The following is a 243,713-nucleotide window of genomic DNA, read 5'->3' as shown; positions in this document are numbered from 1 at the left end:
ATAGAAAATTATATGTTTTATCATATTTACTGCTGTATTTTTGAAAAATCATATTATATTTGCTTTATTCATGTTTTATTTAAATTTTGACTGGGAAAACAAACTGTGTTCATGGTGTTAAAGGAAATTTACAGTGCATACTTCCTGTGTTAAATAAGAATATATGTGTCCAAAAGATGAAGTGTTCCATCTTAGGGCCTTGTATAACAATATCTTTTTATGTGATCTTAAACGACAAATTTAGTGTAAGGGGTTTAATTTCAGACTTTTTTTTTAATTGTTCAAACCGTGATGCTTATGACTGTAAAATTTCATTTTGATAGCATTCTTCTTTCATTGATAAGAAACTTCATCCTACACGTTAACCTATGTTGGAAAGAACAGAAGGACTCAAACCTGTCTCTTGTCCAAGATTGCTCTGACATCCAACGGCTGTTTTGCCAGACAAGCTGAGACTGTGGGACGTCAGAGCACGTCCATATCAAAAAGTGGATATTTAGCATGCAAGTTTAATAACTCAAAATAAACACAAGAAAGCTTTCTGCTAATGTACTTACATTACACTTAACTGTTGCAATATTTTTACAGCAGGCAAAATTTGCACAGCCCTTGTTTTGCAAAGAAATAACACAACATTTGACTCTGTGATCTTGAACTTTATGAATTACATAGATCCCAATATTTTTGTTACTTTTTTTTTAATTTCCTTCCTCACAACACCAGTAATAGAAAGAACATATATTAATTTACATTGATTATTTAGTAATTATTCGTTATTAACATAGTTTATATCGCGAAATATCTACTTTTTGATATGGGACGTGCTCTGACGTCCCTCGGCCCCAGCTTGTCTGGCAAAACAGCCGTTGCACATCAGAGCAATCTGTGAAACGTGGAGACCTCTGAAGATTTGTCCAGAAAAAATAACCATAGCCCCCACCCAGAAAATCAAATGGTTGCTGCCTAAACTCATCAGATGGATACATTTTGTACATCTCACAAAAATCTATGTTTATTTCAAGAAAATTATCAATGCATATGAGCATATACTATAAAAAAGATGTGGTATGATTGTCAATGAGACAACTCTTCACAAGAGACCATGTGACACAGAAATTAACAACTATAGGTCACCGTACGACCTTCAACAATAAGTAAAGCTCATATCGCATAGTTAGCTATAAAAGGTTCTGAAATGACAAATGTAGAACAATTCAAACGAGAAAACTAACGGCCTAATTTATGTATAAAAAAATGAACAAAAAACAAATATGTAACACAGCAACAAACGACAACCACTGAATTAAAGACTTCTGACTTTGGACAGGCACATACATACAGAATGTGGCGAGGTTAAACATGTTAGCGGGATCCCAACCCTCCCCTTAACCTGGGACAGTGGTGTAACAGTACAACATAAGAACGAACTATACAAATCAGTTGAAAAAGGCTTAACTCATCAGATGGATACAAATAGAAATACATCTAACAAAAACAGAGAGTGGACGTGACCGAGTACTTGTACATCCCATCAACAAAAAGACACTAAGTACAGATCTGAGAGTACTCGCAGTTACTGACAGCTAGTTCAAAGCCAATTACAACTAATAAAAAGTAATGCATCTGAGACTAAATTATCAATCATTACACATCCAGCATCCAATGGCACGGTAAACAACATCTCCGTAAAAATGAGGATGTGCTATCCCGTTTGAAATAAGTTTTCTACAGGTAGAACCAAACTTCAAAACCAAATCTAGAATTTAGTAAATATTTTAAGTGATTTGTGGTAACGAAATCCATGACTAAATAATTTACCAGGAATACATAGATTTCGTTCATTAAAATCCAAAACGTTACAACAGACTAGGGCATAGCGGAGGAGTTGTGATATACAAACACCATAAGATAGTGCCAAAGGAACATCACCATCCAAAAAAGGAAAATTAACAATAAGGAACGAAGTATGGAAAGCAAAACAAATACTTTTAATATTATCAGTACATATGAGCATATAAATATCGAAAATAGATCAATACTTTTCACTTGGGTTAGGATAATTTTAAAATAAAACAACAATAAACTCAAATAAATCAACAAAGCACTAAAATGACCTTTAATATTAAACTTTTTTGGGCAATTTTATCAAGTGAGATGTAAATATTTCTGTACTGAACTTTTAAATTCCACTTATTTCTTTTCATGTTAAAAATTCAATATCCTTATAAATGCATCAATATCCCATATCCCATTTACTTTAAGGACAAATATCCCATATCCCTAAAATTAAAATGGCAAATATCCCGTATCCCAATATACCCTATACAAGCCTCAATATGTCTCTATGAGTTTGAATGTTCCTCTGGTATCTTTTGCCTCTATTTTAGACCCGGCGCATTAACAAAACAGTTCAAAATCAAGTCAACAGAGCTTTTAAAGCCAATATAGATACTATACAAATAACATGAATAAATCAGGCAAATTACACACATACATTAAGACAAATTGTTACACTGAACATCACACACTATACATAACCGGTAACAAACCAATACGTTGGCAAACCAGACATATTGTTACAACATCACGCACAATAAATCACCGGTAACAAACCAATACTTTGCCAAACCAGACATATTGTTACAACATCACACACAATACATCACCGGTAACAAACCAATACTTTGCCAAACCAAAGCCATGGGATTCTATGACCAAAACGGGATGTAAGGATACCCACAACTGGCAACAAAGATAAAGAAAAAAAAGCTCGTCACAACTAGTTAAGATTCTTCATTGTTTTAAAGATTTTATATGATTTCCCGCTACTTGACACCATTGACCTCTTAGTTGCAAAACACTTCAAATTTTCCACGATAACTATTGCAGAAAATAAGAGTATGCCGCTTTGGCGATGTCATCATTATTGTTGTTTTATATGGAACCGATTGAATTACAAACACAAATACCGCTAACAAAAACAAAAACAGATGATTTTTTCTTTCTTTCTGAGGAGCCAAAGCATAAAACAGTTGGTTTAAAAATGCTCGAACACAATGTAATTTAGATGGAGTTGTCTAATTAACACTCATATCCCATCTTCTTATATCCAAGTACTGAGGTAAAGTCATGAATGTGCATTATGTAACAGAACTAAAACGTCAAATCAATTAATAACAACGCCTATCTAACGTCACAATGACCACGTAGTTACAAGTTTTCTTGCTATCTGCACAAACGGTTGGTGACTCTCTGAACATTATGGTAAGATTTCATATATATTAATCGTCTGTAGACGTATCAAATTACTTCTGCTGTTTTGATTCGATTCTAGTATGTTGTTGGACTGACGGCATGCGATTATTGGGATAGAATTAACCGACCGATTACCAAACATTTAGATTGGCAGGTTTACTTTGACTGTAGTAATTTACAATACTGACAGACATGAAAAATATTAATTTGTAAGTTACCTTTAAGCTTAGATGTTCCTTAGATGGGTTCGCACTTACGGTTTACGGTTTACTGCAGCATGCATCTTTGGAACTTTGGAGACCCGGTAATATCGATAAACAAGCAAGAAACGGCCAACATTAACTTTTCACACTTATTCTCATTTTCGTTTTCTCTTCCTTTTCCTTTAATTTGGGGAGGGGGTTGTAAATAAAGCGGTTTACTGATGTAAGTCTTTTTCGTGTGCACATTAAAGGGGTTTATTTCAAGGTATGATATTATTTTGAAATAAAAAGACCAATAAAAATTGATTTTGACTAACGAATTTTCAATCACATTATATGTAAAACGGTAATTAAGTCTTAACCAGACATTTCCACTAAATATACTTATCTGTTCAAGCAAGATTTGAATTCAATCTCATCAATGAAAAGTTAATGAAGAAAACTGATTGCTATCGTTACAATTAATCAACAAGCTTTTACAATCGATATCCTCATCAACAAAGTATGTACATATCTAATCATGTTATTTTCTGTAGAGACGTGCATCTTTACTCATACGGTTATAGATTTAATTGATTCCATTCCAGAAGGATCAGGCAGTGCCAACCGAGGGAGAATCAGAACAAGGTGTACAGACAGATACAGAAAATGGAGGAAACTCGGATGCTGAAACTTTATTCCAGGTAATTTTGAGATTTTAATAATCTACTATATTAGATTATCGTCTTGAGTTTATTTTCTCTATCTTTATTTTTTGGAGCATGAAATCTTGGGTTAATTATTTTGCTCTTTTGATATTTAAATATGATAACACAATTTCAAGTCGGACATAATCAGTAATGTGAAACAGTCAAAAGTCCAAGGTATAATTCAAAAGACGTTACGGACTAACTTTCTTCAGTTTAAGCATCATTTTAATTATTAAAAGTATTGGTGATGAGGGGTACTAAATTGTTTGAAATAACAATTTTACCTCTCTGTTTACAGTCTTATTGACATTCTATGCTCAGGTGTTATTCCCTATTATGAAATTATGAAATAGTGTCCTTGTCCATGAAAATTTTTCACCTCCTTCTGGACAATATTTCACTATGAAATTCTGTTCATGACAATACTTCACTATGAAATACTGGCTTTGAAAATGGACATATTGTCTCAATACTCACGAAATATAACCAAAATATAACCTCCTTTTATCAGGACACAATTTCGTAGTATTTATCTATGAAATATTGTCTTAATTCACACAAAATATAACCTCCCTTTAACAAGACAAAATTCCATAGCATTTATCTGTGAAATATTGTCTATATACAGACACAATTTCATTTTCACTATGCAAATATGTCCTTCTCTGGACATTTTTCCATAGACGATAATAATGTTGTGTTTAACATTGACTATGCGAAAATAGTAGCCAGGGTGAGAGACAATAGTGCACGACCCGAAGGGGAGTGCACTATTGTCTCAAACCCTGGCTACTATTTTCCTTAGTCAATGTTAAACACAACATTAATATCATTATTATACTGACTGTTTACTATTTGGAATAGTGACAGTAGTGTTTTTCAGTGTAAAAAAAATGCGCTTTATGTAACTCTGCATATAGATGTATTTATACTGCAACTAGTTGTGTTTATTTCCTTAATATAGAAGCATATCTATATTTTATATAATGTCAATTTCATCATGGAACACTTTTTCCACAATCAGAGGTCCATTAATGGATAAAAAAGTTTGACATTTGTGTTACGATTAAAAAAGCTATGATTTTATTAATTTTTAAAAGTTGCAGTATAAACACAATACTCATATAACTCAATACCTTACAAAAAAAAACAATGATAGCGGACCATATATAACTATTTATCTGTACAGTAAACAAATGACTTCTAAAGTATTCAAATAATGTTGGCTTCAACGGCAGTAAGCAGGAGTAAACAAAGAACAAAAACGTTCTAACAGAAACTACAGTAATTTAAAGTCTCTTAAAATGTCAGAGAAATTAAAATGAATATATCTTCTTTTTTCCCCTGATTGTTCACTTGTAATAGTTTATTAATTGCTATGCTCATAAATCCAACCCACTTGTCTGTCAAAGCAGCTAAGCTCCGCCTTTGCACGTGAAATTGACAATGATTGACATGAAAATCAATAGTCTGTTGCAACAGCAAGGCCTACTATTTTCGCATAGTGCAGTTAACGCTATATATTTCTTTAAAAAACTATGCAAAAATAGAGCAATTTTTCTATAGAAGAACATTCTTACAGGAAGTATAATAATTCATGATACATAGTTATGAAATATTGTCTTGTGGTCTTGTTGTACAATATTTCATAGGACAATATTTTGCTTTACACACGCAAGTAGGATGTAATTATTAAGATGTTTTAAAGTTATCAAGACTCATTATACAAATAAGGCAATGAGACAACTATATTCACCAAAGTTCAAATGAAGTTGATGTTAGCAATTATATGCAACAGTACTGCCTTTAACAACGAGAAAATCCATATTGTATAGTGGGCTTAAAAGGCTCTGACATGAAAAATTTGAAAAAAATCAATTGAAAAAAAAAAAAACATTTAACGAAAAACAAAGTAAAAGACATGAACCAATGAAAACCACTAAACTACAGGCGCCTGACTTGGGACAGACACAAAAGGAATGTGTCGGGGTAAAACACGTTTTTGAGGGATGAACCCTCCCATTACCTGACACCGTGGTATAAGTATGTTTCAATATCACAGTATAGCTAGGATGTTTTGCTTATTGGCGATGAAGTTAGACAATTATTGAAACTTATGTGTATAGTTTAAAATGTTTCATCATGGGGTATATGGTTAAGAGACACAAATACAAATAAACACATACGATCGACAAATACTTGGTATAAATAGAAATTACAAAGTTAGGGCAAATTTACACTGTATTTGTTTCACTCACAAAGTCAACATTTAAAAAGTTGTCAAATCCTATTGGAACTTGAAAATTAAAAAGTCTTTATTGTATAATTACAACATTGTTTCACAGTTTTACACATTTCAATAAAATCAAAATTATATCCAGCGCAGCATGTTGTAATTGGATGGATTTTCAAACAAAATAATAAATTTTACATTTTTTTCGGTAAAATTTTGCATCGAAGGATGAAGATTGCCAAAATGAATTAATATAAATACGAAAGCCAATATTTAACGTTTCTTCCAACATAAATCTGGTTTTGAACTTTGAAATTTTGGGATGCATACTCAAATATGCTCAAATCTATCTGACACTCTGTGGTTTTGAGCTACCTTAATTCAGGCCTTTATAATTTGGTGATCTAAAATAAGCCATACCATTATTAGAACCTCAAAGTACCCATATTGGGCTGTGATAGTATGATCATTGAAGTATTATATTGACATTTCACTCCCATGCTATGATCGAAAGACTTTTTAAAACTGTCCTTGGTGTGATATAAAATCAGAGTAAATTGACCCTACCACTTTTATAATAAAATAATATTGTATATTTTATGTCTGGCTAAAACAGTCTTAAGGTGTTTTTTTCAATGCTTGATTACTGGAAAACGTAGATCAATAATATTCTAGATGATTAACGTTTTGTATACATCATGAACATACCACGCTGGCTAATCACATGAATGTGACAGTCTCACGACATATGGTCATTGTATTTATCGTTCTAAAGCTAATTAAGTAAGTAATAAGTTTATAGCAATGACCTGTACACATGTCATACCAATTTTAATACGGATTGCATTTTAAAGGCAAAAGATACACATATCCTTTTTCCGTGAAACATTTCCATGGCCAAACGCCTATAGTGGGTTTATCTGGATTATTTTAGAACAAAACACACAAGGAGCATATGAATGTTTCAACGGTAATAATTTAAATTAAGTCAGGAGTATGGCATTTGTTTTACTGTCTTATCATTATAGATGTTTTGATTGTGCTCCCACCTGATGATTTTAGCTATTTATAAGTTTTTCACATTGGGTTCTATGTTAATTTGTGTTCCACGGCGAAGGTTGAATACATTAATAAAAGGACAAGATCATTTTCATTTCTGAATGTTCTGTTTCTGTTGATAACGTTTCCGTTTTAAAAGATAATTGGAATACTTTGAAAAGAAAAAATGACACACAGTTCTTAAAAAATACTTACGAAATCATATTTGTATAGTGCTATTCATAGACTATTATTTTCATATATAGCTCCTATAGCGTTTCTGAGTGTTTATGCATGACTGTTTTTTAAATGTTTGGGTTTGAGTGCCCGATGGAGATGAATTCAGAAAACCCATAGGAGCGCATTAAATTCATAACCGGTTATTTTCATTTGAATTACAGCTGAGATCGTTAGGCGAATTACTCAGAGACAGCGTTGAAGCTGGACAATTAGTGACGAAAAAGAACTGGTGGAGTAAAAAATTTCCACCACAAGATCCCAAAGATTTTGGCATAGAAGATACCACAGAATCATTTATGTCATGGAACAAAGGTAGGACTACAAAATAGAGTATTTTTTCTAATAAACATTTTATGAAAGTCTAAAGCGTCAGATGATACATGAGAAATTGGCATAGACGATGTCATAGAATCGTTTATCTCAGAAGCAAGGGTATAGGATAACAAAAACCATAGAATCGTTTATCTCAGAAGGAAGGGTATAGGATAACAAAAACCATAGGATCGTTTATCTCAGAAACAAGGATATAGGATAACAAAAACCATAGGATCGTTTATCTCAGAAACAAGGGTATAGGATTATATAACAAAAACGTTTGGTTTCTTCGATGAAAATAAAAACTTCTGGAAGTATCATTGCATTGACTTAAAAGCTTAAGCTTTTGCTTACCGTGGAAGCGTGTCTGTTACTGTAGGATCTTTAAAATAATTAAAAGATTTGTATTGTAAACTTTTTTGGTCAATTAACTTATCGTAGTTTATAAATCATGTAAGACATTTAAAGAGGGAAATGAAGTTCTCTATTATAGGACATTTTTAATTTTTTCTCACTCGCATTTTTTTTGCAGGAAATAGTTGTGGAAAGACTAACAAAGCGAGAAAAATGAAAACACAGACAATAAAAAAAGATCATAAAGGTAGCTGTTCTATGCTATTCTGTTTTTGGTATAGTTTGTTTGTATGGTAGAAGGTTATAATGTTCTGAATTATGTTACATGGGCGCATTGAAGGGAGCATGACATAGAGATAAACATAGCTCAGTCACTATCTGTGATTGGTTTTTATATCATTTGCATATTTTTCTTCTGGAAAGCATAATGAGCAATGTTTCATATACGCACAAATTTGTGCTCAAAGCATATCATTAAGAAACGGAGATTTGTTTTATTCAGATTAAAATTTTCGGGAACTTTCTATAAAATCGGTAGGTAAAAAAAGACAAACCACCAAGAAAAACCATGGGACTTTATTTATTTCAATGTGTAAGACAACAGTAGCAGTAACAGTAGGTTTTGTGACTTATATCAATGCCTCTGAATCTATAACTCATAGCAAACACTTAGATGTCAGCAATATTGACGAGACACTTTTTGCAATTCGTTATAAATGTATATTGAATTCACTGCCCCTTGTTTCTTTTGATATCATAAATATTCAGTATCATCCTGATGAAAGATAATACAGAAAAGCAATACGAACAAAACAAATTATGTATGCATGACCAGAAAATATTTTTTTAATACACAAGCTTGAAACAAAGAAAACTGCATTAGGTACAGAATTTAATTTATCTCGCCGAAACTCGATATTTTGAATTATTTTATTAAAATGGAGATAAATGCTATAATATTTGTCGTGTGTTTGTTTGTTTTGCAGAAGATTTCAAGAATAATCAAGAAATAAACGAAAGAAATAGGCTGAATTCGAAATTGCCACATATTCTACACAAGCAAAAAAAATTAGAAGAATTTGACAAAGCTGAAAGAGTGAGAATAGCTAATCAAGATAAGGTAGGATGTCCAATTCAATCCTCAATAAAATAACTTTTAAATTTAGTAAATAATCATATTAAAGAGACACTAGATGTCAAATTCATGTTTACCGATTGGACTCAATTCTCATGTTTGATTTATAACCATTGAAAACATTTATCCAAATTATAACAAGTCTTAAACGAACAATTGAAAGGGCATGTGCTCGATAATATGCAGTTTCATTGTATATGCATTTTATGCATTTGAGTCTTGACGCCATCTAATTAACTATTGAGTTGACATCCAATGACATCCAATGGTCATATAATCGAAATTAACATAAATATAGATATAAATAAAAAGCGTATTCGTGCATTATTTCACTTTAGTAATGATTGCACTAAAAAAATCATATTTCGGAATTTTTAAAATATCTCGTAGCTATTGCCCCTTTAAAGCCAATGTAATTTTTCATGTAAAAATGAAGTTTATTTTGGCTCGTGTATTCTTCTATGGTCAGATATATCCTCAATCTATGCATTCGTTGCAATTATATGCAAATCGAACTAAGCTGCTCCAATGTGGTTAGCAGATATCGTTCTTATAGTTTAAACCTTTTTACGACAAATACAACATTTTAGAAAAAGAGGTCAATAAATTAAATTTGTGGTTACGACATAAAGTACAAAACAAAATTTCGCGAATTGGTTGAAAACATCATTAACAAAAAACAACCATCCGCGGTGTATTGTTATCTATGTTTTACTGTACGGACAACGAAATAAGCATCAATACCTTAGATTCTAGCCTAAATCAAAGAAGCTTGATCATGGGGCATCTTTTATAGCGTGTAAAATTATGTGTAGTAACGTGAATTAATAACATTTGGTACGCTGTATTTCAGGCACTTGATGAAATTGACACTTTATTAGCAAAGTTAGAAAATGAAGAACAAAAGAATATAAATAAACCATATCTCACAAAGCAAAAGAAGACACACACTAAGGATGATATGTGGAAATGGGAGGAAAACCGTACAAAGCTTCAGAAACCAGTCACATATCACGATTCTTTAACCGACAGTTTGGACAAACTTCTTGAAGATATCGAAGAGCAAATGGATGATAGAATATAAATCGTTTTTAAATGTGTTAAATACAACTTTGTTACTTATTAATATTTAATGATAAAACTTTCCCTTTAAACTGCCACTTTTGTGTTTGAAAGAGACAGGTGAAAGTTACCAATGGGAAATGGAAACCCATACGTCGAAAATAAATCGACTACGCAGTGAGGATAACGAAAGAGACCACAAGACAAACAACAGTACACATAACATAACATAACATAGAAAACACCACAAAAAAACCGGGGGTGATCATAAGTGCTCTAAACGTTTTCATCTTTTTTTCTTTTGTTTCTTGATCTGTGCAGTATTTATCTATGGATTTTTTCGTTTCTTTTTTCTTTTTTTAACTCTACAAACAATATTAATTTTGGAGCCAGGTTAAATCCACAATTTTTTCTTAAAATGTCCTGTACAAGTTAGGAATATAGTAGTTGATATCAAATTCTAGTAGTCCGTTCGAACAGCGGTATACTACTGTTGTTTTATCTATGTATGTTTGCATTTGTGTTAGTAGCAGTCTAGTGTTTCTGATGTACCAATGTTTTCCTCTTAAAGTTATTGCTTTCCTCGGGTTTGATTTGTGACCTGGGTTCTCTTCTCGATTAATCGATTTACGACTTTGATCAGCAGTTGAACAGTACTGTTGCCTTTATTGGACAAAGACCAAGAATGAAGACCAAAATTTGTATTTAAGCTTTTTGTTGGTACACGAAAGATAAAGAGAACATCTAGCTGTATCATTTGTAACAAAATAGCATCATTTATATGTTATACCTGGTATATAGATCATTTGTCAGAAACAAAATCAAGCTCAGTAAGCCTACAAACTAAAATGACTACTAGCTTAGATGATACTGTTTGAAAAAGAACATGATTTCGGAATAAGAATCAAAACTTGTTTCATAATACTTGTACGCTTACCTAGACATGAACAGCAGTAGCTATTGGTTGAATGCTGTTGCTGATGGTAATTAAGAACTAAGAAAAACACTAAGCAGATAATTAAGTCATAGATCTGCTTAAATCTTTAATACTTGTTAAGGGGGCATTGTTTCAATACTTAAAATCTTGTGTTAGTCTTTTCCATTTATTGTCCTTGTACTTTTATTGTTAAAACGATAAATTGTCAATATTGAACTGTGGTAAAAAGTTGGAAACATTTGTTAGTCTTCATTCCACAAACAAAAGTAGATATTCAACATTTATTTTCTAGTCAAACAAAGAAGAACCTAGAGAATTACCAGGACCAAATACATATCATACTAGGGACATATGAGATTACTTCACAATGTACAACATGTACCAGTCTAATATCTGTTGTTATCTTCCATGTCGTTAATAAGTCCCGGATTATTACGACGCCATTTTACATGGTAAAACCTAGTCAGTATGAATCCCATTACAGCCCCGGCAATCAACATTGCTATACCAATTCCTGCTGCTCCTCCTAAAATACATTAAAAAAACATATAAAAAAAAATCAAAGAGCCCTTATTGGTAAAGCATACATAAGTCTATTAAAATTAGTCCTACATTTTTTTTTATATTTAACGAGCGTCAATCAATATCATGACTAAGGAGTTCATAAAAACATTACTCATTCTATAGTTCAATTGCCTTGTAATATTCTATATCTGCTTACAATAGTTTACCCACCCTACTTAATTAATGAAATATACTTTATACATATATATTAATAAAGCATCTTACAATATTCACTAAGTCATTATCTTGAAAACTTAATATCGGGAAAAGATGCATTTCCCGACTGATTTTTAGCATTCAAACTGATTTAATTCGAAAACGAGTGCATGGACCCCCATTTTTTAAACCGACATTTTGTTTCATTTTGCAGTGAGATTATGTGGACCAAATTTTATAAAACTGTAAATAGTACAATTTTTTTAATTTTGATAAATATACAGCAAAAATTACTGTTTTTTTCTCAATTCATGACCATTGATAAATATGAGTTATTTCTGAACAAAAAATGCATAAATTTTTAGAATACTTATAAAATACAGAAATTACAAATTATTTAACAAAAAACAATTTGTGTTTATCTTTTAAAACAAAAAAGTTATGTCTTTCTTTCTAAAAGGAAAATACGGCTACAAATCCGAATTTTGAGCAAATAAACAAAATTTCGACCTCATTTAACCAAAAAAGTAGCACATGAAGGTATATTTTTATTACATATTTGATTTAATCAGGTAAAAAATAGCCTATATGCAAATTTTCATCAACTTGTAAATACAGAATCAAAACTGTATCGTATGCCCTAAAGTAAAGCAATTACATAGAAGAAATCTTTATTTCAGAGAGAAGTTCATCAAACGTTACACAGATTTTTATAAATGTCATCATTATATACACCAATGTGTATTTCAGGAAGCAAACTCATAAAAGATACCAAGATTTAAATTTTGTATCCCAGACACCCGTTTCGTCTATAAAAGACTCATCAATATTTTAAACACACTTCCCCATTATTATATTTTTATATATATTATCGTAAACTTGTTTTTTTTTTAGCACAAAGCGTGAACAAATGAAATTTGTTTACGACACTATCAATCGATTTTTTTTTTAATTTACCGCTTAAAGATATGGAATAAATCTACGTTCAGATTATTATTTTCTCATCTGCTTAACCAGAATATTTTTTCTACAAATTGGGGATCAGATTATTTTTTTTAGGACTGAAGCATTTATACCTTAACTCCAAGGGTGTAAATGAGTTTATTACTTTTTATCTGTACCTTTATATTCATGTTACAAGCAATTTCTACTAAAGCACCTGTGCCTTTACTTACTCCCGGGTTGTAAAGGAGTTTATAAGGTTTTACTGGTACCTTTATGTCAAGTTACAAGCGATTTCTACTGTAGCAACTATATCTTTACTATCTCCCGGGTTGTGAAGGAGTTTATAAGGTTTTACTGGTACCTTTATGTCAAGTTACAAGCAATTTCTACTGTAGCAACTATACCTTTACTATCTCCCGGGTTGTAAATGAGTTTATAAGGTTTTACTGGTACCTTTATGTCAAGTTACAAGCCATTTCTACTGAAGCATTTATACCTTTACTAACTCCTGTGGTGCTCTTCTTTGCGTTGTCTGCCGCAAGTTGCATCTGTCTTATTAAAGCTGAACAGTCCTGATTACTTTTTGTTGGTTGTTTTAATGTAACTGTAGATTGTTTTATTGGCATTTGTGTTTTCAGCTTAGTAGGTTTAGCTGATGGCTCTTGTACTGTTGGTGGACAAGTTGACGGAGGTAGAGGTGTTTGTGTCTGAGCAGGTGGACATGTTATTTTTGGACACATACATGGTTTGGGGGTTGCAGCTGTAAAAAAGAACACTACAATTGCATTTTCCTGTTTATCGAGTAATTTTTACGGGTTAAAAGTTAAAATGCTATTATTCCAATCTTTATCATTTTCTTTGCTTCATCAGCATTTCCAAATGTTGCTTTATTAATCATTATGATATAAAATTTATTAAAAAACATTATAAACAGAAAAAAAACTCTTTTTCTTTTTAAGATTATCAGCTATATCAAAAATATTGTTTTTGGTCAAATATAAACTTTGTAATGCAAATTAATATTTTTTTGAGCTTAAGACGTTTAAAGACTTCTTGCTCCTGACCATAACTTTAACAACAAAGTAGACACAATCAAATGATTTCTATTCTACAAGTCATCGTTCTCCCATTAAATAAAATTTTAGTCATCTTCATCTTTACAAATAATTGATATTGTTTCTTACTTACTTCGTCTAGAGGTAATTTGTGTTGTCAATGTAGACGAAACAGTCGGAGGGGTAGTAGGGATGGAAGGAGTTATAGTCGTTCTTTTAGTCGTTACCGAGGGCGGTATCGGTGGGGTGTGGACTTTTGTCGTGGGAGGTGTTGTGGGATGTGGAAGGGTTGGGACATTGTACGGGAGAGTAGGAGTAGTTGGCGCTGTCGTTGTTGTTAACTCTGCTTGATAGTTTAGTAGTACAATGTTCATCCCGGAAAATGTTACATGCTGTATTAAAGAAAAAACAGTTTCATCATTTTCTCTGGACAATAAGTATTGTATTAGTAAGAATGACCAATCAACAAATATATACTTCAGGACAGAAAGTAATTAATGTCATATTATGTTTGACCTTTTGTCCTTTAGTATTTCCTTTTACAGATAATAAACAATAAATCTTAGAGGGTATTGATGAAACAGACTAAGAAAAGTCTGGGAACCAAAATGAAAGAGACCAATAAAAAATATCTGAATGATATTTTATAGTGTGTTTTTCTATGTTGTGATATTAAACTATTGTTTCAGAAAAGGTAGAAGGTTTGGTACCATTAAAACGTTTAATGTCGCTGCAAATGTTTTCACATGTCCTCAGTCAGGAATCTGATGTACAGAAGTTGTCGTCTGTTAATGTAGTTCATACGTTTTTCTCGTTTCTCGTTTTTATATAGATTAGACCGTTGGCTTTCCCATTTGAATGGTTAATAGTAATTTTTGGGGCCCTTTATAGCTCGCTGAACAATGTTGGAGGCCGTACATTGACTTATAAAGGTTTACTTTATTAATTGTTACTTGGATGGAGAGTTGTCTCATTGGCACTCATAACACATCTTCCTATATCTATTTAAGGCTCCGTGATGAAGACTGTACTTTGACGTATAATGGTTTACTTTCATAAATTGTACTTTGGATGGAGAGTTGTCTCATTGGCACTCATACCACATCTTCCTATATCATTTTCAATAACAAATTTAGCATCACAGAATACAAATCGTATTACCATTCCAAATATTTCATAAAAACTTACATCGCCTGTACTGGTCGATACATTTTGTGACCATTTTCCTTCTATTTGTACTCTTAAAAAGTCAAATGCCGCTAAAAGTGGAACCTGATATATAGCTGGAGGAATAAGTCTAGGATTGTTTAGCGGTGCTTTGTCAAGAAGTGTTGCACTTAAGTAAAATTCATTTCCATTATAATATTCCATCTGAAACATAACAATGTATGATATGTTATTTAAAGTAGATATACACTGATTCTCATAAGTATTTCTTGTTTCTCGTATTTATATAGATTATATCGTTGATTTTCCTGTTTGATGTTGATATTCAAATCTAGCTTCCCACACATTTGACTTCTATACTGCCTACATATGTGTTTTTTTCTTCTCACAAAACACATCGCCGTATGTTTACTCTAAACCTATCCCACCATCCTTGCATAAATACAGCAAGGATAAATATTGTACTGTGGATTCATTATTATTCGTTGGATACCAATTTTCGTGGGTTTCGTGGGTACAGGTGAACCACGAATTCAAATGTTCAACGAATAGCGTATTTTCAATAGGCTTTGTATACAGAGATTTCTCGTTGCATTGAAGACCTGTTGGTGACCTTCTGTTGTTGACTGCTCTATGGTCGGGTTGTTGTCTCTTTGGCACATTCCCCATTTCCATTCTCAATTTTATTGTCAAAATCCGAAAATCAAATACACATGAATATACAAGTTTTCAGCAATCCACGAAAATTGATACCCATAAAAATAAATGAATCTACAGTATTACCTGTAGTACACCAATATCAGTTCAAATATCTAGTTTCAGAAATGAGGACGGAAAGTATCCCTAAAACACAAACCCAACCAAAAAACCGTAATGATCCTGAAGGGTAAGCACATCTTGCTCCACTTGTGATACCGACCACGTTTCTTATTTTATGTACAAATATCACTTAATCGATGATGCAATAAGCTGAGTAGTACTTAAAACACATAAGCAAATATGTGCATAAAATTTGTCAGAATCACATGAGCACCAGTATAAAGGAGACCTTGGTAAGAAATTTGTATAAAAAGGGGAAACAGCAACGTTTTACGAGTGTTTCAAACATCAGTTAAACATTTTTTTATTGCAATGCATTCGAGATATAAGTAAAAAAAATCGCCATTTTACTTACTAATAAAAAAAAAAGGAAAATAACAAAAATACCGAACTCCGAGGAAAATTCAAAACGGAAAGTCCCTAATTAAATGGCAAAATCAAAAATTGAAACACATCAAACTAATTGATAAAAATGTGGAATTCCTGACTTAATACAGCCCTTTTCTTGACTCTACCTGGTTTTATAGCTAGCTAAACCTCTCAAATGCATGACAGTTGCACACAATTTTCATTATATTAAAAGCGCATGATTGATGACAATCCGGATTTACTGCAAAAAAATAATGTTTGCAAATCTCAAACCTATACAGGATCAATGAGAGTAATATCAATAAATGTATGTGTTTAGGGTTTAGAAATTGACAGGCCAAAATCAATCTAAGTACCAATTTTCGCTATTTCAAGGTCTACAAATCAACAACGATAATCAAACTTGACCTTTATCAGTCATACCGAACCACATATCTAAATTTCAAAAGATTCCGTCAAAAGCGTTTTCAAGTGATTGCACGGACACTCTTTGGCGGCCGATTAATTCGTGCAATCGACCCCCTGTCGTACATCACTAAATTAATAACTGATATTTTTCTTTGAAAATTCGGTTAAAACAGTCTTCTATAAAGTAAACAGCTTCTACCTACAAGTATATTGGTCATTCGTGAAGAATCTATCTGTGCTAAGTCTGTAAGCCTGGCTTGTAGGATGTCCTGAAGGTACAGCTGACTTATCTGTGAAATAAGTTTTCCTCTGGATACTGTAAAAGGGTATTCGACAATTTAGTCCTGGTATCTATGATGAGTTTATTTACAACAACTGGGTCGATGCCACTGCTGGTGGAGATTCATTTCCCCGAGGGTATCACTAGCCCAGTAGTCAGCACTTTTTGTGCTGGCATGAATTGTCATTGATATGGTAATATTTATAAATTTACTGTTTACAAATTTTTAAATTTTTTAAAAAACTAAGGCTTTTCTACCTCAGGCATAGATTACCTTAGCTGTATTTGGCAAAACTTTGAGGAATTTGGTTCTCAATGCTCTTCAACTTCGTACTTTACTTGGCCTTTTTAACTTTTTTGGATTCGAGCGTCACTGATGAGTCTTTTGTAGACGAAACGCGCTTCTGGCGTATATACTAAATTTAGTCCTGGTATCTATGATAAGTTTATTTCAATTACTTCACGGTAGTTTAAAATAACAATAAATTAAAAGACCTCAGGTTTGCAATCTTTTCTTTCAATGATAAGGGTAAACTCGTACACCAGGAAATATTTAAACACCAGATCAGTCGAGCTCAAAAGCTAATTAAGCATTTTAGATATATTATTTTGGTTATGGAGACAAAAGCATACATTACAAAACATTGATATACGAAACCAATCCCCTTGCATAGTTCCTCATTAATATCCATGACAAATGCGGACGGTATAAAAATTATTTCTTACCATTGAAGAGAATTGATTTTGATAAATTATATATCAAACATGGGAAGCAAATTAAGTTTAATGAACATTACGTTACCATCCGTTTACGATTCATTTTTACTTTTAATAATTAAATATCTATGCAAGATAATGATAGTCTACTGTTGAATACCTACCACTAAAACGTGCAACTACATGAGCTTTTTGGGCTGGTTTAAAACAATTGTATAAGTCAAATGAAGATAGAGATGGTTCTATAGGGTCCATTCTGTGTATCTGATATGACATGGGATATCGGGCTCCCTAAAATATGCAAAAAGTAAAATCACAAAAATACTGAACTCCGAGAAAAATTCAAAACGGAAAATCAAAGCTCAAACACATACAACTAGTGGATAACAACTGTCATAGTCCACATCACGTCTGTCTATTACTATGCATCAACTAATTATTTTTAAAAGATCCTTATTAATTATCAATAAGGTAAGTTGTCTTCCAATGTTATATGTTAAGGAATATCACAGAAAATGTTAATGCAATTGTATAATATGTTATACTTTTTTTTACAAACTTCATATTTTATGAATATAAATCTTATGAAGATGAGCTTCATTCGTTTATCAATTAAATCTATAACAAAAGACTAATTTAAAGTAGTAGTACATATAAAAAGTTTTAATTTTACAATATAATATGTAATAGTACCCCAAAAATATCCATCTTGATAAAAGATCCCGTCTGCAAAATCAGTCCAACAGCTTCCGTCCAACCTTGCTGTAATAAAACATTAACAAATTGCATCACATTTTTTAAAATTTCTAACCACAGGAGAAAGAAGATAGGAAAACTTATTAATAACGATTGGTTTGTTCATCAAATTCGTACCACAATAAAAATTATGATATATCAATATCAATTCGGGACTGTACTGTTAAACATTCAGATATCTCAGATTTCAAAAACAACTTGCATTATTGCACTATTTCCAAATGTAACCACACAAATTGTAAAACCTATGATATACTAATATCTGATACCTACTTTCAAAGTAAAATGACCACCACAAATTACAATACACACAGTCATGAGAATGTTAATTTTACTGCTTCCAATATTGTGCCAAAGAAACTCGACAAAGATTCCAGGTGTAGTATTGTTAATGCATTAACTTCTCTTGAACTGAATTTTAATGTGCGTATTGTTATTCTTTTACTTTTCTACATTGGCTAGAGGTATAGGGGGAGGGTTGAGATCTCATAAACATGTTTAACCCCGCCGCAATTTTGCGCCTGTCCCAAGTCAGGAGCCTCTGGCCTTTGTTAGTCTTGTATGATTTTAAATTTTAGTTTCTTGTGTATAATTCGGAGTTTAGTATGACGTCCATTATCACTGTACTATTATGCATATTTTAGGGGCCAGCTGAAGGACACCTACGGGTGCGGGAATTCTCGCTACATTGAAGACCCATTGGTTGCCTTCGGCTGTTGTTTGCTCTATGGTCGGGTGGTTGTCGCTTTGACATATTCACCATTTCCTTTCTCAATTTTATTACAATTATTTAACACTTCTGCTCGACGAAATAGAAGTCATGGTCTCAGTGATATAGATACAATGGATAAGCGTTGATTCTTGAAAAAGAAACCATGAGCCCGGAGGGCGAATGGTTTGTTTTTCATGAATCAACGTTTATCCATTGTATCTATAACTTAAACTATTGTGTTAATGTCTTTTCAAAATTAAAGCCTATTCTTAATTAGAAGGTATTTTAAGTGAGTTTAAATAACCATGTTATCGTGACAAACGATGCATTATAATAAATTATATATCCCAATTAAATGGTAAAAACAATACAAGTATAACCCAACACGTCTGCCCTTTAAGATCTTCATTTATCAGGCATCTGAATATCTGTTTTGACAAAATGAGACATATTCGATCTTATTTCTAATAAGATTGAGAATGAAAATGGAGAATGTGTCAAAGCTGGGGATAACAACTTGACAAAGAACATATTATTGCATATCAATATAATATTTCCCACAGAAAGTAACCAAATGTTAGCGTGCAATAAATTCTAATATTGCGCTAGTGTAATTGGGGAATATTGTCCCTCGTAGAACATATATATTGCACTCGCAAGCTTGTGCAATATAAAATTCTACTCGGAACAATATTCATGCAATAACCCTATATTATAGTATATATATATATAAAGCATGTGTCCGAAATTTTTAACAAGAAGCCTTATTCTAGACACATCACGATTTTCTAGCAGAAAAATTTACAAATATAAACAGATGAAACCATAGTATATTAATTTATAAAACACAAATGGACACCTAGAATGTAAACATTTTTATTTTAAACATGTGGAATAGCCAACAATGATCCGATAATAAACGATCAAACTGGCTTTTATTAAACAAAATATCCACAATAACTTACAAAACAAGAAACAAAAACAGGAAAACTAGAGAATAGGGACAACAAAAACAACACAAGGATTCGAACCTAAACCGACAAGTTCTAACTCATTGAGCCCAACTATGAAACCTCGCGGCTACCAACTCATACTATACGATTGCCTATTATTGTATATAGAAACGTACAATCCCTGTGTGTCCGTTGTACCGATTTATATCATATATTCATTTATATAAAATAAATCAGACATTTAAATCGTAACATATTGGTAGCCGAGAGGTTTCGTCGATATGTTGATGTTAGTAACACCTAACAGAATTCATGGACGGGTTCGATTCCCAGTGAAGGCATATAGAAATTACAAAAAATAAAGGTAAGTTTTTAAAATAATTCCACTAGTGAACAGAAATCAGTAAATTGGCCAATTCAAACTTTATGAAATTAGACACACAAAGATAAACAATTGAATATAATTTGGTGAGTCCATTTCAGCGACGGATTTAGGACGTGTTGATTCTAGAAAAAGAATCTACGGTAAATGAATAGGTTGACGTCACCACAATGGTTTAAGAAATTATACACCATGACAATGGACCTCAATATAGACTCCCAAGCCAATCAAGTTGAATAAGAACTTCAGGTTATTGAAGGAATCAAAGCTATTTAGATCATGCATTCAGAAATGTATCCAGAAACTACTATTTACTATGAAGACAAGGGTTTCCAACCCATTCAAAACTATTGAATGCTGTATACTCTTTGCACGACAAATATGTCATAGTTCCAACAGATAAAGCGTCCATTAATAGTGTCTTGTTGTGTAAAATCCTTAATATAGAATGTCCTACAAAAAAGCTTGGAATAAACAGCAAAACTAGTAATCCGACATATTCTTTAACATCATTTGAAACGGATGACATCTGTCCTTCTTTCCTTTGATATTAACAGCAAAGAAAACGAAGAAAATCTACCGTCATTATACTGGATACCAAAACGTTACAAAACTCCTTATAAAGAACGATACATAGCTGGAGAAGATGTTCTAAAGTCGGCAAGACTACTATTTTCTACAGTAAACGATGGCCTTCAGAAATATTGTTAAAAGATATATTCACCATGTTGTGTCAATCACATACATGTGGATTGTTAAAGATTCTAAAGAGCTACACGCTACTGCATAATCTTAAATCAAAATCTCTGCAATTTTGAAGCAATATTAGAACTTTGATTTATTCTAATATACCCCATTTAATTTGAAATTAAGTGTGCTACTGATACTAGAAGGACTACCACACATCTTGATTTCTTCCTCAAGATTGATACTGATGGACGACCTCACATTAAAATTTATGACCAACGGAGCGATTTCCACTACCCAATAATAAATTTACCATTCCCCAGCAGTAACATATCATTGCTCCATCGTATGCTGTTTACATATCTCAGTTGATACGTTATGATTGTGCATGTTTGCACTATTCGAACTTCATATACATGAATTTAGTCCTTACGCAGAAACTGCTCTAACAGATTATAGGAGGAAAGTTTAAAAATGTCATAGTATGGACACCATCACGAATTCGTTGATCTATACGATATGTCTGTGTCTAAACTAACTAACGACATGTTTTACCACGTCTTAAATTGTGGGTAACCATCTACGTCGTCTGGTCTGCTTATTACCGAATGTGACATATACCCGAATATGACTGATTTAGCCAGTGGGGAAATCACATTGATATTAGACTTCTCTGTTTTTATACATCCAATATTCATGTATTAGGTTAAGCTGTTCTTTTTGTAAGGTCTATTGGATATTGTGTGATGTCTTTTCGTTTGTAGTTTGAATTCTATTTTTATTATCTATTAGTGTGTAAAAGTTATAATCAGTTATTTCAATTATTTGACTTTTAGTTTAAAGCAACTATATGCACATTTTTTATTTGTTTTGACACAGTTTGCATTTAGTGAGCCGATTTGTTTAGAAAATACAAATATTATATATTCATATTCTTGTAATGGTAAAAAAATATATAAAATAACACCATTACAAACTTTATTCCATTTCTATATTCTATTTTTTTGACATTTACCTGTTACATTTATTGGCGTGGATACATTCGTGTTTCACATAGCTCATAATTCTATTGTGTCATTAATGGATATTTTACGTTGTTTTCTGTGGTTTACATGTTGTTATGTACTATTATATCATGTATTTATTTATTTCTCTGTCCTGAGTGTTCTTGCATTGATTTGTACGGTATTCATGTCACATCAATATAGTCATTTTATCTGTATTTTCAACATTTCCATATATGCGGACACTTTGGCTAGCCATAAAACCCGGTTCAATCCACCATGTTTTCTTAATATGCAATGTAGGAAGTCAAGAATATGACAGTTGTTACCAAATAGTCTGTTTTAAGTATCTTGGCGTTTATTTTTGTAGCAGTTCAGTTTATGTTGTTTCGATGTTTTTCTTTTATGTGTTTCCATCAATTTTGTTTTGTGACGCGGAATTGTTTTCGCTAAATCGATTTAAGACTATTGAACAGCGTTATACTACTATTGCCTTTCGTATCAGACCCATAATAATTGAAATAACAAAAATACCGAACGCAGAGGAAAATTCAAAACGGAAAGTTCGTAAGTAGTTTTTCAATGTACCAGTTTATCTATTAGTAAACAAAATAAATAATCTACTCAACCTAAATGAGGCAAAACTGCAACCACAAATTATTAATAAAAAAGAGCTTTGATAATAAATTTAAGCATTTTTTTCCAATGTTATTTAAAAATCTTACAGCAGCAAAATACCATTCTGCAGTAAAGTTTCTTGACACAGACTCATCGAAGTACGTCCCTACCCATACGTCACATAAAATACCTCGTGTCAATCTCTACAAAATAAAATGCTTTTGTTTCAGACTTATTCTGTACAAATGTCTACAATGGATAAACAAAAATCCATGAAATAATTCTTTGGAAAATAATTAATATTTCCATTGACTACATATATTTAAAATAGTAAGTTATTCATATTCCAATTATCGTTAATACAAAAATTGCATGCTAAGGAATTTTATATGTTCAGGTGTTTATGAAATTATTGTGGTTAGGTTCGGCGTCAGCAAACAGGTTTGCCTATATCACATTGTGTATTCGTCTGTTCCAAGCCAGGATCCTTTAATTCAGTGGTTGTCGTTTGTAGTTGTATATCATATTTGTTTTCTTTTATTTTCTGACATAATTCAGGTTGGTAGTTTTCTAGTTTGAATTGTTTTACATTTGTACTTTCGGGCCTTTTAGAGCTAACTATATGCGGTACGTTTTTTTTTATTCTTGACGGCCGTTCTATGAGCTATGTAACTTGGTCTCTAGTAATCTCATTTGCAGCAATACAAAATCAATGGTGAGCTATTTAATTTAATCTCTAGTTTCATCTTTTGCAGCCATTTCATTTTAAAAGAGTGTGTGGCAATTATATTATATGTTCAGTTATTTATTATAATTTAATTTTACTATAAACTATTCGGTACTTACTTTTCCAACATACTGTATATACGCTTTGGCTAGATGAAAGAATTCTGTTACAGACATTATAGCAATGTTATTACTGTTTAAACTCTTTGCTTTAACAAAGTTATCTCCGACCACAACAAGTTCTGTCTCACAATTGCCTATATATTTATCTATCTTATAACGGATTCCTGAAATAACAAGAAGCATTTCGACGTCAAAACTTAGCGAAAAATACCTAACATCTGGAATTAAACATCTGATTTGGGTTTAAAATGTTAAATTCAGTTATTCAAAATGTATTTTTAGAACTCCATTGTAAATAGAGCTAGAAACTGACCTGAGTTTGATAATAAGAAAGGTCTGACATACTGTGGTTGTTGCTTTTCAGTATTTTGTGCGTGCATGGAAAAAAGATGTCGTACAATGTTTGTGTCCTATATTTGAAATCCCTTTCAGTTGAAAATAATATACAATGATGTGGAGTACTCAAACAAAGGAAGAATTTCATTAAAATTGACAGAACTCATACACTGTCACACAGATTGCAAGAAAAATCCGAAACAAGAGTGGATTTAAAACTGCATTTCCTCATGACTATTCGAAGTAAAACGATTGAGTCACGAAATGATAATGACTGCCTAGCTACACCACACGACGAAAACATCTTTTCTTCCACCATAACTTTCGGTTTTTGATAAGGTAAGGTTTATGTTGCTCAATCTGTAGTTTTCTGTTGAATGTTTTGATGACTGCTGTTTGTCTTTCGATCTGGTTTTTTTTCAGAATGTTCTCTGTTTTTCTTGACTTTTGCTTTTAAATTAACCCTTTGATATCATGCCTCTTTTCACAACTCTTTCCCAACGTCATATCAACTGACGGAAATATACCTGTTTTAAAGTCTAATATGGTCATATATGGATCCGAATCACTTCCATCAGAGGTCTTTGTGTCATATCGTATTATCTTTTGATCAGCATGATACCATATCTGTAATTGGTTATGCACAATTAAAACAAGAATAATCAATAGCCGTATTTCACATTTTCGTTTGCTATAAGACAAGTCATCTTTCAATACGTACTTACAATAACTGGTATCTTAGATTAAATTCATTTCATTGAACATCAGAAAGTTTTCGTCATAAACTTGTTAATCCTTCTTAAATCGCTTATTGTTAAATAAATCTTATTCTCTGCTACCCTAAATTGGAAAAAAGTAGGTAAAAGACGTATGGTTCTTCAATTGTAAGAAGTATTTAAATGGGTAAAATGACGGCAATATCTAAGCAATAAAAATCAGGATAAGATATTACTAATGAAACATATTAGGGTTATGAATTTTAATGTTAAAATTTTTTTTTTTCTGTTTTTGTTTTGCTTTCATTTTAGCCATAGCGTTGTGTCTTTTTATTTTACTTACAATTTTTTTTCTTTTATCTCTTGGTATCATCTCTTTTAAAAAACATTTTGATGATCATATATTATAAACCAGCAGAACGAATGGAAAACAATTGTTATATACCTAACTTACACGGTATAGGTATTTCCGAAGATAATTGTGGGATAAACATGATAAATATGGTTTAACTGCTTAGAAAAGAGTGTGAAAAAAACATGTGGATTCAAGCGCCATTGACATGTCTTATATAGACGAAATGGTCGTCTGTCGTAACAATTCATACGCCTGGTATCTCAATGTTGAGTTTTTTTTTGTTTTTTGTTTGTTGAATCATATTTATTAATAACTTAATAAAAACCATTTCTATAGTGCGTCAAAAATAAAATAAATGATAGAATCTCACTTCCTGGAACATTATTGTTGACTGCTCTCTGTTGACTATTTCAATAATTCCATAGAAACTATCAGGCAATTTTATTATCGGTTTCCCTGGATACTTCCCAGGACAGAATATACCTGCAGGCGCCTTCAATAAATAAATAATGTTATACTTACAAAAACTTCAATTGGTTGCAAAAAATTAATGTCAAATAAAATATGTAATCTAACAACTGTGGTGTTAAAATTTACAATAAAACTGAGAATGGAAATGGGGAAGAGTGCATGCACTGAAGTATTCTCACCTGAAGATAAATATTAAGACGTCATTTTATATCTATAAGTACCACATTTTTCTACAAGGAGTCAAGATTACACTGACTTCAAATGGCTGTTTTGCCAGATTAATCCAGTAATCTCAGACTAATACCAATAACATGTATCCATCATACAATCGATGAACCAAATTTAAAAATAAGAATAAATTGAAATACTTCATATGCATACATAGTTCTTTATCTCATATTGTCGGTTTGAAAAGTAAGAAGTATAAAGAAAAATACCGAACTCCAAAGTAAATTAAAAAATGGAGAAGTCCATAACACCGGACAACATCAAACAATCGAGTGTATCAACCACAGGAACTAGTAGAAAGCAACTGTCACACACTTGGTACAGATTTTTTCCAAAAAGAAAAATGATGAGTTAAGTCTGTAGAGACAAAAGTAGTTTACCGTTTTTCATATAATATCTCATAAACCTATTTTAAGATACAACTCAAGCATTGTCAAGGTGAAAGACATAAAATGAAGAAATCGCAAAAAGGTCAGATGTGCGGACATATAAAAGTATCTGATATAAATTCATCACCCGTAAAATCAGAATAATATGTATGGAGCCAGAATAGGATAAAGACTAGATATACAAAGATATGCATGCGCTGATATATGCAGTATAAAACTTTCCTTTGATTCGATCATTTAACCAACTTATCAAATCATAAGATATTATTTCACTTTTACTTAATTATATCATAATATTTAGCGAAAATATTCGAGCATAAGGCTCTTTGATGTGATTGACTACCTTAATTTATAAGAAAAGAAAAAAACATAAAATCATGCATAAATAAGAGAAAATATGGGGAGAAAATAAGCTTTTTCTATGCAGGAAATGGAAAAATCCTACCATATCTCTCTGTGTTTCGTAAAATAGATACAACAAATTGCTTAATTGTATCACGAATCTGATGATTTATATTGGAAGTATAACGTCACTGTACCAAAAAGGCACCCAATTAACAGTAGAAACCTTAGAAATTTGCTTCGAGACTAAATAATGTGTCTTTATATAATTTGACATTATGGAAGTATTTCAGCATAGCTATTTATACAAATATATTGAAAACGTTCACAATAAATATACACCGATTAAGCCTTCACTGGAAAAAAGAAAATAAATGGAAACGTTATCATAGGACTTCCACAAACAGTTACGTTTTAAAATTGAAAAATTTACAGACATTTGTTTCTTTAAAATGAATAGACAGCTATAGTAAAATTGTTCTAAATATTTGGAGAAATAAAACAAAACATGAGTTATTGGATGTGAATTTAAGCACCGATACAATTTGGATACTCTTCATTACAGAATCATGTTTTGTGTTATGTCGAAGAAAGTTAATGATTGAAAACGAATATTCAATGACATTTTAAATCCTTAAACATATAAATATGCCTGTCATAACTATGGAAACTCGTCAGTCGTTGACTTTCTTATTATCTTATTGTTTTCAATCAGTAAATAGTTATCAAAAGTACCAGGATTATAATTTTATACGCCAGACGCGCGTTTCGTCTACATAAGACTCATCAGTGACGCTCAGATCAAAACAGTTAAAAGCCAAACAAATACAAAGTTGAAGAGCATTGAGGACCCAAAATTCCAAAAATTTGTACCAAATACGGCTAAGGTAATCTACTCCTGGGGTACGAAAATCCTTAGTTTTTCGAGAAAAAAAATTGTAAAAGAGGGGCAAAAGTTACCAGTGGAGCAGTCAAACTCATAGATCGAAAATAAGATATTTAGGGTTAAAGGCAAACTTTAGCAGTCTTTTCTATCAATTTCGGTACCTTGCACTTTTGTTTTTAATTTATTCCAAATTAGTAAGGACAAAAGGGTGGATTAACATGTGTAATAGACCTATGTATATCATTAGTAAATAATATTTTCGTGCATCCGAAACGCTTTTCTTGATTTACCTTCATTGGGAACCATCAAACCTAAACCTTCAACTGCTACGAATGTGTTTAGACCCATAAGAAAAATGCATTTCATATTCAAGGCGTTTCATGGTTTCTAATATTTATTTGCTCTCTTAAATTAAAGTCTTTAATATGTAAAATACCTGTAAATTCAATGGATCGGCTGGTGGAGATGCATTAAAATTATACAAATCTCCAACAACATGAAAGGCATTGGAATCTGTTCCATTTATTCTCCCTCGAACTTCAACACGCACTGGTATGAAAACGTTTGGGTCATTTTGTGGCAAGGCCCAGTTTTCTGTAACAAACACGTTAATTGTAAATGCAACTATAAACTTGTTAAAAAGCATGTTAAAACAAACTTAGATTTATCACTTGATTGAGTTGCTTTGTAACTTTTCATAACTGTGATCACTGATAAACCAGCTTTTGAAAGACTTAGTATGCACCGGTCAATCGTATTTTTTTAAATACCAAACAGAATGGTTTGATTATTTTTATTCCTTTATATATACTTTACAAATGCAATTGGAAATCTATAATTTTAATAGAATTTCATCATTACTATTCGTTTTTAATGTTACAACTGTTACTTAGTTTTAAGTGGAATGTATTTTTAATATTCTTTATTTATGGAAAAACATGAAATGTTTGTTGGTGAGGACAGAAACTGGACATTAAACAAATAGATATTCACATGTCTGTAATGTATATGTGAAATGTTTGTTGGTGAAGACAGGAACTTGACATTAAACAAATAGATATTCACATGTCTGTAATGTATATGTGAAATGTTTGTTGGTGAAGACAGAAACTGGACATTAAACAAATAGATATGCACATGTCTGTAATGTATATGTGAAATGTTTGTTGGTGAAGACAGAAACTGGACATTAAACAAATAGATATTCACATGTCTGTAATGTATATGTGAAATGTTTGTTGGTGAAGACAGAAACTGGACATTAGACAAAAAGATATTCACATGTCTGTAATGTATATGTGAAATGTTTGTTGGTGAAGACAGAAACTTGATATTAAACAAATAGATATTCACATGTCTGTAATGTATATGTGAAATGTTTGTTGGTGAATACAGAAACTTGACATTAAACAAATAGATATTCACATGTCTGTAATGTATATGTGAAATGTTTGTTGGTGAAGACAGAAACTGGACATTAAACAAATAGATATTCACATGTCTGTAATGTATATGTGAAATGTTTGTTGGTGAAGACAGAAACTTGACATTAAACAAATAGATATTCACATGGTTGTAATGTATATGTGAAATGTTTGTTGGTAAAGACAGAAACTTGACATTAAACAAATGAATATTCACATGTCTGTAATGTATATGTGTACTCTGGTTCATTTCTTTTTCAAGTTTGGGGTTTTTTTTCAAAGTTTGAGTGTTAGTTATTCATCGTCATATAAAACGTATTTCTGTTCTCTGGTGATTATAATTTTGAAACACCATTCATCTAATGCATGAATATATATATATAATACTAAGTCCTCTGTGAATGTTTTAGTTTAGTTATGAATCAATAAAGAATAATGGACGAGAAATATTTCATTCAGTGAGAATTGAACGGCCTAATGACATGGTCGTTAGGAAAATCTGAATGTCAATTTATTAACTGCAACTCATGAAAAGCCTTTTCTTCCAATAATTTATGTACGTTTCTGCAATAAAGTTTATCGACATTTTGTAGGTATTCCTATGGCCACCAAGTGTGTTACTTTAATATTAGACTTGTTACTGTACTGTTATGTCCAAACTCAGTAAAAACCCGTCTGAACTCGATTTTAATTAAAAAATTCAACAACACTTAACATTATTTTGCTGACAGTTTTTCGTTAGATAATGAAGAATTATCTGAATATACTGTGAACATTTATCCAAAGAAACTCACTTAAAATAAATAAAATATTAACAGCAATAACTCTCTTTTTATTAAATTTCTTTCTTTTTGACGGTAAAGTTTTGTCCCTCCACGTTACAGTATTTATTTCCCAACTGGATTGCTTTACCAATTTTCAATGAACATTATTTATGTTTAACTGGTACTGGTAAATTAGTCAGGGATTTCGTTAACACACATTGCCTAAAACCTTTTACACATTCATGGTATAATGATTCCTACACTGTCTTACCTAACGACAAATACACTTAAAGCATCTTGAATAATGTGTGAATACTCACTTGCAAAATATATATCTACGTGTGCTGTAATATCAAAATTCAATACATAGAGACACGACGACCAATGATCAACATCCATCGATCTAATGACTGTTGAACTATTTTGAATCTGTAAGAAAAAAAGTTTAAATTGTATATTTTAATCATTTTCTATCATATAAGAGAGAATAATATCTCTAGTCAATATAGTATTAATAGGGAATAAAGCGATGTGTCTGAAAAACAAGTAGCACTGAAATAAATTTACAGGTATGCACAGTAACAAAGCCAGGAAAGAAAGAAAACTATTCATATGCGCAATGACAAAAAAAAATGAAAAGTGTTGCGTAATAGAAAAACAGATGAACACACGTTCATAAGAGAACACAATCCACATCGCCCTCACGATATATTCAACAAATAAATAAAGATAACGCTTTCAGTTATATTTCATGACTGGATACAGAAAAAAAACAAGAGTATGCTATATCAAATGAAAATAGGAAAGAAGAAGCAACTGAAGTTATTGTCTCACTTTCAGTTACTTATATTTTTTAAACGTAGGCCGCCCACCAAATATAAATGGATAAATCCTATATTAACCAGATACAAGATTATAACCTTTTTTATAATTCCGGCTTATATATTATCAACATGTATTTCGAACTAAAATGTAAAATCACAAAAATACTGAACTCCGAGTAAAATTCAAAAAAGGAAAGTCTCTAATTAATAGGCAAAATCAAAAGCTCAAACACATCAAACAAATGGATAAAAACTATCATATTCCTGACTTGGTACAGTCATCTTCTTACGTAGAAAATGGTGGATTATTTCACCACAAAGAAAGAAAGCCATACATACTTTCGTTGTCTGACGCATGATTTTATACCAATCTTTAGTCATAGTCAACCATTGTAGTCCATATATATCCGGGAAAAATATCATTTCTGTTTCTAGATTGTTAACTGTACATTTATCTGAAGGTAGAATAATTGGCATGCATATGGTTTCGACGACTACAGTTCGTGTTAACAGTCCGATTAAAATCAAACCTTCCAGCGCTTTACCGTTTTCAAATACGTCCCGTGCGACATATATATGACTATTTTCTAATATGTCATGCGCGACATATGTATAAACAATAGCATGTTAGAGGTTTGATTTTATTCAGACTGTTCTTTTTACAGATTTTAACATTAAACAACCAGTTTACTTTGCTCGTTTTGTGTATAAGAAAATTTAAGAATTAACAGAATACCATTTGAAGGATCACTGATAGTTTCTAAAAACTTTAGAACAGCTAGTTATTGGTACTCATTAATTAATTAATTAATTAATTAATTAATTCATTCATTCATTCATTCATTCTTTTATCTAATTTCCTCTTCATAAAGATTACATGAATTATATTATCATGAACAACAAATCAGTATATCAATAACAGAAGATACAAAAAATAAAGTTATGAGCAATACGTAATATTAACATATAAATGTAAATTTTAATACACTGTACAATAGTATCAGCGTATATATCGTGAGAAAGCGATATTACATGTGCTAAAACTATATTTTTGTACAATTGACAATTGTGTTATTTCAATGCAAATTGTATGTCATAGACGTATAAAGTCGCTAAAATGCATCTAAGTCGGAGTCACTGAACACAATTGAAGGGTTAATCCCGAGACAAATTGAAAATAAAGATTCATCTTTACATTCATTTATTTTAACATTAAGACAGATAGAAAAGTTTTCTATTATTAAATGCAGTCATGTTCTGTACATATGTGGTGAACAAGTACAGCCAAAGCAGGCATTTATGAAAACATCTGCGAACAGTCGGTCGTAAATTTCACAAGATTTGGAAATTGTAAATGTCAAAATTATCAATAAATGATCAAGATAGAAAATCATACATTTCTTCATGTTAATAGGTGCCGTGCTCAGTATATCTTATATTACTATATAAGATTCTACTCACTATTGATGATAGTATAATATTCCGTATGTTCATCGCTTATAATGTTTTGTACAGTAACTCCTTCAATGGAAGCTGTTATGCTTCTGACTTCGTCTATAGGATCCCAGAATTCTTTTACATCGACAACGGTTTTTTTGCCTAACATCTTCCATTCAACATCTGTAGAGTATCCTATTGACCATGAAGGCATAGGTCCACCTTCTGTAAAGCCAATAAAAGAATGTATTTAATATGTTATGATCTGTTTTGGTACGATTATTCAACTAGTTGGCCGAATTTGAATATACAGCATTTGATTGAACTTTGTGTTTCAAACTCGGGACAACTGATAGATACTTTTGTATTTCAAACATCTAATAGTTATTGATTTCAGCTATTTTTCATACTTTCATTGTCGAAAATGAAATACCGTTCTATATGCCTTTTTGTGTTTCTTTGTTACACATGACGTGGTTCTGTACTTATAAATCCCGTCAGTGTGTAATAGCAAATTTTTGTATTCTTGTCTTTCAATTTTGCTGATGTTCTTTGTCTGTAAGCCTTTTTGTGTTTCTTTGTTACATATGACGTGGTTCTGTACATCCCGTTATTGTGTTATGATATATTTTTTTTGTATTCTTGTCTTTAATTTTTGCTGATGTCCTTTGTTTATATGCCTTTTTGTGATTCTTTGTTACATATCTGTTTGTTTTTATATTGTTTAAGATAATAACACAATGGTGACTGCTGTATCCAATTTGAAAATTTAACATTTTGTGTATGTTTGTTTTGTTCACACATCGTTGTTAATATAATGAAATTTTATTCGACTGTCATACAAGTGAAGTTTAGCTAGCTATAAACCCAGGTCCAATCCACCATTTACTACATAAGAAAATGCATGTACAAAATCAGGAATATGACAGGGGTTATCCTATCGATTGATGGTTTAACCTTTGGATTTTGCCAATTAATTAGGGGAATTCCATTTTCAATTTTCCTGGGAGCTCGGTATTTTTGTGATTTTACTTTTAATATCAACAATTGTTTAGTATACTGACCTGAATTCTTGATATATGTACATACTGAGTTATCAAAACCAAAAACTTCAGCTGAAATTTGCTGGAAATTTGCAAAGAGTACTACTAAAACTACTGCTACATACTTCGTCATCTAAAACACAAGTTAATAAAAGCAATCATCTTTTGATTGGCTTCACATAATATAATTGTACCTTTACACGTCAACAGTCCATACCTTGAAAATTATCCTGCAATTATTTATTATTCGTATAAAATGTGTTATATAATTATAGTTTCAACATGTCATCAATCTATGCCTCGATAAAATAATCCCGCTGTCAGCATTTCATTGACAACTGAAGGGATTTAAGATGGCAAAAATTAAACAATAAAAGAAGGTAAGGTAGAGTAAAACATTATAAAGAGAGAAACTGCTTTTTATCTTTTATTTTATTTTGGAAAACTAAAAAATGCATTGGCAATCATACCACATATGTTCAGTTGAACATATATTCAATACTTTGGGAATTTTAATCTTGATAGGGAGTAGTGGAGGAATATTTTGCGCGAGAGTATATAATTTTGGTCTCTGTGCAAATTGGACAAACTCGAATTTTATCATAATGCCTGTATGTAATAAATCATCCAAATACTGAAATCCTTAATTGGTTAGGTTTAATACGTTAAACACGTAGTGGTACGGACCCAGTGATGGTAAATCGATAAGTTTGCATAATCTAAATCGTTTTTGTTGATTTTCTTTACGCTGAACACTTAAGACGGAAAGTCTGAACGATGAAAAGTCAAGCACACATTGGGAAATATATTACCTGTTGTTTTTATTTTTACAATAAACCGTCTAATACTAAAGAGGAGCAAGAGTGGCCCATTAACAGGTTGACAAATTTTATTTTGCTCAAATCAGATAACAGTTAATTCAAAATACTGATACCGATAACCAGTAACATCCATTCAATTGAAGAAAACAGTGATTTTAAAAATAAAAAAATGTTAATAAGACTCTTTTTCATACTATCAGTTAACACCATTGTAGATTTCAAGAAAATTATACAGCGAATTAGTCAATAACAACAGCATATATATCTTCAAAACAGTAAACAACAGTTAAAAAAAGCCTACAACACTTTAACAGAAAAGACATACTCCTTTTTAGATACTAGTGGCCATATTATACAAATGCAAGACCAACATTTATTATTGATCTGATGAGGTTAAATTTTGAAATTTGGGTTTTTGAAAAAAAACAACAAAGTTCATTCTATAAAAGGTGCAAACGAATATATATATAAAATAAATAGATATTTAGAACAAGTCTAGCTTGTCAGATGGTGAACGACATCTACCAATAACATGTCATATAAAGTTGTAAATAAAAAGGGGCACGAAAATTAGATATACTAATATATCGTGATTAACATGGGTTATCTATATAACTGTTCAAATGCTTCGTCCTTTTCTTTAAATTTAGATAACTATAACCAACAAAGATCGTGTTATCTAATAGCTTGTTAAAACTATATAAAAGCGGTACTACTGCTAGTAAATAATTGTCTCACCTGATTTGTTTGTTTTCTTATATTTTAATGCGTTACATTAGAAATAATCCAAATTTAGGATAACTACCAAAAACAATAGTCACTGAGTCACCTATCGCACCCTTGTACCCGTATGATAATAACACTGATTATCAATGGTAAACACGTAAATATAGACATTATATATTACTGATAAAAAGAAAATTCAAATATTTGAATGCATCAAATCTGCAGTCAAGACAAAGTAACATGATAATGAATGACCCATTTGTTTACTGACTATGTATTTAAAGCAAGCCTCATTATCCTTATTTAAGATACATTGATGGAAAGCTTTATATATACATTATGTGTTTCAACTTATTTAAGTAAAAATAGTATAACTGAGTAAATATGAATTATCAATCAGTACACGTAGAAAAACTAAGCATTCAAAATACAAATATAAAAAAAGAAAACGACATACTTTCAGTTTTCTACTGTCATAATGTCGTTCATGAGTTAAGGAACCATATTTCATTTTCATTCTTTTCTCTTTTTTTATATGTATATATATGCAGATATAATCCATGTCCATTACTAGTTAATATTATGAAAAATATGGGAACAAATATATGCATAGTAATCTCACATAAATTCTTGGTGTAAACAAATAATTTGTAAATATAATCTTTATGCAAGTATCATTCATACTGGAAAATAAAAAAAAAGAGTTCAACAACCTAGATGGAGGACAACTTCAATTAATTATTCAACTACTAAAGCGATTTAATGGGTTACGTAAGGAATATACATATGGTCAGTTCTTTACATTACACTTCCACATGATTTTCTTATTTAATCAAATTGTCGTTTGATAAATATGATTCCAAATATATTTGCTGGAACTCATCCAAAGCATTCTTCTCTTTTAAGAGAGTGGTAATAATGCTATATATTTTTACTGTAGGTGTGATGAGATGATTAAAGCTGTTAATTTTCTCTTTGATAATATCCATGTATGTTTCGTCAATTAAGGGGGCTCGAGGGTATAAATCCAATTTTATTCTAAATATAGGATTTCGCTTTTTTCTTCTCTAAATGAACTTTATCATTTACTTAATAGAAAAATAAAATTAAAAAAATGGGGTCACCGTTAATTTAATCTCACAATCTGCCCTTGAAAGTATCATGCATTTTTTTTAAGGTACTTTTGTTGTTGTTGAATTAATATAATAGGAGAAATAGAGGTAATATCGAAGTAAAAAAAGAAATTAATTACAGAAGTAGCTTAAATTTTACAATTGTTTAATTAGTAAAGCTTATTTGAAAAAGTAATAAAAAATATTGGTCACCGATAAGTAAAAAAGATATTTCAACTTAAGTGCGAAAAATGGCATTCTGCACCAAAGGGAGATAATTTGGAGCTTTTTCAATGATATACACATTTTAAGTCATCTGGGGCCAAAAAAAAATTGATGTTTTTGCTTGATTTTTGTACCATATCGTAAAGTAACAACTAATAGTTAAATAAATAAAATTTGTAATAAAATACAATTTTTGCTAAAATCTGTATACCCTCGAGCCTCCTTAAGTTTATCGACAGCCTGTAGGTATTCATATGGACACCAATTGTGGCCCTTTAATATCAGACTAGTGCTTGTACTGTATGAACCACAGTTCATGACCAAACACAGTAAAGACTCGTATAAATTGCATTTAATTGCTTAATTCAACAACACTTACCGTTATCTTGGTAATATTTTTTCGTTAAATAATCAAGATTGTTCTTAATATATACTGCCGAAATTTACCCAAAGGAAATAACTCTAAATAAATCAAATGCAAACGGTAAAAACTGTTCTTGATTAAAATATTTAAGTAATACATGGGAAACTTTATACCAAAATTTACAACAAAAGGTACGATTTAGCGATCGTTCCCTATAGTTAATTTTCTATTTTCCTCATTACTGGTAATGTTCCGTATGCATAATCTTACGATGTTTATATATCACAACTGGTTCGCTATACCCGTGTATGTTGCAACATTTTGGATTTCAATGAATGTAAATAAAGTTAATAGCAGTATACTGCTGTTCAATCGTCATAAATAGATTTAAGTAACACTAGTCAGAACTTGTGGTCAGGGATTAACAGCTGGACACTGGTATCAACAGGTTATTGACATATTAGCCCCTCCCAAATGTCTATATATTTAGATTAAGTAATTACCATGTGCCTATATTTACACACCTTCATTGTCAATTTACTCCCTGTTGTGATATGATTGTGACTTTGGGATTTTTACAAACAGTGCAGACTAACACTTAATTCAAAATTATGTGATAAAAAAAAATAGCTTCCAAAAATCATTGTTAGACTGTATAATTGAAACAAATCCGGATCATAAGCCAAAACTGAGGGAAGCACATCAACTCATGTCGATACAAAGCATGTTAAAATATCTAACAAAAGGTACAAAGTGAAAGTACAAACCTGACAGTACTACCATGCTTTTATCTACTACCAACACATGTAATTAAACTTTAATCAAGGTAATATCTAGAGATAAGGTTGTAGCCGATAAATGTATTAAAGGATATTTGGTAACATTTTCTTACTGTCTGTTACAATATTTACCACTATTTTTGATATTTTTACCTATTGTGTCTGATTGTTTTGTTTACACATCGTTGAAAAAATAATGGAATTTGATGCGACTGTCATACACGTGAGAGGTTTAGCTAGCTATAAAACCAGGTTCAATCCACCATTTTCTACATAAGAAAATGCCTGTACCAAGTCAGGAATATGACAGTTGTTATCCATTCGTTTGATGTGTTTGAACTTTTGATTTTGCCATTTGATTTGGGACTTTTCTTTTTGAATTATCCTCAGATTCAGTATTTTTGTGATTTTACTTTTTACAATTCCATTATTCTTACCCTATAAGTTGTCAATTTTTGTAATCAATGGTCACAGCTAGGAAATTATTAAAATGACAGACCCTGGTTAAACATTATTTTTGGACTATTATCTCTCTCGGCAGTTTTACTGTAAACCTATGTTTTCGAAAATTCTATAAATACAATAGATACTAGTTCAAATAAAACTTAAGTGATGATACATATGTACTTCATTTTTTGCAATCCATTGCATTCGTATTAAAGTATTAAACTTTCTTCATCTTGCTCAATTCAACATTTTGAATAACAAGACTACAAGTTACACCACTGTCCCAGGTAAAGGAAGGTTTGGGATCATGCTAACATGTTTAACCCTGCCACACTCTGTATGTATGTGTCTGTCCCAAGTCAGGAGCCTGTAATTCAGTTGTTGTCATTTGTTGATGATTTACATATGTTCTTCGTTTTGTTTTTATACATCAATTATGCCGTTAGTTTTCTTGTTTCAATTGTTTTTCATTCTTTTAAGGCCGACTATATGGTATTGGCTTTGCTCATTGTTAAAGGTTGTACAGTGACTTACAGCTCTTAATTTCTGTGTCATTTGGTTTTTTGTGGAGGTGTTTCAAAGGCAATCATACCACATCTTCTTTTTATATCTTGTCTCTGATTCAAAAGTGTTCTTCTATAAAATGGTACACACAAATATCAGTTTCTAACTTTATGCCAATAAAATAAAAAATCTTAGCAAATAACCAATTTGATGTTTTCAATGACATTTACAACTAGAGGCTCTAAAGAGCCTGTGTCGCTCACCTTGGTCTATGTGCATATTAAAGGAAGCAGATGGATTCATGACAAAATTGTGTTTTGGTGATGGTGATGTGTTTGTACATCTTACTTTACTGAACATTCTTTTTGCTTAAAATTATCTCTATCTATAATGAACTTGGCCCATTAGTTTCAGTGGAAAATGTTAGTAAAAATTTATGAAAATTGTTAAAAATTGACTATAAAGAACAATAACTCCTAAGGGGGTCAATTGACCATTTCGGTCATGTAGACTTATTTGTAAATCTTACTTTGCTGAACATTATTGTTGTTTACAGTTTATCTCTATCAATAATAATGTTCAACATAATGACCAAAAAGAGCAAAATTTCCTTAAAATTACTAATTCAGGGCCAGCAACCCAACAACGGGTTGTCCGATTCATCTGAAAATTTCAGGGCAGATAGATCTTGAACTAATAAACAATTTTCTCCCCATGTTAGATTTGCTCTAAATGCTTTGGGTTTTGAGTTATAAGCCAAAAACTGCATTTTACCCCATGTTCTATTTTTAGCCATGGCGGCCATCTTGGTTTGATGGCCGGGTCACCGGACACATTTTTCAAACTACTAACCCAAAAGATGATTGTGGCCAAGTTTGGATTAATTTGGCCCAGTAGTTTCAGAGGAAAAGATTTTTGTAAAATATTACTAAGATTTATGAAAAATGGTTAAAAATTGACTATAAAGGGCAATAACTCCTAAAGGGGTCAACTGACCATTTCAGTCATGTTGACTAATTTGTAAATCTTACTTTGCTGATCATTATTGCTGTTTACTGTTTATCTCTATCTATAATAATATTCAAGATAATAACCAAAAACAGCAAAATTTCCTTAAAATTGCTAATTCAGGGGCAGCAACCCAACAACGGGTTATCCGATTCATCTGAAAATTTCAGGGCAGATAGATCTTCACCTGTTTAACAATTCTACCCCTGTCAGATTTGCTCTAAATGCTTTGGTTTTTGAGTTATAAGCCAAAAACTGCATTTTACCCCTATGTTCTATTTTTAGCCATGGCGGCCATCTTGGATGGTTGGCCGGGTCACCGGACACATTTTTCAAACTAGATACTCCAATGATGATTGTGGCCAAGTTTGGTTTAATTTGGCCCAGTAGTTTCAGAGGAGAAGATTTTTGTAAAAGTTAACGACGACGACGGACGACGCCGGACGCCGGACGCCAAGTGATGAGAAAAGCTCACTTGGCCTTTTAGGCCAGGTGAGCTAACAAAGTAGAGATTATAATGCTGGATTGTTTTTATATGCCCGTCAAAATTTTTACGGGACGTATAATGGTATACAAATATTCAGTGTCCATCCATTTGTCTGTCCGGCGTAAACATGTCACACCATAACTTGAGAATGACTTATCCAAATTTCATGAAACTTAATATAGATGTTTCTTATGATGGTCAAATGATCTGTATATTTTTTGGTAAAAATTAGATTAAAACTTTTTGAGTTGCGGGACTTTGTAACTAAAACAGGGGTGTGTTTTTTTCCCATGTCACACTGTATCTCAAAAACGATTTGTGATAATTGATTAAAACTTTACACACTTCAAAGTTATATTAATCTGAAGATCTGTATACCTTTTGTCGATGATTCAAAATTTTAATTTTATATTTGAGTTATGGAGTATTTTGTACAAAAAGGGGGAGTTTTTTTTTATATGTCGCGCCTTATCTCAAAAACAGTATATGATTATTACTTAAAACTTTACACACTTCTTAGTTATATGAATCTAAAGATCTGTATACTTTTTGGTTTTGATTCAAAATTTCATTTTAGAGATATTGAGTTTTTTTGTAAAAATAGGTAGGGTTCACATGTCGCACCGTATTTCAAAAACAATTGATGATTATTGCATAAAATGACGGACATGTTATGCGCTCATGGCACAGCTGTTTATTATCTACAACATAAATCTTGATTTTGGAATAGATTGATATTCATATAGACTAGATTCTGCATTCTAAATTGGCAATTTTATGTGCACCCTTGCTAGTTGTTCTGTTCATTTAAACAGGATTAATTTCAAACATGCAGAAAGATAGGAGAAAAACATCTAGCTAAATTTATCCCTGTGAATTTGATATCATGGATACTATTGAGGGAGATCAGGCCTATTTCATATCTGGATTTCTTTCTTGAAATTTATGTCCTCTAACCAGAAAAACCCTTGTTTCCCCCCCCCCCCTTTTTTGCCCCCTATTTGCTAAATGATTTGAGCTATAATCCCTATTACCATCCTTTTGTAGTATGGAAACTTGTGGTATAATTTCAGAGATATTTATACACTTAAACACAAGTTATTGACTGGAAACTACAAAAATCCTTATTTGGGCCCCTTTTTTTGACCCCAACTTATTGAAACCCCCCTTGGAGCAAGAACCCCAAAACTCAATTCCAGACTTTTCTTTGTAGTAAGAAACCTAGTAGTATAATTTCAGAGAGATATATACACTTAAACACAAGTTATTGTCTGTAAAATAGAAAAATGCTTCTCTTTGGCCCTTTTTTGGCCCCTAAATTCTACATGTTCGGGGAAATTAACCCCAAATTCAAACCCTGACAACGACAACGTGATACCAATATACGACCAAATTTTTTAAAATCTTTGTGTTCATAAAAAACCTTTTGAGATTCCCATAAAGTAACCTGATGTCCAGTTGTTGTCATTTGTTATTGTGGTTCATAAGTGTTTCTTGTTTCTCAGTTTTTTATATAGATTAAACTTGGTTTTCCTGATTGAATGGTTTTACACTAGTCATTTTTGGGGCTCCTTATAGCTAGCTGTTTGGTGTGAGCCAAGGCTCTGTTAATGGCCTTACTTTGACAATTTAAAAATCCTAACACTACATTATTGAGTTAAAATCAGTCTGTTATAATTTATGGATATATGTATGCGTAATGGCTACCCATTTCATGGGTTATGATAGTGCATATCTGTATAATGCAAAAATAATAAATCATATAGGTAATTAATTTATTCTATTTTTAATTTGTCTAGCATGCAGATCTTCATTTCTTCTAGTTCTTGCACAAGTTCATATTTATTTCCGCAATGTAAAGTAAATATTTGAACAGCCTTGTCTATAACAGCTAATCCTTCCTCCAGAAATCCCTCAGCATAATATAGTACTCCAGCAAACTTATGCAGTTCATTAGCATACTCTATACTAGTGTCTCCATACAGCTTCCCTAATGTACAGACACTGTCTCGTAGGTATGGTATAGCTTTGTTGTACTTCTCTGTAATACAATCAATTAAACAGATTTCAGAAATTATAACTGATGACTTTTAAAATTTACCATTTCCATAAAATTAAATATTATAATTTTTTTCTCGTTAGCTTTTTTGTTTATAAATTGTATGAGTTCTATATTTACCTTATTGTACTATTTGTTGCTTACTGTATTGTATATAATATAATTCAAACTTTATACCTATAAGCTGTATTGCTTTTGGAATAAGGAATACATATATCCATTATTCTACTTTTCTGTTGAAATAGACATGCTAAATCTGAGGCTCTAGTTTGGAAAAAGAGAAAAAAACATCATCAACAAGGTTATGCTGAATTACTGGTGCTAATAACCAGTGAAGAACATTGTTGGAACATAGCTCACATGACTACATATGTATATTTGTCACTTTTTTAAAACTTAAAAGGATACAACTTTATATCAATTTGAAAAATTAACAAAACTTCTTGTATCCATATTATGGATAGAAATGAATATCCTGAAAAGTATCTCTGTTTTCAGCTGCTTTGACATCAGGAGAGAGTAGATAATCATATATAAGCATTGTTAGTAACGTGTACATACAACAGTATACTACTTACTTGAAAGAGCATAACACTGAGCAAGACAGTCCTTTGTTTCTGCCAAGCTTTTATGATGTTTGTATAAAACCTTTAACTGTACATTTAGACAGTTTGTGAAATTTTGAATAGCTCCTGAAAGAAAATATTGAAGTCATAAAAATATATACTTTGAATCTCACCTGCTTGTAATTACTTTCAGATCTCCAAAAAAATGAAATTCAGATTTCTGGCTGTTTTCTTATATTTCATAGCTTTATCTATATTTGTTTGAAATGGAAAAATGGTAACTTGCTTGTATAACCTGTAATTTGAAGCACTTTTCAATTTTGAAAAATGATTATTTAAATGAATTTTGTAAGTCCAAAACCGTAACTCTGCACAAAATCACCATACCGAAATAAAATTCAAATTTAATCTGTAACTGGTCATGATAAAACAATAAACCAAATATCAAATCAACATTTTTCACCACTTAAAACCAGGTGCTCCGCAGGGCGCAGCTTTATACGACCGCAGAGGTCGAACCCTGAACAGTTGGGGCAAGTATGGACAAAACATTCAAGCATGATACAGCTCTGAATTTGGATTGTGATCAAATTTTTGACATTACATGGTTTTTTTTTACACAAAACAAATGCCAAGATTTTACAAATCAATTAAAGATTTCTTCTTCAAACTTTTTAAATCTAAAATTAAATAGTTGACACAGCATAGGTTTCTGACACAGAATGAATGTGGTCTAATGAACTTAAAAGTTTTTTTTTGCCTTTGAGCAAATCACTATGCTGTTGAATATTAATCCTCTCAAAAAAATGTTTGAAGAAATTTTCTTTTTATTTATGAAATCTGAAATGAGAAAAATTTAACCCCCCCCCCTTTTTTTTCACATCCCCGTTTCCCTTTTTCAAAACTGATATCAATTCAAATTTCTAATGGAGTTTGCAACGATAACTACTCATTTAAATACATCTTAAAATATTAAGATGTAAAAAAACTGCTTGTTATCACTGAATGGTAAAGATTATTTAAATTTATCAGTTGGTAGTAAAAAGTGTATATACATTGTATATTGTATATAACAAAGATTTAAGTTGATTCTGGACAAAGAAAGATAACTCCAATTAAAAAAAATTCTTGCTATTGCACAAATAGGATATTTCTTGCTTACTATTCTGGACAAAGAAAGATAACTCTAATTAAAAAAAAAATTTGCTATTTCACAATATTGTGCAATTAGATATTTCTTGCCATTGCACAATACTTAATATAATAATTTTAGATCCTGATTTGGACCAACTTGAAAACTGGGCCCATAATCAAAAATCTAAGTACATGTTTAGATTCAGCATATCAAAGAGGCCCAAGAATTCAATTTTTGTTAAAATCAAACTTAGTTTAATTTTGGACCCTTTGGACTTTAATGTAGAATTTGAAATTTGAAAACAGGACCAAAAATGAAGAATCTACATACACAGTTAGATTTGGCATATCAAAGAACCCCAAGGATTCAATTTTTGATGAAATCAAACAAAGTTTAATTTTGGACCCTTTGGACCTTAATGTAAACCAATTTGAAAACTGGACCAAAAAAACTTCAATAATCAAGAATCTAAGTACATTTTTAGATTCAACATATCAAAGAACCCAACCGATTCATTTTTTGTCAAAATCAAACTAAGTTTAATTTTGGACCCTTTGGACCTTAATGTAGACCAATTTGAAAACGGGACCAAAAGTTGAGAATCTACATATACAGTTAGATTCGGCATATCAAAGAACCCCAATTATTCAATTTTGATGAAATCAAACAAAGTTTAATTTTGGACCCTTTGGGCCCCTTTTTCCTAAACTGTTGGGACCAAAACTCCCAAAAACAATACCAACCTTCCTTTTATGGTCATAAGCCTTGTGTTTAAATTTCATAGATTTGTATTTACTTATACTAACATTATAGTGCGAAAACCAAGAAAAATGCTTATTTGGGTCCCTTTTTGGCCCCTAATTCCTAATCTGTTGGGTCCTAAACTCCCAAAATAAATACCAACCTTCCTTTTGTGGTCATAAACATTGTGTTTAAATTTCATAGATTTCCATTTACTTAACCTAAGGTTATTGTGCAAAAACCAAGAAAAATGCTTATTTGGGCCCTTTATTGGCCCCTTATTCCTAAACTATTGAAACCAAAACTCCCAAAATCAATCCCAATCTTTCTTTTGTGGTCATAAACCTTGTGTCAAAATTTCATAGATTTCTATTAACTTAAACTAAAGTTATGGTGTGAAAACCAAGAAAATGCTTATTTGGACCCTTTTTGGCCCCTTATTCCTAAAATGTTGGGACCAAAACTCCCAAAATCAATACCAACCTTCCTTTTATGGTCATAAACCTTGTGTTAAAATTTCATAGATTTCTATTCACTTTTACTAAAGTTAGAGTGCGAAAACTAAAAGTATTCGGACGCCGGACGACGACGACGACGACGCCGACGCCGACGCCAACGTGATAGCAATATACGACGAAAATTTTTTCAAAATTTGCGGTCGTATAAAAAAGTATGGAAAACTAATTTGCTGGACTGACAGATGGATAGAGTGCAAAATTAAGTCCTTTTCGCTATGCTGATAGCAGGCCTAGGGTAATGGTAATTTGTATTTTTTTTTATGTAATGCACATTTTCTGCATTACAATTACATGTAATGTAATGATTACTTTAGTTAAAAAGCAATGTAATGCCTCCATTACTGTACATTACTTTGCGTTACAAATTGATAAATTGAAATTGAAGAATATAGTAAAAAAAAAGTTAACAAAAACAAAAGAAAGTATTGAATAAAATTAATGTCAAAGTTAATTACTGTATTAAATCAGTATAGATAGTTTTATAGATATGCCCTTTATAATTTTCTTCAAGCATTCATAACTATGCCAACTGTGTTGTTCTTTCACCGAATTAATATTAAAATGTTTTTGTTGCAATCAAATCTTCTCAACTTTTGTTTGTCCTCACAGAGCCCTTAGGCATTTAAAAAGATAAACCTTAGATGACACATGTATTATATCCCTTTGAAATCCCTTTAAGATGTCTTAATGATTAAGTGATCAATGTTAGAAACAAAATTATATAATAATTTATTTATTTTTCAAATGTTTGAAACATGTATGATGATAAATGCGATGGGCATGTTGATTAACCAGTATTTGAAGTCTATGTCATCATATAATATGTACATATACCCTGGTTACATTTATCAATTTCCTATAAAATAGGTTTTTGAATGTTTTTAGTTTTTATATTGAATGTAATGCATTACACAGGCAAAGTAATTGTAATGTAAAGCATTACATGTGAGAAAAATGTAATTGTAGTTGTAATGGAAGAATTAAAAAGTAATTGTAATGTAATGGCCCCCAGGCATGGCTGATAAGGGACTTATAACCACAAACCTTCAATATCTTGGATCTGTAAACATTTTAATCCATCTATAAACATATTTTTTGCCGTATTCTCATTGGTTAAAAACATTGTCACATGGTCAGTGAAGTCACATGCTGTACAAGAACATGTTGTTTCATTCTCTTTTAGTGCTGCTTTACATAATGGACAACAGTAGCTCTAAAATGAAAGAAGAAATCAGGTGATAAAAATGAATTTCATCTCGATGGATTTAATGGGTTCCTCAAATACTTTTATATTTTCTGAAAAGCTGATAAACATGGCCAAAATAACTTAGTTTTCAATCAAAATGAAGGGCACAAATATGTAAATACTTTTAAAGATTTGTTTTATAATATCATCCTCAAGATTTGTTGGATTTCACTTTAAATCATTTATTTATAAATTGGTAAATAAACATAAATTTTAATGCTACTGAAATGAAAATAATCATGAACACCACACTCTCTCTTTATTCACAATCTTTAAAATTAGTCTACATATTGAAATTACAATTGTGAATTGAATAATTGATTACTTAAAGACTTGGTCTTAAGAAAATCCTACTTAAAGAATCAGTAGTGTCACTAAATAAAACAAGAATGTGTCTATAGTACAAGGATGCCCCACTCGCACTATCATTTTCTATATTCAGTGGACCATAAAATTGGGATCAAAACTCTAATTTGGCATTAAAATTAGAAAGAATATATCATGGGGAACATGTGTACTAAGTTTCAAGTTGATTGGACTTCAACTTCATTAAAAACTACCTCAACCAAAAACAGACATACAAACGGTCGAACAGACGAATGGACAGACCCACAGACCAGAAAACATAGTGCCCCTCTACTATCCTATGTGGGGCAAAAAAAATCTAAAAATGAGGCCCATTGAAACAAGCAACAAAGCATTCATTTAGTAAATCAAGAAAGTCTATTAAAATTAAAATTAAAAAATATTTTTCCTCAACTCTTTTTGGAAATTGATAAATAGTGTATGAATGTGATTATAAACAAACAGATGTAAACAATTTGTTTGAATCTCATTATATATTTTGGTAGAGATGTACTTAGTCACTATTTAGTAATTGTGCTACAATACCAATACCAATACCAAATTGTTTATTATAGTGACATGTGTTTTATAACAATATACAATATTTCAATAAGCAGTTGTAATTACATGTATCAACACCTGGCCCTTTTGGACCTATAAGCAGGGGTCGAATTTAAGCTTTTTTGTGTACTGGCCAGTCGGACCAGTGGACTGAAAACTCTACTGGTCCGGCTCCAAATCTACTGGTCCTGCAAAAATGACATTAATTTGACAAACACTAATATAAATGACAGATGTTTAATTTTATTTTGATGCTTTCGTTTACATAAGTTAGACAAAGGAATAGTCTTTATTCTGATTTTGATAAAGGCTTTGGTAATCTCAATGATTTTCTTTATCAAAATCAGGATCAAGGACAGAAAAAATATCAACATTGTCTTCCACGTCATCGCAATTCTCACGACGACAATAGAGCGCTGTCCAGAAATATTCGATCTACTATATAATGCAACCATTCACGATCTTTTTCCCATGATTTTTGGTATTTGCGTTTCCTTTTGTCACTTTCGTATACTTTATTTCGATCTTCCTTTTGATTTTCAGTTGTCTTAATTTTTTTGTCCGGCGGTTTAACTCCTTCCGAAATTTCCACATTTTATATTGTAATGAAGGACGCTCACCCGAGATATTAATTAACTTGATCATTTGTAATACCCCTCAGTACCGTGTAATTGATTTCACAGGTAAATTGTTTTGTAAACAAACGGAGATTGCGATGTAATCAGTGATTTTTATTGACAAATTTCTACTGGTCGGCCGGACCACCAGCTGACAAAATCTACTGGTCCAACGCAAATTTTACTAGTCCCGGACTACGGGACTAGCGCTAATTTCGACCCCTGCCTATAAGTCACTTAAAAAAATATAATAATCATTTAACAGCGGACAAAGTTAGAATTCATGTTTGATTGTTCCTATACAAAGAGTTTTTTTCTCTTATTAAATGCATTGTTCAAAAATTAAGCAGTTTTTCTAGCTACATTGCTAAACTTAAAGGATGACTGACTCTGTCCTTTAAATGGATCAAACAATCATGAAAAACTTACCGTAAAAATGTCTTGTTCATCATATGCCTGACAAGATGGACATCGACAGGTAAAGAAATATTGTGTCTTCAAGGCCTGCTGACGTTCCATTTTACTCATTCTTTTATGATGAGGTCCTACAATATACAAAGTTTAAAGAAGTGACTGATGAACCAAACTTTCAATCAATTTTTAACACTCTGGATATATATCAAACAGAAATAAAAGAAAAGCCAGTGTTTATGTTTTGCAAGTTTTTAAAACATGGAAAAGGCAAGTTGCTATTAAAGTTCAGTCTGACAGCTAAAATAAATAATAAATTCCAAGTACTTTTTTTTCGTTAATACAATTTACATTTTCACAACCTTATGTTTCTTCATTGCAAGTATTTAAATATTCTTACTATTTAGACTGAAAAATCACTAAAGTAGCTTGAGATGGAAAAATTTCATACAAAAAGATGACAGGAAAATTGAGAAAAAAATGCTGAAAACTTTTATTTAACTACCTATATTAATGTTCATCAAAATCATGTTCTATGAGTTAAGCTTTCAAGCTGATATTGACATCTTGGTTATGAAATTAGTTGTAAAATGAAGAACCCCATATGATTTTCCAAATATGTACTGCACTTACCATAACAATTAAATATTTCTTCCCCAGCTTCAACATCTTTTATAACTCTCACCACTAACTTGTCCTTATCAAAACTGAAAAATAGTCATGTTTATTCTTAGCATCACTATCTTTTGTTTTATTGTTTATATTTATACGTAAAATGTTTTCAGAACTAAGGAATAATTGTAACTTCAATATGAATAATGCAAAGTTTCTACAACTATTTTGTTTAGAGAATACTGGTACATCATATTATTGCACATCCGTCATGATGTATTCATACAAGAATTTCTAGTTTTGCTAGAAAAATGTTCATAAAAAATGTCAATAAATATGTTGATTAAAAATCTCTAGTATACAACTTAATCTCAGGAATCTGATGTTCAGTAGTTGTCGTTAGTTGATGTGGTTCATAAGTGTTTCTCATATAGATAAGACTGTTAGTTTTCCCATTTGAATGGTTTTACACTAGTAATTTTTGGGGCCCTTTATAACTTGTTGTTCAGGGTGAGCCAAGGCTCTGTGTTGAGGACTGCACTTTAACCTATAATTGATTACTTTAACATATTGTGACTTGGATAGAGAGTTGTCTCATTCCCACTCATACCACATCTTCTTATATCTATATATGGTACAAATAATCCATACCCTGGAATAATAGAGGGATCACATGAATGGTTCAGCAAACTAGTGGTAGGATAAATTGCTGTAGCAACTCTCTCCTGACTTTTACTATCCACCAATGAAGTATCAGAGGTCTGGGTGACCTGTAATTCAGTGATGGCATGAGCATTACACACAAGTTGTTCTATATGACGTAACAGAAGTCCTCCAATATAGAGGTCATCCTGAGAAAACTGTAACTTTGTTATGTCTTCTGTGTTATCATTGGTTATTTTGACATCACCTGATTTCTTTTCCAGCCAACCAGATTTCTTCAGAATTGTCAAAAGAAGTAAGGCAGTCTAAAATGATAATATATGAGTGTTAAATTAATAAAACCTTTTGAATATAGTCTGAAGCTGACCACCTTACAAATTGAAATTTTTCAGGCAACAAACATTAATTTGCTTTATCAATTTATTATCAATCTGGAAAACATTCCCTTCTACATCAGCTTCTGTTTGGTTAAAAACCTCATCAAATATAATGTTTGTCAAACTAATTATAAAATTTACTTTTACTGTAGAGTAGAATTTCTAGATAAACCGGATAAACTGATGGTCACTCTTATTTTGACTGATATAGCACAGCTCCTTTTAATCATATTCAATAACAGTATCTTATAAATTGACTACAATATCACTGTACATGTGATTATAACCTATGTTGATATCTAATATTTAGATACATTACATAGTTTTATTCATCAATATTTACCAAGGTGTACTGGAACGAGTCTGCTGTCTCAATGTCAAGGGCATGGGTCATAAGGTCATACACAGACAGGTAAGTTTTATCATATGTTCCTTCTTCTGTCACTCCTCCTATTCTATCTTCTTTTTGGTAAAATTCTGATGCTGACATCTTGTCTCTAAAATCTACAAATGAAGGTACATTTTATTAGCAATAAAACAAGGACATTCTTCAAATCAGTTTTACTATATAAATCAAATATATATTCTTAGGTAATTAAGTTACAAAAAGGTAAACAGCACTCTGTAACTGATGCTAAATATACATGTATTAGTAGCTGAAATGGTAATACTTACCATATACAAGTACTTTTTAAATGTAAATATATACTGCACTAGTTTAAAATAAAATAAGTACTTATCAAGAAGAAAAAAACAATTTAAGAATGAAATAAATATAAATGAACATTGATTTTTTTAAATGAGTGTCTACATGTTGCTAAAATCAAATAATTTGCTGTAATGAATCTGCGACTATGAAATAAATGCATAACTTGAGAACCTTTTCTTTCATCAGGTCATTATATGATTTTTATTATCACCAAACACTTTTGGCAACTAAGGTCATCAAAGAGTCATATGGCATAAAATGAAATGTTAAAAATGTTCCAAAGTATCCCCTGCACAAATAGTTTTTACAAATAAACAATATTGATGTAAAGGGTACTCTTTATATTTAGTTAATGTGTTGAATTTGAAAAACCCACAAAAATATCCCATGTTTACACCACACATAACTCCTAAACATACCAAGAAGATGCTGAAGTCCTGCTGTGAGAACAATTCTTAAACTTAAATGTGCTATACCTATCTGAAACAGATACAAAATAATATATATCACCAAAACAGACTGAAAGTAAAATTGGTAGTGAAAAATTACTATCTGAAATAAATTGAAAATAAACATTTTTAATGAAGTAAAGCACTAAAACTGATCAAGAGTAAAATTTGTAGAAAGAGATCTTATCATTTTCATTTGCATGTTGATCCCTCTCTACAAATTTGACTCTTGATCAGTTTTAGTGCTTTCTTTCATTAAAACTGTATAATTCTAACAGAACTTTTAAGTGAAGAGATTATGTGTGGTTTGTAAAAATTCAAAGTGTTGATTTCTTATAAAATATACCAATATTACAGACTTCATGCGTAAAGACATACATAATGCGATATCTATGGTATTGACCCAGTGATTTTGCTAGCGCTCGTCACTTTTGTTATTTACGAAACAGTTTTCACATTGACAAAAGTATTTCAAATCAATTTTCATCACCTAAATTTTGAAAGTGTAAAATTTTGTTCGCTTTAAAATACTATATATAATATTATCTACCTGTCTTTATGTTTTTGACAAGTTTATGACCCCCAGGTAATTAAAATTTGCAACAGGTGTTACAAGTTGTGATTACAACTAATCTGCTTATCGCCATCTGATGGGTCACTCATCCGTTATTATTAATAAACTTCATAACTGACCATCATAACTATTTTCCCAAGGAAAATCAGTCAGTTGGCATTATAACAACCAGGAGTATAATTTCGTCATTTGATCAAAATTGTTTCTCCCCAGACAGTTCACATTTGAATTTCAATATTTCTCAGATGATCATAGTTTGAAGTTCGTTTGTCGTAGATTCATCATTCGAAGGCATTTTTGTCATATTTGATAAATATTTTCTTCAAAAACAATTTCGACAATCTCCATTTAAAATATAGAACTTTATTCAAAATGTTCAGAAATGTTTTCACGAGTCAAACAGGTGCTTCCTGTACTGTATGCTACACATGCGTGAAAGTATTTTTATGACTATTCAGACACCAAAAACGTAAAATACGAAATGTTTGTATCAGTTAAACAAGAGAGACAAATATATATCTCTTACTAAATTAATTTAAATTGAAAAATGATAATTTCCTGATGAATCTGGACTTGTTTTTAACTTATTTTCCACGTGTCACTTCCCGTTTTCATTTCATTTTAAAAACGAAAGTAGTACATGTGATCAATTCTTGATTGTTTACAACCTCCTTACAGTCATTATAATCCATCCAAAAAGGATTTTATACAGTTCCAACTTAATAGAAATGATTTCCAAATATCGATTTAGACGTTTTATAAGGATAATGATTATGCAGTGAGATAATCATTGCAAGTTAATTTCTGCTGTGATTCCTGGTTTAAAAAAAGAAATCCAACTTTTGTTGATCAGGAATTTCCTGAGGCACTTGTTTCTATCCATGGGAAGACCCACTATCAACGTAAATATATGTTGATAGTGGGTCTTCCCATGGATAGAAACAAGTGCCTGTAGGAATGTCCCCTGAAACAAACTGAAGAGAAATTGTGAACTAAATTTCCCAATCCCATGTCAGAATCTTTCATAATTAGGGCCAATACAGTCAAATCATACAATAACTGCCAATAATGCCTATAAGTCCTTTGAAATCTGACAAAGTAAAAGATGAAGCTAGTAATAGACATCCTATGTCCCTTGCTGTTAAACAAAAAGAAGTTGATTTTAATAGCGTGCAAAAGTGACTAAAGATCTCAAAATCCTAGCTTAAACCCTATATATATTGATCTTGTTGACTATTAAACATAATGCCAAGAGTTTAAGCTTAAACAAAATAACCAGTATTTACAGTAGTCATATTAACCATACATAATGAACAAAATTGTCAAAGTCATCTGTTCTTTTTTAATATCTAAATTGATGTTTTTCCATTATTTGTAAAATAATACTTACAGAATGACATATATCTAAATACTGGCATTCTATTTGATGGTATATTGACCAGGATTGTTGTCTACATGTCTCACTACAGTATAATACAGTGCTACATCTCCTACAACTAGTCAAATCATGGATCATTAAAACAATCTCAAAAGCACAGTAGTAAGTCACAGCTACATTTTATAATCATTTTATAAGCATGTAAATAAAATAAACAATAATGTTTATCCTCACAGTGTAGACAGGCTAGCGATACAGCTGATGAAGCCTCCTTTTTGGTGAAATGAATCAGATTTGTGAAAAAAAAAGATAATTTTATAGCAACCACATTTCTTTAATTTGATTACACAACAGAAAACGTGAAGAATAAAACCATAATTTGGTTGTAATACTACCACTTGTTTCTGTTACATGTCTGATTGGTAACTAGACATCATTGAGATGTGAGCCATCTCTGTTGGCCCGCTGTGAATAATGTGTTGTATAAAATTTGTATCTTTATCATAAGACATGGGTTTGTCAACTGAAACCAAAGTTTTTGAACTTAACCTTTGACCTAGGAAGTTGTACATACATTATGACACACCCTTTGGTGTTCATTAAGATGCATGTCAAGTTTAAGTATGAAATTATAACAGTTCTCTAGATATAGAGCAGACACAATTTGTGACCGAGGGACAGACAGTGGGGCTCTAATAAAATCTATAATCTCTACAGTGGTAAACATGCTCTTGTGAGACAAGTTTGGAATGTTTTAGCTTGAATACTTACGGTACAACAGCAGTCAGCTGACCAATACAATGATGACAATGTGTTTGATAATGATCTGGTAACAACACTGTGGCAAAGGGTTTCTCTGCAATAATCACACTTCCTGCTGGTATTTTACATGTGGCCTGGAAATACACAGAAAAAAATTATATATAAGTTATAAGCCATCTTTTCAAACTTAAGTTAATTTCTTAACAATAAGACACAAACTGGTCCTTAATTTTCAAAAAAAGTAGTTTTTTTCCACAATACCAATACTAAGATGTAGACTTATTTTGCAAGGATAATAAAAGATTGCTCTTAATGATTTACACCATAATAGTTTATGTTTTATACTATTTTTAACAGAGAAATGTTTTATAACTATTCAAATAAGTAATAGATTAAGTAAATCATTTTAAATTTTGTTTTCCTTCTACTTTAATATTTAAATAAATTTTAAATTTGATATTATTTCACCTGTAGATATCTTCCTCTGTCTTTGTCATACTTCATTGTAACAGCACTGGAAGCTTGTGTTAGGACTGTATCCCTGTCATGGAATAGCTCTGGTTGAACCTCTTTGTTACCTTCAGTTGTCTCATAGCTCCTGAAGTAATTGAGTAATATTTAAATTACTTCCACTGTTCAATACAATACAATAGTTGATAAAATACAATGCAAAGTTTTATGGTTAAGTATGACTCCCTGACACCCCGAAAAGAGCTGTCTAATGATGTTGAATTTATACATAAAATGTGTTACATACTGATCGCATTTGCATTGCACATTTGAACAAAAATAATCTTATCTATTTAGATTTATAAAATCAGTTATAAGATTGATAACCAGCTACTCCGCAGGGTGCAGCTTTATACGACAGCAGAGGTCGAACACTGAACAGTTGGAGCAAGTATGGACACAACATTCAAGCTTGATACAGCTCTGAATTTGGATTGTGATTAAATAATTGACACAACATAGGTTTCTGACACAGATTGAATATAGTCTAATGAACCTCAAAATGTTCTTTGGATTTTTAGCGTTATTATTAATCCCCTCAAAAAAAATTTAATGAAGAAATTTCATTTTAACTTCTGAAATCTGAAATGAGAAAAATTGTACAACCCTCCTCCTTTTGCAATTTTTTTCACCTCCCCCTTTCCCTTATTCCAACAATAATCTCAATTCAAATTTCTTATGGAGTTTGCAACAATTACTACTCATTTAAATACATCATTAAATATTAAAATATAAAATGACATACAGTCATGGTTAAAATTAATATTAACTAATACATGTAGTATCTTTTAAAAATAATTTTACAGGTAATCACCTCAAGACAATCATCATTTCTTAATATATCATTTTCAAGCAGTGTAAGGGAGGTTATAAAACATATTCATTTTATATAACAGTATTCTTTAAATGGAATATAGTTACCTCCCTTACACTGCTTTTAAATTGTCAAAATTGTCACTTAACCAGAAAAAAATCCTTGTTTTCCATCCTATTATGCCCCTAATTGCTAAAAGATTTGAGTCATAACCCCCAAATAACCATCCCTTTGTTGTATGGAAACTTGCGGTAAAATTTCAGAGAGATTTATACACTTAAACACAAGTTACTGACTGAAAACTACAAAAATGCTTATTTGGGCCCTTTTTTGGCCCCTAATTCCTAAATCATTGAAACCATGACCCCAAAAATAATCCCAACATTCCTTTTGTGGTTATAAACATTGTGTTAAAATTTTATAGATTTCTATTTACTTTTACTAAAGTTACTATTCACTAAAGTTATTATCCGGAAACCATGTGTCTTTGGAAGACAATGCAGACGACGCTGATGATGCAGACGTCAACCACATGATACCATTCTGTGGTCGTATAAAAATTATTTGAAACTTTTCTAAATCAAGGCATTTTAAGAGCCTCAATATAAACCCCTTTACAATATGATTACCTCTAGGTTTATATTTTAGCTAATTAATGTTGTTGGGTTGCTACTTCATTACAGATATCTCAAAATATCAAGTATCACATACCTGTTCTTAGCAATATTTTCATCCAATAATTTAATCTCCTCTAACAGCTTCACTTTGAATAAATATATAACAAAATTTTATATATGTTGTTTATGATAAAAATACATATAACTAAAACATTATAACCTTATTAACCATCAGTACCTGATATAAACAGCTGTGCCAAGAGCACATGACAAACATGTTCTTACATCAAAGAGGGAGATTGATTGATTGGCAGTTTTTAATGTCACTTTTTAGTGCATCTTTTTGGGCTATTTTGTGACAGCCAGTTTTTCCTTAACCACTAGGCCACTGAGGCCCCCTTCAAAGACGGTGAATTAAGACAATTCAATTCAATTCAATATTTTATTCAAGTCTCACCTTACACAATACATTTATAAAAGAAACATTTTGTATACATAAGCCAATCTGCACAGATTTATGAGAGACGATAATCAACTAAAACAATATGTATGTACATAATAAATATTAAACCTGAATGGTTAAATTATATAACAACAAGAATGTGTCCAAAGTACACGGATGCCCCACTCACACTATCCTTTACCATGTTCCATGGACCGTGAAATTGGGTAATAATCTAATTTGGCATTAAAATTAGAAAGATTATACTATAGGGAACATATGTACTAAGTTTCAAGTTGATTGGACTTCAATTTTATCAAAAACTACCTTGACCAAAAACTTTAACCTGAAACTCCCACTTTCATTTTCTATGTTTAGTGGACCGTGAAATTGGGGTCAAAAGTCTAATTTGGCTTTAAAATTAACAAGAATGTGTCCAAAGTACACGGATGCCCCACTCGCACTATCATTTTCCATGTTCAATGGACCGTGAAAATGGGAAAAAGATATAATTAGGCATTAAAATTAGAAAGATCATATCATAGGGAACATTTGTACTAAGTTTAAAGTTGATTGGACTTCAACTTCATCAAAAACTACCTTGACCAAAAACTTTAACCTGAAACTCGCACTTTCATTTTCTATGTTCAGTGGTCCGTGAAATAGGTGTCAAAAGTTTAATTTGTCTTTAAATTAGAAAGATCATATCATAAGGAACATATGTACTAAGTTTCAAGTTGATTGGACTTCGGCTTCATCAAAAACTACCTTGACCAAAAACTTTAATCTGAAGCGGGACAGACGGACGAACGAACAGACGGACGGACAAACGGACGCACAGACCAGAAAACATAATGCCCCTCTACTATCATAGGTGGGGCATAAAAAGATCAAATCATAAGCAACAAGTTTACTAAGTTTCAAGTTTATTGGACTTCAGCTTCATCAAAAACTACCTTGACCAAAAACTTTAACCTGAAACTCCCACTTTCATTTTCTATGTTCAGTGGACGGTGAAATTGGGGTCAAAAGTCTAATTTGGCTTAAAATTAGAAAGATCATATCATAAGTAACAAGTGTACTAAGTTTCAAGTTGATTGGACTTCAGCTTCATCAAAAACTACCTTGACCAAAAACTTTAACCTGAAACTCCCACTTTCATTTTCTATGTTCAGTGGATGGTGAAATTGGGGTCAAAAGTCTAATTTGGCTTAAAATTAGAAAGATCATATCATAAGTAACAAGTGTACTAAGTTTCAAGTTGATTGGACTTCAGCTTCATCAAAAACTACCTTGACCAAAAACTTTAACCTGAAACTCCCACTTTCATTTTCTATGTTCAGTGGACCGTGAAATTGGGGTCAAAAGTCTAATTTGGCTTTAAAATTAAAAAGATCATATCATAAGCAACAAGTGTACTAAGTTTCAAGTTGATTGGACTTCAGCTTCATCAAAAACTACCTTGACCAAAAACTTTAACCTGAAACTCCCACTTTCATTTTCTATGTTCAGTGGACCGTGAAATTGGGGTCAAGTCTAATTTGGCTTTAAAATTAAAAAGATCATATCATAAGCAACAAGTGTACTAAGTTTCAAGTTGATTGGACTTCAGCTTCATCAAAAACTACCTTGACCAAAAACTTTAACCTGAAACTCCCACTTTCATTTTCTATGTTCAGTGGACCGTGAAATTGGGGTCAAGTCTAATTTGGCTTTAAAATTAAAAAGATCATATCATAAGCAACAAGTGTACTAAGTTTCAAGTTGATTGGACTTCAGCTTCATCAAAAACTACCTCGACCAAAAACTTTAACCTGAAACTCCCACTTTCATTTTCTATGTTCAGTGGACGGTGAAATTGGGGTCAAAAGTCTAATTTGGCTTTAAAATTAAAAAGATCATATCATAAGCAACAAGTGTACTAAGTTTCAAGTTGATTGGACTTCAGCTTCATCGAAAACTACCTTGACCAAAAACTTTAACCTGAAACTCCCACTTTCATTTTCTATGTTCAGTGGATGGTGAAATTGGGGTCAAAAGTCTAATTTGGCTTAAAATTAGAAAGATCATATCATAAGTAACAAGTGTACTAAGTTTCAAGTTGATTGGACTTCAGCTTCATCAAAAACTACCTTGACCAAAAACTTTAACCTGAAACTCCCACTTTCATTTTCTATGTTCAGTGGACCGTGAAATTGGGGTCAAAAGTCTAATTTGGCTTTAAAATTAAAAAGATCATATCATAAGCAACAAGTGTACTAAGTTTCAAGTTGATTGGACTTCAGCTTCATCAAAAACTACCTTGACCAAAAACTTTAACCTGAAACTCCCACTTTCATTTTCTATGTTCAGTGGACCGTGAAATTGGGGTCAAGTCTAATTTGGCTTTAAAATTAAAAAGATCATATCATAAGCAACAAGTGTACTAAGTTTCAAGTTGATTGGACTTCAGCTTCATCAAAAACTACCTTGACCAAAAACTTTAACCTGAAACTCCCACTTTCATTTTCTATGTTCAGTGGACCGTGAAATTGGGGTCAAGTCTAATTTGGCTTTAAAATTAAAAAGATCATATCATAAGCAACAAGTGTACTAAGTTTCAAGTTGATTGGACTTCAGCTTCATCAAAAACTACCTCGACCAAAAACTTTAACCTGAAACTCCCACTTTCATTTTCTATGTTCAGTGGACGGTGAAATTGGGGTCAAAAGTCTAATTTGGCTTTAAAATTAAAAAGATCATATCATAAGCAACAAGTGTACTAAGTTTCAAGTTGATTGGACTTCAGCTTCATCGAAAACTACCTTGACCAAAAACTTTAACCTGAACGGACGCACAGACGGACGGACAAACGGAAGCACAGACGGACGAACAAAGCCACAGACCAGAAAACATAAAGCCCCTCTACTATTGTAGGTGGGGTATAAAAATATTCAATTATTATTTACAATATAAAACTTCTCAGCGTCATTTCAGAATAAAATTACAGGTTTTGGCACATAATCTTGTAATATCTTGATTCGACAATAAATACCATTTTCTGACAATCTCTAAACTGTTAAAATGTTCATCAATTTTAAGAGACTCAGTAAAAAGAACTTGTCTTAGATCATTATAAACAGGAAAATGTAAAATAACATGATATTCATCTTCAGCAGTATTAAAACAATTAAAACAACATCTCTCTTTCAGCAGCAAATTTTCATACTTCCAGTTTTCAGTCTAATAGGAGCTACCCCACATCTAAATTTTGCAAAGGCGCTTCTTTCACAAAAAGCATCAATAGTTTGCAGTAGTTTCAAACAACATAATCCTGATTAAAAATCATATACAGTGAAACCTGTCCAAACCGAACACCCATGGGACTTTCGGTTTTGTTTGGTTTTCACAGGTGTTCGGATTGTAGAGGTAAACGGAAGTCGACATTCAAATAATGTTGGCTCTTACTGACAAGGGATAATAAGTGACACAACAGACCACAATTTATTTTGTGTTGATTTTGATGTAAATGTAAAAATATAAGTAGATGAAGATGGACGTATACGTATTGCTACATATTTTTTTTTTATATAAATCAAATGCCACTCCGTCAAACACGCCCATCGTTGTGAAACTATAAATCGTTCAATGATGTCCGAATTGGAGTGATTTTGCTTAATTTACTGATCAATTCAGATTCCAAGTCTCTGTCAAATGACAATTCCGAAGTTGAATTGAGGTCATCATTTTCAATTATCTGTACACACGAGTTCTCAGACTAAACTGGCCCCCGCTGATTGATACTTCGCCACAAGATAAGAGTGAAACAGCAGCAGGGGTCCAGTTTATTCTCGGACTTAATATCGTTGCTAAATAGCTCATGGAAATCTACAGGAGCATCTGAATAATATATAGGTCTTCTAAAGGGAATCCAACATCCCGTAAACATGTTTCGAAAGCCATTGACCTTGTTGTTTTGCATGACTTCTTAGTCCAGTTAAAGGCTTTAAAACTATTATTTATTTAAACAGTTTAACTACAGAATGGCAGTTACGATTTTGTGGCCGTAATTATTTGCGTCGGAGATTGTTGAGTAACGTGCATTTGATTAATCTCAGGGAAAGTTCCGTTTTTGCCCTTTTCGGCGATCGGGGCAGTTTAACATTTCTTCACCAAAAAAAATCATTTAATCACTGAATGCATGGACACAAACATGCTAATTAGTTTGAAATAACAACTCATTAGTTGATTTAACCTCCAATACCCTTGGGGTCATCCTGTGTTTGTTTAATTAAATCATGCAAGTAATTAAAAATACTTTTTTGTTTTGATTGCTATCGACCGATTTTGACAGGTAGTTTTTAAATACAAATTTAATAACGAGCCTTCAAAAAGCGTTCGGAATTCGGTATTGACAGGGTTCGGTTTTTTCAGGTTAAATTAACGCAAATTGATAGGGAAATTATGTGGGACTTTGAAAATTGTTCGGTTTAAACTGAAATTCGGTTTTATCAGGGTTCGGTTTACCCAGGTTTCACTGTATGTTCTTAATTTATTACGCCCATTTCCCTGTCTGGAAGAGGGTGAATTAACAATACTTTTCCATTCTTCAATATAATTATCAAACATTCTTGACATGACTGTCATGTCATTGAAAGAACAAAGCGGTGTGTAAACATTTCATAGGCATTGTATTAGCATATTTGAGAAATTGTAAAACATGCAAAATTGCCTAGACTTTGACAATTAAAGTCACATAAATCTAGTATGACTATTTTAATCCTAGAATTGTGTACTAACTTCATACTAATTCTTGAAAAAAAAAAAAAAATATACAGTGAAACTGTTAAATTGCGTAGGTTTATGTTGTAATATAAATACCTTTTCTTTTTTCTTCCATTTCTTTATTTTCAAAAACTTCATTTTTTGCAGTATTTACTTCTAATAATATAAAAGGTATATTTTAATGATTGAATACTATAAAGCATTGAAATATTGAAATTTTATATAATATTTTAAACATATCTAAAATATACTTTCACATAGTAATTTCAAAATTAACAAGGTGGTTAATAAATTACTCCGAAAATGTGTCATAATAATGAAAAAAAAATAATCATCAAATAAACCAGGTGCTGCGCAGGGCACAGCTTTATACGACTGCCGAGGTCGAACCCTGACCAGTTGGGGCATGTATGGACAAAACATTCAAGCTTGATACAGCTCTGAATTCAGATTGTGATAAAATTTTTGACATTATATGGGTTTCTTACACAAAACAAATGTCAAGATCTTACAAATCAATTAAAGATTTCTTCTTCAAACTTTTCAAAAATTTGAAATTTGAGAAATTTGATAAAAAACCATTGAAAACTAATACCACCCCTTTTTTTTTCAATTAGTCCAAAACCTGACACTTTTTTATACATAATTAACAAGAAGTATAAGGGAGGTAAATCTGAACATACCCAACATTGTATGTTAAAAGTTTATGAATTACCTCCCTTACACTGCTTTTTAATTGTCTTAATTGTCCATTGACGAGAAAAACCTAGTTTTCCTCCTTTTTTGTCCCTAATTTCAAAATATTCTGAGCCATTACCCCCCAAAGTCAATACTAACTATCCCCCCATGGTATGGAAACTTGTGGTATAATTTCAGAGAGATTCATCATACACTTAAACACAAGTTATTGTTTGAAACTACAAAAATGCTTATTTTGGGCCCCTATTACCTAAACTTTTGAAACCATAACCCCCCAAAATCAATACTAACTATCCCTCTATGGTATGGAAACTTGTGGTATAATTTCAGAGAGATTCCTACACTTACACACAAGTTATTGTTTGAAAACCAAAAAATAATGCTTATTTTGGGCCCCCTTTTTAGCCCCCAAATTCCAAAACTATTGGGACCATAACCCCCAAAATCAATCCCAACCTTCCTTTAGTGGTATTGAACCTTCTGGTAAAATTTGTAAAGATCCATTCACTAAAACTAAAGTTATTGTCCGGAAACTAAATCCGACGCAGACGACAACATGATAGCATTATACAACGCAAACATTTTTTTTTTGCGGTTGTATAAAAATAAATGAGGTAGGACAATAGTAATTTAACTCAATGGTCAGCAATTATTATAATGAATTTTAATTATATAAATGTAAACAGTATAAATTGCTTGAATGCTGTCCTATTTAAAACTATATATCTGAAAATAAAATTGGACAGCAATAAGGCAAAACACAATTATGTTTCGCATTGTTTATTTTCTTTAGTTACATCTTCTGACATCAGACTCGGACTTCTCTTGAATTGAATTTTAAATTTGCGTTTTGTTATGCATTTACTTTTTTACATTGGCTAGAGGTATAGGGGGAGGGTTGAGATCTCATAAACATGTTCAACCCAGCCGCATTTTTGCGCCTGTCCCAAGTCAGGAGCCTCTGGCCTTTGTTAGTCTTGTATTTTTTTAATTTTAGTTTCTTGTGTACAATTCGGAAATTAGTATGGCGTTCATTATCACTGAACTAGTATATATTTGTTTAGGGGCCAGCTGAAGGACGACTCCAGGTGCGGGAATGTCTCGCTACATTGAAGACCTGTTAGTGACCTTCTGCTGTTGTTTTTTCTATGGTTGGGTTGTTGTCTCTTTGACACATTCCCCATTTCCATTCTCAATTTTATTCAGTTTAACAAAAGAAAATATTTTAACCAATTACTTTCGCTTGCTTGTTGCATGTCTCCAGTATGGTAAAGACAGTGAGCCCATCTTAGATACAGTTTGTATGAGGTAGGTTCTGGGTACTGGTTATCTAATGCTAATTTGATAGATTCTATAGTCTCCTACAAAATACAAAAACACAAAGTAGTATGTTATCTTGCAAATAAAAGAATTCAATTCCAACCTTTTTTAGACTCTAATTTTTCAATAAAATACTTAACTGCACTGATTGGTCTTGTACCAAATCAAATCAAAAAGATTGTGAGCACCGAGGTGATAAGATTGATTTCATTTTGAATTGTGAACTAATATTGAACATTGCAATGTACAAAGCAAAGGGATATGTTCAGATAATATTTTGAAATGAGTTATCTTCCTTTGTTAATATATATAAGTGAAGGTAAAACAGGGAGATGCATTATGTTGTGTATTACTTTCTAATGTAATTGTCAATAAAATAGATTTCTTGACAATAATGATCATGCACATCATTTTGTAATTTGTGGGAATTGAGTTTTGATTGCAATTTATCTTTACTCTAAAAAAATAGCAAATAAATTTCAGGGGAGATAATTACACTGGATGTTAGAATTTTTTAATTTATTTTTCCATCATTTTAAAAATAGTTGATCTCCATGTTTTTTCAAACTAGTCACAAGATTTTCCTGATATAAACCTTTGATATAGATTTTTTTTTAAATCTGTCAAGAGTTGTTCACATGTGAGGGATTACAAGACTAAAGGGAAGCCTTGTATTTCTGTGTCCCCATCACAGGTGTGCGCTGGGGGAAAAAATACAAAATAAGTACCGTAAAATTAATATAAAATCACTAAATGGAGTTCTAAAGTTTATATAAAATACCTGATACAATTTTAAGTAAAAGCAGACAGCTGAATAATTTCCATAAGCTAGACCAAGATCTCTGGTTTTATCTGGTGCTTCCATTACACTCTAAAACAGTTAAAGACATTTACTCCAATTATCTTTTGTAAATAATTAATACTCGATCATACATGAATATAATGTCTAATTTTTCTGTTCATATAGTATTAAATAATATTTAAAACACAAAAAAAGTTCTACTTGTTTCAAAAAGCTGAGAAGTGTTTACATTTTTATGTATCATGTTGGAGAAATGTCATTTTTATCTGGTACAAAGTTTTGATTTATTTTACTGATAATAGGGGTCAAAGTTAAAAAAATACTTATAGTGTATCCTAACCTGAACTTGTACCTTCTAGATGTTTAATTTATTTCGGTTAACTTCTGTTGGATATTTTGAGTCCGACTTCCACTGATTTCACCCAATATCTTATTTTATATAATTCTAAATACAAGAGTGCACACACTGAAATGTCTCGCCTTCTTTACTAATCATTGATATTATGTTGATAGTCCTAAGTATAAAGCTTTATTACAACTGTCACATAAACTTAACATTAACCAAGATAGCTAAACAAAGACCAATGAACCATGAAAATGAGGTCAAGGTCAGATGAACCATGCCAGGCAGACATGTACAGCTAACAAAGCTTCCATACAACAAATATAGTTGACCTACTTATAGTTTAAGAAAAATAGACCAAAACACAAAAACTTAACACTGTGCAATGAACCGTGCAATTGAGGTCATGGTCAAATAAAACCTGCGGGACTGACATATAGATCATAATATATTTCCATACACCAAATATAGTTGACCTTTGGCATATAATATTAGATAAAAAGACCAAAACTTAAAAACTTAACTTTGACCACTGAACCATGAAAATGAGGTCAAGGTCAGATGATATCTGCCCGCTAGACATGTACACCTTACAATCATTCCATACAACAAATATAGCAGACCTTTTGAATAAAGTATGAGAAAAACAGACCAAAACACAAAAACTTAACTGTAACCACTGAACCATGAAAATGAGGTCAAGGTCAGATGACACCTGCCAGTTGGACATGTACACCTTCCAGTCCTTCCATACACCAAATATACTAGTCCTATTGCTTATAGTATCTGAGATATGGACTTGACCACCAAAACTTAACCTTGTTCACTGATCCATGAAATGAGGTCGAGGTCAAGTGAAAACTGTCTGACGGGCATGAGGACCTTGCAAGGTACGCACATACCAAATATAGTTATCCTATTACTTATAATAAGAGAGAATTCAACATTACAAAAATTCTGAACTTTTTTTTCAAGTGGTCACTGAACCATGAAAATGAGGTCAAGGACATTGGACATGTGACTGACGGAAACTTTGTAACATGAGGCATCTATATACAAAGTATGAAGCATCCAGGTCTTTCACCTTCTAAAATATAAACCTTTTAAGAAGTTAGCTAACGCCGCCGCCGTAGCAGCCGCCGTATCACTATCCCTATGTAGAGCTTTCTGCAACAAAAGTTGCAGGCTCGACAAAAACTAGGAACATCATGGAAACAGGTAACCGAAAGTCAAATAGAAAACGTTTAAAATTCAGAATTTTGAGTGAACCCATTTCTTAAACATGATAAAGCTAATTGATTCTACCAAATTATAATGTTTTGATATTAAATTTTGATTTAAATACATTGTAGGTTCTCTTTCCTGGTTGTATTTCATAAAAGCATGAACAAATTATAGAATATATGTGTATTTACATAGATACATCATGTGCCTACATGACCTAGGTTTTATGTTTAACTAACTGCATATTTCCTCTGTACCTGTGTATAAAATTCCAATGCATCTTTATATTTCTTCTCTTGAAACAATTTATTTCCATAGTTTCTGTGCTGTGTTGATTTTTCAGGTGATTTTAAATGAAGTTTTTCACACGATTCCATATAAAACTGAAGCCAAGATACATTTCTGGAAAACAAATTTTATCTGATAAATATTAGTACTGATACGTGTACTGTAAATTCATAAATTATTGTTTTTATTACATGTAATGCAAAAAGTGAGTCAGGGTTATAATCGCGATAATTTAAACTCACATTTTGAAATTTTTTAACAGGATTTTTCTCAATACCGCAGAAATCAAAATCGCATTTTAGTCTAAAATGACAAAATCTCAATAATAAATGCACCCAATATTTTCTGAATTTACAGTACATATGTACATACAGGTATCATTTTTTTCTTACCTAATCTATAGTGGTACTGTGATTAACTTTCATCCATTTGAATTTATTTCCTTACTTATCCTGAATAACCTTCTTAAATGTTTATTCTTTCTGTTTAGCCTTCAGGCTGTAAGTTAACCTGAACAAATAATAGTATGCTGAATTCAATTCATGTAGTGCTGGCTTTATTGATCATTGCAACTATATGATCTGACACTCTTTGAGATATAATTTAACTATATGTAAATGTTTCAAAATAATTCAAGACTAAAAGCAGAGGCCATGAAAATAAGGTCAAAGTTTTTTTTTGTGCATATATCCTAGACATAAAATTGAGAAAGGAAATGGTGAATATGTCAAAGCGACAACCACCCGACCATAGAGCAAACAACAGCCGAAGGCAACCAATGGGTCTTCAATGTAGCGAGAATTCCCGCACCCGTAGGTGTCCTTCAGCTGGCCCCTAAAATATGCATAATAGTACAGTGATAATGGACGTCATATTAAACTCCGAATTATACACAAGAAACTAAAATAATGTACTACCCACAATTATTCCATAAACCAACTATGACAAGTGCAAGTTAACTTGTCTGCCTTTCCTACACTTGGCTCTGGCTGTATTGGAAGCAGTTTGTGAAGTTGATTAATGCTTTTATCACTGAGCAGGTTCTGAATTGTCTATGAGTCAAGGTTGTCCCTGCTGTCAGTTTGGATCTTCTTTAGTAAGTGCAAAGGGGCTGCTATATCAGCACTAGAGTGGAATACTTTGTAAGATCATGATTCACTTTCTTGAAATGCTAATTAAAATCATAAAATCCTTTGTTTGAAGTGTTTACAATGGTTTAAACATACATCTTTGGACATTTTGAGCAGAATACATTAGTTTAAACCAGGGCTTCTGTGACGAACTTCATTATGTGATTTTTATCTTTTATAAATTATTTGCTTATTGTTCATAAATTGTAATTCATGAAAGGCAGCTCACTATCTTATTTTCATGGTTTATAAAGGTATGTATAAATTTCACCCTGATTGGCACCCCACTCATTGATTTACGCGCCAGGTAAAAATCATGTGACAAGTAGCACATGGTTTTTCATACAGGTAAAGTGGTTAGGCAGAGCACACCTAGATTTTGATGTGAACAGACGTTCTGTCTGCTGCAGTTCACTTATATTTGGTGATACCTCAAAATTGTCAATTCAGGACATGGAGATTCACAGGACAATATAATGAATTTGCTCAGGGGTTGGTCCATGCAGTTTTAATGCTCACTTTTGGAGCGGCAGCATTTAAATGGTCAGACAACGTACGTCCTATTTATTGACACAGAGCTTCCCAAATACCAGTTGTGAGGTTTAGTTTAACGTATCATACAACGGCCAATATATATATGTTATGTGGCAGAAATTACGTATTTACGTTTATAGAAGCTGTGGTATATTCACCGGAAGTTGGTGTTAGTTTACCGGAAGTCCGTGTTTCATTTAACGGAAGTGGCATATCAATATAGAAGCTATGCAATTAGTGAAATGTATTTTATAAGTGAATATATAGTGAGCCATACATCTTATTGATGTTACAAGTGTACACAAGTCAATATTAAATAGTGAAAAGTTTAATAAAGTAAAAGTTTAGAATAATTCAATCTGAAAGTATTTGATGTTCGTTCCAAGCGACGTCCTAGATCTTGACCGCAAACAGAGTGAATGATAGCAGATGTGATGAGACATTTTTCTGATTAGTTTCAATTTATACTTACTAACATTTCAGTTGTTTACTTTGTTTATTTGTATTCATTTGAATGTTATAATTATGTTTAGTTTTGTTTGATTTTGTTTATTTTTGTTTTAGTAAAATATTATTTTTTACTTGTGTTTCTATGAGTGTTGGCCAACTGACAATCCGATTATCCTACGTCTTTACAATGGTGGCAGCGGTGGGATTGTCACAGGTCCAACATTAATAGAGTTCATTTGTTATGAAGGTATAACCAGACACTGTTGATTTATTTTTGAGACTTTATTCCTGGTAACCTTACTCTGAAATATTTGTATATTTTTTTTGTATCATTATCAGATTAGATTGTGTACAACATGACGTCAGAAAAGTTGCCACAGTGGATGGCAGACTTGATTGATAAAGGTGAAACGGCATCTACTTGTTTAAATTTGTATAGAGAGATGCAAGCTGCAGAAAGAGATGAGAGAGCAGCTGAACGAGATATGAGAAAAGCAGAGATGGACAATAGTTATAGACTGAGAGAGCTGGAGTTGAGAGAGAAAGAGTTGGCAACAGGAGGTAAAAGTAGTTTTAAAACGTCTGAGTCTATTAAGACTAAGTTACCTAAATTTTCTGAAGGTCAAGATCCAGATGTATTTTTGAAAGCTTTTGAAAAACTTGTTACACTTCATAAAATTCAAAAGAGTGAATGGCCACTACGACTTATTCCCCTTCTTTGTGGTAAAGCTCTTGAGGCATATTCCAGGTTGAGTGATGAGGATAGTAGGTTATACGACAAGATTAAGACAGCTATTTTGGTTCGGTATGAGTTAACTTCTGAGGCATATCGGGCTAAGTTCAGGAATTCGGCTCAGTTTGCTGGGGAGTCTTTCAAGGAATTTTCTGTACGGATAGAGGGTTTTTTAAGGCACTGGTGTGCCAGAGAAGACATTGATGGTAGTTTTGATAAGCTCTATGATTTGATGGTCAGGGATCAGTTGACAGTAAGTAGTGATAAGGATTTAAGGTTGTGGATTCAGGAGCATACACCACCGGATCTTAGGTCTTTAGTAGAACTAGCCTAAGCTTATCAAACAGCACACAAAGATGTAGGTAAGGGTAATGATAAAGCACAGTCTAGCAGTGATTATCAGAAGAAACAGAGTAAATCGAATGGGAACAATCAAGGTCAGTATAAACCTGAAACCAGAACATGCTTTGTGTGTAACCGCAAAGGACATATTGCTTCAGATTGTATTTTAAGGAATAGACAACAAGGTAAAATAGGATTATGTTTTGTTAAGCCAGGACAAACAGAACCATGTAGTACAGTTGACGAATACGCAGGTGGCATGACAATTCGGTTACCAGGGGTGTCATGTGACGAGGTGAAGACAAACAAAGTACCAGGATTAGATATAGTTGAAGGTAAGGTAAACAGTAAACCAGTTTCAGTGTTAAGGGACACAGGATGTTCAACTGTTTTTGTAAACCAAAAATTTGTTGACTCCGATAAGTTTACAGGTAAGAGTAGAGATATTTGTCTTGCAGATGGCTCGACACGTGTATGCAAGGAAGTTTGGATTGATATTAACACTCCTTTTGTTTCAGGTACTGTTTTAGCTCTAGTTTTGGATACTCCTTTCGCAGAGCTCATCATAGGGAACTATGTTAACACTTATATACCTACTAGTGTTAAGGACACTGTTGTAGTTAGTGATGATTCTGTAGATTTTTCAGTTTTAGATCCAGTTTTAGATCCATCTTCAGAGCCATGTCAAGCAGTGCAGACTAGATCACAGAAGATTAAACAGTCGGATGAGGAGATAAGAATTGAGAAGAACACAGAGAAGTATAGTGATGATTTACCTTTAACAGAGCCTTTTCAAATTACTAATTCTGACTCTAATTTTCAGATTTGTACTAGACAGGAGCTGATTGATGCGCAGAAGTCTGATCATACTTTAGATACTATTAGATCTTATATTACAGATGACTCGGATGAACAGTCTTATTTTACAATAAGATCTGATATACTTTACAGGATATTTAGGACACAGTCAAGGGAAACAATTAGTCAAATTGTTGTCCCTCAGAAGTTTCGGAACACAGTTTAGACCTTAGGTCATGATATTTCTTTAGCAGGTCATTTGGGTATTACTAAGACCAGGTATAGGATTATGCAGCATTTCTATTGGCCTAGAATATTTGTTGATATTGCTCAGTATTGTAGATCATGTCCAGAGTGTCTAAGAGGGGTTCAGAAGAGTAGAATTTCTAAAGCTCCACTTGTCAGTATACCTCCTATGGACGAACCATTTCACAAGACAGATGAACCAGTTTTCAAGGAACCACACCCTTTGCCGTATGCAGTTAGAAACCAAGTCAAGGTAGAAGTTGAGATGTTAAAGCCTGGTATTATTGAACCTTCAACCAGTACTTACGCAGCACCAGTGGTTCTAGTAAAGAAGAAGGTTCCAGTATTCAATTTTGCGTGGATTATCATTATATTTATTTTATTATTTATTTTACAGACAGATGCTTCACAGTTTGGTCTCAGTGCTGTTTTGGAGCAGGGATTTGAAGATGGCAGACATCCAGTTATTTTTATCAGTAAGAAGCTGAGTGGTGCAGAATGTAACTATGCAGTCATCGAAAAGGAATGTTATGCTATTGTATCATGTGTATGGGCGGTAAAAACATTGAGGGTATATTTAGAAGGTAGTGAATTTACTATTTTCAGTGACCGTGCACCTTTGCAGTGGCTTTATAGAATGAAAACCAGCAACCAGCGTTTACTTCGCTGGAGTTTATTTTTACAGGAGTTTAGGTACACGATTACACATATTCCAGGAAAGCAGAATATAGCAGCAGATGCACTTTCTAGGTGTGACGAAGATTGACCCCTGAGCAGTTATTAGCATATGATGTGTATATTTAGTATCTATGTATATATTGAGGTATTAATTTCAGATTATTTTCGTTTTGAAGTTCGTTGGTGTTGGCTGGACTAAATCATAGTTTAGTCTTTTGAAGAGGGACGTATGTGACGAACTTCATTATGTGATTTTTATCTTTTATAAATTATTTGCTTATTGTTCATAAATTGTAATTCATGAAAGGCAGCTCACTATCTTATTTTCATGGTTTATAAAGGTATGTATAAATTTCACCCTGATTGGCACCCCACTCATTGATTTACGCGCCAGGTAAAAATCATGTGACAAGTAGCACATGGTTTTTCATACAGGTAAAGTGGTTAGGCAGAGCACACCTAGATTTTGATGTGAACAGACGTTCTGTCTGCTGCAGTTCACTTATATTTGGTGATACCTCAAAATTGTCAATTCAGGACATGGAGATTCACAGGACAATATAATGAATTTGCTCAGGGGTTGGTCCATGCAGTTTTAATGCTCACTTTTGGAGCGGCAGCATTTAAATGGTCAGACAACGTACGTCCTATTTATTGACACAGAGCTTCCCAAATACCAGTTGTGAGGTTTAGTTTAACGTATCATACAACGGCCAATATATATATGTTATGTGGCAGAAATTACGTATTTACGTTTATAGAAGCTGTGGTATATTCACCGGAAGTTGGTGTTAGTTTACCGGAAGTCCGTGTTTCATTTAACGGAAGTGGCATATCAATATAGAAGCTATGCAATTAGTGAAATGTATTTTATAAGTGAATATATAGTGAGCCATACATCTTATTGATGTTACAAGTGTACACAAGTCAATATGAAATAGTGAAAAGTTTAATAAAGTAAAAGTTTAGAATAATTCAATCTGAAAGTATTTGATGTTCGTTCCAAGCGACGTCCTAGATCTTGACCGCAAACAGAGTGAATGATAGCAGATGTGATGAGACATTTTTCTGATTAGTTTCAATTTATACTTACTAACATTTCAGTTGTTTACTTTGTTTATTTGTATTCATTTGAATGTTATAATTATGTTTAGTTTTGTTTGATTTTGTTTATTTTTGTTTTAGTAAAATATTATTTTTTACTTGTGTTTCTATGAGTGTTGGCCAACTGACAATCCGATTATCCTACGTCTTTACAGCTTCCAAAAAATATTTGACCCAGCCGGACATTTCATATCTGATCCCGATTTTAATCCCTTAAGACTTAGTCACAAAAGGCAATTATGGTAATCAGATGGCCATTCCAATGATTGACATTAGATTAAAACAAGAGGCTCTCAAGAGCCTGAATCGCTCACCTGAATTTTTTTGGTTTAATCTCTCATCAATGATTATTTTGGCTTTTCAATTTATTTAAATGTTCTTTGAATCGTCCTATTTTCTTCAAAAGCAAAAAAAAATCATTTTCTCCTATGTTCTATTTTAGCCATAGGAGCTATGTTTCTTGACATACAAGGAAATGAAATATAAAATTTATACTAGATACTCTGAAACTCTGAAACTCATTTAGCCTAAGTTTGGCTGAAATTGATACAGCAGTTTCATAAGAGAAGATTTTTTAAAGTAAGTCAACATGATGAACAAATTGTGAAAAAAGTCTTTAAAGGGCAATAACTCCTAAAGAGGTCAATTGACAATTTTGGTCATGTTAACTTATTTGTAGATCTTACTTTGCTGATCTTTTTTGCTGTTTACAGTTTATCTTTATCTATAATAATATTCAAGATAATGACCAAAAACTGCAAAATTTCCTTAAAATTACCAATTAAGTGGCAGCAACCCAACAATTGGATGTTTGATTCATCTGAAAATTTCAGGGCTGATAGATATTGACCTAATGAACATTTTTACTCCATGTCAGATTTGCTCTTAATGCTTTCGTTTTTGAGATATAAGCCAAAAACTGCATTTGACCCCTATGTTCTATTTTAAGTAACGGCGGCCATGTTTTTTGACGGATCAAAAATCAAAGCACACACTTTGTGCAGGATAATCTAAGGAACAACCATGCTAAGTTTTAACCAAATCCATTCAGTAGTTTCAGAGGAGAAGATTTTTTAAAGTTAGCAAATATGATGAACAAATTGTGAAAAATTGTCATTAAAGGACAATAACCCCTTAAGGGGTCAATTGACAATTTTGGTCATATAAACTTATTTGTAGATCTTACTTTGCTGATCTTTTTTGCTGTTTACAGTTTATCTTTATCTATAATAATATTCAAGATAATGACCAAAAACTGCAAAATTTCCTTAAAATTACCAATTAAGTGGCAGCAACCCAACAATTGGATGTTTGATTCATCTGAAAATTTCAGGGCTGATAGATATTGACCTAATGAACATTTTTACTCCATGTCAGATTTGCTCTTAATGCTTTCGTTTTTGAGATATAAGCCAAAAACTGCATTTGACCCCTATGTTCTATTTTAAGTAACGGCGGCCATGTTTTTTGACAGATCAAAAATCAAAGCACACACTTTGTGCAGGATAATCTAAGGAACAACCATGCTAAGTTTTAACCAAATCCATTCAGTAGTTTCAGAGGAGAAGATTTTTTAAAGTTAGCAAATATGATGAACAAATTGTGAAAAATTGTCATTAAAGGACAATAACCCCTTAAGGGGTCAATTGACAATTTTGGTCATATTAACTTATTTGTAGATCTTACTTTGCTGATCTTTTTTGCTGTTTACAGTTTATCTTTATCTATAATAATATTCAAGATAATGACCAAAAACTGCAAAATTTCCTTAAAATTACCAATTAAGTGGCAGCAACCCAACAATTGGATGTTTGATTCATCTGAAAATTTCAGGGCTGATAGATATTGACCTAATGAACATTTTTACTCCATGTCAGATTTGCTCTTAATGCTTTCGTTTTTGAGATATAAGCCAAAAACTGCATTTGACCCCTATGTTCTATTTTAAGTAACGGCGGCCATGTTTTTTGACGGATCAAAAATCAAAGCACACACTTTGTGCAGGATAATCTAAGGAACAACCACGCTAAGTTTTAACCAAATCCATTCAGTAGTTTCAGAGGAGAAGATTTTTTAAAGTTAGCAAATATGATGAACAAATTGTGAAAAATTGTCATTAAAGGACAATAACCCCTTAAGGGGTCAATTGACAATTTTGGTCATATAAACTTATTTGTAGATCTTACTTTGCTGATCTTTTTTGCTGTTTACAGTTTATCTTTATCTATAATAATATTCAAGATAATGACCAAAAACTGCAAAATTTCCTTAAAATTACCAATTAAGTGGCAGCAACCCAACAATGGTTTGTTTGATTCATCTGAAAATTTCAGGGCTGATAGATCTTGACCTAATGAACATTTTTACCCCCATGTCAGATTTGCTCTAAATGCTTTCGTTTTTGAGATATAAGCCAAAAACTGCATTTGACCCCTATGTTCTATTTTAAGTAACGGTGGCCATGTTTTTTGACGGATCAAAAATCGAAGCGCACGTTTTGTGCAGGATATACAAAGGAACAATCATGTTAAGTTTCATTTAAATCCATTCAGTAGTTTCAGAGGAGAAGATGTTTGAAAAATTGTTAACGACGACAGACGACGACGACGACGACGGACGCCAAGTGATGAGAAAAGCTCACATGGCCTTTTAGGCCAGGTGAGCTAAAAAAAAGATTTTAAACTTAACTTTGATATGAATTTGATGTCCGGATGTAAACTTTTAAATTGGCAGTGCATCATTCAAAGTGTGCACATCCCCATGCTCATATCTGCCTTAGACTTTTTATTTGTGCAAAATGACCATGTCAAAAACTTTACTTTCGTTTTTAATATCACATTTTTCTAAAACCGGATTGTGTCAGACTTGGACAATGTTAAAACATGGACCATAAACCGATACGTAAAATCCGTGTATGTTTACAAAGCACAACTGAGTGCAGAAGCTCTTTCTACATTATTTCTTCAACAAAATATTTGAAATGATAGTTAGATACAGTTATCAATGATAATTTTAGCATTTTTGAAGAAATGTAGGATGCATAATTAAATTTCCCACCTGTGCACATGCGCACACGTGTTCTAGTGTATACAATGTAGTTCTGACAATTTTTCATTTACAGCAGATTCCAACAAGTATGAAGCTACAGGTAGATTCTTTGGTTAGCTTCCTTGTTAGCTCAACCATGAAATGATTATTACCTCAAAATTGGGAGGAGCATAGCACCAATTCATCATCCAATGAAAACACTCATATCAATGGCCTGTTTATAATATGTATGTTTCATACAAACAGGTTTCCCTAAACAACTTTGCAAATTAAATTTCATTTCTTATAGTTTTTGATTGAATTAAAAAATTCTATGTATTACAATAAATTAGATGCGGAGTTACGGTTTATGTTTTGTTCAAGGATCATGATGTACCCTTGTGTTGATTCAATGTTAAACAAATGGAAATTTTATAGAAAATCCACAGCATTTCCCCATGCACTTTCATAGTTGGCAATTTAGAATTTGATATATAATGTATGGAGGCTTTTTTGCAAGCAGTGCTAGCAATGATTTCATCAAAACAAGTTTATAAATTTAGATATTGGTTTAAACAAATATATAATGGACCAATTCAAGTACACCTTCTAGGGTGCGCTCGAATTTCGTGACTTCGGACGAAATTTTTTAATTTACATTTAATTTAACAGTTGTCTAGGACTTTTTGTAAACAATAAACGCTAGCACATCATTCACTGGGGTAAAGCTGATGACCGTAACTGCATTCACGGTCATCCCAAGATGTCGGATGAAAAATTAGGTCAGTTTCTGTATTGTCTGTTAAAGTGTTTTTATATCATTTTCTTTAGAAATCATACATTGAAACGATGTAAATTTATAAAAGAATCACTCGGAAATCACCAATTACTTCTGAGAAATGTGCATGAAACGGGAAATTCGATTTGAAAAAATCGCCAAGATGACCGTAAATCACAATCGAGATGACCGTAACAGAATCAGCGATTCATAACAAGGCTGACCGTAACTGCTTTTAAGATGACCGTAATTTGTCAATGATGACCGTAACTTTTAAAGGATGACCCTCAATTCTAAGAAATATCCGTATTTATATAACTATCTTTTTGTATCAAATGATTAATCGTGTTGGTATACACATATTAATATGGAAGTTTTATCCTATAGGTAGAAGAAAATAAGACGTGCTTCAAATGCAAAGATTACCATATGTATCTTTTTTACAGTAGAGGGTTCAATTTTTAAAATGAATTTGCTAAAAGACATGCAAATGAACAGGAAGGGAAAACATGCTACAAAAGCGCGATAAAATAACACCTTACAAGCATAATGAAAAAAATGCGGTGCACAGCCTTCAACTGCTCGACAAAAGATTTTTTTTTGTTTCTGGGATTCCTTTTAATGACATATAATATATACACATTTTTAAAAATGCCAAAAAATTGCATGTACACCCATTGATATTATATCGTCTTTCATTTTGTCGTACAAATAAAATAACAGAAATATTTTGAAAATATCATTCGAATAAACTAGTGAATGTGAGCTCCAGCAAAGTAGATCCTTAAAATAGTATTGTACGAAAAGCGTATCACAAGGCGGAACGTTGTCAATTTGTATATATACAGAAATGTTATTCATACAGTCAGGATTCTACTTCTTCAAAATTATCTCCCCATTACGCCAGTTCATGCTCACAATCGTAGAAATGGAAGCCATTGTAGGGATGACGCTCTGCCAATTTTGCTCTTGAAAACTGATAAATTTATCCACATAGCACCATTACGATCGATCGTTATATGTCAGTTATATTTTAAAAGACAAATGTATCTACTAGCTAATAAGCATTAGTTAATGATCTTGTCTGCATTGATTCAACTTAAAAATATTGTCTGTTTGGATGTCAGATGGAATTTTTGAAAATTCTTAAGCATTTAAAAAAATTCTAATTAAATATTTCGTGGAAGGGCAGACTAAACATTTTCAGTGGTTGAAGATTATAAACCCTAGTTATCACACACACATTTTCATCATACAAATTTAAAGACTGTCGTCAAGTACTTTTAGAAAAAATAGCTATTCGAACACACCTACTCGGTTTTTGTGATTCATTAGATAGGTATTACAATTGACCCATATATCTCATCTTTTCGTACTGTCATTTTTTTACGTTATAAAGTCAACCTGTAGCTTTGATATATAATAATGATAGAATCTGAAGCGAGATGCTATATAAAATACTCTTGCTTTGTACGTTTTAAAGACAAAATATACACCCCAAACATGCCCTAACATAAAAAGGTGCACTCGATTTTTCTCTTTTCGATACAATCGTTACCTGTTTTGGGGAATTTTTTCTTGATTCACATAATGGAAGGGCAGACACGAAAATTTCTGAACTAAAAGATTGATATGTTCTCCGTCCGTGATAAAAAAAAATCGGAGGTTATGCATTTTCTACATCCAACTTATAGATACTATATATAAAAAAGAAGATGTGGTATTATTGCCAATGAGACAGCTATCCAGAAAAGACCAAAATGACACAAACATTAACAACTATAGGTAACCGTAAGGCCTTCAACAATGAGCAAAGCCCATACCGCATAGTCAGCTATAAAAGGCCCCGATAAGAACCATGTCGTCGACTTGATATCTTATTGTTTTGCATTACTATGTAAAAACATAGATACATTGAAAACTTATGCAAATGGTGTTTTTAAAATAAGAAAATTGTCGTTTTATTTGTTTCTATTAACTTTTTAAAATTTTGTTGCTATATCAAACATTACAGTTAACTTTTATCGCTTTCTCGATAAACACAGAGCTTCGATTCTTTTGTTCTATTTCAAAAGTGTTTCCGCCTGCATATATCAAGACAAATTAAGATTTTAATCTGCTTCCTCTGGACCCATACACATGGGCTCGATTACCAAATATTCGTATGTATTATTAATGTATTTAATGATCCATTTATTGGCATTATGTTTTTCTGGTCTGTGCGTACATTCGTCCGTTCGTCTGTTTGTTTGTCCGTTTGTCCAGCTTCAAGTTAAATAAAATTGAAACTTAGTACACATTTTCCCTATGGAATGATCTTTTTAATTCTAATGCCAAATTACAGTTTTATCCCATTTTCATAGTCCAATAAACGTAGAAAATGATAGTGTAGATGAGGCATCCGTGTACTAGGGACACATTCATGTTTCTTCAAATTTTCGTCGTATCGCTGTAATTTGTGTTAAAATTTTAACGTCGATATCAATAAATATTTCATTGTTTACGAGAAATATGCAATTTACTATCATTGTTATAAATCCTAAATATGGCCAATTATATTATAGTTTAAAAAAAGAAATTTATGAAACATATTTATATCCGCTAACCGAGCCCCTATTGAGATCGACAAACTCAACAAAAAAGCTTTGAATACAATACGGATATTTCTTAGAATTGATGGTCATCCTATAAAAGTTACGGTCGTCCTATATAAATTACAGTCAGTCTTTACAAATTACGGTCATCCTTTACAAGTTACGGTCATCTTTTTACCAATCACGGTCATCCTTGTTTTATGTTACGGTCATCTTGAAAATATTTTGATTATGATTTACGGTCATCTTAACGATTTTTTCAAATCGAATTTCCCGTTTCATGCACATTTCTCGGAAGTAATTAGTGATTTTCGAGTGATTCTTTTATAAATTTACATCGTTTCAATGTATGATTTGTAAAGAAAATGATATAGAAACACTTTAATAGACAATACAGAAACTGACCTAATTTTTCATCCGACATCTTGGGATGACCGTGAATGCAGTTACGGTCATCAGCTTTACCCCAGTGATCATTGAAAATCAAGTGAGTAATCTATGCTTAAAATTTTAAAATCTTGGTTCATTTGCCACAAAATCCCGTTTAACTTTTAAATGCAATAAAACTACAAATAATAATGCTTGATCGAAGTTTCCTCATTGTAAATGTACAAAATGGCCCATCTCTATTATTCATTATCTTTGCTGTTTTTATATGACTTATTTTATTGCAGTTTGAAACATTCATAATTCAAAGGCTACAGGAGGCGTCATTAACCTTATACATACACATAACTGGATTTATAAATGAACTGAGTAATTGATTGAAATAAAATTGGCAAATCAAACACACCTACAACATGCTTGTGAATTAGCTTATACTTATCAATACATTTTAAATTTAGATTGAAAACTTATTTTTAAACTGACTTGTAAAACAAGTTTTACAATGTTTATTTTCTGTTAATAGTTCTGATTGGTTCTCTGTTTAACTATTGACTCCAACCAAAGGCTTGTGTACCTTACATAATAATAATTTCATGGTTGAGCTAGCAAGGAAGCTAACCAAAGAATCTACATTTAGCTTCATACTCGATGGAATCTGCTGTAAAACCTTTTTAAATTTTGCATCAAATCATGTTGATAAACTAATTTCTTATAATTTTAATCTTTTGGACTAAATCAATTAAATACAAACCGTTGAAATGTAAGAAAATAATTGTGAATAGACTGATCAATTTATATGTTAAAATTAAATTATGTTCGGTACTGAAAATAGTTTACCTGTCACCTGAACAGGTACAAATGTAGATTTCAGCTGTCCAACAACTAATTAGCCTTGATTAAAATTAGAAAGTACTAAAGAAAATTGTTTTGATAGTAATTAATCATCATGTCACTTTTATGACCGGATATGTGTGGATGTTAAAGGCAAAAGGTTGGGTCAAAAAGATGGTGAATTATGTTAAGATGACCGAAAAAGCCTTGAAAACTAAAAAGAAGATGACTGTTTCCAGCCGGACTTTTACCGGACATTATACAAATGACCAGAATATAAGACCATTTTGAAAGCCCTGGTTTAAACAGGGCCCACATAGTTTCAAGTATGTGGTAGAAAAATTGTTATTTCAGAACTTAAGCCAACTTATCAGGATTGGAATAAATTAAAATAGCAATAAGGTTTTGTGTAAGGAGTATGAAAAAGCTTTCCCCAACAGGCACCCATGGATGATGTACTGTGGATTCAGTTTATTATTTGTTGGATACCAATTTACGTGGCTTTTGTGGGTATAAATTAACCAATAATTCAAATGTTCAAAGATTTACACTTTTTCTATCGACTTTATACAAGTTATAGGCAGAGATTGGCAAAACTACAAATCAAATATCAACCATAATGCAAGCTTTCCTCAATCTAGAATATTGATACACAAGAAAATAAATAAAACTACAGTATGATTCATGTTCATTATAAATGAATCATTCTCAGCCCCATGTCTACTTTTATTCCTTTATATTTTACTGGTATAACAATTCATACAAGACAGTCAGGGGTACTACTTGTACAAGTGTATTTTATTTACTTGAAGAAGTAAAAAAAAATATACACATATAAGTAAATAAATAATGTTTGAATAATCTCCCCTTAATTTTCTAAAAAATTTACTTGTATAAGTAAATTTTTCTTACAATCCCACAAAAATCCTCAAGTTTTGAGATGTAAAATCATGACTTTAATGATTTTTCCCAGGTTTGCTCAAATTTTTTCATTAAAGTTCAATGTTTCATCTCATTAATTCATCAAAGAAACTGATTGAGCAAAGATCTTGTATATTTGCGCAAGGCAGTCAAAAATTGCTCCTTTGGGGCTTGTAAATGAGCAGTGGTATGGAGATAACAGACAAATGGGATTTTCATTGTCCATGAAATTACACTTAAATGATTAGTAAAGACATCTGTAAAGGGTACACAATTTAAAATTCTATTAGAGTAAAGAAATCTTAAGAATTCAAGAAAAGAAGAAAGGATGATTTTTTTACCTATACAAGTAAAAAATTCTGAATGCCTAAGGGAGATAACTATAAGCCATTTTTTTTTAACTATACAAGTAAATAAAATTCACTTGTATAAGTAGCCTACAAATTTACTTGTATGTGTATATTTTTTTTTACTTCTTCAAGTAAATAAAATACACTTGTACAAGTAGTACCCCTGACTGCAAGAAAAGGAAAAAAATCATGTCATATTTAAAATTTGCCGTAATTATTAGGACAAATATATTTAGCATTCTAAAAGTAATTAACTGCTTCGCTGAACGCAGCTAGATACGCCTGCAGAGGGTCAACCCTGAACAGTTGGGGCAAAAATGGACACAATATTCAAGCTTGATACAGGTCTGAATTTGGATTAAATATTTGACCTATTATAGGTTTCTGAATAAATGAAGTCAAAGAACTTGAAATTGGTTATGTGAATGTAATTTATAATCAATTAAAAATTTCTTGCTGTTTTGCAATACACTGTGCTGTTGCGCAATACTTAGTAAATCTGTTGTCAGACTATAAACAAATAAAATTTATAAAATTCAGCATTTTGTTCAGAGGGAGCTTTAATACATCCATAGATTTAAACAATTCACCAAAGTTTCATAAGAATTGCTCAAAGCATATTTGAGTTATTGTCTAAAAACTGGGAAATCCCCCCTTTTTTAATGAATAAACTTTACCCCATAACTTGGAAATGTAAAATGTAAAATTTATAAAATTCTAAAGGAAACTTTACCATGTTTACTGCATACATCAATTCATTAAAGTTTCATAAGAACTGCTCAAAGCATTATTGAGTTATTGTCTGAAAACTGCAAATGGGTTAATGCATTTTTGAGTCAATGTCCGACATGTTGACGAAGAACAGACAGAAGGACAACGGTCATAATACATACATAAATGGGCGTATAATAACCTTTCAAGATCACTTTGTGTCAAACATCAAAACAGATATGAAATAAAGAGGGTAAAAGGGCGAATACATGTAAATGATTATAAACTGAATGAGAAATTAATAATACATGTAAATGTTTATAAACTGAATGAGAAATTATATCTATCCTTATTTATATAATAACATATCAGATACTGAGAATCCATAGGCGGATCCAGGGGGGGCCCCCCTTTTGTGGGAAAAAGTTGGTTGATTATATAGGGAATCATTGAAGCATGACTGGAGCGGCCCCATTCCCCCCCCCCCCCCCCCCTCTTCCCCCTTTAGGAAAAGTTCTGGATCCGCCACTGTAGATGGATCAATGACAGTGTAAAATATTAAGTCCTGTCGATTACAGCATTATGACAAAATGAGGAGACTGTGTCCTTATTCGAAATCATTGACCCATGGTAATCAGGTCAAGGTTCTCAACTAGTCTGTTTAACCACTCGACTATTGAAACATCAAATCTATATGACACATTGAATGACAACTCAGTATTAGGGAGCCCAGGTGCTCCAAAAGCCACATCATCACCAATACCTAAACAATGTAAAAATAAAAAGAAACAGCGTACCACAAATAAAAACAGAAAACCTATTAGAGTTCTTAACATTAATTTTCAGTCCATCCGAAATAAAAAACCAGAACTTCTACAATTGATAGACTCTGCAAAACCAGATATCATCCTTGGTACTGAAACTTGGCTTGACAAAAACTCATCCTCGTTCGAATACTTCAAACAGTAACATATTAGTAGGTGGCGATTTCAACCTAGGCCATATTGACTGGTCTGTCCCTGAAGTAATATCAGGGAAACCAGATCAAGAACAACATAATTCACTTTTAGAACTTCTTTATGATCATAATTTACACCAAATAGTTCACATACCAACACGTAAAGAAAGAATCCTGGACTTAGTACTCGTCAATAATCCTTCTAACATTAACAAAGTCAGTACACTACCACCAATAGGCCTTAGTGACCACGACATTGTCTATGTAGAATCTGACATCTGGTTACGCAGGGTGAGAGAAAAACCCAGAAAAATACTAAAATACAATAAAGCTAACTGGGATAACATAAAGTTAGATCTAGAAAAAACATACAATGATCTACAAAACCAACAGGACAAAACAAATGTAAATGATATGTGGAACACATTTAAAACAAATCTTACACAATCAGTGGAAAACAACATCCCACACAAGTTCCTAACATACAAAAACAGACTACCTTGGATTCATAACAACCTTAGGAAAATGATAAATAGAAAAAATAAATTATATTATAAAATGAAACAAAACACCAAGTATGCAGACAAGTACAAACATCTGAAAAAACAAGTACAAAAAGAACAAAGGTTAGCATATTGGGGTTACATTGAAAAAATGATATTGGATTTACCAATAAATGAACCAGACCAACCATGTAACAATCAGTCAAAACCTAAAAAACTGTTTTCCTTCATAAAATCACTGCGCACAGATAACACCGGTGTAGCTCCCTTGAAAAAAGAAGGACAGTTAATAGCAGACACAAAGCAAAAGGCAGACATCCTCAACACACAATTCCAATCAGTGTTTACAACTGAATCAAATAACACCATTCCAGACAAAGGTCCTAGCTCACACCCTGTGATAACACCACTTGAAATATCTTTACCCGGTGTCAAAAAACTACTACACAACATAAACCCTCATAAGGCAACTGGCCCAGACAACATAAGTGGTAGAATATTAAAAGAACTTAAAGATCAAACAGCCCCAATTCTTACACTAATCTTCAAAACATCATTTGAAACTGGCATAACACCAACAGACTGGAAACACGCCAATGTAGCACCAGCATTTAAACAAGAGGCTCTCAAGAGCCTGAATCGCTCACCTGAATTTTTTTGGTTTAATCTCTCATCAATGATTATTTTGGCTTTTCAATTTATTTAAATGTTCTTTGAATCGTCCTATTTTCTTCAAAAGCAAAAAAAAATCATTTTCTCCTATGTTCTATTTTAGCCATAGGAGCTATGTTTCTTGACATACAAGGAAATGAAATATAAAATTTATACTAGATACTCTGAAACTCTGAAACTCATTTAGCCTAAGTTTGGCTGAAATTGATACAGCAGTTTCATAAGAGAAGATTTTTTAAAGAAGGTCAACATGATGAACAAATTGTGAAAAAAGTCTTTAAAGGGCAATAACTCCTAAAGAGGTCAATTGACAATTTTGGTCAAATGACTTATTTGTAGATCTTACTTTGCTGATCATATTTGCTGTTTACAGTTTATCTTTATCTATAATAATATTCAAGATAATGACCAAAAACTGCAAAATTTCCTTAAAATTACCAATTAAGTGGCAGCAACCCAACAATTGGATGTTTGATTCATCTGAAAATTTCAGGGCTGATAGATATTGACCTAATGAACATTTTTACTCCATGTCAGATTTGCTCTTAATGCTTTCGTTTTTGAGATATAAGCCAAAAACTGCATTTGACCCCTATGTTCTATTTTAAGTAACGGCGGCCATGTTTTTTGACGGATCAAAAATCAAAGCACACACTTTGTGCAGGATAATCTAAGGAACAACCATGCTAAGTTTTAACCAAATCCATTCAGTAGTTTCAGAGAAGAAGATTTTTTAAAGTTAGCAAATATGATGAACAAATTGTGAAAAATTGTCATTAAAGGACAATAACCCCTTAAGGGGTCAATTGACAATTTTGGTCAAATTGACTTATTTGTAGATCTTACTTTGCTGATCTTTTTTGCTGTTTACAGTTTATCTTTATCTATAATAATATTCAAGATAATGACCAAAAACTGCAAAATTTCCTTAAAATTACCAATTAAGTGGCAGCAACCCAACAATTGGATGTTTGATTCATCTGAAAATTTCAGGGCTGATAGATATTGACCTAATGAACATTTTTACTCCATGTCAGATTTGCTCTTAATGCTTTCGTTTTTGAGATATAAGCCAAAAACTGCATTTGACCCCTATGTTCTATTTTAAGTAACGGCGGCCATGTTTTTTGACGGATCAAAAATCAAAGCACACACTTTGTGCAGGATAATCTAAGGAACAACCATGCTAAGTTTTAACCAAATCCATTCAGTAGTTTCAGAGGAGAAGATTTTTTAAAGTTAGCAAATATGATGAACAAATTGTGAAAAATTGTCATTAAAGGACAATAACCCCTTAAGGGGTCAATTGACAATTTTGGTCATATTAACTTATTTGTAGATCTTACTTTGCTGATCTTTTTTGCTGTTTACAGTTTATCTTTATCTATAATAATATTCAAGATAATGACCAAAAACTGCAAAATTTCCTTAAAATTACCAATTAAGTGGCAGCAACCCAACAATGGTTTGTTTGATTCATCTGAAAATTTCAGGGCTGATAGATCTTGACCTAATGAACATTTTTACCCCATGTCAGATTTGCTCTAAATGCTTTCGTTTTTGAGATATAAGCCAAAAACTGCATTTGACCCCTATGTTCTATTTTAAGTAACGGCGGCCATGTTTTTTGACGGATCAAAAATCGAAGCGCACATTTTGTGCAGGATATACTAAGGAACAATCTTGTTAAGTTTCATTCAAATCCATTCAGTAGTTTCAGAGGAGAAGATGTTTGAAAAATTGTTAACGACGACAGACGACGACGACGACGACGACGACGACGACGTCGACGACGACGGACGCCAAGTGATGAGAAAAGCTCACATGGCCTTTTAGGCCAGGTGAGCTAAAAAGGGGAAAAATACAAGCCAGAAAATTACCGCCCAATATCATTAACATGTATTTCCTGTAAACTTATGGAGCATATCATCACCAAACACATCATCAACCATCTTGAAAAGAACAATATACTGTATGACCTCCAGCATGGCTTCCGTCAGTCACGATCATGTGAAACTCAACTCATTTCATTCATACAAGAGCTTGCAGCAAATAACAACAATAACACACAAATAGACTTAATTATAATGGACTTTGCCAAAGCATTTGACAAAGTCCCTCATAAAAGACTTCTATACAAACTTAAATATTATGGTATTCAAAAAGAAACACTCAACTGGGTCGCTGCATTTTTAAATGACAGAACACAAACAGTTGTTCTGGATGGAGAGTCATCTGACCTGGCTCCAGTCACCTCAGGTGTCCCTCAAGGCACAGTCCTGGGCCCAGTATTATTCTTGGTATATATCAACGACCTACCAGAATACCTATCATCCAGTAAGCTCAGACTGTTTGCCGACGACAGTATCATCTACAAAACCATCAAATCTCAAAGTGACTGTGATGCACTCCAGTTAGATTTAGATGCAGCTGCTAGGTGGGAGCAAGACTGGTTGATGGCTTTCCATCCAGACAAATGCACAGTCCTTACAGTCTCACAGAAGAAAAACCCATTCAAACATGACTATATCCTCCACGATCACAAACTGGAACTTGTATCTTCAGCTAAATATCTGGGCATTACACTTCAATCGAACCTAAAATGGTCAAAACATACAGACAACATCATAGCTAATGGCAACAAATCTCTGGGCTTCTTAAAAAGAAACTTAAAAACATCATGTCAGAACATCAAAACTCAGGCATATCTGGCACTAGTCCGTCCAAAACTGGAATATTCATGTTCAGTGTGGGACCCTCACACAGTTGAACAAACCTCCAAAATCGAGATGGTCCAAAGGCGAGCTGCCAGATATGTCTGTAACAGATACCATAACATCAGTAGCCCGACAGATATGATAAACACCCTAAACTGGCCAACTCTACAGGAAAGAAGAACACGCACAAGATTAATAATGTTCTACAAAATAATACATCAAATCGTAGCTATACCATCTGCTATTCTCATACCATCAGACAGTAGAACCCGCAAAAACCATAATTATACTTTTAGACACATTTCAACCAAAAAAGATACATATAAATATTCATTTTTTCCATATACCATAACTCAGTGGAACTTATTGCCAATGCAAACAGTCGCTGTCGCCACAGTCGACACTTTTAGAGAACAGCTCACACCAGCTGTTCTCCACAAATTCATCTAACTCATTATTAGCCTATGTACATAGTTTTAATCACCTTTTAAAAAAAAAAAGTTAAATTACGCACCTCAAATTTATTTCCATATATTTTTGTTTTTGTAAATATATATATAGGCCACGCTGCGCGCGCAAACAGTAAATAATCTTCAGATCATTGAAGGACTACTGAAAACCTAAAGAAGAAGAAGAAGGTCTAAAACCAGTCATACAGACATAATTTGATTTTTTTACATTATCCTCATGATTAGGGACTAAAAGGTGAATTGACATCTTACCCAATGTTACCCATCTTGTGCATAAATGCTATTTTATCAATTTCGTCTTTTAAACTTTTAAAATGATCGATGCAATCTATAGAGCTTGCTTTCCAAATACTTTCTGTAGCAGCTTGCCAATTTCCAATTGTCGCCATTTTCCCGCAAAAATCGGAACTCCTTGGACTCTTTTACTTTATGTTCTTTCCCGCTAAAAATCGAATATCTCTGGAATTTTCATTGCCATCTACGTAGCCAATATGGCGGGTATGACACTGAACTCTGTATTGAAAAACAAATTAGAATCTTTTAGGTGCTGCGCAAATGATGTAATCCACTTTAAACTTGTGAGACAGAAGTCGGACATGGAAGATGATTCTACTACATTTCATCCAGAGATGACCCATCAGCTGTTCGGTGTGTGAAAACATATTTCCTTTAGCTTTACTGTAAATTTACTAAATACAAGATACAAAGCCACTGGCACAGCCACACTGACTGGTCCTTGTCTATAAAAATATGACAAAATACCTTAATTAATAGTGTTAGATAAAGGTTTATAAGTAGTTATCTCTTTGCAAATAATCAAACTACGTAATTGTCGTAAACGGTCGTAAACTAAACCATGTCACACACGTCACGCACAGTGAGACAAAAGAAAGTTGGGTATGGATGTTCATTCATAAATTTATATAACAGTATAAGTTCCCAAAGGAAGAAATAAATATTACAGTATATGTTCCTAACGGAATAAATGGTATAGAATATTTGTTCCAACAGGAATAGATATTAAGACAAATGTTTCTAACAAAGTTTCCATAGGAACTTCTGTTAGGCGGAACAAATATACATTGACATGGTACATGCACCAATACACCTTATCACCAATCCCATACATGTGACAGAGTTGTCAAGCCACAACTGGAGATTTGAAAATTTTCAGCTGGAGTTGTGGTCTCATAACTGGAGATTTTTTATCGACGTACGCAATGTAATTTTTGTGTGTTTAAACTGCATATCTTCCTTTTTTTTTGGTTAAAAGAACAATAATTCCATACCTTCAAACACCTGCATATCCATTTTTACTTGATAAAAATAAAAGATAAGGGGTTTTCAAATAATTATTCATTATGTATAATTCAAGATAAAGTGATCAGCCATCATACATAGTTGGCAAAAAGTATCTCTGATTAAGTTACATTGTCAACTTTGGTACCACTACTGAACATGCTTGTAACAGAAGGTGTTAAATTGATAGAGTTGTAGGCTTGCTGTTGGTAGCTGTCTCCATAAGTTTGGTCCAGTCATTAGGGCAACCATAGTCAGCTTTGCATGAAGTGTAGTAAGCATGGTCTTGACCCTTGGTACTGGATTTGCACCATTTGAAATCAGATCTCCAGGCAGAGTTGAATTTGGCTAGATACTTGGTTTTCTTTTATTTGCTGCTGGGGTATTTGGTGATAAACATACGGTTTGCATTTTGTCAAATTTTAGAATAGTCCAAGACAACTATACTTATATAGGTATTTCATTGGCTTGGATAGAAAACGAGCCATAAATATCATATTTGAGTAGATTTCATTTTTATTGAGGTTTAGTAAATGTTCCATGTTTTCAAGAACTTGTTTTCAATAGCATCAAATAAATCGTTGTTTATACAACTTGTCAATTTAATCCTTTGTCAGTATTTCACTTTTAATCATCCAGGCTTGTGCCTTAAACTAGCTAGTTGTCACCAGGTAATTGCCTATTATCTTTGATTTATTGTTGTATATACAGTTTAATCCTAAACACCTCAGGCTGATTTTAACTTTTTTACGACCTCTACCTTTGACACAACAGGAAACTTCTGCTTTTCTCGGACTTTTCCCATATCAATTTCGAGTTTCTCGGACTTTTTCTCTGTCCCTATCGATTTTGTAAACAAAAATATGTATTGAAAATTTTACGAGGTTGACATTTTCAAAAAACGGAAGATTTCAAATTTTAACAGGAGGGACAGAAGAGGGTCTGAAAAGCGGGAGTCAAAATCTCGAGATTTTGACTCCCGCCGGAAGAATCACATGTATGCAATCCCTGCTGACCCAGACACTTGAACTTTTGACATCATACAGCAATCACTTTTCCATTGTGGGGTCAGAATTTATTTTGTGTTATGACGTCAAAATTTTATTGGAACCTGTGTGATATCCAGTAATGGTGGACAAATAGTGCCACCGATTTATTGACAATGACAGAGCTTGAGAGCAGATTTCAGCTCTCTACGCTTGTGACGTCAAAATTTTATGGAAATCCTCGTGATGTCCAGTAATGGTGAAAAATAGCGATAAGGTGTATAAATTAAAACTTATTGCTATTTGTCCATGTTGTCCGCCATATTAACTGGACATCACAAAAGTTCCCATAAAATTTTGACTTCATATTGAAATATTGAGTTAAAAATTAATGACACTTAATTTTGTGTATACATTGTACAACCAAAGGTTTATATGCATGTACCTACAAATGTACATACATAGATGTACAGTAGACTCCGGCCAATCGGATACCCAAAATGTCAGCTAAAAATATCCGATTGTCCGATATATTCAATTAGCCGATGAACGTATATTCCTCCAAGTTTTTTTTCAATATTGACAGACACAACCCTAAGATACCAATAGCTATTATAGCTGCTTTATTAATGGAAATTTGTAACTAATCTCAATGTTTTTTCAGGTACAAGTTCGGATAATTCGATTGATTGAGTAAATAGATCGATCAGTTGATTATAATGTATTTTGTTTATCTGTCAGTCTATTGATTTTTTAATTATGTGTTGATTATCTGAATAAAATGTGTACCTCTTAAATAATGAGACTTGTTGTTTTTGCATGATTTGTTTCATTTGTGTGTTAAAACAGGTAAAAGTTAAAAATAACTATGAATTCTCGGAAGTAGGCCACAGGTAAATCTATTAATAGCTACGAATTCTCTAAACTATAATCGAACTCGGATCTAATTTTCTAGTTTTTTGTCGAGCCTTCGACTTTAGTCGAAAAAGCGAGACTAAGCGATCCTACATTCCGTCGTCGTCGGCGGCGTCAACAAATATTCACTCTGTGGTTAAAGTTTTTGAAATTTTAATAACTTTCTTAAACTATACTGGATTTCTACCAAACTTTGACAGAAGCTTGTTTATGATCATAAGATAGTATCCAGAAGTAAATTTTGTAAAAATAAAATTCCATTTTTTCCGTATTTTACTATAAATGGACTTAGTTTTTTCTGCGGGGAAACAAAACATTCACTCTGTGGTTAAAGTTTTTAGAATTTTAATAACTTTCTCAAACTATCCTGGGTTTGTACCAAACTTGGACAGAAGCTTGTTTATGATCATAAGATAATATCCAGAAGTAAATTTTGTAAAAATAAAATTCCATTTTTTCCGTATTTTACTTATAAATGGACTTAGTTTTTTCTGCGGGGAAACATTACATTCACTCTGTGGTTAAAGTTTTTAGAATTTTAATAACTTTCTTTAACTATCCTGGGTTTGTACCAAACTTGGACAGAAGCTTGTTTATGATCATAAGATAGTATCCAGAAGAAAATTTTGTAAAAATAAAATTCAATTTTTTCCGTATTTTACTTATAAATGGACTTAGTTTTTTCTGCAGGGAACCATTACATTCACTCTGTGGTTAAAGTTTTTAAAATTTAAATAACTTTCTTAAACTATCCTGGGTTTGTACCAAACTTGGAAATAACCTTATTTATGATCATAAGATTGTATCCAGAAGTAAAGTTTGTAAAAAGATTACTCTGTTTTTTTCTGTAATTTACTTTCAAATGGACTTAGATTTTCTTACAATCATAAAATAGTAACAAGAGGAATATTTTTATTGATTTTTTCCCTCATTGTTGTTGAGCCTGTGATTTACAGCAAAAATAGGCGAGACACTGGGTTCCGCGGAACCCTTACAAATTTTTTATTTATGAAACACATTTCCAATTTCGAGTAATACAACTATTTTTATGATTATAAAATTGGACATCAAGATGAGTAAAATTAATTTGCTTTTCTATCTAATCTGTCGTGGCTCAAAATAAAAGGCTAAATATTATGTAAATTAGGAAAATGGCGTACGTGTGTACAAGTTACATAATTCTATTTCACCTGGGATATGCTATTGACACACGAATCCTTATTTTTACACGGGACTTCTATATATATTTTAATAAATTGTTGAGAAAGAGGTACTTTTCATTCATATTTAATAAACATTGATGAACATCACGCACAGTTTATTATTTCTGTCGTGTCCTTGTTTGTGAAGTAAATGATAACGATCACATTTGGATAAACACATAACAAACACATCTAAGGCAAAATATAATATCAGATTCATAAAATAAACAAGACAACAAGAAAAAATATGTTTTATTTGTCTGTAAAAGATCGTTTTTATTAATAAAATGAAACATTTCTGTACAGAAGTTTTCTTAAACATCGTAATGGCGCAACTTCCGGCTTCATTTCCTGTGAAGAAAAATACGAAATTATTTCAAAATATTCGATTGTACATGGTTATCACACATTTTTCATGAATATTCCTATCCCATTAGCCGATATATTCTAATAACCGATATTCGATTATCCGATGTATTTTGACTGAAATGTATAGGGAATGGTTCGGTGTTTTGAAATAATATTACAATAGCCGATATATTCGTTTAACCAATATCCGATTAGGTGGAGTCTACTGTATTATATATGCAGTAATTTTCTTGCTGCTTAGATCATTTTGTTGCACTACATTTGTACATTATTTTAATCATTTTTTTTTTACATTCCTGTTCTTTAGTTAGTTCTGACACTAGTCCAAATAATAATGACGTCTGGCAAGGCTATTTTATATTTTTTCGAAGATGCCATCGTAGGAAGGTGTCCCAGAAATTTTTTAAAATAGCCTTGCCAGATGCATAATTATTTGGACTAGTCTGACACTGCAGGTTAGAAATAGTTGCTTTATTGACCATTAGCTATTTCACTTGATAACCTTCACGATATTTTAGTATGACATTTCTTGTAATAATAATTTTATAATTACAGGTGAACAGGAATCAATATTTGGTTACAAAGATCTGATCGTGGAGATGTTTTACAGTGCTTCCAGACTGACAACCTATGTCAACATGCAGTATTTTGAGAAAATTTCATCAAACATGTTTGGTGGTATTGAGCCTGATAATGTTTTGGAAACTTTGGCTAAAGAACTTCCTCCAGGGTTTGTTACAAATAAGGATGAATTCACAAGGTTATTACCAAAAGATGCTTCTTTCAAACCATATGGAGAGATGCTTCATTCATATAAAGTCTCTAAAGGAAATGATATGAGAAACTTCGAGATCTACCACACCGATATCGACACTCCAGGGTTTAGAGAGTATCATGAACGATTACAGACATTTATACTTTTCTTCATTGATGGGGCATCATTCATCGATGTTGATGATAGTAGATGGCACTTCTATCTGTTGTTTGAGAAATACAAAGTAAACGATAATCCGATGCATGCTATAGCTGGCTACATGACCGTTTACAATTACTATGCATATCCAGAGAAAAAACGTCCTCGTGTCAGTCAGGTACTGATTCTACCGCCATTTCAGAAGCAGGGCCATGGTGCTGAGTTGCTGCAGACATTTTACAATACATGTTACTCACGATCTGAAATCAAAGATATTACTGTTGAGGATCCATCCGAAAACTTTCAGAGAGTTAGAGATTATGTGGATGCAAAAAACTGTATGGATTTAGCCAGCTTTAAATCAGACAAATTGCTGTTGGGATTTTCTGATGACATGGTACAAGATGCTAGAAACAAATTGAAATTATCTAAACGACAGACAAGAAGAATCTACGAGATATTACGACTGAAAGCAACAAATGTCAACAACAAGGAGCAGTACAGAAGTTATAGGTTGGAGGTAAAGAAAAGATTAAATGCTCCATTTCAGAAAAATGGACGTGATAATAAGAAACTAGAACAAGTTTTACAACCAAATGAACTGTCAGCTACCATGAACTCATGGCCTTTAGATCAGAGACATGCTTATTTAGAAAAAGCTTATGAGGAATTTGAAGAACAATACAAACTAGTAATTGACAGACTTGAAAAATACCATTGATAACATTCCATTATCTGAAAGGAAAAACATGTTCAAATGAAAACCCATAATTGATTCGACTTAAAAGTTGATTTCCAGTGCTAGATTTTGTATGATAACTTATGGTCTGACTAACTTGTACTAAATGTTGCTTTGTCAGTAAATTATTTGTATTCCAATTTCAGTACCTTATTTGTTATATCCAAAATGTCAATGAATGTAGTCCTGCTCAACCGTCCTTTGCAATATTTAGTAGTGCTAGCTAGTGATTATTTAGTATGTTTTTAATAGTCTTCATTATGGATGAAAGTTTTAGTCTTGTGAGCAAATTTTTTGCAACACTGATGACAATGTGAGCTTGAGCTATTGCTATCACTTGGCATCTGCTGTCATCATTAACATTTTAAAAAATCTTCTTTGATTCCACTAAACTTATCTGAATCAAACTTTCTTACAAGCATATTATGTGTAACTATAAAAAAGAAAGATGTGGTAATAATAAGATTGCCAATGAGATAACTCTCCACAAGAGACCTAATCGATATTGATTTGTTTAGGTCATATGAACCTTGATAGATTAGAAAACAGACACAAAAACTGTTAGGTCCAACAAGCCTGAAAGCATCCTTCGCTAGAATACATTAATTTCTTACCTATTTCTTGTTGTCTATTACCTTAAAAACTGATTGATAATGGTGTACCAATTATATAGAAAATTCAATATTTGAACAGCTTTAGTAAAATGAAGAACAATATTAGGTCTTCAAATATGTCAATAAGATTTATTGACCCCTTAATCTTATAGCGCCTGAATGAAGAAGTGTATGAAGTGTTATTTTCATTTATCTCTGCTCATTGTCTGTTAGTCTCTCAGGTTTCATTAGCTCAGTAGTCAGTGCTTCAGTACAGAACTGACATGATTTGTAAAATTCATTTCTAAAATTTCCTTTTGATGAATAGAGAAATGATTTGGAAACTAATTTTCCCACCCCTTAATTCTTTTTAATATAAATCCTGAGTCCATGCTTTTTGTCGAGCCTTCGACTTTAGTGGAAAAAGCGAGACTAAGCGATCCTACATTCCGTCGGCGGCGGCGGCGTCCACAAATATTCACTCTGTGGTTAAAGTTTTTGAAATTTTAATAACTTTCTTAAACTATACTGAATTTCTACCAAACTTGAACAGAAGCTTGTTTATGATCATAAGAAAGTATCCAGAAGTAAATTTTGTAAAAATAAAATTCCATTTTTTCGGTAGTTTACTTATAAATGGACTTAGTTTTTCTGCGAGGAAACATTACATTCACTCTGTGGTTAAAGTTTTTAAAATTTTAATAACTTTCATAAACTATCCTTGATTTGTACCAAACTTGGACAGAAGCTTGTTTATGATCTTAAGATAGTATCAAGAAGAAAATTTTGTAAAAATAAATTTCCACTTTTCTGTATTTTACTTATAAATGGACTTAGGTTTTCTGCGAGGAAACATTACATTCACTCTGTGGTTAAAGTTTTTAAAATTTTAATAACTTTCATAAACTATCCTTTATTTGTACCAAACTTGGACAGAAGCTTGTTTATGATCATAAAGATAGTATCAAGAAGAAAATTTTGTAAAAATAAATTTCCACTTTTCCGTATTTTACTTATAAATGGACTTAGTTTTTTTGCCAGAAACAAAACATTCACTCTGTGGTTTAAGTTTTTAAAATTTTTATAATGTTCTTAAACTATCCTGGATTTTTTACCAAACTTAGACAAAAGCTTGTTTCTGATCATAAGATATTATTCAGAAGTATTTTTTGTGGAAAAAAAAATCACTTTTTCCGTATTTTACTTATAAATGGACTTAGTTTTTCTTTCAGTTAACATTACATACAGTCTGCAGTTAAAGTTTATAAAACATTTATTAGATTCATAAACTATCCTTGATTTTTTTACCAAACTTGGAAGCTTCTTTCAGTCAAAAGACAGTATCGAGAGGGAAATTTTTATTGATGTTTTTCCTCATTTTTGTTGAGTCTGCAATTAACAGCAAAAGTAGGCGAGACACTGGGTTCCGTGGAACCCTTACGAATTTTTCTAATTAGGATCTGACAACAGTCGTTTCTACTTTCTGTTTTGAAGACTTTTTGGGTACTCTGGTTTTGTCACTTTAAAAATTTGGAGTCTGAGATTTCATTGGTTGCGGTAATAATCCCTAGAACAGAATGTTTTTAGATTCTTTTAAGCACAGGATTGACACATCTCTATTTTTATCAGATTAATTTGCAACTCTCTCTGTCAAAGTTTACCTTTCAGGTCCCTTTTGGTCAAATAGCTCAACAATTTTTTAAATCCATTTGACATTCTTGGCTTTCAATGTTCTTGATAAAAGTGAATCCAGAAAACCTCTTGAATTGTTTTAAATGTTAAATTTATTTTTGTTTTGCCTCAATGAAAGTCACAAGAGGGATTACAGATTGGCAGCAATGGTGTAAACTATTTCTATAAAGGTTTTCACTCTAGAGGCTTGTAGGCAGATGCTGTCAGTTAAAAAGTTTTGGTTTGTCAGATGACCTTTGTCCTAGACCTCATTTTTGTCGAGCCTTCGACTTGAGTCGAAAAAGCGAGACTACATTCCGTCGGTGTCGTCCACAAATATTCAGTCTGTGGTTAAAGTTTTTGAAATTTTAATAACTTTCTTAAACTGTACTAGATTTCTACCAAACTTGGGCAGAAGCTTGTTTGTGATCATAAGATAGTATCCAGAAGCAAATTTTGTAAAACTAAAATTCTATTTTTTCTGTATTTTACTTATAAATAGACTTAGTTTTTCTGCGGGAAACATTACATTCACTCTGTGGTTAAAGTTTTAAAAATTTTAATAACTTTCATAAACTATCCTGGGTTTGTACCAAACTTGGACAGAAGCTTGTTTATGATCATAAGATAGTATCCAGAAGTAAATTTTGTAAAAAAATAAATTCATTTTTTCCGTATTTTACTTTTAAATGGACTTAGATTTTCTGCGGGAAACATTGCATTCACTCTGTGGTTAAAGTTTTTAATTTTCTAATAACTTTCTTTGTACCAAACTTGGACAGAAGCTTGTTTATGATCATAAGATAGTATCGAGAAGTAAATTTGAAAAAAAAAAAAATCCATGTTTTTTGGTATTTTACTTTTAAATAGACTTAGATATTCTGCCAGGAAACAACACATTCACTTTGTGGTTAATTTTTTAAAAATTTTAATAACTTTCTTATACTATTTTTAATTTGTACCAAACTTGGACAGAAGCTTGTTTATGATCAAAAGCTAGTATCTAGAAGGAAATTTTGTTAATATTTTTTCACCTGTGTATTTAAATGGACTTAGTTTTTTGTCGAGCCTGCAACTTTTGTTGCAGAAAGCTCGACATAGGGATAGTGATCCGGCGGCGGCAGCGTTAGCTAACTTCTTAAAAGCTTTATATTTTAGAAGGTGGAAGACCTGGATGCTTCATACTTTGTATATAGATGCCTCATGTTACGAAGTTTCCGTCAGTTACATGTCCAATGTCCTTGACCTCATTTTCATGGATCAGTGACCACATGAAAAAAAAGTTCAAATTTTTTGTAATGTTGAATTCCTTCTTATTTTAAGTAATAGGATAACTATATTTGATATGTGCGTACCTTGCAAGGTCCTCATGTCTGTCAGACAGTTTTCACTTGACCTCGACTTCATTTCATGGATCAGTGAACAAGGTTAAGTTTTGGTGGTCAAGTCCATATCTCGGATACTATAAGCAATATGGCTAGTATATTCGGTGTATGGAAGGATTGTAAGGTGTACATGTCCAACTGGCAGGTGTCATCTGACCTTGACCTCATTTTCATGGTTCAGTGGTTATAGTTAAGTTTTTGAGTTTTGGTCTTTTTATCTAATACTATATGCCATAGGTCAACTATATTTGGTGTATGGAAATATTTTATGATCTTTATGTCAGTTGCGCAGGTTTTATTTGACCGTGACCTTATTTTCATGGTTCATTGCACAGTGCTATGTTTTTGTGTTTTGGTCTATTTTTCTTAAACTATAAGTAATAGGTCAACTATATATGTTGTATAGAAGCATTGTTAGCTGTACATGTCTGCCTGGCATGGTTCATCTGACCTTGACCTCATTTTCAAGGTTCATTGGTCTTTGTTTAGTTATCTTGGTTAATGTTAAGTTTATGTGACAGTTGTTATAAAGCTTAGCTTTATACTTAGGACTATCAACATAATATCAATGATTAGAAAAGAAGGCGAGTCATTTCAGTGTGTGCACTCTTGTCTTCCAGTTATCATTACATACAGTCTGCAGTTAAAGTTTTTAAAACATTTATTAGGTTCATAAACTATTCTGGATTTTTACCAAACTTTGACGGAGGCTTCTTACAATCAAAAGATAGTATCAAGAGGAATATTTTTATTGATTTTTTTTCCTCATTTTTGTCAAGCCTGCGATTTATAGCAAAAGTAGGCAAGACACTGGGTTCTGCGGAACCCTTACAAATTTTTATACTTCAAGTGACTGCTTGAAAACAAAAATTTTGCTAAGCAAAATACTCAATTATAAGTAATAGGATAACTATATTTAATATATGGGTTCCTTGTAATGTCTACCTAGCTGGCAGGTTTCATCTGTTCAGTTGTTAAAGATAAGTTATTGTGTTTTATCAGTTTTTCTAAAACTTTAGGCAATAGGTCAACATTATTAAGTGAATGGAAATATTTTATAATGTTCATGGTTGAGGCAGGTTTTGTTTGACCTTGAAATATATTTATGGTTCATTGCTCAACATTAAGTTTTTGTGTTCTGGTCTGTTTTTCTTTAACTAAAAGCAATGGGTCAACTATGTTCCGTGTACAGGACGAGTGTAAGGTGAATATTAAATTGAGAATTGGAATGGAGGATATGTCAAAGAGAAAACAACCTGACCAAAGGGCAACAATAAACAGCCGAAGGCCACCAACTGATCTTAAAAAAGCCAGAAAATCCGACATAATGTGTACAATTTCAGTGAAAATGGACATCATATAAAACTGCAAAACACATAAATGAACTATAATTAAAAACATAATAGACTAACAAAGTATAGGGGCTGCTGTATGTCTGTCTGGCAGTTATCTTGCCTTCACCTCATTTTCAGGATTCATTGGTTAATGTCAACTTTTCCTGGTTCATTTTTTGTCGAGCATGCTTCTTTAGCTTCATATTTTAGAAGGTTAAAGACCTGGATGCTTCATACTATGTATATAGATGCCTTATGTTATGAAGTTTCCATCTGTCATATGCACATTGTCTTTGACCTCATTTGTACGGTTCAGTGACAACTTGAACCAGGTGCTCCGCAGGGTGCAGCTTTATACTACCGCAGAGGTCGAACCCTGAACAGTTGGGGCAAGTATGGACAAAACATTCAAGCATGATACAGCTCTGAATTTGGATTGTGATCAAATTTTTGACATTACATGTGTTTTTTTTACACAAAAAAAATGTCAAGATTTTACAAATCAATTAAAGATTTCTTCTTCAAACTTTTTAAATCTAAAATTAAATAGTTGACACAGCATAGGTTTCTGACACAGAATGAATGTGGTCTAATGAACTTAAAAAGTTTTTTTTGCCTTTGAGCAATTCACTATGTTGTTGAACATTAATCCTCTCAAAAAAATGTTTGAAGACATTTTCTTTTTATTTATGAAATCTGAAATGAGAAAAATTTAAACCCCCCCCCCCCTTTTTTTCACATCCCCGTTTCCCTTTTTCCAAAACTGATATCAATTCAAATTTCTAATGGAGTTTGCAACAATAACTACTCTTTTAAAAACATCATAAAATATTAAAATGTAAAATAAAGTGCTTGTTATCACTGAATGGTAAAGATTGGTTGGTAGTAAAAGTGAATATACATTGTTTATTGTATAAAACAATAAAAAAAACTTCATCAGCAACATTTTATATTGGCAAATTTCCAATGAAGTTATTTACATAAAGTTATTGGCAAATAAAAATAGAAAATGACATCATAGTCATGTCTGGCAAATTTCCAACATATATTATCAACTACTATTCAATACAAAGAAAGATAACTCCAATTGAAAATTAATTGCTATTGCACAATATTGTGCAATTAGATATTTCTTGCTATTGTGCAATACTGTGCAATTGAAAATTTCTTGCTATTGCACAATACTTGATATGGAATCCTGATTTGGACCAACTTGAAAACTGGGCCCATAATCAAAAATCAAAGTACATATTTAGATAAAGCATATCAAATAAGCCCAAGAATTTAATTTTTGTTAAAATCAAACTTAGTTTAATTTTGGACCCTTTGGACCTTAATGTAGACCAATTTGAAAACTGGACCAAAAATTAAGAATCTACATACACAGTTAGATTTGGCATATCAAAGAACCCATTTATTCAATTTTTGATGAAATCAAACAAAGTTTAATTTTTGACCAACTTGAAAACTAGGCCAATAATTAAAAATCTAAGTACATTTTTAAATTCAGCATATCAAAGAACCCCAAGGATTCAATTTTTGTTAAAATCAAACTAAGTTTAATTTTGGACCCTTTGGACCTTAATGTAGACCAATTTGAAAACGGGACCAAAAATTAAGAATCTACATACATAGTTAGATTCGGCATATCAAAGAACCCCAATTATTCAATTTTTGATGAAATCACACAAAGTTCAATTTTAGACCCTTTGGGCCCCTTATTCCTAAACTGTTAGGACCAAAACTCCCAAAATCAAACCCAACCTTCCTTTTATGGTCATAAACCTTGTGTTTAAATTTCATAGATTTCTATGTACTTATACTAAAGTTATGGTGCAAAAACCAAGAATAATGCTTATTTGGGCCCTTTTTTGGCCCTTAATTCCTAAACTGTTGGAACCAAAACTCCCAAAATCAATCCTAACCTTCCTTTTGTGGTCATAAACCTTGTGTTAAAATTTCATTGATTTCCATTTACTTATACTTAAGTTATTGTGCGAAAACCAAGAATAATGCTTATTTGGGCCCTTTTTTGGCCCTTTATTCCTAAACTGTTGGAACCAAAACTCCCAAAATCAATCCCAACCTTCCTTTTGTGGTCATAAACCTTGTGTTAAAATTTCATTGATTTCTATTCACTTTTACTAAAGTTATAGTGCGAAAACCAAGAAAATGCTTATTAAGGCCCTTTTTGGCCCCTAATTCCTAAAATGTTGGGACCAAAACTCCCAAAATCAATCCCAACCTTCCTTTTGTGGTCATAAACCTTGTGTTAAAATTTCATTGATTTCTATTCACTTTTACTAAAGTTATTGTGCGAAAACCAAGAATAATGCTTTTTTGGGCCCTTTTTTGGCCCTTAATTCCTAAACTGTTGGAACCAAAACTCCCAAAATCAATCCCAACCTTCCTTTTGTGGTCATAAACCTTGTGTTAAAATTTCATTGATTTCTATTCACTTTTACTAAAGTTATAGTGCGAAAACCAAGAAAATGCTTATTTGGGCCCTTTTTGGCCCCTAATTCCTAAAATGTTGGGACCAAAACTCCCAAAATCAATCCCAACCTTCCTTTTGTGGTCATAAACCTTGTGTTAAAATTTCATTGATTTCTATTCACTTTTACTAAAGTTAGAGTGTGAAAACTAAAAGTATTCGGACGACGACGCCAACGTGATAGCAATATACGACCAAAAAATTAAAATTTTTGCGGTCGTATAAAAAAATTTAAAGAATTTTTGTAATGTTAATTTTTTAATATGAGTAAAATGATAACTATATTTAGTATGTGCATACCTTGCAAGGTCCTCGTGTCTGTAACACAGTTTTCATTTAACTTCAACCTCATTTCCTGGTTCAGTGAACAAGGTTAAGTTTTTGTGGTCAATAGAAAAAAGAAGAATTGCCAATGAGACAACTCTCCACAAGAGACCAAAATGACACAGAAATTAACAACTATAGGCCCTCAACAATGAGCAAAGCCCATACCGCATAGTCAGCTATAAAAGGCCCCGAAATGACAATGTAAAACAATTCAAACGAGAAAACTAACGGCCTTATTTATTTAAAACTAGAGGCTCTCAAGAGCCTTTGTCGCTCACCCATATTTACTGCTGCTTTGTAAATTATGTGAAATTAGGTTAAAACGTAATTAATAGTATAAGATATTAGATATTATCAGATAATATAATGATATCTAAGATAATAACCAAAAACTGCAAAATTTCTTTAAAATAACAAATTCAGGGACAGCAACCCAACAACGGGTTGTTGGATTTGTCTGAAAATTTGTGGGCAGATAGATTTAAATCTGATGAACATTTGCTCTAAATGCTTTAGTTTCAGAGATATAAGCCAAAAACTGCATTTTACTTCTGTTCTATTTTAGCCATGTTGGCCATCTTGGTTGAAAGGCAGGGTCATCGGACACATTTTTTAAACTATATACCCTAGTGATGATTGTGGCCAAAATTGGTTAAATTTGGTCCAGTAGTTTCAGAGTAGATTTTTGTAAAAGTTAAGACGAAAGACCACACACACTAAGTGAACGAGAAAAGCTCATATGACCTTTCAGGTCAGGTGAGCTAAAAATGAATGAAAAACAAATATGCATCACATAAACAAACGACAACCACTGAATAACAGGCTCCCGACTATATTTGGTGTATGGTATGATGGAAATATTTTATAATGTACATGTCAGTCTAACAAGTTTTATTTGACCTTGACTTATTTTCAATTCATTTCTTTTTGTTTTGGTATGTTTTTCTTAAACTATAAGCAATAGGTCAACTACATTTGTTGTATGGAAGGATTGTAAGATGAATGTGTCATCTGACCTTGACCTCATTTTGGTCGATGTTCAGTTTTCATGGTTAAGTTCTTTGATATAAAAAGCAATAGGTCAACTTTATTTAATGCAGATTGATTGTAAGGTGTACATGTCTGTCTGTCATGGTTAATCTGACCTTGACCATATATTCTGGATTCATTGGTCAATGTGTAGTTTCTTAGTTAGGTCTGCTTCATAAAAAATATATGCAAAAGGTCAACTGGTGTATAGAATGATTGTATGGTGTACATGTATTTCTTGTTTGGTTTATCTGACCTTGACCTCATTTTATTGGATCATGTTATATTCCAATTAAGATAGGAAAAATGGAGCTACCTTCCAGAAACCAGTTTTCTAAATATTTTCTACTGTACTTTTAGTTTAAAAAGTGACATTGACCTTTTACAAAATGACCCTGAAATAGGTTTTTGCTGTCCCCAATTCTTTCATTATTATTAAATCATTCCAATCAAACAATAGAAGTAACAAATGTACAAATTTGCCTATATTCAATAACAGTACCTTTGACCTTTCGACCCGAAGATCACTTCCCTATTTCTTCCATCTGTAAGAATGCCATCCAAATCAAATCAGAAAATATCCAGTAAACTTCTGGCCATAATATTGAGTTGACAACCGACAGTTTATGCCCCTTAATGGATATTTACCAGACTTTTTTTTGTGATTTTGGTTTTTATCTTAGAAATTATAAAAGATATATAAACTATGAACCCAGCCAAATGGACTAGTATCATTGTGTGTTTTGGGGAGGGATCAAAGGGAGACATACAACCTATAAGCCACACATCCATACACGGAATATAGTTGACCTATTGCTATTAGCATCTAAGAAACAGATATAACCAGGATACTCTCAACATTGAACTATGTCAATAAAGTCACTTTCAGATGAAACCTGCCAGCCAAAATGCTGCCAGATATAGATATGAACATCAAATATAGATGACCTTTTGCTTAGAGTATCAGAGAAAAGGTCCAAACTAAACACTAAAAAATAACCAATGAACCCTGAATATGAGGTCACGGTCATCTGATTCTATCCAGACAGACTTGTATACCTTACAATAATTCCATACACCATAAATAGTTAACCTATAGATTATACAGTATTTGATAAACACACCAACACATAACATTGACCAATGACACATGAAATAGAGGTCAAGGTTATAGGAGACCAGCCAGTCAGACATGTATGCATTACAGTTATATCCATTTCTGAATCATGAAAATGAGGTCAAGGACAATGGACTTGTGACAGGACAGAAACTTTGTAAAATAAAACATCTGCATTCAAGTAATGAAACATCCAAGACATTTTAGACAAACTCTTTGTGAAATATAAAGTTTTATAAAAATAGTTTATGTCATCAATGCCAGATAATAAACCCTGTCTCACTATCTACATTTTTTTTGGCAGGTACAACAAAATCATAACAAATGAACTTCAATTGAAAATTTTCAGGCAAAACAAAAATAAATCAGTTTTAAAATCAATCATTTCCATTTTTATTCATCTTGCATTCACATAAAATTCAGTAAACAAAATTTTATAGAATGTTTCAACAGTTTTACAAAATGTTAGCACATTCCTCAAACAAAATATAAATATCTACCAACAAAAAACAAAAACATATGCACAACAAACATGTGTGTTACACATATTGCACATTTCCATTTTAATCCGGGTCTTTATCTTATATTAAAGTATTTCTGCAAGTCAATGAACTTTAAAACATTCTAATCTTCCAGGCTACAAACTTTCACTGATGAAATTGGTCAACAAATACTTGATAGTTGAAATTTGTTTGTTGTATCTTTCCAATTGTCAATAAACAAACAGATTTTCTTGAAATACCAGTGTTCAATATAATTTTATCCTCTATATTTAGAATAATTGATGAAGTGTCAGAATCAGAAAGAAAAAGGTGTCTTCAAGAAATTATTGACTTTTTCAAAACCTGGCACTGGGAAAATAAAAAGATTTTTTGGTCTAAGCTGAGATGTATATAACACAAAAATTATGACATTTTAACTACATGCCAAGACTTGAAATGCACATGCTTATGAATAAGTATCTATATTGCATTCTGACATTAATTCACAATACTTGTCAGTGATAATTTGATGTCAGAAGGATTTTACGTTGTTGTCTCATTGATATATTCACCCCAGCATCTGTAACTCTTCTTTTCATTCATTTTCCAATGTTTAATGTATTACAAGGTTTAAAACGAAAATGTGCAAAATGTTTCCAACAATACTTAAAAAATAGAAGACTGCCATTTCTCAGGCATACATACTGCAGTAATAAATTAATTATACTACTCTACTATAACAATATAAACATTAACAAGGCTTCTTATCTAACATTGGCGTTCAAGGGTTGGAGAGCAATACTAATTATACTTTTTAAATTGCACTTGGTTTTAAGTTGTATTAACCCTTTCAACGCTACACAAAAAAATAGAAAAATGGCTGCTGCTGCTGCATTTTTTTTTAGTACATTCATTAGAACAGTATTTTCCTTTTCAGACTGCTGTATCTTTTTTATTATATGAGATACAGAGAAAGTTATTGCATGAAAAATGCTCAGGAGAGCATGAACTGTAATGTTAGGCAATTATTTTACTGAAATTTTTATCAGGTTACCTGCAATTTCAGGTAATTAACAGGTAAAAGGTGTAATTTATTACATTTGTGTTGAAGTTTGAATAAAAACTACTTTTAGTCTTCATTTATTTTGTTGTTTTATCTGCCATATTGTAAAGAAGACACCAGTTGCCCGATTCCGTAGCGTATTGTACCATACATAACGTTTTATGTAATCGTGGCACAAATAAATAGCTCCGTCCTAAAAAAATTCAGTCAACCTCCGTTTTCCCCCCTTTTTCTATGTCTCGTAATGATCGATCAAATCATATTTCCCACACGAATTTTATGTAATAAACACATTGAGATAACAAGAAATCTTTTAACTAATCCTCGTTGTAAGTTTCGCCAAGGAAATGCTGAAATTTTTCCATATTTACAGCTTCGTTTCCGATTTCCGCCATTTGCATTTGTCAAAATATTTGTTTTTATTTTCCTTCTATTTTCCTTCTACTGCATGATTTTACTATAAAAATTGTCGGGATTTCAAGCGCAAATGAGACCTTGCATATCCTAGATTCAAACGAGGAAAAATTAGAGAGAACCCGAATGAAAACCGAATGGTTTAAGAGTCCTTATGAAAAATCCTTTTTCATCGCGGCATATGCCGCGAATAGCAGTGGCGAACGGCGTACGTCATCGCGGCATATGCCGTGTATAGCGTTGAAAGGGTTATAAAATATCTTGAAATCTGATATTACTTCACTGTTAATTCATTTCCAAAAATAAAAAGAATGTTACGATATCACATTGAATGAAATGTGAAATCACATGGGTATTGATTTTAGTTCTGAACTGAGTGAAGGTGTGTTAATTTACATGCATCATTCTACACACTATAAAACTAAATAAAATAATATAAACTTTCATCTATAGAAAAAATACATTTTCTGATATTCTTAATGTGACAATGCATTTACTCTTACAGCTACAGATTTTTTTTCATTTAATAACAAAAATATCTTCATTTAGCGCTACATAAAATCAAGCCATTCATTAATTAGAGACCAGTCTCTATCTACATTTAACAAAATGGTACACTCTTTGTATCAACACAACACTTTATAAATGACTTAGAAAAAAATCACAATTAATCAAGCTATAAAAAGAGGAACAATGTTATTTTTCTAAAATACTAGGTACCATATAAAGTAGGAATAGGATTTCAAATTCTGTAAATATGAACTTATTCTTATTCTGCTGTCTGTTTGTTTATATTATGTAACAGAAGACCATTATTCACATATTTGGAGTTTTCTAGAATAGAACTGAAATTATTCTCACAGTTAATGATTTAGTACACATATAAGTTTTCTATGGTATATTAGTCGTTGAGCACTCATTCTATGTGTAAACATATACTTTATATATACATAGTGAACATGGTGAATATCCAGAATTCCTTTTTTTCACAATAGTTCCTAACATCTAATTCATTTAAAGCTGTCTATTATCAGTCTCATGAATAAATAAAGACATAAACACTGTTGTCATTGATATGAACACATAAGGAGATTTCACAACTTCACAGAAGTCTAACATTGAACACATGTTATCATGAAGTCCGTCTATTTGCAGGTCGTTTTATGGATTTAAATATTTGTCTTGCCAGCTCTGTCATTAACAACTGGTCTTCTGTTTTACCACAAGCAATACGTTCATAGGCAGCATTAAGCTGAAAAAAAGTTCATGAAATTCTAGTTATATTATCAGTTTTAATCAATTCTTAAAGTTTAGTGATAGCCATTACACTGAAGTGGAGCATTCTATTTTTTACAGTTTAGAATTTGATCTGTTTGTTGCCTACAGTAAAACAATTTTTGTATGTTTATTGGTTTTTATTAGTGCGGTTCATTAGTCAAAGTGTTTGTTTCCTGTTGGTTTTCCCGTTTGAATGGTTTTACACTAGTCATTTTTGGGGCTCTTTATAGTTTGCTGATCCGTGTTAGTCAAGGCTCAGTGTTGAAGACTGTACTTTAACCTTTAATGGTTTACTTTTACAAATTGGGACTTGGTTGGAGAATTGTCTCATTGGCACTCATGACAAATCTTCTTATATCTATAACAATCTTACAATTACCTGCATGACAAATCAGTAAACATTTACTTTACCTGGCAAGTTATTTTGAACATACCTTTGCAACTTGTTTAATGTCTTTTACTTCATTTTCCTGGAATGTTATTCTTTTACTAGACTTAAACCTCTGCAATGGTAAAGATAAAACATGTGATTCATAATTACTTTCATAAATAATAGTGGTAAAATGTAAGAATACACCTGAACTGTCAAACAAAATCATTGGTTATCTAAAAACAACATTTTCTTTTCATCTAGAATATGCCATCATAAAGCTGTTAACTTTCTGTTAAACTTAAGGATGTACTTAGGTGAGGTTAGGTGAAAATTAATAAATTAAGGAGTTAAAATTGATACTATAAGCTGGTAGAGCATCAATTAAGGATAAAAGTAAGCTAAAAATATTGATAGGTCATGGACCTCCTTTTCGAGATATTTGAGATTTAAAATATGGCGGGAAAAGGCTGACTCGGACTTTTACCTTATATTTGCATTGTTATTATTATGTCTCAAAACAAAAGAAAGAAAATTAAGAATCTTTTAAAATTTTGGTGAATGACCCTTAATGAGCTATTAAATTAAGTCTTATATGAAACAATAAATGGCTGTTATGGGGCAAAATATTTTACATTGTATTGTATGGAAAAACACCAAGGAGTCCGAACATTTGACACAAATTCCAAAACTCACCTAAGTACATCCTTAAATTATTAACATATGTAATAGGTTTCAAGTTGATTACATGGTAATCTGCCTAAAACCAAAACTTAAATCAGATACAGGACAGACAGATGCAGACTTGAAAACAATGCACTGTACTTATGTAGGCAGGGTATAAAAATACTGTGACCTTATCTCATAATGTTAGTCTCTTCCTAAATCCATCTCTTCACCAAATTACATTTCAGATATGTTTCATATAAAAGGATGTGTTTGCAGAAGGTATACAAGGTTTAAGGTATGCAAAAATTTAAGTACAACTTGTAAAATCAGTATTATTTTCATTTATGCTCATCTTTACATGGTATACTACATGTGGGTAGATGGAATTGTGTTTAAATGGTTTAGGAATGGACAGACAATGTGATTCAGGGGTGGATCCAGCCATTTTAAAAAGGGGGGGTTCCCAACCCAGGACAAAGGGGGGGTTCCAACTATATGTCCCCATTCAAATGCATTGATCAGCCAAAAAAAGGGGGGGTTCCAACTTCCGGAACCCCCCTCCCCTGGATCCGCCAGTGGGATTCATACCCTAATCTTTATTGGTATCATATACTAAGAATCTTTGTAGAATTTAGCACAGTTGTTTAGTACAATGAAGTCTTCCTACCTTTACTTCCTTCTTCTCATTATCTTTTTGCTGATTGAACACATCATCCATGACTTCTTCTGCTAAGGTGTCCTTGATAATGGACGGAGGCGAGAATAGAATGCTGGTATCACCAAGTAAAGATTTACTCTATAAAAGAAAAAACAGAAATTAGAAAAATTTTAAACAAGCATGACATCAATTTCCCTTATCAATCAGAAATTATTTTGTACAATAAGTCCAGGACTAAGGTCATTTTAATTTGAGTTTCAGAACTTGTTCTGTCTTGTTGATAATAAAATATAACAAAATGATTTTAAGAAATTGACAGCTTCTGATTGGTACTAAATGAAGTTATTTGCATACCAACTTACCTTAAAACCTATTATATTATTGTTTAAAATACACATTTTATACCAAGTCAAAACTGTAAAATAATTTTTATATGGAACAATACTCACTGGTGTTTCTGGAGACATGATCATAGACTCTGAGAAGTTCATGTCAGATGCTGACCATTTGTTTGCCAATGACTGTCTAGCCTTCTTAGCAGCACCCTACAATTTACAATACAACATGTCATGTGATTCATGTTTAAATTGTATTAATTTCAATATGTAAACTAAAGCAAATAAACTTCTTTCTTGGATTTTGTCATGATCTGAATGTGAACACTTTCTCCAAAGTATGTCATTTTTGGACGTAGTTAATAGCACCTGGTGATGATTCATAGCATAACCAGGTATGATTCTATGGGGCCTTCTTCAGAAGCAGAATGATGGATTAATAGTGGCATTCTTTTTATGTAGTGTGAAAGTTATCACGCATCTGGTTATATTCATTTATGGATAATTTTTATCCATTTAGTTTTAAAAAATCGGGTGGAATTTTATTTTAAAACACACTAATATTTATTCAGCTGGTTTTGTATGTTTGTGTTCTGTTAAATATTGTTTTATCATTACTTTCTCTCTTTATTTCACATAATTTATTTTACTTTTCTCTGGTTGCAAAATGTCAGTTTGAATAACATGTTCCTTTCCTTGAGAACATTTGTTACTTTCCTCTTTGTGTGACATTCCATGTCAAAATTGACATAAACTTACTCTATCTTAATTATTTACCTTTTGTTTTCTCTCTCTTGGTGTGACATACATTGTCATAGTTGACATATCAGCATCATAGCCTGTATCTTCTTTCATCATCTCATCAATGTCTTTCTCAATCTGACCAGGACTCTAAAATATAAGATATTTCAACCTTTTAGTATAATTCATTGGCATAGAGCATATGAAAATAAGTGATCAGACTTCCACATGTGTATAGATATTTTTACTTGAAAATTAAAATTGATCATGTCTTATTACTGAATTTTTTAAATTCAGAAATGGTAATTTCAATATATTTCCTTAACTTTTGTGGAATTGTACACGTTAACACTATTACAACACATTAATACTAGACGATCATTTTTTGTAAATTAACCAAAATATATAAAAAGTTTAACAGCTTCTTTTTTTTTTTTAGAATTTAGCCATATCTGAATAAAACTAGACAAAAAATATCTGCAATTTCATACACTACTTGTCACATGTGATTATAAAATGATAAAATTTATGTTTTGAAATAATAAACCCAAAGAATTGTCCAATACAATAAATAAAATAGGTTTACAAGGCCACTTTGATATTCTTAAAATTTATAGAAATTTCTAACTTCTAAATTGTGGATGATTTTAAAATCGTAGTCTTCTACCAAACAAATCCCATAAATGTTAAAAATATGTTACTAATTTTGAAACAGAATTTAAAACATGTTATATAATTGAAACAATATTATGTAGTCAACTTACAACATCTTGCAAGACTTTAGATTTCTTTTCAATCTCTGCCAATGCTGTTTTGAATGGAGTTGGTGTCCTAGGTGTGGCATCTAAAATGGTTCTTCTAATACATGGAGTATTCAAAGTAGATCTACAAAAATTAAATTAACATAATTTGTTACTTTGTTAAGTGTTATGCTTCTATTTTACAAAGTAAATAGTGACTGGCCAAGTAAAAATAAAAACAGATGCCTCTATTTATATAAAAACAAGTCCTTGAGCTCTTTTTTATTTTCAAGTTAATGTGGAAGTTTCACAATCCAAGCTATTGTGGATTCGTTAATATTCGTTGATTTCATGGGTACAGGGGAACCACAAATTTAAATATTCAAAGAATTACAAATTTTCAAATGGAACGGATGCAGACTTTGCCAAAACCACAAATTTAAATATCTACGAATATGCAAGTTTTTCTCAATCCACGAAAATTGGTACACACAAAAATAAATGAATCCACAGTATGTTACTGTTTAACTTATCCAGATAATCATAAACAATGCATACTCTGTATTTCCAAATGTAAGGCACTTAAGCAACTGCTATTTTTTCTGTTTTTCTTAAAATTTGTCAGTGTTCTTTTTAAAAAAAAACCAGGTCATATTTAAGGTAGCACTACAGTCAGAATTTTCTGACTCCAACCAACAGTCTTTAACGATTAATTTCTCCAAAACTACTCAATGGATTTTTAAAATCTTTAGCTCATTATAAAGGTGAAATATTAATTCTTCTTAATCTGTAGATAAATTAATTTTTGGTATGATTAATCTCAAAGTATAGCTCCTTAATTGCCAAAAAAGTGGTCATCCAACTTGGATGAAAATGACACATTCAGGTCAAATGGTAGTAAAAATTTGTTTTCATCCCTTTAATCAACCATACACTATAAACATAACCGTGTCTCAGATTTTTGATGTATGCCTCCAGTAAGAAGATATATTGATGTAACTGCTGGGTACCAAACCTCATTTCACCTTTCATCTTTGGACAACTATAAATTCATTTAGAAACAAATTATCCAAAAACTGGGACACGGTATTGTAGAAAATACTCCCTTTAATCACATATATCAAAGTCAAACCTAAAGGGGTACCAATGAAGTTTCTGTTTTCATTTTTTGCTAACAATTCTCATGAAAAATTGTTCAGAGAAATGACCTAAAAACTGAATTTCCCCCTTATAACCCCTATAAATGTATCATTAGTACAAAAGTTCCACTGAGAACACCCAAGGAGTGTTCTGACACCATTATTTTATCAATATAACCACACACTTTGTGTCTTTGATGCTCTAATACTGTAAATTTTGAATTATATGTGCACTGACCCACACTAACTTAGCATTTGGCAGGAGTTTGACGTCACAGATTTGACCAACATCTGTGATGTAGTAATTAAATATAGACAAAGCTCCGCCTCTCTCCAGACAGTCTAAGATAAGAGAATAACAGGAATGACCAGCTGCATATGAACAATTTTTAACATAATTATATTCACTATAAAGAATGATTTCATATGTATTTTAAAAAGAAATATACTATGAAATTAGAACATTAAAATTATGCAATAAAAGACATGTTCCATAAAAGATCAAGACCATCCCCTTGCTGAAAATAAATTCTGGATTCTTGAGTTTTATGGAATTTAAAAATTTCACATAAACTTAAAATTGGTTTAAGTGTCTGAAACTCCTAACAAAAGACAGATTCAGAGACATATACTTCTTGTTTGTAGTAAGAACCTTAAAAGTTTAAAGTTTGTCAGAGGCTTTCAAGATACTTTCACACTCTTATCCTTAAATATACGTTATATATATAGTTTTGTTCATTTTGGTAAGATTTCTTCCCTTTAGATTTTCTCCTTTTTAATAACTTTCCATTTTCTCTGTTTACTTCAAAGTTATATAAATTACTTTTGTTGCAATACACATGATACAATGAGATAAGATCACACTATTTATCTTGTGGTCAGTGATTAACAGCTGGACACTGGCATCAACAGATGATTGACATATTAGCCCCTCCTAAATGCCTATATATTTGGATTAATTACCATGTGCCTTTATTTACATAAGCTCATTATCAATTTACTCCCTGTTGTGATATGATAATGATTTTGGGATTTTTACAAACTGTGTAGAATAATACTTACTTTAAAATTATGTGATATAAAAAAATATCTTAAAAATATCACTGTTAGACTGTAGTGCTACCTTAATAATCCTTACAATAATAAACTCTTCTTTGTTATTTTGTCAGGATGTATATTGCAACTTTTAATTAACTTTATATGTTATCTTACAATCAGTTTTATTTAGTAGTGTATTAAGTGTAGCTTAATAAAAGGCATAGCTTGAGGTTGCTAAAATAAATGTAACAAAATGTTTTTATATATATATGTGCGTGATATTTTAAAGATACATCTTTATGGTAAACAGGTAGAAAAAATCATAAACCTAATAACATGTTACACAGTATAGCATAACGAGATGAAGAATTGCAGTTGCTGACATATTTGCTACACAAATATGTTACAGACAGAAATGTATACAAACAAAGGTAAACTTAGGGCAAGAGTATAGTTAAGAATGTTTCACTCAGTAGTTGACAACTTTATACAGTTGGATTATCTTACCTGTCAGAAAGCTTGGTAATTGGTGTATTGAGTGATGTATTTGGTGTAGGCGTAGCTAAATTAGGATTGCTGCAGACAGGCGTGGATGTCAGTTTCCCAAAGTGTACTTCTGGACTGTTTAAAAATTGTGATGGAGAAAATGGCAGGTTTTTAATTGGAGTACCAGTTGGAGTGACTGGTTCCTTTTTAAATTCCACTTGGGTTTCAGTAGATATATCTGGACACTGGTTCTCTATGTCATCCTTTATTGGTTGTTTATAGGTTCCCTGTTTACTTTTCTGCCAATTGTCTGAATCAGTAGATGAGTTAACTGGACAAGACTGGATCAGCTAAAGAACAAATATTTTAATACAACATTTAACTTTATATGTTCGCATATAGATTCTACAACTACATCAAGTTTGATACGATATTTATCCACCTGAGACATTAAATTTTCAAATTTAAAATGCAAGGCTTGCCAAGCTTTTTAAATATTTAAAATTTAACTGTCCAGACTGGATAATTATCGTATTGTACGAGATTTGGTAGCGGAATGTTTCTCTAATGATTTTTAGACGATATGCAAACAATCTTAAGCCGCCATTTCTATAAAACCAGGGTTAATGCATCATTTTCTACATAACTTAAGAAAATGCCTGTACCAAATCAGGAATATGACGTTTGATGTGTTTTTAATGTTCTGCTTCCTTTGAAATCATTTTTTTGTATAAAATACTGCAAATAAAGTTTTGTTTTAAGATGTTAATGTGAAACAATATTCTTTTTTACCTGTAGGGACTATTGATGGTATAGAGTAAAGGGTATAAATTTCATATCCTATCGTCCTTTTTCTTTTCCAAAGAATAACTGTATTAAAGGACTATAAAAGTAAAGGGTATATTTTTTTTTATTCTACCTTTCTTTTCCTCTTCCTAAGAATAGCAGGTGGACTAGTAAATCTAGATACAGCTGGAGAACTGATTGGTATCAGACAACCAGGACTTCTTAACTTCTGAATAGCTTTACCATTAAATCTATACTCTGAAATTATAAAATTATATTTATACTAAGTCTAGCATTCCAACAAACTGTAAATTCAGAAATTATTGCGTGCATTTACTATTGCGATTTTGTCATTATAGAATTAAATGCGAGATTAATTTTTACGATTTCGACGAAAATCCTGTTTAATTCATATAAAATATGAGTTTGAATCATTGCATTTACAACTCTGTAGCATTTTTCGCAATAATAAATACCTCGCAATAATTACTGAATTTACAGTATGCAACACAGAACCTGTAATCATACAGATTATTACACAAGAAGATTCAGTTAATAATTCCACATTTGAAAAAAAAGATTTAACAAATTGACAAATTTAAGTGTTTGTACTTTTTAAACTTTTTTGTAGCCTTATGGGTTCAGATAATATTGAAGTGTATAACTGATAATTTTCTTATCTAAAATAGATAAACATGATAAACATGTCTTATTTACAATCTTTCTGTCCTTATTTAAACTAAACTTTTTTTCTTTTTTTTTAAATCCATTGACATCTGACGAGCAACTTTTGTATCAAAATATTCTGGCTTGTAGTTCTTATTCCATTGTTTTGTATTTAAAGGTTAACATTTTAATTTGTGGTGGTACTTTAAGATCAATTCTTTATATTTTTTTATGTTGACTATAGTAGAAATACTTCATGAACAGAAATATTTTTCTTAACCCTAACAAGAATGTGTTCATACTATCATTTTCTATGATCCTTGGACCATAAAAATTAGAGTCAAAACTCTTATCTAATATTAAAATTAGAAATTCATATTATTGGGAACATGCGTACTAAGTTTCAAGTTGATTGGACTTCCAACTTCATAAAAAACTACCTTGACCAAAATCTTTAAATGGGACAGACAAACACTATCTTATGTGGGGCATAAAACAATTTGTAATGATCTGTAAACACCACTATGGCTAAACGATTTTAATTTGGTGTTCAGAGCTGTCCCTTATCGGAGAAATGCAATGACTCCAAAGTATATATATAAAGATAAATACAGCAAGATTTATACCTTTAGAATGAAGTGATGTAAATTTTGCTGAATATCTAGTCTGCTGTGTTGTTCCTTGAACAAATTCTATTGACGATAATCCACTCAATCCTGCACTCTTTGAGTCGTAATTTCTACAAAACAAAAATCACATTATAAAATAACAAAAGAATTTAAGCCTATAGTTAGTATATATCTTTTTTCGGGAAATGAAAAAAAGATGTATATTTTTCTTTTCAATAAGTAGTAAAACAGTTTAAGCACCTAAAAAGTGATATTTGAATTGAAATGTATCATTAAAAAGATGGGAAAAATGCTTTCATTATACTGTGTGCAATTACCTTAACCATCTCTTTTATAAGAGATATATTTCAGTTCAATTTATCACTTATATTGATCCTTTACTAATACTTGAAATATCTTTATGCTAAATATTTCGTATTCCTATCTGCTGTGAATGCAAAATGTAATGTAAGTGAAGATTTAAATATTCTGATCTTTATTTTGAACATTTTCAACATTATGATGATTTTTATGACATACTGAACAGTTACTACTGCCTCTGAGTTATGCTGATTTGGAAACAGTTTTACTGGATGAATTCCCTGCATGTTAACCACACTGCTAGGTGTATATGGGTAGGTATATAAAACTGGTCTCTTCTCTAAATCTTCTTCATATTTTCTTTTCATAGTAGAATTCCAATGGTTCTTTATAGCATTGTCTGTTCTGTAACATAAACTTAGAAGTAAATACATGTAAAAATAAGGAGATTTGGTATAATTACCATTAAGACAACTCATGATGGACCCAATAACAGGTATTGTGGATTAATCTATTTTGATTGGAACCCATTTTTAACAGAATGAGGAAAAATTTTCATGGATATTTGATATCTCAGAGCAAAAGTCTGCAAACAAGCCTAAAGGAAAAAAAATTGACGGTCTATTAGAGATGTGTGATGTAAGTTGCTAGACTTGATAGCAGGGATGAAAAATTTTTGTCCTGCAATTTTTTTAGTTGTAATCTCTGTCCTGCCTTTTTATTTTTCACGCTATTCGGTCCTGCCTTATTTTTTATTAGTTTATCCTTTCTTATTTTACATGTATTCTAATCCTGTCGTTTTTCCCCCAAAGTTGCCTTCTTTTCTCACTCAAAACTCTTTTCTGGCCTTTTTTCTACCCCCCCCCCCCCCCCCTTCCCCTAAATATGGTAGCTCCCTAAAGTTTGATTGGAAATTAATGTTGCTATACAATAAAACTTTATATTGTAACAGACATCAATTCTTGAGTCAGTTTTTGGAAAATATCTATTCCTAACACTTGTATTCTTTACCTGCCAGGCAAGTATTTAGCGATCTCTGCCCACCTATTGCCTAGCTCTCTGTGTAAGGCATATATCAAATTATCTTCGTCTTCTCTCCAAGCTGACTTGTTGATGTCTGGGTTTAGATGATTATGCCACCTGTTAACAAAAAAATAATTCTGAGGTTTTTGTATGTTATGACACAGAGATACACATGTCTTGCTTTCTGCAATTTTGATAGTAAAACGCAGAAGTTTTAATTTGAATTAAAATATTTGAATGTCATTTAAAAAAAAAACCTGTATCTGTTTGTCAGGAAAAGTTATAAAATTCATGTAACAGTCAAATAAAATATTATTTATCCATTTTTATGATTTTCTCCATTATCCTTTGCCATGTGCAATGTATGTACCTATATAATTTTTATTCCAATAATTATAGTAGAACATTATTTAATTATCATACAGCAGTTCTACAATTTAAAATCACATATATCTATAAAGGGTGTTAGTGAAAAAATAAAATATGTTTCACCTTTCTCTACACTGTTTACCAGTTCGACCTTTCAAATGACGTGAGATCACTGTCCAACGTTTTGGTCCTAGTTCCTTGACAAGTTTTATCACCTTTTCGTCCTCCTGTTAAAAGAGAAATTAACAATTACTTGAAGAATACTTTTGAAAATATCCAAAACTTACTTGCAATTTTTTTCTGTTCAGCATTTTCATTGTACTAGGTACTGTTTAAAGAAAATATATACAGTAACATGCAAATGCAGTTTAAGTGCATGTTAAAACCCTTGCAGAAATAATTGAACTACATGTATGTTTTCTTCAACTTAAAAGTTTTTGATTCTTTAGTTGGTTTCTTCATATTCAACAGAAAAGGACATATATGTATGACAACAATTTGATATCTATATACATTCAATGTGTATTAATTGTGTTAACTTTTGTGTTTATATATAAAAATCGTCAATACCTCTTTTGTCCAGGGTCCTTTAATAAGTTCAGGATTAAGTACTTTAAACCAACGATGCTGACACTGTATGTCAATTCTATCACGAAAATACTGTGCCACTTTCTTCCAATCTGTATTATTGTGTTTCTGTAACTCTACTACTCTTCTAAGTAAGTCGTCCTGGAAATACAAATTATTTCAATCTCATGCAAAAATCCTACTGCATAAAATTATCAACAATCTCCAGAAATGGATGTCTCCAAATATTGATTTTGACTCTCTAATATGGAATGAAACTTGAAATATTTTTTCTGGATAAAACAACAAATAAGTTATAACATAAGGTTAACAAGGGTCTGTCAAATTGAAGGAAAAAATCTGGTTGCTATCAGTATCACATTGAAAGTGTCATTATTAAAGTTATTCATAACTAACATGACTAATAACATGAATAAACAGCAAAAGTGAAATTTGTCAATATGAAACTTGTACTCTACTTTTTCATCATTAAAACAAATCAAATTTGATGCTTTGTTTAAATATTTTTAATAAAATTTTGAATTTGAAATGACACAAAATACCATTCCAGCCTCATCGTGTGAAAAAAAATGTTCATAGGAAAGAAAAACAGTTGATGGTTGTAAATAAATCGGTTGTAGATCTAGACTGGATTCTCATTCTACAGCTTTTGGCCTCAAACTTAAATAATAACTGTGTACTGGTGGACTACTAAGTTTTCTTGCAGTATAGAAGTCTATATAAAACACACCAAAATTGTGAAGTTTTTAGTCCATTCAATAATCAAAACAATCAAAGAGCTGAAAGCTCTGAGGAAAAATGATGCCACTGTCTCTAATATTGGGATATTTTTTATGTGAGTCTTGATTTTCACATACCGTAATAAGTTTAACATTGCAACATGTCTGGTAAGAATGTAATTGCTATTCGTATATTGTGTGTGTGTGAAGTGAAGATGACAACTGGCTGGTTTTTGGGTCCATTCGCCCTGATTACAAAATTTTAGGTAAAAAAACTTTTTGTTACTGTTAGAAAAGGTCTAATGAAACTCCGGTAATTTCAAATCCTGTGCGATCTTTTGCGGTATTTTCTTGTGAAAACCTGTTTTCAATCATCAAACAGAAGCTGGAACTGCTTGTAAATGATTCTAGAACGCTTCATGATTGTCAAAATAAGTTTAATTCACTTAAAAAACAATTTAGAAACTTGTGTATGTTTAAATAGGAAGTTAAAAAGGCATGTGTAAAAGAAGAAATTAACCGGTGAGAGTCGAAATCCGTACATGACAGATATCACTATAATAAGACTTTGAAAGTAAAACAGTTCCATCCTTTTGTAAAACAGTCTTTAATAATATACCTATCACATTAATGTTTGAAGAGTCTTAAGCTAATACAAACCATATTAGTCAGTATGAAACACCGAAACGGAATGAACAATAACCGGTTACGTTTTGAAGTTTACAAATTCTAAGCTGGTTTACGGTTGTCTTTTTTACTATGTTTGTATCGTTTCAATCAAGCAGATTCCAGTTTATTTCAACCAATGCATTGAAAAGAAACGAGAAACTTGTAATGAAAGGTTTAGTTTTTATATTTATCAGTATTAATTTGATATTGAATAGAAATAACTTATTAATTTAGATGAGTTAAAATTATTAGTTTGAAAAATGATGAGAGCGCCCTCTACAATACCAATAACAAAGATGGGGGAACGTAAACAAACCACCTCGCTGCAAAAATGATTTTTTTCTCTTAATTCTTGCTTATTGTACTCTATAGTCTGCACCCCCATCTGGAAGGTCCAATTTTGGAGAATAAAACTGCGGACTATACAAGCCTTTTCTAATGGACTGGTCAAGATTTTTTTGTGTAAATAAAATAAAGTATGTAAACTGGTTCCCTTCCCACTACAACACTTTGTTCGAGTGTAGCGTAATACAAGCAGATTCCAGTTAGTATGTAAAATAGTAAATATGAAACCGAGTGCGGTAGGCAGAAATATAATCGACTTCCTGTTGTGGGCAATGGTATCGGAAACATGCCGCTGATAGCGTCATTTTCCAAAAATTAATGTAAATGAAATTTTGTGAATTTTTTTCTACTTACCTCTTCTCTTGACCAACGACCTTTATTAACGTGTTTATGTCTTTGTGGAAGATTATAATCATGATCTATATGCTCTCCGTCATCAGTCTCCTCGTCACTGCTAAAAGACTGTCTACTTGATGAACTAAAAAAAAATATACAAATCCTTAATACAATGTAGTAAATGAGTTGCTTACATCTAAGTCATTTAAACTATGATAGTTGTCTCATTGGTAGTAAGGCCAACTAAAATTAATTTTCATCCAAATTTTTGAAAAAAATGGGGTGGGTGGGAGGATTTTATTTTTTATTTTTTATTTCTTATGAAACCCTCTTGTGACGTGTTCTTCATATACCCAAGTGTAATAATAAGCTTATATCATGTATGTACATGTATTTATAAGGAATCGTACATAATTTTTCAAATCTTAAATAAAAATCTAGTGTTGACAACCACTCACGGTTCTACATGTAATTGCTGCTTTAGAAACCTATTTTTAGTAAACGGCATAAACATACGAGAAATGCTCTCTTCATTTGGACTTCCTTCACCAAATTTATGTTTTTGTGTCTCCATAAAATGGAATAAATATGCATTTGTGTTGTACAGAATAAAATGAAAACTCAGTTTTGAAAATAATAGGGTTGGTGCTTTTATGATTCTTCTTATAGATGCAAATATAATTAATATGTAAAACATGAACTTAACAAAAAAGAAGTTGTTTAATGACTCTATTGAGGGTATTGGGACAGAAGGTGTTTGCTTTTTGTCAACAAAAAAACAATAGCCATGGGTAAATCTAAGTGTATGTTTGACGACTTTTTGAACTCAATATACTGTCATAAATCTAACAAGTTCGTGCTTGGGTCAATTGGTTTAATCCAGTTATATTTGTACCAATATGTTCCACGATTCTTGCTCTTTGGATATAATTCATAGTCAAAAATTCCTGACACAAAGTCATTTTATCAATAAAATAATCAACGGTTCTAATCACAGAAATGTGTGTCATGCCGCAATTTGCGTTCTTGGACACAGGGTATTACATGAATCCCGAGTATTTCATGCGCTTCTCGTAATCAATCTCTATTCTCGGTAGATGATTTGTCACCATAGAGCTGCAGAATCATTTTAAATTACTCGGAAGAAATACGAAAACCGAAATTTGAAACAGAAGTTTTGAATGAAACGGAAATGAACAAAATCCGGAAATCGTAAATTTTTAAAAATAAAAAAAATCGGGGCGGGGCGATGTCAAAGGGGCGGGCGGGGATGAAAATCTATCAATTAATTTTAATTGGCCTAATCTTACCAATTTTATTTCATATTGACTTCATTCTGAAAACATAGTGACACTATTGCAGGAAATAACCCAGTCATTAATTTCCTAAAACATTCAATTTTTGTACTTATTATTTTAAATGACAATAAATTTAATAAAAAAAGGAAAAAATAAGCACTCCCTGCACTGACAACAATAGCTCCATGAACTACACTTATAATGAGAGAAAAAAAAGGGTATTACTATTGTAAACACTATGACTAGATATTGCTTAAAGCGGTTGGGCAAAGCAAAGTGACTGAAGGGGAAAGTGACTGCTTTGACCTAGTCACATGCTCCGACGACCCCGATCACAAGTCTTCACAATCTATAAACTAGTGTTAATATGTTTTTTGATTGAGTTAACCCTTTCCTCCATAATGACGCCTTTTGATGCTTTTTTTATTCAAAAAATTCTATGCAAATCAAGTATGTAAGAAAATAAATTCCATGGAGGAAAGGGTTAAGCCATTTCAATTGATATTATATTGTGCATCTTTTTGTGTTGTGATGTTACACTATTGTTTCAGATAGGAGTGAAGGTTGACCTTCATACTGAAAACATAGTGACACTGTTGCGGGAAATAACCCAGTCATTAATTTCCTAAAACATTCAATTTTTGTACCTATTATTTTAAATGACAATAAATTTAATAAAAAAAAGGAAAAAATAAGCACTCCCTGCACTGACAACAAAAGCTCCATGAACTACACTTATAATGAGAGAAACAAAAGGATGTTACTATTGTAAACACTGACTATGACTAGATATTGCTTAAAGCGGTTGGGCAAAGCAAAGTGACTGAAGGGGAAAGTGACTGCTTTAACCTAGTCACATGCTCCAATGACCCCAATCACAAGTCTTCACAATCAACTATAAACTAGTGTTAATATGTTTTTTGATTGAGTTAAGCCATTTCAATTGATATTATACTCAGTAACTGTGCGTCTTTTTATGTTGTGATGTTACACTATTGTTTCAGATAGGGGTGAAGGTTGGTACCTATTAAAATATTGAAATCAGCTGCATTTGTTTGAACCTGCAAATCTGGAATCTAATGTTCAGTAGTTGTCGTTTGTTGATGTGGTCCATACATGTTTCTCATTTCACATTTTTCATATAGATTAAACCATTGGTTTTCATGTTTGAATGATTTTACACTAGCCATTCTTTGGGGCTCTTCAAAGCTTGCTTTTAGGTGTGAGCCAAGGCTCTGTGTTGAAGACCATAATTTGACCTATAATGATTTACTTTAATTTTACAAATTGTGACTTGGATGGAGAGTTGTCTCATTGGCACTCACCTAATCTTCTAATATCTATTTAAATCCACAGGACCAAAGCTGATAATTTACAATATTTCAGTTAGATTCTGATGGCCTGTAGAGATGATTTTTTACAAGTCTGACAGTAATTATACAAGCTTAGGCTGGGCCTGTGGTTGAGTGTGAAGACTGATCATTCTAATGCAACAACGTTTGTAACGTTCATTTTGATTGGATAACGTCACTTATCTACACGGCATCAATTGACAATTGATGCTATGGAACGTACGCGCAAGCGCAGACGGCATATGCCAGTTTTTAAATACATGTTTTAACGTTGTTTTCTGTCAGTTTCATTAGAATGGAGATAACAATATTGTATTTTAAGCTCCGACGGCATCAATTGGGGATTTGATGGTCGCAAATACTCGTTTACTGTCTCCGCTAACGCGTCGCCACTAAACTGAATTTGCGACCATCAAATCCCCAATTGATGCCGTCGGAGCTTAAAATACAATACAGTTATCTCCTAAATAACATCATATGATAATTTGAAAACCCTACATATGTACATGGAAACTTTCATAAGTTATTGCAAACAATGGCAAATAAACAACAATGTGAAATACAATCTTGAAAACCAAATGTTCTTCAGTAACATGTCCTGTAGTGACCTATGACCAATGATCCCAAAAATCAATATCAATATGCATGTAGGCTTCTTCCCTTTCTCTATATCTGTCATGTGCATTATTTCATTTCAATCAAGCTAGGGAAAGTCCTAAGTTACCTTCCTGAAACCATTTTCCTAAGCATTCATTTTGTAAACCTATAATACCCTTGTTTTTAAAAAATTCTTGAAAATGAGTTTTTGACAGGCGAGTAGTCTGCAAGAGGAGCGAGCGATATCTTTTTTTGATTTAAAGTGTTACATGCTAGGTTTATCAAACAGAATAAGAAGGAAAAACACTGACATTTTGATGCATAAGGCCTGTTATCCCATTTGAATACATTATTCTGACTCTAAGCAAACAACTGTAGACTCTTTCACCTTGTAGCAGCAAATATTTGAAAAAAAAACTCTTAAATGTGACTAAGAAATGGCAATACCAATGACCTTCACAATGTAAAGAGCATGTAAAACACATGACAATTATTAAATTGATACTTTCAGTTTGTAACTTTTTGGTGAACAGCCTTTTCTGACAATGTTTAAGGTTTAATTAAATTCCACCAAGGGCTGTTCCAAAAAGTAAATGTATGGGGGGAGGGAAGGAAGGTACATTTTATTTGACTCCACCATGCATACATTTTAAATTGGACATTTCATTTAAATGTTCAAGCAATCTTTCTTAAATACCCACCAGCCATCAAATTTTAATACAGGTGCCTTCCTTCCCTCATACAATTAATTCTGGAAAGACCTAAACAAAACATGGGATTTTCTCATGGTTGAAGAATTTTTAGTTGTCAATATTGGCTTACATCTACTTCTTTTGAATTTTTGTGGATAGTTGTCTTATTAAAGCAATTAACCACATCTCCTTATTGTTATATTAAGAGCTGTGCTTGGAAACTAAAAGACAATCATAAGGATATATGTGTTCTAATCAAAACTAGCTACTACTGTGAATTGTTAGATGCACCCTTGGAATGAATAATTTTTTAATATTGGATAGATTTTATTTTGATAGTAGGATTTTGACATATTTCACAGCAAATTGTTGTCTTTTATGGATGTGACAGAGGTCTATATACCACAAAGCATTTTAAAGTTTATTCTGCACAATTGTCCCTGATTCTAAAGTATCTGAAGACCGCCCACATAATATAGTACTAGCCAGGTCAATAAGGTGACACAACAGTTTCTCTGGGCCTATCAATCTCTCCTTGCCCTGTTCACAAGATTTTGGTTTAGGTTTTAGGTATATCAATTGTTTTTTTCCATTAAAAGTGCAAACACATATTTTAAAGGGGTACCTGTTGGTAATCCATTTAAATTATTGTTTGGTTTGGAGGGTGTTCTATCTATTTCAAAATTCACAAATTTACAGTTTAACTCTCCCAAAACAAAAATATCCATGTCAGTGCCAACATTGATAGGTGTAGTCCGAAATTACACTGACGTCCAACAGCTGTTTTGCCAGACAAGCCCCAGCTGCAGTCGTTTGTTCAATGATTGCCTGTCCTCAGCATTGAGCCACAAAAACTGATGGCTTGACATTTTGATTTTCATATTTCCTTTCACTTTTTATTAATTGATCACATGTGCGTTTGAACCCAGACTTGATTATATGCAAAAGACAGTGTCAGTGAGAAAAAAAAAATTTCAAGGCAAGACTAATTTCGGAGCGGCATGCATATGCGGACCAAAAAAATACGGAAGCAGTAGATTTTTGTTTGTTGAAAATTTGATTTTTCAAAAACAGGAGCGGGAAAATCCAAAGAACTATAAATCAATTGGAGTGGCCTTATCTATATATTCAATCTATGCAAGATTTAATAATCATTTCATTCAAAAAAGATTCTTGAGTATTCATACAGAATGGGTTTTTTATCTACATGTATAAACACAAATATGTCATGTATTAACAGACTAAAAGATGGACAAAAGGCAGGCATGGATCCAGCCATTTTGAAAAAGAGGGTTCATAATTTTAAGCCTTTTATTTTTGAATGCAGCCTATGTTGATGCTTTAAGAAATATATCAGATCGATCTTCATTATGCAATAAAGAGTAAGTGCTCTGTCATTGAAAGAGGACGATATTAAAAAGTGTCCAGGGATCAAAGAATTTGTGAAATCTGTAAAAGTGGCAAAAATTGAAAAGAACATCACATATTACTATACTGCAGAGGGTATTCAAAATGTTCAATTACAGAAAAAGGTAACCCCATTGTGGGATAAATATAAACTAAAGTTGATACTAAATAATAAATCTTACACGATAACAAAACTATCTTCCTTTTTTGTAACAAATTGTTTAAATGCAAGAAGTTATCGATTGCAATAAATTTTCATTATACATATTCAAATAATTGTTTGTATTTTATTACCATGTTTATTCATTTGGTTATTACCATTTATTGGCAATCATGTACAATATTATATGAAAAGGTTCAAGGGGGTCCAACCATCACCAAGCATTAGTTGTCTATACAAAAAGAGGAACACCCCCTGGATTCCCCACTGCAAGGCAGAACAGATATTTTGAATACTTATTACTATATGCTCTGAATTATTTGAGGAGTATCGTCTCGTATTGTGTTTTCGACCGTCTTAAGTTTTCGACCTAATTCTACTTTCACTTCCCGTATGCTACACATGCCCGTGTGACGTCAAATTCTGCTGCTATACTTAGTAACAATAGCAAATAATACCACGTGTGGTAAAGATTTTCCAAATAAACTTATTATAAAAAAGTATGTACGTTTTTTTATTCGATATCACAGTTTTGGACCTTTTCACTAATACTAGTTTTACCTTCCAAAAGAAACTATAAATCAAAGCGCTGTAAGCGCTGAAGGCAGTTAACCAAAAACCAAGGCAACCGTAATTATGGAAACTGTGGCAATGTTGCCTCAACACTAAACATTCATATATAGTACATTCATGTTTATCTAATGATTTATTTATTAAGGCAAATAATTTATATGTTATCAAGGTTTCAAAAGCAATGCATATATCAATGTATATATTTTTATGGTGAGTCTGCAGAGGTACAAGTTCCCAATGATTGCAGTTGTTCTACTTGGTAGTTAACCTTGGTTTTATTTGACTGCTAGAAGTTCAAGTTGACTTAGTATGAACATGTAATAGTATGAATGGACTGGTTTCCCTGGAAAGAAAACTGAGTTTGTGTTCTATAGTACAAAAGTTATGAATTAGATAAATGTTCTATACAACAGGGATCAAAGGTGAGGTCTGACTGACCTGCTCATAGTAAATGTAAATGATTTGTTATTTTGTCCCATACATATGAATATATATAATTTAGGGGTGGGGATCTCAACGGTTTTCAAGTTCTCAAACAGGTAGGGGTAGGCAGAGGATTTAAAGGGGCAGGGGGCCCGCCCCCCCCCCCTTTTTGGGAAAAAAATTGGTTGCTTATATAGGAAATCACTGAAGCGTGACTGGAGCGGGCCCCCACTTATGAAAATTTCTGGATCCGCCACTGGGGGTAGGGTGACCCTAGGGACTTCCCCTACATTTCATTTTATTTGTTATATTGTCCAATACATGAATATATATGGTTTAGGGGTGGGGATCTCATTGGCTTCCAAGTTCTCAAACAGGAGGGGTAGGGTGACCCCAGGGACTCCATCTATATTTCATTTAATTAGTTATATTGGCCCATACATGAATATATATTGTTTTGGTGTGGGGATCTCAACCTTTTCCAAGTTCTCAAACAGGAGGGTTGGGGTGACCACAGGGACTTCCCCTATATTTTATTTGACTTGTTATATTGTCCCATACATGAGTATATATGGTTTAGGGGTAAGGATCTTGACCATTTCCAAGTTCTCAAACAGAAGGGTATACAGTGACCTCAGGGACTCCCCTATCTTTCATTTGAATTGTTATATTGTCCCGTACATGAATATATGGTTAAAGGGTGGCGATCTCAACGGGTTTCAAATTCTCAAACAGGAGGGGGTGGGGTGACCCAAGGCACTCCCCCTATATTTCATCTGATTTGTTATATTGTCCCATACATGAATATATATGGTTTAGGGGTGGGGATCTGGACCATTTTTAAATTCTAAAACAGGAAGGGTGGGGTGACCCCCAGCGACTCTTCCTATATTTCATTTGATTTTTCATATTGTCACAAACATGAATATATATATGGTTAAGGGGTGTGGATCTCGACCGTTTCCAAGTTCTCAAACAGGAGGGGGTGGGGTAACTCCAGGGACTCCCCCTATATTTCATTTTATTTATTATATTGTCCTATACTTGAATATATGCAAGGGCAGATTCAGGGGGAGGGGTGTTGCGGGCTTGCACCCCCTTAAATTTGCAAAGCATGGGTTGTTCTCAGCTTGATAAAGAATATTCCGATAATTTTACCTCAAATTTTTTTAGCCTCGCTCTGCTTGGCGAAAATTTAAGTTTGTGCCCCTCCTAGCCTAAAATCCTGGATCTGCCCCTCATATGGTTTAGGGGTGGGGAACTCGACCGTTTCCAAGTTATCAAACAGGAGGGGGTAGAGTGGCCCAAAGAATGCCACCTATATATCTTATGATTTACTTACATTCAGGTATATATAATATAGTTGCATTATTTGTTAAAATAAAGAAACTTTCAGCTACTTTAATTGACCCTTCAAAATTGAGAAAAACAAATAACCCTTCGAAATTGCAGTAATATGTTTACACTTTAAAAGCATCTCACATGCATTATCATCATTTATCACTGATAAAGAAAATTTAGACTGTGACCATGAACATGTATATTGTTAGATATACTGTTCCCAGCTGCCACGTTGTATTGGATTTTTAAATTAAAATTTGTCAAAAAGTAATTTTGAGTTTCTGTATAAAATATTTTTCTGCTTTTTCTTTCTTTTACATATATCTTTTGGTTTACAATTCTAGTGTTTATATTCATTTACCATGCATAGATTTTTTTTTTCACCTGCTTTGATTTGTTTTGTAAATGATCGCCAAACCCGGAATTATCCTTATCCGCTTCCGGAATCGGATCCGATACTGTAAAATTTTGTCTTCACGGCCGCCATTGTTATGTGTTTACAATGTTGTTTTTGTCAATCAGATACGATTTTACACGAATTCGAACAATATTTGTCGGCGATTTTCTGTATAAAGCTAGCGGTTGAACAAAATAAACATCGCTGTCATGAATAATAATGATAAAAATAAGTTTTTAGCTCGTTTAATTGGAGACTTTGGTGACTTGCATGGAAGGTTTGCAAAGTAATTTCTTATTTTCTTTCAAGTGGAAGGTGACTACGTCGGGCGTAGCTAGAAACCAACCATCCTAGTCGAAATTCCGCTTGCAAAGTGGAAGGTCGCGGACCTCGGACCACCGCTAATTTGCACACCTGCCTCCAAATTGAAAAGCTACGAAAATTTCTTTTTCTAATTTGAAATTGCCGCCAACAGCGTGAACAGTTGAACTTATTATATAATAGACTACTGACGTAATTGTACTACGTATTGATGACAAACATTATCACTACGACTTTTGCCATTTGGGAAATCTAAACTACTTGTCTTAAGAGATTTTCGGCGATTAAATATTTCATACAATTGTTCTTTGACATCTTAGCTGAAAGCACAAGTCATAATGAACTACACAAGGATTCTTAATAAGCACTACTTCCTATGTGTAACTTCAAAACTTTTGGATAAATCGACGATCATTTAAGGTTTTTCTGGTCATATTTTTTGTAATCCAGAATAAAAAGTATTAAAAAAGTGTTCAATTAGTTATATATAACATAGTAGCGAGCTAGATAATAACAATGGCAAGTATTTCAGCATTTATTGGGTAGAACACAAATCTAGGGCGCTCGCATAATGCAGCTTAACTGCATAAAAATAAACAAATTTCTAAAAATATGGCAAAGGTCCTTTTGCATGGGAAGTTTACATCAAGGTCATTTAGTCACATGACTGTCATGTGGTTAGTTGCAATACTTATAGTTATTTTTAACATGCAAATTTGCATGATCCTTACAGCTATTTACTGAAAAAATGAAATATCAATTAATTTTTACTAACAGAAAAAAACAGTCTGTCAGTGGAAATTACAGACAATACTCACCAATCTCACTTCACAATTCCTTAACTAAAATATTGATCAAAAACATGAAGTATACAAGATCCTAGACATACAAGGCTTCCAAAGTACATCAAGTAAAATGTGTACAACTAATCAAAAAAAGATATCAAAATAATATTTTATGTCTTATAGTTGTATATTATATAACCACTTAATTCATTAAGTCATAAGTTTAATCGCCTCTAACACTTTGATATAAACTTTGACATCAAATTATAACCAATTCCAGATTTGTACGACATGTCATTTCCGACTTTGGACCTGTTTCTTAGATACATGTAGGTCGAAAACACTAGACACTTGTTTTTGTCAACAAAGGTGCCATCTATCTAATGAACTCAAATATAAAAAAAAATTAAAGATTGAAATATATTTCAGATACAATTATTTTATGCACATGTATACTAGTGACTCTCAAAATAGAAGCCATGTCTATGTTCAAACATATAAGAGAGTAATTCGGAGAAAATTTTGGTTCATTCTGGCTATTCCTACATTTTGAATTTTATAGGTAAAATAGTAAAATTTTATGTAGGAGTTCCCAGAATTTGTATGAAAACAAAGGGATTATGTAGGATTATGTTGTAACAACACTAAAACTAATGAGATCTAATGAATCAAGGTAAATCCAGGGAATTCTTCTGTAAAATAAAGAAAAAGAATAATTTATATCACAATCTTTTATTTCATTTAATAATTTCATAGCACAGTCTATGTAAATAATATTCAAAAGCACAATAGGAATTTAAAGGCATAATGGTATACACAAGTAATTGCAATTATTTACATTAATATATACATTTTGTGCAAGTAAATAATATCAATTGAAATATAAATGTTAAATCATTCTTTGAATCAAAGCACTTAATTTTGAGTTACACTCAACAAAGCACCAAAAGTACACTAAATTGACATTATTCATAGCACTCACACAGTAATACATTACACATAATTCATAAATTGAACATATAAGAGAATACAAAGTCTTAACCAATGTGCAGGAGATGAGAAGCAACATCTCCATACTCGACTGGAGTAAGCTCATCATTCTGTAACCTTGTTTTCAGTGTTTGGAGTCTGTCATCTATTTCCCTTTACTTCCTCTTTCTTGGAATACATTTCCCACCAGCTCTGTACTATATCAATGTGAGAGCACTGAAGGCTTCTTCTTGTCTCAACAACCTGATCATACTGATGATGTTTAGGTGAGGTGCATTTACTAATTATTTTTTTAGTTATTTTTTTAGTTTACTATGCAAATTTAACCCTCTAAATGGTTTGTTGTTCTATGACCTTCTGTTGCATAGTGATTCCACAGACTTTGGTTGTTCTCTACCCAGTAGCTGGTTACATAGTCAGAAAAGTTAAGTGTTGGTGTAGTAGTATCTGAATCATCGATGTATTCCAGTGCATTAAACCAAATATCTACAATTGTATTGGGTGGTTAAACTGCAGCTCTACGAACATTAAGTTGGTGAATGTCTCTCTTTTCACTGTATTCACTCTGCACACCATGCTTCTGTGCATTTCGCCAGATACACTGAGTGTAGTGAAAAAGGCACCCTTTTATGCTGATTCCTGGGAAGATTGAAGTGGCTGCATTTCTGATGGCTATTTTGTAGTCGAGGAATATCTTGGCTGGTTGAAGTAGGATGTTAAATTGGTTACATAGATCTCGAATAAAAGCTTATCAGAGTTCAAAGTTAATTGGCTTGACTTAATCTATTAGGCCAATATAAAATGTACACTTATCTAAAATGATTTATTACTTTAAGCATTACTTTTGATATTATGTTCATTTTTAAAAATCATAATTTGTTAAAATAATGAAATTAATAAATTTTTTGAGGCTGAAGTTGAAAGTTTGGGTATCTATTAATTTTCTTTTTAAATACGTTTTTTACAGACTTTTAAATGTTTTTACTTCTTTTTCTTTTCTTTTCCAATGCTTTTACTTCCTTTTCTTCTAAATAGTTTTTTTTCTACAAATTCCATAAGATTAAAATAATTAATTTTATAACTTAATGCATGTTTTCAAACAAAAAAAATCCCATTATTTTACATTTAAATTTTTTTTTAAATTTAATTTCAACAGGTAAATTTACCTTTCACCCGATTAGACACTAATGACTAAACCAACATATCTTGCAATAACAACATGTATTGTTCTACCACTAATCCGCCATGTAGGAATAGCCAGAATAGTAAAATACAAAATGTAGGAATAGCCAGAAGACACCAAAATTTTAATAGGTGAAAATACAATACACAAGGATATAAAGAGCACAAAATTATTGATTTCCCAAAGTAGACATCATAAGGGGCATCATAAATTGACAAAACTTTGAAAATAGGTATATCCCACAGATTTCCAAGTAATTTGGAAATAAATAATGGGCATTGAGATAAAATAAAAAAATGTTTATGTTTGTTCACATCTACAGTCATTGGACAAAAGTGAGTTCCCAGTCAAAAAAAGACCTATCATTTCAACTAAAATCGATATTTTTCAAAAAACTATTACCAAGTAACTATACATGCTATATGAGCTATTTTCTAAATATAGATACCAAAAGATGTAGAAATATCTGAAGTTTTATTGTTTATTTGGTTATAATATTATTCATGCTCATTTTAATTTTCTGACTAGATGAACACAAAGAAAGATATTTCTTGAAAAGTTTGCTATAATTCTAACCAAATTAAAATCGTAAAAATTTGCATTTGTGTATAATACATCAGATGAAGAAAACAAAACTCAAGAAAATTATGACTAAATAAACAATAAAATTTCAGACATTTTTACATCTTATGTTATCTATTTTATAAAAATTGCTCATACAGTTACTTGGTAATATTTTTTTGAAAAAATATCGATTTTGGTTGAAATGATAGGACTAGTAAGACCCAAACTGGAATATAGTTGTAGTGTCTGGGACCCCCATATGAAAGAACAACAGATACAATTAGAAAAGGTACAGTCGTTATGTACACAACAACTACGATTACACGAGCAGTGTCACAAACATGCTAAATCAGTTGAAATGGCCACCACTAGCTGAGAGACGCTTAAAAACCAGACTTATTTTATTTTATAAAGTAATACATTGTCTAGTAGCCATTCCATCGCATATTTGTGAACAAACAGACAGCAGAACAAGACAAAATCATAAGACATATAGACACATCCAAACTTCCAAGGACACATACAAATGGTCATACTTCCTGCGAACAATTATTCAATGGAATTTACTACCACAAACTGTAATTGAAACCACCACTGTTGGCAGCTTTAGAGATCGACTAACACCAGCGGTTCTCTCTAGCTTTAAATAAACAAATTCAAACAAAACATGTACATATATTTTTAATCACAATCTGTAAATACAAACACTCCAATTGTTATAAAATATTTTTATAAATTTTGTATAAATTTTTGTCAATCATGCATGCGCAACAACATGTATTCTTCAGTATTGAAGCCTTGTTGACCTTAAAGAAGAAGAGACTATTTTTGAGTGAGGACTCGCTTTTGTCTCATAGCTCAGACTGTACATGCATTCATGACAAACTGACCATTTTAAAAAATAGTCAGTTTAGGACAAACACCCATTTCTGTGAGTTTTCATTTATAAAAAAACAATTTATTTAATTACAGAAAATGTGGTAATGTTGTAATTAAAAGTCTTTTTGTTGATAACAGTTTGAAGGCTAACATATTTTTTCTAAGAAAACATGAAACAGTCTGAAACTCTTGGAATAAAAGATGAGTCTGCATATTTCCTTTAAATAAAAATTTTAAAGCAATATTTTCTCCATCTGTTTTCCACGAAATTTGCATCATAAATGTGATAATTTACCATATTTGAATGCCTTGGTAGTGAGACAATCTATACACAAAGTTCATTATAAATCTCTTAAAATATTAAACGCTGGAAATCTTTGACAGAATCCACGTGAATGGCACGTGCGATTGTTTACATTGTGACGTAATCAATCAACGTCGCACCTGTCAAATGTTTTGTTCTATTATTGTTTCTGTTGACGCATTATTCTATCATTGTTTCCCCGATTTGCGTACAATGCCAATTGCATTCTTTTGTTCTATCATTATGTATTAAATGTATGTGTTGCAAAAAAGGAAGAAAGAGAAAACAACATAAGCAAAATGACAACATGAAATATTTCTGTTTGAATTTGTTGAAATTACCTGTCTTCCAGCCATTCAAGCATGCCGATTGAACATCCAAAAATTCATCGGAACTGCCATTCTTGGTTGTCACAAAAACAGTGTTAATAAATGCTTTCTAGAACACAAGAACTAAACAAAAACGGAAAAAAAACAGCTGAAGAAATGACATCAATGGCGGTTAAATTGCGCGGTCGGAATATCCAGATATGATATCTGAAATTTGATTGGACAATGAATATTTCTAAAAATAAAATAGGAACCTTCATTTTTAGATATGAGGACAACCTTATCTCTGTCTTCGATTTCTCATGAGACTACTATCGGATCAGGAAAACGGACAGAAAGTCACAAACTTGATAGAACAAAAAGTCACAAATATTTTTTTGACAATTTTTTAGATATATTTTGAATATTTTCATTTAATTACATACACCCCCCCCCCCCATATATTTTATTTTTAAGTTAAGGAAATTTCTCATAAACCTCGATAAATGAAAACGTATTAAATTTTAATCAAGCAAAGGATGTGAATATTGAGAAAATGAAGCCATTTAGGTACCAAGCCACTTTGACATTTTGTTTTCATAACAACTATTTTATCATTATATATTTATTGAATAAATTTTAATTACATAGTTGCTTTATATATATAAAACTTTTAAGAAAAATACCCAAAAAATATTTTTGAAATAAGTGTTTTTGAACAAAGAATAATAATCTCAAACAAAATTGTGTTTTTGTTTTTGTTTTGTGACTTTTTGTCCATGACTTTTTGTCCTGTGACTTTCTGTCCTACATTATCGCAATTTTGTCCGAGTTGCCATGTATTCACACAATAGATTAGTAATATTGTAATCATATATTGTACAGTCTGCATTATATGTCTCTGTTGTCAATAATGAAAACATATATTTCGTATCATATTCAGGACGAGAACAAGTTCACAATAAATACAATAGGTAGGTTGATGCAATAGAGGCCATCTGTGATGATGGTTGGAGAAATTTGGAATGCCACCGGAAAAGGAGGGTATATTGGATAGGGATAGAAATTTTGCCTTGCAACAGGCCACCTACGGACCCCTCAAAGAGTTGTTGCAAGGGTTCTTAACGTGCAAAGAGCGTGGCACTCTCTTTACACGAGGCATCGGATTTAACGTCCCCCTTCTGACCGGACGTGACTGCGAACTTGATACATCCCGCACAGCCAAACGGACGCCCCTCTTCGGCAAGCGTTTTACTGCCGGTCGGGAGAAGACCAAGCGACCATATTTCTATACCCCAGTCACCCTTGGGGATGATTTGTATAGTAAGAATGAAGTATTACTAATAAATGATTTATTAATTGAATAAATAGGTAATCAATTCCAAAACGGCTTGCCATAGAATTTAAAAATTAAAGATTGAATTCATAATATTAATTCTAACAGAGACATATAAATATGTCTCTGATTCTAATCAATAAAAAAATACAAACTTATTTATAATATAAAAAAGGACTATTCATTGAAAAAATATTTTTTAGTATATTGAAAAATAATTTTTCTATTAACAAATGATATTTCTTCTATAAACAAAATTGAAACGATTTATTTTTTTAATAAATAGAGAATAAATTCCACAACGGCTTGTCATATTGTATAAAGAGTCTTTTATTGTGAAAATAATACCATAGAGGCCCCTCATGGGGGGGTCCTAGTAATCACATAATCACCATTTTTTTGCCAATATAATCACATAATCATTAAATATTTGCTTATCTTTAGTAATCAAATAATCATAAACTAAAAATACAGTCCTAGGTAATCAAATAATCATGAAATATTTGGCTTAATAATCAAATAATCATTAAACAAACGGCCAAGTAATCACATAATCAAAAACCCCATGAGGGCCCTCACCATACACCTTACAAAGATGACTGTTTTATTTTAGAACAACCCTTTTTAGCAAAATCTTTATATTTTATGTTTAACCGCAGAAAATATTGTGTATAACGGAATGTTTTTTTTCTTTAAATGTGATGTAAAAGTTTTATTTATTCATTTGTAAATGAATGTTAGAATAAGTTTTAAAGCAAAAGTGTCTCATAAGTCAGTCATGACTGGATACCGATATTTTAACTTCGATTTAAATTCTTATTTGTATTTTTATACTTATATTATTATGTATGATATTGTTCAGTATTGGTATGTGACACTATAATAAAATATTCTGTCTGTCTGTCTGTCTTTATTTTAGAATTGGAAAATAAGTTAAGAGTTGACATATTAAATGTAAATTTGTTCCTCCCAATATAGATTAAATAATATGTTGAAAAATGGTACTATATTTTCTACTTCACGAAAAAAGTTTTAAAGCAAAATGTAAATCATAAAAATTAACTATTCGTTGAACTTTCAGAATGTAATTAACCTTCCAATGCATTCTAAATCCTTTTTTTCATTTTTGTAGATCATACATGTCTCTAGTTAACTGTTTAAACTATATTTATAAGATCTTATAAGCATTCGATGCATATAAACAGTATCATCAATATGCATGGCCTAGCAACTGGTTACCATATGTTTATAATTTTTTAGATACAGTAAATCTACCTTTCGGAAGGCTTTGTATCTATTCAATCTAGCATGAAGAATGAGTGAATATGAAGTTGGAATACACATCACCTGAGTATCTGGTGTTTTATGTTGTAAGATTTTCTTTCACTATCATACTCATAGGGAAATCTTAATGTTAAATTTTGTTTACAGCACAAATCAGACTTGCCATGTCTCTCGAGTGAACCACTGGTGACTGGTTACCACAGCCAAGAGCCATACTACTTCAATTCTTGTCTTTGTAAACACAAATTTTATGTGGATCCAGGATTTTGAAAGGGTTACATATTAGTCAACGCTTGTATTAAAACATGTAAAAGGTCTATGCATTAACAATATAAGTTGTTCCATGAGTGGTACTGGGCACCCCCCCTTTTTTTTTAAACCCTAAATGATAGATCTGCCTCTGTCTCTGATTTACTTTACAACTTAAGTTTTAACACTTTAGTTCCATAATTTAGGTCTTCACCATTATATCTCTGTCCCACTGTAGTGTATTGTTATGCAGATGAATATAACTGGATATTAAGTTTGAAAATTGAACCCAACAGTGTTAAACATATAGCTAGAGACTGGTTCCTGTGCAGTAAAGTTTACCATGAAGTTCTCGTCACATGAAATTAAAACTCTGTACACTTGTACACTTATTTATTATGATATTTTAAATTTACATGCATACATAATAATAAGGGTGTGACCAAAGTATCTAGAATACATCGTAGGAAGGCGTCACAGAAAACAATAAAAAAAAAGCCATTCAAGACATCATCACTATTTGGACTAGGGCATGGTGTCCCTAAATAATACAGTATAAATAAGAAGATGTGGTATGAGTTACATTGAGACAACTCTGTAAGTCACAATGTATAAAAAGATAACAATTAAAGATCAAAGAAAGGCTCTCAACATGTAGCCTTTGCTCAAACCCAACAGTAAGCTATAAACATGATAAAGGGTCCCAAAATGACTAATGCAAAACAATTCCAACTGGAGAGTCAACAGACTATATATGAAAAAGAAGAAAATCTATTTAGAAAACAAGAATCAAGAAACATCTGTGACAACCACCCCAAACAACCCCAAACCAACCACTGACAAGCCACATATTCTTGTTGATTGATATATTTTGCACATGGTAACATTTCCTATTCAAAATTAACCTGAGTTTGTTCAAGGAACAGCTTAAAATAATGAGAGGACAAAAAATAGTTTTGAAGACTGAAACTCAATTTATTTTTGTAATTTTAGACCCTGTTTACTGTGATAGGTTATATAGATGGATGTTCTAGAGAGAGATCCAGGGTTGTTAGACGTGTAATAACTGAAGTAAGTATATAGGTAGACATTTGAAAAAAAATGTTCTGGCATCTAAATATATACATATGAATGATTATAATTATAAATTTCATTTTATTTTATTTTATTTTAATTAAATTTCTGAACAGCATCTCATGTAAGGACCAACATTATCCTGATTATTATTAATTTTTACTGAATTATTGCTTTTTAAAAATACCAATGATTTGCGTCTAGAGATATTGCTGTGAATGACATCTGCTCAAGACAGGAGTGGACGTGTGATATACATGTACACTTCTTATTTAAATGACAATCAGATAAAATAAGATTGAGAAATAAATTTGAAAAAATTCTAAAGTAAAAACGAAAGGAATTATTCATTTCAGTTTTATTGACTATTATAGTTGTATTTTCCTTTCTAAAATTATTGATTGACAAAGACAACTCTTAAACATGTTGAATATGAAGTAATGCATTGAGTTTATGATATTTGAATTGCAATTTCAGTAGAGTTTTATCAATATGTTGATTGTATTTTAGAAAATATATCCATTGTACAAATCTGTCCAAGCAGAGATTCCAGATACATGTATCCTAAACAAAGAGAGAGATATTTATGCCATCCAAGAGGACCAAAAATATAATGAGCCACCCAATAAGTGGTATTGTAATATCTGTGGTAAAGGGTTCATCGCTGAGTATTACTTAGATCTACACTTTACCAACAGACATAAAGAATACATTAGACAGGTAAAGATTACAACTTTTTACTGCAGTATATTTATATTTAAATATCAGCATGATCAGGCTCTGGCCATGTACTGTCATTGTCAATATAATCTTCATATAAAAAAAAGGTAAAAGAAAATGTACACATATTTGTCTGGACTATACAATACCCCCTGCCTGTGGTATGATGGTTTGTGTTCATTATTCTGTGAAAAGTAAGTCATCCAGAACACAAAGTTCAAAATTGATCTGTAACTGAACATAATACATTTATTTATCAGCTTAATAGCTGTAGGCTTAAATTTTAGCACAACTTTTATTCTGAAATTAGAGAAAGAATGTAATATGGTGTCTGGTGTTGTTTGCCTGGTTGCTGTTTCATTAACATTTGGCCAACAACTATTTTCTTTCACATTGATAACATTCAATTCTGCAACTATTGAGTGGCTTGAGTGTCAAAAATTACCAAATAGAATATATAACATAAATATTACAAATATTTCATATTTTCTTTTTACGTTCTCAGTGGTCTCCTGGTAGCGTGATCATTACAATTAGGATGAGGGTTTGAACCCTAGCTTGGTCAAAGCAAAGACACATGGGCTGGAAGTGTGAATAATGTGTCTTGGTAGGATGACATGTCTTCTGATGACTGTTACCTTGTGAAATAGCACATTACAATTTCTGCTCACTATATCCATCTTTGACACAGCAGGACTAAACATTAACTTCTTATTTCGTTGACAGGGGGAGGATGTGTTATGTTTAGCTGACTATTGTGATCTATATAGATGTGATATAGTTGCCGGTATACAAACAGCTGAGTTCTGGGATATTTCCTTATGTTTAGAAGAAGATATGGAAGATATTAAACAGAGATGCAAGGTAAAAATAAATACTATATTGATAAGTCAACATATAATGGTTACATGTACTTGTTCACAAGAATGAAAAACATTAAATACATTATAATTGGGCTTTGACTAAAAATATTTGTTATCAATAAAAAAAAGAGTGAAAAGACACCAAATCAGATTTTGTAAAGTTTATTAAAATTTCAGTTGTCTTCACTTGATTTGCTACCTAGGTGTTAAGTTGTACTATTGACACTACATGTTCAGTTTAAAAGAAGAATTTTGTATAATGGTTTGTTTCTGTCTTTGTAGGAAGTATTCAGTACTTGTGTTCCTCAAGGTTTATCAAAGAATGCCACACTTACTTTAGAAGGTAATAATATGTGTTTTGTATTTTTGTGTTGTGTATTCTCTAGCCCACAAATTTAATAAAATGGATGAAACCTATTCATTTTTTTTTTTGAAATATGTAAAACTCAAATGAATAAAACAAAATTTGTTCCATACAGTTACTTCTGTAATGTGTGGAAAATGTGTAGCTTATATGTTGAAGGCAGTTTTGGTGTAAATAAAATTTGGACATAATACCATTATACATTGTATGTTGTGTGTAAATCATCCTTTGTTATTTACTTACTATATAGATCCAATATAACTTTTAAATCACCTAAAATTGTGAAGTAGCAAATATAAATGGAATTCTGAAATATCTTGCATGATATATCACTTATTTAATGTTGGGGCTTCCCGAATTTATTGAGTGGGAGGATTGAAGATAGTTCAATTAATTAAATATTGGTAGTTGTATTTTCCTTTAAAATTTTAATAGGAATATATATATGATTTTTTAAAGATAAATGAGGACTTAAAAAAATACCTCTTTGCATTCAATTCTTAAACAGCCCTTAGTTGTTTCACCTAACTTTCTATTAAATTGTCCTATATTAATTATCAGTATATTTATTCTTACAGAAGGATTAAATGAAATAGTTTGTAACTTTCATTCCTGTAAAAAATACTGGGAAACTCCACTAGAAAAGGTATGTTATATAGGGGTAGTGATTATGATCATATTCTAGATGTCACCGATCCATTTCTCTTCTTTATAAAAGTCCAAGACTTTCAATTGACTTTAGTGAAGTAATTTGAATTCTGACTAAATCATTTGTGCAAGTATTTCCTGGAAATTCCCTTTTAAACTGTCATGATGAAAGAAATGGCTATGACCACAAAACTATATTAGATCTTAATATCACAAATACCTGTTGAAAGTGTTGACAAACTAAGAAGGTTTATTGATTTATTTGTAATATCTAAACAGATACCAGTCTAGTGGTGAGAAAAGACTTGAAAGAGAACCAGAGTAATAATGTTAACAAGAGAATAAAGATTTTAAAATACCTAAGACAGAGAATGGTGAAGGGTAGTTATGTTTACAGAGGAAAGACGAATAATTCACAATTAACGCTCAATAATTTTCAGGTCTGACAAGTGTTTTTCAATGCCATAAAGTTTTTACTGTAGTTATTTTATATTTCAGCCCAGAGATGTATCAGTGATGTATACAGTTTTTACTGTAGTTATTTTATAATTCAGCTCAGATATGTATCAGTAATGTATACAGTTTTTACTGTGTTTACTTTATATTTCAGCCCAGAGATGTATCAGTGATGTATACAGTTTTTACTGTGTTTACTTTATATTTCAGCCCAGAGATGTATCAGTGATGTATACAGTTTTTACTGTGTTTACTTTATAATTCAGGCCAGAGATGTATCAGTGATGTATACAGTTTTTACTGTGTCTACTTTATATTTCAGCCCAGAGATGTATCAGTGATGTATACAGTTTTTACTGTGTTTACTTTATATTTCAGCCCAGAGATGTATCAGTGATGTATACAGTTTTTACTGTGTCTACTTTATATTTCAGCCCAGAGATGTATCAGTGATGTATACAGTTTTTACTGTACTTATTTTATAATTCAGCCCAGAGATGTATCAGTGATGTATACAGTTTTTACTGTACTTATTTTATAATTCAGCCCAGAGATGTATCAGTGATGTATACAGTTTTTACTGTACTTATTTTATAATTCAGCCCAGAGATGTATCAGTGATGTACAGTTTTTACTGTGTCTACTTTATATTTCAGCCCAGAGATGTATCAGTGATGTATACAGTTTTTACTGTGTCTACTTTATATTTCAGCCCAGATATGTATCAGAGATGTATACAGTTTTTACTGTGTCTACTTTATATTTTAGCCCAGAGATGTATCAGTGATGTATACAGTTTTTACTGTGTCTACTTTATATTTCAGCCCAGATATGTATCAGAGATGTATACAGTTTTTACTGTGTCTACTTTATATGTCATCCCAGAGATGTATCAGTGATGTATACAGTTTTTACTGTGTCTACTTTATATTTCAGCCCAGAGATGTATCAGTGATGTATACAGTTTTTACTGTGTCTACTTTATATTTCAGCCCAGAGATGTATCAGTGATGTATACAGTTTTTACTGTGTCTACTTTATATTTCAGCCCAGAGATGTATCAGTGATGTATACAGTTTTTACTGTACTTATTTTATAATTCAGCCCAGAGATGTATCAGTGATGTATACAGTTTTTACTGTACTTATTTTATATTTCAGCCCAGAGATGTATCAGTGATGTATACAGTTTTTACTGTAGTTATTTTATAATTCAGCTCAGATATGTATCAGTAATGTATACAGTTTTTACTGTGTTTACTTTATATTTCAGCCCAGAGATGTATCAGTGATGTATACAGTTTTTACTGTGTTTACTTTATATTTCAGCCCAGAGATGTATCAGTGATGTATACAGTTTTTACTGTGTTTACTTTATATTTCAGCCCAGAGATGTATCAGTGATGTATACAGTTTTTACTGTACTTATTTTATAATTCAGCCCAGAGATGTATCAGTGATGTATACAATTCAGCCCAGAGATGTATCAGTGATGTATACAGTTTTTACTGTGTCTACTTTATATTTCAGCCCAGAGATGTATCAGTGATGTATACAGTTTTTACTGTGTCTACTTTATATTTCAGCCCAGAGATGTATCAGTGATGTATACAGTTTTTACTGTACTTATTTTATAATTCAGCCCAGAGATGTATCAGTGATGTATACAGTTTTTACTGTGTCTACTTTATATTTCAGCCCAGAGATGTATCAGTGATGAATACAGTTTTTACTGTGTCTACTTTATATTTCAGCCCAGATATGTATCAGAGATGTATACAGTTTTTACTGTGTCTACTTTATATTTCAGCCCAGAGATGTATCAGTGATGTATACAGTTTTTACTGTGTCTACTTTATATTTCAGCCCAGATATGTATCAGAGATGTATACAGTTTTTACTGTGTCTACTTTATATTTCAGCGCAGAGATGTATCAGTGATGTATACAGTTTTTACTGTGTCTACTTTATAATTCAGCCCAGAGATGTATCAGTGATGTATACAGTTTTTACTGTGTCTACTTTATAATTCAGCCCAGAGATGTATCAGTGATGTATACAATTTTTACTGTGTCTACTTTATATTTCAGCCCAGAGATGTATCAGTGATGTATACAGTTTTTACTGTACTTATTTTATAATTCAGCCCAGAGATGTATCAGTGATGTATACAGTTTTTACTGTACTTATTTTATATTTCAGCCCAGAGATGTATCAGTGATGTATACAGTTTTTACTGTAGTTATTTTAAAATTCAGCTCAGATATGTATCAGTAATGTATACAGTTTTTACTGTGTTTACTTTATATTTCAGCCCAGAGATGTATCAGTGATGTATACAGTTTTTACTGTGTTTACTTTATATTTCAGACCAGAGATGTATCAGTGATGTATACAGTTTTTACTGTGTTTACTTTATATTTCAGCCCAGAGATGTATCAGTGATGTATACAGTTTTTACTGTACTTATTTTATAATTCAGCCCAGAGATGTATCAGTGATGTATACAGTTTTTACTGTACTTATTTTATAATTCAGCCCAGAGATGTATCAGTGATGTATACAGTTTTTACTGTGTCTACTTTATATTTCAGCCCAGAGATGTATCAGTGATGTATACAGTTTTTACTGTGTCTACTTTATATTTCAGCCCAGATATGTATCAGAGATGTATACAGTTTTTACTGTGTCTACTTTATATTTCAGCCCAGAGATGTATCAGTGATGTATACAGTTTTTACTGTGTCTACTTTATATTTCAGCCCAGAGATGTATCAGTGATGTATACAGTTTTTACTGTGTCTACTTTATATTTCAGCCCAGAGATGTATCAGTGATGTATACAGTTTTTACTGTGTCTACTTTATATTTCAGCCCAGAGATGTATCAGTGATGTATACAGTTTTTACTGTACTTATTTTATAATTCAGCCCAGAGATGTATCAGTGATGTATACAGTTTTTACTGTACTTATTTTATATTTCAGCCCAGAGATGTATCAGTGATGTATACAGTTTTTACTGTAGTTATTTTATAATTCAGCTCAGATATGTATCAGTAATGTATACAGTTTTTACTGTGTTTACTTTATATTTCAGCCCAGAGATGTATCAGTGATGTATACAGTTTTTACTGTGTTTACTTTATATTTCAGCCCAGAGATGTATCAGTGATGTATACAGTTTTTACTGTACTTATTTTATAATTCAGCCCAGAATTGTATCAGTGATGTATACAGTTTTTACTGTACTTATTTTATAATTCAGCCCAGAGATGTATCAGTGATGTATACAGTTTTTACTGTACTTATTTTATAATTCAGCCCAGAGATGTATCAGTGATGTATACAGTTTTTACTGTGTTTACTTTATAATTCAGGCCAGAGATGTATCAGTGATGTATACAGTTTTTACTGTGTCTACTTTATATTTCAGCCCAGAGATGTATCAGTGATGTATACAGTTTTTACTGTGTTTACTTTATATTTCAGCCCAGAGATGTATCAGTGATGTATACAGTTTTTACTGTGTCTACTTTATATTTCAGCCCAGAGATGTATCAGTGATGTATACAGTTTTTACTGTACTTATTTTATAATTCAGCCCAGAGATGTATCAGTGATGTATACAGTTTTTACTGTACTTATTTTATAATTCAGCCCAGAGATGTATCAGTGATGTATACAGTTTTTACTGTACTTATTTTATAATTCAGCCCAGAGATGTATCAGTGATGTACAGTTTTTACTGTGTCTACTTTATATTTCAGCCCAGAGATGTATCAGTGATGTATACAGTTTTTACTGTGTCTACTTTATATTTCAGCCCAGATATGTATCAGAGATGTATACAGTTTTTACTGTGTCTACTTTATATTTTAGCCCAGAGATGTATCAGTGATGTATACAGTTTTTACTGTGTCTACTTTATATTTCAGCCCAGATATGTATCAGAGATGTATACAGTTTTTACTGTGTCTACTTTATATGTCATCCCAGAGATGTATCAGTGATGTATACAGTTTTTACTGTGTCTACTTTATATTTCAGCCCAGAGATGTATCAGTGATGTATACAGTTTTTACTGTGTCTACTTTATATTTCAGCCCAGAGATGTATCAGTGATGTATACAGTTTTTACTGTGTCTACTTTATATTTCAGCCCAGAGATGTATCAGTGATGTATACAGTTTTTACTGTACTTATTTTATAATTCAGCCCAGAGATGTATCAGTGATGTATACAGTTTTTACTGTACTTATTTTATATTTCAGCCCAGAGATGTATCAGTGATGTATACAGTTTTTACTGTAGTTATTTTATAATTCAGCTCAGATATGTATCAGTAATGTATACAGTTTTTACTGTGTTTACTTTATATTTCAGCCCAGAGATGTATCAGTGATGTATACAGTTTTTACTGTGTTTACTTTATATTTCAGCCCAGAGATGTATCAGTGATGTATACAGTTTTTACTGTGTTTACTTTATATTTCAGCCCAGAGATGTATCAGTGATGTATACAGTTTTTACTGTACTTATTTTATAATTCAGCCCAGAGATGTATCAGTGATGTATACAATTCAGCCCAGAGATGTATCAGTGATGTATACAGTTTTTACTGTGTCTACTTTATATTTCAGCCCAGAGATGTATCAGTGATGTATACAGTTTTTACTGTGTCTACTTTATATTTCAGCCCAGAGATGTATCAGTGATGTATACAGTTTTTACTGTACTTATTTTATAATTCAGCCCAGAGATGTATCAGTGATGTATACAGTTTTTACTGTGTCTACTTTATATTTCAGCCCAGAGATGTATCAGTGATGAATACAGTTTTTACTGTGTCTACTTTATATTTCAGCCCAGATATGTATCAGAGATGTATACAGTTTTTACTGTGTCTACTTTATATTTCAGCCCAGAGATGTATCAGTGATGTATACAGTTTTTACTGTGTCTACTTTATATTTCAGCCCAGATATGTATCAGAGATGTATACAGTTTTTACTGTGTCTACTTTATATTTCAGCGCAGAGATGTATCAGTGATGTATACAGTTTTTACTGTGTCTACTTTATAATTCAGCCCAGAGATGTATCAGTGATGTATACAGTTTTTACTGTGTCTACTTTATAATTCAGCCCAGAGATGTATCAGTGATGTATACAATTTTTACTGTGTCTACTTTATATTTCAGCCCAGAGATGTATCAGTGATGTATACAGTTTTTACTGTACTTATTTTATAATTCAGCCCAGAGATGTATCAGTGATGTATACAGTTTTTACTGTACTTATTTTATATTTCAGCCCAGAGATGTATCAGTGATGTATACAGTTTTTACTGTAGTTATTTTAAAATTCAGCTCAGATATGTATCAGTAATGTATACAGTTTTTACTGTGTTTACTTTATATTTCAGCCCAGAGATGTATCAGTGATGTATACAGTTTTTACTGTGTTTACTTTATATTTCAGACCAGAGATGTATCAGTGATGTATACAGTTTTTACTGTGTTTACTTTATATTTCAGCCCAGAGATGTATCAGTGATGTATACAGTTTTTACTGTACTTATTTTATAATTCAGCCCAGAGATGTATCAGTGATGTTTACAGTTTTTACTGTACTTATTTTATAATTCAGCCCAGAGATGTATCAGTGATGTATACAGTTTTTACTGTGTCTACTTTATATTTCAGCCCAGAGTTGTATCAGTGATGTATACAGTTTTTACTGTGTCTACTTTATATTTCAGCCCAGATATGTATCAGAGATGTATACAGTTTTTACTGTGTCTACTTTATATTTCAGCCCAGAGATGTATCAGTGATGTATACAGTTTTTACTGTGTCTACTTTATATTTCAGCCCAGAGATGTATCAGTGATGTATACAGTTTTTACTGTGTCTACTTTATATTTCAGCCCAGAGATGTATCAGTGATGTATACAGTTTTTACTGTGTCTACTTTATATTTCAGCCCAGAGATGTATCAGTGATGTATACAGTTTTTACTGTACTTATTTTATAATTCAGCCCAGAGATGTATCAGTGATGTATACAGTTTTTACTGTACTTATTTTATATTTCAGCCCAGAGATGTATCAGTGATGTATACAGTTTTTACTGTAGTTATTTTATAATTCAGCTCAGATATGTATCAGTAATGTATACAGTTTTTACTGTGTTTACTTTATATTTCAGCCCAGAGATGTATCAGTGATGTATACAGTTTTTACTGTACTTATTTTATAATTCAGCCCAGAGATGTATCAGTGATGTATACAGTTTTTACTGTGTCTACTTTATATTTCAGCCCAGAGATGTATCAGTGATGTATACAGTTTTTACTGTGTTTACTTTATATTTAAGCCCAGAGATGTATCAGTGATGTATACAGTTTTTACTGTGTTTACTTTATATTTCAGCCCAGAGATGTATCAGTGATGTATACAGTTTTTACTGTACTTATTTTATAATTCAGCCCAGAGATGTATCAGTGATGTATACAGTTTTTACTGTACTTATTTTATAATTCAGCCCAGAGATGTATCAGTGATGTATACAGTTTTTACTGTGTCTACTTTATATTTCAGCCCAGAGATGTATCAGTGATGTATACAGTTTTTACTGTACTTATTTTATATTTCAGCCCAGAGATGTATCAGTGATGTATACAGTTTTTACTGTACTTATTTTATAATTCAGCCCAGAGATGTATCAGTGATGTATACAGTTTTTACTGTACTTATTTTATATTTCAGCCCAGAGATGTATCAGTGATGTATACAGTTTTTACTGTGTCTACTTTATATTTCAGCCCAGAGATGTATCAGTGATGTATACAGTTTTTACTGTGTTTACTTTCATCGTACTGATCATATATTACTGTATAGGATATCAGTATTACTAGTAAGTATCAACACTATTTATAGTATAAGGGAGACTTTTTTGATATGATAAAAGTGGAACTTTGTTATAAGACCAATATATTATACTTTAGCATCCTGTTACAGGGAGCAATCAGGTAAAACTGACTTGCTTTTCATACTTCATTTAGTTTGGTTAAAGCTGACTTACACCAATTTTATTATTTCTTTGGCTCTATTAATTGTTAGATCAACTTGATTTGTATGGATTTGCACTTAGAGTGAAAAATTCACCATTCAGACAAAATAGTCCAGTTTGATATACTTTTTATACAGTACTGAATAAGGTCAAAGTTAATAACTGCATAATGTAGAGGACCATGATGAAACTTTTATAACTAAAAACACTTGTTACCTGCAGATGACAGGGTAAGTTAAGTTGAGAACACTCAGCTTTACCTGTTTTAATCTTGGTCAGTTGAATAACAAATATATGCACGAATTTAAAATAGAAATAAGTTTGTAAATAATACTTATACATTAATATATAATGCAATACACTAATAAAAAATAACAAGCACATTAACAGTAATGATAAACAGTAATGTATTAAAGAATGCAAACAAAAAAAATACTAAAGCATTATTTGTTTCTATATAATGAAATGATATATTTATCTTATTTGTATTACAGTACTGATACCTTCACAGATATGTATGAACCAAGCTTTAAACCATCGTACAAGCTTCCGAATCAGCAGGTACGACAGAGAATAGTCAATACAGACAGTTGATTAAAGGGAGATAATCTACTCTAAGATATGGCGTTAGCAAAAACGAGTACAAGAAAGGATATTTAAAAATTACTGGTGGTGTTATCAAATTGACAATACTGTTGCATAGAACAAAGAACTATGTGAAAATTATATTTCATAATGATATAAAGTAAATGGTATGCAAGTGTATTAATAGAACACTGAAATCTTCATTTAGATGACATTTAATTTGAATGTCAAAACATGAAGATTTTCCTGTGGAGACTGCATATGTGGTTTGGCATAACTCCAAAATATATATTGCTACAATGGACAAATCATACTTGAGAACTGAAGAAGTTTCCGAGACAGATTATAAGCCAGCTTTCTCATTTGTGATTCTCTGTACCTTACTCTTGTTAATGCAACTTATATATGTAAATAATCTCATATTAGCAAACCTTGGCCATATGCTCTTATGTCATCACTTGACATCCATTGTTGTCATCTCATAAAGTTTTAAAAAAACTAATCTTTTGAAACCCAAAAGCCAAATATTTTTAGAATTTGAGTAATGATGTTAACATTTACAGTGTAACCTGTGTTATCAGACACACTAGGGGATAAGAAAAAAATGTCTGATTAAGCTGTGTGTCGTAATACTCAAGTTTTTTTCTGCAATGATAGGCATATTTAGACTAAGAGACCATGAAATGTTTCTGCAGGATATTGTAATACTCAATTGTCAGATTAAGCAGGTTACACTGTAAGTATCAAATAAATCAAATGCACAGGTGATAAAAAAATACATAGTTTGTGTTGTTTTAGTTGTAAATTATAAAAATATGTAAGATATTTGTTTTATGTATGTCTTTAGATATTTTTGTAATCAAATAATGAAAAATAAACACATACAAAAAACAAGAAAAAAGTAATTGAAAAATAAATAATCACATGAATTTCAAAGAAAGCAAAAGTTGTTTTGTTTGTGTTGCTTATTTATTTGCACAGATGAATTATGTTGTTCATGATATAAGAGACAATATATCATATATCAATTATATTTCTACTACTTTATATACATTGTAAAAAATAACTGACCATTCACTGAAAATAATTGCAAAAGAATTGCAAAAGCATTCCAACTCTTGTCAAAAATATCTACTCTTTTTATTTTTTTAACAGTAATTTATTTTTCAGTGCTGTATAAAGATGTTATTTTACATTGCACTCCCCACAATGTTAAAACTTTCTTAAAATATTTGCTGTTGAAAATATATTGTTTTATTGCAAATAAATCAAATTTGCAGCATTCCCCCTCAATGATTTTGTATTATATTCCCTATCAGGAATGTTTTATGGTAAATGGAACACTTATACCATTAGACAAAAACCATGAGTCAATTTCATCAAAGAATGTTTGAACAATCTCACAATTTCAAAATAAATGTACAATAGCTTCTACTTCTTGGCAAAAATTACAATTTGGATTGTCAGTGACATTACTCATTAGTTTTATTCCAAAATTTATTAGTACCTAAAATATGTTGTTTTATTCTATATTGTAACCACTGCAGTTTGGTATTTTTTTGTGAACATAAAGGGTAATTTATATTTAATCTACATTTAAAATTTGATCCCATTTCTTCTGACCAGTTGAAACTATTTTATTTCTAATAATAGTGAATGCATGTCTTTAGATCCCCTTGAGCTTTAAAAAATATCTTGGCAAATGAAGGAATAAATGGAGTGACATGTTTATAATTTTCAAAAGCATAGCCCTTTCTTACATCCTTTAAAGCAGAAATTAAAAGAAGACAATACTTTAAAATTTAAAAGCATAGGGATTAAAATCCAGTATTAATTTATATGAGGAAATCTTCTCTGGGCTATCCAGTGTATCCACATAACTGAAAAATTCTAGTGCAACTGGTATTCAGCTGATATCTGATCTTGTTGACAAACTTAAAGCACGCAACAAACTTAAGGCACACAACACACTTATTATATGCTGGTTCCTCTACAGTGGGTTGGGCCAGAGCAAGGGACTACGAGCAACATGAAATTGCTGAAAATTCAGAAGATGAAAAGAAAACTAGGCAGGCAGAAAATAGAGCCATCAAGAGTCTTATCAGGGAGAAACATAATCACCCTAAATTTTATGCCAGAGCACCTACAAATGCCAAATCTGAATCTGCTCTTAATCAAAACAGCACTTAAAGCTGCCAATCTACTTCCATGGAATATATGCCTAATGTGCAGGAAAATTGGATCAATAGAAAAACAACTGTCCTCTCAATATTATGCACAATAGAAGCAAACTAGTACACAGGCAACTAGCAGTAGCAAGGCAAAGGTTATGTTAAAAAACACATTCACTACTGGAAAGATTGGCGCTAGTGATTTTATTTTAGATATCATTCCCCATGGTTATATAATTCCTTTAACAGAAGCTCTTGAAAAAAATTTTTTCAATAATAATAGATTGGCCTTCATTGCTTATGTTTTTGTGGACAAATCTGTTTCTGAAATATTAGCAAATGGTTGCACTATTAAGGCAAGACACTTGTCTCAGAGATTTGCTTATGATTGGAAAGGTTGCTATTCAATTATTAGGAAAAATGTTTACTTGGTTAAATTTGATTTAAAATTGAATACCATCATTTTGACATTTGTTCTCAGCAACAAACCTATAAAAACAGAAGCTCTTGAAAAAACATTTTTCAATAATAATAGATTGGCCTTCATTGCTTATGTTTTTGTGGACAAAGCTGTTTCTGAAATAAGGAAAAATCCATTTTCATTACCAAGTTATGAAATGGCAGTTGTCATCTTAAAGTTCGTTTCTGTGTGTGTTGCATTGTCGTTTTGTTTTTTTGTTGCACTTCAGAGTTTTTGTTGTTTCATTGTTTTTTTCTCTTAGAGTTGATATGTTTACCTCAGTTTTAGTTTGTAACCCGGATTTGTTTTCTCTCAATCGAACAGCAGTATACTACTGTTGCCTTTATTTAGAGCCTGTCAGTACAAATACTTGAATAGCATGTTAATTTGAGGGATTCAGAAATGTTGGTTTTATCTATTCCGATGGACATATAAGGCACAGAATGTGCAGCAGATTTACCTTGTTTTGTACCCCACATTCCACATTGACGTAATGGTTACATTGGTTACACACATCAAACAAATAGGAACTTCCTATAATTTATAAGTCTTTCCAGATCACAATGCTAACATGAAAATAAGGGGGCTCAGAGTAATCCTTTATGTTAAAGGTTTCCCTTAAACCCCGTTACTATGGCAACCAAGAGGTGGGTGGGAAATCAGGTAACAACGGTTACATGTATGGAAAGTCCGGTTACAATATTTACATGCATGGGAAAGGAGGGTTACACTGGTTACATGCGTGGGAAATAAGGGATACAATGGTAACACGCATAGGCAACTCTGGTTAGAATGGTAACATGCATAGGGAACACTGGTTGCCATGGTTACATTAATGAAAATGAGGGTTACAATGGTAACATACATGGAGCAGTCGGGTTTAAATGGTAACATTTATGGGGATTGAGGGTTACAATGATTACATTCATGGGAAAGTCTGGTTACATGCATAAGAACTCTATCATGTTCAGGTGTGTTTAAGTTGACTTTTCGAGTACAATTTCTCTTGAACGATAATAATGAAAAGCGAAGAAAATGAATTGAACCGAACCTATGCTTTTAAACATAAAAAAATGATAGTATACGCTATAAATTTATTACTTTGAGATACCATAAGCATATTGTGTTAAAAGTGAACAAACAGGTAAAACATGCTAGTATACAGAGGAACAAGTGATCAGTATGCTGAAGTTTCTTATTGGTAATATATTTGTTGAATTTGGAGGTAGACGTTTTCAACAAATTGTCGGCATTTCTATGGGAACAAACTGTGCATCTCTCCTTGTCGACCTTTTCTTATTTTCATGAATCGGAGTTCCTTCAGACACTTGTCAAAAGCAAGATCAAAGAAAGCCAGGTCATTTAATTTTACATTCAGATATATATATTGAATGATGATGTTCCTTCCATTAACAACCCAAACTTTTTATGTCTGGGTTCCATTGATATATTTCCCCAAAACAAAAGACATGGCTTTCTTTGCCTTCCTCATTTTGAGCGCACCTGGCCTAAATGGCCATGTGAGCTTTTCTTATCACTTGGCGTCCGTCGTCATCCGTCATGTCCAAAATTGTCAATTGATCGATTAAAGAATTATTGACCTTTATAGTAATTTTTTTACCAATTTTTCATAAATTTTGTAATCATTTACAATCTTTTACAGAAGTCTTCTCTTCTGAAACTTTCTGGGCCACATTCAACCAGACTCGGGCACAATCATCATTTGGGTATCTAGTTTAAAAAAAAATGTCTGATGACCACCCGAACAACCAAGACGGCCGCCATGACTAAACATAGAACATAGGGGTAAAATGCAGTTTTTGGCTTAGATCTCTGAAACTAAAGCATTTAGAGTAAATCTGATATAAAAAGAAAGTTCATCAGGTTGAGATTTATCTGCCCTGAAATGATCAGACAACCTGTTGTTTGGTTACTTCCCCTGAATAAGTAATTTCAAGGGAATTTGGAGTTTTTGGTTATTATCTTGAATAATATTATAGATAGAAATAAACTATGAACAGCAACAATGTTCAGCAAAGTAAGATCTACAAATAAGTCAGTATGACAAAAAATGTCAATTGACCCCTTAAGGAGTTATTGACCTTTATAGTATTTTTTTACCAATTTTTAATAATTTTTTGTAATCTTTTGGGTTTTCAGTTTGGTTGAATGTGGCCCAGTACTTTCAGAAGACAAGTTTTTTGTAAAACTTGTCTTCTGAAAGTACTGGGCCACATTCAACCAAACTTGGCAACGATCATCATTTGGGTATCTAGTTTTTAAAAAATGTGTCCGATGACCCTACGAACAACCATGATGGCCGCCATGGCTAAAACTAAAACATAGGGGTAACATGCAGTTTTTGGCTTCTATATATATATCTGAAACTAAAGCATTAAGAGCATATCTGACATCATCTACCCTGAAATTTTCAGACGAATCAGACAACCTGTTTTTGGCTTGCTGCCCCTGCAAAAGTATTATTAAGGAAAGGAGTAGGTCCTGTAAGGACCTATTTTGGCCTCAAATTTCAGGGTAATCCAACGAAAGATTTTGGACACTTTTTAAACAATTAAGTGTCTATTTCAATTGATTCGATTAAGTTTTGTGAAAGATTTTAACTGATTTAAAAACGCTCCGATTCAAGCTGGAATATGAAAAATCTATCAAATATGCCTAAAAACGTCACTTTTCAGATGGTTTATGTCAAAAATGAAAGTGGCCGCATCCGTGTTCATCCTCAACCTTTATATATGTTATGTATTACCGTCAAATACAACTTACATTTCAATATTATAAATGAACACGAATGCGGCCACTTTAATTTAAAACGGAAACCACCTAAAATTTAACTAAAATGCTAAAATTGTGAAGATTTCAGTAATTTAGCATGACTTAATGATGCGAGTACCCGATATATGTGCATTGTATTGTCAAAACAGCCCATATTTATGGTACGTACTGAAACCCGGACCGGACCGGACTCCGGACCCGGACTTTGGTATGAAATCCGGACCCGGACCCGGACTGGCAGCCGGACCCGGACTGAATGCCGGACCCGGACTGGGTAAAAATTATGAATTTTCTTAGAATCACCTTTTCTTTTTTAATCAGGAGAAGGAAGATAATTTTTTTGAGAACTGTAACAAAGTACATTATAATAATGATAAGATCATCAAATTTTGCTCTTACTCTTGTATAGTCTAGAAGAGAAGACAAGCATGCAAGTTAGCCTTGCAATGATTCTGTATCTTCAATTTACAGTTGTGCAATTACTTTAAAAAAAATCATACATACAGTATGAATGTTTACAAATGACTTTAAAAAACATGGAAATATTTTTTTTATAAATTATAGGGAGAAAGTGGATTTTCTTAGAATTATTTTTTCCGTTTTTTATTAAAATTATTCAGAAGGAAGTTAATTTTGGCAGAAATAAACAAGATGCATTACATGTATAATAATTATGAAAATTAATCAGACCTGTATAACCGGCCCCATATACTGATATATACCGTGACAGTAGTTTATATGGGCAGCAGTGACGCGATGCATGAATACGCATTACGTAATTGTGTACTATATGTGTTTTAAAGTCCGACAGGAAATCACTAGAATACCTGGTCATGTCACCTCACAATAACTCTGGCAATAATTCCGTTAGTCATACTGATAATCAAATTAGGGAAGGACCGAATCATAAACAAATGTAATTACATAAAAGTGTTATGAACAAAATGATATTTAACTATGAAATGATTTAAAAAAATAATCTTATTTATAATCCCATACATGTATTTGAATCATAAACTTAGAAAAAAAAAACAGTTTAAAAACGACTGACTATAGTTGGCAGTAGTCCTTTTTTGACAGTTAATGTTTTTCAAGGGTATCATTTGCCATTTTTTCTTTCAAATATATCAATTGCGCCAAAATTCGGAAATTATTTGCACCAGTTTACTTGTGAAACATTTGTATCATACATAATAACGATAGACAAATATTTGATGATAGTGCGTTGGTTTCACCATCCGTAAGTGCTAAAATCCCATCTACCGAAAGACGTATGTCAGACGCTACACGGTATTGGTGCCACTTAGCGTCAAACTCCCCGGCAGTTCCAGTTCCGATCCGCATACGGGCCCGAATACTATTCTACACTAATTGATGGAGTAAAGGAAAACAGTTCCGGAACGGAAACGATCACTGTCCGGAGTTTGACTTGGCGTTACACGACGTTCCTAATAAAACGACAATTTTGACGTTGTTCCACGGAAAGTTTCAAACGTTGACCTTATATTCTACTCATGTGAAATGTCGCTTAAAGTACAGAGATTTTCGAAGTTGCTTCTTTATATGGTTTTATTTTTTCAAGCCGGTGCAAATACAAAATTCCATTGAATTTGAACAAAATTTTAAATACATGAACAATTTTTAATTTTTGCGAAGAATTATAGATGCAACAATAACACAAAATAACAATTTGATGTCTTGTTATATGATTGAAATATATAAAAAGAAGATGTGGTATGATTGCCAATGAGATAACTCTCTACAAGAGACCAAAATGACACAGAAATTAACAACTATAGGTCACTCTACGGCCTTCAAAAGCAAAGCAAAAGCATAGTCTGCTATAAAAGGCCCCGAAATGACAACGTAAAACAATTCAGACGAGAAAACTAACTGCCTAATTTTTGTAAAAGAAATGAACGAAAGAGTCTGTTTTGTACATATTTTTGGGCGGTTTTTATCTTCAAATTGTTTTAAAACAAGTTAGTATGATACTATGAGTGAAATAAATGCAGAACAAATCTGAGGCGCGAATCTCTTTACTCTTAGGACGAGCGTGCTAACAACATATCACATTGGCTCTCTTTGCTTATAAGCAGTGACTTATACTTACATTATAATGCATATCATTCATTTTAACGTATAAGTAAGACCACAATCTTAACATCAACCACGATTTTATGGAAAACGTTAAATATTATATTTTCAAACATCTCTAACGAAAAGCTTTATAAAATGAAATAACAATCGTTTCTACCAAACTTTTCACGTGTACCTTTTCTGATATATAGTCTCATCTGTCTGAAAGTTTCAAAGCCATTGTCCCCGAAGAATTCCAAATATATTCCTTTTCTCTATTTTAGATATGTTTATTGACTGTACAATCGCTTGCACATCTACTGTACAATCATTTGGAGCTTTCATACACAATCGATTGACCCAAGTTTTATTAAAAACATAGAATATGCATTTCATTGGTTGTTCCTTGTCTGTCCTATAATATTCATCTATGGTGTTTGAAATGAAAATTAATTTATTACACACAGGTATAGAAAACTTCAAGCTAGTGTGGGGTCATGTCAGGTCACAGACCGGACTCACCTGTTCAAGATAGTGTATTGCATGGTTGATTGCTACTTTAGTGTCTTTTATTGATCATTCCGATCATAGTCAAATAACTACAGAAATAGAGAAATAAATGAAGAAAAAAGAAAAATGAAAAATGGAAATGCAATCTTTCAATTAAACACTTAATACAGTATATGTATATATAACTCGTATACTCCCAGTCCGGGGTTATTTCAGGTCACGGTCCGGACTCGCCTAGTATTATTTCGTTGCTTCTCGGATAAAAGTCTTTTGTTAATTTTATCGATGACAATTTGATAAGGAAAAAGTTGAATGAATAAAAATGAATAAGTTCGTCTCATCAAATAATGTGTGAAGTTTTATATCTCTATCGATGTCTATATTTTGCGAATACACCTAGTCCGGGGTTACTTCAGGTCACCATCCGGACTCGCCTATTACATTTCATTTTTTCGTTAAATGTCGGATAAATATCTTATAAGTTTCTTATGTATTACATGCTTGATCAAATGTCCCGTCAATATACTTTACGACAATAAACAGTTTACATACAGTTAGTCGTCGTAATGCAATACACGCAGGTATAGTAAACTTCAAGCTAGTCCGGGGTCATGTCAGGTCACAGTCCGGACTCACCTGTTCAAGAATGTGTATTACATTGTTGAACGCCCTTAAGTGTCGTTTGTTGATTTTTCCGATGACAATCGAATAACTAAAGAAATAGAGAAATGAATAAAGGAAAAGTAAAAAGCAAAATGGGAAAAAAATCTTTCAATTAAACAAATAATTTAGTATATTCAGAGACATATATACACACGAATTCTTAAACATTCATAGATGTGCAAAGAATATTGTTGTCGTTGGGTTGTTGTCTCATTGACATATACCTCACATTTCTGTTTAGTCATAGCATCTGTGCCTTTTCAATTTATTGCAGAAAATATTAGCATAAACATTTTTTTCAAAACAGGAGAGGTGAAATAGTGATCACAGAATGAGAACATGTTATATTATAAAGAAGAAAACTGAAACAGATAAATATAAATAAGCACCATTGACAATTTGTTAAAGGACTGAAACAAACATAGATGGTGACCAATGTGAGCGACTAGTGTACAGTAGTAGAGTGGACATTTCTTGCTTCTTTTTCTACACATTTTGTCATTTCATGTAAACAATTAAATATGTTACTTTCCATGGAGAGGAAGGAATTTGTGAAACGAAATATTTTGCTATTTAGTACTGTCAAGATATATCACAGGGGTGTTGTAAGATAAATGAACAGTTTCTCTTTTTTTACATTATGCTACCTTTATGCTACAAGGGTAGCATTTTCCATTCTCATGATGTACAAAGATATTATAGAGTGGCCTTCCAATGATAGCCATACATGTAAATCATTGTCTCATTAGCAATCATACTACATCATCATATTGTTATACATGTACATGTATGTAAAAACTATGTACATGTATACTTTGTAAACGTAAAGAAGACAAATGAAGTTGAACACAAGATATTTATTTGCTTTTTTATCCATCTGCACAACTGCCACTGTATCACTTCTGCTTCAAATTCAATAGATTGAATGCAGAGTCTTGTATTTGTTTTTAGTTCAATGGTCTCGCCATCAATTGCACAAAAATCGCATACACATGTACATCAAGTTTGGCATATGAACTACAATAGTATGGTGTTTTTACAGTCAGGATAAGCACATGTAATTTTCTCTCTTACAAAACCATTCAGTCCACTACATGACAGTGCCGTCACATTCGGATAAAGTCATCACTAATAGTTGTTCCTGTTTGCCAGGGATTCTTAATTTCAATCAGAAAGACTTGGGAGTCCTACATTCAGCACATGTATGATATTTTATCTCTTGTATGCTGCACTGTTAGGTAAATTTGATCAACATCTTTGTTCTTTTATAACGTGCAGGATCCTGTTAAAAAAAAAAAGCTCTCAGATACTGAATGTAAATATATATATAAAATTGTAAATGTCATCAAAGTGGTGGAAATAATGAAAAAAACAATTTTTATACCCAAATCCAGTATTAGTATGTCTTGTGAAATTAAATCATGTGATGGTTACAATTTTTCTCTAAAGATGGACAAGTTTATAACCTGTAGCCATGGACAGGGGTCTGTCTTTATATTGAAGAAAATTAACATGACCGACAGCTTGAGTACTGATTTTTAATTGTAAATTGCATCAAAGTGGTTGAAAATCTGAAAAAAACAACCTAAATACACAAATCCAGTATGTCATAGGAAAGTAATGCAAGTACTGGGTACAATAGTTCTCTGAAGATGGAAAAGTTTATAAAGTGTAAACAGACAGGGGTCTGTCTTGATATTGAAGCAAAACACCATGGCCTACAGCTTTAATACTGATTTTTAACTGTAAATTGCATCAAAGTGGTTGAAAATATGAAAAAAACAACCTCTATATACCAATCCAGTATGTCATAGGAAAGTAATGCATGTGCTGGGTACAATAATTCTCTGAGACGGAAAAGTTGATAAAGTGTAAACAGACAGGGGTCTGTCTTGATATTGAAGCAAAAAAAAACATGGCCGCTATAATACTGATTTTTAATTGTAAATTGCATCAAAGTGGTTGAAAATATGAAAAAAACAACCTCTATATACCAATCCAGTATGTCATAGGAAAGTAATGCATGTGCTGGGTACAATAATTCTCTGAAGACGGAAAAGTTTATAAAGTGTAAACAGACAGGGGCCTGTCTTGATATTGAAGCAAAAAAAAAAACATGGCCGCTATAATACTGATTTTTAATTGTAAATTGCATCAAAGTGGTTGAAAATATGAAAAAAACAACCTCTATATACCAATCCAGTATGTCATAGGAAAGTAATGCATGTGCTGGGTACAATAATTCTCTGAAGACGGAAAAGTTTATAAAGTGTAAACAGACAGGGGTCTGTCTTGATATTGAAGCAAAAAAAAAAAAACATGGCCGCTATAATACTGATTTTTAATCAAAGTGGTTGAAAATATGAAAAAAACAACCTCTATATACCAATCCAGTATGTCATAGGAAAGTAATGCATGTGCTGGGTACAATAATTCTCTGAAGACGGAAAAGTTTATAAAGTGTAAACAGACAGGGGCCTGTCTTGATATTGAAGCAAAAAAAAACCATGGCCGCTATAATACTGATTTTTAATTGTAAATTGCATCAAAGTGTTTGAAAATATGAAAAAAAAAACCTCTATATACCAATCCAGTATGTCATAGGAAAGTAATGCATGTGCTGGGTACAATAATTCTCTGAAGACGGAAAAGTTTATAAAGTGTAAACAGACAGGGGCCTGTCTTGATATTGAAGCAAAAAAAAAACATGGCCGCTATAATACTGATTTTTAATTGTAAATTGCATCAAAGTGGTTGAAAATATGAATAAAACAACCTATATATACCAATCCAGTTTGTCATAGGAAAGTAATGCATGTGCTGGGTACAATATTTCTCTGAAGACGGAAAAGTTTATAAAGTGTAAACAGACAGGGGTTAAAAAATTTCATAACGTGCATGTCGGCCAAGCTTCCTTTATTATATACTGCAATTAAACGTTAATCGTCGCAATATTTTAACTAATAACTACTACAAACTGAATAAAACAAGGTAATTCATATACGAAATTGAAATATGTACTTACATTATGCTGTTTTGAAATGCTTGATGTAAAATAAAAATCGAAGCGAGGTGGTGTACTTGTCGTGATAGAATAAAAATGGGAAGGTCTAAAACGCGGAAGTGGAAAACGCGGAAGTGAAAAATTGGTGTATTATAATTAATATCTCTGGAACCGCTTAAGATAAATCAATAAATAAAAGTGATTCTGAAAGCTATTACAATGGGCTATAAGATTAAATTAAAAAAAAAATATTTGAATATGCTTTTTTACCGAAAAGTTGACCGGAAGTGTTTCTTAGTGTGACTCTGACAACACATTTTTGAACAGTAAAACTTATATTCACGAAAAAGCATATAACCCGGTCAAAGTCTGTAAATTGATTCTTAAAGACATTTAAATGACAAATAATATGATATAAAGAAAAAAATAAATATATTACTATAAAAGGGCAAAAAGTTGACCGGAAGTCACCCTGGTATATAAATGATGAAGTCAAATTTTCAACTTTGAATTAAAATTCCAAAAAAAATAAAAATCCCGGTCAAAGTCTGTAAATTGATTCTTAAAGACATTTAAATGACAAATAATATGATATAAAGAAAAAAATAAATATATTACTATAAAAGGGCAAAAAGTTGACCGGAAGTCACCCTGGTATACCAATATTGAAGTGAAATTTTCAACTTTGAACTAAAATTCACAAAAATATAAAAAGCCCGGAACATGATTCTTAAAGACAATTTAATAATAAATGATTTGATATAAATAACAATAAAAATATATCAAACTAAAATTGCAGAAACTTGACCTTTGTCCTAGCTTGTGTTTTAATCTTGACCCCCTTTTATGAAAAAAAAAAAGGAAATAATGACTAAAACTAGATATAAAATACTTGTCATTTTTATTTCATTATATCCAATTTCAAAAGTATTATAGCATACTAATCATTTCTGATATTTCATATTTTTCATTTAGATATTAACAACCCTCCTCCTTTTTCACCCGGGCTTGGGACCGGCGTTGGCGGAGTTATTGTTTTTTTTTGTTTTTTTTTTTCTTATTTTGTTTTATTATTTATTGATACACTACACTCTTTGACATTAATTTATCTCTTTATTATCTATTTTATGAAGGAAAAATAATGTTCAAATTAATTTCAAGAATAGGTATTGTGATTAATTTACATTTTTTTAAATTAACATTTTTAAAAATTTATTTCAAATTTATCAAAACTGTATATCGTGGCCTGTAAATTTCTTTAAAATTTAGTTAAACTATTTATGTACTTCGCAGAACCAGCTGTTTCCTTTCATATTTTTTGCACAAGACCGATGTGCCCAGACATCACACATTTTACGCCCTGTTTTCCCTTCACAACCTACCATATCCTCTATTGTATCGGGTTTTCCACAGTCACAGTTTATTGAGATTATGTGGGTTTTAGTTTTCAGATTTTTTGGAGTTTTACCGAAATAATTTTTTGGAAAATGAGTGAATTTACCATTTTCAAGACAATGAATTAAATGTTCTCTCATATATTTTTGCTCGTATGTGATATGAGTACCTCCTTTAAACCCAGTTTGACAAAATTCAAGAGCATTTGCAATTGCAAAAAGTCCACAATCTATGCTGTTTTGTTGTTTTTGGACATCGGGTATTCTTATTATTAATTTTTTCTTGTCTTTACCATAGATTTGCGTTAACTGATATTCTAATGAAGTTGTTAAATTTAGTGATAAGCTGTCTAGAAGATAGATGTTTCCATCTCTAGTTTGAAGAGACAAAACCCAATGAGCGTTACCATTATGGTGTATTTGTACACTTGGTGACTCTTGTGATTGAAAACCTGTTTCACTTACCCATTTACCATCTACCTTAACAGGCGCTAAAGTTGTTTCCTGGAACCCATTTATTTCTGGAAACTCAAATTTCAGAAGATTTTGTGTCGAAATAATGATATCAGAACAAAGATACTTATTATTTAAAATATTTTGTTTGTGCTGTTGACTGCAATACCCTATTAACGGGAGATTTGATTGAGTTTTTGTTTTTTTAGTGGGGGTTTCCATTTCATTTAAGTTGATATCGTCTATCTTTCTTTTTTTTACAGGGAGTGATTTATTAATTTCGATTGAATTTTTTTTCTCATCTATAATTTGTGTTTCCCCCGCATCTTCTTCGATTACACTTAGTTCAAGTTTTTTTTTCGATTTAGGAGTTGAAAATTCGGTTGATATCTTAGGCGTTTTATTAGGTTTTATGCTACCATTCGTTGAAGGTGTTGTCATCAATTTTTGCTTCAAGGGAGTATTTATAGAAAATTGTGAATCTGGCGCAGGTTCGAATTCAATTCCATAATCATTTGCTCTTGGTTGTTTTCTTCCTGATTTTTTGTCAATTTTTTTCTTGCTATTTTTTGAAAGGGCCCTTAAACTAACGACATTATTTGTTATTTATTTATTCATCAGGACTTACAATTCTTTTTGGAAAAATAACATCTGATGGTGAAATAAATGCTCTACTAAACTCTTTTTTCAAATGATAATTTCCTAAACCAGAACGTCCACGTAAAATTTCATAATTCTCAAAATTTTGTATGTAATAAAAACCCAAAGCCAGTAAATCTACTGGTAGCTCTTTCCAATCATTTTCTCTTTTTAAAACGGCATTCATACTCTCGGAAAGATTGTTTGTTATTCCAGAATATGGATCAAACATGCCGGGATATTTTTCAATTAACCATTTACCAGAGTGATTTTGAATTGCCGGACATATATGTTTATTGAAATGTTCTAAAACTACGGGAGTCCATTTTGATGTTAATTTCAATTTTGTGTCTAAAAATTCTTCTTCATTATCCGAATGCAACATCTGATTCAAATGATCTATATAGATTTTAATATTATCACTATCAACTTTGCCTTTTAACCAGAATTTAAAATCTTCTTTTATATGATTCCAACAAAACATAATCGGACAATTTGGAAACGTATCTCGAATAGCTCTTTTTAAACCTGGTTCTTGGTCAATGACAAAAGGAATTTGTTTTTTATCTATTCTAGGAATTTTATCTTTCAAAAATTTAAACAAAACTTCATGCCATTTAGCGTGTTTACGTTCATGGATCAAAAATGCCAAAGGAACAAGTGGCGTTTCGTCAAATATGACATGTTTGAAAACTATCGGTGATACATAACAATCCCCAAGTTTAAAAGTTGTGTCATAAACTAAGTAAACTGGGTCTTCAGTTTTAAGCTCAATTATATCTTTGAATGCGTTTATGATTTCGGGGAGTGCCACAACAGCGTAAAGATCTGGATATACTAAAACTTCAGAAACAAACCCATCTAACTGATATGCCAAAAGTACTAAATTATATATGTCATCTTTTGATAATGCCTTTTCTTGCCTGTCTTTACTTAAAATATTTTTTACCTGTTTTGTATTTCGGGGATTTGCTACGGCTTGGTGCGACCCGTCTACATCGTTTGTACAAATCATTTTTTTATAAACCTTATGTGGATTACCCTCTTTTTCTTTAATGGTATCAATAACTGAAGGCATAGTACGAACAAATTCAGTATCATGTTCTTATTTTTTTATTTTTTTTGGAATTTTAATTCAAAGTTGAAAATTTGACTTCATCATTTATATACCAGGGTGACTTCCGGTCAACTTTTTGCCCTTTTATAGTAGTATATTTATTTTTTTCTTTATATCATATTATTTGTCATTTAAATGTCTTTAAGAATCAATTTACAGACTTTGACCGGGATTTTTATTTTTTTTGGAATTTTAATTCAAAGTTGAAAATTTGACTTCATCATTTATATACCAGGGTGACTTCCGGTCAACTTTTTGCCCTTTTATAGTAATATATTTATTTTTTTCTTTATATCATATTGTTTGTCATTTAAATGTCTTTAAGAATCAATTTACAGACTTTGACCGGGTTATATGCTTTTTCGTGAATATAAGTTTTACTGTTCAAAAATGTGTTGTCAGAGTCACACTAAGAAACACTTCCGGTCAACTTTTCGGTAAAAAAGCATATTCAAATATTTTTTTTTTTAATTTAATCTTATAGCCCATTGTAATAGCTTTCAGAATCACTTTTATTTATTGATTTATCTTAAGCGGTTCCAGAGATATTAATTATAATACACCAATTTTTCACTTCCGCGTTTTCCACTTCCGCGTTTTAGACCTTCCCAATAAAAATGGCGATCTCGTTAAAGTCTCGCGTGATGCGATTTTTGGATTAGATTTCGCTGACCACTGTTACAGTTGCCAATCTCTGTGTATATATGTCTCTGGTATATTTATATACAATCCGTATACTCCCGGTCCGGGGTTATATCAGGTCACAGTCCGGACTCGCCTAATATTAATTTGTTGATTCTAAGGTAAACGTCTTTTATTCATGTTTCCGACGACAATACAATAAGGAAAAAGTTGAATGAATAAAAATGAATAAGTTCGTCTCATCAAATAATGTGTGAAGTTTTAGATCTCTATCGATGTCTATATTTTGCGAATACACCTAGTCCGGGGTTACTTCAGGTCACCATCCGGACTCGCCTATTACATTTCATTTTTTCGTTAAATGTCGGATAAATATCTTATAAGTTTCTTATGTATTACATGCTTGATCAAATGTCCCGTCAATATACTTTACGACAATAAACAGTTTACATACAGTTAGTCGTCGTAATGCAATACACGCAGTTATAGTAAACTTCAAGCTAGTCCGGGGTCATGTCAGGTCACAGTCCGGACTCACCTGTTCAAGAATGTGTATTACATTGTTGAACGACCTTAAGTGTCGTTTGTTGATTTTTCCGATGACAATCGAATAACTAAAGAAATAGAGAAATGAATAAAGGAAAAGTAAAAAGCAAAAAGGGAAAAAAATCTTTCAATTAAACAAATAATTTAGTATATTTATATACAATCCGTATACTCCCGGTCCGGGGTTATATCAGGTCACAGTCCGGACTCGCCTAATATTAATTTGTTGATTCTAAGGTAAACGTCTTTTATTAATGTTTCCGACGACAATTCATAACATATGTACAATTGGCTAACGAAAGAGGTTTATATTGATGAATAGAAAGTGACATTCACCTGCAATTTACCTGTGCACAATCGGCGCAAATGAAAGATTGAAAGGTATAGAGAAATACATATTTACAATATATACAATATTCAATAAATACAATTTGTACAAGACATGTTACAAAAATAATTAATAGGGGTGGCGTCACACTAGATAAAGCCAGGAGTTCACACAGATTTATTTATAGTTTTGATAAATTTGCAGAGTTTAATCAACTTTACCTTCTTTTTTGATGACATTAATAATTTATACTTTAAAATATTTGGCTTTGTGTAGCTATACTTTTCTATGTAATTTTTCCTCTCCTTTTAAAAAAATTGGCATTCCAAAATAGAGTTCATTGTTTTTACACAGAGTACAGTTTCTATTTTGTCTGCTGGTGTTTAACCATCTACCAGCTTCAATGGGTAATTTATGATTCGTCGTTCTAAATCTGCAAAATTCTACAAGATTTTTGTTATCAAAAATATCTAAATAAGCTTCAGAACTAAAATTATCTTTAAATACTTAATTTCTTCTAACAGTAAGTGCCAATTCTGTTCAAATTGATCTTTTAGGTTTCTACTAACTGTAAGACGTAGCCAATTCAAATTAATAAAAGTTTGTGAATTCCAAATATGTTAAGCCACATTCATTCAAAATATTTTTTATGTTATCTAACCATACAAATTTGTCTCCATTTACAAATGACAATTGAAAACATAAGTTATAGACAATTTTTGACAATTTTGACTCCTTTCCAAATGAATTTTACCCTAGAATGATATCATTCTATTTTTTATGTCAATTTCTAAAGCACAAGTTTAGACTAAATTCGTAAATTTCGATAAATGTTTATGAAGAGGGAGAAATTAACCGTCATATACTATTTATAGACTAAGACAGAAAAGTCCTAATAATTTCAAAATCTATTTATACAGTTTCTTAGAGAAATATAAACACACCGGTGAATTATTTAGAAAAGTAGGAATTCTATTTTTCCCTTAATGTCTAGAAAAAGAAAACAATACACAAAAAAAAATATAACCTCAAATGTTTTTCAAACTATTGTGCTTTACTCTTCCTATGAAAAGAATTTAATTTGCTTTCATTGATAATAAAAAGATTTTATTAATTTCCATAAAACAATAACGACAAAGAAATTATTATATATCTCTTTCTTACTTTACTTTACTCTTTTTTGTTCAATTTTACGCTCGGAATGTGGATTGTTTTTCATTTATATATACTGTAACTTATTATATGACAGTCATCTTAAAAAAATCAAAGTGGTAAGAAACCCACAGTCCGGGTCCGGCATTCAGTCCGGGTCCGGCGGCCAGTCCGGGTCCGGGTCCGGGTTTCATACCAAAGTCCGGGTCCGGAGTCCGGTCCGGTCCGGGTTTCAGTGCGTACCCATATCGGTATGTAGCAGAAGCATTATACTTTTCAATAAATAGCTAAAAGATAACATTTTTACAATTTTGTAAAACTGTTATATTTTGTGGCCATAAAGGTGTTTTACTGAACCTACTCCTTTTGCCGGTTTTGGTTATTATCTTGAATATCATTATAGATAAAGATAAACTGTAAAAAGTAATAATGTTCAGCAAAGTAAAATCTATAAATAAGTCAAAAGGACCGTAATTGTAAATTGTCCCCTTAAGGAGTTATTCCTCTTTATAGTAAATTTTTAACAACTTTTCGTAGATTTTAGTAAATCTTCTCTGAAACTACTGAGACACATTTAAGCAATCATTGAAGACCTTTTGGTGACCTTCTGCTGTTGTTTGCTCTATGGTCGGGTTGTTGTCTCTTTGACACATTCCCCATATTTAATATACAAGATGTAACCAATGACCCCGCATGCCTACCAACATGGTTGACATGGCTAAAAATATAACATAAGGGTAAAATGCAGTTTACAAAAAAAGTCAGGTGGGCGACACAGGCTTCTTGGAGCTTTAGGTTAAACTTATACCTCGAATTTAATATACACGGTCATCTCAGTATTAAAATCTATGACGAACGAGACCATTTTAATTTTGAAATTATCAATTTCCCCCACCTTAGTAGCAATATACCAACTTCACCTGCATATGGGATATACATTTTCCAATTATTCGGTATTCAAGAGCTTGTAGCTCCTACTTGGACTTTGTATGTAAAACATCACCAGTGACAAAGCAGAAAGTTGATGATCGTTGATGAACCAGAAGAAGGTCAAACAACGTCTCGTCCATTTAAAAAAAAAAAAAAAGTTCATCGGAAGTTACCAAGACCTTATTGATAAATATATTTCGTATCAACTTCACAAATAATACACGATGGCTTTGAAGTAGAGATTCTGGATACTGACGTTGTTACTAACCTAATATTATACAATACCGTCTTTTGGTGAAGTAAATATGTGGTTTCATTGACTTTTTAAAACCTTATATTCACTGAGGCCAACTGCCGAAGTGAATATCAGTTTTTCAAAAGTTAATTAAACCACATATTAACCGAAACGAAAGACAGTAATTGTTTTATTCCATTTTCCGAGAGAAATTTTGTTACGGAAATTATTTACCAAAACCAATAGTACATCAAACTTTCTTTTTTTTTTTTTTTACTAAAATCATACATGTAAAAGCACGCGACGTGTTGTGCGGTAAATATACTTATTTATTCAAAATCCCATTCATAGTGCACACGCTGAAATGTCTCGCCTTCTTTACAAATCATTGATATTATGTTGATAGTCCTAAATATAAAGTTTTATTACAACTGTCACATAAACTTAACATTAACCAAGAAAACTAAACATTAACCGATGAACCATGAAAATGAGGTCAAAGTCAGACGAACCATGCCAGGCAGGCATGTACAGCTAACAATTCTTCCATACAACAAATTACTAATAGTTGAAGAAAAACAGACCAAAACATAAAAAACTTTACACTGAGCAATGAACAGTGAAAATGAGGTAAAGGTCAAATAAAACCTGTGCGACTGACATATAGATCATAAAATATTTCCATACACCAAACATAGTTGACCTATTGCATATAATATTAGAAAAAAAAGACCAAAACTCAAAAACTAAACTTTGACCACTAAACCATGAAAATGAGGTCAAGGTTAGATGACACCAGCCAGCTAGACATGTACACCTTACAATCATTCCATACACAAAATATAGTAGGCCTATTGCATACTGTATAAGAAAAACAGACCAAAACACAAAAACTGAATTATAACCACAGAATCATGAAAATGAGGTCAAGGTCAGATGACACCTGCCAGTTGAACATGTACACCTTACAGTCCTTCCATACACCGAATATACTAGACCTATCGCTTATAGTATCTGAGATATAGACTTAACCACCAAAACTTAACCTTGTTCACTGATCCATGAAATGAGGTGGAGGTAAAGTGAAAACTGACTTAGGGGCATGATGACCTTGCAAGGTACGCACATACCAAATATAGTTATCCTATTACTTATAATAAGTGAGAATTTACATTACAAAAACTTTTAACCTTTTTTTCAAGTAGTCACTGAACCATGAAAATGAGGTCAAGGACATTGGACATGTGACTGACGGAAACTTCTTTATATGAGACATCCATATACACAGTATGAAGCATCCAGGTCAAACACCTTCTGAAATATACAGCTTTAAAGAAGTAATCTAACGCCGCCGCCGCCGCCGCCGGATCACTATCCCTATGCCGAGCTTTCTGCGACAAAAGTCGCAGGCTCGACAAAAACTACTAGGAAGTTTTATCAATATGGGATAAATTCTTTTATTTGTCTGTATTAATTAAAACTACTTTTACTGTTTAGCCTGTTTTGGTGATATCCATGTGATGTGGCTTTGTACCTAAACATCCCGTCATTCTTTTATTGTTCTATGGCACAATTTTTGTATCCTTGTCTTTCATTTTTGTGAATGGGCTTTGTCAATATGCCTTTTCGTGTTTCTTAATATACCTATGACGTGGCTCTGTACTTTTACATCCCGTCATTGTGTTATTGTGCTATGGTAATTATTTAAATCCTTGTCTTTCATTTTTGCTTATGAACTTTGTCTATATGCCTTTTTGTGCTTCTTTGTTACATTTTGTTTGTTTTTATAATGATTAAGATTTTAACACAATGTTGACTGCTGTATCCCTATTTTTGATATTTTTGTCTATTATGTCTGTTTGAACATCAATGTCAATATAATTGAATTTTATACGACGGGCACACAAGTGAGAGATTTATCTAGCCATTGAGCCAGCTTTATTCCACAATTTTCTGCATGCAAAAATGCCTGTACCAAGTCAGGAATATGACAGTTGTTATCTATTCGTTTGATGTGTTTGAGCTTTTGATTTTGCCATTTGATAAGAGACTTTCCGTTATGCATTTTTCTCGGAGTTCAGTATTTTTGTGGTTTTACTTTTTAGAAGTTCAAACATTGTATTATACTTTTAATCAAATTGAAAAAAATGGGTTCTTCATTTATCACCCGGAAACCTGAATTTTGCAAACAATCAAGTCCATTAATCTGCAATGGTAAAAGAGAAAAAAAATGAAAATAAAATTCAACCTGACCTCAGAGGTTCAAAAATATTTCCATCATAATTTCCATTAATTTCAAAAAATAATTCACCATTTATCATATAGAAACAAAAAAGTGTGACCGTCGGACTAACAGATAGATATACAGACTGAAATACGGACACCCATAATGATATCGATGAATACCCGACATGTCTAGCGGGGGTATACAAATCAATGAGAATGTAAATTTTAAAATAGAAAAATCAAACAAGTTGCAACTGCCGATTAAAAAAGTTAACAGCTGTGCATATTCCTTCGAAAACAGAACCCTCTTTTTAGGCCAAAGACGGGGTTCATTGAATCTTAACCCAAAGAAAAACAAAGACAGAACGGTCTTGTTGATCTGGAATCCTTTTTCCCTCTTATAATTTGATATGAAGTTATTAACCAACGTTATTAAGGAAAGAACGAAACTATCTCTTCCAAAACTAATAGATCCGGAAAGGACGGGCTATATGGCTGGTAGCGTAATAACATATATTTTATTTACTTATGATTTGTAATAATGTATATAATTTAAACACCAAACAGATCAATAAAAGATTACAACAAAGTATTTGAAATGTCACTATGAATATGTGCTCTCTTGAATTTGACTATCCAATAATCTACGCCTTTCCTCTTCATCATCCTTGGTCCTTGTGCAACAGCATGTCTGTTCGGATTTACAAAAGTTTATAAAATCATATAAACACTCACAGCATTTTTCGTTTTCCTCTTCTTGCTCTTCACTGTTATAATCGTTAGTATGATCTATAATATCCTTTTTATGATGATCAATTATTTCCTGTGTATCTTTGTCAAAAAACTTGAAAAATACTGAAGGAGTAACCACAACAAAAACAAATTCTAGTATATTCGTGAGCCGAGAGGTTGAATCAAATATATTGCTTTGAAACAGCACAGCAAGTGCCAGTGAGAAAAACATAATTGTTATCACTATCTTAAATACCACAAAGAAAAAGTGTTCTCTGATAGCATAACATTGATCTATGACGTAATTAAACCATTCTTCTGATATGAAAATAGGTCCCTTCTTACTTTCCTTTGTAGAGCTTTCTTGGGTTTCATTGGTTTTTTTTTCATATTCATCAAACATAATCTTTAAAATTGCAGAATATCTGTCGATAAACCTAGCTATAAACACGCCAAGATAAGCAAAACACGATGTTACAACAATTACGATCCGCAAAAGATGTTCATAGTTAGTAATGGCTATGAAAACTATATAAACTACAGATCGTATTATAAGTATAATTACGCTCAACTGTTGGTACAAGAAGAAAATAGATACAATATCAACAGGTAAACAAAACAAATGGCACCACACATTTCTTTCAGTTTTTCCCTCATTCCTCGTTACGGGATTGTTTTGTTCCTTTGTTTCACGTTTTCGTATCAATATCGATAAAATCATTTTAATTCTATTCAGTAAGGGATACAAAATAAACCAGACAACGGGAAAAGCGCACGTAAGAATGATTAAAATGAAATTTATTGGAAGTATAAAGATAACACCTATTAGACAGACAATTGTTGAACAAATGCATGATAAAATGTCTATACCACTTTCTTGTTCCTTGCCTTCATTCGGCTTTGGAGTGCTACTTTCGCTATTTCCTGTTGTATTTTCTTCATTCGGCTTTGGAGTGCTACTTTCGCTAATTCCTGTTGTATTGTCTTCATTCGGCTTTGGAGTGCTACTTTCGCTAATTCCTGTTGTATTTTCTTCATTCGGCTTTGGATGGCTACTTTCGCTATTTCCTGTTGTATTTTCTTCATTCGGCTTTGGATGGCTACTGTCACTATTTCCTGTTATATTGTCTTCATTCGGCTTTGGATTGCTACTTTCGCTATTTCCTGTTGTATTTTCTTCATTCGGCTTTGGATGGCTACTGTCACTATTTCCTGTTGTATTGTCTTCATTCGGCTTTGGATTGCTACTTTCGCTATTTCCTGTTGTATTTTCTTCATTCGGCTTTGGATGGCTACTGTCACTATTTCCTGTTGTATTGTCTTCATTCGGCTTTGGATTGCTACTTTCGCTATTTCCTGTTGTATTTTCTTCATTCGGCTTTGGATTGCTACTTTCGCTATTTCCTGTTGTATTGTCTTCATTCGGCTTTGAATGGCTACTTTCGCTATTTCCTGTTGTATTGTCTTCATTCGGCTTTGAATGGCTACTTTCGCTATTTCCTGTTGTATTTTCTTCATTCGGCTTTGAATGGCTACTTTCGCTATTTCCTGTTGTATTGTCTTCATTCGGCTTTGAATGGCTACTTTCGCTATTTCCTGTTATATTTTCTTCATTCAGCTTTGGATTGCTACTTTCGCTATTTCCTGTTGTATTGTTTTCATTCGGCTTTGAATTGCTACTGTCGCTATTTCCTGTTGTATTTTCTTCATTCGGCTTTGGATGGCTACTTTCGCTATTTCCTGTTGTATTGTTTTCATTCAGCTTTGGATTGCTACTTTCGCTATTTCCTGTTGTATTGTCTTCATTCGGCTTTGGATTGCTACTGTCGCTATTTCCTGTTGTATTTTCTTCATTCGGCTTTGGATGACTACTTTCGCTATTTCCTGTTGTATTGTCTTCATTCAGCTTTGGATTGCTACTTTCGCTATTTCCTGTTGTATTGTCTTCATTCGGCTTTGGATGACTACTTTCGCTATTTCCTGTTGTATTGTCTTCATTCAGCTTTGGATTGCTACTTTCGCTATTTCCTGTTGTATTTTCTTCATTCGGCTTTGGATGACTACTTTCGCTATTTCCTGTTGTATTGTTTTCATTCAGCTTTGGATTGCTACTGTCGCTATTTCCTGTTGTATTGTCTTCATTCAGCTTTGGATGGCTACTTTCGCTATTTCCTGTTGTATTGTTTTCATTCGGCTTTGAATTGCTAATTTCGCTATTTCCTGCTGTATTGTCTTCGCTACATTCCGATACTTTGTTTTGTTTTAAGCTAAAAGTGACTTTTGTCGATAGATTGAAGATGTGTTTCCAAAACTCAAAGGAAAACAGTAGCGTAAAACGCTTTATGAATTTAGAGTAAAACTCGTACTCGTTGGTATTTGGTTGATTTTGGTTGTTTTCAGATATACGATTTCTTCCTTTCTTCAGGTTTACAGTCATACAATCAACGTCCTCACTTAATGACCAACTATAAGAACGACACTCTTCTTTTTTATCTGTGTTGTTATCGACTGTCACAATTGGAAATTTAAGAAATATTACGAAGTCTGGTGATTTTACGAATTCGTAAAAATTCCATAAGTTCGCAAGAGAGGCAAATGGTAGCAACAGTAAACAAGTTAACAATAACTGACAATCGTACTCTAAATGGTTCCGTCTCCAATGAAATACGGGCAGTCCAAACTTATAAATACTGTTGAAATCCTCAAGTTCTTCTGCATCATAATAATGCTCTAACATCATAGGTAAAATATTAAAAAACAAGTAGATAAAATAGTACAAAATACAAAGTTTGATTGCCGGGATTATGTTGCTTTCTTTTGCACACTTTGTTTTTGTTTTTTTGTTTTTTTTGTCCGAAAAGAAAAGCTTCAAAACCACTCTTTTATAGCCAAAAGGTTTATCTCCTTTTAAGTAGTCGAACAATTTCATTCTCCCTTCTGAATGTTCTACTTCTCTCAAATGATTTTTAGTATGTGGATTTGCAATTATTTTATTTGTTAAAGGGTGATATAAGGCAATAAAAAAACAGAATAAAGGAATAAGTACAGATGCAGCTGAATGCGACTTCACCTGATAACTTTTGTCAATAGTTGGAGCTATACAGAGTAAATCATAGCCTATCCATACAGTAGTTAATGTATAGAATGTTGACTTCCATTCTTGATGGTCAAAATAGCGATTACAAAGTAGAGAGCCACTTCTGTTGGTAAATAAATCAGACCATAAGATATTGCGTACTTGCTCAATGCCAGTATCGCTGATGCAACAATTATCCGATTCTATTGCCTCGATTTTTAGTCTAATTCTAGACTCCCCGACGTATGTGACATGAAATGACGCATAATCAAGGTCAATCGGAAGATTAATATACCATGAATTAGAGCTCATTAACCACTGCCATTCACGCATCTGATTTTGTTTTTTCTGGTCATTAGCCGGGGAGAGAGTAAGATTTGAGTTCGGGTCAATGTTGACATAAACAAGCATTGAACTCTGCATATTAAGAAATTTCGCAAATTGTTTCTGTGCATCGGATAGTGAACTTTCTGTTATCACAAAAGAACAGTTTTTATGACAATCGGACGTTGAAGTTATTTTTGAATTTGTATTTGTGTCACCTTGATGTGATGCATGCTTGAATGGAGCCCCATGTAAGCAACTGGTCATTAACAGAAACATAAATGTGACTAATGACACTATCTCCATCTGAAAATAAGAGATAATTTAATAAATACGACTTATATATACAAATAAGATTATAGTATAGGGAAACTGGGAAAAGAAAAAAACAATATTTCCCACTCTCTTCCCACCCCTGCATAAAAAAAGTCCCCAAATCCCCAACGCGAAATAAGAATGAGGAAGAAATGGAACAAATATATTAAAAACCAACTTATATATAAATTTGGAAAAACATTAAAAAACTTAGGTGTCATAATTTCCCAGTGGCGACAAAGAAATCTTAGACGAATTTGGCTACACATTTGGTCTTTATTTGGTTATCTTGCTTATCATTTGAATATGTCTTATACGTCCTTGGTTTTCGTATGTTTGTTCCTACGTGTTCCTTATGAAAGTAAATCCAGAGAGTATCATTTTCATTTTATATAAATGTTTCATTAATGTTGCTGAAGCTTTTGGTTCATAGACATTGTATGAAATTTATTTTGCTCTTTTATACTTAGCCACTTCCCGTATATCAAAAGTTTCCAAATGCTGGCCTTTCAATTCAAATTTTCCTATATCATATTTATTTCCATGTCAAATTTATATAATATTTTGGTTGAAAAAAAATCTTAATTTTTTGTGCAATTTTTCCCTTATTCCTATGTATGATTATTATAATGTTTTGGTTTTGTTTTCATGGACAACAACATTTTACTGGAAGACGATATGTAAATGCCGATATTTACTACACTCTGCTTTTTTCAAATTATATTATAAACATAACATATAAATTCTAAAAGAAAAATTATTACAAAATCTTCAAAACTTAATGAATATTCAAAATCAAAATGTTTGCAATATAACGAAAAGGTTTGCGTCAATTCGCAAAGGTTACCGTTATAACGCAAACATACTAGGAAGACTTATAAAAATAATTGTGTTGTGCTAATCTACAGAAAGGCCTTTTTTAAAAGTTTAATTTTAACTAATTCTTTTAATTCTTGTACCATACATACATTGTATTGATAACTACCGTACTGTCACTGCAGATATCTTTAACCTATTGGACGCACAACACACCTCTTTTTATGCCCAACCTACGATAGTAGAGGGCCATTATGTTTTCTGGTCAGTGCGTCCGTTCGTTCGTTCGTCTGTCCTTCCGTCCGTTCGTCCCGCTTCAGTTTAAAGTTTTTGGTCAAGGTAGTTTTTGATGAACTTGGAAGTCCAATCAACTTGAAACTAAGTACACATTTGCCCTATGATATGATCTTTTAATTTTAATGCCAAATTAGTTTTTTGACCCCAATTTCACAGTTCACTGAACATAGAAAATGATAGTGCAAATTTCAGGTTAAAGTTTTTGGTTAAGGTAGTTTTTGATGAAGTTGAAGTCCAATCAACTTGAAACTTAATATACATGTACCCTGTGATATGACCTTTCTAATTTAAATGCCAATTTTTACCCCAATTTCATGGTCCACTAAACATAGAAAATGATAGTGCGAGTGGGGCATCCGTGTACTATGGACACATTCTTGTTTTATGTATATGTTTGGTTTTTTCGTTTTGGTAGGTGAACACTATGTAATGTTAATACACTTGGTAGATGGTGACGACTCTGATAAGAAGGCATAGTTAAACGTGTATAAATTATATTTAAATTTGATAAGACATTATCAAATAAACAAATTTACCTATATAAATACAGGTTGAACTCCACCTGCCAATTTTGTCTGCATATATCAATCTAAATAACAATACTCCAGCAAACATTAAAGTCATATGAAACCTCAAATAATAAAAAAAAAATGATGCATATGTTTTTTTACAACAAAATTTATAGTTTTCATTATTAAACTTATGTACATATATTTTTTTCTGAAGAAAATTCTTTAATTTGTCCACATTTAGAAGAAGTTAACTTTTTTTTATTATAATTGCTTGCTTCCAGGAAGCAATTCGCCGACATATTTTTCTGTATGCAAAGAGACATTAGCGTGAACTCTCTCAACTTGGTAGCATAAGGATAACATTTGTAAAGTTTATCAGACAGGCAGTACTTTGTCAAACTTTAACGAAGTTTTATGAAACTTAGACTGAAATTTATTTATGTCCAATGGGACAGTATCATAATAAAAAAAATAAACATTTTTGCATGTTTTCGTACTTTATTGGTAAAAGTTGTTATGCACATAACAATTAGACATAACATGGGGTTACATGGGAAAGAAATGAGGAGACGTGGTATGGTTGCCATTAGACAACTATCCATTAAATTTAAAATGAAGTAGATGTAAATAAAGGCAACAGTAGTATACCTCTGTTTGAAATTCATAAATCGAAAAAGCGAGACATAGCGATTCTACATTTCGTCCATGTCGTCGTCGGCGTCCACAAAAATTCGCTCTGTGGTTAAAGTTTTTAAATTTTAATAACTTTCTTAAACTATCCTTGATTTCTACCAAACTTGTTTATGATCATAAGATAGTATCCAGAAATGAATTTTGTAAAAAACCTTTTTATCCATATTTAACTTATAAATGAACTTAGTTTGTCAGCCAGTTTTTCCGTAACGATTACTTAAGTACAGCTCTTTGTAAGAACCAGGCCGAGTGCCATATACATGTGATATATGAGAGTTTCAGATTTTATCTGTAAATGGCCAAAGAAGAAGCAGTAACTGAATACTGCTAAAAAAATATTTTTTTATCAAAAGCTAGTAAAAAATAAAATCACAAAAATACTGAACTTAAAGGAAAATCAATTCGGAAAGTCCATAATCACATGGCAAAATCAAATAACAAAACGCATCAAAAACGAATGGACAAGAACTGTCACATTCCTGACTTGGTACAGGCATTTTCAAATGTAGAAAATGGTGGATTAAACCTGGTTCTATAACGCTAACCCTCTCACTTTGATGACAGTCTCATCAATTTCCGATATATTTACATTGATGCGTTAAATAAACAGACACAATAAATAAAATAGTCAAAATATGGGTGCATTGATGCGTTAAATAAACAGACACAATAAATAAAATAGGCAAAAGACTTAGTTTGTCGGCCAGTTAACATAACATTCACTCTGTGGTTAAAGTTTCTAAAATGTTAATAACTTTCTTAAACTATCCTGGATTTCTATCAAACTTGGACAGAAGTTTGGTTATGATCAAAGGCTAGTATCTAGGGGGAAATTTTGTAAAAAATATATTTCCGGTTTTTTTCCGTGTTACTTAATCATGTACGTATTTTTGTTCCAGTTAACATTACATACAATCTGCAGTTTAAGTTCCTAAAACATTTATTAGCTTCATAAAGTAGACGAAACACTGGGTTCCGTGGAACCCTTACACATTTTTACCGTCAATATTGCTAACATGAGGAACATGACGGATGCCACCTGAGCCTGATATCACTCCCATTTTTTTATAAGGTTCGTGCTTTGTGTACTGTTGTTTGTCTGTTAGTCTTTATTTAGGCCATGGAATTTGTCAATTATTTTTGACTTAGGAATTAAAATGTCCCTCTAATAGCTTTTGCTCCTCTTTTTCATTACTGTACCTTTTACCCAAATACCTGTGTATTGCTGTTTACATTAACAGATCAAATTATAATATTTAAAAAATAAATACTAATCATTATCTATTATAAAAATTCGCCGACTAGCTGATCAAGGAATATAATACTGGTACCCATGTCGGTCATCGTAATGCGTAAAGATATTTTTGGAAAATTGGTAAAATCGTGTGCATTGTTAAAATAAACTAATTGTTTAAAATTCCATGAAAATTGTATAACAAAACTTGAGAATGGAAAGGAAGAATGTATCAAAGAGACAACAACATATTTGTTTGAATGTCTCTTTTGTATTTTTTGCCTCCTTGTCACACTGACAGAAGTAATCTGGGGAGACACAGGGTTCCGTAGAACGCTTTAGGATTTAAATAAAAATAAATATTAAATTATATATATACTATTTCTATATTACAAAAATCGGAATGCAGTTAAAATACTTCTAATCATAACCAGATATGTCTTTCAAGAAATGAAATGATAAAAGCAGCCTTTGACCTTAGACAACGTTCAATGGAAAGTTGAAAAATTATGGTAGAATTGTCACTAATAGGTAAAATATTGATTGACAGATGAATTTAAAAACATGTACATTTTTTTTTCTTGTTTCAGAATTGTTAATGTCTAAGAAAGTTTTACTTACTTTCCTGTGGTTTATGTATTTAAGAACGGTTGGTAGAACCGAATTAAGTTGAAGTGACTTAGTTGCACGTATCTAAATAATCTGAATAAAGTTTAATGTGCAGAAATAATCTTGTATCTTTTAATTTTTGATTTATCAATTAAGATATCATAAATACCACAACTAGATAAAAGATACATAAAATTTAATAAAAGGTTGAATATAATTGTATATACTTGGATGGCTAATTTTTACTATTAGCTACGTGCACCAGTTATAAATCATCTCTATTAAAATGGAAGGACTGGAAAACTTAAAGGAGAACTTTAAGAAGAAGAGCGTACATATCAGTTATTTGAAAAATCCTTTATCTTATACAAATTATAAAAAAATGTACCGCTATAGAATTATTGTCCTGCAGTACTCTTATTTTCTGCAAGTGCAAAGGAAAAAGACCCAAAACTTTGGAGTACAGCACTTCAACATTATGTTATAAACTTAATCACTATAAAAACAAATATGTAACAAAGAAACATAAAAAGGCATTTAGGCAAAGTACATTAACAATAATGAAAGACAAGAATACAAAAATTTACCAAAGCACAGTAATACAATGAATAAGTACATAACCACGTCATATGTAATAAAGACACTTAAATGCATATAGACAAAGCACATTAGCAAATAAGAAAGACAAGAATACAAAACTATACCATAGCACAACAACACAATGATGGAATGTATACGTACGTATATATATATACAGAGCCACGTCAAATGGACATAACCAAAACTAGACTAAACAGTAAAAGTAAATTTCAAAAGGGCAAATAAAAGAATACTATAACACTTTATTAAGATGATAAGCAACGTCTGTACAAATAATTTATACTTCATGATCATCGAGTATTATTTGTGAAGTTGATACGGAATATTTATCAACAAGATCTTGGTATCTTCCGATGAACTTTTGAAAAAAGGACGAGACTATCTTTGACATACCTCTGGTCCATCAACTTTCTGCTCAGACACTGGTGACATTTTACAAAGTCTGAGTAGCAACTGCAAGCTCTTGAATACCGAGTAAGTTGGGAATATGCAGGCGAAGTTGGTATATTGCTACTAACTCAAGGTAGGGGAATTTAATAATTTCAAAATTAAACTCGTTTCGTTTGTCATAGATTCAGGTACTGAGATGGCCGTGTATGTAAAATTTGAGGTATAAGTCTAAAAATGTGACGGAGGAGAAAACGTGTATGCTATTTCTTTAAATTCTAGTTCTTGAGGAATATAGTAACGGAACCCAACCTGTAAAATTGGATTTTTAATAGAAAAAAAATCATCAATATAACTGAATGTAAAATTAAGTTACCTGTTTTTTTTTTATCGTCTTGTTTTTGACAAGTGTCTGACGGAACTCCAACTTATATGAAATTCAAAAAAGATCGACAAGAAGAGGCGCACAGTTCATTCCCGTAGGAATGCCGACAATTTGTTGAAACAAGAGTGCACACGCTGAAATGTCTCGCCTTCTTTACTATCATTGATATTATGTTGATAGTCCTAAATATAAAGCTTTATTACAACTGTCACATAAACTTAACATTAACCAAGAAAACTAAACATTGACCAATGAACCATGAAAATGAGGTCAAGGTCAGAAGTACCATGCCAGGCAGACACTTTTGTACTGCTAACAATTCTTCCATACAACAAATATAGTTGACCTATTGCTTAAAGTTTAAGAAAAACAGACCACAACTCAAAAACTTAACACCGAGCAATGAACCGTGAAAATGAGGTCAAGGTCAAATATAACCTGCACGACTGACATATACTAGTAGATCATAAAATATTTCCATACACCAAATATAGTTGACCTATTGCATATAGTATTAGAAAAAAAAGACCAAAAACTCAAAAACTTAACTTTGACCACTGAACCATGAAAATGAGGTCACTGTCAGATGACACCTTATAATCATTCCATAAACCAAATATAGTAGACCTATTGCATACAATATAAGAAAAACAGAACAAAACACAAAAACTTAACTATAACCACTGAACCATGAAAATGAGGTCAAGGTCAGATGACACCTGCCAGTTGGACATGTACACCTTACAGTCCTTCCATACACCGAATATAATAGACCTATTGCTTATAGTATCTGAGATATGGACTTGACCACCAACTTAACCTTGTTCACTGATCCATGAAATGGGGTCGAGGTCAAGTGAAAACTGTCTTACGGGCATGAGGACCTTGCAAGGTACGCACATACCAAATATAGTTATCCTTTTACTTATAATAAGAGAGAATTTAACATTACAAAAAATCTTAACTTTTTTTCAAGTAGTCACTGAACCATGGAAATGAGGTCAAGGACATTGGACATGTGACTGACAGAAACAGCGTAACATGAAGCATCTATATACAAAGTATGAAGCATCCATGTCTTCCACCTTCTAAAATATAAATTAAGCTTTTAAGAAGTTAGCTAACGCCGCCGCCGCCGGATCAATATTCCTATGTCGAGCTTTCTGCAACAAAAGTTGCAGGCTCGACAAAAAACTAATTCAACAAATATGTTGTCAATAAGAACCTCCAAGCATACCGATCATTTGTTCTTCTGCGTAGCATGTTTTACCTTTTTGTTCACTATTAACAAAATATGCCTAATGGTATCGCAAAGTTTTAATTTATGGTGTATGCTAGTATTTTTATGTTGAAAAGCATTGTTGAATATTTCTTTAAGACGATTTTTTTCTCATTGAGAATGGTAGTATACAGGGTTGAAAATCAAAATTTCAAAAAGATCGAGATTTAAAAGTTTTGAAAATTCACATACTAGTATGCTTAATACCACTACGCGAGTAAACAGTTTAACAGTATTTCTGAAGACCCTCTTTCACTGCGGATAGAATTTTTGTTAGTCTAATAGACAGTTCTTCAGTCGAGCATGTAGATGAGCCTGCAATTATTTACCATTGTTTGTGCGGAATTTTGTAAAGCTTAGGTATCCAATACAATCAAAGTAAGTCCTTTGATCTGTTGTTCAATGCAATGTTCAAAAATTGGTGTTATGAAAAAACAAACCCAATTGTGATACTGCGAGTGAAAAAATTAAAGGGGATATTCGGCATACCTTTTTTAAATCCTGCTTACGAGTTAAATTAAGCTTTTTCGATGTGATTGTGACAGTTTATTGGAAATATTGAAGCAAATGCTTTAAGATAAAAAAAAAAATACATGTCTGACCGGAATAATTTTTTATATAGATAAATTTATTTAACTTGAGATAGTGCAGCAAATTGACGGTTACCTATCATCGATTGTAATTACAGTTCGTATATTGACAAACAGTGGAAAATAAAAACATCTTTTTCAACAACGATCTAAGAGTCATTTGGAAGAATAAAGGCATTCCTTACCACAATGTATAGAACTAATGAATTTCCACATTATGTTTTCAATCCAGGAAGATTGCTTATTAATCAAATGGCTCAATGTTTTTTTTATATGTTGTTGTTAGCTCTGTTAAGAAAAAATACCAAACTCTGCGGAAATTTTAACGAATGTAACCTGGATCAGATGAACCTTTTTATAAGGACATATGCTTGAAACTGTAAGATCAAACAGTATGAAACGCTCAAGAGTTAAGACACGACGAATTATTCTTGTGTCTCGCCTTGATGTTACTAAGATGATATAGGGAAAATGTTGAAATTAATATGGCAATAATTTTGATATGTAAAATATGCAAATAATTCATAGTTATTGAACTATTACTGAAGATCCAGGGCAAATATATACGCAGTGGAAATGTGAAATGTTTTATAGCAAATGTTCAGTTGATGTTCACACAACGAAATCACTGTAATTAAGAACAGAAGATACCTCCCAGACCGACAGGTACAGCTATCAGTCATTTCCATACACCGAATATAGCTTATAGTACTAAGAAACAGACAAACAACCAAAAATTAACATTGACAATTAACAATGAGGTCGATGTCTGAATTCAATTAGTTGACATTGTTTGAGATCTTGAATTTGATTTTAATGATTCAGACCGTGAAAAGTTTTTATTATCTAACTGTTATAGTTTTGTTAAGATAATAGGCAATAAAGTGTAAAAAATTTCAAGCAAAGTTATTTATAAATACTTCATATTTGTTTGTTTCAATGTCCAAGTATGTTTTAGAGGAAAATTGTCGTTTGCATAAACTACGAATGAATCAGCAATATTGGTCCTGATTATCAGATAATAGCTGCAACAAGAATCCAAGATAAATAAACAGCTGCGCCATGAGCGCATGATACGCCCGACGTCTTATGTGAAAGTCTTATGCAATAATCATAAATAGTTTATGAGAAAGTTTTAAGCAATAACCATATATTGTTTTAGAGACACGGCGGGACATGTGAAACCCCCCACCCTGTTTTTTTTTTTTTACAAAAACTACATTACCAAAATAAAATTTTGAATCAAAACCAAAAAGTATACAGATCTTTAGATTAATATATCAAAGAAGTGTGTAAAGTTTTAAGCAATAATCATAACTTATTTTTGAGATACGGCGCGACATGTAAAAAACCCTCCCCTCAGGGCCCTGTTTTACAAAATACTCAATTACTCAAAAATAAATTTTGAATAATCACCAAAAAGTATACAGATCTTTAGATTAATAGAACAAAGAAGTGTGTAAAGTTTTAAGCAATAATCATAAATTGTTTTTGAGATACGGCACAACATGTAAAAAAAAACTCCCCCTTTTTTTTACAAAATACTAATAACTCAAAAATGAAATTTTGAATCATCACCAAAAAGTATACAGATATTGAGATTAATATAACAAAGACATGTGTAAAGTCTTAAGCAATAATCATAAACAGTTTTTGAGATATGGCGCGACATGTAAAAAAAACCCTCCCCCTTTTTTTACAAAATACTCAATAACTCAAAAATCAAATTTTGAATCATCACCAAAAAGTATACAGATATTGAGATTAATATAACTAAGAAGTGTTTAAAGTTTTAAGTCATAATCAAGAATCGTTTTTGAGATACAGTGCGACATGTGAAAAAACATACCCCTGTTTTAGTTATAAAGTGCTGTAACTCAAAAAGTTTAAATCTTATTTTCACCAAAAAGTATACAGATCATTTGACCATCATAAAAAACAACTATATTAAGTTTCATGAAATTTGGATAAGACGTTCTCAAGTTACGGTGCGACATGTTTACGCCGGACAGACGGACAGACGGACAGACAGTCGGACGGACACCGGACATTTGTATACCATAATACGTCTCGTCAAAATTTTGACGGGCGTATAAAAATGATGCGTGTAACAATGACAATGTTTCCTTTAAGCAGTGACTTGACCGTAAGTGTTACTGTGCATCTATTACAGTTCATTAAAAATTCTGACCAAAGTGCAATTTGTTTTATTAAATCAAAATGTTCATCTTGTCGAAATACAAATAGTCAAATTTAAGTTTTTGAATTATTCCTGTAAAATGGTGATGTTCTTTACATGCTTTGATACAGTCTTAAATTAAAATACTCAGTTAAATATAGGTAAACATACTGACAACATATTGTTACTTCAGATATTCTACTATATATCATATGTGATAATTCAAACAAATGTCAAATACTTTTAAATATAGAAGACTTTATGAAACTATTAGCATTAAAGTTAGTTCAGGCATTTTATAGTGATAAACAAATTACACCTCCAACCTTTCAAATGACAATAATAACAAGAATGTGTCCATAGTACACGGATGCCCCACTCCCATTATCATTTTCTATGTTCAGTGGACCGTGAAATTGGGATGAAAATTATAATTTTGCAATTAAATTAGAAAGATCATATCATAGGGAACGTGTGTACTAAGTTTGAAGTTGATTGGACTTCAACTTCATCAAAAACTACCATGACCAAAAACTTTAACCTGAAACTCCCACTTTCATTTTCTATGTTCTGTGGACCATGAAATTGGGGTCAAAAGTGTAATTGGGCTTTAAAATTAGAAAGATCATATCTAGCAACAAGTGTACTAAGATTCAATTTGATTGGACTTCAGCTTCATCAAAAACTACCTAGACCAAAAACTCTAACCTGAAACTCCCATTTTCATTTTCTATGTTCAGTGGACCGTGAAATTGGTGTCAAAAGTGTAATTGGGCTTTAAAAATTAGAAAGATCATATCATAAGCAACAAGTGTACTAAGTTTCAAGTTGATTGGACTTCAGTTTCATCAAAAACTACCTTGACCAAAAACTTTAACCTGAAGTCGGACGAACGAACGAACGAACGGACGGACGGACAAACGAACGAACGGATCCACAGACCAGAAAACATAATTAGTAAAGAAATTTGACAGGCAATGCTTTCATAATAACTTTTAGTTGATTTATTTTCATCACAGAGCACTTGGATGACTTGACTGTGGATCTTCTACAGCAGTTGGTTCAAATCTCTCACCAGTTAAACATTTTGATTTGATGCACCAAATTACAATTTGGTCAGAATTTAAAAATGAAAAGTCTGAACTAGATAGCAGCATTTACAGTATAGGTATAAACTGATGTCACATGGAAAAGCAAAAATTAATACTCCACTAGAAAGTAAATACTCTGTAACCCTGAAATAACCTTTCAAAAGTTCATTTTTTATTATTTTCAACTTGAAATGATAAATTTCGATTTGTGTATCGTTGATTTACGTACAAATGTTCACCGTTTGACCATCTGAAATTCTCCATCAACCAATACTTTATATATGATGTCCATTTCAAACAATAATTCAGTTTGGTGAATGCTACTTGCATGTGTCCCATTATACTTGGAACAAAGTATATCAAAGACAGTCAAGTCTCCTTCCTATTTTTATCTAGCAATAAGGATTGAGAATTGAATTTTACTACATAAGAGTTGATTTTATAGTATTTGCACCGAGGTGGTCTCATGGATGTGGGATGCAATCACCTGGAGTGGTGGAGTTTAACCCCCTACTCTGTCAAGCCAAAGACTTAACAATTGGTTTTTTCTTCTCTGCTAACCAAGTTTTATTAAAGGGTAAGAGTAAAACGATATTCAAAATCCATATTCATATCCCATTATTATGTTCCATTCCTAAATATGCATTTAAGTTGGCAATGTTTGTAAAATAGTAATTGTTCATGTTTGAATGTAAAGCTAAAGTTTCTCTACTGTGTAATGTATATTCAGGTCAAGAAAAATATACTTAATCTAATTGATTAGTTTTATAAAGGATGAAGTGACGAACATTTGGGTTTTCATTGGAAAAAAGTGAATGTTGGGTAAAGATAGAATTTTTTCCTTGCAATTGGCCAAATATGGACCTCTCAAATTAATGTTGCAATGAGTGTGTGGCAATCATCCTACATTTGGCACCGTGTTTAACATAGATTACCAAACAGAAATGGTGAGAATATCAACAGATTTATTTTTGAACCTTTGAACACCTTAATAAAAATACCATTTATGCCATATTTTCATGTCAAATTGCAAGTTTGGTGTAAACCAATGCTCTGTTTAGAAGGCTTTACTTTTACCCATAATTGTTTACTTTTAACACATTGTGACTTGAATAGAGAGTTGTCTCACCGACACTGATCTCATATCTTCTTATTTTTATTATATATATAGAGAGTATGATGATGTATAAATAAAGGCATATCAAAAACTGTTACAAATACTATTAATTTATTTATCATCATCTATTAGTTTGTTGTCATTGAAAAATCTGACATCAGGTGGAATGAATAGTCCAGTTATTTCATCAAGCCTACAATTGGTTGGCTCAGGAGAGGAAGGTATGCTATCAGAACTACTATCATCTGGAACATAGACAGAACCAGACCCTGAGGATGATGGGATACTGTCTTCTGCTGAATCTAAGTTATCTAACTTAATCACACTTCTTTGGACTTGTTGTGGGGGTTTTGCCACTTTCTGCATGTGACTTGTAATTGGAATTGATGATGATGATGATAATGTTGTTTTTGGAATCACTGCTGATGATGAAGATGATGTTTGCTGTTTTCTTTCTGTTGGCACTGTGACCCCTATTGCCTTAGCAACAGAATATGTTGTTTCTGATTTTTTGAAGTCTTCTTCATCATCAGAAGAAGATATTTCTATCGGTTCTGTAATCTTAAGCGGTGGTTTTCTCTTTGTTATAACAATTGTTGTTTTGGTTTTTGGATCTTTTGATGGAATACTAAATTTCAAAGTGTCTGGACAAGGTGTATTTGGAGATAAAACTTCCAATGACCCAAACTCTGGTGAAACAATGTTTAAGCCTCCTTTTGAATCATCAACTTTACATATGATTGGTTGATTGCTTGACTTTGACACAACAATGGTCTGTTTCTTTGTATATTTATCTGTAACTGTTGAAATATGACCTTTCTTGGCTGACCCATCCACTTCATCAGGGTTTTTGACTTTCTTCTGACCTTCAGACTCATTGCCAAACTCATTTGCTAATAATGTTTCAAATATTGATGCATGATTGATGTCCTTTACTAAAGTTTCAACAACTGGATTTTCAAATGGGTTTGTTGCTGGTTTTCTTGACATAGGCTTTGCATCTTTATGCAGAATTGAAGAGGCATGTATGGATTTAGGATCTTTTTGCTGAACAGTTGGGACAAAGGTCTTTTCAGGGAGCTTTTTACCCAAAACTTGAGACTGTGTGATTCTCAAAGTCTCTGATGGTTTTGTTAAATTCGCCAACTGTGGTTGAGATGATTTGTTGGAGCCTGATGTTTCAACTAAAGCAGACGGCCCTTTTTTGTCTTTGTCTACTACTAAAATCTGAGTAGACATGGTAGATGAAAGTTGTTTTGATTGTTGCTGGGGTGATGATGTTACGCTTGGACTCTGAGTACTAGGTGACTGCATTGTAGTTGATCTTACTGGTGAATATGGTGAAAAAGATAAACGAGATGGTGAAAATAAAGATTCTGATCTGTTCCCAATATTCTGACCTTCCTGAGTAGCTTTCTGCATCTGCAAATAAAAACATTGACAAAATGTTTTTTTATTATGTATGTAATTATCTTTTCTTGATAATATATATTTCATTATTCACTACTGTTGATTCATTTATTTTGAGTTTACTAACTTTTGTGGATAAATGTATAATAAATTTTTGGTGGATTCCTTGGTTTTGGCAAAGGCTTCAGACTTGAGGTGGCTCATGGGTACACAAATTTTAGCAAAAAATTGAACCTTTATTTTTTCATTACAAATTTTATTTATTACACTATTAGTTATTACTTTATGATATGGTAAAAAAATCAACCCAAAAAATCGATTTGGTTTGGCCCCAGATGACTTTTAAAATGTTTATATCATTGAAAAAGCTCCAAATTATCTCCCTTTGGTGCAAAAATGCCATTTTTTGGCATTAAATTTGAAATATCTTTTTTAACTCATGGGTGACCTATATTTTTTATTATTGTTTTCATATAAGCTGTACATAAACTAAATAATTGTAAAATTTAAGCGATTTTTGTAATTAGGTTATTTTTTTATTTCAATATAATCTCTATTTCTCCTATTAGTTCAACAGAAAAAAAGGACATTAACAAAAATGTATGCTTCTCCTGGAGGCAGATTGTGAGCTTAAATGAACGGTGACCCCATTTTTTTATTTCATTTTTCTTTCAAGTATATGATAAAGTTCATTTATAAAAAAATATAGCGAAAATCCTATATTAGAAAAAACAAGAATGTGTCCATAGTACACGGATGCCCCACTACCACTATCATTTTCTATGTTCAGTGGACCGTGAAATTGGGGTCAAAACTTTAATTTGGAATTAAAATTAGAAAGATCATATCATAGGGAACATGTGTACTAAGTTTCAAGTTGATGTAACTTTTACTTCATCAAAAACTACCTTGACCAAAAACTTTAACCTGATCTTTGCACTATCATTTTCTATGTTCAGTGGACCATGAAATTGGGGTCAAAACTATAATTTGGCATTAAAATTAGAAAGATCATATCATGGGGAACATGTGTATGAAGTTTCAAGTTGATTGGACTTCAGCTTCATCAAAAACTACCTCAACCAAAAACTTTAACCGGACGGACGAACAGAGGCACAGACGGACGGACGAAGGGAGGCACAGACCAGAAAACATAATGCCCCTCTACTATCGTAGGTGGGGTATAAAAATTGATTTATACCCAGGAGCCCCCTTAAGGGAAAAAAGTATAGTTAGTAAAACATTTCAATTTACAGTTTTCCTAGGACTATATCCATCAAATCCATGACAATTGGTATTTCATGGATAATAAAGAATTGACAGTAATAAATATTTATCATTGAAATCAATTTTCTTGTAAGCTCCAATCTCCTTTCACATGGCCTTTTTTTAGTACACAACATTTAAAGTTCAAATTCATATGTATTTCTATTCTTTATCTGTTACAAATTTATAATCTATCAAATACTGTAATATTTTACATAATTTGAGCAAACATTTGAAATTGTAGCATTTTACTAGATATTTCTTGATAATTTTTTTAAGTATGTTTCAGGCACCACAACTATCTTACATTATTCTTTTTTAATCTTGTTTTGAATCAAATATAATTCCAATACTGTAATTACTAGCCAGTCAACGCTGATGTTGTGGTTTTGAACCCCACTCTTGCAGGTGCACTTGAGTCTAATCTTAATTGACTAGGATTGTCAGTTTTCCTATCAAGGTCATGGTTTTCTCCTGGCACTCTGGTTTCCTCCACCCATAGAAACTGTACGTCAGGAAATAGCCCAAAAGAGGTGTTAATACACCCAACAATCAATCAACCATTGATGTTGTGTGTCATTGTAAGCAATAACATAGCAATGTTACCTGAATTTTCACCTGATTGTAGTGCTGACAGAAATCTACAGCCTGCTTAAACAGAGGGCGATCTGCTGCAATCTGTAAAGAAAAGATGTCAAAGGGTAAAATGAAGAATAATAATTATATTAACAGCATATTACATACAATTTCATATATCCCTTCATATATGATTCATTGTTAAGCAGTTTTTGAAACAGTCTTTCATAAATAAATTATTTAATTTGTTCTTGATTTGATGGAGTTTTCTCTTTATTCTTGTTGTAAAGCAACTTTTTATACATCTTTTAAAGATTCTAATGGCTGCTAGAATTTATTATTGTTGCCACAACCTGAGTGCCAGGAATGTACATTTGATATAAAATGGTTATGTGGTGTCCAATTGCTATACAATGAAACAATATGAAGGAAATCAAATTGCTACCAAAATAACAAATTAAGTAAACAAAAAGAATAATTCTCCAAAATTAAATGCCAAATCAAATAGAAGTAATGTGTGCTGTACTTCATGAATACATAAATAAGATGGAAGAACAAAAGATTATCAGGGTTGCATTCTGTACTTCTTTGATGTAGTATAACTTATTTTTATATAAAAAAGTACTCAAACACCCCATTTTGCTTTCTCATCATAATCCAAACTCCATAACTCCTATTCTTACCTTATCTTTCATAGCAGCTTTGTATGTCTCCCCAAATATCTTGTTTGTGTCGAGCCCTATATCATTCTTCATCTTGGATGAATTCCCGTAATTCCATATTTTATAAACCTCCAATAAAATTTTCTCTTGGTCCACCATTTTTGACAATTCTACATTTCTTTCTTCAATGATTTCCCAACATAATCTAAAGGACATCTTAACAAAGAGAATTCTCTCTGAATCTCTTAAATATTTTCTGCCAAAAAAAATATATTACGTAAAAAAACTAAAAGGATAACAGGATAACAAAACCTTTAAATAGACTTATTAAGAAGGGATATAGTTACGATACTGTTGTCAGGTCATTAAAGATTGCATATTTTGGATTTTTTATTGATTCACTTATAGGGTCTTTGCATCAGAACTAAACACATTTATTATTAATAAAAACCAGTTGTTGGCATGACACAGGGAGGATTATGCCTGATATTCATATGATGAAGACATAATTTTTCAATCACTTTAATTGAAGTCCGGAACTGGCATGTCAGTTAACTGCTAGTAGTCTGATGTTATTTATGTATTAATGTCATTTTGTTTATTTTCTTTGGTTACATCTTCTGACATCAGACTCGGACTTCTCTTGAACTGAATTTTAATGTGCGTATTGTTATGCGTTTACTTTTCTACATTGGCTAGAGGTATAGGGGGAGGGTTGAGGTCTCACAAACATGTTTAACCCTGCTGCATTTTTGCGTCTGTCCCAAGTAAGAAAAGCCTCTGACCTTTGTTAGTCTTGTATTGTTTTGGCTTTTGGTTTCTTGTGTACAATTTGGAGTTGAGTATGGTGTTCATTGTCACTGAACCAGTATATATTTGTTTGGGGGCCAGCTGAAGGACGCCTCCGGGTGCGAGAGTTTCTCGTTGCATTGAAGACCTGTTGGCGACCTTCTGCTGCTGTCTGCTCTATGGTCGGGTTGTTGTCTCTTTGGCACATTCCCATTTCCATTCTCAATTTTAGGAATAAAAATAAATTTTGAACAATTTAATAGATCACATAAACTAGCAACTAAATCCTATAAAAAAATAGTTGTAAATATTAGCATTCCACATATTTATAGTTTGGGTTTTGGGAAATTCCTGTTATCTTGCATGATAATAATTTGATATTTTAAAGCCTTTATGCTTGGCAGTAATTCCTGCTTTACAACTCTATGTCATGTAAATAAATCTTCATCAATAATGAATAGAAGAACTGAACAATTTTAACACTTAATATACTCATTAAGAAATATTTTGACAATAATAAATTAATGTTTTGTCTGTCTAAATGTAGAATTATTCCTTTTAATGGATTAACTTAGCGAGAGGTTTGAAATTTATTTCAGATGTTTGGATTCTTTGGTGTTTCCCTATGATGCAATGTAAAAATAGTTTGCCCAATAACACCAATTCAACATTTCTTTTAAGACACAATAGCTCACAAAAGGTTATTTACCAAAATTTAAGCAGACTTGATTTCTTTTCTTTTGATTTGAGACCTAAATATTAACAACGCAAATATTAGGTAAAAGTCTTGAGTCAGTCTTTTCTTGCCATATTTAAAACAAATTATAAATTTAAAATTCTTGATTTTTTAATTTAACCCAAATACATGTATCCTAAAGAATAAACAAAGTTTTCTTACTTTCCTGATTCAGGAGATCTGTTCATCCATAAATGTATCTGATACATCAGAGTTAACTCTCTCCTCTGCTTCAAGACCTCTAACAATAACATGACTGATCTGTTCATGTGAGAGGCAAAGCTTCCAGATCTGTCAATATCACCAATAGGTATCCTCCATATACCCTATATCAAATATATCAAATAATAAAGACAATTACTCCTTGAAAAGTATTAATAAATGTAATAACTGTGCTGTACAGGTTTTGTGGAACTGGCAAATCTAAAAGATCCATTTTTACACTATCTACTATCAATATTACAAGCTATTACTAATCATCATTCCTTCATAACAAATTGCCATTAAGACAATACCAGCAGCTTAACTCCACCACAGCTACTGGAGGAAATCATATTTTGTTTTATTTTCATACAAATATGTGCTGAAGACAACACTCAAAGTAAAATGAGTACACAAAATAAACTCATAAAAGAGAATTCTTGATTTTTAATTTTATTATGTAATACATGACCTATATACTACACTTCTAAATAAAGTAAATATTTGTAAGAAGAAAGACAACTTGGGTATAGCCTTACACCACTTCTTGTGTATAATCTAAAGGCTAGGTATCGATTCTAGATAACCCTTCCAAAGCAAAGTACAACAGAAAGGTGTTGGCTCACACTGCTCAACCATATCTATACACATGGAAAAAAGTATTGCAACACCTTGATTTTTTAAAATTTGAAAAATCAGCCTCTTTTTTTTTATGGAATATAATAAAATATGTGTATAATATTATTGAAACATAGTTCACGATAACATTGGCATTGAAACGAACATAAAATGTTTAAAAAAAAATGATTTATATAACCATAATTTCAATAACAAAATGAAGTGTTTTTTGTACAAAAAAACGCATTTGACAAGTTTCACTGTAGTCGAACTTTACAATGTCAGACATTTCAAAATTAATCTTCAGATGACTGTTCACATCATGGTTGATCGTTATACGCCAAAGAATTAGTACTTTGTGCGCAGCCTTCATTCAAACGGATAACCGCATCTTAACGTCTTCTGATTCCTGCCATAAATCGACTAATTTGTTGCTAAGGTAGCAGCAACCATTTCTGATGAAGGGAATTGTTTATTTCATGTTGTGTTTGAACTGGGGTGTCCTTTCGCTCACTTTCCGCCCAATAGTGTCCCATATAAGCTCAATATGGTTCAAAGCCGGGCTACGATCGGGCCAAGGAAGATGAACCAAATTCCATTTGAACATTGGATCTTCCTCCACGATGCTAATTTCCAACTTTGGCGAGCTCTGCACTACATTGTATACGGAAAACTGTAAGTCTGCTCGTTAGAAAAGGTCTCCAAAATGGTATTATCGCACTGTAACCAGTAGCGATGAGTTGATCTCGAACAGTTCTTGTTAAAAGGCTCTTGTATGGCCACCACTCTCATTTTAGGATTGTCTTGTATGCAATGGGTTTCCTTCTGACCAACCTTCATTATGCTTGATTTTCTCTAGCAAATGGAATAGGGGGTCTTCATTATCTCAGAAGGTCTTTTACAGCGTTTATTGCCTGATTTTTATTCTCAAAACGACTTCAGTGGCATGGTGATGACCAACAATGCGTGCAGTTGTTACAGCGACAGCCCTGCTTCTCTTATGCTGATAATCTGCCATCTTGCTGCAGTTAAGAGTTGTCAAGGACCCATTATAAGGTGTCAATCACATAATTTTAAAAACTTGGTTATTTAAAGTGCTGAAAACAATGAGGATCAAAACATCTTTTTTGCTGTTTACGGGTACAGTAGCTGCATGTGCAGATAAAAACTTATCGAGTCGATATTTATTGATTAAACTCAGGTGATACTTAAATAATGTTTAACTAGTTCTATTTTACCAAATTATATCACAAAAAAATAATGAGTGGTTTTTTTAATTCAATTTCAATTTGGTGTTGCAATACTTTTTTCCAGGTGTATATATTAAACTTTTTATAATATACTTATCTTTTCATACCTGGAAAAAATTGTTCTGTTTCTTGTCCCCAAATAATCCCTGAGCAGGCATGTGACTTTGTTGTTGCCAGTTGGATGATCCTAGCAACAAGTCCTGAGCAAACTTCAAGTTCTGCAATAAACAACACAACTACATCTCATGAATGGACCTAGCTTGTGATAAAGAGAACAAAATAATATCTTCTTACAGGTAACACATATGAATACACCAATATGTGTGATATAATTTAATGAAACAGTAACCCAACAAAACAAATAGCTTAACTGCTTCTTCGGGGCAACATACAGACTTCAACAGTAGGATAGTAATTATATAATACATGTATGTCAAACTCTTCATGGTAAAATGTCTTAAAAGTTGTGAACGAAAGATCTTCCATCAATACCAAGTTCTCCCAATACATGTGATATTTCTACAATACTACAAATATCTGCTACTGAATTATATTTTTTCATGTAAAATCATTAATTACATTAGTTAGTAAATTAATGCTTTTATGATATTTTGAAGACTGACTTTTTGGCCTTATTTTTTCAAAGTAAATATCATTTATATTGCAATACACACCTAGAATCCCATACTAAAATCGTGCAACTTTCCTTTCAATCATAATAATTATTTTAAATAAATGTTTCCAAAGATTTGTTAATCAATAGTTGAACCACATTCAAGTAAAGAATTACCCCAAACACACCCAGATATATGTAACCTATAAATACCTTATGGTATGGTGAGTTGACATAAACATCAGCCAATCTGTACATAGATTTATAATGAGTTGGAAATCTAGACAAACATAAATGTAAGGCTGCCATACATTTCTCTATCAACAATTTATGTAGTTGTTCTCCTGTTTTACCACTAAGTTTTACTTCAGTTTCTTTTTCTGTAACGTCATCTTTCTTTTTTTCACACAATTCTTTCTCTACATCTTTGACATCAGCTTCTTTCAAAATTTCTGTTGTATATTTTCCCTCTGCTGCTGTTTCCTTATTATCATCACTTTTATCAAAGGCGGTATCTTCACATTCCATCTTTTCAGTATTTTCTTCTTTATCTTTATTATTAGATGTATCCTTCTTTTTTTCTGAATCTTCCTTCATAAGAGAATTTTCAACTTTTACTTCAAGATTCGTTTCCATTTTATTTTCCTCATTTTTACTGCTTTCAGTAATAGTATTTTGTAGATAATCAGGTTCCTTCTTTACAGAGGTTTCACCAACTTCCATTCCAACCTCACAGTTTACCACTTCTTTCTGACCTTCAGCACTTCCTAAACTCTCACCTTGGACAACCTTCCCAATATCTGACGATTTCTTTTCAACAGGTTGTCCAGGAGTTTCTAGGTTTGTTTCCTTACCCTGACCTAAATTGTTCAACATTTGATCAATTTCCATTTGACCATCATCAGTGTCTTTAATATTTGCAGTAGATTTGGATTCATTACCTTCGGATTGACCAGTAGGACTTTTCTGGTCAGTTTCCACCTTTTTTGCTTCACCATCCTGAGGCTTAACTTTATTGTCCTGTTCAGTTACATCACCACTTATTCCACCTTCACTGATTTCAAGAACATTAACACTATGATCATGTGACACATCATCAAATGACGTACCAAGTGTTCTTACTTCCCCTTGTTTTGCCGCTGAAGTCTTTTTCCCTAGCTCTGGTTCTCCAATTTCACTGTCCTCATTTTCTGAGCTAAGAGAGTCATAATCAGCGCACAATGACACATTAGCTGACAATATTTGGACTGTTGATTTTTCTGTACTCTTTTCACTTGTTTGTTCGTCATCTTCTGAACTTGTTGACTCATACTGACTCACAAGAGAAGTTGACAATGCCACAGAATCCTTTTTACTAGCAACAGCCTTATGCATGCCTTCCATGTTAGATTTTTGTCTTTCCTCAGAAATTTCAGTATTATTCTCATTTATGGCTGGAATATTGACGATATTATCTGAATGCTGTACAATATCTTTGTCAGCATTTTGTCCTTCTGATTTTACTGTAGATATTTCACTTTTAACAGTTACATCAGACAAAATACTATCAACTGTTTCAACTGTAGATACAACATTCTCAAGTGCAGTGGCAACACTATCTTTGATATCTTGAGAGTTCTCCTCGATATTGCTTTGGACATCAACATCCATTTTGACACCATTTGTTTTCTTTGTGACTTCTGAAAATAAATGGAAACTAAATTTATAAAAAGAGATACCACTGCATTATTTAAAATTCATTAACTCATAGAAGTTTTGCTAAGAAAAATCTATACATTCACAGGGCTTTCCATTGAAGCCGGTAGCCGGCGGAAATCTGCCGTTTACGGTGGCTTCAAGTGCCGGCTACTTCACTGACAAAAATATAAATTCAAAAAGAAAAAAAAAATCTTTTTTAAATGTTTACAGGCAGCTGAGAGACGTATTGTCGCAAAGTCGCAGTTACGATAAACAAGGGATGAAAAGTCTGTGTTTACCTTGGGCTAAAAACAGTTCACATGAATTCAGGTCACTGATTGGTTGTCTATTTAAAGTCAGAATGCATCGTTTCTTTTCAAAGATAACAAGAGAGACGTTCCGGTGGTCATTGAATGATAACAATAGAGACTTTCCGATGGTCATTCACTCATTGGCTTTTTTTTGGCTATTAAAACGTGAAGACAATCAGATAGGATGACAAATCTTATGTTATGGAATAATATCAGTCAAATTAAAGAAAGTGTAGTAGATCATTTTGTTCAGAATCAGGAAAACAGTATCTTTTGAAGTTCATTTTTCAAAGTCCAAGTGGTGTTCAGAGAATCAAGGTCAAAAACGAAAGTAGAATATTGTCGACTTGACCTCAAATAAATAACATTTCCAAATGATTTATGTATCCGACTCATTGAACAGTTTACAAAAAAAAGAGAAAATCAGAGGATATATCAATTTTCTGTCAATGCTTGAGAAATAATTTTATGATTCAAATACAGTCTTTAGAGAGAAAAGAGGGGTCATTTGTTTACAAATGCACGTAGTTATGCAAAATAAATCGATCAAGATTTCTAAGTAACCGGATTATTATATAAATAAAACTCCTTCAAAAGTAAATGAATTCAAGCATAAGGTAATAAAAATAAAAAAAATAAAACATAAAAAAAAATGAAATTTGTTGAGATATTTTTTTTTCTTTAATTTCATACATAAACCAGATGCTCCACAGGGCGCAGCTTTATACGACTGCAGAGGTTGAACCCTGAACGGTTGGGGCAAGTATGGACACAACATTCAAGCTGGATTCAGCTCTAAATTTGGATTGTGATTAAATAGTTGACACAGCATAGCTTTCTGACACAGAATGAATGTGGTCTAATGAACTTAAAATTTTTTTTTTGCCTTTGAGCAATTCACTATGCTGTTGAATATTAATCCTCTCAAAAAAATGTTTGAAGAAATTTTCTTTTTATTTATGAAATCTGAAATGAAAAAAATTGACCCCCCAAATTTTTTTTCACATCCCCCTTTCCCTTATTTCAAAACTGATCTCAATTCAAATTTCTAATGAAGTTTGCAACAATAACTACTCATTTAAATACATCATAAAATATTAAAATGTAAAAAAAGTGCTTGTTATCACTGAATGGTAAAGATTGTTTTAATCTATCAGTTGGTAGTAAAAGTGAATATACATTGTATATTGTATAAAACAATGATTTAAGTTGATTCAACTACTATTCTGGACAAAGAAAGATAACTCCAATTGAAATCCAATTGGAATTTCTTGCTATTGCACAATATTGTGCAATTAGATATTTCTTGCTATTGTGCAATACTGTGCAATTGAAAATATTTGCTATTGCACAATACTGTGCAATTGAAGATTTCTTGCTATTGCACAATACTGTGCAATTGAAGATTTCTTGCTATTGCTGAATACTGTGCAATTGAAGATTTCTTGCTATTGCTGAATACTGTGCAATTGAAAATTTCTTGCTATTGCACAATAATATAATAATTTTGGATCCTGATTTGGGCCAACTTGAAAACTGGGCCCATAATCAAAAATCTAAGTACATGTTTAGATTCAGCATATCAAAGAGGCCCAAGAATTCAATTTTTGTTAAAATCAAACTTAGTTTAATTTTGGACCCTTTGGACTTTAATGTAGACCAATTTTAAAACGGGACCAAAAATTAAGAATCTACATACACAGTTAGATTTGGCATATCAAAGAACCTCAATTATTCAATTTTTGATGAAATCAAACAAAGTTTAATTTTGGACCCCGATTTGGACCAACTTGAAAACTGGGCCAATAATAAAAAATCTAAGTACATTTTTAGATTCAGCATATCAAAGAACCCCAAGGATTCAATTTTTGTTAAAATCAAACTAAGTTTAATTTTGGACCCTTTGGACCTTAATGTAGACCAATTTGAAAACGGGACCAAAAATTAAGAATCTACATACACAGTTAGATTCGGCATATCAAAGAACCCCAATTATTCAATTTTTGATGAAATCAAACAAAGTTTAATTTTGGACCCTTTGGGCTCTTTATTCCTAAACTGTTGGGACCAAAACTCCCAAAATCTATACCAACCTTCCTTTTATGGTCATAAACCTTGTGTTTAAATTTCATAGATTTCTATTTACTTATACTAAAGCTATGGTGCGAAAACCAAGAAAAATGCATATTTGGGTCCCTTTTTGGCCCTTAATTCCTAAACTGTTGGGACCTAAACTCCCAAGATCAATACCAACCTTCCTTTTGTGGTCATAAACATTGTGTTTAAATTTCATTGATTTCTATTTACCTAAACTAAAGTTATTGTGCGAAAACCAAGAATAATGCTTATTTGGGCCCTTTTTGGCCCCTAATTCCTAAACTGTTGGGACCAAAACTCCCAAAATCAATCCCAACCTTCCTTTTGTGGTCATAAACCTTGTGTTAAAATTTCATAGATTTCTATTCACTTTTACTAAAGTTAGAGTGTGAAAACTAAAAGTATTCGGACGACAACGACGACGCCGACGCCAACGTGATAGCAATATACGACGAAATTTTTTTCAAATTTTGCGGTCGTATAAAAATGGTCATTTAAAAGATGAAATTAGGTGCCAGGAGATTGCGAGAATGCAGGATTTTGCTCTATTTATGTCAGAGCTCTGGGGGCCTTGAGCGGACCCCAGACCCGCTGCCGTAAGGCACCAACCTTACAGCTTGGTGGGTGTCCGGCTTCGCCGAACGCATGTTACAGCCGCCTATAATTTTAATTGATCCTTCTACTTCAGTTTCAAGGGAAAGCCCTGCATTCAATTGTCTCTGATTTTGATAGACATTTGTTTTCTGCCTTTCTAAAGGGTTTTTTCTTTCTTTGAAATTAAAGAATACAAAGTATATTTAAAATAAAAGTATATATGAAAGTTACAATCAAACATTTGGCAATGAACATTTGTTATCCTTTATCATAACTTTTAAAAAAGAGATGGGTAGATACTTTTGTAGATAACCCAAGAAACCAGAAAGTATTTGATAATCCAGAATTAATAACCGGAATCTTATCAAGTCCCAGTAATTGCATTATAATTGCTGATATTTAAGTGTAAAAGTAATTCTGAACAAGCTGCCTCCTAAATCTCATAGATGAAAAATCTATATATAGCAAGCAGAATAACCCATAACAATGTTATTTCAGGGCTTACAGGAAACAGCAACAAAAAATAGAGAACATACATGTATTATTTATGTGTAGATACAACATCTGAAAGCATCATTGGAATAAAATCAAATGTCTTCCTGTTTTTGATTGTCATGAGAGGCTGAATGTCAGTGTATAATGTCCAAGAAACATGAAAATGACTCTAAATAAGAAAAGATTTAACATTCTACATACCTGCTTCATCAGTAATCATTGGCTCAAATCCAAAACTCTGTCTTGATAAAACCGTTGGTATGCCAACATCAGCAACCTTTGATTTTGATTGGCTATTCTCCCCGTCTGATGATGATGACCTTCCAATGTTCTCTAGTTTAGCAGTCACAGTTATATTACCCTCATCATCTTCATAGATATCTGAACTGTCTATACTTAAAGAACTGTCACTGGCTTTGTCATATTTCTTTAATAATTCAATTTGGTTCAATTTGTTAACGCTGTTTGTATCTGTTGATAAAGAAATGTCTACTTTTTGCACATTGGTGATCTCCTCTCTCATGTCATTTTCTGATAGTTCCAATGTTTTAGTCTTTGATTTATTAAGATCAAAGTTGCTAACGGAACCCACAAAAGTGCTGTTTGAAAAACTGGTTTGGGATGATTCTCCTTTGTCATTCTGATTTGTAAGATCTAATTCCATTGGTTGAGAATTTGAATCTGCTGAAACATCATATGACACATCATTTGACTGGCTAACTGGATCAGATGATATGTAAGTAGATTCTTGTGAGAATGAGTCACTGCATGAGTTTTCAAGAGAGACCACTCCTGATCGTGCCTGGAGAAGTGACATTTTCTGTTTCTGTTTTGAGTATGTATGGTCTTGTGATGAGGTAGGGGTAGATTTTGGTGTATCTGTAGCCTTATTTTCCATCCCAGTTGTTTCTTTACTATAATAAAATATCACAAGATCAAATTGCATTAGACTAAAGAGAACATAGATAAATTTATGATCAATATATAAATATCAGTCTAATTTATTGAGCATATGATTTTATCAACTCTTAGAAATTATTTGGATTTTTAGCAATACAGTTCGCAATATAAAGATTTTTTTTAAATTACCATATACAGTCAGTCTCCTTTTTCAGTCTAATTTATTGAGCATATGATTTTATCAACTCTTAGAAATTATTTGGATTTTAAGCAATACAGTTCGCAATATAAAGATTTTTTTTAAAATTACCATATACAGTCAGTCTCCTTTTTCAGTCTAATTTATTGAGCATATGATTTTATCAACTCTTAGAAATTATTTGGATTTTAAGCAATACAGTTCGCAATATAAAGATTTTTTTTTTAAATTACCATATACAGTCAGTCTCCTTTTTTTTCTTTTTTTTTTTTATCTACACAAGTTTTCAACTACATAAAGTTTAATAAATTTTTCTTTCATTCTTCAAAAAATTACCTGAACCTTTCAAGGCATGAATAGACATGCAATTCAATATTTCTTCATCTTTTTTATTTCTCATTTTTTTTTTGCATTGGAATGTTTTGATTCTTGTCAATTGCAATCAATTGCATAAAATGATCGATTGGTTGTTTCACACACAAGGAACGCAAAAAAGGCTTTATCAAGGTGATAATAACATAAAGTAATTGAGGTTGATATTGACAATAAAAAGTGTAATCTATACACTATAAGCATTTTTCTCAGATATTACCTGTCTAATAATTCTTCATTTTTCTGTTTAGCACTTGCAAATGGACTAGCAGCTGCCTTGTTTATAAAACGTTCAAATAACTGATAATCCATGTCAGCTTGGTGTTTGTCTAATATAAGTTTTAAAATAGAGGAGTGGAGTCTATAAAACATCTGTAATAAAAAAATATATGGAAATGAATTCAATTGGTCAGTTAGAGGTTTTCGTGGTATTCTTTTGAACCCCAGCTGTTGCTCAAATAAGCATAAACATGTACCAAGGAAGAATAAAAAAAATGTTAATTGATATTCTTCCTATGTGATACAGTTTTCATACAAAAAAGTAAGTGTTACTTGTGTGATAATATTGTGAAATATCTTGTTCCTTAGAAGTTTTCTGAAGTTTTTCTGCCAGTATTTTTGTTTGAATAAATTTATTGAAGATTTTTGAAAGACTCATATACCAGATGTTCAATTAGAAATAGTTTTTCCGCACTAGACATGTTGTTTCTTCTACATCTCCAAGATATCTATGTTTGTCCTCTGTTTAATAAAGATACAATATACCGTATATTTTCGAATTTAAAGCGCATCGTTTTATAAGCCGCACGGCCGTTTTTTGGGGGGAAGATTGTTTTTGTCCTTACATAAAACGCACCTGAATATTAAGCGCACACTGAAGAAAACGTATATTTATTCTACTGACCTGATAGTGTCATGAATATTTTCTCCTTTTGTAACTCACACCGTAATTTGTTTCATTTCTATTTTCAGATTGGTGAGAAAGTTGAGAGTATTTTTGAATATATTTATTTGTGTCATATTAAAATAAAAAATCGTAATAAAATAATTATACTGTTCTCATTGTTTTAATTATGCCAGTTTCGTTTGATGTTTTTTGTCAACAATGGCCATGTGTTGACAGCTTGGGTGTCCATCGAACCTTGTTGTTTTGATTAAAATTAGTATGGTATTGATTGCTTGTTTATTGTTTGAATTGGCATTAAGGATTTAAATTAATCTTAAAAATGTATGCATGAAAGGTCACCCAAGCCATAAAACTGCCATTGTTTACCTTGATTATGACCTACTTACCTGTACCCACGTGTGAAAACTGTTCACCCAAAAGTCAAGATTATTTTTTAATTAAATCAATCTTAAGAATTTTATTGTTGTCTATAAAATAAAAGTTGAAGTTCTGAACGTAACAAACATTTTTCAATTTTAATTTGGATGAATACAACAAACAAAACAATTTACTTTTTGCAAGTCATTGTCTATTTTTAAATGAAAGTGTTATGAGCAATGACAAGGGGGATTAAAAGAAGACGGCAATAAATAAATGTTTTAACAGATTAAATTACAAAAATTAGTATTCTTTTTTTTTTAGTTAAACATCCAATAATATTTCGTAAAGATATTTCGTTTTGAAACACAATAAAACGACAAACAGTTACTCTTCAGTATTTTATCCTGTTTGGTACCTCTTCTCAAACACGATTATCTCTCTTTGTTTATGAAGCACTTTAAAGTGTCGATTTAAGCACATGCATCACCATCGTCATTTAAAGAAACTTGTAATATTGGCAAGACACACAATCACTTTCTTTATTATTTCATTAGAAAATTTTATATTAAAACACATTAAATCAACTAACAACTACATATTTATGATAAATACACAATTAATATCCTGTATGGACACAGTTATCTTTCTTTGTTTACGAAATGAACACTAAACACATGGTTATCGACTTCCTGTAAACCAACAATGATTGAATGAAATAAAAACAAACGATTTAGTTAATATATTTATTTATTCATAACAAAATATGCAACATTAACAATTTATCAAGTCACTGCAAGCACTTGACAATCTGACTGTCTCCAGAAAACAAATCCAGATATTTTTTTTCTTTCACCGTCGTCCTGAAAACAGAAAATAATACTTACATAACACGCACCCGAGTATAACACGCAGGGACAAAGACAGAGAAAAAAACCTGCGGCTTATTTAACGATTTATACGGTATATATTTTGTTTTCTTCCAGCAGTCAACTGCCTCTACTAATCATATTGATTGATTGACTGATTGCTGTTTAACACGTTTTTTATAAAGTGGAAGAAGCCAGAGTGCCTAAGGAGAAACACCAACCATTATCATAAGTAAAGTTTAGTTGGAACATTTTATTTGTGAAAATATGTACCATTATTTTGAGGAATCTATTTCCTAATATAATATCTACATTCTAACAACTTACCTCTAAAGCTTCTACAGCTAGATGTGGTGTTGAATATGCATAGGCTATTTTCTTAGGGTAAGGTGCATTCTCTTCATATAAACATTCAGTTGCCTAAAATATCACAATTATGTTTTAGCATAGTGTTCCAGCTATATTTATCATGTTTATTGGACTTATTCCGAAAATGAATTGCATTTTTTAAGCATTAATGTTTTTAGCACCCTGGTTAGTCCAAGTATCATTTACTAATACCTTAGACTGTTTAACCAACTTGTGATGAGGACAGATGATAAATTTCTGAATTGGTCCATGACCTAGACTTCAGACTTTAAACTGGGAGAATATGATTTATGTAATTTTGTTGTAATTGGCTAAGAACTAGCTTTTGATAACTGCTGGTTTATTTCGGTGCTTAATGTTTATTGTTTTTATTTTAGTGATGGTCTATTAACACGACACCGTTAGTATCTAGCATACACAACAATATCAAAGTCCTAAATTGTTTAGGCTTTCCATTTTCATATCATACCAGTTTTTTAAAATAAAAAAAATCATTTTCCCATACTTGTTCATAATGTTTTAGAAAATCTCCAGGTGACTTCTTCATTTTCTCCAGACATTTGCCTATCATGTAATGTTGTAACCATTCCTCTTCGTTCTCACACTCTATGGCCTTTCTGTAACAGTTATAGGATGTCCTTAACATCTCCTGTCTACTATTGGTGGCTATCAGTTCCATCTCAGCACTTAATGGAAAGGTGTATTTCTGTTAAAACAAAGAAATATCCATGTGAACCAAAAGAGAAAATGAATTATTGTAGATCACTTTCAATGGAATGCTTACAAAGACAAAAGGACTAGGACTTTTCTTATCAAGCTTAAATGAAATATAATATTGTCAAGATATTCACTGTACTAATCCAGGTTGATTGTCTTGAGGAATGAGAGTGTAACTGATAGGCCAATGATCCGTATTCCACCTACAGTTTACCATTACTCTCATCTATTTGTACTTACCCATGTGAGTTGTCTAGAGGAATGGGAGTGTAACTGATAGGCCAATGATCCGTATTCCATCCATAGTTTACCATTACTCTCATCTATCTGTAAAGCTCTTCTGAAACATCTTAATGCTGCTATTGATTTCTTGTGTACAGGGAAATCCATTTTAAGTTCAGTCTACAATACAAAGAAATGAACAACAGTTTATTAAAGGGCAAGGCCTCTGTACCACCATGAAACATGGGGTCACTAAAATGTTCTGGATGTACAATCAAAGTAAATTGTAAATTCATCAGAAAACTATTGGAAAAAAGTATGACTCTTTTCACAAAAATCTTATGACTTATGTAATTCATACAGAAAAGTTATCATAACTTCAATAGAGGACAGATATTTTGTCAGACTAAGAGCACAGATTTGTCTGACTATGTGTGTAACCTTACACATCCTTCATTGCAGAAGTACATGTACTATGAATTCATTCAAATAAATGATTTAAGACATTGTCAGGCCTTATGAACAGGTCTCTTATTATAAGAGACATGTTCATATATACAATGTATTTACTTGGTTCTTGCATGCACTTGATGTTTCCCATATAAAAATAAATCTTTGTCAAAACAATATTTTTATCATTTATTGCTAACTTTGCTTTAACCGGTCAATCTTTTTTATGAAAATTCACAAATTTTGCAATACTTCTATCTAAAGTCTGAAAAATACCCTTAGCACACCTGTTCTTAATTTCTCTTTTCCTGTTGTTAGTTTAAATATACTTACAGAATTAAGTTTTTGTTCTAACTGACTCATCCTTGCCAGAGCCATTCCCGCCCAAGAGTCTAAACGACTAGGATTTACACATATATCATTCATGTAATATTTTATGGCCTTACTGGAATTTAAAGTTAAATGCCTTAAATAAACATAAACATTTTTTTCTTCACATCAATTTCTCTTTTTTTGGATAATTGTATTGCATGTATGTTTCATTTGAATCTGTACTTTTCATTAGCTGAAAAAATAACAAGGCATTCCAAAATTATATTTCTTCATTACTCAATAAAATTTTAACATTGAAGACTGCACATGCTTCCCATGACAAGTTTACAATAATTCTAATTCTCAGAGTGTTGGTCTTGTTCAAAGCAGATTATATTCACACCACATTATCATGTTTTCATCCTGAATATATATTTTTACTTTGCAACTTGATATAACTACTACAGCAAACACGGGAAGGTATCCTCTTCAAGCTTAATAAGCAAAAGACTTTAGCTACATTTTATACTCACGCCTGTTCATGATTTTTGAAGTAGTAGTCAGCCAACAGATAATATAGCTCTTGAGAAACAGGTCTGAAATAAACATTGATAAAATAATTGATATCTATTTCAATAACAACTTAACATTTACAAATAAGAGTCATTAGGGTATACAATGACTCACAGCCTTATCAAATATCAAAATACATTGATACAGATATCTATAATGTGAAAATTTAATTTTGGATGTGACAAGTCTTTTCATTGGTTGAAACTTTTTGACTATCAGCTCAGACATAATTTTGTCATGTGACGGTGACATCATCATTCGTTTTCATGATTTTCTCATCAATCAAAGAGCTGAAAGCTCTGAGGAAAAATTATGCCACTGTCTCTAATATTGGAATATTTTTTATGCAAGTCTTGATTTTCACATACAATAATTAGTTTAACATTGCAACATGTCTTGTAAGTATATAATTGATATTCATATATGTGTGTGAAGTGATGAAAATGACAACTGACTGTTTATTTTTAGTACAAATGAATAGGTCAAGACTACCTGAATGATCAACAGTATCCAATGACTACTGGCTGTTTTTTTGTACAAATAAATTTTGCATTCTTATTCAATTTTTAATGATTTTATATTTTAAGAGAAGTGTGGCACATTGATAGTAAAAAAAATATCAGAACAGTAAACAGAAATAGTAAATAATGCTCCCAAGGTCATATGTTATAGGACTAATACCCCACATACTCATTAAATAAGTTACTAGTGACATAGTTATACTAGTTTTATTTCTCCTTGAAGATAAGACAAATAGGGATACTCCTTCGATTTTTTATTTCATGTCAGTCAGGTCGCTTTATATGAAAATTGAAACCACTTCTCTGCCATATTGATATTTTATAACAACTCTGCCCTTGACCCATATAATTGATATTCATTCTTTAACCATATATCATAGAAAGCTAGTTTTTGATTTTGCACTAACCCACCATCTTTCATGTCAAATTTCTGTCTTCATTTAAGTTTATGCCATTGAACCATCATGGTATTAAACACAATAGATAGTGAGTGATCGTGTGGAATCAGCTAGACGACTTAGTTGTGCACACATCAAGTGAAGAGAGCTTCAAATCTGTTCTCACGCCCCGCCAATAAATCGGCAGCGCTCTCTCAAACCGTTGTATTAAAGCCAGTATCAGTATCGAAAATTTATTCACATGTCATACAGATACCTTAACAGACACTGCTGCTGTAACTTTGTAACTAAGATTGAGGGCAGTCTGCGATATTAACCACTAGCCCGATGCCCCAGACTAGTAATTTTCAGCTCAGAATAGTAAATTTTAATTATCCGTAGCCTGACCGGACTAGTAAGAAATATAATGTCCTTTCTATGTTATTTGAAATTTGAATATATTTGAAGTTCAGATTGACAAGTAATAATATAGAAAAGATTGTCAAATTAATGTGAACGAAGCACAGGCACTTGTTTCTATCTATTGGAAGACCCACTATCAACATGTATTTACTCGTAAATATACGTTGAAAGTGGGTCTTCCAATGGATAGAAACAAACGCCTGTGATACGAAGTCTAAACTATCGAGATCGATAATTATACATTTATCCTGAGAAAGTGAAACAAAAACGTAAATCAGTCGCAATAATTCCGGTACTTCAATCTGTCTTATAACGAGTAGAAAGTGGACCAACACAGACACATTATATCTTCTTATAATGAAGGCAGTTGTTTGTAAAACAAAAAGACCATCAAGTTTTCTCCGATTAATTATATATTTTTAATGTTCTAACAATGTTTTAGTTTTACTTCACATAGTCAATAAAGTTATAAAAATAGATTTATGAGTATCTTAACAACATAGTGTTGGTACCCTACGATCTTTTTGGTAATAAGAAGAACCAGAGACCATGTGTCATCAGACGATTCATACGCACCCTGTGGGTATAACCGTATTACAAATTTCCGATTATTAAAAACTTTGTAAATCTGGATAAAGACCAGTATCTATCCAAAGGATATCGAGATTATTCCGATTAATACTTTTTTAATAATTGTTAAGTTGAAATGGTAAGAAAGGCTGACATTATTTAGAACTAATTTGTCTAGGGATTGTTGATCATTGGAGTGTAAAAAGTCCAACATCATAACAAAACGAATCTCTTTATACATACCTATTGGATACGATTGTAAGACATGTGCATAAAAGTGAAAGCTCGAATAGAAATGAAAAATATAACAAAGGGATAACTCCAAATACCATTAATAATAAAAAAAAATATGGACAGGTCAAGATTTGTTTTTGTGTAAATAAAATAAAGTATGTAAACTGGTTCCCGCCGAATAAAACACTTTGTTCAATTGTAGCATAATACAAGCAGATTCCAGTTAGTATGTAAAATAGTAAATATGAAACCGAGTGTGGTAGGCAGAGGCATAATCGACTTCCATGGTATCAGAAACATGCCGCTGATAGCGTCATTTTCCAAAAATGGAATTGAGAATTTAATTATAAGGCATGACTTATAGTTTTTCTGTCTATTCAAAACAAGCTCAAACATGTGGTGTACTTTTATACAACCCACATTCTTCATAGACAGATTTTTTTTTACAGTCATTCCTTTATGAAACTAAGAAAGTAAAACTGATTGGAAAAATAATGCTATACTTACGATGGATTGTAAATAGACTCCTCATTAAACGTGTCAGTTGTTCCATCAATGTAATCTTGTAAGGAATCAATTACATATACTGAAATGTACATTTATCATATGTATTTTTGATGGTTAATTTGTCTCATTTGTCTCATTAACATGTAGCATCAGTAAAAAAAAAATTCAGATATTTAAAGAATATAAGTAACTGATCAATAAGGAAACGCTACTAAATGTTATTGTATCAAATCATGTACACTAAAAGCAGGCCCCCCTTAGGCAGTCAGTGGGCCCCCACTTATGAAAATTTTTAGATCCGCCAGTGCTATTTATGAACAACTGAAGAATACATGTGTATTGTAATGATGAATTCTTTCTGAGATTTAAACCTTTTTTCACTAAATTTGTAAAAAGAATTAAAGAAAAATCATATTCTGACCTTGAGGACAAAGTTTGAACATAAGTGAGGGGGAGGACAGGGGTAAGGGAGACAAGGAGAAAGGGGGTAGGAGAAAGGAGAAAGGGGGTGGGAGAAAGGAGAAAAGGGGTAGGAGAAAGGAGAGGAAGGCTGGGAGAAATGAGAAAAAAATAAAATATCTCTCCTTTTAAAAAATTATCTATTTCAAGAAAAAAAATCTCAAAAGGAGATGTTTTATTCTAATGGGAGAAAGGAGAACGAGGTAGGAGAAAGGAGAAGAGGGGTGGGAGAAGGGAGAAGGGTACCCCCTGTCCTCCCCCTCATTTGTTTTGGAACATTCAATGTCTGATAGAAAGATAAGATATCTTATTTTAATTAGCAGAAAATTACCTGGCTTTTGTGATTCTGGTACCAAATTACAAATTCTTCTTAATAAATGCTCAACCTACAAAGGAAAAAAATATACTCTTTCAACACAATAATTTTACAATTACTTCACAGTCTTATTAGGTATAATAAATTTTAAAGAAGCTCTTACATGTATTGAGATGTGAAGAGTTTAATATTTCTTATATAATTACCTCTGCAGGTACTGCTTCTGTTTTATAACTATCAAATTCTGGCACTGATTTTGGTTTAAAATAGTTAAATAAATCGTCAGTGCGTTCCCATGTCAATTCAATCTGTGGTGCATTATGGTCCATGAGATGACGATATCTGCCCTTCTTTGTTGGATGACCATATAAACAAAAGAAGCACTGCTCTACTGCTTGGCCTAATTCCTCGTTGAATATTTCTGACGAGGATTTTTCTGAGGTTAATATTCCAATGTAAAAGAGCAGGAACTCTCCTTCAGACTTTGTACACCAAGCATGTCTGTAACACAATTATTAATATTATCTGAGAAACAGTGAACTAAAACAAAGCAACTTAAATTTATATTCCAAGTAAATAATTTTTATGATATTTGTCAACATGTCAAGTGTTTTGCTCTGTTAATTTTATGATTTTTTTTATCGTAAGTTCTACTTTTAGTCTGTGATTTCAGAAACATACAATCCTGGCTAACCATGGTTGCTGTAAAGTGGCTATATTCCCAAAAAATTTAAAAATTCTACAATTCATTTTCACTGAACTAGTAGACATATTTGTTTAGGGGCCAGCTGATGGACGCCTCTGGGTGCAGGAGTTTCTCGCTACATTGAAGACCCATTGGTGGCCTTCGGCTATTGTCTGTTCTATGGTCGGGGTTTTTGTCACTTTGACACATTCCCCTTTTCCATTCTCAATTTTTTTAGTATAAACTATCATGTTGTTAAAATATATGAGGTCAAAATGGTGTATTACCTGCCAAGATATTCATGTGCTATATTTAGTAACATAAGTGATGGAGGAATAGAACTGTCCAATTCTTCTGGTACTGGACTAACTGGCTTTGGTGCTTCACTTTCTTCTCTGTTAATAAAAAGGTACCAGCATATCTTACTAATAATTCATTATTTAAGAAAAGTATGATGTTGGATTGTAATGAGATGGTGCAGGGCTAAAAAAAATTCTTTTCTTTCTCTGTTCTTTAAACATATTACAACAGTTCATCCTAATACTGATTGGAAATGAAAAGATTCATATACTGAAGGCCTGTATGACCATGCAAATCTAAATTTAAGTATATCATGCTTCTTTATAATATAAACAATTAGTCAAAACATTGGACCAAATGAATGCAAAATGGGCCCTTTAAAGCTTGCTGTTTGGTATGAGCCAAGGCTTCGTGTTGAAGACCATACTTTGACCTATAATGGTTTATTTTTATATATTGTGATTGGATAGAGAGTTGTCTCATTGGCACTGATACCACATCTTCTTATATCTAAATATTGTTTTATATATATATATATATATATATATATACATACTTAGTATTTCAAATATATATATAAATGTATAAACAAACACTGAGAAACACAGCCAGCTAAATGAAACTATAGTTTTTACTCACTTTTTTATAAGTTTATATAACAGTATCCATGGCAATACTGTACCAATTGGCATATCTATACAAGTATCAGGAACCGACATTTCCACATCAATCATGTAGATCAGGTTATGGGACAGTCTAGCTTGGTTGACTTTAGGTAAACTAGAAATGACCATGTTGTCGTTCTTTATAATCCTGTGAATATAGTAAACGTACTATAAACAAAACTAACTGTATTCTAATATTGTGCCTGATGTAACATGTGTTCTTTCGTAGCAAGTTAGATAAAAGCTGAAAGCAATACTTTGAACTGGTCTAAGACTTTGAGATGAATAACAGCAATCAATGTTATTTCTTTGTTTTTGTTTTCTTCATGTGCATTTAGAAAATTATAATAAATTGATACACCATATCTTTTCTTTCTCATTAAGGAAATAGTTTACATGAACTTATCAAAGCCCTTTTGTAGTAGACAGATAAAAAGAACTTTTGTGCTTTTACAATTTAAAAAAAAAAAAACTAGATGTTTCAAAGCGACACGAATGGCCCCATCCCAAAAAGTTGAAAATCTGCAATTTCAATATAAACACATGTGGACACAAACCTGATGGTAGTCTCACATATCAAAAATCTGGAGGGGAATAGAGAAAAAATATGTATAACTGTGATTTTCAATAATTTTAAAGTCCAAAGCCCGTAACTTCAGCAAAAATTAGTGGAGCGGAGCGGAACGAAACTTAAACTTTATCTGTAACTCATCATGGTTAACTCACATACTAAAAATCAGCACAATATCAAAAAGCGTTTAGAAAAAAAGTCTGTATAACTGTGATTTTCAACAATTTCTCAAAGTCCATGAAGTCCGAAGCCCGCAATTTCGGCAAAAATAAGTGGAGAGGAACTCATCATAGTTAACTCACATACCAAAAATCAGCCCAATATCTGAAGGCATTAAGTAAAAAACTCTGTATAATGGTTTGTTGTGGAAAATCGTTGCGGGGCCATAAAAAATAAACAACATTTTATTTCCATTTAAGTTTTAATTCTTAAAAGTCAGCATCTTACAGCCAATAGACCACTTTCATGTTTGTCCGTCACCAGAAAAACTCATCAACTATGTGTGCCTTTCTGATGTCATTTAGCAGATAGAGGGGATCGCCTGTATCCCTGTACTATTAACGTTCATCAAGCGTCTTAGTGATCATCATTGTGCAGGATAAACAAGAAATAATGTTTGTTCGGTAGGTACTTAATCACAATCCCCCAATGACAGCAGTGCTGATTGTCTATTATGAGAATTAAATTTGCTGAATAATGTGGGCATTATAGCATCATAGTTTTTCAACCTATTGTTCAACATGGAAAAGGAAGTGATAATGCCCCTAAACGCACGAGTGATGTTCACTAAAACCAGAGTTTTTTACGAAAATGCATCAAACTTGAAAGTTGTCTATAAGCATGCAACTGGAAGACACACATTGAATTTTACATTGAACTTTTTAAACCAATTGTAAGGCATTGATATCAACACAGGTTAATGAAGATAATTTGTCCAAATTTACCTAAAATTCACCAAAGAAATTTATTTCAAGAAATAATATTTTAAAAAAGCTCATGAATCAAATTAAGATTTAATTTACTACCGACCAAAACTATTTTTTAACACATACAAGGTTTAGGTGGTAAAAGAAACTAGATTCTTCTATCATAAGCTACACTCACAATATCAAGGATTCACAGGTTTGGACCAATGTTTGTGCCCACTGCTCCTTCTCAGAGGACCCACTCATCTTATAAGCTTGGACTGCTTCATCTAAGGTTATCTCAGACCATAAGAATGCTCTCTGTTTATCAAAATTAAAAAAAGTTGTTCAAATTTGAAATCTTCAACTATGAAACCTCATTACAGAACACATCATAACAAGCCTTTCATGGTTATTGCAGCCATATTGAATGGTAGATTTTCATAATGGAGGTCATAGTGAATTCACAGTACATCATTGAATCAGAACAATGATTGGAAAGGTACATAGGTTTTCCTTTACTATCATATTATTTCCCCCTCTATCCAAAACATCTGCTCTATTCAATATTAATTATAATAGCCCAAATGAAAAATATCATACTATATGTATTAAATGACTAGAAAAATCACATGATACTGATAAATTCACAAGACTGAAAATATGTTTTTCACACAAAGAAAATATGCAACCAAAAGTTTGTTTTCTTTTCTTTCGAAGAGCTAGTTTTAAATAAACCCTCATTTAAAAATACCAGGTCAATACATATTGAAGTTTAAAGATATTTTTTACTACCTTATAATCTTTCAATTTTATCAAGGAATCCTGGAGCAGAAGTAGGTGTGATCTTCTTTCTGTTGCACTAGTTGTCATAGAAACTTGCTGTAAATAGAATGTTATAGTATTTACTGTAATTTATTGTTTATTATATATAATAGCCTCTATGTATAAGGATTGTGCATCAACAATCAGATTAGATAGAAGTGTTATCATTTATCAGTAAAAAGTTTAGATTTTGGCAGTAAAACCAGAACAAGAGGCTGTCACAACGACAGCAAACCGGATTTATTAACATTTATTTGTGTCCTGGCTATATCACAAGAACCATTACTGATGAATGGTGAAAGTGAAAATCGTCAAAATCAAATTTGACCTCCATTTTGTCATCAGTATCAACATATTAAAATTTGAAAAGCTTAGATTGAATGGTTCATGAGTAAATGCAACAACCTGAATGGAAACGCCATTTTACGATCTTTCAAGAACCATAACTCCTGAACGGTAAAAGTCAAAATCGTCATTATTGAACTTGACCTCTATTTTGTCATCAGTAACAACATATTAAAATTTCAAAAGCTTTGGTTGAATGGTTCATGAGAAAATGCACGGACACGACGGGAAAAACCATTTTTCAATCTTTCAAGAACCATAACTCCTGAACGGTAAAAGTCAAAATCGTCATTATTGAACTTGACCTTCATTTTGTCATCAGTAACAGCATATTAAAATTTCGGAAGCTTTGGTAGAACAGTTCATGCATAAATGCACGGACACGACTGGAAACACCATTTTTCAATCTTTCAAGAACCATAACTCCTGAACGGTAAAAGTCAAATTCGTCATTATTGAACTTGACCTCCATTCTTTCATTAGTAACAACATATTAAAATTTGGGAAGCTTTGGTAGAACAGTTCATGCGTAAATGCACGGACAACTCCATTTTCCAATCTTTCAAGAACCATAACTCCTGAACGGTAAAAGTCAAAATCGCCATTATTGAACTTGACCTTCGTATAGTTGTCAGTAATAACATATTAAAATTTTAAAAGCTTTGGTTGAACGGTTCATGAGTAAATGCACGGACAACATTTGATTGCCGCCCGCCCGCCCGGCCGCCCGCCCGCCCGGCCGCCCGCCCGCCCGGCCGCCCGCCGTACATCCCCAAATCAATAACCGACATTTTTGTCACAAAAATCCGGTTAAAAAGGCAAGATAGAATAGAGATTCATATTCACACACAAAAGCAGTGATAAGATATTAATTTGAAGACAGAAAAGCTTACATATAATACCTACAATGCCATTATCATAGAAGTGTGTCTGATATCAATCTATTCAGGCATGTTTATTTGCAGTGTATTACCTTATAACGCCATATATATAAGCAGTGTATTACCTTATTTGGACTTGTATATCAGCTGTGTATAACCTTGTTAAGACTAGTTTTTAGTAAGCAGTCCACCAGTGTATTAACTTATTTAGGCATGTTTATTAGCAGTGTTTTACCTTATTTAGACTTGTTTTCAGTACGCAGTCCACCACTTTATCAAACTCTCCAGCATCATACCACTTCTGTGTTTCATCAAATGATTGAGATCTTTCTAGAGATTTCAACTGTTTCTCTACTTCCACTACAATAGATTTTGAAACATGCATTTCACATTTACAATTTTCTCATCAAAATGTGAAACAGCTGAAGCAAATTAAGAACAATAACGATAAATCATTATATTTTTTAGGCTTTTCAAATTTTTGGTCCATTGAGTACCAATAACAGGTTATTCCAGAAAAAAATATATGTGGTTAAAAAGAAATTGGTATTATTATATATAACATTCAAGAAAGTGTATCTTGTCTGTAAGAGTGCATATTTATTCTGTCCTTTGATAAAATAAGATGTAAACCTATAACTGTAAATTCAAAAATGTTTGGAACAAATTTTGCAAAGGCATGGGAACCTCCTCGAAAAAAGCCTCATGTTTTGAATTTAAAAGCAAATTTTTATATAGCATTTTCTGAAATTGCATTAATAAATATTGCAATTTTGTTCATTTTTCAACATTTGCATTAATATGCATAAATTTTTTTCTGAATTTACAATACTTACCTAGATGAGACCTTATGTATACTACAGTTAGGTATAACTATCTGTCTATCTTACCTACACAGGACCTTATGTATACTACAATTAGGTATAACTATCTGTCTATCTTACCTACAGACAGGACCTTATGTATACTACAGTTAGGTATAACTATCTGTCTATCTTACCTACAGACAGGACCTTATGTATACTACAGTTAGGTATAACTATCTGTCTATCTTACCTACAGACAGGACCTTATGTATACTACAGTTAGGTATAACTATCTGTCTATCTTACCTACAGACAGGACCTTATGTATACTACAATAAGGTATAACTATCTGTCTATCTTACCTACAGACAGGACCTTATGTATACTACAGTTAGGTATAACTATCTGTCTATCTTACCTACACAGGACCTTATGTATACTACAATTAGGTATAACTATCTGTCTATCTTACCTACAGACAGGACTTTATGTATACTACAGTTAGGTATAACTATCTGTCTATCTTACCTACAGACAGGACCTTATGTATACTACAATTAGGTATAACTATCTGTCTATCTTACCTACACAGGACCTTATGTATACTACAGTTAGGTATAACTATCTGTCTATCTTACCTACAGACAGGACTTTATGTATACTACAGTTAGGTATAACTATCTGTATGTCTGTATCAGTTTCTGCCTCAGACGATTCCTTTAGACAACATAATGCCTATAAACAAATCAATATTTTTTCAAAATTCACAAAATTCTTATGACTTGTATGATGCTTCAAAATAATAGTGAGCAATTATTTCTATTCGAATGAAGTGAGGCTGTTCAATAAGATTTGTGTAAAGACTTTGTAAAGATAAACACTGAAAACTTTATATGCTTTTAAAAAATAAAGTTTTCATTCCTTGTTGATTTTCTATCATTCTTTTCACTTTAGTATTAAGATACCTGTCTTTTTTGGTGTTATAAGGGGTTATGTGAAGTAGTTCTCTACTTGGTCTGTTATATTGATTGAATGGACAAACTTCATTATCAGAATTGTTTAATAAGCATTCTGAGTAATGATAACATATTATAATAATGATTTCCGTGATTAGAATTCTTTATGTGAGTGTGATTATAGGAAATTATAATTGTTTCAATTAATATTGAAATCAAACCATTTTTATTAGAAAAATCTTTGATATTTCTCAAAACTAAACACTGCTTTTTTTTAACCAGGAAACACATTACCTTTTTGAAAAAGAAAACAGCATCTTCCATATTGTTTTGTAACATGTAAAACTTTGCCTTCAACCAATATACTGTAAAAAAAAATGTTCAATGAATTTATATTTAGAGTTATCATGAGGATTTTGTAACGAAATGGTATACTGTGAATTTATAATTATTCATAGGCTATATCATAAAGAACTAGCATGACAATACATAGTCTCCTATCAAAGACAAAAAATCATTGCCCTGGAACAAAATTCTAACTTGATCTATAACTTGTCATGGTGTAAACTATTAAAAAAAAATCAAGGCATTATCTTCAAGCAAGATGAAAAAAAATGTGTGAAAAACTGATTATTAAAGTGAATTTTCTAAGTCCAAGGACCATAACTCTGGTTACCTCTAACACAATACTCTGACCAGAAATTGCCAAAGACATCTGGCCTTGAAATCATCCCTGATATGAAGTATTCATCGTCATAGTAGTAAGGTGGTAGGTCAGATTCCTTCACTGTAGGAACTCCTGGACTTTGTGGGCTGGAAAAGATCACACTCTTATTTCATTTTTGTAACATTGCTTCGCCATTACTTTGGTATTTCATTTATAAGCACATCACATTAGCCTCAGCACATGAATATGAGTAAAAGCAGATGTAAAGAATACATAAATGAAATAAATAACTTTTAAAAAAGAAGTCAACATAAAATCTGAATCAATAGACATGTGTCTGTGTCATATGTGCAAAATCTAAATTATCTAAATTGGGGTGTTAAACATTAGAAGCATTTGCTTATTTTTTTTTTAATTTCACTAAGGATGAAAGTATATAATTCATATAATTCATATTAATTTTAGTTCATTTAAATGTTTTGGAGTTTAGTATGGCCTTAACTATTGCTGGACTAGTACACATTTTTGTTGAGGGGCCAGCTGAACCATGCCTTTAGGTGCAGGATTTTCTAGCTGAAATGAAGGCCTATTGGTAGCCTTCAACCGTTTTTTACCTCGTTGATTGGGTTGTTGTCTCTTTGACACATTCCCCATTTCTATTCTCAATTTCATATTCTACATTACCACAATTCAGTATCCATTCTTCAACTAATGAATGTACAATGGTATATCATAATTATAGTGTTGAATTTGTATTACTAGTAAGGGGTCTCATTGAGGGGTTCTGATCCCAGGTCCCGCTTACTGTTTTGTCTGATTTCTGTATCCTGCTTACACTATGTACGTAAGCAATTCTCATTATTTTGTAATTTCCCGTGTCCAGCTAGACTTCATTTCCCTTTTTCACACCACAATAATTTGAATTTCACATGTCACACTTAAAATCTACAATCCCACATCACACTTAGACCCCCTAGTAAGAGATGCTGGTGAAGGTATATTTCCAATTTTTTATTCAGTAAGTATCAGATAGTCCCAATAACTACACAAAACAAACTCAACTTTCAGTATAATTGAATGAGCAGTACTAATTGATAATACATACTGTCTAGGAGATGACATGAATCTGGATTTGGTCAAGGTCCAATTGTCAAGTTGTAGTTCTGAATATAACAGTAATGTCTACAATGGAGAACATCTGACTTATTTCAAATGAATTCAACAAGCTTAGATGACCAGTATTCATCACGTTGTAAACAGTTTGTATATTTATAGAAATGTAAATACAAGTATTAGCATAAAGGCACATTTTACAGAAATAAAATTGATTTATTGATTAATTGTTGGTGTTAAATACCACTTTTTATTCTCCTGGCCAAATTGTAGCAGCCAGGTATTATTGATAGAGGAAGCTGAAGTGCAAAGAGAGAGCAACTGACCTTTGCCTGAATACTTGCAAAAGAATGGAACCACCTGTCACATGCAGGGTATGAACCCACACCCTTGGGTATTGACAAGCTAGTGATTGCATCAGACCACTCTGTTACATAAGCCCCTCAAAATTCATTGAACTCATTGTTTTATCCCCTTATTATTTTATGACAATCTGTCACACAATTGTAACTTGAAGCTAAATTGTTTGTTCTAAATATGTTTTCTCTTGTATGATTGCATAAACATTCAATATGAAAATAGTGGAGATGGAGGAATCACAACAAAACAAGCTAGAAAGGGTTGAAAAGGAAAGTATGTGGATTTACAGAATACATTCTATGAATAAAATCTAAAAATTGACTTTGTACTTACCTTTCCAAGTTCTATCAAATTGTCATCAATTTCATCATCACTGAAATATCATCAATTAACAACTATCATTGAAACATTAAAATTAAATTCTGAAAAGCATCATCAGATAATAACAATATTTCCATGCAAAATTCAAATCATAGAAATTTAATATTTTTCATAAGTTCCTGTAAAATGCTTTGGATACATTCAAGTAGTATGAGAATTCTATGTTATCTAACGTACATTTTGACAAAAGTAAAACTTCTTAATATGAAATTGAATAAAAATATTTTAACTGAAAAAGGTGTTTCAGATTACCTGTTTCATAAAATGGCAGTCTATTGAATAATATATTGATATACTGTGGATTCATTATTCGTGGTTATCAATTTTCTTTGATTCAGTAAACATTGCATTTTGATGGATGTCTAATTAGGTGGTTTTGCCAAAGTCTGTATACAAGTCTAATGAACATTGGAAATTGTGGTTCACCTTTACCCACCAAATCCACAAAAAGTGATATCCCACGAATAATAATGATATATACATACCAAAATGTATCAGGGAGGTCAAAATGATTCCTGACCATCTTGTATACCCTCAGATAAACACCAGTCAGACCAACTGGCCTAAGGAAAAAAATATATACATATAGATCATAGGTTCAGAGTAAGCAGTCAAGAACTTTATATTTACACTTTATTAGTGAATGCTGCTTATTGCAAATAGTGAAAACCAAATTGTTTGATGTATTACAGTTGATCTAAATTTGTAAAAAGTCTGAAAAACTTTCTGTGATTATTTTGCTTTTCTCCAAAATTTGTTTGTAATCATCAAAAGAAGTACCTAAGTTAAGCTCCATATGTAAACTTTTAATTATTTTCAGCTAAATTGCTGTGTACAATTTTGTGTGCTGTAAAGGTAAAGAAATGATGCCTCTTTGGGATGATATAACTGCAGCAAAAAGTTATTATTTTATGGTACTATTAAAGGGTAAATTGTTGAATTCATTCAGAATTTTTGTATACTAACCATTTAAGATTAGATTTCTCGGCTAATCTGAATATAAACTGCATCATGAGATCTAAACAGCCACCATTTTTCTGCATGGTCAGCAGTAACTGACGAATATCTTCCTTCTCTGTATCACAAAGACTTTTAGCAGAACATACAGCCTCAGGTTCTGTCAGAATGATATTCAATATATAATTTTATTCTAAAAACAACTTTTTTTAAAGATTTGAAAGTAACGACAATATATGCAAAAATAGATTTGATCTACACTGAATGACTGTAGTAAGGAAATATTGTTAAAATATTACCATAGTTTTTCTGAGAAACAGATCAAAACACAACCTTTTACAGCATATTGACTATTGTCTATTTTTGAAGTCTATGTTGACCTCAATATTTAGTTGTGTTGGTTACTATCTCATTGAAGTATACCCAACTTCATCTTTTATTTAAATTTTTCTTAATATCACCAAAGCATTTACAGACCTACTGTACACAAGGACTGAAGTGGTCAAATATTATTGATATATGTAAAATTTAAATGTATGCTTTCTAGACTAGTTTTTAGTCTGGCATACCATGTAAAGGTTAATATTTCCACTCCTATATATATTCTTTCATTTTCTGTACATTTTGGTTAGAAAACATGATAGCTACTGTAAATTCAGAAATTATTGCGGTATTTTTTATAATGGCGAAAAAATGCAACAGGGTTATAATCGCAATAATTTGAACTCGCATTTTGATTTTTTTTTTAACATGAATTGAACAGGTTTTTCACAATATTTCAAATATTAAAATTGCATTTTAGTCCAAAATACAGTAATAATGTAAATATTAATATCCATAGCGTGAAATAATTTAAAGATTATTTTTTAATTACCTGCTGGTTTAGCTGCTGATGTTTCTTCTATTGGCTGTAATAATCCACTACTGACTTCTTCATCAAAGTCCCTGAAAAAGATATTATTTCATCCCTTACTAATATAAACATGGTATCTTTCTAAATACAATTTTGAAATTCTTTCCTCACATGTCCATTAGTAAAGAAATGGGACATGAATTGTTGAAAAATGGGATTTGAGATATTCAAATGAAATTTTCAGTTAAAATAAATCAAATTTCAGTTGTCCGACAAAGTTGTTTATCAAGGCTTGTTCCTACATGAATTTCTAAAGCTGAATGCTCAGGGGTTCCAATTCCTATATACAAGTTAATAGGACATGCCACTGGAATAGGTAACATTTTCCAGCTTTAAAATATGTGAATGGATGTAATAAATTTATCAGAAATATATGATAAAGTCAATCAAGTTCCCATTACTTGTTATATGAAAAGCCCTGTAACTTTTTCACAGCCTAAAGTCTCACCATAAGCAAACATTACATAATGAATCTGGAGTTAGTTTCACAAAAAAAGATATGACTAAGATAGGTCTTAAGTCATGAACAAACCAGTATACTTAAGATCAATCTTAGTTCTAAGTTTTTTTGTGAAATCGACTCCTGAGCTCCAAGCAAACATGGTATTGTTCATTTTTCTCGATTATGCCCGAATGTGATTCTAATCTGCTGCTGGAATCATAATTCAAAGATAAATTATATATAAGGTAGCAATAAACAGTTAGAAAAAAAATATGAAAATTTTCCCATCCCCTTTTCAATGCTTTCTTGTAATATTAAGCTTACTGTTTGTGTCATAAATGTGCATATGTATGTAATCAGAATCTTCCTTAGATTTTTTATCCAGTATATAAAATGGTTAAATATAATTTCTTTTAGGTGTATCCATGGCAACAATCTGCATTTATTTGTTATAAAATATTGCAAAATGGGGGAAAAGATGTCACACATTTCCCCAAAATTTGGCCAAAAGTAGAATTTCAATTGCTTGAAGTCATACCTTTTCTGAAACTGTTTACACATATCTTTCAATAAATCCAATGAAAATCATATGTCTTTCATCTCATTTTTTTGTAAAATTGCGTCAAAAACTTTGTGTAGAAAAAAGTGTTTCTAAACATTACATTAATTTCTGGACCGATGGTCAGTCTAGCTATGAAAATATGGAGTCAAACAGAAAACAGCCCATAAAACAAAAATAATTATCTTGATGTTCTTATAAACCATCTTTGAAGGCTAATTTAGTACTCAGCTGTCTAAAAATGAATTTTAATACACAATAACTTTCATATTTGAAAAATCCACCAGGGCCAAAATGTGAAACTAAAGTCCTCACTGAGTATTGCTACCTGAAAAAGGTGGTGTAATAAAAACCCAGTAACACCCCTTATCAACTCAGTATTGAAGTTCCCTCTTCCACCTTGGCTGAATGATGCAATGAGGAAGCTGGAGGATGGACTAATACCTGAGTGTTGATGGTAAGAATGTGAGTAATAGTCCCTGAAAGTTAACACAGTCTTCTTCCTTTCTTTTACTGGTATTTCTAACCTGAAATAACACAGAGGTATACTGAATAACAATGGTACTAAACTCTAAGGAATAACTTTCCTGTATAAAACTTCAGAAATTTAAAATCACTTAATTTTGCAGTTCTTAAAAGTATTCGTAATTTCAAACTAATAATGGATCACTATTAAATATAACTTTTTTTCTGGTTATACAAGGTCAGACTCTTTTATTTTCATCTGTATATGTAATCTGAAAACTTGTTATCCAATGTTTTCTCAAATTTACAAATGATGTAAAATGTCCATTATTACTCTTCTTTCTACCATGTAAGATAATTATCCTTTTTAAAGCAGTGTTCATTTTTTTATATAAATTAGGCCGTTAGTTTTCTCATTTGAATTGTTTCACATTGTCATATCTGGGCCTTTTATAGCTGACTATGCGGTATGGGCTTTGTTCGTTGTTGAAGGCCGTACGGTGACCTATAGTTGTAAATGTCTGTGTCATTTTGGTCTCTTTTGGACAGTTGTCTTATTGGCAATCATACCACATCTTCTTTTTTATATTTTAAAGAATTAAAACTGATAATGTTAATATTTTGTGGTAAACATGGTATATATTGTTAATGTTTAAGATCATTAACATTAATCATTTTACCTTTTACTGCTAACTTACCCTTGCTGATCGTCTTTTCCCACCAAAATCTTCCAAGAAACCTTTCTTTCTCTTAGGAGTTTTTGATTTTGACAAACTGTCTGCTGGAAATAGTTCTTTGGATAACGTATCAATAGAAGGATCAGCTTTTGTTTCCCCTGAAATGTCATCTTTAGACAACATTTCTGCTGATTCAGTGTCCTTATTTTCAGATACAGTGCCTTCTCTAGGGATATCATCTGTGATAATTTTTGGTACACTTTCTGTCTGCTTTATGGCACTTGTTTCCATTGGTGATGCTACACTGGTGTTGTGATCTTGAACAGTTGTTGTTACTGCAAGAAAGTTAACTCCTAATCACTAGTCTATAACTAAGTACACAAAGAAATTGGTATAAAATTATAATTCCTGAATGTTATTGTGCAACAAGGAATAAAATATATACAAATTTACAAAATATCTAGGTCACATATGGACATATGTTTCAAGAAATTATGTGTGCTAATTTTTTTCTTTGTTTCGCAAATTTTTCATTACTTTAATTTGGAAGGTCTTCAAAAAATTTCAGACTTTTTTATTTATCATTCTAGTGTGAAATTACTTAAAATCAATTATGTCTAAATTAGGATGGAGCAATTTAAGGAACTTGCATAAAATATAATATTTGTCAAAAGCTCTATAAAGACAACTTAAAATAAGATGATGCAGTATGACGGCCAAAGAGACAACCAGTGACCAAATAACATAACAGTTTACAACTATAGGTCACTGTGTGGTCTCAAACAATGAGCAAAAATCATACCACATAGTCAGCTATTAAAGCCGAAAAGAAAAATTGTTAAACAATTCAAACGAGGAAACTAAAGGCCTATTATATATGAACAAAATAAGGAACAATCAAATATGGTACACAGTGACAAACAACAACCACTGAATAACAAAGATCATCTCATGCTACAATACAAAATAGAAATTAACCAATAAATTAATCTTGTTTTTATAACTGCAACACTGTACCTGAGCCTGGTGTTGGTGGAGTACTCTGCAGTAGCTCTGTCATTTGGTCAGCTGGTAAGTTTGACAGGAACTGTTCAAGGGAGGTAACTGTCTTAGAATCAAACTGATCTGCTGCTTCATCTACATCATCTACTATCATGTCATTGGTTGCCATGGCAGCATCTGTTTCCATTGGCTGTTCTGCGTCTTTAACTTTCTCCTCTCCATTGTAAGCTGAAAAGTCCACACGACATCCCATACTCTGTAAAGTGTTCATATTCTGTTAAAATTATAACCTTACTTATTAACTGATTCACATCCAATGTGAAAACTTCATAAGAAAGTTTCGTAGAATAAGGTATTAACTTGTTCATTTTCAGTCTATAGGTACATGAAGTCAACAAAAATATTAAGAGACTTTTATTTTGTTTTTAATGCTGCCATAATAGCAACAAAAAAAACCTCACATTTTAAATTGTAATTACTTTGTGTGCAGCATTTCCTGAAATCAAAATGATTGATCTAAATGATTTTTCTGTTAAGGTGGTACCCAACACTTTCGCTAAAATTAATTTGGCTCGTTTAATTTTCATAAAATTTTGTCGAAGTATTTACAAAAATATAAAAATTTCAAAAATTTTGAACCAACTGTTTTGTCAGAAAAATTACAATGGTTCTATAGCAGTTTGACAAACACCAATTTTGATCATTGAGAAGCTTAATATTCCTTTTACAACACAAAGTAATTAAAACGTTTAGCTGACTTTACAGAGTTATCTCCCCGTAGTGTTAGGTACCACCTTCAAGCAATACATAATTTTCAGGACTACGTTAAATCAACTTATACATTATGTTATTTTGTAGTGGAGATGCAGAGTTACTTGATATCATAGGTTGCAGTATATAAAGACATTAGTGTGTGTAACAAGCCAACATTACAATCCAATTAACAAACTGTGACATGTATATTTTATTGTGTACATCCATAATTAATCTTACCACTGGGGGATCAGAAGACTTCAGCATCTTGTATAATGCCAACAAAGCTTCTCCTAGGCTACACCACCTGTAAAATCAAAATTATATCTCATTACATCTTCTCACTTATAGTAAAAGCATTAAAATTCACTTAGGAAAAAACAAAAATATGTGTTCTTTGGACACCTTGCCTTACTAACAACAAATATGCAGACTATACTGTGACATTTTTCTCATTATACACCATTCTCATTTTTTATTATAAATAAGTGACACCTGTTGCATGGGGTTTATTGGAATCAAACATGTTGTCAAACAATCAGTTTTTACTGTGACATAATAAGATAATCATAAGTAAACTGTATAAGCATATATACAGGTTAGTGCATAACTTTGAAAGTCGTCTACTGAAGTTCAAATGGAACCTTATATTGCTGATATCTTTATCCATTTGCACTCTGGTAGATGATTGTCCTATTGGCAAATAAACCACATCTCATTGTTCTTATGTTAAAAGTTAAAGTTGACCACAATACCATTGTAAAAAACTTTTAATCATAACACATATCAGATACGATAAGTAACAATTGCACAAACAGAAAACTTGAAGCTTTAGTTGAAAACTGAAACATCAGGATAGATTTTATCTCATGCATCTACATATTCTAACTTTACACTGTAGGGCTTATACTTTTGATAAATTTATTTGTCTAATAAAATGAGTTTTAAAACTTACGTATATAACTGTATTGGGACTGGTAATTTGACCATTTGTAACATTTTAGGCTTTGATAGTTGTCTTCTTTCCTCAGCCAGCTTTAAACACTCATTGATAAACTAAAAATAGAATCATAAAATGTCATAAAATTTCGTATATTAAAATATTATTTTAATAAAATCAAAGGCGAAAATTTAGCCAAATACTATCTTAAACAAGGACTGAAATATGCATATTATAAAAAAAAAAAGGACAAAAAAGGACAAAAATATATACAACTCAGTGCTCTAGCTAGAATACAAAAGGGGCAGGGTGCCAGTGGAGGGCAGGGCACTTTTTTTATGATAGAAGGCACTGCTCATTTCTTTTGTCTACGTCCCTGCATGTATCACGAGTTCACATATTTTTTTACTGTATATATTGTCAATAAAGATGCATTAGTTGTTGTTATGATTATTTATTCTATAAAATTTGCATAAGAAAAGTCATTCATACTACATGTTTATATAACATGGCAATACACATTCATACTATTGACCAAAAGGGGCAAAACAAACTTACTATTCTCCCCCACCCCCTCATCTTCAAAAAAAAAGAACATAAACTGAACATCTCATAGTTTACCATACATGTACATGACATGTAGTTGTATTTCAAAATTTTCATCTAGAGCTTGGCCCTCAAATCTTTTTTTATTGTTTGTGTTTAGGAATATATTATTTAGTGTAGCTTCGTTTGTGATGAGAGTTTAACTGCACACTTCCATTTTTGTAAGTTGATAGCTTGACACCATTCTAACATTGCAATAATACATATTTCTTAGTTGAGAATGTATAAAACATGGATTGCCAAAAGTATGATTATCAAAAATAAATTGCAATATATTTTTTTTGTATGTTCAAGGACAATTAGTATCCTTAAGGTAACATTCTTATATAATTTAACCGGATTTTTGTGACAAAAATGTCGGTTATTGATTTGGGGATGTACGGCGGGCGGCCGGGCAGTCGGGCGGGCGGGCGGCAATCAAATGTTGTCCGTGCATTAACTCATGAACCGTTCAACCAAAGCTTTTAAAATTTTATTATGTTGTTACTGACAACTAAATGAAGGTCAAGTTCAATAATGGCCATTTTGACTTTTACCGTTCAGGAGTTATGGTTCTTGAAAGATTGAAAAATGAAGTTTCCAGTCGTGTCCGTGCATTTACGCATGAACTGTTCTACCAAAGCTTCCCAAATTTTAATATGTTGTTACTGATGACAAAATGGAGGTCAAGTTTAATAATGACGATTTTGACTTTTACCGTTCAGGAGTTATGGTTCTTGAAAGATTGAAAAATGGAGTTTCCAGTCGTGCCCGTGCATTTACGCATGAACTGTTCTACCAAAGCTTCCCAAATTTTAATATGTTGTTACTGATGACAAAATAGAGGTCAACTTCAATAAAGACGATTTTGACTTTTACCGTTCAGGAGTTATGGTTCTTGAAAGATTGAAAAATGGTGTTTCGAGTCGTGTCCGTGCATTTTCTCATGAACCATTCAACCAAAGCTAATGAAATTTTTATATGTTGTTACTGATGGCAAAATAGAGGTCAAGTTCAATAATGACGATTTTGACTTTTACCGTTCAGGAGTTATGGTTCTTGAAAGATTGTAAAATGGCGTTTCCATTGAAGTTGTTGCATTTACTCATGAACCATTCAATCTAAGCTTTTCAAATTTTAATATGTTGATACTGTTGACAAAATGGAGGTCAAATTTGATATTGACGATTTTCACTTTCACCATTCATCAGTAATGGTTCTTGTGATATTGCCAGGACACAAATAAATATTAATAAATCCGGTTTGCTGTCGTTGTGACAGCCTCTTGCTTTGTATTCAATTGGTTATTTTTTCCTATTTTTAGTGCTAAATACTATTTTAGGAGCACAATTTTGTAATAAGCTTTTTCAGGGGAAGTAACTCCAAATTTAATTTCCAACATGTTTACGTCTGCTTGTCGCTCACAAGTTGAGATGGACGATGTTTCTGTGAAGGCAAAGTTGATTACTTCAAATCAATTCTAAATTCATGAAAGTCTTCATTCATACACTCTTCCATTGTGACTTGGAGATCGAAAAGAAAATGCCGACACATTCATCATATTTATGACAAAAAGGTACATTGTCTTAATTAAATTACCTAGTAATTAACACATTTGAAGTCTTATCCACAATAATTGATTGTAATGACATGATTAACCTCGTTACCTGGGGGCAATCACCAGGTGTCATATATGTAATTTAACTTCTGATAAGAAATCGATGAAACAAAAGGCAATTTTACCAAAACGGCACAAGAGTTTTTCAGAAAACGGCGTCAGGACAGAAGGGCGCGACTGAGGGCACACAGGGCGCGGCTTAGGGCACCAAGGGCGCAGCGCCCTTCTAATTTGGGCTAACGAGACCACTGCAACTGATATCTGTCTCATTTGATTTTGACACAATAGCTTCATGATAGTGGTAAACAGTAAAATGCTGATTCTTTCTATGCTCAATTTATCATGGGTAGGTAGGTAATATACTTGTGAAAAAATATTTAAACTGAGCATAAGGAAAACCTTCAAGTAGCACTTAAATTACACCAAATTCACAGTTTTATTGATAAGTTGCAATGGGGAGGGGGTTCACATGTAGTTTTCAGTATGAACACAAGCTAATTGGGCCAGTCATCCATAGCCTTTTTATGCAACAGGTTGCCCCTCTCCCTATTATCAGGAGTAATAGACTTACCTCTTCCTTATCTTCAGCATCAATCTCTATGTTATCTATAGCAGGGTCACTGAAAAATCATAAAATAAAATGATACTCTAACATAGGACAGTCATTAATACTAACTCACACTATGTGTTGCATAGTTTTTAGATTTTTATGTTGTGTCTTGTGTACTATTATTTGTCTGCTTGTCATTTTATTTTTTAGCCATGACGTTGTCAGGTTATTTTCTATCTATGGTTTTGACTTTTTCTCTGATATATTTCACCAATTACAGAGAGTTGGACTAGACCTATACATAGAGCTAAGTGCAAAATGTGGCATAATCAATATGTCAGAAACCTATCTAAAAGCAGATACCCTAAAATTAATAATGAACCAAAAGGTAAATTCTAGTAAACATGTTTTTTTCTTATATATGTTAGACTCAGATCGTTGTCCGGTCCCTAATCAAATCCAGTCCCTAATCGACGTCCGTTCCTCAAATCGACGTTCAAATCTGACGTCACATTCTCTAATGAGGGGTGATAGGACCTTTATCGGGACTCCGGGACCGGGTGTTTTTAAGCTCGGAAATCAGGGATTGACCCTTTTGGGATCCGGAATTCTTTTTTTCGATTTTCAGACGTCAGGATTTAAATTGTTTAAAATTCAAAACCTCAAGATTTCGTGTTTTTAAGCCCGGGAATACAGGATCTGGACTCCTCCTACCCCACTCTCTAATCAACGTCCAACATTTTGAAACACTCTAATGGAAGTCCAATGAACACCTGCCTCATATTAAATGTAGAGAAGAAGACTTAAAATTAAATGCTATACATAAGAACTTACCAATCTTTGAACATGTTTATTGTAGTTTCTCTAAGTGATGGATCCTCTTTGAAGATCTGACTTCTGAGAACAAGACCTTTAGTATATCCATGGTCTTTCACAAGGGCCTTTGATATGTAATAAAGACAGTCTGTAAAATTTAAAAAAGATAATTCATCAAATGGTGTTAAGGCACTTAGGTCCATACAGCAGTTAATTCAATAAACCCATAATGAATCAGGTGTTTTGAGTACAATTCATACATAAATACTAAACTTTGGTAAGTTTTTTTATACTGTTAGAAAGCATGCTTGACACAAAAGTTGTATATTCCAAAGAAGTTGGTTGTTTTCATTGTTGGATTGCTGTATAATTAGCTTATACTCTTCCTTTTCTTTTATCGATATCTAACAACAGTAAATACTTCAAAGATTTATAGCATCATTTGAATCTTCCCCAATTGAAGATTTTTATCATTAGACACATTACAAACACCTTTCTGTTTAATAAATTTAAGGTAAATGCATGGTAACTGCCATCTTGGATTGTACAATTCTAGTACAAAATCAGAATAGTTGTTTGCCCACATCTGCAAATTTAGAGACAGATTTGCAATTTATTGGTTAGACTGTTTATTCATATAAAGACAACTTGGTGATTTATCGTATAACTCCAAATATTATAACAAATATCAAATTTTGTGTTTTTAGAATCATTTTTTTAAAATAAGTCATTTAAGGGGAGATAACTCTTTTTGTAAAAAATATATACCAGACTAATGTGGAAATTTTTACTTGTAGGAAGAAAAACAAATATGTTTTTTCATGAACAATCTAACCAAATTTAGGCAATTTTCAACGACTCATAATTTGGAAAATAACAATGGTGACCCATACTTTTATCATATTTTTGATAAAAGCATAGTAAAATATTCATTTTGGAAAAGTATAAGAAAATGTTCCTTCATCCAAGCATATCTTGGATGTGCAGGATGAAGGTCATTCTTAGAATATGAGCCTGAGGCTCGAAAGTAATGAATTAGCTTAACTTCTCTATGAGGGGTGAAGCTTACATATAATATCTCTGTTTAAAGAAACAAACTATACCCATAGCTGGCCAGTGACCTTGACCCTAGTATATAAGCACCTGTTCCATAATAACTTGTCATAATTTAAAGCAAGTTTGTGTCGACCAAATATAAAACCCAGTGGAAAAGGGTGGGTCTGACTGATAATCCCTAGGGTGGGAATTAATTACTTTCGAGCCTCAGGCTCATATTCTAAGAATGACCTTCATCCTGCACATCCAAGATATGCTTGGATGAAGGAACATTCTTATTCATATTTCGCCTTCGGTCTCAAGTAATGAATTAGCTTGTTTAAAGTGTAGACACAAACTAAAAACAATTTTTATATAAATGCCAACATTTAATAAAGGATAAAAATCACAATCACAGTAACTACAACTGAAGAAAAGCGTTTTAGTACTGATATTATTCACTTTCCTGTTATAGAACTTGTAAAAGGTTTGATCATATGTCCAGACAAAACTGTTGCCATAATGTCCTTAATAGAACATTCTGAAGCTAAATGCACCTATGAAGAGGTTCCTCTAAATGAGTTAACCTTAAAACCTCGGATAAAATTAGAACTCTCTCTAACTATCTAAACTTTACGAAAAGACTTAGATGAATTCTCTCACCTATTTTGTACACAAAACATGATAAATCATTGTCTTAACAACACAAAGTTTTAGTTTATCAAAACCTTTGATCACCTCGTTAGGTAAACTAACTAACAGATCTAGTATTTTTCAAAAACTCATGTATATGAAAAAATAAAGTGCCATGTCTCTGAATGAAGAAACATAGAATGTAAATCTACAGCTGATAAAGATAGTACTTTAAGGCAGCTGTAGTCAAGGCAAATAAAGACACAAGTATAAAAGACAGTCTTCAATGTTAAATTCTCCAATGAATATTAAGAACTTAAAAAAGATAGCACTAAATTCATCTCCCAAGTGAAAGAGTATCTAACTCTTCAATTGCAGATTCAGGTTTAAGCAACCTTCCACAAATACATGTAGTAAACAAACAAATTAAGTAACATCTATTTCTTAAAGGATAAAGTCTGTTTCAACATAGAACAAGGAAAATTCACATTAAACATGCTGAATATGAAAAGCTTGTGTTTTACAAAAAATTCAATAATCAATAACATCCTTTTTAGATGGTGATAAGGAATTGGTTCTCTTTGAACACACCAAATAATGAAATTTCTCAAAAAATATTGATAATGCTTGATTATAGATGCATGGTCTCCAAGATGAAGTGTAAATATATTTTACAAATGATTCTGAAATCTCCTGTTTATATTAAAGTGATTTCTGAGTATAATACACACGTTTTTACCCTACTGCACAATCAACCCTTCAGGTGTTGTTTCACTTATATTTTTTACAATACACAGTTGAATTAAGTCTCTTCCTGACAGAAAGACATTATCTTCAGTATGCAACATTGTTACTAATTTTTATGCTTAGCAGTTTAACTGGCAAATAAATTAAAATTGGTCTTAGCAAAGAAAACCAACTCTGAGCAGGCCAAAAAGGATAATCAAAAGAGCCTTCTGAACTTTATCACTAATAATTTTCTTTATAATTATCCCCAACAATGAAAAAGATGGGAAAATATAAGGTCTTAATTCTGACCATGAAAAATACAAACATCTCTGAAAGGAGCTTGTTGGTCAAAAGACAACGAAGTAATTCTCTACAGATTTGAAAATGAAAACGTGATAACAACAAAACAAATATATCTTCTTTCAATTGCCATCCTTTTGAATCTGTAAATTTTTTAACCATATGATAAGCATCAAAATTTTCTTACCAGGAATATAAAGAGCTGTGATAAAAATGTTCTTTCTTGAACACCAAGCCCAAATAATGAAATATTTGTAGTAAGCATGTTAAGTGACAACGAAGTTTTACCTCCTATTGCATAATAAAAGCTACTGAAAAAGTATTTTCTGATTGTATAACTCTCTGTGACTAAAACTTTTTCCTCCAAAAGAAAAATATAGCCAACAATACTATGAAATCTATATGAAATGAGCGCATACTCTTAAAGAAGCTCCATCTACCAACAGAAACATTTTCTTCAAATTTGGATCCCAAATCCTTCTTATGAGGAATCTGGTCCAATCCAAAAACTTATTTGGATGGGTCTATAAATCAAATTTTTAATTTCTGATTTTAAAATGTTAAAAAAAAATTCACCTACATGTATTGATGAAAATAAATACTGTAACAACTCTACAGTGTTTCAACATTATTTCTCGCCATGTTTCTGCAATGTAACATTCCCACAGATACTGCATTAAAAGCATTCGTCACAAAACCAATATATGATGTAAATCATCTATAATACAGTTACACAATTCTATTTAAGAAGAATTTCCCAAGGGAGATAATATTACTATTTCTCATCTGTCAGAAAAAACTTAAATAGCTCAGTATCAATAATGAGACAAAGGAAAACAATGTGCATCCAAGAAATGAGTACCAACTTCTCAAAATTTCTTCCGAAGCACAGCTTATCAAGCATTTGCACCACTTCTTCTGTATTCACAATACAATCATCTAAACTCTGATCCATAATAAAAGAATCATCAATGTATAAACTATAGCATGTATATACTTCAAGTGACATTATTTCATAAATACATAGACAGGTTTTAAAACCTTAGTAAAAACTCTTGATACAGAAGCCAATCCAAAACAAAAACATAAATATCATATATCAATGTCTTTTCCACATGAATCAGGAAAATGTGATATAATCATAAATGAAACTTAAATATGCATCTGTGTGATCTATAGATGTTAGCTCTCTCTCTATATATATATAGATATTTATCCTAAAAATTTAATTCTAAACAAAAGATAAATGGTCCTGCTCCAAATGCTGATTAACAACAAGCTTAAAGTATGTTTGAATTTATCAAATAGATACAGGCCTTGAAGACCAATCTTTCTTAGGAACTAAGAAAATATAGGAAATAAACTGATTTTCCATTGATCGATCAACCTCTTAAATAGCTCCCTTAGCTATCAATTTTTGGACTTCTGAAATTAATTCATCCTTATGAAAGGTGAAATGTATTTAATTCAAAAATGATGAACCTTGTGGTACATCATTAAAAATAATTTTATAACCATTTCTTATTAAATCTAATATCAATAGATCATTAGTAACATTTTCCAAATCATAATATTTAAGTTATCTATACTGTATATATAGCAACTGGTTGAGAAATGTGACCTCTTCGAGATTCCCTGTTCCCTTTTTGAAACCCTCTCCCTCTCAATGAAGGGAATTGCCTACTAGTATAGTCGCCCTGTTGACCAACAGAGCCTCTGCAGTTAAAAAACTGATATTGCCTTTCCCATAACAGCTGGGAGTAAATTAATTGCTAGACCTGGAACCTCTTCCAAGGAATCTAGAATTTGCTTCAGAATCTTTGTATAAACACTAAGTTTGCTTCATGCAATCATAACTAGAAACGTGATAAAGCAACTATCACAACAGAATTACAAATAAGTTTTATCATCTAAATATTTCTGAGCATCTCCTATGGGTCTAACCAGAAACCCATGGTCAAACAAACAAATAGAATTTTACAATAAAATCCTTGTACTATCAAGATCCAATGGCCCATTCTTACAACAAGAAATAGCCAACTCAACAATAGGGGTGATGATCAACCCCTTAATAAAGTATCTCTGGGTTTCCTGCATCTTTGAAACCACAGAGTGGGCCTGTCTAGGCAGTGCCATTTCGATTTTTTATTTATCCTCGACACACTAGGATTGTCACAGTTCTCAGTGTGATAGTATTACCTCTATGAACTTTATATTTTCCTGATTTTATATTTGCTGACATGGTAGTAATATTTACAATTTTGGGATTTTCAAAGCAAAATCATGATTAAACTGTTCAACAAACAGGATGAGATAATGGACCATTAATCTCACTAATAGAAGCCTTAAAGGCTTCTGAAAACCTTAATGCAGGATCAAAAGATGAATCAAATTCAACTCCGACTGGACTATCATCAGCCATGGCACAAACTCCAAAAGGAGGTACAAACACAGTATCATTTCAGTAGTTCAGATCAAAATATAGAACTAAATCTTCATTGAAGTAAGCCTCTAATGGCAAAAATCAAATATAGCAGCAGGTTTCTCTACAAACTCTGCTTGAGTTGAAGGCAGTAAAACTGTCTCAAACCTCATGATTCATACAGGTTCTTTACTACATTAATAATAATGAGTCAATGTATCAATATACATGTACATGTACATGCCTATCTTAAAACTCAACAGCACTTTCGTGAGAAACATTCACAAATCAAGTAGATTTTGAAGCTATACAAGTAGCACTAGATTTAAAAACTTACTTTTTACAGGTTCTGTTGCTTTGTCAATTATTTCCAATTGCCATGCCATTATGATCTTTTATAAAACTACTAGGTTTTATAACTGTTTAAGAAGAGGATTTATTCAAAATACCTCTTGTTTTCCTATTAAATTTATCATCTTTAATTTCTAAAACATCATTCTAAACATCTTGCAAAAACAATACATTTGCATAAACAAATTCAGCCATTGTAATACAAAAATGTGTACCTGTGCAGGTAAAACACGTGTAAATTGTGAAGAGTACTCACGACCTTCAGGTGAATAGAAATACTTTTAAATATCTACCTGTTTAACAAACAGGAGTATGAATTAAGTAACAAATGTGCCGTACATCGTAGTGTACTAAGGCAAAAACTTAATGAATATATAAAATTGTCATACATCGTAGACAATAAAATATTTAATTAATTTCCATGAACACTTGTCATACATCGTAGACAAGAAATTTTTAAATTCATTTCCATCAACACTTGTCATACATCGTAGACAATTGAGGAAGTATTATTTCTAAATAACAAAATAACATTTAATAGAACTTGTCGTACATCGTAGACAAGTTAATGTAACTTTAGTAACTCTCTCCCAAATTTAAGATAAAAATAAAATAACTAAAAAGAATTCAAGTGAAGTGTTCACTTCACCCCTCTAGAAAAATAATGACAAGTTATTATGGAACAGGTGCTTATATACTAGGGTCAAGGTCACTGGCCAGCTATGGGTATAGTTTGTTTCTTTAAACAGAGATATTATATGTAAGCTTCACCCCTCATAGAGAAGTTAAGCTAATTCATTACTTGAGACCGAAGGCGAAATATGAATAAGAATTCTATTTCAAGGAAAATATTCCTATGATCTACCTTTAGTGTGTTTAAGGATGTACTTAGGTAAAATTAAAAAAATAATAATCAAAATTGATACAAGAAGTCAATAAACCATTAGTTAAAGGAACAAAATAAGCTTAAAATATTTATAGGTTATGGAGCTCCGTTTCTAGATATTTGATTAAAATAAAATGGTTGGATAATGCTGACTCAGACTTTTACCTTATATTTGCATTGGTATAAATTAGCTATCCAATTCTAGAATCTATTTACATTTTGGTAAAAGACCTTTTATGAGCTATTGAAGTAATATATGAAAAGAAAAATGGATGTTTTGGGTCAAAATATTTTACCCTGTTTCATAGGGAAAACCAAGGTGTTTGACATCTTACAAAAATTTTAAGCATCACCATAGAGCATCCTTAAGATTCTATAGTAAAAACTTACACCAGTAATCATTCATAGCATACAATAAAGTGATCACATTATCTAGACAAGGCCAGTGGTTAGGGTTACACTGTAGACCCTGAAATACAAATATACACATGTCAGAATAAAAAAAAATATTGCTTTATCATTTTTTTCTTTTTATCGGATAAAACATTTAGTTAATCTTTCAAGACCTAAATATTGATTCAAATTGATATGGTGTATTTCTACAAACGAGATTAAAGTCATCCTAACAATTCGAATTGATAATCAAATTAAAACAAATTCTTGTTGTAAGTTTACAGCCGATTACATGCATCGTTGATTAACAAGGTCAGTTGTTTGCTAACCTTCCTTTTCATTTAGATAACTTTCTTACCAATAATCTGTGAAAAGAAATCATGTTTCAGTGTTGGAATTCTTACAAACTTTTGCATATCAATTCTATGCAGGTATTCATTGGAACTGACACATACAGCTTCAAACCTGAACATTATTACCTCAAATGTTTTTGAAAATAAATAATTTGTGTTCTACAATGATTGTAATTGATTGTGGAAAAAGATTGCTGTTGCATTCCTGATCTTTATAACTATCTACCCCAAAAAGGAAAGGATTAGGTTGATCAATCTAATGCATTGTTAATCGTTAATATCATTACTATTAATTAAAACAAGACATATAATTACCATTTCAAATCCCATTCTAGCTAAAGGAAAGTTGTATATCTGTTTAGCTATAGTTCCTATCTTATACCAAACTGTTACTTCTGTAGTATCTATCTTCACAGCCTGAAATACATCAATGTTGTTCATTAAAATCCATTTCATTTTCTTTTTAAATAATTCATCTAAATCCTTCAAATTTTAAAACTACAAAAATAAATTTAAATTAAAAAACAAAATAATTTCTCTCTTTAAATATCATGTGATTACTAAATGCAGACTAAGGTCATATTTTTATCAGAAAAGTTTTAACATATTGTCTGAGAGGATCAATATAAAATATTGCTGAATTTTCCCCTTATTATTCTCATGACTCCCATTAAGCTAAAATTCCACTGCAAAAATTTTCTGTAAACATCTAGAATGGCAAAAAAGTTTTGCCTCCAGTAATATTTGTAGCAGGTTAGACATATATTGGCTTAATATTTACATATATAAACATTTTGTATTTAAGGTTTTTCTTAATGTTAACAATTTCCTTCTGATAATCTTGCTTTGTGCTTTTTTTTTTTTTGCTTTATATTTTAACAATACCTCAATGTATGACAGAAGGGCAGCTTTATAATCTTTTCTATGAAGAGCCATGTTAGCAATGTTTTTATGTATGGAATACAACAGCTGTAAAGCCGGATGGGTAGATCCTTCAATATCATCTCGAACCTGTTCTAATGCCTAGAAATAGAAATGACAAGTTAATCTGGAGTCGGTTTCACAAAAAAACTTACGACTAAGATTTGTCCTAAGTATACTGAATTGTTCATGACTTACGATCAATTTGGATCGTAAGGTATTTTGTGAAACGGACTCCTGAATCTTAGACTTATATTATTTATACATTCATGAATAAACAGACTAAATGTCTCATTAACACTATCAACATATGCATATATAGTATCAATACTGTTAACAGAGAAAATTTTGCTATAATTGGTGTAATCATTATCAAGAAATCAGAAAAATTAACAACCACTGTATATTTATCAACTATTGACAAAAAAATATATTTCTATCTCTTACTGCTAGCTCAAAACATTGTACCTGTGCACACAAAACATTTAACAGATAATATATTTGTAAAAGTTTAATTCCACCTAGATGACCTATAGTGATTATGAGAATGAGATTGAAAGATTTTACCTCAGTTATAAATGGATGTTCTAATAGTTCTCTAAAAGCTTCCTCTGTCTGTTCATTATTTCCTTGTCTCTGTAAACTTAAGGCTCTGTTGTACAGCATAAAAGCTTCAGACTCCTATAAAAAAAACATTTACTGCATTGTATCAATAAATTAGTGAGAATGAGAAAGAAAAACATCTGGTACAATTTAGCTGTTCTTTATCTGATATCAATTGCTCAATGACCGAATAAAATCATAGTATTTATTTTTTTAAGTTATAAGGTTCTCTTTTCAGCTATTAATAGTAACAACTGCATTTTGCTGACTATATATACTAGTTATAATAGAATGAATATGTAAACAATTTCAGGTCACCATACAGCCTTCAGAAAAGTCCACGCTGTATAGTTAGCTTTAAAAGACCCTGACTTGAGAGAGTGTGAAACAATTAACAAGATATAAGGAACACCACCATTTAAATTATGGTTTACATCTCAGTCAGAAACAGGACACCTGACAGTGGCCTAATTTTCATGGTTTTTGATCAAAATTAAGATTCATGATTAGGTAATGCTGTCATTTATTATGAGTACTTAATGGAACTATATTTGATCTACAATTATGTACAATTTTTTTTACACGTAAAAGAAAATGTATTATTTTGCCAATGTCAATTTTAATTCATGCAAAGACCCTGACATCATAGATAATCACAATGATGTTATTCATTCAAAATCAATTACAAGGGCCAGGTCAAGTCTTGTTCTATTAATTATATCCCATGTCTTGATATTGGAAATCAAACCTGAACTGAATTGCTTATTTACTTGACCTCTAGCCTAAATATTATACCTCAGCTTCTTTTGTGGCTGCTCTTTCTTGTGCATCTTGGCTGTCTTCTTCACTAGAACTGTAATTTAATGCAGCAAATCTAATCTGAAAACAAAACAGGAATTGTGAAAAGTCCCCTATTCAATAAAGAATACAGGAAAAAGCGGACAGGGAATTTCAAAATATTTCCCATCAAGTCCAACACTCATACAGGACAGGTGAACTAACAATTGCAAAAAATCTCAGAGCCAGATCAACATATATGCATGTTCCAAAAATTCAAAAGTCTCTAGAAAATCTCCCTTCCAATCAAATAAATACAGAAAATCATCAGAGAATTTGTTAAATCTTCTATCCAATCAAACACTTGGGACAAATCAACAGAGAAATTATGTCAATTCAAACTCTTATTAAGGTGGTACCCAACACTTTAGCTAAAATTAATTTGGGTCGTTTAATTTTCTTAAAATTTAGACAAAGTATTTACTTTGACCCTTTTACAAAAATATTAAAATTTCAAAAAATTTGAACAAACCGTTTTATCAGAAAAATTACACTGGTTATATAGCAGTTTGACAAACACTTATTTTTGATCATTGAGAAGCTTAATATTCCCTAAACAACACAACGTAACTAAAATGTTTAGCTGATTTTACAGAGTTATCTCCCTGTAGTGTTAGGTACCACCTTAAAAAGTCAGAACAGAGTTTTGGAGAATCTTCTATCCAATCAAAATCTGTAAAAAAAAATTAAAAAATCAGCAGAGAACCTCATACCTAAGTAAATAAAATGGGAATGGTCAGATAAAAAATCTCCAACCCATCAGATTCTTGTGGAAATAAGTGAGGAATAGCAGAAAATCTCTCAGCTAGGCTTTTTGTGTACTTTTTAAAGGTATTAAAACTATAAAACTGCAAAAACAATCACTTTTATAGTGCTGAACCAATTTATACATGACCTTCATGAATTCTTCCTCTACCATTTGATATTCTTAATTACCATTTTCCTTTCCTCTTCTATGACATTACAATATGCAACTTATTACATTCTTTCTACCTGCCATCCATGGGCAACACTAGTACTAGTGCCACCTGTAAATATATAATGTTTCTCATAAGTGTTATTATATACATGTATACATGGTATATAATATGTTTCTTGTAAAAGGTTCATACATGTGATGGTATTTTTACGCTACCTTCATTGTCATGTCATGAACTGATCTAAACAATTCAAAAAAAATTTTAAAATTAAACCCGAGATTTGTCATGGGTGTGAGCATTAAGCATGGTCTTCAGATACGAAAAATGTATGATATAATTCACTTGTTTTAGTTTCTACCAATCTTGGACAATTGTAATTCATACTCAGCTCTCAAAATACAAAATGTACTGTAAAATTTGAAATAAATTTGATGAGGAGACTTCAAGAAACCAGTTAAAAGAGTTGGGTTTCTTTGTTTCAAGAGTTCCAGACCTGCCAACTATTGAAAATCTCCATGGGGTATTTAGTGCGCGACCAGATTTTTAAGGTTACAATTTTTTCTGCATTTCCATGTGCACTATTTTTTACTCTTGAAGTAATCTCATATATCTGCTTTTTTCTTTTGGTATACTGATGATGAGCTAATAAGCCTAGATTTTTTTTATATGAATGATTCTTATACTTTTTGATTGGTAGCTCATTACAGTTTTTGTCTTTCAATTAATTATGATTTTGCCATGAAACTACATTGTACAATAAACATACGTTACAAATTGTGATTGTAATTAATAAATTGATTTCACGCATGCCTTCTAAAAATAGGTTATTTTGTATAAAGGAAAGATTTTATCATGTTTATAGTTCAAAATATAGTTGAATTAAAAAATATTTGAACCAAACAGACTGCCAAGGATGCAGACTCAAATTTTATTTCAATCTTATCTAAATTTGACTTCAATGAAATAAATAAAACACTTTCCAGGGAATATCTGCATAAAACTTATATACAAAAGTATGACTTAATTCCATCACAAAACATGATTTCTAAAACTGGAAAATTGTAAAAAAAAAAAAGTATCTAGTATGACGTCCATTATCACTGAACTAGTAACACATTTGTTTAGGATCCACCTGTTACTGTATTTACTGATGTCGGCCATCTTGGTTGGTAGGCGGGGTCATTAGACACTTTTTAAAAATAGATACCCTAGTAATGATTGTGGCCATGTTTGGTTAAATTTGGCCCATAGTTTTAGAAAAGAAGATTTTTGTACAAGTTACAAAAATGACGAAAAGTTGTTCAATATTGACTATAAAGGACAATAACTCCTTAAGGGGTTCTCTGACAATTTTGGTTATTTGACTTATTTGTAGATCTTACTTTGCTGAACATTATTGCTTTTTACAGTTTATCTCTATCTATAATAGTATTCAAGATAATAACCAAAAACTGCAAAATTTCCTTAAAATTACCAATTTTAGGGCACCAACCCAACAACGGGTTGTAGGATTCATCTAAAAATTTGTGAGGGGATAGATCTTATTCTGATGGACATTTAAATCTTGAAAGATTTTCCCGAAATGTCTTAGTTTCAAAGATATAAAGCAAAAAATTGCATTTTACCACTATGTTCTAATTTTAGCCATGTCAGCCATTTTGTTTGGTACAAAAATGTAGGTGGGGTCATCGGACACATTCTTTAAACTATATACCACAATGATGATTGTGGCCAAGTTAGTTTAAATTTGGCCCAGTAGTTTCAGAGAAGAAGATTTTTGTACAAGTTACAAAAAATGACGAAAAAGTTGTTAAAATTGACTATAAAGGGCAATAACTCCTTAAGGGGTTGACTGACAATTTTGGTCATGCAGACTTATTTGTAGGTCTTATTTTGCTGAACATTATTGCTGTTTACAGTTTATCTCTATCTATAATAGTATTCAAGATAATAACCAAAAACTGCAAAATTTCCTTAAAATTACAAATTCAGGAGCAGCAACCCAACAACAGGTTGTCCGATTTGTCTGAAAATTTCAGGGCAGATAGATGCTGGCTGATTTAAGGGCCGTTCAGTGGCCCTTAACTATATAGTGGAATCATCCCTGAAAAAACAATTTACATTTATTTTGCCATCGACTGAAAAATCACCTAATAGAGCAATTTAGTTGGGTAGATCACATGATTTTGACCCCATTGGAATTTGAATGTAAACAAAAAGGTCAGCAAGATAAGTATGGGACAGCATCATACATTGAGTGACTGAGAAACAATAATGAGTAACCAAGCTTGACAATACATGGTAATAAAAAATCAAAGCTAAGTCTACAGAAAAAATAAGAAAATAGCCTTAGATGAACAACTTATCAACATTCCTGGATACTTATTACTATATCAAATATAATTTGATGTCGAATTAACTTTGAATAGGTGCCAATTTAATCAGGTGCCGATTTGACTTTTTCTATGGGTTCCGAATTGACCAGTTGCCGATTTGACTTGTACCCTTTAATACTAGCTGACTAGTGCCGTAGTGGAGCAGGAATTCTTGAAGCTTCGTTGATGGGAGTTACATTCTGCAAACAGTTAGAGCCAAGTTTAAAAGTAATACAGAACTGTCTATATGCAAACTGTGTAATGAAACAGAAGAAACTTTACCACATTTCTTATTAACGTGTAAAAGTTTAGAAGATATCAGAAACCCAATTTTGGAAGATTTAATTAATTCCTGTAGTGAAGAGTTAGCTGCTTTTAATATGAAAGGTGAACATTTTGACATTTTACAACTGATCATAGATCCCTTTACTTACATGACAATGTTAAGAAATGAAAAAGTTTTTAAAGTGATACAGAACATTATAGATCCAAAATGTAGGCGATTATGTTACAATCTCCATTGTGAAAGATATAGACTGTTGCAATTAGATGATATAAAGAAAAAGAAAAGAAAGTAGATAATAACATTTTATGAATCCTAAGTGTCGATTGGTTGTCTACTCTCAAACAGTGATATCTTTATAAAAATATTTTAGATTTTAAAATATTTAATGATTTGATGATATTGACATTAAGCCCAATTTTATCGTCAAGAATATGATGTACAATGTATATAGTGTATAGTGATATTGGTGGAAGATATTTTTATTCATGATGTGAAAAACCAATACTCGGAAGAGGTGTGCCTACATTGGCAGAATGTATATTACAGATTACAGTTGCTACATGTAGTGTTTGGTAAAGAATCAAAGTTTTCTGGACCATTGTCTTCAATTTGACTATATATCAGGGATCTCCATGGATGAAAATTCAACCATGGAGGAACTTTCACCATTACAAACCGTCTACGCTGTACAGTGTAGCGCAATCGGAAGTATTTTATCCGTCCATACAAGGAATGGTGAACATGCTAAATCATTGCTTATTTAAATTATATTTATTTGAATTTTCATCATAGAATTAGAAGTATCAATATGTTCATTTATTGCCGTTTTTAACCATTCAAATGCCAAGTCTTCATGGTCCCCCCTTAGTCGAGAATGACCAAAAGCTGTCATGAAGGTCCCCATGTAGATTTCTTGTATTTTTGGTAATTGTTATGGGGGTTAAAAATCATATGATGTGGAGCTTATTTTTCATGGACACTGTCAAGTTCAGAACCCATTACAGGCATGGCTGATTTGCAGCAACAACAAAACGATTTGTACGGGTTATGTAAAAGGTTAAAGAGATTTGTAAAGCAAATGAAAAGGTTTTTAATGACTTTATCTGACAAATTGATGCTGTGCAACATGCATCTTTCAAGTCTGAATAGAAACCGGAAACGCGGATGTATCAATTTGATTGTAATATACGAAATGAATTCGGAATTACGATACGATATTTCTTTACAGTTTTTACTTTTAAACTTTTAAATTCTAAATTATCGTTACAGCAGTACTCGAGTTATTTGCGATGAAATAATATTTACTGTTTTGCGTCTTATTTTGTACTTCTTAAAAAAGGGGGATGCTGATTGTGTAAGTGATCGTAAGTCAAAATAAAGCACGTGTTCGACTTGTTAAACTGTTTTCTTTGTAACTGGATTATTAATTAATTTATTTAATCTAAATTATCATAATCATTTGCTGAAACTTAGTTGATTAATTCGACAAATGGATCGTCTATCCTCAGATAGTATTCTCCTGTCTGGTTTGTTGATCTACCTGAACAAGCTCAGGTACAAGTGCAGTGGCGGATCCAGGGGGGGTTCCGGGGGTGCGCACCCCCCCTTTATTTTTGCCGATCAATGCATTTGTATCGGGACATATGTTTTGCACCCCCCCCCCTTTGCCCTGGGTGCCCTGGGTTAGCACCCCCCCCTTTCGAAAATTCCTGCATCCGCCCCTGAAGGGATTAGCGATCTTAATCCGGATATCCCTCAGGCGTTAGAACTGTGTTGGATTATAACATAAAAAGCCTAAGGGTTATGCAATTACATGCATTTGATTATAATTGATAAAAAAATGGCGTCGGGCTACAAAAAATGATGAAGTTTTGAACGTTGGCGGAAGACAATTTAACGATGGCGCAAGACAATTTAACGATGGAGCGAGTCATTTGACGATGGCGCAAGACATTTGAACGATGGCGGGGCGCCATCGTTAAGGTTCATGTGGACCCTATGGCTAAAATGGCCGTATTTTCACCTCAAAATTTACTCTGAGTACAGGCAAACCTGTGCATCTGGAAAAGTTTTAAGGCATAGCATGCCCTAGATAAATAGAATTCAAATGCATTGTATGATTTAGAAAATTCATTACTTAACTGGATTGTGCCGTACACTTTTTTTCGTCCCTGCAGAAGATGATAAAATTAACAGACAGTTGAGTTTACCTTGATATGGTCCACTCATGTACACAGTTTAAATAACCAATTATTGTCAGGTATCTATTGTCCATCTCATATCCATGTCAAGCAATACAGCTCACTTCAATTATTACCTGTGGGGAAGTTCTCAAACCTGTTTCCCAACTTAGTTTATTTTGGCACATTCCGGAGGAATGAAAAAAAGTGCACGGCAAAATCCTGGTAAGTTTTTATTTTTCTAAAACATAAAACATATTTGAAATTTATTTATCTAGGGCATGCTATGCCTGAAATTTTTTACAGATGCGCAGGTTTGTCTGTACTCAGAGTAAATTTTGACGTGAAAATACGGCCATTTTAGCCATAGGGTCCACATGAACCTTAAACAGGCCATGGAGATCCCTGTATATAATATTGTCTGTCTTACTACTGATGGTATCTTCTTGCATTAAAGAGTCATATGTATTACGCATACACCGATTCTTGCACTGAAAAATCATATCCTCAGGAATTTTGCAAAACAAGAGAAGGTCCAGGGGTTCTGTCTTTCGATGAATATGATATCCATGGTAAGTACAAATACCATATCAAGGTACTAATTTGTTCAATACTTACACATTCTAATAAAAAAAAAGCATGGTTAAATAATCTTAAATACATTCTCACCTTATTTCTCGAATATCAACAAAATGAAAATTCGCGCGCATTCAAAGCAAAGAAAGCTCATGAGCCCTTCCGAATATGACCAGAGGACTTCCGAATACATAAAAATACGGACCCGTTCGCCCTAAAACATTGTTCGACCTATTTTCTTTTCGCCCTAATCAAAATTTACAAAATCAGTTGACAAAAAAAAACACCATCACAATGTGATTAAACTTTCTTATATTACACACCTTCCTATAGTTTTTTTTTCAATTTGGGTTTATTCATATTGGTCCACTTCATCTTTATTGAAAGCATGAAAAATGTTGTGGAACTGTGATATATCACGATAATAGCCAAAAAAATAGTAAAAATTGATGAAAAATTAGAAAATCATTAAAAATGTGTTCTTTCAAAGGGCTATAGCAAAAAAAAAAAGAGTGCACCACCATAGGTTTTTTCTTCACCAACTACCCTTTTACAGTCATATAAACCCAAAAAGCGGGTTAAGAAAAAGAGTTTAATTCTAGAAATTTTTGGCTCCTCAGAGGTGTACACCCTTAATTCTAGTACTATTTTTTTTCAACAACAAACTTCAGGCGCGGATCAAGAAAAAACGAGACCTCTTAGTAGCCAACGTTCGGACTGATGATTGTGAAAAGTAAATGCATTTATCATATATTTTGATCCATATAGCAGATTAAGCCGGGAGGCCGCGATGATGATCCGCGATATCCCCACCACCTATGTGGGAAAAAAATGGTTAAATATATAGGAAATCACTGAATCATGACTGGAGCGGTTCCCCTCTTCAGTTTAAATAAAGCCTAAAGTTGATTGGGAACAAGCTATTTCAACTTAATATTAATCCCTTTCCACTATGCTATTGCGAGTGCTGTCTTGTAGGATTTTCTTGCGGCATTAGCCTGTCTACTCTTTTTCAAAATTTACAAAGGTGTATTTTACTTGCAAGAGCTATTGTTCTTTCTTAACACTGATTAGCCATATATCGTCCCCTTCCGACGGACTATCAACGTATCTCGTCCCCTTCCGACGGACTATCAAC

The 243,713-nt window shown here is 32.0% G+C and overlaps 10 protein-coding genes across 11 annotated transcripts; 5 read left to right on the top strand and 5 right to left on the bottom strand.

Annotated features, from left to right (window-relative positions):
- Positions 1–3,150: 3,150 nt before the first annotated feature.
- On the top strand, positions 3,151–10,616 carry LOC139481013 (uncharacterized). Its single transcript, XM_071264033.1, has 6 exons — positions 3,151–3,264; positions 4,046–4,141; positions 7,820–7,970; positions 8,506–8,574; positions 9,314–9,447; positions 10,316–10,616. The coding sequence occupies exons 1-6, from the start codon at positions 3,262–3,264 to the stop codon at positions 10,544–10,546; spliced, it is 684 nt and encodes a 227-aa protein (XP_071120134.1). The 5' UTR covers positions 3,151–3,261; the 3' UTR covers positions 10,547–10,616.
- A 1,112-nt stretch (positions 10,617–11,728) lies between these two features.
- Positions 11,729–34,791, bottom strand: LOC139481012 (uncharacterized). The gene is made up of 17 exons (XM_071264032.1): positions 34,677–34,791; positions 33,139–33,250; positions 32,099–32,299; positions 30,977–31,092; positions 30,134–30,242; positions 28,062–28,219; positions 25,680–25,802; positions 24,766–24,865; positions 23,900–24,066; positions 23,161–23,256; positions 18,635–18,703; positions 18,106–18,232; positions 17,148–17,260; positions 15,370–15,552; positions 14,315–14,573; positions 13,623–13,886; positions 11,729–11,987 (listed from the first exon to the last, which is right to left on the bottom strand). The coding sequence occupies exons 2-17, from the start codon at positions 33,248–33,250 to the stop codon at positions 11,848–11,850; spliced, it is 2,337 nt and encodes a 778-aa protein (XP_071120133.1). The 5' UTR covers positions 34,677–34,791; the 3' UTR covers positions 11,729–11,847.
- A 6,560-nt stretch (positions 34,792–41,351) lies between these two features.
- Positions 41,352–86,488, bottom strand: LOC139481010 (SET and MYND domain-containing protein 4-like). The gene is made up of 17 exons (XM_071264030.1): positions 86,323–86,488; positions 65,106–65,250; positions 63,261–63,350; positions 62,397–62,520; positions 60,557–60,616; positions 55,349–55,400; positions 53,782–53,911; positions 53,323–53,447; positions 52,564–52,669; positions 50,570–50,630; positions 49,785–49,945; positions 49,053–49,369; positions 48,423–48,496; positions 47,808–47,923; positions 45,654–45,822; positions 42,228–42,341; positions 41,352–41,631 (listed from the first exon to the last, which is right to left on the bottom strand). Exons 1-17 carry the CDS (start codon positions 86,457–86,459, stop codon positions 41,366–41,368), a joined length of 2,247 nt encoding a protein of 748 aa, XP_071120131.1. The 5' UTR covers positions 86,460–86,488; the 3' UTR covers positions 41,352–41,365.
- Positions 66,420–68,336, top strand: LOC139481009 (uncharacterized). Its single transcript, XM_071264029.1, has one exon. The coding sequence runs from the start codon at positions 67,607–67,609 to the stop codon at positions 68,315–68,317; it is 711 nt and encodes a 236-aa protein (XP_071120130.1). The 5' UTR covers positions 66,420–67,606; the 3' UTR covers positions 68,318–68,336.
- Positions 68,336–71,249, top strand: LOC139481008 (uncharacterized). Its single transcript, XM_071264027.1, has one exon. It carries the CDS (start codon positions 68,585–68,587, stop codon positions 69,347–69,349), a length of 765 nt encoding a protein of 254 aa, XP_071120128.1. The 5' UTR covers positions 68,336–68,584; the 3' UTR covers positions 69,350–71,249.
- Positions 86,489–86,561: 73 nt separating the features above from the next.
- LOC139481011 (histone acetyltransferase type B catalytic subunit-like) lies at positions 86,562–92,633 on the top strand. The gene is made up of 2 exons (XM_071264031.1): positions 86,562–86,718; positions 91,397–92,633. The coding sequence occupies exons 1-2, from the start codon at positions 86,562–86,564 to the stop codon at positions 92,473–92,475; spliced, it is 1,236 nt and encodes a 411-aa protein (XP_071120132.1). The 3' UTR covers positions 92,476–92,633.
- A 12,128-nt stretch (positions 92,634–104,761) lies between these two features.
- Positions 104,762–132,077, bottom strand: LOC139481007 (myb-related protein A-like). Of its 2 annotated transcripts, none has more exons than XM_071264026.1 (15): positions 131,894–132,077; positions 118,305–118,428; positions 116,200–116,358; positions 115,753–115,856; positions 115,249–115,377; positions 114,457–114,642; positions 113,935–114,047; positions 112,776–112,900; positions 111,878–112,206; positions 109,218–109,338; positions 108,490–108,603; positions 107,827–107,922; positions 107,387–107,515; positions 106,115–106,183; positions 104,762–105,654 (listed from the first exon to the last, which is right to left on the bottom strand). In XM_071264026.1, exons 1-15 carry the CDS (start codon positions 131,914–131,916, stop codon positions 105,535–105,537), a joined length of 1,941 nt encoding a protein of 646 aa, XP_071120127.1. In that variant the 5' UTR covers positions 131,917–132,077; the 3' UTR covers positions 104,762–105,534. The 2 variants fall into 2 exon arrangements, with proteins under 2 accessions (XP_071120127.1, XP_071120126.1); XM_071264025.1 differs by lacking the exon at positions 131,894–132,077 and adding an exon at positions 131,544–131,668 and having other exon boundaries at positions 105,195–105,654.
- Positions 132,078–134,454: 2,377 nt separating this feature from the next.
- Positions 134,455–147,977, top strand: LOC139481005 (uncharacterized). Its single transcript, XM_071264024.1, has 8 exons — positions 134,455–134,566; positions 135,723–135,800; positions 136,314–136,523; positions 137,250–137,387; positions 137,669–137,729; positions 138,329–138,396; positions 145,679–145,770; positions 146,421–147,977. Exons 1-8 carry the CDS (start codon positions 134,522–134,524, stop codon positions 146,518–146,520), a joined length of 792 nt encoding a protein of 263 aa, XP_071120125.1. The 5' UTR covers positions 134,455–134,521; the 3' UTR covers positions 146,521–147,977.
- Positions 147,978–168,457: 20,480 nt separating this feature from the next.
- On the bottom strand, positions 168,458–171,322 carry LOC139483013 (GATA zinc finger domain-containing protein 14-like). The gene is made up of 2 exons (XM_071267043.1): positions 169,456–171,322; positions 168,458–168,708 (listed from the first exon to the last, which is right to left on the bottom strand). Exons 1-2 carry the CDS (start codon positions 171,320–171,322, stop codon positions 168,458–168,460), a joined length of 2,118 nt encoding a protein of 705 aa, XP_071123144.1.
- Positions 171,323–184,181: 12,859 nt separating this feature from the next.
- Positions 184,182–242,773, bottom strand: LOC139481023 (calcineurin-binding protein cabin-1-like). Its single transcript, XM_071264052.1, has 43 exons — positions 242,669–242,773; positions 237,175–237,266; positions 236,197–236,280; positions 235,366–235,479; positions 234,763–234,900; positions 234,193–234,294; positions 233,522–233,600; positions 226,794–226,923; positions 225,981–226,029; positions 223,222–223,322; positions 222,507–222,573; positions 221,529–221,769; positions 220,533–220,846; positions 219,814–219,896; positions 218,330–218,400; positions 217,465–217,615; positions 216,984–217,061; positions 216,451–216,490; positions 215,750–215,826; positions 214,654–214,790; positions 214,272–214,342; positions 213,660–213,756; positions 212,451–212,575; positions 210,960–211,046; positions 210,364–210,485; positions 208,663–208,836; positions 208,011–208,118; positions 207,245–207,539; positions 207,054–207,108; positions 206,264–206,342; positions 203,592–203,654; positions 203,080–203,191; positions 202,315–202,476; positions 201,863–202,063; positions 201,316–201,408; positions 199,076–199,227; positions 197,586–198,298; positions 192,424–193,889; positions 191,705–191,815; positions 189,691–189,854; positions 188,025–188,259; positions 187,372–187,443; positions 184,182–185,511 (listed from the first exon to the last, which is right to left on the bottom strand). Exons 2-43 carry the CDS (start codon positions 237,175–237,177, stop codon positions 184,201–184,203), a joined length of 8,127 nt encoding a protein of 2,708 aa, XP_071120153.1. The 5' UTR covers positions 237,178–237,266; positions 242,669–242,773; the 3' UTR covers positions 184,182–184,200.
- Between the last annotated feature and the right edge of the window lie 940 nt (positions 242,774–243,713).

Source organism: Mytilus edulis, chromosome 7 (genome assembly GCF_963676685.1).
Source record: "Mytilus edulis chromosome 7, xbMytEdul2.2, whole genome shotgun sequence".
Lineage (NCBI taxonomy): Eukaryota > Metazoa > Mollusca > Bivalvia > Mytilida > Mytilidae > Mytilus > Mytilus edulis.
This window is presented reverse-complemented; position numbering and strand designations above follow the sequence as displayed.

What these genes read in the sequence shown, in the direction of transcription:
- LOC139481013 (XM_071264033.1), top strand. An exon ending in ATGCTGAAACTTTATTCCAG is followed by an intron (nt 4,142 to 7,819) that starts GTAATTTTGAGA and finishes TTTGAATTACAG; the next exon opens with CTGAGATCGTTAGGCGAATT. An exon ending in ATTTATGTCATGGAACAAAG is followed by an intron (nt 7,971 to 8,505) that starts GTAGGACTACAA and finishes TTTTTTTTGCAG; the next exon opens with GAAATAGTTGTGGAAAGACT.
- LOC139481012 (XM_071264032.1), bottom strand. Translation starts at nt 33,250, where the DNA reads ATGACGAAGTATGTAGCAGTAGTTTTAGTAGTACTCTTTGCAAATTTC. An exon ending in CATATTAGACTTTAAAACAG is followed by an intron (nt 24,067 to 24,765) that starts GTATATTTCCGT and finishes TTGTTATTTCAG; the next exon opens with GAATCCGTTATAAGATAGAT. An exon ending in ATATACAGTATGTTGGAAAA is followed by an intron (nt 23,257 to 23,899) that starts GTAAGTACCGAA and finishes TTTATTTTGTAG; the next exon opens with AGATTGACACGAGGTATTTT.
- LOC139481009 (XM_071264029.1), top strand. Translation starts at nt 67,607, where the DNA reads ATGACGTCAGAAAAGTTGCCACAGTGGATGGCAGACTTGATTGATAAA.
- LOC139481008 (XM_071264027.1), top strand. Translation starts at nt 68,585, where the DNA reads ATGACAATTCGGTTACCAGGGGTGTCATGTGACGAGGTGAAGACAAAC.
- LOC139481010 (XM_071264030.1), bottom strand. Translation starts at nt 86,459, where the DNA reads ATGGCGACAATTGGAAATTGGCAAGCTGCTACAGAAAGTATTTGGAAA. An exon ending in CATTGGAATTTTATACACAG is followed by an intron (nt 63,351 to 65,105) that starts GTACAGAGGAAA and finishes TAACTGTTTTAG; the next exon opens with AGTGTAATGGAAGCACCAGA. An exon ending in GATCCCTCTATTATTCCAGG is followed by an intron (nt 48,497 to 49,052) that starts GTATGGATTATT and finishes ACTATTTTTCAG; the next exon opens with TTTTGATAAGGACAAGTTAG.
- LOC139481011 (XM_071264031.1), top strand. Translation starts at nt 86,562, where the DNA reads ATGGCGGGTATGACACTGAACTCTGTATTGAAAAACAAATTAGAATCT. An exon ending in GATGACCCATCAGCTGTTCG is followed by an intron (nt 86,719 to 91,396) that starts GTGTGTGAAAAC and finishes TTATAATTACAG; the next exon opens with GTGAACAGGAATCAATATTT.
- LOC139481007 (XM_071264025.1), bottom strand. Translation starts at nt 131,590, where the DNA reads ATGAACTTTGTGTATAGATTGTCTCACTACCAAGGCATTCAAATATG. An exon ending in GTCGTTGGTCAAGAGAAGAG is followed by an intron (nt 116,359 to 118,304) that starts GTAAGTAGAAAA and finishes TTGTATTTCCAG; the next exon opens with GACGACTTACTTAGAAGAGT. An exon ending in GAGGCAGTAGTAACTGTTCA is followed by an intron (nt 114,048 to 114,456) that starts GTATGTCATAAA and finishes TTTGTTTTGTAG; the next exon opens with AAATTACGACTCAAAGAGTG.
- LOC139481005 (XM_071264024.1), top strand. Translation starts at nt 134,522, where the DNA reads ATGAAGTTGGAATACACATCACCTGAGTATCTGGTGTTTTATGTT. An exon ending in AGTATCTGGTGTTTTATGTT is followed by an intron (nt 134,567 to 135,722) that starts GTAAGATTTTCT and finishes TTGTAATTTTAG; the next exon opens with ACCCTGTTTACTGTGATAGG. An exon ending in ATAGGATATCAGTATTACTA is followed by an intron (nt 145,771 to 146,420) that starts GTAAGTATCAAC and finishes TTTGTATTACAG; the next exon opens with TACTGATACCTTCACAGATA.
- LOC139483013 (XM_071267043.1), bottom strand. Translation starts at nt 171,322, where the DNA reads ATGTTAGAGCATTATTATGATGCAGAAGAACTTGAGGATTTCAACAGT. An exon ending in AGGCAAGGAACAAGAAAGTG is followed by an intron (nt 168,709 to 169,455) that starts GTATAGACATTT and finishes TTACTCCTTCAG; the next exon opens with TATTTTTCAAGTTTTTTGAC.
- LOC139481023 (XM_071264052.1), bottom strand. An exon ending in GCACATGAATATCTTGGCAG is followed by an intron (nt 207,540 to 208,010) that starts GTAATACACCAT and finishes ATTGTGTTACAG; the next exon opens with ACATGCTTGGTGTACAAAGT. An exon ending in AATGATTACTGATGAAGCAG is followed by an intron (nt 193,890 to 197,585) that starts GTATGTAGAATG and finishes ATTTATTTTCAG; the next exon opens with AAGTCACAAAGAAAACAAAT.